The 266,242-nt window shown below is 40.1% G+C and overlaps 11 protein-coding genes, 3 long non-coding RNA genes and 1 pseudogene across 23 annotated transcripts; 5 read left to right on the forward strand and 10 right to left on the reverse strand.

Moving 5' to 3' along the window:
• Positions 1-5,547: 5,547 nt before the first annotated feature.
• On the reverse strand, positions 5,548-10,283 carry LOC311302371 (uncharacterized protein). Of its 2 annotated transcripts, XM_084428187.1 has the most exons (6): positions 10,110-10,283; positions 7,993-8,298; positions 7,536-7,895; positions 7,373-7,414; positions 7,003-7,062; positions 5,548-6,665 (listed from the first exon to the last, which is right to left on the reverse strand). In XM_084428187.1, the coding sequence occupies exons 1-6, from the start codon at positions 10,168-10,170 to the stop codon at positions 6,610-6,612; spliced, it is 885 nt and encodes a 294-aa protein (XP_084284313.1). In that variant the 5' UTR covers positions 10,171-10,283; the 3' UTR covers positions 5,548-6,609. The 2 variants fall into 2 exon arrangements, with proteins under 2 accessions (XP_084284313.1, XP_084284314.1); XM_084428188.1 differs by lacking the exon at positions 7,373-7,414 and having other exon boundaries at positions 5,549-6,665.
• A 17,016-nt stretch (positions 10,284-27,299) lies between these two features.
• LOC311305497 (extracellular superoxide dismutase [Cu-Zn]-like) lies at positions 27,300-28,944 on the reverse strand. Of its 2 annotated transcripts, none has more exons than XM_084433266.1 (2): positions 28,751-28,944; positions 27,300-28,085 (listed from the first exon to the last, which is right to left on the reverse strand). In XM_084433266.1, exon 2 carries the CDS (start codon positions 28,068-28,070, stop codon positions 27,417-27,419), a length of 654 nt encoding a protein of 217 aa, XP_084289392.1. In that variant the 5' UTR covers positions 28,071-28,085; positions 28,751-28,944; the 3' UTR covers positions 27,300-27,416. The 2 variants fall into 2 exon arrangements, with proteins under 2 accessions (XP_084289392.1, XP_084289393.1); XM_084433267.1 differs by having other exon boundaries at positions 28,746-28,844.
• A 9,170-nt stretch (positions 28,945-38,114) lies between these two features.
• On the forward strand, positions 38,115-40,668 carry LOC311302389 (extracellular superoxide dismutase [Cu-Zn]-like). Of its 3 annotated transcripts, none has more exons than XM_084428208.1 (2): positions 38,115-38,244; positions 39,980-40,668. In XM_084428208.1, the coding sequence occupies exon 2, from the start codon at positions 39,995-39,997 to the stop codon at positions 40,646-40,648; it is 654 nt and encodes a 217-aa protein (XP_084284334.1). In that variant the 5' UTR covers positions 38,115-38,244; positions 39,980-39,994; the 3' UTR covers positions 40,649-40,668. The 3 variants fall into 3 exon arrangements, with proteins under 3 accessions (XP_084284334.1, XP_084284333.1, XP_084284332.1); XM_084428207.1 differs by having other exon boundaries at positions 38,115-38,239; XM_084428206.1 differs by lacking the exon at positions 38,115-38,244 and adding an exon at positions 39,728-39,850.
• Positions 40,669-44,500: 3,832 nt separating this feature from the next.
• On the forward strand, positions 44,501-76,370 carry LOC311302552. The gene is made up of 2 exons (XR_014629587.1): positions 44,501-44,638; positions 76,097-76,370. It is a non-coding gene; the product is annotated as an uncharacterized lncRNA (long non-coding RNA).
• On the reverse strand, positions 44,618-138,399 carry LOC311302357 (uncharacterized protein). 2 transcript variants are annotated; one of them, XM_084428173.1, is made up of 6 exons: positions 138,175-138,399; positions 46,512-46,832; positions 46,082-46,420; positions 45,460-45,519; positions 45,234-45,314; positions 44,618-45,122 (listed from the first exon to the last, which is right to left on the reverse strand). In XM_084428173.1, exons 1-6 carry the CDS (start codon positions 138,233-138,235, stop codon positions 45,067-45,069), a joined length of 918 nt encoding a protein of 305 aa, XP_084284299.1. In that variant the 5' UTR covers positions 138,236-138,399; the 3' UTR covers positions 44,618-45,066. The 2 variants fall into 2 exon arrangements, with proteins under 2 accessions (XP_084284299.1, XP_084284298.1); XM_084428172.1 differs by lacking the exon at positions 138,175-138,399 and adding an exon at positions 48,564-48,639.
• Positions 59,854-67,251, reverse strand: LOC311298492 (uncharacterized protein). Its single transcript, XM_084421479.1, has 2 exons — positions 61,071-67,251; positions 59,854-60,871 (listed from the first exon to the last, which is right to left on the reverse strand). The coding sequence occupies exons 1-2, from the start codon at positions 62,977-62,979 to the stop codon at positions 60,072-60,074; spliced, it is 2,709 nt and encodes a 902-aa protein (XP_084277605.1). The 5' UTR covers positions 62,980-67,251; the 3' UTR covers positions 59,854-60,071.
• LOC311302536 lies at positions 76,076-77,743 on the reverse strand. Its single transcript, XR_014629582.1, has 3 exons — positions 77,518-77,743; positions 76,914-76,973; positions 76,076-76,576 (listed from the first exon to the last, which is right to left on the reverse strand). It is a non-coding gene; the product is annotated as an uncharacterized lncRNA (long non-coding RNA).
• On the reverse strand, positions 102,135-103,950 carry LOC311289731 (extracellular superoxide dismutase [Cu-Zn]-like). Of its 2 annotated transcripts, none has more exons than XM_084407970.1 (2): positions 103,847-103,950; positions 102,135-102,918 (listed from the first exon to the last, which is right to left on the reverse strand). In XM_084407970.1, the coding sequence occupies exon 2, from the start codon at positions 102,901-102,903 to the stop codon at positions 102,250-102,252; it is 654 nt and encodes a 217-aa protein (XP_084264096.1). In that variant the 5' UTR covers positions 102,904-102,918; positions 103,847-103,950; the 3' UTR covers positions 102,135-102,249. The 2 variants fall into 2 exon arrangements, with proteins under 2 accessions (XP_084264096.1, XP_084264095.1); XM_084407969.1 differs by having other exon boundaries at positions 102,216-102,918; positions 103,842-103,949.
• On the forward strand, positions 106,109-107,671 carry LOC311302410 (extracellular superoxide dismutase [Cu-Zn]-like). Of its 2 annotated transcripts, none has more exons than XM_084428250.1 (2): positions 106,109-106,239; positions 106,887-107,671. In XM_084428250.1, exon 2 carries the CDS (start codon positions 106,902-106,904, stop codon positions 107,553-107,555), a length of 654 nt encoding a protein of 217 aa, XP_084284376.1. In that variant the 5' UTR covers positions 106,109-106,239; positions 106,887-106,901; the 3' UTR covers positions 107,556-107,671. The 2 variants fall into 2 exon arrangements, with proteins under 2 accessions (XP_084284376.1, XP_084284375.1); XM_084428249.1 differs by having other exon boundaries at positions 106,109-106,234.
• Positions 115,325-116,366, forward strand: LOC311303711 (annotated as a pseudogene). Its single transcript has one exon. The product of its transcript is annotated as an uncharacterized misc_RNA (transcript).
• A 20,754-nt stretch (positions 138,400-159,153) lies between the features above and the next one.
• On the forward strand, positions 159,154-160,093 carry LOC311302402 (extracellular superoxide dismutase [Cu-Zn]-like). The gene is made up of 2 exons (XM_084428239.1): positions 159,154-159,227; positions 159,357-160,093. The coding sequence occupies exon 2, from the start codon at positions 159,372-159,374 to the stop codon at positions 160,035-160,037; it is 666 nt and encodes a 221-aa protein (XP_084284365.1). The 5' UTR covers positions 159,154-159,227; positions 159,357-159,371; the 3' UTR covers positions 160,038-160,093.
• A 3,472-nt stretch (positions 160,094-163,565) lies between these two features.
• LOC311302340 (uncharacterized protein) lies at positions 163,566-168,216 on the reverse strand. The gene is made up of 7 exons (XM_084428145.1): positions 167,809-168,216; positions 167,509-167,683; positions 165,386-165,697; positions 164,926-165,288; positions 164,400-164,459; positions 164,174-164,254; positions 163,566-164,062 (listed from the first exon to the last, which is right to left on the reverse strand). Exons 2-7 carry the CDS (start codon positions 167,567-167,569, stop codon positions 164,007-164,009), a joined length of 933 nt encoding a protein of 310 aa, XP_084284271.1. The 5' UTR covers positions 167,570-167,683; positions 167,809-168,216; the 3' UTR covers positions 163,566-164,006.
• Positions 168,217-180,200: 11,984 nt separating this feature from the next.
• Positions 180,201-182,739, reverse strand: LOC311302508 (uncharacterized protein; the record flags this gene model as incomplete). The annotated part of the gene is made up of 6 exons (XM_084428450.1): positions 180,201-180,546; positions 180,658-180,738; positions 180,884-180,943; positions 181,496-181,882; positions 181,972-182,289; positions 182,679-182,739. 6 exons carry the CDS (start codon positions 182,737-182,739, stop codon positions 180,491-180,493), a joined length of 963 nt encoding a protein of 320 aa, XP_084284576.1. The 3' UTR covers positions 180,201-180,490.
• Positions 182,740-221,951: 39,212 nt separating this feature from the next.
• Positions 221,952-222,485, reverse strand: LOC311306913. Its single transcript, XR_014630232.1, has 3 exons — positions 222,469-222,485; positions 222,243-222,323; positions 221,952-222,131 (listed from the first exon to the last, which is right to left on the reverse strand). It is a non-coding gene; the product is annotated as an uncharacterized lncRNA (long non-coding RNA).
• Positions 222,486-255,164: 32,679 nt separating this feature from the next.
• Positions 255,165-259,416, reverse strand: LOC311302290 (uncharacterized protein). Of its 2 annotated transcripts, XM_084428049.1 has the most exons (7): positions 259,334-259,416; positions 258,639-258,944; positions 258,196-258,561; positions 257,614-257,733; positions 255,994-256,053; positions 255,769-255,848; positions 255,165-255,657 (listed from the first exon to the last, which is right to left on the reverse strand). In XM_084428049.1, the coding sequence occupies exons 1-6, from the start codon at positions 259,392-259,394 to the stop codon at positions 255,802-255,804; spliced, it is 960 nt and encodes a 319-aa protein (XP_084284175.1). In that variant the 5' UTR covers positions 259,395-259,416; the 3' UTR covers positions 255,165-255,657; positions 255,769-255,801. The 2 variants fall into 2 exon arrangements, with proteins under 2 accessions (XP_084284175.1, XP_084284176.1); XM_084428050.1 differs by lacking the exon at positions 257,614-257,733 and having other exon boundaries at positions 255,166-255,657; positions 259,334-259,409.
• Between the last annotated feature and the right edge of the window lie 6,826 nt (positions 259,417-266,242).

Here is a 266,242-nt window from a genome sequence, read left to right on the forward strand (position 1 = left end):
GGATGCGCCTTTAGAAAGAAATGCATCTTTCATACGGATTACATAATCAGATGATATTTGCTTTCGATTAGATTTTTTTTGTTTAAAATTGGACATATCAAGCTTTATATAGATATATATTATGTGTTTCTGTTTATTTTTGAGACGCGCTCCAGTTCACGGAGACCATGAAAGCGCGCCCTGATTGTTTAGAAGTATTAAGATTCAGCTTGTGTCAAAATGATTGAAGGCTTTTTAATTAATTATGATTGATGAGTTTGACCTTTTGACCTTAATAATTTCAACATTATACTTTTGAGTATACATTCATACATTGAGGTAGTGAAGAAAATGTTTCCCCATTTAAACAGACAAAATGGTAGCGGTCAGATAGGTACGATCTAAACCAGCTTAATGCCTGTCCCAGCTTAACACCAGTGTAATTTTGTAGTCGATCTAAGAGTATTGTGTGATCTATAGTATCGAACGCAGCACTAAGATCAAGTAAAACTAGTATTGAGATACAGCCTTGGTCAGAAGCTAAGAGTAAATCATTTGTGATTTTAACGAGCGCAGTTTCTGTGCTATGATGCGGTCTGAATCCTGACTGAAACTTTTCATAGATATCATTTTCTTGCAAGAAAGAGCACAATTGAGCGGACACAACTTTTTCTAGTATTTTAGACATAAATGGAAGATTTGAAATGGGTCTATAATTTGCTAGATTATTATGGTCTAATTGTGGTTTCTTAATGAGAGGTTTTATAACTGCCAACTTGAATATTCTTGGAACATGACCTAAGGATAAAAACGAGTTAATAATATTGAGAAGAGGCTCTTCCACTATAGGTATTGGATCTAATAAACATGTTTTTTTTTTTTTTTTTTTTTCTAATAAACATGTTGTCATAGTCTTTACAAGAATGTGGAACTTTGCATCACTGTGTTGTGACAAAATATGTTGGCGTTTAAAAATACACCCAAAGATTTAAGTACAACTATTTATACTAAGCAGGAGAATATCTAACTGTATATTGCAGATTGTGAACATTCCATTATCTGTTTATTTGGGGTCAGAGAACACCATTAGCTCATACATCTCTTTCATTTTGTGCTGGATGTAAAAAATAAAGGTATTAGTTAAGGTACAAATCACAAGGGTACAAATATGTACCCTATGCGAAGGGTATAGGGTAGAGTGGGGGAAAACGCCCCCCTTAAGGAAAATGTGACATTACAGTGAAACAAAACATAAATGTGACTAGAATTGCCATCCCGGTTTTGAGTGACTATGGCAGGAGTTATTCACCAAATATTAAAATTGCTCAGCCTTCATAATTAATTAGTATTTTCACTGAAAATATTTTTGTACGAAGGGGGCGTTTTGCCCCAGCGGTGGGGTAAAACGCCCCCCAAGGTGGGGTAAAATGCCCCCTTTCTTACCAACCAGTTTGCTTGATAGATCAACAGCAAAATTAACAGACAATAGTTTTTAATCTCTAAAGGTAAAAGGCAAGTAATGTATCAACATGTATATATATTAATATTTATTTCAGCAATGTTCAAAATAGGCAAATTTAACTACCTTCCCTCAGTGAGCTAACTGTGCTAGCAAGCTAACTAGTTAATGCTCACTTGAGATAATTTTTTCATGTTTTGTTCAAATATTTTTATTTTACCACCTAGTTATACTGCATTAAGTGTAAAACAAAGGATTTGATAGACAGAAATATTTTATTATAGTAATTATGATAGAGAAACTATGCCCCCAGGGGGGGCGTTTTACCCCTCAGTGTAGGGGGCGTTTTACCCCACAAGCTATGAGTTTTTAAAAAAACGTTTAATTTTTAAAATATAATTATATTCCTTATAAATAATATATGATCTCAAACTACAGACTTCACTATTCATCTATCATACATCACTGCGATATCCTGCAGAACAATATTCTCTTAAACACTTGTTTACTAATATCTGAAAATTATAGCATTTACCATGTAATCCTCTTCTCTTCAAATGTGTCGCTGGTGTCAGCTTCTCCATAGAGATTTGTATATCCCCGTTATCAACGTAGTGCATAGCAACAGTAAAAATGTATCTTGACTACTTTTAGTGGTTATTTTGGGAAAAACAGGTGGGGGGCGTTTTACCCCAGGGGGGCGTTTTCCCCCACTCTACCCTACCCTTGAGGGTACAGCCCCAGTGACAAGCCATTGTACCCCTAAAGGTACAATTATGTACTTTATTTTCTGAGAGTGTAGTTTACTGCATCTTACAGACTATAGGCATAATTTCTTTTGAGACTCAGTATTTCCTGGAATTTTTCCCAAAATGCATTGTATTATTGTTTGGTAATCAAAATATCCTGGATTCCATATCGTTTTGATCTAAATGAATAAATAAATGCACTTTGTGTACAAACTAAGGAATCAATTTATTTTATTTTGAAAGTGTTTGTTTCTACCAGTGATCTCCACTACAGCAAGGCATTTTTCCATGATTACTCCATTAATATGTTTGCACACACATTATCATGCACACACACATTCGCACACATACAGACATACACGCATACACAATCAAACATACTCTCTCTCTCTCTCTCTCACACACACACACACACACACACACACACACACATACACTAACAAATATACTTTCACACACAATGCTAAAAACAGAGAAAACGATGATACTTTAAAGATTTCTAATCCAACATCAGTATTATAGCCTTGATCTTTCAGGTGAAATGGCTGATAGTTCAGAATTTACTGTTCAATTCATTAAAATAAGCATATGTCCCTCATTACCAGTATTTTTTTTTTTTTTTTTTACATGTACCATGGGAAGTTGCCACCCCTCATCCTGCTCTTGTGTGTACACAGAGTTTACTAAAAAGAAAGGTTTTGAACAACTCACTGTGTTTCCGTCCTTGGGCAGTTTGTCAGTCAAAAATAGTCGATCTCCGTAACAGGGAGGAGAGTAAAGATGGGGAGCTCCTAAAGCTTAGTTCAAAATAAATTCACAGATAATTTGTTGTTTTGTCATTAGCGAAAATCAATATTGACCTTGTATTTGAAAAAGGATCCTCATATAAGAAACAATACTAATATTCAGAGTCAGTTCATTCGCATTCGGAGATCGACTATTTTCCTAATTACGTCTATGGAGAGTCCCCATAGTGATAGGAATACCAGTGTGTGTGCAAAGGGTGGGACTCCATGGAAAGGAATCATGATTAATTTATTGTTTGTAAAAGTGTAGCAAAGACAGGGTTTTCCATAGCAATGATGAGATCTCTCAGAGCAATAACAGAAGTTTTGCAATGAATGGGTGATTTCATAACGGAGGGAAATTCTTGACTACATTTCCCAATTATCAAGTGGCTTCATCTGAATTTCTCAGCAATAAACATAACATTAAATGCATTTAGTTACAGTGTATATATATATTTTTCATATTTCAAAACATTTTATGAGTCCAGTCATCAAACACAGAAAACAGAAAGACAATGTGCTGTACAAAGCAGTAACAGAAACAGAACACAAGAATAAAGCAGAACTGATATATGATATACTGAAACACAACATTTCAATCAGTCTCTGTAACTGTCATACAAGGCATCAACTTTACACACACACACACACACACACACGCACACACACACACACACACACACACACACACACACACACACACACACACACACAGTAAGACAGTCCCACTGTAAGACAGCAAAAAGTGTTAGTCACATTGTTCATTACTGGAATATAAACACTATCTTGGCACTGTACAATAAGACATGTAGTTTTCAGATATGAATGCATTCTTTTTTATTATACCATGGAATAATGATGGTATTGGTTTTAAAACATAACCCATATAATGTATTTTGTACATTATATAATGTAATTGTTTGGAAATATGCATTCAGCAGAGGATTTAGTTATTCACACTGCACTCAGAATGTATCAGACAGTAACACATTTTTCACTCATTTGGTTTTGTATTCACTATCAATTTTAATTGAATCATTGTTCAAGACAAAAATAATAATAATGCAGTTCTCAACAAATGCTAGATAAAAAAGTAAATACTTGAAACTAAGAGTGGTTGAAAATAAGAATAGATCAAAATAAAAAGCACACCACATTTCAAATGAAATTCCAGATTTTCGTATATAGATAGTTTCCAGATAGATTTTCTGGGTATGATTTTGGACTCTCGAGCTCATCAGAACAGAGTATCCAGTCCATTAACGATACACTGGCCTCTTTTGTGAAGGGCAGAGCGGTCGCCCTGAAAACACTTCAGAGACTCTTGGGTCTGATGGTTTGCTGCATATGAGACCATTGCAGTGATGGTTACAGAGTCGTGTAATGGTTACTGACATGGTGTCAGGAATTCAGAAGCTGGGACTACGCCATCTTCCTTGCTTTGCTTATACCTTCAACCTCATTGTTCAGAGGGCAGTTGAAGAGCATGACGTGTTGGCAGACATCCGTAGCAGAGCCAGGAGACTGGTGACTCTTTTCAGGAGCAGCACTAAGGCCACTGAAAAGCTAATCCTTGCCCAGGAAAGGATGGGCAGCCAGCCCCTGAAGCTTCTCCATGAAGTGGACACCAGGTGGAACAGCACGCATGATCTGCTGCAAACACTCATTGACCTCAGAGAGCCTGTTGGTGCTGCTTTGGCTAGTTTGTCAAGCGACATCATGCCACTTTCAAGTGCTGATTTTGACATCATTTCTGAAAGCCTTGAAGTACTGGCACCCTTCAAGCATAACACTAAAGAGCTCTCTGGGGAGAAAATGATGAGCTTCAAAGATCATCCCAATCATTAGGATGATTCAGCACAAGGTGGCAGAAAAAACAGCCCTGGCAAGAAATACATCTGCTTCATTCTTAGGGATGGCTCTTCAGCAGTACATGTAATGTTCAATCCATCCGTGTGCTTGCACTGGCCACATTGCTGGAGCCTAGATTTAAGACACTTGGGTTTGGCAACCAGGATAATGCCCGTGAAGCTGCTGACGGGTGAATGTGCTTCAGTGATCTGGCTAACCAGTGAGCAAGCAGAGGCATCCTCATCTCAGGCAGCTCGAATCCACCATCCTCAGATAGCCTGTGGGAGCTCCTGGAAAGCTGGGTCAGCGAGACACAACGGCATCAAAGCTATAATGCTGATGCCACCATAGAGGTCAAGAGATACATCAATCATACACACCTCCCTCGAAGTGAGGACCCTCTCAAATACTGGCAGGCCCAAAAATGGTGGGATGAAAAATCACATAGGCCCAATTTATTGGCATATTAAACATTGTAGTTAGAAGGTGAGTAACAATGATGAACAGAAAGTCTTTATTGTCCTTGTATTGTGCAATAGTCAAGTCAAGTCATCTTCATTTATATAACACTTTTAACAATGTAGATTGTTTCAAAGCAGCTTTACAGAGATAAACGTATAATTTAAGGTAAGATTGTTTTGGCTTTATAGCGGTTCTTAAAGTTATTTTCCAGCTAAAGTTAGTTTTGATTGAAAGGTGCTTCAAAGCACCAACACAGTTTGTTGTATCTAGTTAGAGATTTCATCAGCTCCTCCTGTGGTTGTGTAACTTCCTCTCATCTGAACAACTGAGTGTTGAAACCCTGCTAGAGTTTCTGTTTAGTTACACAATCCCACAGTGAAGTGTTGTGTATCGTGTGTGTCTGAGAAGTGCAGACTGAGAAGTGCATATTGTGAACCGCACTGGCTCAACAAACACCTGCTCTGAACGATGGATATTAGCTCTGAAGGATGAGAGTTAGTCTCCCTTCTTTATTTTAGCAGTTTCCTGGACTATTGTAATGCTCTCAATGACTTGACTACAGAACAACCACTGGCTCTGCTCCTCTACACCTAAACTCACTACTCCAGACCGATGTGTCTCCAGAAGCTTGTGTTCTGCAGGTGAACGGTGTCTTGTGGTGCATCATCTCAAAGAGACACAGAATCACTTTCACAGACCTTCACCTGGACTGTTCCTGCTGGAGGAACGACCTGCCGAACTCAACCTGAGCTGATGAGGCTTTAGCCATCTTCAAGAAACGGCTGAAAACACATATATTTCATCAACACTCGACCCATTAATACTCACACTTACTATTCTATATTACGATACATTACGAGCTCATGAAGGGGAACAAACATCTCAGGAAAGGAGACTTATTAAACACAACTGCAGAGGTTTATTAAGAAAATTATAGCAATCATTCAAAATGAAAAAAGATGCTAAAAACAAGAATGAACAGACAAGATCCAAGAATCCTCAAATCAGCTCCATCACACAGAACAGAGAGAGATTATACAGTCTGAGTCTGTCCATTACTGTATTAATATTATATTTAAAGCAGTTTACATATGAAGCGCAAGAGAATGACTTTCTACACTGTAGGCAAATATATCCATAAAACCATATAAATGAAAATAAATTTTGTCTTTTTTTTTATATAAACATGATTATGTCACTATAAGAGCTCAGAGTTTTTTCTCTGTTTTCTGAGAAGAAGAAAATAAAACAATGAACAATCCTCTGTAAGTTTCTGCTATTGTAAATATTGCTGCAGATTGGCTCTAAACTCATCAGTATTTTATTCTAATATTGTCGGCATCTCTATTTCCTCTGGGTGCTTCGAGTCCTTCCTCCCTGCAAAATAAAAGCATTGACTGACCTCTCGTATGTGTTTTTATCATGATTGCAGATTGTTCCAGATCAGATGAGTGTGAATCATCAGATTGTGTGCGGCTCAAAACTCACCAGCTCTTCTTGCACAGATGATCTGAAGAAGAATCACAGTAGGAGCAGCAAACACTGCCATCTCAACAATAATCACAATCACTGCAGGAAACATGAGAGGAAGAAGAGAAACTGTACATGACTGAAGTCAAGGGTATTCAACTATCAACAGTTATTGATGAAGCATTTACAGACTGACTGATAGTTTAATGTTATAAAGCTGTCAGTATAAATGAACGTGTCGTACCTCTGTATAATGATCCAGCAGTCACACTGACTTCAGTTTCTGATGCTGTATCAGCTGGATCTGTGGATCACGTCTGTTAGTTCAGTTCAACACATAATGCCACATATACACAACATCATCATCACATAATACTGGAGCTTCACATCACAGAAATGATGAATATGTGCACGAGTCTGTCATCTATTATCTTCTTCACTCTCAAGCTGTCAGGAGGAGAATGGCAGTAGTTGAGAAGAGACTGTACTGTATTACTGTATTACTGTATAACTGTGTTACTGTATAATTTATTCCTGGTTTATATGAGAGTGAAACTCAGTGGCGTAAAAGCATCAGCATCATCATCATCATCATCATCATCATCATCATGTACCTCGTGTAGAAGGACTCACTGCTGTCGTTGAATCAGCTGGAGCTGTAAAGGATGAATGTTTGTTCAGATGATTCATACTGTACAAAAGTATCATTATATTTTAACTAGTTAAAACACAGGATGACTTTTAACACTGATTCATGAGACTCATTCATTTTCTCACCTGAATACTTGACAGTGTATCTGACTGAGGTCTCCAGTTGATTTCTGCGAGTAAGCTGACATCTCCACTCTCTGTTGTCATCTTCATTCAGGAGTGTTGTAGTCAGAGTGAGGATACAGCGAGATGGAGCTGATGATGATAATATCTGATATCTGGAGTCTGTCTTCAGATCAACACCAGCCTGATTCACCCACAACAGCTCAACTCCCTCATAACGGATCCAATTATCACAGGAGAATTCATCATATGAGTACAACTGACAGGAGAGAGTCACAGAGCGGCCTGGACTGATCTCAGTCTGTGAGGATGAAGATGATGATGATGAAGATGATGACGATGATGATGATGAAGACACTGAAACTGAACACAAGACACAAATCACAGACTCTTCAATCATCATCTGAGTTTAAAGGGAGAATCTGCCCTTTTTAAATTGACCACATAATCATAAACTTACCATGAAGAACATTCAGAAGAACATCAGCATCAGGTCCTTGTCCTCCATTCACATATTGTCTGCAGCTGTAAAATCCATAATCTTCTCCTGTGACCTTCTTGATGTTCAGAGAGCAGTCAGACTCCAGACTCAGTCTCTCATGTCTCTCTGTGTCTTTATTCTTTATCCCTCCAGTAATCAGCTCAACTAACCTTGAATATCCATTCTCGTAGATCCATGTAGTTGATTTGCAGTCAGAAAGAGCTTTATTACAGGACAGAGAGACATTTTCACCAGAACTGATGAACACATCCACTCCACTGGTTCCTGAAACACAGTATATTTCAGTGATCATTATGATATATATTAATAAATGAAACATAAAACACACCAGCATAAAAAGCAGAAGTTTTAAATCATAGTATTTTTCCTGACTTAAAGCAAACAACACACTCTCCAGAATAAACTATTAGTCTTTATCAGAGAGCTGTTCAAATCACTGACACACTCTTAATATGAAGATAATTCTTCATCATCAGATGTTTGAGTGACACTATGTCCAGTATCAGGAATAATACAGTATGATCTGTGTGTATCAATACACAACTCTGAGATCACAACGTGAATGTGTTGTAGCGTCTGGACCAATCAGACACACACAAATTATTCATTTATTTAATGAATAATCCAGCAAACTCACTCTCCCAACTAAGGCCTGTGAAACATCCTCCAAAAACTAACATCCCAAATGAAGCTAACAGACTGGCAGGACATGGTGTCTTGTTACAGGACACACACTGAGACTGAGTTTTACGATCTAAAGGAATGTCCAGAAAGTTGTGAATCTCACTTAAATTCTGGCAGAGGAGAAATAAACCCTGTAATCCTATATATTCTATATATAACCACTTGAGAAATGTGTAAACATGTATCTAATTTTCCCATCTCATGATTTTCTTTTATGTGGTGTGGCTTTTGTATTCTTGTAAACTCTATTGGGTTAATGTTTCAGACTTTGCATATTATGGTTAACCAAAATCATATGTGTGGAATGTTTGGTCTTTAAAAAATCCAATCTTCGTCTCCGATTTGTAAATCTACATACATTTTGCTAACTTTGTGACGCATTAGTATTATAAGCATCTTAAAGATTCTTGTGTGAAACATCCAATCAAATTACATGTTCAAAGGAACAATAGGTCGTAAAAATTTCCCTCCAAAGGAAAATCCTCTCATTGGCTCTTGCACCTCCAGAAAGTGTTACTTCTTCACTTTAAAAACCCAAGATCAGCTTTTAGCTCTCTCTTACTCCTTTACTGAAATGCTGACGTGAAGATGATGCTGAACTAGAAGCCTCTAAGGACCCCAAGTTTGTTCCAGGCTGCGGCCTTGTCTTTCCATTCACCAAAGATCCTCTGACTCCCACTGGTTCTCTCTCATCAAGACCACATCAGAAAAGATCAACTGGAGCCTGAACAGATTGCTCAGGACAGTTTAATTCAAATGGGCGAGACGTGCAAGTATCAAACTTAGTCTCATTATTTAATACATTAAGTATCCTTACCCCTTTAAAGAAGAGTGTGTTAGAACTAAACTGATGGTTTGCTCAAGGCTGTTGATCTGCTGAATGTCAAACAATGCTATAACTTCTTGCTTTCCTGTATTCTGCTTCAGCTCTCTTTCCCTTGGTAAACCGTGTGCATGTATGTGTGTGTATGTTAGAGTAGTTTACGTGTTTAGTCTAGTTAATAAAGTCTTGTTCATGGCACACGTAAAGTTGTCCGTGTCTCAAGCTCATAACTGGAGTCACTAATCATTTAGATCTTGGCTACTGCTCTCAGTAGTACTGTAAATTGAGAAAGACATTTCCCACGCCCCGGAAATGTACATTTCTTAGAGTTAATAAACAATTAATCCTGAGAGTTCACAGGACAAACAGGTTAATTGATTGTAATATTAATTTACAACATTAAGTTAATTATATTAACTGATCCAAATATTCATAATCAATTATTGATTATTAATATTTCATAGAGCTAATTTGCTACAGTGTGCAAGAATAAACTGAGCATGTTCAAATGAACTCTTTCCAGACTAATTCCACTAAATGTCTTTAGAGAAAATACAGATTTCTTTACCTGTGAGAAGTGAAGAGAGAATGATCAGTCCCAGCAGACACAGATCACACTTATCAGCCATTTTCTGTTTCTGTCAGTCTTCCTCTTCATTATATATAGTTACAGCTCCTCCTTTAAACATCATCAGCTCCTCCTGTGGTTATTAACTTCCTCTCATCTGACCAACCAACCATGGCTGCTGAAATAAACATAAAGCCTAATGTTGCAGTGCATGATGGGAACCACCAATCAAAGCTCATCCATGTCTCCCAAAATAATCATTATTGCTAATATAGCGTATAACTGTTGAGCTGAGTGAACCTGAAGGTAGTGATGGTGAGATGAAGCTTCATGAAGCTTTAAAGCTTTCCAGCCTGATGTGTGTAAAAGTGGTTGATTTCTCCAGGTTTGGAATGCACACAGCGACACCTGCTGGTCAATGCTGATATCATGCAGAACAAATCCTCAATATTTGTTAGGTGGGTTGTGATACATTAACATACACACGCATATACACATGTATAAATAAATAAATAAATAAATAAATAATTGAGTTCTTGGAAGTTTTGTTTCATAATCGTGTAAGTGGGCAGTGCTTCTGTTGAACAGAGGGGAATTATGGAGTTCTTTAGACTGGATAAAAGAGGGTGAAAGTGATTAATATGGACTGGACAGTGTAATGGCCACCCAACAATACAATTTAAACAAACAAAAAACTTTTCTGAGACAAATTCAAGCCCGGCCACCCATGTGATAAGGCGGAGTCCTAACCGCTAGACTACAGTGATGCTTCGAGATACAGCCGCCCTCAGTCTTATGTTGATTCTCAGTCACAAAGCCTCCAGAAAAATATATATCTATACAAACAATCAATCAGTAATATTCGGGCGCCAGACAGGGATATTCCTGCCAAAGAAATCCCGGATAGCTGAATAAAAGCCCCCCCGTCACACACTACAAAGAGAGAATAAAGGAAAACAAAACCACATCAGAATCTGATACGCAATTTTCTGTCTTTTAATGCTGTCTAGGTTTTGAATCACTAAGAAACACAGGAAACACTTTATAATAACTGCACGCTATTAATCATTAGCTGAGCATTAGTAAACAGTTAATTCATAATTTATAAAGCATTAATAGACATTAATAAGCCATTTATAAATAGTTATAAATGCTTTGTTCTTGATTTGATAAGCATATCTATAGTGTATTTTAACAATTGTATTTTCATACTTTATTAATGGCATATGTATCATTTCTAAATGAAGTATTGCATTATTTCCACACCAGTTGTTCAGGAGTTGTCAGTGGTTCATCAGATCTGAAGTGTAAGTAAATGATAAGTGTAGCACACGGCGGGTAGCACTCGTCTCAGTTACTAGGTCGCTATAAAAGCAAAACTATGGACCAGAATCAGAAGATTTGGATCGACTCACTGAAGCAAAAATTAGCAAAGATGATCGTAAGAAAAGAATAAAACCAATTAACCACTCAGACCACTGGACTGCAGCTAATTAATGAAAAGGTAAGTGTGTTTTTCTACTAGTTTGTTCTTTTGCATGAATTGTATCTTTTGAGATTGAAAGAATGAAAGAAAAACTAAAGAAAAACAAACAGATAACAGTAACACACAGTATTTCGAATAAATGATAAACACAGAGTCAACATTTTCCAATATCAATTTCTGAAATTCAACCTCAGTTTCTCAATTTCAAGTTCAATGTCTTGTTCTCAAATTACAAAAAAAAAATTACTGAGTAGGACAGTTGTTCAAAAATGAACGCAGTTCAGTCCATGAAGAGAAGGGGGGATTCATTTTGTCTATTTTTGTCTAATAATATGTAAAAATATGTTGATGCCACAAAGCAGGATGTTATAGTTTCCTGTAAACATTGCTTCAAATCTAACATTGTAAATCATTCTAGTTAGCTGTTATTATGTTGTTTGTTTTGTGTTTTTATGAAATGCTGCCTAATTATTAGGGATGGGACGGTATGAAAATTTAATATCACGGTTATAGTGACCAAAATTATCGCGATTATCAATATTATCACGGTTTTGTTAAAACGAGATGAAAGTGTTCAAAAAGAGTTGATGCTCACACTTCAACATTCGACATTTCAACAAGTTTTATATTTCAAAATCAGCAAACAACAAATAAAACAAGCAGCTCTATGAAGCTCTATTTTTAAAGCATTTCCTTCCTTATAATGACGGTCGTCAATAGCAACGCATTATAACACTGCACACATCCATTGTAACGGCCACCTAGTGTTAAGTAGTGTTCATGACATGAATGTGGATGTGCTTTTTAAGATAACTTCTTCTATGGCGTACGTTATTGTATGCATGCTGTTTTTATGTGAGCGTGCACGCACAGGGAGAGTGAGATTGATCGCGCAAAGAGGAAGATGACCGCTCTACTGACCGTTGTTTTATAATGTGTTTACTTCCACTTTGATTTGTAGCGTGTTTTAGAGTGTTTTCTTTTCCCTTTTAACATTCGCCTCTTCGACATGTATGTGAAGAGTGTGCTTAACTGAGAGAAAACATCTATAAAAGTCTCGTGGAACTACCAGTTCATTTGCACTGTCTTGTATCTGGGCGGACTTCAAACTCTCTGACAGACGTTACACCATGCATCACAATGGACGCGCTCTCTCGTTTCATTCAAATACAACTTGCCGTCTTGCGTCTCCGTTTTTAATTGTATTAAATTAAATCGGAGTTGATTTATTGTTTACAGAGTTTGATAATATTGTTGTGATCATCTTGTCTGAACGATTGTTTTGTACGCTGTACATAATGGATTTATAAACAGGTAAGATTTAAAACATTAATCTCAATTCAATGTCCCCGTAATTATGTGGTAAAAAAAAAGTCGGTGTAATAAGTGTATAATGAATATAAATTATTATCCCTTAAATGTCACTCTTAATAGTCTTGTTTGAACTTGTTCGTTCGTCTTTGGCTAAGCCACTTGCTGCGAACTTTTCTTCACGGAAGCTTCACGTTTATTTCAAGTGATTGATATAAAATAGTTCAACTTAAAACAACATTTTATGCCCAATTATTTCCCAGACGTAGTTTTGGTATTGAGGTCAAAGTTAACTTTCCTTGCGTTCGCTATATAACAGTGGGTAATGGTCACACAAGACGACTCGGCAGATCTGAAGTTTCCCCCTATTGCAGCGACTTTTTCTTGTGCATGTTCTGCAGACAGGGTGACCATCCTCGATTAAGTTTCCCTCAGGACTTTTGTTAAAGCCAAAATATGACCACACCTCAGAATTGGTTCTTTTAAAAGGCTGAAACATCCCCCGAGCACGGTCACTGCCTTCCGCAATTCCTTCTTGAATAAAAAAACAACAACATTGCGCGCTGCGCCTGCGTCAGACTGTTGCTGAACAGGATCTAAAATCGCGATAATCAAACACGGTTTTAATGATAATTAAAATTTAAACGATATTACTAACTCACTTTTAACTTTAGATCTTTAGATAGTAGAACTTTAGATTAAAGGAATTTCTTAGGTTATTTTTTATATATTTTATGTACTTTTGTATTTTGTAATTTGCAATTTATCATTATTATTACTTTTGAGATGTCCTGTATATGTCAGTTGTTTCTATTTGTGCATAAAGGAGCTTAATAAAGCTTGACCTTGAGCTTGAGCTTCAGCTTGAGCTTGACCTTGAGCTTGACACCGGGGGTTATTCTGCTGTATCTTACACAAGCGGCTCATTCTGCAGCGGAAACTGTGAACAAACACTGTGCAGAAACAGTGTCCACACACACACACACTTCTTCACGCTGGAGGAAGATGTTGTAGACAACAGCAGTACAGAACTTTCTAAAGAACACTTTTAAACTTTTAGCACAAACATTGGATTTATCATCTTCCCAAAGTCAGACTCAAGAGTTTTGAGTCTGGAAATTAAATATTTTTTAAGTAAAAGTCATTCTAACCCTGAGCTGCTGTGTCTGTTGTTTTTTTCTTTTTCTTTTTGTGTTGTAATTTTGCGCAGATTTGGATAACAGAAGCCTCGGCATTACCCATGGGCCTCGGCATTACCCATGAGCCTCCGCATTACCCATGAGCCTCCGCATAACCCATGAGCCTCCGCATTACCCATGAGCCTCTACTAGCACAGCTTGATTACTTTTATATTTCAGATTTTACATGTGGCATTACATTACACCTCAACTGTTACATAATTGTTATTATTTATTGCACATTTAATAAATATCTATATTCACATAGCAATATATTTCATGTTCATTTGTATGCACAGGCTTAATATTTAATCTTAAGTTTTATATCCCATTTTAAAACATTAAGTAATTTGTAAATTAAGTAATAGTGAATAAAAAAGTTGAGTAAAACAGTTAGACGCATTAATCTGGTGTCTCAGTGAATTATTAAAATACACAGTCCACAAACATCACATGGTGTCAGAGTAAAACCATGGAGCAGTTGAAGCCTCCTAACTCCATATGTTCACCACAGCACAGGGACCGAACCAAACCATTGATGCACACGTCACTCACTTGAAGAATAAGGCGAAAGACTGTGAATGTGGACGATTAACTGATGACTTGAGTAAAGGTCGCATTGTCTGTGGTGTTAACAATGACACCGTGAGAGCTAGGCTTCTCAGGGAAACGGGTTTGACCCTAGCAAAGGCAGTGGATATCTGTCGTGCCAATGAAATAATACAAAGCCATATTATGAAAGTGCTGCATGAAGAAGCAGAAGAGGCTGTGAACAAAATCACGAAGACAAAGTCAACTGTCAGACAGGCGAATGTCAAGCACACGGGGACAGAGAAGGAAGAGTGCACGAGGTGTGGTGACATACATGAGCCAAGGAAGTGTCCGGCTTATGGCAAAATGTGTAATGAGCACTCGCAGAGGAACCGTTTTAGCCACATGTGCAAAACACCACAACAAAAAGGCAAACCTAGAAGACTGTAGAAAAAAGTCCATGAGATTGAACAACAAGAAGATACTGAATTGTTTATACGTACCATCGAAATTGAACGAAGTGAGCAAACAGCTAGCAAATGGCTGACACAAATGAATACAGTCTCTACCATGGAAAGAGAAAACAAGAAATGGACTCAAGAGTTCAGAATAAACAACTGCACACTTACCTTTAAGCTAGACACAGGAGCAGAGAGGAACGTGTTGTCCTTTAAAGACTTTGAGAAAACCTCTGACAAGAAAACACCTCTGAAGAAGTCAGACTGCACATTAGTTACATATTCTGGCCACACGATGGAGACAAAGGGTAAAGTAAGGCTCAAATGTGGTTACAAAGACAATGAGTTTGACCCAGAATTCCACACTGTAGAAGAGGATTCACCAGCAATCCTAGGAAGAGAAGCAGCTCAAAACTCGGACTGATTAAAAGAGTGTACAAAGCAGAGAACAAAGACCAAACTGACATTCTGAGTGGATACCAAGATGTGTTTACTGGTGTAGCAGGACTGCCCCACATACAGCTCAGCCCAGATGTTGCTCCAGTCTTAAGACTTAATTTTGTCTTCAGGGAAATCCTGGAAAACTTGAAAAACGCAATGTATGCAGTTCTGTCCTACCCAATCAGAAAACTCCTTTTCTCACAACTCCTTTTCCTCTGTTTCCAGGTACGAAACGATGGGATGGCTCGCCAGTCCAAACCCGGGATAAGAGTCCACAGCCAGGACAGGATTCAGGATCACAGCAGCAATTTTTTCAGACACTCACAAAAGAGAAAAATAAAACACAAGAAAAAAACCCGGCCTTGCAAAAACAAAGCCAAAACAATCATCAGTAACTCATTCAAATAAACAGTTTCTAATGACCAAAATGCTGTTTCAATTATTTGGATATAGGCAACACATACATGCTAGTCACCATGTGCTTGATTAACACACTAGAGTCTGTGTACAGAGCTAGCAAAGCTAGCAGCGCATGGCACACACTTCACAACAGAAAAAATATAATCTTTCAAACATTTAAACATAACTATATGCACTCAATGATTTGTATTAGAAAACACTTAAAGCATTTTCAAACATTTTTTATATCACTCATCACTTTTTCAAATGTATTTTTCACATTAAGAGTGCAAAAACAGTATCCACATTACCTAAATACATCTCTTATGAAGAAATTGGTACTCACCGAGGAGAAATATAAATCACAGACAAAAAAAATAAATATATATTTTCTCAAAGAAACAGATTTAGTTCAGATCCTATCACGCCAGTGTCTTTTCTTCTAGTCGCGTTTAGATTCACATCGCACTCTTCTCAAAGCGTGGGCTTTTTAAAGAATTAATACCTCATAAATCTACTTCTCAACTTATTAATAATCTATTGCTGGATTATTAAACAGTTTGTTCTCCCTCAAATCACTCAATCGCATCTGCTCTCACTCTCGTGTCGTTCACAATCTCTCTACATTTCTGCTTGTGCGCGATCTTTTGGAACTCTCCAACAGGGGGCGGGGCTAACCTTTCACCTCACCAATCAGCAATCAGTTCAGGAACCTTTTATTTCTTTTGGGATTATTATAAAATAAATACCTTATACTTCATGTTCTTTTCTTACTATTAGTTTTATAGCAATATAAATAAAATAAAATAATAATAATTATTAATATTAGTGACCAGAGTTAATGGCCTGGGTTACATAAATCAACTATTTAAATGTACGTTCATACATATTATTCAGACATATTGTAATATTTACTTAGTGTGTCAATAATTAATGGTTAATTCAGGTAGTTATAAAGCATTTAGTTGTGGTCAGTTAACTGTTTTTGTGAGCTCATCTAAAGTGAGGACTAGTTATGCCTTGTAAAGCTTTTACAAAGGAGATTTTACAGTTATCTTCTAAACAGAAAAAGGAAACAAACACAACACAGTGATACAGAACATAGAAATATTTAAGATGTATACATTTAGAGTGTGTACATTTAAATAGTTTATTGTTTACTTACACTTTCTAAGTGATCACTTTTTAAATAGTGTGGCGTTAGCCCATCTTGCTCCTGTGTTTTTTCCTGTTCCACCAAGCCATGGCATTTGGGAGTACGGTGCAAAATACTCCAGTCCCGTCCCAAACCGAGGGTAACGCCCGCTAAGTGTTCTCCACGCTTGTAAACAATGGGGCGGTACTTCCGCCTACATCCAGCGTGACCTTTCCAACGTCATTACGTAATGCCTGGCACGTCGCACACCAGCTCAAGACGAACAATTGTGGTTAAAAAGTATATACATTTTTATTTATTTTTTGAAAATGAGCAATCGTTTCACTAGATAAGACCCTATTCCTCAGCTGGGATCGTGCAGAGCCCTTTGAAGCACTTCAGAGCCCTTTGAAACTGCATTGATTCGGACAAATTTGGTGACCGTTGAAGTCCATTGTGTTGAGAAAAATCCTGAAATGTTTTCCTCAAACTTAATTTCTTTTCCACTGAAGAAAGAAAGACATGAACATCTTGGATGGCATTGGGGTGAGTAAATTATCAGGAAATTTTCATTTTGATGTGAACTAATCCTTTAAGTAATGGGGGAATGTAGTGTTTGTGTATTAGTCAGGAGATGGCGCTGTAGTCCACATGTTGTCACCTATAAAAGGTGTAGAGTAAGAGTTGAAGTGTGTTGTACATGCTGACCATTATGTAACATCTGGCACTGTTGGATTGCTTTAGGATTTTAATAAATCTTTGAGAACTGAGAACTTTCTTGACCTCATGCTTACCAGGATTTAAACATTACAACATCAGCAATTGCTGGTATACTGGAAATCTCTGAACACATCTAGTGTGTGTAATCAGAAATGTCCTGTATCTGATCATCGCTGTGCATCTCAAATGTATGGACGTGTACGGGATTTTCACACACAGGTTATACACATTAATTTTCACTGAAATTTCAAATATGCTAAAAGGAATTGGATTGGATGCAACCCTCCAATAGCGCACCAGGTGGATAAGCCGGTTTGTGATTGGTCCCCAGTATTTAACTCAATTTGACATTGATTAAAACACACACACACACACACACACACACACACACACAAACATGGATCCATTATACACAGCATGTTCTCAGTAACACAAGAGACCAATACAGCGAGTGGGGGCCCCAGGCAAAGTTAATCAATGAGGCCCTTTTTTAGATATATGTATTTTATACATGTTTTATGTAATATATACGATTTTATTGTAAATATATCTTTATACATTATATTATTATCCAAAATTCAAAAAGCAGTCAAAACAGAACATCTAACATTATGTGCTTATTATGTGCTTACAACATTATGTGCTTGAAATATCAAGATGCGCTATTTTTGAGACGCGCTCCAGTTCACAGAGACCATGAAAGCGCACCCTGATTGTTTTATTAATAGTTTTAAGATTCAGCTTGTGTCAAAATGATTGATGGCTTTTTAATTAATTATGATTGATGGGTTTGACCTTTTGACCTTAATCATTTCAACATTATACTTTTCAGTATACATTCATACATTGAGGTAGTGAAGAAAATTATAGACTGGCATAACATACATAAAGTAAAACTTGGGGTGGTGTGGCGCAATGGATAAGACACATGCCTTTGGTGTGAGAGACCCGGGTTCGAATCCACTGTGAGACACCAATGTGTCCCTGAGCAAAACACTTAACCCCTAGTTGCTCCAGAGGTGTGCGACCTCTGACATATATATAGCAATTGTAAGTCGCTTTGGATAAAAGCGTCAGCTAAATGTATAACGATATTTACAGACAGTCTAACCAGAATAGAAAATCTCTGCAGGCTATCATGTTTTGCTCTAGGTATAGCTGACCAGACTTTCAACTATTTCACCAATGTCAGTTGTTGCATTTTTTGACACCTGTGACACACAGAGATCTGTCACAAATGTACACATACAGAGTATTTCGGTGACTCCGAACTCGTCACTACATACACGCAACACATCCAGAACTTTTCTGAGGATTCGATCGGCTCTTTGCCGTTAAAAAACATGGAGGTCACATCTGTCCGTGAATTTGTCAGACCTCTTACGACATCCGTTTCATTTTTGAGATTTGTTACATGTTTGATATCCTGCGCACAATCGTTTTTCATATCACACGCAGCATCGATGATCCTGTGCATCAAGCCAACCATCTGGCCTCTAAAATGATCTTTAAACATACTGTCTAACGTAGCTCTTAAACGACACTCTTTGCCCGTGGCGCACTCACACACCTCCGGCTGCTTGTGCACAGCATCGCCAGAACTCAACGGCAGTCACTCTCCATCAGGTTTTGCGTCGCCATTTCAGAAGTTTTTAGATTTTTAGGGTCTTTAACAAAAAGAGCCTCCAAAATCGTGGAGGTAAGAGGTCATGCTTCCTGCTACAGTATCATCAGCTCTCCCCAAAGTCTATTAAAGCATATAAATCTTTCGATGCCTATAACTGTACTAAATGGTCACGTACAAGACTTGTGTGGTAGCCTACGATCCGCAGTTCTGCCTAGCTATAAGAACTGAGAACTTTCTTGGCCTCATGCTTACCAGGATTTAAACATTACAACATCAGCAATTGCTGGTATACTGGAAATCTCTGAACACATCTAGTGTGTGTACTCAGAAATGTCCTGTATCTGATCATCTCTGTGCATCTCAAGTGTATGGACGTGTACAGGGTTTTCACACACCTGAAGTTTCACTGAAATTTCCAATATCCTAAAAGTCCCAAAGTAAAAGTATGGGGTTAGGATTGTTGCATTATTCCAAATAAATAGATTGAGATTCACAAACAAATGTAAAGAGATTCACAAACAAATGTAAAGAGATTCACAAAAATGATCAAATTCACAAATAAATAGATTAAGATCCACAAATAAATGTAAGAGTTTCACAAAAATGTATAAAACTCACAAGTAAATAAAATGAGATTTACAAATTAATACAAAAATTAAACAAATGTGTTTTGTCACAAACACAACTCTGCCTGGCATTTATTTGTGAAACGCTATCTGTGCATTAGTAAATCGCTGCACGCATCTGTGGATTTTGAAACACTTCTAGCGTCAACATGCAGAAAAAGCCACAGATAAGTGGACTCCACCCACCGTTTACTCAAGCCAATCAGATAACAGCTACATTGCTCCAGAATAAGCAGAGAAAACTAAGGGGGGAAATATACTAAACAATAGCAAGGATCCTCTAGAACAGCGGGAAGAACAAAACACCACTAAAATAGACAGATTAGACTGACACGACTGACAGAACGGTCAGAGGAGATCCTTGACAGAGAGAAGTGAAGAGAGAATGATCAGTCCCAGCAGACACAGATCACACTTATCAGACATCTTCTGTATCTGTCAGTCTTCCTCTTCATTATATATAGTTACAGCTCCTCCTCTAAACATCATCAGTTCCTCCTGTGGTTATTAACTTCCTCTGTTCTGATCAACTGAGTGATTTAATCCTGCTAGAGTCGCTGTATAGAGACACGATGCCACAGTGAAGTGCTGCTTTACATGCGTATTGTGAACCGCACTCTCTCAACACACATCTGCTCTGAACACAGTTTATAAGATATTCTTTTGCACACGAGAGCATTACTGTTAGTCTCCCTTCCTTATTTTAGCAGTTTCCTAAATTATAAAACAGATTTTAAAAGTATTGTAAAGTAATTTTTAGCATCAGCTTGGTAAAATAAACCTGCATTTGCACATGAGCGTCTGTAAAGCAGATATTAACTGTCTTCAGGGAGTTTCTACACATGGATTATAACGTTCTGCTTTACTCTCTCCAGCCTTGAGAAATATATCAGATCCAGACTCCTTTATCAACACTACAAATGCTCTGGAAGATCTGGGATGTATTTCTCAAGCACCACTGATTTAACTTCCGCCTCCCTGAACTTCTGGACCACTTTGCTAAAACACTTGAACGAGTCGTTTTCGACCAACTATCTACATTTCTCACACAGAACATCCTCCTGGACAACAACCAGTCTGGCTTCAGAAGCGCCACTAAACTGAGACGGCCCTGCTCTCGGTTATTGAAGCTCTGAGACTGGCAAGAGGAGCCTCCGAATCCTCAGTTCTCCTCTTGCTGGATCTGTCTGCTGCTTACAGTTAACCCTCTGAGGTCAGCAAACGCGCCCCCGCGTTTTGCTGGATTTTTTTCACATAGCAGCAACATAAACTTAAAAAAATCCGTCATTTACGGTCATATTAATAAAATAAATACATGATTATAAACTATAGAGGGTCTTCTTTTTTTTGTGTACACTCACATTAACATCAAAACCTTGTTTTTATTTTTAAATAAATAAAATAAACAGGGTGCGCTTTCAGCTCACTCTGTCTCCGCAAAAATCTTTCTGAAACAAGTCTGGAAAATGAACTGAAACTCAGCTAATACTTATCACACAACCATGAAACATGCGTCTAAAGAAAGCTTTAAATTTCTACTTTTAAATAAAACAATTCACATTCAAAACAAATATTCTCCTGCAATGTAATCTGTATGAAACTAAAGAGAAGTACAGTTTCTCCCGTCTCATCTAATTATCTGTAATGAGTTCACACCCACTCGCAGAGCGCGCTATTCATAAGATAATGAGCTGAGGTGATCTATGCAAAATAAGGTAAACGCCCCCTGAAATGCCTTAAAACCAGCAAGTTTCATTTATTCACTTTCCTGCGCTGTTGGAAGATGACACGAGTTCAAATTTTGCTCAGAAGAAGAGCAGGACTCTGACGACGAACATTTGTATTTTGAGCGACGAACGTTGAGCGACTTGATCCAGCCATGGATAATATTTCGGGTGAGTAAGTCTTTTTAAATTTACTTGCATTAGTTGACACATGTTCGCATTTATGAGGAAAAAACAATATTACGTGACAGTTCTCCATTATGGACGCGAGCGCTCTGAAGCAGCACTAAAAGACTTTCAAACTTTCACAGAGACCTCAAAACAGAAAGCACAAATCCATTCTTTAAAACGAATTTAGTTTTGTATTAATTGTATCTTAATTTTAATATTATTTTCATTAACAAATTTCCTGGATTTAATACATAAAAAGTAAATAGGCTAGCAATCACAACATAAGGTGCTTGAACTGGAGATCATCATGAACCAGACCGTAGCCTACTCGCCTCGCAGGTCTAAAAAATGTGAAATATATTTACAGAAAGCTGGTTCTAAACAAAACCATCCAAAACAAAAAACTCTGTAGCCTAATAAATGTGCATTTCTCTGGTGCGTTCACTAGCCTACTGCGAAGATCGCGAGTCAATAGCCTATCGTCAACTTCATCTTTGCCAGAAGTTAATAAACAATTAAAATGTCTTATTGCAATATTTTACATATTCATAATCATTATTTTTGCTGGATCTTTGAGACAGCTTTTTAGGTTTATGGCGTTTTGGAAAAGAGCTCTTCACGTACAAACACCGTTTCACTAAGGCACAGCGGCCCTTCAGCACATAAGAGAAAGAAAAAAAGAGAAAAAGCACGGACTTACTAATTACGAAACTTTGATGTGGTTGAACAGGTGAAACAGTCACAAATTCCTCAGCGCGTCCTCCTCTGATTGCTGTGTTCTGACTGAAAAAGTGCGTGCAGGAGCACATGCGCAAAACGTAGGTTTGTAAAATGTCCTTTTTTTTAAAATGACATATGATAAAATAAAAATAATTCATATATCATTTTACAAAACGGTTTTGCGCATGTGCTTCTGCGCGCACTATTTCGAATTTATGTAACGTTTTTGACGACACGGGACCATGGGCTGGGCCACTCGGAGGTTGCTTCCGGGAATAGTAGGCTACTGCCCTACAGTATTAAAAGTCGCATATAATTTATAACATATTATTGTTTATAAGGTTATAGTGTGCGTTATTTGTTTTCTCTTTAACTTCTTTCAGCTCTTTTCATGTTTGGGGGGTCGGATTGTACAAATTACTTTTATTTATCGCTCACAATTGCTTTGTTTATAGCAGACTGATTATTTTTTTTATTTTGCTCACATTTGATTTGCTTAGAGCAAATTTAGAACATTATGTTCCTCCACATAGAGGAATTACAATAAAATAGATTGAAAAACAAAACCTCCTCTACTTCTTTGTTCAGGCTGCGATGGGCCATTAGTCATTGGGGGTGTCTATGTCACACCCCTGGTCTGAATTAATATTGATAGGCCATTACCACTCCCATGCATAAACCTCTTCTGACAAAAAAACTGTTTTACAACGTTTAAATCAATGTATTGTTTCATGTGAACGATTAGCCAGGATGATTTTCACATCATTTTGAAGCCAGAACTCGAAGTGACAACATCCATTAGTCAAAAGTCTTATTGACAGATATTTAATATGAGTTTTGTGGTCTTATTTCAGCAACTTTCATTTTTATTTTTTTCAATAACCACGCATAAACATTATTCTCTTAAAAATTCAAACATATACATGCTTGATAATCACATATTATGGTAGCCCTGTTTGTGCTATATAGAGTGAATTACACCTTTGTCATTAACATGTTTATAAATAACTGAAAAAAGCACATATGTCAGAGCATGTCAGAACACCTCCAGGGCCCAGAAAACCCCTCAGACCCCAGAGGGTTAACCCTCTGGGGTCGAGAAACGCGCCCGCGCGTTTTGCTGGATTTTTTTCACATAGCAGCAACATAGACTTAAAATACGCCCAGGCAAATGTCTTAAAACCAGCAAGTTTCATTCATTCACTTTCCTGCGTGCTTGGAAGATGACACGATACACCGGTGAGGAAGCCCTTCAGCTCGTCCTGGATAGGCTCGTCCTGGCGACTTGATCCAGCCGTGGATAATATTTCGGATGAGTAAGGGCCCGTCCACACGGAGACGCATTTCGCTGTATACGTATACATTTTTTATCGTATTGGCGTTTCGTCCACACGGATCCGGCGTTTTGGGAGACTGAAACCGCTATTTTTTGAAACCCGGTCCCAAAGTGGATAAATCTGAAAACGACACTCTTGCGGTTTCGTGTGTACAGCCAATCCGTATATTTTGTGAAACGATGATGTCATCACATCACGTGTCGTCTGTGTCACGAGTAACAGCAACAACAATAATGGCGGACTTATATGATTGTATTCGTGCTGCAGAAGCTACTAAGCCTACTAGCTTTATTACAGCAAAATCTATTGCTTCTCTGCAACTGTGGTGAGCAAAAAGCGATAATCTTTGTCTTCTTCTTCTTGGTTCGTATACAGCGCGCAAGGTTATGCGCATGCTCAAAGTCTTCTTCTCCGTGTATAGTGTATCTCTGTGGCAGAATTACAGCGCCCCATACTGGTCTGGCATATATACTACACCGTTTTCAGTCGGTTTCAGTGGTTTCGTGTGTACGCAGATATTTCTTGAGACGACGCCGTGTTTACGGAATTTTTTTTTTAAACGAGGAAAAAAAAAAATCGGATCGGGAACGCACCGGCTTCGTGTGGACTAAGTCTTTTTAAATTCATTATCACATGGGTTAATGAGCTGATGAGTTGAATCAGGTGTGTTTGATTAGGGAGACAAAGAAAATGTGCAGTGTTGGGGTGCCGGCAGGACAGGTTTGGGAACCACTGGTTTAGATCATAGGCCTAGTATGTATGACAGTTAGAATTTGGAAATTAATTAAAAAAATATTATGTTTAGATTATATTTTGACTATAGCGTTTATGCTGCCTTATTATCATCAACGAAGAGTGCTTGCAAATATCTGTTGCAAATGTGTGTAAATGTGCTGAAATGTGTAAATATGCCCAGCTGATGAATTGCAAATGTGTTAATGTTTGCGTTGTGCTATCTCCGGTAATGGCCCATTGACACGCAATATCTAGGCATACAGCACGTGTCTACAATTATTCGCATCAGTTATTCATATAGACTAATGGTACTATACTTATGTAATGCAATGAAATATTTATGTAATAATAGTTTTCAACTTTTTTTAAAAAAGGAATGTAGCTGCATCACCTTCACCTGCAGCTCGGAGGGCGCGCACTCCACACAGCAACACAGTCGAAAATCAGAAAGAGTAAGTACATACTTACCCATGTTAGTTAAATTTTGTTTATATACTTAGATAATACAATATGAGCCTGTATGACTTTATTATTTATTTTTGGAGATTGGTTGATAATGTTACATAGGCTAATGTGTTATCAGCATGATAATGCCCATCAGTTGTGCATGTGCTGGAATAGTAAAATATATGATAATAATAGTTTTTAACTTTTTTTGAAAGGAATGTATGTTGCTCACTCTCACCTCTCACTGCAACTCGCACTAAGAGGGCATGCAGCAACACAGACAGAAATCAGAAAGAGTAAGTACATATTTACCCACTATTTTACAGATGTTAGTTCAATTTTGTTTATATACTTCGTGATGATACAAATGTACATGTGCCTGTGTGGCTTTGCAAAAATTGTGGTGTCATGTATGCACAATATTACAATTAGTGATTGGTAATGTTAACATAAAATAGCTTATTTTTGTTGTTTTATCAACATGCTGATTGCCCATCAGTTATGCATGTGCTGGCATAGTACTTTGTTAAACCTTTATTAATATTATAATTGTTTTAGTAATGTGGTAGCATCACTCTCACCTTCACCTGCGACTCGCACTGGGAGGGCACACGACAGGTGTCGTTCAGTTTTGAGAACAACTGAAAAGTAAGTACACTTATTCCCTTTCTTTCAGATATTAGTGTAATTCTGTTTACATATTCCGATTTTACATAGTCCATACAAACATTATGTGTCTGTATGGCTTAAAAAAAAAAAAAAAAAAAAATCCATCCATATCTTTTCAATATCTGGGCACTATTACTTTTAGTGATTGAAATACAGTTGTTGTATTTTGTGTAATAAACATGCTCACAGTTGTTTGTTTTACAGCTATAAAGATGATGGTGATCATCAGACACCTGTTGCAAAGAGGGCCAAGACAAACATTCAGACAAGCAACAAGCAGTCAACTCTATCATGGAAAACAGAGACTGACATTGATATGGTTCCACAGACTCTGGGATTCCTGCCTGCACGGGAACCTGGACGACAGCTGAGTCCTGCTGACGCACACACTCCTCAGAGTCTCTTCAAAATGTTTTTTTCTGAGAATGCAGTGTCAACTCTGTGCCACTGCACCAATGCTCAGGGCATAAGCATTTACTGTGAGATACCTGCCTTTACTTTTGTTTATTTATCGCTCACAATTGCTTTATTTATAGCTGACTGATTATTTATTTATCTCAAAACTGTGTGTTGAACTTTTGCATTTGGATGGCTATAACAGGGTCATTTAGAAAATGAACTCGAAAGCCTTTAAATCCTAAACGAAAACTCAGAACTTCGCGGAAATTGGTGAGCATATGTGAAATAACATTGTAAACAAGCATGCACAATTTTATGGAGATCAGACCATAGGTGGCACTATAACTTTTAAAAAGCTTTGAAAACCATATATTTCCTATGTTAAATTGGCTGGAAATGGTCTTTTCCATGTATGATGTCAGTGGTTAAATGGTTGCCAAATAAAACTTAATGTCTTTTTATGCATTTGTGCTTAAAGGCCTTAAATGCTTGAACCCCGATAAATGCTGCTTGCAGCTTTAATTTAAAATTTATCTGAAATTAAAAATCTTTGGGAACTTTTGGGATACTGGAAGTACACAACTGCAGGAAATATATCATACTTTGCAAGTGATTTTTGGTCATTTTATAAAAAAGAAATAAATAAAAAACTAACTTACATATTGTAGCTTTAAACACCTTACATTTTGAGTCCCTGTTAACTGTAGTAACAAACTGTCAGAATAATACCCATTTGTTGACATTTAGCAAGAAACCTTATAATTTAGAAAATAAAATCGTATGTCAGAGGTTATGTCTACCTTCAACAATAAGGGTGTCCTCCCTTGAGATGTAGCCACATCCTCCAGTGTCATATTGCATCAACCAAAACCATTATATCATTTAAAGAAATAGTGTATCTTTAAAGACCATTGTCATGCTCTTTAAAGTGTTAACCCACTAAGCACAGTAAATCAAACTAAACAGCCCACTTTGCCTGCATTCACCCTACATTTATTTTTAAGAGTGCATTTACTATTAGAAACTATGGCCAAAAAGCCTCTGAAAAGACCAAGAAAAAAACAAACATGGGAATGTTCAGGTTATGAAATATACTTTAATGTAGGACACATACAAAGAATACACAAGGAAAATCATGATTATCCTATTTGAATCTGCCCTTCCACCATATCCGACTCCCTCATCTTTGACTCTCAGTGCCTTCCTCCACATATTTTCTTGGGGGGAACTTCAGTCTTCTGCCACAGACTTGGAGTAGTAATACCAATCACACCGAGAGCAATTATCGGTCCAGCATTCCCACTGAGTTTACTCTCCTCATCTGAACCCATTCCCAGATCATCCTCCTTCTCATGAACTGCCACCGCACGTCCCAGAATGGAATAAGGCCCAAAGAGCTTGGCGTCTGGAAGCGTCAGGAACTGCCTTATAACTCCTTTCTCGGAAGCAAAGTTGCCCAGGTCTCCAGGATGATGAGGGTGGTCAACGCCGTTTGGATTATAATGAGGACCAACAGTGATGCAGCCTTGACTGAGGTCTCCATACTGATGGATGTGCATGGCACGCTCTTGACGATCGATGGCAGGCAAACCACGGAGGTTGATTTTCACTTCTAAATCTCCATTGGGGAAGACCTGCTTGAAGAGGATTTGCCCAAAGATCTTTGGCTGGTTACGTGGCAAATTGGAGCCGGGAGTTACTTCACAAGTGGCATAGATTGTGTTGTCAAACTCCACGACTTCCGGCTGTGGAGCTTCGGCAGGCAAACACTCCTCGTTGTGGAACTCTCCTCCTTGTATATGCAGCACCAGCAATATCAGAGGGAATATTAGGATGATTTTCTCCATGTTGATCTTTAAAGCCTACAATGAAGAGTGGATTCAGTGAAATCATGCCATTTGGTTTAAGAATGTAATATTTTTGATAAAAGGTCAAAGCTTTGTTGCAGGGAACTTTGAGAATGGAAGTTGCATTAGGTAAAATAGCACAACCAGATTAGTTTGCAACGGAAAACCATACAAGAACCCAGACAGCAACCAGATCCGGCCCACATCTGGGCCGTGTGTAATCCATGTGTACCAGATGTGGGCCGACACCATGTTGCTGTCTAGAAAACTATATTTTTTGAATTGCTATGTACCCTTGTGAAAAAAAAAAAAAAAAAAAAAAAAGCACTGATTGGTATTGGATGTGTACCTGTAAAAAAAAAAAAAAAAAAAAAAAAAAAAAGCCAAACTAAGAGTTTTACTTTAAAGTACATTATGTTTTAAAAATCTTTTTGTTGTGCTTTAAAGTACACTTAATTTGATCTGCTGTAGCCTACATGTTATTCAATATTAAATATAAAGTTAAGATTTTCTGATTCTGATATTTTTCACAAGGACAGGTAAAAAATAAGACAATATCTATACTTTTGCTTAAACTAAACTTTTTTTAGTTGTACTAAATCAAGTCAGTTGATGGAGAAAATGGAATAAAAAAATAAATAAAAAAACAAGCCTAAAACAGCACAGGTGCACTACCGTACAGCTGAAAAGTTGTCCTCAATCCGTGTGGAGCCTGAATATTGCAGTCACAAAAATACTACAACGCTTAATCCGTGTGCAGTCCTGACCTGGGGTTAAGAGAATGTTCCTTTTGGCTGCTCTTATAGGAACTCATGTTGAGCTACAAGTTAACCATGATAGTCTGTTAGTCACTAATTAAGTTCACCTGTGTTTCATTTAGCTCCCTTTGTTTGCCTGTTTATATATAGCACTCAGTTTATTCAGTTCTTTGTCTTAACATATAGGTTTAAAAGGTTGTTTTGTGGTTTTTTTTTATTTTTATTTATTTATTTATTTATTTTTATTTTTTTAATGGGTGCATTAAATTTATAACCTGAAATACTAAAACCTTGAATTACACACTCCGGTACAGTAGGTGGCGGTATGCACCTGAAAAGTTGGTTGCGACCCGCCATTAATATTAGAGAAGAAGAAGAAGAAGTTCTTTGTCTTATGCTGCGTTCCAGGCCAAAACTGTCATGCCCTTCACTCGCAAACTTCCCTCCGTCTCGTTCACTCGGATGTACGTCATTGCGAGTGCCCACTACTGGCGGAAACTGCAATGGGCTGAACTGGAACGTCCTAAGCCCTTGATCACTTGGAATCAGCTGTGGAGTTGATTTATTATTTACATTTTTTTTTCCTTTAAGAATTTGTTTAATGCAGCATCCAAATGTTTATGTGTGTTTGGGTTGTTTTAAACAAAAAATATATATAATTAATATATCAGAGTTGTCTGTTGTGGTGGTGATTAGATGAGATATGTGGTGACGTCACAATCGTACTGCATTGTGGGACATATAGGTGCCTGAAGAGTACATTTGAAGCAGACTCGCTCCCTCGGTCAAAATCGAGGGAACGAGGGTCTGTCCATATAAACTTCCCTCGTCCACTTCACGAAGTGGAACGCACTTCAAAATGGCGGCAGGGATTCTCCCGAGGGGAAGTGCTTAGGGAAGTTCGCAAGTGCGTGTCTAAAAGTGGACTGGAACGCAGCATTGCATTGCACAATGTGTTCTCCAGTGTTTTGTGTTTATTAAAAGAAGTACTGCTATAGATTCATTTTCTCTTCATTTGGTGGCTCATTTGTGACTCATTCATTCTTAGTGTACAATTCCACTTGACGTTCATGCTTGACACCACTTCTTATAGCAGATATTCATCAAACATAAGTGAATAGCTGACAGTTCTTCCTTTTCAAGAAACCATTTCTACAGACTCTGATGTACCAAACCTGACAAGCCTATATTACACATGCAATTGGACTGTTATTTGCAGTTTTTTTACAATTGCTATGACAGATTTTTCAATACAATTTTCCAAAACTCTTAACATGGTTAGTTAGCACTACATCCGTCTGTGTAAGCTATACTATTAACACATTTTGTGTTGCTTTAACACAAAATGCATACAATTAACACCAATTTAAAATGCTTGAACTTCTTTTACACACAAGCTCAAACAAGACCAAAACAATGGATGTGTACTGCCAAATTTACCAATGCTTTAACACTGTATGTCAGAACAGATAACACCATGTTCTAAACCTAACTTTACAGGCTAAAGTCAAGGTAAACAGCTGTTTATATAATGTGAATTGAAACACAAATATATCCCCTGTATTTTATCCTATTGTTACTGAGAAACAGCTGATTGAATTATGCAATAATATAAATCACAGCTGATTCCCATCTAGGAAACACACTCAGGTGTTGAGGTTCTTTCAATCGCTTGACCATATGGTATACTGTAACCGTACATTCTATAAAGCACTCTGAGATGGGTCTTTTTTTATTGAATTTCTGCAGCAAAAGACCTACACCTGACCTACACCTCAAATGCAGTTTAGTGTGATAGTGTAGACCAAGTGAAACAGCGCTGCGTTACCTCACAAGTTTAATTCGCCAAATAAACTGACTTGTTAACCCTTTTCCACCAAGGCAGTGCTGGTGCTGGTTCACGGCTAGAGCCTAGTTTCAAATGGGTTCTTTGTTTTTCGACACCCAGAGCACCAGCTCTGAACCAGGAAAAGTGGTTCTTAAGTAGCACCAAAACATTGCTGGTCTAGAAGTAAGAACCGCTTGCGTCAGGGACTGGGGGCTGGGTTACCGTGACCAACAAGACGAACAGAAACTTGTGACCGCCATTTTTCAAATAGCAGCTAATCGAGCTAATAGCAGCTTGATTGTAATCTCCGTCTATGCAAGTTACGGCGAGCTGCACAGACACGTTGGATTCGCCGTGTTTGGATGCCGATGTAGGTTCGCAAAGTCAAGTCAAGTCAAGTCATCTTCATTTATATAGCGCTTTTAACAACGTAGATTGTTTCAAAGCAGCTTCACAGAGATAAGCGTATAATTTAAGGTAACAGAGATTGTTTTGGCTTTATAGCAGAGTTAAGTTATTTTCCATCTAAAGTTAGTTTTGATTGATTTGCTTCCGTCGCAACGATCATTTGTTATTAAATTAGGGGCCGCTAAGACGACACCATTCCCTCTACACAGACTTTAAACGCGAACCTGTGAGAAACGCTGATGGCGTTCACATGCGCATTTAGAATGGGTTCTATAGTGATGTGCATTTGAATATACGCAGGTTTGGAATTCCCTACAAGCCAAGCCTAAACAAAGTACTTGTCTTTCCTTATAAATTTTGATAAAGAATTTTATTTTATTTTGTTGCTTTGGGGTAGGAACGCGAAACAAATTTTCCCGACAACGCCTTATCTGTATAGTGGTAGAGGGATCCTCCATAGGGAGAGACTAGTTGGCACTTCAGCACTGCGTTGTCATCGGTCCAGGCGAAGGTCCTTCGTCAGATCTGGATACGGCCCGGATCCGGCAGGCTGCAGGAAAACCTCGGGATAAACACAGACACTAAAATTAGCGTAGATGCCATTCTTCTCATGATGTAACGAGTACATCAGGAGTTATGGGAAGTGTTCCCGGTTCCGGCTGACCTAATCTATGCAGCCTAACATTAAATTATAGAAGTCTATAATGTATTATGTGAAAGCTAGGTCAAAGAGATGTGTTTTTAGTCTAGCTTTGAACTGACAGAGTGTGTCTGCTTCCCGGACAATGGTAGGAAGACTGTTCCAGAGTTTTGGTGCTAAATAGGAAAAGGATCTACCGCCAGCAGTCGATTTTGATATTCTAGGTATTAGTAACTGGCCGGAATTTTGAGATCGCAAAAGACGTGAAGGACTATAATGCGTTAAGAGCTCACTCAAGTACTGCGGAGCTAAACCATTTAGTGCTTTGTATGTAATCAGCAATATTTTAAAATTGATGCGATGTTTAATAGGGAGCCAATACAGTTTTGACAGAACTGGGCTAATATGGTCATACTTCCTGGTTCTGGTAAGAACTCGAGCTGCTGCGTTTTGAACCAGCTGTAGTTTGTTTATTAAGCGTGCAGGGCAACCACCCAGTAGAGCATTACAATAATCTAGCCTTGAGGTCATGAACGCATGAACTAATTGTTCCGCATTTGTCAATGAGAGCATATGGCGTAATTTATATATATTTTTAAGATGGAAAAATGCAGTTTTACAGATACTAGACACGTGACTTTCAAATGAAAGATTGGTATCAAAGAGCACACCCAGGTTCCTAACCGACGACGAAGACTTAACAGAGCAGCCGTCGAGTGTTAGACAGTATTCTAGGTTATTACGTGAGGAAGTTTTTTGTCCAATAATTAGAAACTCTGTTTCTTCAGATTTAAGAAGTAGGAAATTACGAGTCATCCAATTTTTTTATATCTGCTATGCATTCCGTTAATTTTGTGAATTGATAAGTTTCGTTAGGTTTTGAAGAAATATACAGCTGAGTATCGTCAGCATAACAGTGAAAGCTAATTCCATGTTTCCTAATGATATCTCCTAATGGTAGCATGTACAGAGTGAACAGCAGCGGTCCTAGTACTGAGCCTTGTGGTACGCCATACTGAACTTGTGATCGATGAGACATCTCATCATTTACTGCTACAAACTGATAACGGTCAGATAAGTATGATTTAAACCATGCTAGTGCATTTCCCGTAATGCCAACAAAATGTTCTAATCTATTTAAAAGAACGTTGTGGTCAATGGTGTCAAATGCAGCACTAAGATCGAGTAACACTAATAGCGAGATACAACCACGATCGGATGATAAGAGCAAATCATTTGTGACTCTAACGAGAGCAGTCTCGGTACTATGGTACGGTCTGAATCCAGACTGGAAATTCTCGCAGATATCATTTCTTTCAAGAAAGGAACACAGTTGTGAGGATTACTGCCTTTTCTAATATCTTTGACAGAAAAGGTAGATTCGAGATCGGCCTGTAATTGACTAATTCTGTAGGATCAAGTTGCGTTTTTTTAACAAGCGGTTTAATCATAGCCAGCTTAAAGGAGTCATAACCTGCAATTTTCACTTTTCCACGAGAATCAATGTATGTTATGATCGACTAACGATTATACACTGGCCGGGAAGCCGATATTTAAAAGTGAAGCGTTTGTTTACCTCAGGGTAAATAAACGAGCGCGCGTGCACACGCACTCAAATACGAGATTTTGATTTCAGCTCCCTCTTGACGTCATGAGGTAGTAGGATATACCATATATGGACACCGCTGCAGGAAGCCCCCCTTCCCCTCTCCCCCTCATATTCAGTTCAGTCGGGAAAGATGGAGAAACCGAGTGCACACCGGACTTGCTCTGTGGTTGATTGCCATAAAAAACATGTAAATGTGTTTTATCTCCCAAAATCGGACGAAACTATCAAAGACCAGTGGATGAAATTCATTTTTAATGACGCTGTCCCAACAACCCTTTCAACTGGCGTGCAGAGCCATATAGAGCGTCCACGACAGCCAAAACATCGCATTGATCTCGCGAGACAATAATGCCTTCAGAAATAAGGGTAAAAGTAGGTCTGTGTTTATTTTTTTTCCACTTTTCTTTTTTAGAAGGGCCTGAAAGACTACAATACAGCAGTAGGTATCCAATGTAATACTAGGTTATGACTCCTTTAAAGTTTTTTGGTACGTATCCTAGAGACAAAGATGAATTAATGATATTAAGAAGAGGATCTATGACCTCTGGAAGCATCTCTTTCAGTAGCTTAGTCGGTATCGGGTCTAACATACATGTTGTCGATTTAGATGATTTAACGAGTTTAGTTAATTCTTCCTCTCCTATAGCAACGAATGAATCAAATTTTTCCTCAGGGAGACTACAATGCACTGCCTGATGCGATACTGTAGTAGACGGTTGCATAGTTATAATTTTGTCCCTGATATTTTCTATCTTATAAGTGAAGAAGTTCATAAAATCATTACTGCTGTGTTGCTTGGAAACTTCGGTGCTTGAAGCTTTATTTTTCGTTAGTTTAGCCACTGTTTCAAATAAATACCTAGGATTATGTTTATTTTCTTCTAATAGGTTTGAAAAATAAGCAGATCTAGCAGCTTTTAAAGCCTCTCTGTAAGCAATCGAGCTCTCTTTCCATGAAATGCGAAATACCTCTAATTTTGTTTTCTTCCAGTTGCGCTCCATTTTTCTGGCTGCTCTCTTAGGTGCCTGAGTGTGCTCGTTGTACCACGGCGTTGGACTATTTTCTTTAATCTTCTTTAAGCGCAACGGAGCAACTGTGTCTAAAGTGCTGGAAAAGAGAGAGTTAAACGTTTCTGTTGTAATATCAAGTTCTTCTAAGCTATCCGGGATGCTGAGATGATGAAACTGATCAGGAAGATTATTAATAAAGCAATCTTTAGTGGCAGAAGTGATAGGTCTCACATATTTGAAACACGGACTTTGCAGCCTTAGCTAAATGCAAATTACACGAGACTAGATAATGATCTGAGATGTCATCGCTCTGCTGCAGAATTTCAACGGCATCAACATCTATTCCATGTGATAATATTAGATCTAGAGTGTGATTACGACGATGAGTAGGTCCTGACACGTGTTGTCTAACTCCAATTGAATTTACAATGTCTTTAAATGCCAATCCCAATGCATCTTTTTCATTATCGATGTGTATATTAAAATCACCAACAATTAGTACTTTATCTGCAGTCAATATTAATTCTGATAGAAAGTCCGCAAATTCTTTGATAAAGTCTGTATGGTGCCCTGGTGGCCTGTATACAGTAGCCAGCACAAATCTCAAACGTGATTTATCGTTTACACTATATATTTTTACATTAAGCACCAATGCTTCAAAAGAATTGTATTTAAAACTTGATTTCTTAGTGGTTTTGAAACTATTACCATAAATTACAGCAACACCACCCCCTTTGCGTTTCAGACGAGGCTCATGTTTATAACAGTAATCTTGCGGGGTTGATTCATTTAAAGTAATGTAATCGTTTGGTTTTAGCCAGGTTTCTGTCAAACACAGCACATCTAGGTTATTATCTGAAATCATATCATTAACAATGAGTGCTTTTGAAGTAAGCGATCGAATATTCAGCAACCCAAGCTTTAGCATTTGCTCGTCTGTATTATAGCTGTTTTTTATTTGTTGAACATCAATTAAATTTTTAACCTTAGATGGGTTAAAACGTTTTTTGGATTTCCAAATTCGGGGAACAGACACAGTCTCTATACGATGATAGCTAGGTAAAAGAGGCTCTATGTGATGGGATTTATCTGACCTGGGTGACGCGAGGCCGCTAGCAGACAGTCGGTTTAGCCAGTCTGTCTGCTTCCTGACCTGAGCCCCAGATTGTCATGTTTGAGCTCTAAGACTATGAGCCATATTACTAGAGAGAAGAGCAGCACCATCCCAGGAGGGATGAATACCATCTCTTTTCAACAGGTCAGGTTTGCCCCAAAAACCTTTCCAATTGTCTATGAATTCTATATTATTAAGCGGACACCACTTAGACAGCCAACCGTTAAGCGAACACAATCTACTAACTATCTCATCACTCCTGCGAACAGGAAGGGGGCCAGAGCAAATTACAGTCCTTGACATCGTACTTGCAAGTTCACACACCTCTTTAATATTAATTTTGGTGATCTCCGACTGGCGGAGTCGAACATCATTAGTGCCGACATGAATAATGATCTTAGAGAATTTACGATTAGCAAAGCCATGAGCATCAATACTGTAGTAACGCAACGACCTCCATTGTTGATGGAAGGCTTGTTCGAGATGCATCGGAGCGGCACGGACCGATCGGAGCTGCGGGAGTGTTTGGAGAGCAAACGAGTCCTTGTGCTTTTGGATTGCTTTCGCAGTGCTTTGATGTCATGAGCCGATCGGTCTGCGAGAAGCCGAACCATCTCGAACAAGCCTGGTGTGTTTGTGTTTGGCGCTGCCACGCTAGCGTTGCTGGGCAACATGAGATGTATACAGTGACCTTGTGGAAAGGCAAACCGGATCTTAGAGAGCTCGTCAGACGAACCAACTCCGGACTGGCAATACTGTAGCTCTGGCTCTGAACTGGCACCTGGTTCATGCTGGTGGAAAAGGGGTATGTGTGAGTATTAATTCAGCACTTGCGGGTAGATCGGTAGAATGAAATGTCCTTATTCCTTTATATCCGCGGAACTCGCATGTGGCTCTGATATCTGTCTCTCATTGGCAATCGCGACCTGCTTCATACCACAGTCATGTTAAAAACATCAATGTACTCACTCACCCATAAACATTATTAGATCCTTCGGCATGACGAAAAGTTCCATAATTCCGCTTATGCGTCATCAACCTACACCTTTGTTATTGTAAGAGGTTAGCAAGCCTGGTTAGTACCTGGATGGGAGACCTCCTGAGAAAACCAGGTTGCTGCTGGAAGAGGTGTTAGTGAGGCCAGCAGGGGGTGCTCACCCGTGGTCTATGGGACTTTGATTACCCAGAAAAGTGCTATATAAATGTAACGAATTATTATTATTATTATTCTTAAAATGTAGATGCAGAATATAACGCTTTAAAATATGGACACAATTTAAGTTCATCTACAGTGTTTAGAGAAAACAGACAGAAAAAAAGTTTTACAATATGGTTACCATTTAAAATGTTCCTCTTATTGAATTTGTGTTAGCCTATTTGTTGTTGCATGTGTTGTAGTTCCATTTGTAATATGCTGTAGAGTTCATTAAGATATCTGAAATTCAAATTTCATAAAATTTCATGTCAACACATCATGTTCTAGTTGTTTTGAACTTTACACATGCATTGAGTGAACTGATGAGTACACTGCAAACATGTCTCAAAATCAAATAACATAGCCGTCCAACAGGACGATTTAGTCAATCATAGCACAATGTCATAAAAACACTAACATCAGATGGAATTACAGAAACTGTATTATTGTATACGTGTCAGGTATGCCCTTATACAACAGACAGTATATTGTATTGATCATAGATTGTGTTTTGCACTGCAGTTTCTTTTGAAGCCTCTCTACATTTTTGTTTTGTTGGGTTTACTGTAGGTCTTTTGCTGCAGAAATTCAATAAAAAAAGACCCATCTCAGAGTGCTTTATAGAATGTACGGTTACAGTATACCATATGGTCATGCGATTGAAAGAACCTCAACACCTGAGTGTGTTTCCTAGATGGGAATCAGCTGTGATTTATATTATTGCATAATTCAATCAGCTGTTTCTCAGTAACAATAGGATAAAATACAGGGGATATATTTGTGTTTCAATTCACAATATAAGCAGCTGTTTACCTTGACTTTAGCCTGTAAGGTTAGGTTTAGAACATGGTGTTATCTGTTCTGACATACAGTGTTAAAGCATTGGTAAATTTGGCAGTACAAATCCATTGTTTTGGTCTTGTTTGAGCTTGTGTGAATTGTATGCATTTTGTGTTAAAGCAACACAAAATGTGTTAATAGTATAGCTTACACAGACGGATGTAGTGCTAACTAACCGTGTTAAGAGTTTTGGAAAATTGTATTGAAAAATCTGTCATAGCAATTGTAAAAAAACTGCAAATAACAGTCCAATTGCATGTGTAATATAGGCTTGTCAGGCTTGGTACATCAGAGTCTGTAGAAATGGTTTCTTGAAAAGGAAGAACTGTCAGCTATTCACTTATGTTTGATGAATATCTGCTATAAGAAGTGGTGTCAAGCATGAACGTCAAGTGGAATTGTACACTAAGAATGAATGAGTCACAAATGAGCCACCAAATGAAGAGAAAAGGAATCTATAGCAGTACTTCTTTTAATAAACACAAAACACTGGAGAACACATTGTGCAATGCAAGACAAAGAACTGAATAAACTGAGTGCTATATATAAACAGGCAAACAAAGGGAGGTAAATGAAACACAGGTGAACTTAATTAGTGACTAACAGACTATCATGGTTAACTTGTAGCTCAACATGAGTTCCTATAAGAGCAGCCAAAAGGAACATTCTCTCAACCCCAGGTCAGGACTGCACACGGATTAAGCGTTGTAGTATTTTTGTGACTGCAATATTCAGGCTCCACACGGATTGAAGACAACTTTTCAGCTGTACGGTAGTGCACCTGTGCTGTTTTAGGCTTGCTTTTTTATTTTTATTTTTATTCCATTTTCTCCATCAACTGACTTGATTTAGTACAACTAAAAAAAGTTTAGTTTAAGCAAAAGTATAGATATTGTCTTTTATTTTACCTGTGAAAAATATCAGAATCAAAAAATCTTAACTTTATATTTAATATTGAATAACAAGTAGGCTACAACAGATCAAATTAAGTGTACTTTAAAGCACAACAAAAAGATTTTTAAAACATAATGTACTTTAAAGTAAAACTCTTAGTTTGGCATTTTTTTTTTTTTTTTTTTTTTTTTTTAAGTGTACATGTACTTAATGTCACTCCTGCCAGCAGAAGCCCTATCATGGCCACCAGAGGGCACTTCTCCCTAGACCTTTTCCATTTCCATAAACCTTTGCCTGGACTCATTTTAGTGTGATTACATCCACCTGTATGTCATTGGTTTGTATCATAGGCACTTTGGCTGGCAGGTGTGATGCTTATGAAAGTGTACGTGGGAACACTTAAAGGCAGGGTAGGTAGGATTTATTAAAAATTAAAGATCCAAATTTGTTAAAACTTTCTATATATATCAATACATAATTAAAATGTAAGAACTCTGAAAAAAAGAGTATAAAAATCAAGTGACTCTAGACCGTTTAATCTGTATTAAACACAGCTCATTATTTCGATTCGGGACGAATCAAAGGATTGGCTTAGGCGACTGTCACTCTCTCGCAACCATGGCAACCACCCTTTTGCCACACAGCACCTGCCCACTTGCGCGCGACCGTTTGATTTGAGGAGTGCGAGAGGCACGGAACCTGATCACACCTCCGTCCAGTAGATGGCGGTAATGCACTATGTTTGCAAGCTGCCAATAAAATCTATCGAAGAAGAAGAAGAAGGCACTGAACCTAGGAATACCAAAACAATGGCAGAGAAAGAGCAATCTAAATTTACAGTACCGGCATATGCAGTTAGTGAAGGCAAACCAGGCAAAAAAATGCCCCTTCCCCTCCGCTTGTCTCAGGTAAATAATGCGTCCTCTAGCTCAGCGGTCGGAGTCGCGCGTTCATGTGTTTTGGGGGCGTGGCTTTGGAAGAAGCACAGAAATGAGGGAGTGGAGTGAATGGAAATAATGAGATGTCTTTAAAACAGTCGTGAGAGGTCTACAGACACTCGATTTTGATACTTTCTTTTTCAGAGTACTTACATTTTAATTATGTATTGATATGTACATAAAGTTTAAACAAATTTGAAAAATAAAATTTTTAGACCATTTCTACCTACCCTGCCTTTAAGTGGCTTTTTATAATTCATCAGTGTTATTATCTGCAAGTGGACCTACAGGTTTTTTTTTTTTTATTATTATTGTACTTTCAAGATACTACAGGTACACATCCAATACCAATAATATTTTTTTTTTTTCGTTTTTTTTTTTTTTTTTTTTTCACAAGGGTACATAGCAATTCAAAAATATAGTTTTCTAGACAGCAACATGGTGTCGGCCCACATCTGGTACACATGGATTACACACGGCCCAGATGTGGGCTGGATCTGGTTGCTGTCTGGGTTCTTGTATGGTTTTCCGTTGCAAACTAATCTGGTTGTGCTATTTTACCTAATGCAACTTCCATTCTCAAAGTTCCCTGCAACAAAGCTTTGACCTTTTATCAAAAATATTACATTCTTAAACCAAATGGCATGATTTCACTGAATCCACTCTTCATTGTAGGCTTTAAAGATCAACATGGAGAAAATCATCCTAATATTCCCTCTGATATTGCTGGTGCTGCATATACAAGGAGGAGAGTTCCACAACGAGGAGTGTTTGCCTGCCGAAGCTCCACAGCCGGAAGTCGTGGAGTTTGACAACACAATCTATGCCACTTGTGAAGTAACTCCCGGCTCCAATTTGCCACGTAACCAGCCAAAGATCTTTGGGCAAATCCTCTTCAAGCAGGTCTTCCCCAATGGAGATTTAGAAGTGAAAATCAACCTCCGTGGTTTGCCTGCCATCGATCGTCAAGAGCGTGCCATGCACATCCATCAGTATGGAGACCTCAGTCAAGGCTGCATCACTGTTGGTCCTCATTATAATCCAAACGGCGTTGACCACCCTCATCACCCTGGAGACCTGGGCAACTTTGCTTCCGAGAAAGGAGTTATAAGGCAGTTCCTGACGCTTCCAGACGCCAAGCTCTTTGGGCCTTATTCCATTCTGGGACGTGCAGTGGCGGTTCATGAGAAGGAGGATGATCTGGGAATGGGTTCAGATGAGGAGAGTAAACTCAGTGGGAATGCTGGACCGATAATTGCTCTCGGTGTGATTGGTATTACTACTCCAAGTCTGTGGCAGAAGACTGAAGTGCCCCCCAAGAAAATATGTGGAGGAAGGCACTGAGAGTCAAAGATGAGTCGTCGGATATGGAGGAAGGGCAGATTCAAATAGGCTAATCATGATTTTCCTTGTGTATTCTTTGTATGTGTCCTACATTAAAGTATATTTCATAACCTGAACATTCCCATGTTTTTTTTTCTTGGTCTTTTCAGAGGCTTTTTGGCCATAGCTTCCAATAGTAAATGCACTCTTAAAAATAAATGTAGGGTGAATGCAGGCAAAGTGGGCCGTTTAGTTTGATTTACTGTGCTCAATGGGTTAACACTTTAAGAGCATGACAATGGTCTTTAAAGATACACTATTTCTTTAAATGATACAATGGTTTTGGTTGATGCTATGACACTGGAGGATGTGGCTACATCTCAAGGGAGGACACCCCTATTGTTGAAGGTAGACATAACCTCTGACATATGATTTTATTTTCTAAATTATAAGGTTTCTTGCTAAATGTCAACAAATGGGTATTATTCGGACAGTTTGTTACTACAGTTAACAGGGAATCAAAACGTAAGGTGTTTAAAGCTACAATATGTAAGTTTTATTTTTTATAAAATGACCAAAAATCACTTGCAAAGTGTGATATATTTCCTGCAGTTGTGTACTTCCAGTATCCCAAAAGTTCCCAAAGATTTTTAATTTCAGAGAAATTCCAATTTTAAATTAAAGCTGCAAGCAGCATTTATCGGGGTTCAAGCATTTAAAGAGCATCTTGCAGGTTAGAAGACCTAACAAGTTAATGTATAGAAAAATAATGTAGGAACTAGATTTTCTTTAAAAAAAAATTATAAATACACTACAGTGGCTTCTGGAGTCGTTTTTGTGAGAAAATTTTACTTCCGCATCTGAAAATGGGCGTGACGGGCGAGAGTCGTGACATAGCGCGAGGGAGAGCGGTCCATTCAAACAACAGGGAAAAATAGATTGATGACATTTCGGATGCTGAGGAAATTGTTGACGAACCACAGCCATACAATTATGAGCCTGCTAGGCTGCCAAGAGAGCAGGGACAGGCCAGGATTAATGTTAGACAGAACATAATGGAACTTACAATAACAGAAACTAAGCTTTGATCAGGCGTTTGTCATGCTCATTAATATCCGCCCAGACTAACGTTACGTGATATAACTTAGCGGTTTCTCATCGAGAGACAGAGAGATATTTATTCCTGATAAATTTTTTGTTCCATAGGTGCTTGTGTGGGAAATGCGAGGCAATGTTTACAGCTGAGGAAAGTCAGTGTTGCAGGGAGGTGGATGCATACTGGGCCTTAGTGGAAAATGCCAAACTTCCATGGTTGCAGTTAGTGTTACTACAGTAAAGCCATGGTGAATGTTGCTGATCTGTGGACACTGGATAGTTTGTTCATTCATTGCACAATGTTTATTCCTGGTTTCCACGTCAGCGCTGTTTGATCCGTTAATAACGGAGAAATGTGAATATTTCTCACTAGATCTCGCAGCGATGTTATTACTTCAGTGGCGAATTCAAATGCTTTATTTACTGGATCTCGCAGTAACAGTGTTGCTTGATCAGGCTCGCGCTGCACTGGTCCAAACTGATAAACGGTCCACACAAACAAAAAGTGTTAGTCACATTGTTCATTACTGGAATATAAATACTATCTTGGCACTGGAATATAAATACTATCTTGGCACTGTACAATAAGACATGTAGTTTTCAGATATGAATGCATTCTTTTTTATTATACCATGGAATAATGATGGTATTGGTTTTAAAACATAACCCATATAATGTATTTTGTACATTATATAATGTAATTGTTTGTAAATATGCATTCAGCAGAGGATTTAGTTGTTCACACTGCACTCAGAATGTGTCAGACAGTAACACATTTTTCACTCATTTGGTTTTGTATTCACTATCAATTTTAATTGAATCATTGTTCAAGACAAAAATAATAATAATGCAGTTCTCAACAAATGCTAGATAAAAAAGTAAATACTTGAAACTAAGAGTGGTTGAAAATAAGAATAGATCAAAATAAAAAGCACACCACATTTCAAATGAAATTCCAGATTTTCGTATATAGATAGTTTCCAGATAGATTTTCTGGGTATGATTTTGGACTCTCGAGCTCATCAGAACAGAGTATACAGTCCATTAACGATACACTGGCCTCTTTTGTGAAGGGCAGAGCGGTCGCCCTGAAAACGCTTCAGAGACTCTTGGGTCTGATGGCAGCTGCCGCCTGGGTTTGCTGCATATGAGACCATTGCAGCGACGGTTACAGAGTCGTGTAATGGTTACTGACATGGTGTCAGGAATTCAGAAGCTGGGATCTACGCCATCTTCCTTGCTTTGCTTATACCTTCAACCTCATTGTTAAGAGGGCAGTTGAAGAACATGACGTGTTGGAGCAGAGCCAGGAGACTGGTGACTTTTTTCAGGAGCAGCACTAAGGCCACTGAAAAGCTAATCCTTGCCCAGGAAAGGATGGGCAGCCAGCCCCTGAAGCTTCTCCATGAAGTGGACACCAGGTGGAACAGCACGCATGATCTGCTGCAAACACTCATTGACCTCAGAGAGCCTGTTGGTGCTGCTTTGGCTAGTTTGTCAAGCGACATCATGCCACTTTCAAGTGCTGATTTTGACATCATTTCTGAAAGCCTTGAAGTACTGGCACCCTTCAAGCATAACACTAAAGAGCTCTCTGAGGAGAAGAGAGTGTCAGAAAAAAAACAGCCCTGGCAAGAAATACATCTGCTTCATTCTTAGGGATGGCTCTTCAGCAGTACATGTAATGTTCAATCCATCCGTGTGCTTGCACTGGCCACATTGCTGGAGCCTAGATTTAAGACACTTGGGTTTGGCAACCAGGATAATGCCCGTGAAGCTGCTGACGGGTGAATGTGCTTCAGTGATCTGGCTAACCAGTGAGCAAGCAGAGGCATCATCATCTCAGGCAGCTCGAATCCACCATCCTCAGATGACCTGTGGGAGCTCCTGGATAGCTGGGTCAGCGAGACACAACGGCATCAAAGCTATAATGCTGATGCCACCATAGAGGTCAAGAGATACATCAATGATACACACCTCCCTCGAAGTGAGGACCCTCTCAAATACTGGCAGGCCCAAAAATGGTGCAATGAAAAATCACATAGGACCAATTTATTGGCGTATTAAACATTGTAGTTAGAAGGTGAGTAATGACAAATATGCTTATTAACATATACAAATAAACCTTACAACGATATCCCATTGAACAAAACATTTGAATGACACAGTCGGTGTAGGAATTATTATTGAGTATCAAATGGCGAAGTTGAGCACTGTGTCAAAAGCTTCGAAGCACCAACACAGTTTGTTGTATCTAGTTAGAGATTTCATCAGCTCCTCCTGTGGTTGTGTAACTTCCTCTCATCTGAACAACTGAGTGTTGAAACCCTGCTAGAGTTACTGTATAGTTACACAATCCCACAGTGAAAGTGTGTAACGTGTGTGTGAAAGTGAAAGTGACACGTGACGGCCAAGTATGGTAACCCATACTTGGAATTTGACCTCTGCATTTAACCCATCCAAGTTAATGCACACACATTAGGAGCAGAGTAGTGAGTAGTTAACACACACACACTGCAAACGTGGATACACACACCCAGAGCAGCGGGCAGCCTTTGTGTGGCGCCCGGGGAGCGATTAGGGGTGCGATTAGCGATTAGTTAGGTGCCTTGCTCAAGGGCACCTCAGTCATTTCCCACCGGCTCTGGAATTGAACCAGCAACCTTTGGGTTACCAGTCCAACTCCCTAACCACTAGGCCATGACTGCCCCAGTGAAACATGTCTGAGAAGACACACCTGCTCTGAACGATGGATATTAGCTCTGAAGGATATATTTTGCACATGAAAGTATTTCTGCTGTTAGTCTCCCTTCTTTATTTTAGCAGTTTCCTGGACTATTGTAATGCTCTCAATGACTTGACTGCAGAACAACCACTGGCTCTCTTATCAAGCACTTATTAAACACAACTGCAGAGGTTTTATTAAGAAAATTATAGCAATCATTCAAAATGAAAAAAGATGCTAAAAACAGGAATGAACAGACAAGATCCAAGAATCCTCAAATCAGCTCCATCACACAGAACAGAGAGAGATTATACAGTCTGAGTCTGTCCATTACTGTATTAATATTATATTTAAAGCAGTTTACATATGAAGCGCAAGAGAATGACTTTCAACACTGTAGGCAAATATATCCATAAAATCCATATAAATGAAAATAAATCTGGCTTTTTATATGTAAAAAAACAAAAAACATTTTAATCTAAACTTGATTATGTCACTATAAGTGCTCAGAGTTTTCTCTCTGTTTTCTGAGAAGAAGAAAATAAAACAATGAACAATCCTCTGTAAGTTTTTGCTATTGTAAATATTGCTGCAGATTGGCTCTAAACTCATCAGTATTTTATTCTAATATTGTCGGCATCTCTATTTCCTCTGGGTCCTTCGAGTCCTTCCTCCCTGCAAAATAAAAGCATTGACTGACCTCTCGTATGTGTTTTTATCATGATTGCAGATTGTTCCAGATCAGATGAGTGTGAATCATCAGATTGTGTGCGGCTCAAAACTCACCAGCTCTTCTTGCACAGATGATCTGAAGAAGAATCACAGTAGGAGCAGCAAACACTGCCATCTCAACAATAATCACAATCACTGCAGGAAACATGAGAGGAAGAAGAGAAACTGTACATGACTGAAGTCAAGGGTATTCAACTATCAACAGTTATTGATGAAGCATTTACAGACTGACTGATAGTTTAATGTTATAAAGCTGTCAGTATAAATGAACGTGTCGTACCTCTGTATAATGATCCAGCAGTCACACTGACTTCAGTTTCTGATGCTGTATCAGCTGGATCTGTGGATCACGTCTGTTAGTTCAGTTCAACACATAATGCCACATATACACAACATCATCATCACATAATACTGGAGCTTCACATCACAGAAATGATGAATATGTGCACGAGTCTGTCATCTATTATCTTCTTACTTCACTCTCAAGCTGTCAGGACGAGAATGGCAGTAGTTGAGAAGAGACTGTATTACTGTGTACTGTATTACTGTATAACTGTATAACTGTATTACTGTATAATTTATTCCTGGTTTATATGAGAGTGAAACACAGTTGAGCTTCTGCAAATAAACCTTCAGCTTGAATGAAGGACATAAGCCTTATAATTCCTAAAGCCGACCTCCTACATGGGTCATACTAGGCTTTAATACACTCGTCTGATTTATGCAATATATCATGTATGACCCATGTAGGAGGCCAATATTGGGAATTATAAGGATTGTTATGCAGTTTATGACTTTGACCACTAATATTTTACAACTCCAAAACGTATGAAGCCATCAGAAAGAGTAGAGCCAATCTGTGGAAGTTTTCACAAATCTGTCAGAAAAGAGTGTTTTCTCACCTGAATACTTGACAGTGTATCTGACTGAGGTCTCCAGTTGATCTCTGCGAGTAAGCTGACATCTCCACTCTCTGTTGTCATCTTCATTCAGGAGTGTTGTAGTCAGAGTGATATTACAGCGATCTGGACCTGATGATAATATCTGATATCTGGAGTCTGTCTTCAGATCAACACCAGTCTGATTCACCCACAACAGCTCAAATCTCCCATAACGGACCCAATCATTACAGGAGAATGCAGTATACAACTGACAGGAGAGAGTCACAGAGCGGCCTGGACTGATCTCAGTCTGTGAAGATGAAGATGAAGATGATGATGAAGATGATGGAGACACTGAAACTGAACACAAGACACAAATCTCTTCAATTATCATCTGAGTTTAAAGGGAGAATCTGCCCTTTTTAAATTGACCACATAATCATAAACTTACCATGAAGAACATTCAGAAAAACACGTGCACCAGGTCCTTGTTTCTGTCCATTCACATATTGTCTGCAGGTGTAATATCCATAATCTTCTACTGTGACGTTCTTGATGTTCAGAGAGCAGTCAGACTCCAGACTCAGTCTCTCATGTCTCTCTGAGTCTTTATTCTTTATTCCTCCAGTAATCAGTTTAACTGGTGCTGAAACACTGAATCTGTAAGAGTAGACCCATGTAGTTGAGTTGCAGTCAGAAAGAGCTTCATCATTACAGGACAGAGAGACATTTTCACCAGAACTGATGAACACATGATCCTCTCCACTGGTTCCTGAAACACAGTATTGTAAGAACTGATTTTCCTGCTAAAACAAAACGCACCCTGCAATAAAGCCATAAAATGCACCCTGGACAGCAGATAGCAAAGACAGAGCACAGAACCTTGTCCTGCCCAAACTTATCTCCTTGTCCCCTTGTTTGACTTCAACTCATCCCTCCTCTCCCTCCTCAAGTCACTGAAAGTTCATTAAGAATGTCTATATAACACATATGGTGTATCTTGTGTATATGTTGTTTTTCCTTTTCATGTTTGGTATCATTTTAAGTGTCACAGTGCGATTGGTAAAATGGTCTTAATTTCATTGCAGTCATTGGTTTAATGAGAAAGATTGAGAACTTAGGATAATCCTGTATCTCTCTGTCTGATATCTCTTTACGATATCCCAAGAAACCAGGTGCTACCCCCCTCGGGTACATGGATTGGCCCAAACAACTCTAAACAACATTTGTTTAACCCCTGTTGTTCTGGTCTGGTATTTAAGGTGAGGGGACAGAGCAATCTTTGGGAATCTTTTACCAGGATCACCTCCACACAGTAATGCATGTCAGTATTTTCCTGTTGGAAAACCCTGACACATTACTGTGTGTCTTTGTCAGGAGAACATTGCTTACTTTTAGAGTCATCTTTGAGTAAATGATGTCATGTATTTTCTGAATTGGCTTTTAATCATTTACTTCTGTAATTGGCATGATACATTTTTACCTGACAAATAAATGTTACATCTTGATTTATTCTGAAGTATTCTGAAAGCATTATTTTAATATATTAAGGAGGCTGGTGCTACCGCAAACCTTAGTTAAGGTAGGTCAAACTAAAGGCGCATGTATGAACGGAGCAGTAGGCACGTCATCATGAAGACCTTTTGATTTCTGTCTATCACTGGTTTAGCAAGTTGTATGGAAGTGGCTAAATTAAACTACACTCTCTAGTTCGAGTGAGCAGTAGGCAACCGACTTTAGGGGTATTAGCAAACCCTACATCCTCTGACTGAAATCAGAATTAACTGGTTTGTGTCCGTGAGAAACACGATTTGGCCGACGTGATCTCTAAGCGGCATTCGGGTCCATAATGATTTAATAACTGAAAGTATGGGATTACTCAGAATAATCAAAGATCTAAATTAATCCATAATCAATGCGTATGATTATTTTCTAATCAGAAATACGATCTAAATTTGATTATCATTTGAAATTGGAGTCAGATTAAGCGTAGAGCTAAAGTAATACTAAAACTAAGTTCCAATAAATTAAGTGAACTTCACTGGAGCGCTGAAAAGACATACATGCTTTAAACCTTCGCCAGGCCGTTGGATTCCGTCGTTGGGCCAATGGATGGTCCTTACAGTATATCTCAGTGATCATTATGATATATATTAATAAATGAAACATAAAACACACCAGCATAAAAAGCAGAAGTTTTAAATGATAGTATTTTTCCTGACTTAAAGCAAACCACACACTCTCCAGAATAAACTATTAGTCTTTATCAGAGAGCTGTTCAAATCACTGACACACTCTTAATATGAAGATAATTCTTCATCATCAGATGTTTGAGTGACACTATGTCCAGTATCAGGAATAATACAGTATGATCTGTGTGTATCAATACACAACTCTGAGATCACAACGTGAATGTGTGCAAGAATAAACTGAGCATGTTCAAATGAACTCTTTCCAGACTAATTCCACTAAATGTCTTTAGAGAAAATACAGATTTCTTTACCTGTGAGAAGTGAAGAGAGAATGATCAGTCCCAGCAGACGCAGATCACACTTATCAGCCATTTTCTGTTTCTGTCAGTCTTCCTCTTCATTATATATAGTTACAGCTCCTCCTTTAAACATCATCAGCTCCTCCTGTGGTTATTCACTTCCTCTCATCTGACCAACCGACCATCACTGCTGAAATAAACATAAAGCCTAATGTTGCAGTGCATGATGGGAATCACCAATCAAAGCTCATCCATGACTCCCAAAATAATCATATTTATGTGTATTTTAACCGTACACATACTGGGAACTATATTCTCAGAAGGCAAAGCACTACTACATGGGCGGAGTACTATGGAAGCTTGTTTCCGCCACTGAATAAAACATTTTAAAAGATAATTGCGACTTTTTATCTCACAATTGCGAGTTTACATCTCGCAATTCTGACTTTATTTCTCAGAATTGCGAGATATAAAGTCCGAATTGCGTGAAATAAAGTCCGAATTCTGAGATATAAAGTCAGAATTCTGAGATATAAAGTCGCAATTGCGTCTTATAAAGTCAGAATTCTGACTTTTTTTCTCAGAATTCTGACTTTATATCAGTCAATTCTGACTTTATAACACATCATTGCGAGTTTATATCTCGCAATTCTGACATCTTTTCTCAGAATTGTGAGATATAAAGTCCAATTGAGAGGGGCATTTAAGATGGCGGCGCGCGCGAGTGCAGCGGCTCTTTGCTCTCCAAGTTGGTGTTTAATTTTGTTTATTTGGTCACTGCTACAGTTAGATATGTATCAGTCAACAAACTCCTACAGTCGTCAGGACCTAATAAACATTGGCGTTGCCCATAGCAGGGCAATTATGTCATCTTTCCATCGGACTCACAACATACCCGACTCCATTACCAGAGAGCCGGGCTCTCTGTGGATTGTTATCCCAGGAAAGCTACGCAGACGCCGGCGTGAGAGAAAACAGAAGCGGGGTTGCAGAGCGGGTCTCAGTGTTAGATTACGGAAAGACCCACACAGACCATCGATCCCCAGTCTCTTCCTCTCAAATGCCAGATCTGTTGTCCATAAGATCGGCGATCTGGAGCTACTTTTAGCCGCAAATAATTCAATACGGAACTGCAACGCAATGATAATCACCGAAACTTGGCTTACCTCTTTGATCCCCGATACCGCTGTCGAGTTGAATGACAGGACGCTATACAGACAGGACAGATCCAGAGATACCGGTAAGAAAAGAGGAGGGGGGCTGTGTGTATATGTGAATGACAACTGGTGCGAGCAGAGTCGTGTTATAGACAGTCACTGTTCCCGTGATCTGGAGTCTCTGTCAGTGTTATGTAGACCCTTCTACCTACCGAGAGAGCTAACTGTTGTAACTGTGACAGCCGTCTATATTCCACCGGATGCAAATGTTAGCTCGTCTTTGGCGCATCTTTTCCAAACCATTAGTAATCTGCAGAAATCCTACCCTGACGGAGTCCATGTGATTGCGGGTGATTTTAATCATGCATGCTTAAAGTCAGTGCTCCCCAAATTCACTCAATATGTGAATTGCGCCACCAGGGCAAATAACACTCTTGACCATGTCTACTGTAACTTAAAGCATGCCTACAGGGCAGTGTCCCTTCCTCACCTGGGGCTCTCAGATCACCTTTCTCTGCTCCTCCTTCCTGCCTACATCCCTCTTAGAAGGACAACAAAGCCATGTATTAAAACCATTACAACATGGCCAGAGGAGGCACTGTCACAACTCCAAGACTGCTTCTCAAGCACTGAATGGTCCCTTTTTGAACAAGGGGATCTTCAGGAGTACACAGAAACTGTCCTATTTTATATAAAAACCTGCATTGATAATGTGACTGTAAATAAACGTATTAGGGTTTTTTCCAATCAGAAGCCATGGATGACTTCAGAAGTATATAAACTCCTCAAAGCACGTGACTGGGCCTTCAGGTTAGGGGACACAGCCCTATATTCCACTGCTAGGACTGATCTGAAGAGGGGTATTAGGACCGCTAAACAGGCCTACAAAGAGAAAATTGAGAATTATGTCTCGGATAATGACCCGAGACGAGTATGACGAGACAACTATCAGGGCAGAAAGAAAATAGTAAAAACAACAAATGGCGCCCTCCTGGCAGAAGAACTTAACAACTTCTATGCCCGTTTTGAGACCAAGAGCTCATTGAATTCACCTCCATCTGTGGTCACTAACATGCCTGTTCTCACAGTCCAACAGCACGAAGTGAGACAGGTTCTTAAAGCAGTGAACCCCAGGAAGGCGGCTGGCCCTGATGGGGTACCTGGGAAGGTACTCAGAGCATGTTGTAATGAACTCTCTGCTGTTTTTACCACCATTTTCAATTTATCTCTCGCTCAGGCCATTGTCCCCTCCTCTTTGAAATCAGCAACTATTATCCCTATCCCCAAGAAATCAGCATCAAACAGCCTTGCAGACTACAGACCCGTGGCCCTCACTCCTCTCATAATGAAGTGCTTTGAGAGACTGGTACTCAAACATGTGCAAGCAAGCCTACCTCACTTCTTGGATAACCATCAGTTTGCATACAAACCTAATAGATCCACAGATGATGCTCTATCCATTACCCTCCATACTGCCCTGAGTCACCTTGAACAGAGAAACAGCTATGTCAGGATGCTCTTTGTGGATTATAGCTCCGCCTTTAATACAATTATCCCCGACATCCTGATAAACAAACTGTTGACTCTCGGCCTTCACCCACCTATCTGCAGCTGGATAAAGGACTTTTTGTCAAATCGTCCACAAACTGTCAGAATTGGCCCCCACCTCTCCTCCACCATCACACTTAGCACCGGCTCACCTCAGGGCTGTGTGCTGAGCCCTCTCCTTTATTCATTGTACACCTCTGACTGTTTACCAATATGTCCCACCAATTCCATTATAAAGTTTGCAGACGACACTACGGTGGTAGGACTTATAACGGGCGGGGATGAGTCCGCCTACAGACAAGAAGTACAGAATCTGTCTGAGTGGTGCTCTGCCAATAATCTAATCTTAAACATTGCAAAAACAAAAGAACTTATAATAGACTTTAGGAAATGTAACACACACCATCAACCTCTCTTCATAAATGGCGAGTGCGTGGAGAGAGTTCACTCATTTAAATTCCTGGGCATCCATATTACAGATCGTTTCTCATGGACAACCAACACTACAACAGTTGTAAAAAAAGCACAGCAGCGCCTCCACTTCCTGAGGATACTCAAGAAAAACAGCATGAATTTGAGGCTGCTGGTGTCCTTTTATAAATCCACCATTGAGAGCATTCTTTCATATTGCATCTCTGTGTGGTTTGTTGCGTGTTCTGCTGCCGATAAAAAGGCCCTGCAGAGAATTATCAAGACTGCAGAAAAAATCATTGGCTGCCCCCTCCCCTCTTTATCAGACATTGCACTCAGTCGTACTCTCTCAAGAGCTAAGAACATCATCAAGAACAATACTCATCCAGGCCACCATCTGTTTCAATTGTTGCCTTCTGGTAGGCGTTATAGGTCTATACAATCCAGCACTACCAGATTTAAAAATAGCTTCTTTCCAAATGCAATAGTTTCCATGAACAAATGTAGTTAGATAAACCCAGTCACTCACTGTTACTTTTTGCACTGCGATTACTGCATTAATTCTATTTTATTCTGTTTTTATTCTGTTTTATTTATAATTTTTAATGTATTGTAAGGATTATTTATTGTATTTATTGTACACACCAAATGGAGAGCGCTCCTAATTTCGTTGTATTGTAAAGTACAATGACAATAAAGGCATTCAATTCAATTCAATTCAATTCAATTCAATTCAATTCTAAGGGAAAAAAAAAGACAGACTTTTTTTTTTTTACCTTAGAATAGTTTATATCTCACAATTCTGACTTTATAACACGCAATTGCGACTTTATATCATGCAATTCTGACTTTATATCTCCCAATTGCGTGATATAAAGTCAGAATTCTTAGATATAAAGTCAGAATTGCATGATATAAACTCGCAATTGCAAGAAAAAAAGTCAGAATTCTGACTTTATAACACGCAATTGTGACTTTATTTCACGCAATTCTGACTTTATATCTCGCAATTCTGACTTTAAAACACGCAATTGCGACTTTATTTTACGCAATTCTGACTTTATATCTCGCAATTCTGAGAAATAAAGTCAGAATTGCGAGATGTAAACTCGCAATTGTGAGATAAAAAGTCGCAATTATCTTTTTTATTTTTTTATTTTGTGTCCTCGGTGGGATCAATTCGCTCTTCAAAATGCTGCCGTTCGTCGCCCGAGTGACAATCTTCCTCTGAGGAAAAGGTTAATTCTTCCTCGCTGTCCAGAATCATCTGAAGGGTGTCTTTACCGGAGAAGCGTGCGATCCTCAAAACGCGATGAACTATCAGTGAGTCTGATGAAGAAACTGTGTTTGTATGGCATTGATCGGGGGGGGCGTGTGCGCTGTCTAGATCACCTAAACTATTTACCATGTGAATAGTGCCGGGGGCGGGGCGGCCTCAACTTATTAGAGATAATGAAGGGAGAACGAAAAACGGTACCTCTCCTTGCTTTCAAACGGATTACATGAGTTGAAAACATTTGTTTTTTATATAAATTACTTCATTTAAAGGTGCATTGCGCAAGTCTCTGAGTTTTTGCAGAACTATGCCCCCTTCTGGCGACACGCGAAACTGCAACCAGAGTTGTGCACGCGGTTACGTGGAGTTTGCGTTGGGGTTTGGGATGAACTAGAAGCCGGTCTCTTTGAATCCATCTTCTACTTTTGCAAAAGTCGCTTGAGTTGTCTTCGCTGATGCGGATAATGGCAGTGAATACACAAACCTGCCAGACATAGCCAGGTGAGCGTGAACGCGCATGACGTCACGCCCAGTCTCAGATTCCGTCCCGAATCCCTCTTATTTATTTTACTGTACAGGATTATAGAGGCAATCGCAGTGATCATAGAAGGGATCATTCAGGCCATCAGGCAATTGTTTAAGCATGTATGGGTTAGAAAAACGGGTATTTTTAACATGAAATGTTGCGCAATGCACCTTTAAAAGAAGAGATTTCAAGCTTCATAAAGACATATCTCACGTGTCTGTGTGAGATGAATTTGCTGAGTTATGGTTCATTTTCGGACGCGTTTCAGAATGGACTTAACTGACAGACAGAAGGCAGAACTCGCTTTGTGTTTATTTTTCTTTATTTGGCGAAAAGCACAACACTTTGTTTTTATTGTGAGTATACACAAAAATAATATACATTTAACAGGATCGATTGATGTATGAAACTCCTATGGAAAATCAAAGTCAACAGAGTATTTATGAGTTTCTTTTACACTGATAAAAAAAAAGCGAGCTGTTATCGCCGGCGATACTGCCGACCCCAGGGGGTTAATAACACAGCCCTCGCCGCAGCAAACACTGCTGTCTCCTTTATTGAAAGCTTTCCCAGCGGCGTCAGATTGGGTGATCAACACTATAAAGCACGGCTATACTCTTCTCCTAGCCAAGCCGGCTGTCGAGATAGTACCTGAGGAGCAGGGGGAGTGCGGGCTATACAGCCGCTATTTCCTTCTCCCGGAAAAAGACGGGGTCATGCATCCAATTTTGGATTTACGACCGCTAAACAGAGCGCTTACATTCAAGATGATTAAAGTGAAGAAAATCCTCGTGCACATCCAGGCCGGGGACCATTTCATAGCGGTGGATATAAGAGATGTCTATTTTCATATTCAGATAGCCCTTCATCACAGGTGCATTCTGCCATTTGCATTCGAAGGTGTTGCATACCAATTCAAAGTGCTACCGTTCGGTCTGATCCCCGTGCACGTTCAAAATGTGCATAACTGCAATGTTTTCCTCCCTGAGACTCAGTGGCATGCGCGTGCTGAACTACCTCGACGACTGGCTCATCATCACTCAATCGAGGAGTGTGCTGGAGGATCACAAACACCAGCTCCTCGTCCATTTAGCGTGCATAGGCCTGTCTGTGAACATGCAAAAGAGCACGCTTCAGCCCTGTCAATCGATTTATTTTCTGGGTATGATTTTGGACTCTCGAGCTTATCAGAACAGAGTATCCAGTCCATTTACAATACACTGGCCTCTTCAGAGGGCCTCTTCAATGCTTCAGAGACTCTTGGGTCTGATGGCAGCTGCCGCCTGGGTTTGCTGCATATGAGACCATTGCAGCAATGGTTACTGAGTCGTGTAATGGTTACTGACATGGTGTCAGGAATTCAGAAGCTGGGACTACGCCATCTTCCTTGCTTTGCTTATACCTTCAACCTCATTGTTCAGAGGGCAGTTGAAGAGCATGACGTGTTGGCAGACATCCGTAGCAGAGCCAGGAGACTGGTGACTTTTTTCAGGAGCAGCACTAAGGCCACTGAAAAGCTAATCCTTGCCCAGGAAAGGATGGGCAGCCAGCCCCTGAAGCTTCTCCATGAAGTGGACACCAGGTGGAACAGCACGCATGATCTGCTGCAAACACTCATTGACCTCAGAGAGCCTGTTGGTGCTGCTTTGGCTAGTTTGTCAAGCGACATCATGACACTTTCAAGTGCTGATTTTGACATCATTTCTGAAAGCCTTGAAGTACTGGCACCCTTCAAGCATAACACTAAAGAGCTCTCTGGAGAGAAGAGAGTGTCAGAAAAAAAACAGCCCTGGCAAGAAATACATCTGCTTCATTCTTAGGGATGGCTCTTCAGCAGTACATGTAATGTTCAATCCATCCGTGTGCTTGCACTGGCCACATTGCTGGAGCCTAGATTTAAGACACTTGGGTTTGGCAACCAGGATAATGCCCGTGAAGCTGCTGACGGGTGAATGTGCTTCAGTGATCTGGCTAACCAGTGAGCAAGCAGAGGCATCATCATCTCAGGCAGCTCGAATCCACCATCCTCAGATGACCTGTGGGAGCTCCTGGATAGCTGGGTCAGCGAGACACAACGGCATCAAAGCTATAATGCTGATGCCACCATAGAGGTCAAGAGATACATCAATGATACACACCTCCCTCGAAGTGAGGACCCTCTCAAATACTGGCAGGCCCAAAAATGGTGCAATGAAAAATCACATAGGCCCAATTTATTGGCGTATTAAACATTGTAGTTAGAAGGTGAGTAATGACAAATATGCTTATTAACATATACAAATAAACCTTACAACGACATCCCATTGAACAAAACATTTGAATGACACAGTCGGTGTAGGAATTATTATTGAGTATCAAATGGCGAAGTTGAGCACTGTGTCAAAAGCTTCGAAGCACCAACACAGTTTGTTGTATCTAGTTAGAGATTTCATCAGCTCCTCCTGTGGTTGTGTAACTTCCTCTCATCTGAACAACTGAGTGTTGAAACCCTGCTAGAGTTACTGTATAGTTACACAATCCCACAGTGAAGGGTTGTGTAACGTGTGTGTGACACATGTCTGAGAAGACACACCTGCTCTGAACGATGGATATTAGCTCTGAAGGATATATTTTGCACATGAGAGTATTTCTGCTGTTAGTCTCCCTTCTTTATTTTAGCAGTTTCCTGGACTATTGTAATGCTCTCAATGACTTGACTGCATGTGAAATACACATTCCATATGGATTATATAATCAGAGAATAGCCTATTGCTTTTCGTTTTGAATATTTTCGTTTAAAAGTAGACTTTTCAAGCTTTCTATAATAGATAGCCTATATTTCTAAAATCTGTGAGGCACAAGCTGAGTTTCGGCGCCCTCCAGTTCACGTGCAATGCAAGTGATCGTGTCGGCGCCTTATTACATTGTCTGCTATATATTTGCGTCTTATTTATTAAATACAGGCAATTGGTTGATAAAACATTGATCAAAATTAAGATACACTTTATACAAAACGAAAATCTTTTAAAAATAGTCTTTCTACAAAACAAAACTCAATGAAGTGGTAAAAATCATGTCTTACCCACTCCATGTATCCAGATATATTGCACATCTCATGATGTATCTTTATCTTTCTCATGCTGCATATGCTCACTTTCATAATCAACATTGAATATATTTAAAAATAACATTAGCCTTTAATATTTAAACATAAATATGAAATTAAATGTTTTCTTTAATGGCTACAACACATATACAGTACAGAGAAATTTCATGTCTTGTCGTTGGCCACAACATAATGACGTCACATATTTTCCAACCCAGCCCCCAGCCCCCCCCCCCCCCCCCCTCCCCTCCATGAAACAGCTTCCAGCGCGCCTGCCTACATCTAGCCTAAATGATCGTTCATGACATCATTTTAACTATAAGCAACCCAATTTGTCTAGATCTGTATTATTTCATTTGTATAATGAGCTTAAATATTGCTGCACAGTAGTGTGATTTAGTCTGCTTGATTAACATTATTACAATGTATTCCTATTTAACTCTGATACAGTATGTAGCCTATATATATAAGGTCCTCGAATGTGTTTGAATATTTCACCAGCATCAGCCTTTTCAGTTTGTATCACTCCGCTTGTCTGTGTTTGCGCAACTTGCATCATTAAGCCAGTAGGTGGTGACAAGTGACTGTCTTTATGAGTGAACAATTGAAATTTAATTTAACTTATTTAATAGTGCCAAAAACATTGATTAACATTGATTAACTCAAGAAAGAAACAAGTTGCTGAATCTAAACTTTAATGCTAAAAAGTTTACATCTATGCAAAATAATATTTGAAAGATTTCTCATTTAAGGCCATTCCTGTTTGGAATATGTGATTGTGTATTGTCAACTATAAGCAGAAACATTTTGCATTTCCATTTCTAGTGTGGATCATTCATTTCAACATTTATCCTCATTCTCATGTTTAAGAATCTGTTATCTGCTTGACAAATAATTTATGTATACTGCCCACTGACATGATTTTAAAGCTATTGTTATCAAAAAATGTTGGCCTTCAAACACCTTAAAATGCACATATGTAGGTCAGAGAAATCCAAATTTTCAAAAAAAAAAGAGAGAGAAAAAAAGGATGGCTCCAGTGCAAAGTGCGAAGTGGTGGGTTTTCTTTTAAAAACAGTTTTCAGTCGGGGGACATTTTACAAATCTGGCAAAATGAGGAGGATGAAGAGGCTGCTAATAATGTGGATAGATGCCGTAATGGAGACGTTACAGAGAAGTGTGTGTATTGTTGTACACCTGAAACACAGCTCTCGGACAACACCTTCCCAAAGCGCTATGAGGTTTCCTGTCCGGGTCCACAGACCACACAACAGGCTACATTTATAAAATATTTAAAGTTTGGGTAGTTCAAAAAGAAAGAAACAATATGACAAATGTCATGATTTGTGTTGTATACCTCATAACTGAGTTTACATTGATCTGGAGTGACACCAACTAATAGTGTTCAGTTACATTAGAAAGCGACCCCGTTATTGCCATACTTTAAGTTGAACTCCTTGTGTTTCTATAAGTTTGGAGATATGAAAATGTGATTAAGAGGGGAGAAACTGAGATGTTTTTGGGTAATTCAGTCTAGCCTGTCGCCACTGGAGGGCGCTCCAGGTCACATGTTGTTTGCCTGATGCTGACAAAGTAATAAAACGAAGAACAAGTTGTTTTCCCTTTACTATACTCTTGGTGTTGTCTCTATTTCTACAAGAAGATATAAATGATCAGTACTATATGATGCAGACATAATGATAGCTTATATATTTTAGCACCTTTTCTGACTATTACAAAGCATTTGATTGTTTAGAATATGTTTTTATGATGTTAGACGAGGCAGAAACCCAATAAGAATATTTAAAAAAATAACCCAATAAAATGACCCAACAGGCTGCATTTGGGTTAAAAAAAACAGATGGCCTATAAATACCCATTGCGTGATACTATTTCAAAGTGATTTCCGTCATTTTGACAGATAATCAATTGTATTTTAAACCTGGAAAAAGACGTGAGGATTTGAGGATAAAAAAATCCAGTGAATCAAAACTGATGGGATAGACTATCGTAAATTAAATCGGGAGAACAAATTCCCCAAACCAGAAGTGACAGTGACACCCATAATTCAAAACGCAGATCGTCAGGAACAAGGTTGATGAGTATAAATATAAACGCTAAATTTATAAGTATAAATATATTTGCATGGTCCTCGAGTGTGTTGGAATGTTTCAGCAGTATCAGCTCTGGGACCGTTCACCGCTTGTATCACTCCGCGTGTATAGAACCAGAACCAGGTGAAATGAGCGAGCTGGGCCGGGTTTCACGATAACGTTGTCTCTTAGCGCGCTACGAAGACTCTTAAGGTATAACTGAACTGAAGGTATACCATTACTAGGCGTGTTCACAGAACTATACCTTAGGAAGCTGCTTAAGATATACCTTCTTATGTGCGACGTTACCCGGCGCTGTCTGTGGCGATGCTGATGAATCCGCTGATATCGACGACTCGAGAATCAACTATTCTCTCGTGCAGGGGCTGCTTATGTGAGAAAGCGGTGATCTTTATTAAAGAAGCACTTCAGAGATAGTTGAAATTGCATTTATTAGGACTCATGGGATGTACATTTTAAATTGTACATATTTTAACATATTTTCATCTTATGTACGGTGCTCGGCAGTGATCAAAAAGGATTTAAACAGTGGATTTTGAATCTCTTCTTGTAAACTCGGAGATGTTGATTCAGACGGCAATTAAATTCCCACACGACCTGTTTGTCAAAAAACAGCAGGTACTAATTTGGCCAGGGATTTTTACGTGGGTTGGGTGAGAAAAAAAACATGTTATTGATAAAATATTATGGATTCGGACGGCACTAAAATCACCGACTTACCCCTGTAAATGTTTAAAATACCGGACGAGCCCATGAGAAACATATTAGCGCACGAAAAGGCAGTAGTATGCTTTCACTGGCCTTTAAAAGCACTCTTTTATTAAATTAATAATATTATGTATAATAATAATGATATAATTAAAATTCTAAAAACAATCAGTGTAATGACAATTTTATTCTTTTCATGAAAACACTTGAATTAGCCTAACTGAGCACTGTCTGGGTTTATTAAAACTTCAGAATTATATTCATGTAGACCTGCAACAGTGATAAGGTGAAGCTAAGAGCGGTCCAGACCAACCTTACGAAAGTGTGACTTACAGAAGATATACTTAACTGAGAACGTTTCGGGAAACACGTATTAACGATAAGGTGCAGCTTAAGGTGGAACTTAAGAACGACGAAGCGTTAAGGAGGTTTCGGGAAACCCAGCCTTGAACTTTAGCTAGATGCATCTTGATTTACATTTACATTTACATTTAGTCATTTAGCAGACGCTTTTATCCAAAGCGACTTACAAATCAGGACTAAATTAAGCGAGTCATCATGAAGAGGCAAAAGACAACAACAACGCAAGAAGTGTTCAGAATACGAAGTTCAGGCATTATTCAGAGTAGCATAAGCATGATAAGTGGGATTTTAAGGGAAAGGTTTTTTTTTTTTTTTTTTTTTTTTTTTTTTTTTTATGAGTTTAGGTGCTCATGGAAGAGATGGGTTTTCAGCTGTTTTTTGAATGTTGTCAGGGATTCAGCATTCCGGATGAGGGTGGGGAGAGTGTTCCACCAGCATGGAACTGTGAATGAGAATGATCTGGAAAGTGATCTTGTGGCTTTCTGTGATGGAACCACGAGACGTCGCTTGTTGATTGATCGTAGGCGTCTGGTGGGGATGTAGGCTCGTAGGAGTGAGTGAAGGTAGGAGGGAGCTGAGCCTGTGATAGATCTGTAAGCAAGCGTCAATGCCTTGAACTTGATGCGAGCAGCGAGAGGTAGCCAGTGCAGAGAGATTAACAGAGGGGTGACGTGGGCCCTCTTGGGCTCGTTGAAGACAAGACGAGCTGCAGCATTCTGGATCATCTGAAGAGGTTTGGTAGCACATGCTGGAAGTCCGGCCAGAAGAGCATTGCAGTAGTCAAGCCTAGAAATGACCAGGGCCTGGACGAGGAGTTGTGTTGCGTGCTCAGTTAGGAAAGGCCTGATCTTCCTGATGTTGTGCAGCGCAAACCTGCATGATCGAGCTGTCTTTGAAATGTGATCTGTGAAGGTCAGCTGGTCATCAAACGTTACTCCCAGATTTCTGACCGACCTTGATGGTGTGATTGATGATGAATCAAGCTGGATGGTGAAGTCGTGCTGTAGAGACGGATTGGCAGGGAGGACGAGCAGCTCAGTCTTTGCCAGGTTGAGCTGCAGGTGATGTTCCTTCATCCATGTGGAGATGTCTGCCAGACAGCTCGAGACCCGTGCAGCTACTGTGGGATCATCTGGTCGAAATGAGAGGAAGAGTTGTGTGTCATCAGCATAGCAGTGGTAGGAGAAACCATGTGCCTGTATGATGTGTCCCAGTGATGTAGTGTAGATGGAGAAGAGGAGGGGACCGAGAACTGAAACCCTGGGGAACCCCTGTGGTCAGTTGATGTGCTCTGGATACCTCGCCTCTCCATGCGACTTTGAAGGACCTACCTGTGAGATAGGATTCAAACCAGTCGAGTGAAGTTCCTGTGATGCCCAGTGATGAGAGGCTGGACATAAGGATCTGATGGTTCACGGTGTCGAAGGCAGCAGACAGATCAAGGAGAATGAGGAGTGAAGATTTGGAAGCAGCTTTTGCAATCTGTAGGGCTTCTGTGACCGACAGTAATGCAGTCTCAGTTGAATGCCCTTTCTTGAAGCCAGATTGGTTGACATCCAGCTGGTTGTTTAGAGACAAGAAGGATGTTACTTGGTTGAAAACAGCTCTTTCAAGTGTTTTTGCAATGAATGGTAGGAGAGAGATGGGTCTGTAATTCTCTACAAAAGATGTGTTTAGCGTTGGTTTTTTAAGCAGTGGAGTGACCCGAGCCTGCTTGAATGCTGTAGGGAAGGTGCCAGTATGGAGGGATGAGTTGATGATGTGTGTGAGTGCTGGTAGAAGTGTGGGAGAGATGGCTTGTAGAAGGTGTGAGGGGATGGGGTCTAGAGGGCAGGTGGTAGGGTGACTGGAGAGGAGAAGTGTAGATACTTCTTCCTCTGTTAGCGGCGAAAAGGAGGACAGAGGGGTATTGGCTGTGGAAGGGGTCGGTCTGGGTTCCTGTGTGTGTGGAGCTGAGAATTGACTGCTGATAGTTGTTGTTTTGTTGGTGAAGAAGTTTGCAAAATCATCGGCAGTTAAGGAGGAGGAGGGTGGTGGTGGAGGTGGACAGAGGAGTGAGTTGAATGTCTTGAAGAGTAGTCGTGCGTTGGAGGAGCTGTTGATCTTGTTGTGGAAATAAGAAGATTTTGCAGCATGAACATCAGCAGAAAAGGATGAGAGGAGAGATTTATACATACTCAGGTCAGATGAGTCTTTTGATTTGCGCCATTTCCTCTCCGCTGCCCTGAGTTCGGTCCGGTGTTCACGAAGAACCTCAGATAGCCAGGGGTTAGAAGGAGTAGCGCGTGCTGGCCTGGAGGAGAGAGGGCAGATTTTGTCTAGAGTAGAGGTTAGTGTGGAGCATAGGGTATCCGTTGCAGTATTCACATCCAGAGATGAGAATTGTGAGGGTGGGGGAAGAGAAGAAGACACGGCAGAGGAGAGGTGGGAGGGGGAAAGTGAGCGTAGGTTTCGCCTGAGGGTGACTGGTGGTGGGGTTGGTGGCGCAGGGGTAGCGAGTTGTAGACTGAAGGTGATGAGGAAATGATCTGAAACATGGAGAGGCCTCACCAAAATGTTGTCTGTGATGCAGTTGCGTGTGTAGACCAGGTCCAGTTGGTTGCCTGATTTGTGAGTACCTGTGGTGATGTGTCGTTTGAGATCGAAGGAGGCTAGTAGAGAGGTGAAGTCTGTTGCATGTGGTTTTTCGAGATGAATGTTGAAGTCACCGAAGACTAGAAGTGGGGTGCCGTCCTCAGGGAAAGAGGACAGCAGCACATCCAGCTCCTCTACGAAGTTACCCAGCTGACCTGGGGGGCGATAAATTACTACAATATGGATCTTACTGGGAGTTGTAAGTGTGATAGCATGATATTCAAATGAATTGTTGTTGCATAGAGAAGAGAGCGCTGAGTATTTCCAATTGTTGGAAACGAGAAGCCCTGTCCCGCCACCCCTCCCAGACTGGCGAGGGGAGTGAGAAAAGGAGAAATTGCTAGAGAGAGCAGCGGGGGTTGCTGAGTCTTCAGGACGAATCCAGGTCTCAGTCAAGCCCAGGATACTGAGAGTAGAATGAGATGCAAAGGCTGGAATGAAGTCAGCTTTGTTGACTGCTGACTGACAATTCCATAGACCCACGGAAAGAGAGAGAGGAGTGTGTGAGGATGAGAGAATGGGACGCAGATTAGTAGTATCGCGCTGCCTTGTGCGCGTGATGAAAGGGCGTTGTCGAACGATAACAGGAATGTGTTGAAAACACATGCTGATTCGGGAGAAAGATAAGATAAGAAGTGGAAAGGGAAAAGGCGAATTTTAAGTGCCTTTCTGGTGTCCCTGCTCGGTGGAGTCGCGCAGGTAGAGTCGATGGTCTTTACCCGAGTCGGTCTTCACACGAGGAGGCTGAACACGAGAGCTGAACGCTTCCGCTGACGCTTCCGCGACAGCGCGCAAAATACACAGATATACAGAAGAATGCTTTCACCGCTTGAGTGAGTACAGCTGGTTCGGTCTTGCAATTAAGTGGATAACGCGATAATGGGCCAACTTTCGCTTTGAAAGTGCTAGGAGCAGAGGCTTAAAGTGCAAATTAGGCTTTAACAATAATAATTTTCACTCGCGGCTGTTTGTTTAATGTGGCAACGCGTCCAACTAAAATACACAATTATGTGAAGTTAAAAATATAAGGGAAGCTGAGAATCGAAGATGGGCTTACCTTGACTACAAAGCAACGCTGACAATAACAAGAGAGCAGAGTATTCCAGAAAACACACAGTTGCGCGTTTCAGTCGAGCCTCTTGTTGCTCGCTTGTTCTGCGGGAGTGAACTGAATCTCGTCTATTTAAAGGTATTCTAACAGATGCTGGTTCGGTCTTGCAATTAAGTGGATAACGCGATAATGGGCCAACTTTCGCTTTGAAAGTGCTAGGAGCAGAGGCTTAAAGTGCAAATTAGGCTTTAACAATAATAATTTTCACTCGCGGCTGTTTGTTTAATGTGGCAACGCGTCCAACTAAAATACACAATTATGTGAAGTTAAAAATATAAGGGAAGCTGAGAATCGAAGATGGGCTTACCTTGACTACAAAGCAACGCTGACAATAACAAGAGAGCAGAGTATTCCAGAAAACACACAGTTGCGCGTTTCAGTCGAGCCTCTTGTTGCTCGCTTGTTCTGCGGGAGTGAACTGAATCTCGTCTATTTAAAGGTATTCTAACAGATGCTGGTTCGGTCTTGCAATTAAGTGGATAACGCGATAATGGGCCAACTTTCGCTTTGAAAGTGCTAGGAGCAGAGGCTTAAAGTGCAAATTAGGCTTTAACAATAATAATTTTCACTCGCGGCTGTTTGTTTAATGTGGCAACGCGTCCAACTAAAATACACAATTATGTGAAGTTAAAAATATAAGGGAAGCTGAGAATCGAAGATGGGCTTACCTTGACTACAAAGCAACGCTGACAATAACAAGAGAGCAGAGTATTCCAGAAAACACACAGTTGCGCGTTTCAGTCGAGCCTCTTGTTGCTCGCTTGTTCTGCGGGAGTGAACTGAATCTCGTCTATTTAAAGGTATTCTAACAGATGCTGGTTCGGTCTTGCAATTAAGTGGATAACGCGATAATGGGCCAACTTTCGCTTTGAAAGTGCTAGGAGCAGAGGCTTAAAGTGCAAATTAGGCTTTAACAATAATAATTTTCACTCGCGGCTGTTTGTTTAATGTGGCAACGCGTCCAACTAAAATACACAATTATGTGAAGTTAAAAATATAAGGGAAGCTGAGAATCGAAGATGGGCTTACCTTGACTACAAAGCAACGCTGACAATAACAAGAGAGCAGAGTATTCCAGAAAACACACAGTTGCGCGTTTCAGTCGAGCCTCTTGTTGCTCGCTTGTTCTGCGGGAGTGAACTGAATCTCGTCTATTTAAAGGTATTCTAACAGATGCTGGTTCGGTCTTGCAATTAAGTGGATAACGCGATAATGGGCCAACTTTCGCTTTGAAAGTGCTAGGAGCAGAGGCTTAAAGTGCAAATTAGGCTTTAACAATAATAATTTTCACTCGCGGCTGTTTGTTTAATGTGGCAACGCGTCCAACTAAAATACACAATTATGTGAAGTTAAAAATATAAGGGAAGCTGAGAATCGAAGATGGGCTTACCTTGACTACAAAGCAACGCTGACAATAACAAGAGAGCAGAGTATTCCAGAAAACACACAGTTGCGCGTTTCAGTCGAGCCTCTTGTTGCTCGCTTGTTCTGCGGGAGTGAACTGAATCTCGTCTATTTAAAGGTATTCTAACAGATGCTGGTTCGGTCTTGCAATTAAGTGGATAACGCGATAATGGGCCAACTTTCGCTTTGAAAGTGCTAGGAGCAGAGGCTTAAAGTGCAAATTAGGCTTTAACAATAATAATTTTCACTCGCGGCTGTTTGTTTAATGTGGCAACGCGTCCAACTAAAATACACAATAATGTGAAGTTAAAAATATAAGGGAAGCTGAGAATCGAAGATGGGCTTACCTTGACTACAAAGCAACGCTGACAATAACAAGAGAGCAGAGTATTCCAGAAAACACACAGTTGCGCGTTTCAGTCGAGCCTCTTGTTGCTCGCTTGTTCTGCGGGAGTGAACTGAATCTCGTCTATTTAAAGGTATTCTAACAGATGCTGGTTCGGTCTTGCAATTAAGTGGATAACGCGATAATGGGCCAACTTTCGCTTTGAAAGTGCTAGGAGCAGAGGCTTAAAGTGCAAATTAGGCTTTAACAATAATAATTTTCACTCGCGGCTGTTTGTTTAATGTGGCAACGCGTCCAACTAAAATACACAATTATGTGAAGTTAAAAATATAAGGGAAGCTGAGAATCGAAGATGGGCTTACCTTGACTACAAAGCAACGCTGACAATAACAAGAGAGCAGAGTATTCCAGAAAACACACAGTTGCGCGTTTCAGTCGAGCCTCTTGTTGCTCGCTTGTTCTGCGGGAGTGAACTGAATCTCGTCTATTTAAAGGTATTCTAACAGATGCTGGTTCGGTCTTGCAATTAAGTGGATAACGCGATAATGGGCCAACTTTCGCTTTGAAAGTGCTAGGAGCAGAGGCTTAAAGTGCAAATTAGGCTTTAACAATAATAATTTTCACTCGCGGCTGTTTGTTTAATGTGGCAACGCGTCCAACTAAAATACACAATTATGTGAAGTTAAAAATATAAGGGAAGCTGAGAATCGAAGATGGGCTTACCTTGACTACAAAGCAACGCTGACAATAACAAGAGAGCAGAGTATTCCAGAAAACACACAGTTGCGCGTTTCAGTCGAGCCTCTTGTTGCTCGCTTGTTCTGCGGGAGTGAACTGAATCTCGTCTATTTAAAGGTATTCTAACAGATGCTGGTTCGGTCTTGCAATTAAGTGGATAACGCGATAATGGGCCAACTTTCGCTTTGAAAGTGCTAGGAGCAGAGGCTTAAAGTGCAAATTAGGCTTTAACAATAATAATTTTCACTCGCGGCTGTTTGTTTAATGTGGCAACGCGTCCAACTAAAATACACAATTATGTGAAGTTAAAAATATAAGGGAAGCTGAGAATCGAAGATGGGCTTACCTTGACTACAAAGCAACGCTGACAATAACAAGAGAGCAGAGTATTCCAGAAAACACACAGTTGCGCGTTTCAGTCGAGCCTCTTGTTGCTCGCTTGTTCTGCGGGAGTGAACTGAATCTCGTCTATTTAAAGGTATTCTAACAGATGCTGGTTCGGTCTTGCAATTAAGTGGATAACGCGATAATGGGCCAACTTTCGCTTTGAAAGTGCTAGGAGCAGAGGCTTAAAGTGCAAATTAGGCTTTAACAATAATAATTTTCACTCGCGGCTGTTTGTTTAATGTGGCAACGCGTCCAACTAAAATACACAATTATGTGAAGTTAAAAATATAAGGGAAGCTGAGAATCGAAGATGGGCTTACCTTGACTACAAAGCAACGCTGACAATAACAAGAGAGCAGAGTATTCCAGAAAACACACAGTTGCGCGTTTCAGTCGAGCCTCTTGTTGCTCGCTTGTTCTGCGGGAGTGAACTGAATCTCGTCTATTTAAAGGTATTCTAACAGATGCTGGTTCGGTCTTGCAATTAAGTGGATAACGCGATAATGGGCCAACTTTCGCTTTGAAAGTGCTAGGAGCAGAGGCTTAAAGTGCAAATTAGGCTTTAACAATAATAATTTTCACTCGCGGCTGTTTGTTTAATGTGGCAACGCGTCCAACTAAAATACACAATTATGTGAAGTTAAAAATATAAGGGAAGCTGAGAATCGAAGATGGGCTTACCTTGACTACAAAGCAACGCTGACAATAACAAGAGAGCAGAGTATTCCAGAAAACACACAGTTGCGCGTTTCAGTCGAGCCTCTTGTTGCTCGCTTGTTCTGCGGGAGTGAACTGAATCTCGTCTATTTAAAGGTATTCTAACAGATGCTGGTTCGGTCTTGCAATTAAGTGGATAACGCGATAATGGGCCAACTTTCGCTTTGAAAGTGCTAGGAGCAGAGGCTTAAAGTGCAAATTAGGCTTTAACAATAATAATTTTCACTCGCGGCTGTTTGTTTAATGTGGCAACGCGTCCAACTAAAATACACAATAATGTGAAGTTAAAAATATAAGGGAAGCTGAGAATCGAAGATGGGCTTACCTTGACTACAAAGCAACGCTGACAATAACAAGAGAGCAGAGTATTCCAGAAAACACACAGTTGCGCGTTTCAGTCGAGCCTCTTGTTGCTCGCTTGTTCTGCGGGAGTGAACTGAATCTCGTCTATTTAAAGGTATTCTAACAGATGCTGGTTCGGTCTTGCAATTAAGTGGATAACGCGATAATGGGCCAACTTTCGCTTTGAAAGTGCTAGGAGCAGAGGCTTAAAGTGCAAATTAGGCTTTAACAATAATAATTTTCACTCGCGGCTGTTTGTTTAATGTGGCAACGCGTCCAACTAAAATACACAATTATGTGAAGTTAAAAATATAAGGGAAGCTGAGAATCGAAGATGGGCTTACCTTGACTACAAAGCAACGCTGACAATAACAAGAGAGCAGAGTATTCCAGAAAACACACAGTTGCGCGTTTCAGTCGAGCCTCTTGTTGCTCGCTTGTTCTGCGGGAGTGAACTGAATCTCGTCTATTTAAAGGTATTCTAACAGATGCTGGTTCGGTCTTGCAATTAAGTGGATAACGCGATAATGGGCCAACTTTCGCTTTGAAAGTGCTAGGAGCAGAGGCTTAAAGTGCAAATTAGGCTTTAACAATAATAATTTTCACTCGCGGCTGTTTGTTTAATGTGGCAACGCGTCCAACTAAAATACACAATTATGTGAAGTTAAAAATATAAGGGAAGCTGAGAATCGAAGATGGGCTTACCTTGACTACAAAGCAACGCTGACAATAACAAGAGAGCAGAGTATTCCAGAAAACACACAGTTGCGCGTTTCAGTCGAGCCTCTTGTTGCTCGCTTGTTCTGCGGGAGTGAACTGAATCTCGTCTATTTAAAGGTATTCTAACAGATGCTGGTTCGGTCTTGCAATTAAGTGGATAACGCGATAATGGGCCAACTTTCGCTTTGAAAGTGCTAGGAGCAGAGGCTTAAAGTGCAAATTAGGCTTTAACAATAATAATTTTCACTCGCGGCTGTTTGTTTAATGTGGCAACGCGTCCAACTAAAATACACAATTATGTGAAGTTAAAAATATAAGGGAAGCTGAGAATCGAAGATGGGCTTACCTTGACTACAAAGCAACGCTGACAATAACAAGAGAGCAGAGTATTCCAGAAAACACACAGTTGCGCGTTTCAGTCGAGCCTCTTGTTGCTCGCTTGTTCTGCGGGAGTGAACTGAATCTCGTCTATTTAAAGGTATTCTAACAGATGCTGGTTCGGTCTTGCAATTAAGTGGATAACGCGATAATGGGCCAACTTTCGCTTTGAAAGTGCTAGGAGCAGAGGCTTAAAGTGCAAATTAGGCTTTAACAATAATAATTTTCACTCGCGGCTGTTTGTTTAATGTGGCAACGCGTCCAACTAAAATACACAATAATGTGAAGTTAAAAATATAAGGGAAGCTGAGAATCGAAGATGGGCTTACCTTGACTACAAAGCAACGCTGACAATAACAAGAGAGCAGAGTATTCCAGAAAACACACAGTTGCGCGTTTCAGTCGAGCCTCTTGTTGCTCGCTTGTTCTGCGGGAGTGAACTGAATCTCGTCTATTTAAAGGTATTCTAACAGATGCTGGTTCGGTCTTGCAATTAAGTGGATAACGCGATAATGGGCCAACTTTCGCTTTGAAAGTGCTAGGAGCAGAGGCTTAAAGTGCAAATTAGGCTTTAACAATAATAATTTTCACTCGCGGCTGTTTGTTTAATGTGGCAACGCGTCCAACTAAAATACACAATTATGTGAAGTTAAAAATATAAGGGAAGCTGAGAATCGAAGATGGGCTTACCTTGACTACAAAGCAACGCTGACAATAACAAGAGAGCAGAGTATTCCAGAAAACACACAGTTGCGCGTTTCAGTCGAGCCTCTTGTTGCTCGCTTGTTCTGCGGGAGTGAACTGAATCTCGTCTATTTAAAGGTATTCTAACAGATGCTGGTTCGGTCTTGCAATTAAGTGGATAACGCGATAATGGGCCAACTTTCGCTTTGAAAGTGCTTGACTACAAAGCAACGCTGACAATAACAAGAGAGCAGAGTATTCCAGAAAACACACAGTTGCGCGTTTCAGTCGAGCCTCTTGTTGCTCGCTTGTTTTAAAAATTTAAGAATTTTTATTTATTTTTTTGCAGTGTAATAGTTAGAATATACAGTTTATATACAGATAGAATATACTATCTGAATATAATATACAGATAGAATAGAATATACAGTTTGTCCAGTATAAAATTTATGTCTATGGAATGTCCCCATAAAACATCGAAACTCAACATTTGTTCTGTGTGTGTGTGAGAGTCTAGGCCTATATATGAACTAGGACTGCAATATATTAAATTATGAATAATATAGCAATTTTTTGTTTGTTTGTTTGAATGTTGTTAACATATAGGCCTACAACTACATCATAGTCTGTATGAATTCACGTAATCTTGTCAGCCACCCCAAGCCCCGGATGTTTTTAACCCTAGAAACACCCCTGAGTGGAGGCCTAATGTGACAACGTGCCCCATAGGTGGGGTTCATTGTAACATGGCCATGACAGATTCAAATGTTGTCTGATCTCATCTAAACAATACACAAGAAAATATTAAATACTATTATTAACCTTTTCATAACTGACAACTGACCTGTCCAACACTGAACTCACGATACGTCTGAATTGGTGTATAAAAAAATCTGTAACACTTTATAATAATGTTCTATTTATTTAACTATTTAACCCTCTGGGGACCAAGCTATTTTTGGGGTCCTTGAGATGTTCTGACATGCTCTGACATTTGTGCTTTTTTCAGTTATTTATAAACATGTTAATGCGAGCAACGTGTATGTAGATGTTTGTATTTTTAAGAGAATAATGTTTATGCGTGGTTATTGGAAAAAATTTAAATGAAAGTGCTTACAACATTATGTGCTTGAAATATCAAGATGCGCTATTTTTGAGACGCGCTCCAGTTCACGGAGACCATGAAAGCGCGCCCTGATTGTTTTATTAATAGTTTTAAGATTCAGCTTGTGTCAAAATGATTGATGGCTTTTTAATTAATTATGATTGATGGGTTTGACCTTTTGACCTTAATCATTTCAACATTATACTTTTGAGTATACATTCATACATTGAGGTAGTGAAGAAAATTATAGACTGGCATAACATACATAAAGTAAAACAATAACGCTATTTACAGACGGTCTAACCAGAATAGAAAATCTCTGCAGGCTATCATGTTTTGCTCTAGGTATAGCTGACCAGACTTTCAACTATTTCACCAATGTCAGTTTTTGCATATATTTGACACCTGTGACACACAGAGATCTGTCACAAATGTACACATACAGAGTATTTCGGTGACTCCGAACTCGTCACTACATACACGCAACACATCCAGAACTTTTCAGAGGATTCGGACCTCTTACGACATCCGTTTCATTTTTGAGATTTGTTACATGTTTGATATCCTGCACACAATCGTTTTTCATATCACACGCAGCATCGATGATCCTGTGCATCAAGCCAACCATCTGGCCTCTAAAATGATCTTTAAACATACTGTTGTCATGATTCTGCACTCGTGTCCTTGATTTTCTTTAGTCTTGAGGCAAAATCATGACAGACCCGTGTTTTATGTGCAAGCTCATGGCCTTTTGCTGGGCCATGTGCTTGTGTTGTCTCGTTCTCTTGCCCCGCCCCCTTATTATCCTCGTTTTGTCATTATTGCTTCACCTGTGTCACCTGTTTCCCTCATTAGTTTCTCCCTATTTAATCCCCTTGTGTTTGCTGTCCTGTGCCGGTTCATTGTCATTCATTGTATGAAACAATCTGTGAGTAACCTGTTGAGAGTCTTGTCTAGTGAGAAGAGTTTGATCCTGTCTTAGCTGTTAGTTTATTGTCTGAGTCTGAGTCCTAGTCTAGTCTTGTCTGTCTAATATCTACCCTGTCTTGTTTTGCCCCCTCGTGGGTTTTGTTTTCCCTGTTTTTTCTGTAATAAATGTAGTTCACTTGCATACTGTCTGCGATTGGGTTCATCCTCCTCCAACTTCATAACAGAATGAACCAGCCAGAACCGAACCCAGCAGACAGTATGTCCTCTTATGTCAAGCATAACCCAGATGATCTGAAGGATTGGTGGTACAGGACACAATTACAACAATAATTACAATTTCAACAATATTTCAAGTGTACTCTTTCTTTGTAAAAAAAAAAAAAGAAAAGATTATAGGCCTACATTTTATCATATATGTATTCATTAGTTTGAATATAGCAAATATATATATATATAATATATATATAAATATATATATATATATATAAATATATATATATATATATATATATATACATAATATAGATATATATATATATATATATATATATATATATATATATATATATATATACATAATATAGTTATATATATATATATATATATATATATATATATATATATATATAAATAATATAGTTATATATATATAACGTTAGATGAGCAGAAATTGCTAAACAAAAGTTATTTGATGTGGCAGTATATTCTACAGTAGCCTAAAAACTGTACCCAAATCTAGTCAACAAGTGACTGACTGTAACGTTGTTTTTATGAAATATTAGGGCATATAAATGCTAATTTGCAGTTTAATACGTTGCTTATACAAATACATTTTATTTCAACATATTCCAGTCGATTTTTACTCATCTCAGTAGGCTATAGCAAAGCAGTTTATTCTTTCACACACAGACGCGCGATTCATATTTAGGCTAAACAGTCTTTACAAATATGTACCCTTCATTCATCTCACAGAAAGGCGAGTCATATTATAGAAATGCGATTCATCTTTTTGCGGTTTGCATAGGCCTACACTAACGTTATTCCATAACGTTATTCCACACTTGAGAAAAGAAAACAGCCTACCTCACTCCTCAGCGGGATCTGCTCCTCATATCAGGAGATATTGCTCCTCATATCAGCACTGTTCTGAGCAAACTTTTCTCCATAAGGTAGGCTATATCAGAGAATGTCTAGCTATATTATGCCTCACTCGCGGCGCTTTTTTCTGAGGAAACTTTTCACCAGGTAGGCTAGGCTATATTATGCCTCACTCGATTGCAACGCGCTTTGTTTACAGCTGATGTGGGCGTTCTCAGAATTTGCGTTTGAATAGCACGCGCTCTCCGGGGAGTGGTCAAATTGACCCTTCGCTAAGCCACGCCCGAAAACCGCCACTGGCCAATCGTGGCTTAGCAACCGTAACTAGGCGCGGGAGGTCTGGCAAGCTTTCGAGCGAGGGAAACATGCCGAAGCGTTGTGCGTATGGATTGTGCAAATCTGATACCCAGTATCCTAAAGGTTTGGACGGGGTGGTGGATTTTGTTCCCTTCCCGAAACCTAAAACCCAAGGGGAGAAATGCCGGGCGTCATCTTCATTTATATAACGCTTTTAACAATGTAGATTGTTCCAAAGCAGCTTAACATTGATAATAGGAAATTAAAAGTAAAGTGTTTTGGCTTTATAGCAGCTCTAGAATAAAGTTATTGTCCAGCTCGTGGATCAAGCAGTGTGATTAAAGGCAAGACGGAGGCTCACTGACATAACGTTACTTAAAAATATATTTCAGCATTTTGTTAATAGACGGCCAAACTAGTACCCCAATCCGATCGCGACTCTCCCGGTGTTAGTTCTAGTAAAAGTAAAAGGTAGTTAGTAAAAGGAGGGAACATCAGGGGGCTTGCCAGAGATCTCCAAGGAAAAGGTTGGTATGCAAACTTAACGTTAATCAGTTCATAACAGTAACGTTAGTCACTTATGTGACCCACGACGTGTGAGCAGTAGCCTGGCGCGCTAAAAATATAAGCGGGAGAATGTTATTGCAAAGTGGTCAGGCTAATGTCTTGTGTTTATTCCACAATACTTATGGATAAGCTGTTTGATTTATAAATATTAGATTTTCAAATTTCACCCACCCTGCTGTGCTTGAACATAGCTTTTCCTCAATTTGTGTGTTTCCCATTTGAATGGTCAGCGTATCAGGCGCTGCTGCTTGCGCTGGGACCTAACGATCTAGGCTTTAGCTTCAATTTTGATGAAATTATTCTCTAATCGTTTGCATATTATGTCGTGGATATATCCCTCGAATGCATACTGCAGTCCCTTTTGTCTTGCTCTCTCAGATATTTCACCTGTTCGCCAAAAATGACTAATTATCTCCTTGGGAATGTCTGAAACCGGTGCATACATGTAATAGACGTGCCAGGCGCAAAAGCTTGACAGGCGTAGCAACAGTAACTAAGGAGGGCGGGGCTTAGCGAAGGGTCAATTACTTTTGAATGGCTCGTAATGAGCTCGACTGGAGTCGCTCTCTTTTTGTACAGATTACAGAAGCTGAGAAAATTTGTTTTTTATATAAATTACTTAATTTAAAAGATGCGATCTCAAGCTTTATGCCCGTGGGTCTGTTTGCCTGTTTGACTGAATTTTCGCGGAGTTATAGATCATTTTCGAACGCGTTTCAAACGGGAGTTTACTGACAGAGAGAAGGCAGAAATCGCATCATGTTAATTTTTCTTTATTTGTCAAAAAGCAAAACACTTTATTTTTATTGTGAGTATACAGAAAAAAAATAGAAACTGAACAGGATCGATTGATGTATTACACGAAAATGAAAGATCAAAATTAACAGAGCATTTAGTGTTTATTTTCATTGCTAAAAAAAAAAAACGAGCAAAACGCGCGGGCGCGTTTTTGGTCCCCAGAGGGTTAATAGGGGTGTAACGATACGCGTATTCATATTGAACCGTTCGGTACGAGGCTTTTGGTTCGGTTTTCGGTACGCATTTTCAAACCGAACGGTTCGTTGGACCATTTTTCCTGCCGACCAAAATTTCGTTATTTCTGTAGGCGCGTTGCGACGCCGGCGCGACCACAACATTGCCCAACATCAAATGGCAAATGTAATGCAAGCGGAACGAATCTGCTCGTTATTGTGTGGTTGAAGGACCGTTTATCAGTTTGGACCAAAGCAGCGCGAGCCGATCGTGATCATGTGACGCTGTTACAACACAGCGCTAATAAGAGATAAAGAAAGCATTTGAATTCGCCACAGAAGTAATAACATCGCTGCGAGATCTAGTGAGAAACATTCACATTTCTCTGTTATTAACAGATCAAACATTCACCATGGATTTACTACAGTAACACTAACTGCAACCATGGAAGTTTGGCAGGAATAGTAGGCTATAATGCCTTCAAGTAACATTACGTCGGTTTTATTTTGACATTATGAATACAATTGCTGCCCTCAAATATTAATCTGAACTAAAATAAACCTTTGTTTATAACTACTACTACAATATTACATTTCATTTTTTCCAAGGAGCTGTTTTGTTTTATATGCTCCTAAGAAGAGTCAATTATAGCTCTAGAATTGCTCAAAGTAAAAAAATATCATACTTTATGATGTTAGTTTTAATAAAAAATAAAAAAATAAATAAAGGAAATTTCTCTGGCATTTCTTTTGGCTGTAGCCTATCAAAAACGTACCGAACCGTGACACAAGTGTATCGTATCGAACCGAACCGTGAATTTTGTGAACCGTTACACCCATAATATTTAACTACATTAGTTAACATTTACTATTAGTAAACTGCACTTCTACAACATTGTTAATTTCAACATTTAGCTATAGCCTACATTACTGAAATCAAAAGTTGGACAGTATGAACAGCTGTATTTTTATAAACTATGATAAAGAAAGATTAATAAATACAGTAACAAAAGTATTGCTCATGGTAAGTTCATGTTAGTTATTAGATACATTAACTAATGTTAACAATTCAAACCATATCCTAAAGTTACAAACAAATAATTTACACTAATTTAAATAATACTCTGATGTTTAAATCATTTAAAACGAGAATGTAAGTGTGCTTACCCCATTTTTGTTTGTAAGAAAAAATTAGATTAGATTTCATATCGCAATACATATCGCAGAAAAATAAAATATCGCAATATAATTTTTTCCCAATATCGTGCAGCCCTAGCGTATACTGTTAATCACACTGGCTCAACACACATCTGCTCTGAACACAGTTTCTACACATGGATTATAACGTTCTGCTTTACTCTCTCCAGCCTTGAGAAATATATCAGATCCAGACTCCTTTATCAACACTACAAATGCTCTGGAAGATCTGGGATGTATTTCTCAAGCCCCACTGATTTAACTTCCGCCTCCCTGAACTTCTGGACCACTTTGCTAAAACACTTGAACGAGTCGTTTTCCACCAACTATCTACATTTCTCACACAGAACATCCTCCTGGACAACAACCAGTCTGGCTTCAGAAGCGCCACTAAACTAAGACGGCCCTGCTCTCGGTTATTGAAGCTCTGAGACTGGCAAGAGGAGCCTCCGAATCCTCAGTTCTCCTCTTGCTGGATCTGTCTGCTGCTTACAGTTAACCACCAAGAAGAGCATCTCAGGAACAGTGCTTCAAGTCTGACCTCTCAGTGGGTCCTTCAGGGTGTCGTGAGGTGTTTAAGACCCAATATCTAGCTCTCGGTTATTGAAGCGGCTTCTCAACTACAACTCGCTTCAGTGGACTTACAGATACATTACCAGCTCATGAAGGGGAATTAACATATTCCTAACAAACATCTCAGGAAAGGAGACTTATTAAACACAACTGCAGAGGTTTATTAAGACAATTATAGCAATCATTCAAAAAGAAAAAAAAAATGCTGAAAACAGGAATGAACAGACAAGATCCAAGAATCCTCAAATCAGCTCCATCACACAGAACAGAGAGAGATTATACAGTCTGAGTCTGTCCATTACTGTATTAATATTATATTTAAAGCAGTTTACATATGAAGCGCAAGAGAATGACTTTCAACACTGTAGGCAAATATATCCATAAAATCCATATAAATGAAAATAAATCTGGCTTTTTATATGTAAAAACACACATTTTAATCTAAACTTGATTATGTCACTATAAGCGCTCAGAGTTTTTTCTCTGTTTTCTGAGAAGAAGAAAATAAAACAATGAACAATCCTCTGTAAGTTTCTGCTATTGTAAATATTGCTGCAGATTGGCTCTAAACTCATCAGTATTTTATTCTAATATTGTGGGCATCTCTATTTCCTCTGGGTGCTTCGAGTCCTTCCTCCCTGCAAAATAAAAGCATTGACTGACCTCTCGTATGTGTTTTTATCATGATTGCAGATTGTTCCAGATCAGATGAGTGTGAATCATCAGATTGTGTGCGGCTCAAAACTCACCAGCTCTTCTTGCACAGATGATCTGAAGAAGAATCACAGTAGGAGCAGCAAACACTGCCATCTCAACAATACTCACAATCACTGCAGGAAACATGAGAGGAAGAAGAGAAACTGTACATGACTGAAGTCAAGGGTATTCAACTATCAACAGTTATTGATGAAGCATTTACAGACTGACTGATAGTTTAATGTTATAAAGCTGTCAGTATAAATGAACGTGTCGTACCTCTGTATAATGATCCAGCAGTCACACTGACTTCAGTTTCTGATGCTGTATCAGCTGGATCTGTGGATCACGTCTGTTAGTTCAGTTCAACACATAATGCCACATATACACAACATCATCATCACATAATACTGGAGCTTCACATCACAGAAATGATGAATATGTGCACGAGTCTGTCATCTATTATCTTCTTACTTCACTCTCAAGCTGTCAGGAGGAGAATGGCAGTAGTTGAGAAGAGACTGTACTGTATTACTGTATTACTGTACAACTGTATAATTTATTCCTGGTTTATATGAGAGTGAAACACAGTTGAGCTTCTGCAAATAAACCTTCAGCTTGAATGAAGGACATAAGCCTTATAATTCCTAAAACCGACCTCCTACATGGGTCATACTAGGCTTTAATACACTCGTCTGATTTATGCAATATATCATGTATGACCCATGTAGGAGGCCAATATTGGGAATTATAAGGATTGTTATGCAGTTTATGACTTTGACCACTAATATTTTACAACTCCAAAACGTATGAAGCCATCAGAAAGAGTAGAGCCAATCTGTGGAAGTTTTCACAAATCTGTCAGAAAAGAGTGTTTTCTCACCTGAATACTTGACAGTGTATCTGACTGAGGTCTCCAGTTGATTTCCCAGAGTAAGCTGACATCTCCACTCTCTGTTGTCATCTTCATTCAGGAGTGTTGTAGTCAGAGTGATGATACAGAGATCTTGATCTGATGATGATAATATCTGATATCTGGAGTCTGTCTTCAGATCAACACCAGCCTGATTCACCCACAACAGCTCAACTCCCTCATAACTGACCCAATAATCACAGGAGCGTCCATAATAATATGAATACAACTGACAGGAGAGAGTCACAGAGCGGCCTGGACTGATCTCAGTCTGTGAGGATGATGATGATGACGATGATGAAGATGATGAAGACACTGAAACTGAACACAAGACACAAATCACAGACTCTTCAATCATCATCTGAGTTTAAAGGGAGAATCTGCCCTTTTTAAATTGACCACATAATCATAAACTTACTATGAAGAACATACAGATAAACAAGTGAAAAAACATAAGAATTAGGTCCCTGTGGTCTATAATTCACATATTGTTTGCAGATGTATAATCCATAATCTTCTTCTGTGACGTTCTTGATGTTCAGAGAGCAGTCAGACTCCAGACTCAGTTTCTCATGTCTCTCTGTGTCGTTCTTCTTTATCCCTCCAGTAATCAGTTCAACTTCTGCTAAATCACTGAATCTGTTAAAGTAGGTCCATGTAGTTGATTTGCAGTCAGAAAGAGCTTTATTACAGGACAGAGAGACATTTTCACCAGAACTGATGAACACATAAACTCCACTGGTTCCTGAAACACAGTATATCTCAGTGATCATTATGATATATATTAATAAATGAAACATAAAACACACCAGCATAAAAAGCAGAAGTTTTAAATCATAGTATTTTTCCTGACTTAAAGCAAACAACACACTCTCCAGAATAAACTATTAGTCTTTATCAGAGAGCTGTTCAAATCACTGACACACTCTTAATATGAAGATAATTCTTCATCATCAGATGTTTGAGTGACACTATGTCCAGTATCAGGAATAATACAGTATGATCTGTGTGTATCAATACACAACTCTGAGATCACAACGTGAATGTGTGCAAGAATAAACTGAGCATGTTCAAATGAACTCTTTCCAGACTAATTCCACTAAATGTCTTTCGAGAAAATACAGATTTCTTTACCTGTGAGAAGTGAAGAGAGAATGATCAGTCCCAGCACACACAGATCACACTTATCAGCCATTTTCTGTTTCTGTCAGTCTTCCTCTTCATTATATATAGTTACAGCTCCTCCTTTAAACATCATCAGCTCCTCCTGTGGTTATGAACTTCCTCTCATCTGACCAACCGAGTGTTTACATCCGTTGCTATATAGTGACACTATACCAGTGTAACTTTGTCCTCTCTGTAGATTGGGCTCATATAGACTCTGAACTGTGTACTTTAACACTGAGGATTTTGCTCTGTGGTCTTGAATGGTCTTGACTCTGAGTGACACTCAACTTTCCTCTACAGATGTATAGACATTAAAATGTGTTAATAGTTGTAATAGTTGTTCTCGAAATAAAAGAGAATGTGTGAAAAGTAGCTGGTTGAAAATGAAATAAAATGTTCAAATGAAGATGTGTTGAATTTGCAGGGCGAGCTCAACCTAAAGCCTAGTTTGAGCTTGCCCTGCGAACTTGAGGGTCATAGGAAGGGAGTGTATGTGTGTAGCTATAGATAACAAGACATGTTTAAGGGTGTTAAAACCACATGTGTTTTTGAAGAGAACTTGGAGCATCTCTTGCTTCACAGATAGAAAAGGTATGAAGCCGAAGAGGGTCAAAGGGAACAGGGGAACTTTCCATATAGAGCTTTTGGTGTGTGTGCTGCATAAGACAAGGGTGATAAGATCTGTAGATGATCTGAATATGTGCTTTCACAAGCTTATGTTAGTGAAAGTCCCAAGCATTACCTTATAAGGGAATTAACTGTACTAAGGCCGTCTTGCAAGAATAAAGTACTTCAAAGACAAGTGGGTTTGCTTTTCACTGCAGTCTCACCACTAAACAGATCATATCTGCAACAAGCGGGAACGCACCAACATGTGTGTTAGAGGGTTTGAAAAGGCTTGATACATAAACATATACACACACATAAACACATATTAAATAAATAAATGAGTTCTTGGAAGTTTTGTTGTTTCATAATCTTGTAAGTGGGCAGTGCTTTTGTTGAACAGAGTTCTTTAGACTGGATAAAAGAGGGTGAAAGTGATTAATAGAGAAGGTCGTATGTGCTTATTACAGTAATAACAGCTTATTACCACCTATAGTTACGTTTTAAAGTCAAGCGCCCTCTAGCGCTCCTGTTAATAATGACAGTGTTGTGTGTACTATTGTTGTATTTTGTACAAATACTATTTGTTGTACTATTTGATGTGCTTTTTTCAAAAAAGCCATATTGGAAAGTAAAGTTCAAAATAATTAAACTCTTATCAAATAAAATTATTATTTTTAAAAAAAATTCAAATTATAAATAAATCTTTTGTAACAAAGTAAAAAAAAAAAAAAGTTTTAAAAGCACTGCAGATGATAAAACCATGATTTATATCAAATCAAATCAAATCTTATTTATAAAGCACATTTAAAATCAACCTTGGTGGCCAAAGTGCAGTTCATGAAAAAACAAAAACAAAAAAAACAGAAAAGGCAAAAATGACTAGAAACACGAAAATAAAAATAAAAATTAAGACAAGAAAAGCAGTAGAATTACAAAGAATTGAAAGCACAAGAGAAGAGATGAGTTTTAAGCACAGATTTAAATAGTGTAGACGCAGTTCTAGCATATAGTGGGAGGTTATTCCACAACTGAGGGTCAGCCACTGCAAAAGCTCCATCACCTCTGCATCGTAAGCGAGATCGAGGGACAGACAGAAGATGCTGATCTCTTGACCTGAGTGATCTGGGTGGGTTGTGATTGACGATTAAATCAGAGAGATATTTAGGGGCTTGATTACAACAAGGTTTGTAGGTGAAAGTTAAGATTTTACAGTTCGATATCGAACTGGCAGCCAGTGTAGAGAGCGCATAATTGGGGTAATATGACCACGTTTACGGCTGGCGGCGAGCAAACGGGCAGCCGCGTTTTGGACCATTTGAATACGAGAGGTTGCAGACAGAAGAAGCCCGACATATAGTGAGTTACAGTAGTCCAGTCGTGTGGAAATGAAAGCATGAATGACTGTCTCGAAGCTGTCTCTACTTACAGTACAAATGATTTAACTTAAAAACTAGCGCTAACTGTGCTGTTAATTTGTTTGTTTAATTTAAGACTGCTATCAAGATAAAAACCCAATTTTTTTAAATGCTTCAAATGCTTGGCTATCTTTGTGTTTTATGGGTATGTAGATTTGGATGTCATCCGCGTAGCAGTGGTAAGACACACCAAATCTACTCATGATAGTTCCCAGGGGTAACATATACAGAGAGAACAGTAGAGGTGCCAGAACCGATCCCTGGGGCACACCACAGGTGAGGTGGGTCGCTGAGGATGTTTGAGTGCCAGTCGAGATAAAAGGATCTTATGATCAACGAAATCAAATGCTGAGTTCAGATCTAGTAGCACTAGGGCTACAGTGTCCCCAGCATCAGTAGTCATGAGGATATCATTGAGGACTTTTAGAAGAGCAGACTCAGTGCTGGGAAGCGGTTTGTAGCCAGACTGAAAGATGTCAGAGATAGAGTGAATGAGCTAATAATTCTGCAGCTGCATAAAAACTGATTTTTCTAGAATTTTAGATATGAATGGCAGGTTGGATATAAGTCTATAATTCTCATATACAGCAGGATCAAGTGAGGGCTTCTTAAGAATGGGAGTCACAGTGGCGACTTTGAAACAGTTAATAATTGTTGATAATGTTCAGAATGTCAGATCCAACAGTATCGATAACCTGTTTTAAAAAGCGAGAGGGAAGAATATCTTGGGGAGAGAAGGTGGGCTTTAATTTCAAAGTTATTTCCCTGCATGTCTGGAGGGAAACCAGCTCGAGTTCGCTCCACTGTACCCAAGAAAAAATAGGATCGGGTGCCAGCTGATTGAGAAATGATAAAACTGTGATTTAACAGAGGGGTTAAGAACAGAGTCAATGGTTGAAAAGAGAGTTCTGGAGCAATGTGAATTCCTCTTAATGATGTCAGACAGGAGTTTGCTCTTTGCTCTGTCTCTCTTCCATTTTCGTTCGAGCCGTCTGCACTGTTGGCGTAATGTTGCAGTTTATCCATGGCTGAGACTTATGTTTGGGATGGATGAGCTTGCAAGGTGTGATGGAGTCAAGAATGTTGGAGCATTTATCATTAAAGTCTTGTAATGTCTTTCTTTGCCAGAAAACATGTCATGGGAATGTGAGGTTAGGGTGCGAAACCAACGTACATGAGATGGTGCTGTATTTGGTGGAGCTGGAAGAAAATACTGGTCTGTGGTCTGAGAGTGGAAGGTCACTGATTTCAATATCAGCCACCGATAGACCGTATGACAGTATTAGATCTAGTGTATGACCGTGACTGTGTGTGGGACCATTTACCCATTGAACAACATTTATAGAGGATATTACATTTAAAAAGTCTTTAGCTAAAGCAGAAGCAGGGCAGCATACATGAATGTTAAAATCCCCAATTATTAAAATATGGTCATATCTCGTCAAAGCATGCCCCAGGAGATCAGAAAACTCATTGATAAAGTTACTAGATGAAGGTGGACGATAGATTAGAAAGAGTAGAATAGGATAGAGGGAATTTAAATGAATTTCCTGGACTTCAAAGCTCGTAAAAGTGGCCGTTGACAATAAACGACACTGAACATTGTTTTTAAAAATAGTCACGAGTCCCCCTCCCCTGCCGGTTACCCGGAGAGTGTTGTAGCGACACCAGCTCAAAAGAGGGGGAATGGACAATTATTGATTATTAATCATCAATTATTAATTATCAATAATCAATAACTGATACTACTGGTTATCACTTACACACTTTAAATTACCCAAAAAGGTAATACAAAGCCCATATAGTTGTATCTCTATATATAAACAATTAACCACAAGGAATTACAATTAATTATGAATATACAGAATGTGTTAATATTTGAATAACTTTCCCCAAATCTTTTGGAATTTTAAAACAAGACATTGAACTTGAAATTGAGAAACTTGAGGTTGAATTGCAGAAATTGATATTGGAAAATTTTGACACTGTGTTTATCATTTATTTGAAAAACTGTGTGTTACTGTTATACAGTGCCCTCCACAATTATTGAACCCCCTGGTAAATATGATCAAAATTGGCTGTAAAAAATAAATCTGCATCGATTATCCTTGTGATCTTTCATTCAAAAAATGTGAAAAATTCTAACCTTTCATTGAAGTAAAAGAATTGAAAGTGGGGGGAAATCAGATTATGAAATAAATGTTTTTCTCCAAAACACGTTGGCCACAATTATTGAAACCCTTTTATTAAATACTTTTTGCAATCTCCTTTTGCCAAGATAACAGCTCTGAGTCTTCTTCTATAATGCCTGATGAGTTTGGAGAATAACTGACAAGAGATCAGAGATCATTCCTCCATACAGAATCTCTCCAGATCCTTCAGATTCCCAGATCCATGTTGGTGCTTCTCCTCTTCAGTTCACTCCACTCATCAGGTCAGGGGACTGGGACGGTCATGGCAGAAGCTTCATTTTGTGCTCCACAACAAATTTTTGTTTTGATTTTGATGTTTGTTTTGGATCGTTGTCCTGATGGAAGATCCAACCACGGCATATTATAAGATTTCTAGCAGAAGGCGTCAGGTTTTGATTTTTTATCTGTTGATATTTGATAGAATCCACAATGCCATGTATCTGAACAAGAAGTCCAGGACCTCCAGCAGAAAAATATGCCCACAACATTAAAGATCCAATGGTATATTAAATTGTACACATGGGGTACTTTTTATCATTGTGTTCACCAAACCCATCTAGTGTGTTTGCTGCCAAAAAGCTCTGTTTTAGTCTCATCTGACCACAGAACCCTGTGTTGTTTGAAGATCCAGTCGTGTCTGACAATTAAATTTGCTGGAATTTGTTTTTGGATGAGCGAGGAGGGTTTTTTTTTTAAACCCTCCCAAACAACATGTGGGGATGTAGGGGTTGTTTGATAATTTTTTTTTTTAGGCTTTCTGACCCTAAGACTCAACTAATCTCTGCAATTCTCCATCTGTGATCCTTGGAGAGTCTTTGGCCAGTCAAACTTTCATACTCGCCGTGCATTAAGACAGTATAGACACACGTCCTTTTCCTGGCAGATTCATAACATCTTTAGTTGGTTATAGCTTCTTAATTATTGCCCTGATGGTCAAAATGGGGATTTTCAATTCTTTAGCTATTGTCTTACAGCCACTTTCTAGTTTGTGATGCTCAACAATCTTTTGCTACGCATCAGAACTATATTCTGTGGTTTAACTCATTGTGATGGATGATTAAGGGGATTTGGCCTTTGTGTTTCCTCATATTTAAACTCCTGTGAAACACGAAGTCATAGCTGGACAGTTTCATGTTCCTAGTCACCCTGGTGTACTAAAAAAGGTAAATATTAATGGGAATATACTTCAGAGATATTTTACTCGTAAAAAATTCTAGGGGTTTCAATAATTGTGGCCAACATGTTTTGGAGAAAAACATTTATTTCATAATGTGATTTCCCCCCACTTTCAATTCTTTTACTTCAATGAAAGGTTAGAATTTTGCACATTTTTTGAATGAAAGATCACAAGGATAATCGATGCAGATTTATTTTTTACAGCCAATTTTGATCATATTTACCAGGGGGTTCAATAATTGTGGAGGGCACTGTATATATTTTTTATTTTGGTTTTTTTTTTCATTCTTTCAATTTTAAAAGATACAATTCATGCAACAGAACAAACAAATAGAAAAACACACTTACCTTTTCATTAATTAGCTGCAGTCCAGTGGTCTGAGTGGTTAATTGGTTTTATTATTTTCTTACGATCGTCTTTGCTAATTTTTCCTCCAAACACGTTGTGCTAGGATGATCCCGTGCTGGCCTCTAAACATTGGAGACTTCAGTTCCCTTTCTTTCTTTTCTTTTTAGTCTAAAACTAAAAACTAAATGATATATTTGGGGGAGGCATGTGCAGAGCCATTTTCTTTTCAATTTTGGTAAATGCCATGATGAAAAACTTTACTTTTTGGGTTTCCAACTCATCAGCCATGGTGTTTGCCACTTCCAGACATTCGTTAAATTGTTTTAATGACTCTGATGCCATTTGTAGATGTTTTTAAAAGAGAAATAATTAAATGATAAAGTTAGACGCATTAATCTGGTGTCTCAGTGAATTATTAAAATATACAGTCACCAAACATCACATGGTGTCAGAGGAAAACCATGGAGCAGTTGAAGCCTCCTAACTCCATATTTTCAGGAGAGCACAGGGACCGAACCGAACCATTGATGCAAACGTGACTCGCTTGAAAAATAAGGCGAAAGACTGTGAATGTGGACGATTAACTGATGACTTGAGTAAAGGTCGCATTGTCTGTGGTGTTAACAATGACACCGTGAGAGCTAGGCTTCTCAGGGAAACAGGTTTGACCCTAGCAAAGGCAGTGGATATCTGTCGTGCCAATGAAATAACACAAAGCCATATTATGAAAGTGCTGCATGAAGAAGCAGAAGAGGCTGTGAACAAAATCACCAAGACAAAGTCAACTGTCAGACAGGCGAATGTCAAGCACACGGGGACAGAGAAGGAAGAGTGCACGAGGTGTGGTGACATACATGAGCCAAGGAAGTGTCCGGCTTATGGCAAAATGTGTAATGAGCGCTCGCAGAGGAACCGTGTTAGCCACATGCTCTGTTAATTTTGATCTTTCATTTTCGTGTAATACATCAATCGATCCTGTTCAGTTTCTATTTTTTTTCTGTATACTCACAATAAAAATAAAGTGTTTTGCTTTTTGACAAATAAAGAAAAATTAAGATGATGCGATTTCTGCCTTCTCTCTGTCAGTAAACTCCCGTTTGAAACGCGTTCGAAAATGATCTATAACTGAACGAAAATTCAGTCAAACAGGCAAACAGACCCACGGGCATAAAGCTTGAGATCGCAGCTTTTAAATGAAGTCATTTATATAAAAAACAAATATTCTTAGTTTCTGTAATCTGTATACAAAGAGAGCGACTCCAGTCGAGCTCATTACGAGATGATTCACAGTAATTTGACCACTCCCCGGAGAGCGCGCGCTATTCAAATGCAAATTCTGAGAACCATTTCAGTCTGTGAAACGCCCACATCAGCTGTTAACAAAGCGCGTCGCGAGCATGGTCGCGAGTGAGACATTATAGCCTTTTATGGAGAAAAGTTTCCACAGTGCTGATGAGGCGAAATATCTCCTGATATGAGCAGCAGATCGCGCTGAGGAGTGAGGTAGGCTGTTTTATTTTCTCAAGTGTGGAATAACGTTATGGAATAACGTTAGTGTAGGCCTATAAACCGCAAAAAGATGAATCGCATTTCTATAATATGACTCGCCTTTCTGTGAGATGAATGAAGGGTACATATTTGTAAAGAGTGTTTAGCCTAAATATGAATCGCGTGTCTGTGTGTGAAAGAATAAACTGCTTTGCCATAGCCTACTGAGATGAGTAAAAATCGACTGGAATATGTTGAAATAAAATGTATTTGTATAAGCAACGTAAATTAACATTTATATGCCCTGATATTTCAATAAAACAACGTTAGTCAGGCGTTAGTCACACTATTTTTGTCAAAAATAAAGTCATAGACTAAGATGTTAGATGTTCCAATGTTGGCTATATTCAAACTAATGAATACATATGATAAAATGTAGGCCTATAATCTTTTTTTCTTTCTTTTTTTTTTACAAAGAAAGAGTACACTTGAAATATTGTTGAAATTGTAATTATTGTTGTAATTGTAACATTTTTAATAAAATAGCTAAACATATTTACAAGATAGATGTAAGCGAAATCTTAAATGGTCAATATAAGTATTCTTCTAAATACATTGTCCTTGCATTGTGGCTCAGTCAGTGTCACACCTGAATGAATGGCTAATTATGCAGAGTCATTATGCAGAGTGGGTGGGACAACCCAGGTGTAAACTACTCCTTCACGCCCCCCTCGCATATTGGCTTTCCAAGCAAAACCTGTTTTACACCATTTAAATCAATGTATTTTTTTTTTGTGAACGATAAAGCAAGACTATTTTCACATAATTTTGAAGCCAGTACTCAAAGGTACAACATCAATTAGACAAAAGTCTTGTGGACACATATTTAATATGTGTTTTGTGGTCTTAATTCAGCCACTTTCATTTTTATTTTTTCCAATAACCACGCATAAACATTATTCTCTTAAAAATACAAACATCTACATACACGTTGCCCGCATATTTTGGTAGCCCTGTTTGTGCTATATAGAGTGATTTTACACCTTTGCCATTAACATGTTTATAAATAACTGAAAAAAGCACAAATTTCAAGGCATGTCAGAACATCTCAAGGGCTCCAAAAACACCTTGGTCCCCAGAGGGTTAAAGACTTTGAGAAAACCTCTGACAAGAAAACACCTCTGAAGAAGTCAGACTGCACGTTAGTCACATATTCTGGCCACACGATGGAGACAAAGGGTAAAGTAAGGCTTAAATGTGGTTACAAAGACAATGAGTTTGACCCAGAATTCCACATTGTAGAAGAGGATTCACCAGTAACCCTAGGAAGAGAAGCAGCTCAAAACTCGGACTGATTAAAAGAGTGTACAAAGCAGAGAACAAAGACCAAACTGACATTCTGAGTGGATACCAAGATGTGTTTACTGGTGTAGGATGTGTACCAGGACTGCCCCACATACAGCTCAGCCCAGATGTTGCTCCAGTCTTAAGACTTAATTTTGTCTTCAGGGAAATCCTGGAAAACTTGAAAAACTCAATGTATGCAGTTCTGTCCTACCCAATCAGAAAACTCCTTTTCTCACAACTCCTTTTCCTCTGTTTCCAGGTACGAAACGATGGGATGGCTCGCCAGTCCAAACCCGGGATAAGAGTCCACAGCCAGGACAGGATTCAGGATCACAGCAGCAATTTTTTCAGACACTCACAAAAGAGAAAAATAAAACACAAGAAAAAAACCCGGCCTTGCAAAAACAAAGCCAAAACAATCATCAGTAACTCATTCAAATAAACAGTTTCTAATGACCAAAATGCTGTTTCAATTATTTGGATATAGGCAACACATACATGCTAGTCACCATGTGCTTGATTAACACACTAGAGTCTGTGTACAGAGCTAGCAAAGCTAGCAGCGCATGGCACACACTTCACAACAGAAAAAATATAATCTTTCAAACATTTAAACATAACTATATGCACTCAACGATTTGTATTAGAAAACACTTAAAGCATTTGCAAACATTTTTTATATCACTCATCACTTTTTCAAATGTATTTTTCACATTAAGAGTGCAAAAACAGTATCCACATTACCTAAATACATCTCTTATGAAGAAATTGGTACTCACCGAGGAGAAATATAAATCACAGACAAAAAAAAAAAAAAAGTATTTTCTCAAAGAAACAGATTTAGTTCAGATCCTATCACGTCAGTGTCTTTTCTTCTCGTCGCGTTCAGATTCACATCGCACTCTTCTCAAAGCGTGGGCTTTTTAAAGAATTAATACCTCATAAATCTACTTCTCAACTTGTTAATAATCTATTGCTGGATTATTAAACAGTTTGTTCTCCCTCAAATCACTCAATCACATCTGCTCTCACTCTCGTGTCGTTCGCAATCTCTCTACATTTCTGCTTGTGCGCGATCTTCTGGAACTCTCCAACAGGGGGCGGGGCTAACCTTTCACCTCACCAATCAGGAGTCAGTTCAGGAACCTTTTCTTTCTTTTGGGATTATTATAAAATAAATACCTTATACTTCATGTTCTTTTCTTACTATTAGTTTTATAGCGATATAAATAAAATAAAATAATAATAATTATTAATATTAATATTAGTGACCAGAGTTAATGACCTGGGTTACATAAATCAACTATTTAAATGTACGTTCATACATATTATTCAGACATATTGTAATATTTACTTAGTGTGTCAATTATTAATGGTTAATTCAGGTAGTTATAAAGCATTTAGTTGTGGTCAGTTAACTTTTTTTGTGAGCTCATCTAAAGTGAGGACTAGTTATGCCTTGTAAAGCTTTTACAAAGGAGATTTTACAGTTATCTTCTAAACAGAAAAAGGAAACAAACACAACACAGTGATACAGAACATAGAAATATTTAAGATGTATACATTTAGAGTGTGTACATTTAAATAGTTTATTGTTTACTTACACTTTCTAAGTGATCGCACACCAGCTCAACAGGTCGCACACCAGCTCAAGACGAACAATTGTGGTTAAAAAGTATATACATTTTTATTTATTTTTTGAAAATGAGCAATCGTTTCACTAGATAAGACCCTATTCGTCAGCTGGGATCGTGCAGAGCCCTTTGAAGCACTTCAGAGCCCTTTGAAACTGCATTGATTCGGACAATTTGGTGACCGTTGAAGTCCATTGTGTTGAGAAAAATCCTGAAATGTTTTCCTCAAACTTAATTTCTTTTCCACTGAAGAAAGAAAGACATGAACATCTTGGATGGCATTGGGGTGAGTAAATTATCAGGAAATTTTCATTTTGATGTGAACTAATCCTTTAAGTAATGGGGGAATGTAGTGTTTGTGTATTAGTCAGGAGATGGCGCTGTAGTCCACATGTTGTCACCTATAAAAGGTGTAGAGTAAGAGCTGAAGTGTGTTGTACATGCTGACCATTATGTAACATCTGGCACTGTTGGATTGCTTTAGGATTTTAATAAATCTTTGAGAACTGAGAACTTTCTTGACCTCATGCTTACCAGGATTTAAACATTACAACATCAGCAATTGCTGGTATACTGGAAATCTCTGAACACATCTAGTGTGTGTAATCAGAAATGTCCTGTATCTGATCATCTCTGTGCATCTCAAGTGTATGGACGTGTACGGGATTTTCACACACAGGTTATACACATTAATTTTCACTGAAATTTCAAATATGCTAAAAGGAATTGGATTGGATGCAACCCTCCAATAGCGCGCCAGGTGGATAAGCCAGTTTGTGATTGGTCCCCAGTATTTAACTCAATTTGACATTGATTAAAACACACACACACACACACACACACACACACACACACACACACACACACACACACACACACACACACACACACAAACATGGATCCATTATACACAGCATGTTCTCAGTAACACAAGAGACCAATAGAGCGAGTGGGGGCCCCAGGCAAAGTTAATCAATGAGGCCCTTTTTTAGATATATGTATTTTATACATGTTTTATGTAATATATACGATTTTATTGTAAATATATCTTTATACATTATATTATTATCCAAAATTCAAAAAGTAGTCAAAACAGAACATCTAACATTATGTGCTTATTATGTGCTTACAACATTATGTGCTTGAAATATCAAGATGCGCTATTTTTGAGACTCCAGTTCACGGAGACCATGAAAGCGCACCCTGATTGTTTTATTAATAGTTTTAAGATTCAGCTTGTGTCAAAATGATTGATGGCTTTTTAATTAATTATGATTGATGGGTTTGACCTTTTGACCTTAATCATTTCAACATTATACTTTTCAGTATACATTCATACATTGAGGTAGTGAAGAAAATTATAGACTGGCATAACATACATAAAGTAAAACTTGGGGTGGTGTGGCGCAATGGATAAGACACATGCCTTTGGTGTGAGAGACCCGGGTTCGAATCCACTGTGAGACACCTATGTGTCCCTGAGCAAGACACTTAACCCCTAGTTGCTCCAGAGGTGTGCGACCTCTGACATATATATAGCAATTGTAAGTCGCTTTGGATAAAAGCGTCAGCTAAATGTAAAACAATAACGATATTTACAGACGGTCTAACCAGAATAGAAAATCTCTGCAGGCTATCATGTTTTGCTCTAGGTATAGCTGACCAGACTTTCAACTATTTCACCAATGTCAGTTGTTGCATTTTTTGACACCTGTGACACACAGAGATCTGTCACAAATGTACACATACAGAGTATTTCGGTGACTCCGAACTCGTCACTACATACACGCAACACATCCAGAACTTTTCTGAGGATTCGATCGGCTCTTTGCCGTTAAAAAACATGGAGGTCACATCTGTCCGTGAATTTGTCAGACCTCTTACGACATCCGTTTCATTTTTGAGATTTGTTACATGTTTGATATCCTGCGCACAATCGTTTTTCATATCACACGCAGCATCGATGATCCTGTGCATCAAGCCAACCATCTGGCCTCTAAAATGATCTTTAACCTGTTAACCGTTGCCAGTGCGCCCGCGCACTGAAGCGTTATTTATTTATTTAATTCAAAATTACTATCAGATTTAATGTTATACCTTGACAAACTATACATAATTAAAAAGATATAATACTCAAGTTTCAGTATTTGACCACTATTGTATTCTGAGAAACTCATAGTGACAGTTATGTCTTAATTTGTGTCAGGAGTTATGAAATGAAAAAATGAGTCGATACCTTTAATATGAATTATGCACGTCAGCCGCTTTCATTCATAAAAAACTCCGTGCTGTCGTCATGACAGCGATACACAAAACAACGTCCCTTAGGGCTTTAGCTCAAAAATGTGCAGATTTGGAGAAATATTGATAGATTATCATAGATTTACATCATATTTCTATAGACAGGAATAATATTTATTGAATTTATACCCAAATGCGTCGATGTAATCTTTATGAGCATTTGGTATTCTGATACTGTGTTTTTTAATTCATACCAATAGCCTGAGGGCGCTACATGCACAATAATAGTCCATATATGGAACATGAAGAAGAGCCATGACCATGTGACATTCCAGGACATCACTGATACACACAAAGCTAACAAGAGATCGCGCTGTAACATGCAGATACAGATGTTTTGAAGACAATAAACATGATTGCACTGATATTTGAGTTACCTGTGTTTTTCAAGCCATGCCAGGTATTTTCATAATAATAGATTATATTTATAATGTAATGCTAATCTATATAGACTATCATTGTGCAGAACACTATCCAATAGTATATTTTCTGTCTGATTTTTTTTATCTGAAGCCAAATTAGATCACAGAAGATTATTTAAAATACTCAACGTGCGTTAAAAGGTAAGTTTAGAGCACAAACATGGTTTTAATCTCATAAATTGTCGTGTATTGATGGTGTGCTAAGCTAACATGCTAGCTAGCCCTAGGTGCACCTGCTACCTAGAAGTTATACTTTTATTATTTTTTGAATGCTACCTGAAATGTGTCTTTATTCAAGAAATGCATTTGATACAGTTTAAAGGTGAGGTAAACTTTGAGAAAAGAAATTAGGGACTGAAACCCTATGAATAGCCTGTGAATAGCCAGTCGTTAGTAGCTATAATGCAGACAAAAGAAATGCATATTTCGAGCCATAACCAGGCTGGAGAGGTGTGAATGTGTGCAGGGGGAGACTGAGACTGAATGGGGATCGTCTGCACCACAAAACAATAGAGACAATATACTGGATAGATGGTTAGAAGATGACAATAAACATCAGTAGCATTTTAGCGTCAAATCAAAATAAAGTCATTTGACATGGTCTTGAAAAACATTTAACTAAATACAGAGTTTTGGACTTATTATCTTCAGATTTTAAACATAGAATGTTTAGACATATGGCTTTAGCTGTAGTGCATTTCTAGATTGCTCCAGTGCCAACTTCAATTTTATTTTCATGAGGATGTTTCATAAAAATTAATTTCTAATAATTTTACAAAACTTTGAAGCTATTTATAACAATTTTTGTCATTATGACAATAATTAATTCTACATTTACAATAAACTGCCAGGTGTCAGCTTTCAAATGAGATCATACTTGTGCTTTTAGTGCAAAGGGTTCATGAACTGTATCTGTTTCAGTTTGGGTATGTCATTTCTGGGGATTTTTCAAAAGTGGGGTTGCAGCTTAACAGGTTAAACATACTGTCTAACGTAGCTCTTAAACGACACTCTTTGCCCGTGGCGCACTCACACACCTCCGGCTGCTTGTGCACAGCATCGCCAGAACTCAACGGCAGTCGCTCTCCATCAGGTTTTGCGTCGCCATTTCAGAAGTTTTTAGATTTTTAGGGTCTTTAACAAAAAGAGCCTCCAAAATCGTGGAGGTAAGAGGTCATGCTTCCTGCTACAGTATCATCAGCTCTCCCCAAAGTCTATTAAAGCATATAAATCTTTCGATGCCTATAACTGTACTAAATGGTCACGTACAAGACTTGTGTGGTAGCCTACAATCCTCAGTTCTGCCTAGCTATAAGAACTGAGAACTTTCTTGGCCTCATGCTTACCAGGATTTAAACATTACAACATCAGCAATTGCTGGTATACTGGAAATCTCTAAACACATCTAGTGTGTGTAATCAGAAATGTCCTGTATCTGATCATCTCTGTGCATCTCAAGTGTATGGACATGTACAGGGTTTTCACACACCTGAAGTTTCACTGAAATTTCCAATATCCTAAAAGTCCCAAAGTATGGGGTTAGGATTGTTGCATTATTCCAAATAAATAGATTGAGATTCACAAACAAATGTAAAGAGATTCACAAACAAATGTAAAGATATTCACAAAAATGATCAAATTCACAAATAAACAGATTAAGATCCAAAAATAAATGTAAGAGTTTCACAAAAATGTATAAAACTCACAAGTAAATAAAATGAGATTTACAAATTAATAAAAAAAATAAACAAATGTGTTTTGTCACGAACACAACTCTGCCTGGCATTTATTTGTGAACCGCTATCTGTGCATCTGTAAATCGCTGCACGCATCTGTGGATTTTGAAACACTTCTAGCGTCAACATGCAGAAGAAGCCACAGATAAGTGGACTCCACCCACCGTTTACTCAAGCCAATCAGATAACAGCTACATTGCTCCAGAATAAGCAGAGAAAACTAAGGGGGGAAATATACTAAACAATAGCAAGATCCTCTGGAACAGCGGGAAGAACAAAACACCACTAAAATAGACAGATTATACTGACACGACTGACAGAACGGTCAGAGGAGAACCTTGACAGAGAGAAGTGAAGAGAGAATGATCAGTCCCAGCAGACACAGATCACACTTATCAGACATCTTCTGTTTCTGTCAGTCTTCCTCTTCATTATATAAAGTTACAGCTCCTCCTTTAAACATCATCAGCTCCTCCTGTGGTTATTAACTTCCTCTGTTCTGATCAACTGAGTGATTAAATCCTGCTAGAGTTGCTGTATAGAGACACGATGCCACAGTGAAGTGCTGCTTTACATGAGTATTGTGAACCGCACTATCTCAACACACATCTGCTCTGAACACAGTTTATAAGATATTCTTTTGCACACGAGAGCATTACTGTTAGTCTCCCTTCCTTATTTTAGCAGTTTCCTAAATTATAAAACAGATTTTAAAAGTATTGTAAAGTAATTTTTAGCATCAGCTTGGTAAAATAAACCTGCATTTGCACATGAGCGTCTGTAAAGCAGATATTAACTGTCTTCAGGGACTTTCTAGACATGGATTATAACGTTCTGCTTTACTCTCTCCAGCCTTGAGAAATATATCAGATCCAGACTCCTTTATCAACACTACAAATGCTCTGGAAGATCTGGGATGTATTTCTCAAGCACCACTGATTTAACTTCCGCCTCCCTGAACTTCTGGACCACTTTGCTAAAACACTTGAACGAGTCGTTTTCGACCAACTATCTACTTTTCTCACACAGAACATCCTCCTGGACAACAACCAGTCTGGCTTCAGAAGCGCCACTAAACTGAGACGGCCCTGCTCTCGGTTATTGAAGCTCTGAGACTGGCAAGAGGAGCCTCCGAATCCTCAGTTCTCCTCTTGCTGGATCTGTCTGCTGCTTACAGTTAACCCTCTGAGGTCGGCAAACGCGCCCCCGCGTTTTGCTGGATTTTTTTCACATAGCAGCAACATAAACTTAAAAAAATCCGTCATTTACGGTCATATTAATAAAATAAATACATGATTATAAACTATAGAGGGTCTTCTTTTTTTGTGTACACTCACATTAACATCAAAACCTTGTTTTTATTTTTAAATAAATAAAATAAACAGGGTGCGCTTTCAGCTCACTCTGTCTCCGCAAAAATCTTTCTGAAACAAGTCTGGAAAATGAACTGAAACTCAGCTAATACTTATCACACAACCATGAAACATGCGTCTAAAGAAAGCTTTAAATTTCTACTTTTAAATAAAACAATTCACATTCAAAACAAATATTCTCCTGCAATGTAATCTGTATGAAACTAAAGAGAAGTACAGTTTCTCCCGTCTCACCTAATTATCGGTAATGAGTTCACACCCACTCACAGAGCGCGCTATTCATAAGATAATGAGCTGAGATGATCTATGCAAAATAAGGTAAACGCCCCCTGAAATGCCTTAAAACCAGCAAGTTTCATTTATTCACTTTCCTGCGCTGTTGGAAGATGACACGAGTTCAAATTTTGCTCAGAAGAAGAGCAGGACTCTGACGACGAACGTTTGTATTTTGAGCGACGAACGTTGAGCGACTTGATCCAGCCATGGATAATATTTCGGGTGAGTAAGTCTTTTTAAATTTACTTGCATTAGTTGACACATGTTCGCATTTATGAGGAAAAAACAATATTACGTGACAGTTCTCCATTATGGACGCGAGCGCTCTGAAGCAGCACTAAAAGACTTTCAAACTTTCACAGAGACCTCAAAACAGAAAGCACGGTAACACTTTATTTTACGGTGCCCTTGATACAGAGTAATTACTTAATTAGGTACTTAGTAATAGACGTTGTAATAACATGTAACAAAATGTACTTAACATGTAACTAAGTTATGGAACAGCCTGTACTTACAGATTGTAATTACACACATGTAATAGGCAGCTACTGTTACACATGTGTAACAAGCCGAGTTGGATGAGGTTTATAGATACACATGAAGTACACTTAAGTACATTCTTGATACACTTTTTTTTTACGTAGCTTATACCTGTGTAATATTATGTAATTACAATGTAATAAGGAAACTACTGCATGCATTTAAGCTGTGAACTAGTGAGTTAAATCAAACTAAGGCAGAGAAAGATAAGGTATGTATACACAAAGTACACTTAAGTACATTCTTGATACACTTTATTTTACGTAGCTCATCCCTGTGTAACATTATGTAATTACAATGTAATTAGGAAACGACTGCATGCATTTAAGCTGTGAACTAGTGAGTTAAATCAAAGTAAGGCAGAGAAAGTTAAGGTATGTATACACAAAGTACACTTAAGTACATTCTTGATACACTTTATTTTACGTAGCTTATCCCTGTGTAATATTATGTAATTACAATGTAATTAGGAAACTACTGCATGCATTTAAGCTGTGAACTAGTGAGTTAAATCAAAGTAAGGCAGAGATGGATAAGGTATGTATACACAAAGTACACTTAAGTACATTCTTGATACACTTTATTTTACGTAGCTTATACCTGTGTAATATTATGTAATTACAATGTAATTAGGAAACTACTGCATGCATTTATGCTGTGAACTAGTGAGTTAAATCAAACTAAGGCAGAGATGGATAAGGTATGTATACACAAAGTACACTTAAGTACATTCTTGATACACTTTATTTTACGTAGCTTATACCTGTGTAATATTTTGTAATTGCAATGTAATTAGGAAGCTAATGCATGTATTTAAGCTATGAACTAGTGGGTTAATTCAGATGGATACCATTTGTAGATACACAGGAAGTGCACTTTAGTACAATCTTGATACACTTTACTTTATGTTACATACAACTAATGTGTATGTAATATGTAACAGACTCGGCTTGTTACACATGTGTAACAGTAGCTGCCTATTACATGTGCGTAATTACAATCTGTAAGTATAGGCTGTTCCATAACTTAGTTACATGTTAAGTACATTTTGTTACATGTTATTACAAAGTCTATTACTAAGTAATTAATTAAGTAATTACTCTGTATCAAGGGCACCGTAAAATAAAGTGTTACCGAAAGCACAAATCCATTCTTTAAAACGAATTTAGTTTTGTATTAATTGTATCTTAATTTTAATATTATTTTCATTAACAAATTTCCTGGATTTAATACATAAAAAGTAAATAGGCTAGCAATCACAACATAAGGTGCTTGAACTGGAGATCATCATGAACCAGACCGTAGCCTACTCGCCTCGCAGGTCTAAAAAATGTGAAATATATTTACAGAAAGCTGGTTCTAAACAAAACCATCCAAAACAAAAAACTATGTAGCCTAATAAATGTTTCTGGTGCGTTCACTAGCCTGCGAGTCAATAACCTATCGTCAACTTCATCTTTGCCAGAAGTTAATAAACAATTAAAATGTCTTATTGCAATATTTTACATATTCATAATCATTATTTTTGCTGGATCTTTGAGACAGCTTTTTAGGTTTATGGCGTTTTGGAAAAGAGCTCTTCACGTACAAACACCGTTTCACTAAGGCACAGCGGCCCTTCAGCACATAAGAGAAAGAAAAAAAGAGAAAAAGCACGGACTTACTAATTACGAAACTTTGATGTGGTTGAACAGGTGAAACAGTCACAAATTCCTCAGCGCGTCCTCCTCTGATTGCTGTGTTCTGACTGAAAAAGTGCGTGCAGGAGCACATGCGCAAAACGTAGGTTTGTAAAATGTCCTTTTTTTTAAAATGACATATGATAAAATAAAAATAATTCATATATCATTTTACAAAACGGCATGTGCTTCTGCGCGCACTATTTCGAATTTATGTAACGTTTTTGACGACACGGGACCATGGGCTGGGCCACTCGGAGGTTGCTTCCGGGAATTGTAGGCTACTGCCCTACAGTATTAAAAGTTGCATATAATTTATAACATATTATTGTTTATAAGGTTATAGTGTGCGTTATTTGATTTCTCTTTAACTTCTTTCAGCTCTTTTCATGTTTGGGGGGTCGGATTGTACAAATTACTTTTATTTATCGCTCACAATTGCTTTGTTTATAGCAGACTGATTATTTTTTTTTATTTTGCTCACATTTGATTTGCTTAGAGCAAATTTAGAACATTATGTTCCTCCACATAGAGGAATTACAATAAAACAGATTGAAAAACAAAACCTCCTCTACTTCTTTGTTCAGGCTGCGATGGGCCATTAGTCATTGGGGGTGTCTATGTCACACCCCTGGTCTGAATCTCATTAATAGTGATAGGCCATTACCACTCCCATGCATAAACCTCTTCTGACAAAAAAACTGTTTTACAACGTTTAAATCAATGTATTGTTTCATGTGAACGATTAGGCAGGATGATTTTCACATCATTTTGAAGCCAGAACTCGAAGTGACAACATCCATTAGTCAAAAGTCTTATTTACAGATATTTAGTATGAGTTTTGTGGTCTTATTTCAGCAACTTTCATTTTTATTTTTTTCAATAACCACGCATAAACATTATTCTCTTAAAAATTCAAACATATACATGCTTGATAATCACATATTATGGTAGCCCTGTTTGTGCTATATAGAGTGAATTACACCTTTGTCATTAACATGTTTATAAATAACTGAAAAAAGCACATATGTCAGAGCATGTCAGAACACCTCCAGGGCCCAGAAAACCCCTCAGACCCCAGAGGGTTAACCCTCTGGGGTCGAGAAACGCGCCCGCGCGTTTTGCTGGATTTTTTTCACATAGCAGCAACATAGACTTAAAATACGCCCAGGCAAATGTCTTAAAACCAGCAAGTTTCATTCATTCACTTTCCTGCGTGCTTGGAAGATGACACGATACACCGGTGAGGAAGCCCTTCAGCTCGTCCTGGATAGGCTCGTCCTGGCGACTTGATCCAGCCGTGGATAATATTTCGGATGAGTAAGGGCCCGTCCACACGGAGACGCGTTTCGCTGTATACGTATACATTTTTTATCGTATTGGCGTTTCGTCCTCACGGATCCGGCGTTTTGGGAGACTGAAACCGCTATTTTTTGAAACCCGGTCCCAAAGTGGATAAATCTGAAAACGACACCCTTGCGGTTTCGTGTGTACAGCCAATCCGTATATTTTGTGAAACGATGATGTCATCACATCACGTGTCGTCTGTGTCACGAGTAACAGCAACAACAATAATGGCGGACTTATATGATTGTATTCGTGCTGCAGAAGCTACTAAGCCTACTAGCTTTATTACAGCAAAATCTATTGCTTCTCTGCAACTGTGGTGAGCAAAAAGCGATAATCTTTGTCTTCTTCTTCTTGGTTCGTATACAGCGCGCAAGGTTATGAGCATGCTCAAAGTCTTCTTCTCCGTGTATAGTGTATCTCTGTGGCAGAATTACAGCGCCCCATACTGGTCTGGCATATATACTACACCGTTTTCAGTCGGTTTCAGTGGTTTCGTGTGTACGCAGATATTTCTTGAGACGACGCCGTGTTTACGGAATTTTTTTTTTAAACGAGGAAAAAAAAATATCGGATCGGGAACGCACCGGCTTCGTGTGGACGTGGCCTAAGTCTTTTTAAATTCATTATCACATGGGTTAATGAGCTGATGACTTGAATCAGGTGTGTTTGATTAGGGAGACAAAGAAAATGTGCAGTGTTGGGGTGCCGGCAGGACAGGTTTGGGAACCACTGGTTTAGATCATAGGCCTAGTATGTATGACAGTTAGAATTTGGAAATTAATTAAAAAAATATTATGTTTAGATTATATTTTGACTATAGCGTTTATGCTGCCTTATTATCATCAACGAAGAGTGCTTGCAAATATCTGTTGCAAATGTGTGTAAATGTGCTGAAATGTGCAAATATGCCCAGCTGATGAATTGCAAATGTGTTAATGTTTGCGTTGTGCTATCTCCGGTAATGGCCCATTGACACGCAATATCTAGGCATACAGCACGTGTCTACAATTATTCGCATCAGTTATTCATATAGACTAATGGTACTATACTTATGTAATGCAATGAAATATTTATGTAATAATAGTTTTCAACTTTTAAAAAAAAAAAGGAATGTAGCTGCATCACCTTCACCTGCAGCTCGGAGGGCGCGCACTCCGCGCAGCAACACAGTCGAAAATCAGAAAGAGTAAGTACATACTTACCCATGTTAGTGTAATTTTGTTTATATACTTCGTGATGATACAAATGTACATGTGCCTGTGTGGCTTTGCAAAAATTGTGGTGTCATGTATGCACAATATTACAATTAGTGATTGGTAATGTTAACATAAAATAGCTTATTTTTGTTGTTTTATCAACATGCTGATTGCCCATCTGTTATGCATGTGCTGGCATAGTACTTTGTTAAACCTTTATTAATATTATAATTGTTTTAGTAATGTGGTAGCATCACTCTCACCTTCACCTGCACTGGGAGGGCACACGACAGGTGTCACACGACAACTGAAAAGTAAGTACACTTATTCCCTTTCTTTCAGATATTAGTATAATTATGTTTACATATTCCGATTTTACATAGTCCATACAAACATTATGTGTCTGTATGGCTTTGCAAAAAAAAAAAAAAATCCATCCATATCTTTTCAATATCTGGGCACTATTACTTTTAGTGATTGAAATACAAAGAGGGCCAAGACAAACATTCAGACAAGCAACAAGCAGTCTACTCTATCATGGAAAACAGAGACTGACATTGATATGGTTCCACAGACTCTGGGATTCCTGCCTGCACGGGAACCTGGACCACAGTTGAGTCCTGCTGATGCACACACTCCTCAGAGTCTCTTCAAAATGTTTTTTTCTGAGAATGCAGTGTCAACTCTGTGCCACTACACCAATGCTCAGGGCATAAGCATTACTGTGAGATACCTGCCTTTACTTTTATGTATCGCTCCACAATTGCTTTATTTATAGCTGACTGATTATTTATCTCAAAACTGTGTGCGTTGAACTTTTGCATTTGGATGGCTATAACAGGGTCATTTAGAAAATGAACTCGAAAGCCTTTAACCCTTTAAAACCGGATGTGTCGTCCACGACACAGCCAACCAAGCTGTATTCATGTCACTGTAACTCTTCAACCGTTTGCACTATCAAAATAATTTAAATAGTTCCTGAAAGTAGACATCATGCGCTTTTCGCCAATATACGGCTTATTACGGTAATATCATGCTTTCCATCTGCAAATGACAGCAGCGCGGGATGGAAGGATTTGAACAGAGAGATTTGACGCTCGGCAGGTTAGTGTTTTGGATTGCATAAATTAATAAAAGAAACGAACAAATACATGGCGAAAGAAGTGTTAGACAGCAGAAGAGGGGATTGGGATGATTTTTAATGAAATTTGGGAGGCGGATGGCCGTTACTCTTTCACGTATGTAAGCATGTAGTGCGTGCGTGTACATGCCTGAATGGGTGCATTTGTATGAGTGTGTGTATGAAAAAAGTATCCTAAATGAAAACTGTGCAACTCAATGTCACAAAAAACATTTGTATATATGAATTATAGTTCATTTTTCAACTTTAAAGTGTTAGTTTCTTTCGTAGAAACTACATGTAAGCATGTAGTGCGTGCGTGTGCATGCCTATGAATGCGTGCATTTGTATGTGTGCGTGTATGAAAAAAAGTGTCCTACATGAAAACTGTGCAACCCAATGTCACAAAAAAGACTTGTATAGCCTATATGTATTATAGTTCATTTTTCAACTTTAAAGTGTTAGTTTCTTTCGTTCATGATTTTTTCTGCTTTTTTTCTAAATAAAAATCAGTACATTTATTCTCGTTTTTTTATTTTTGTCTATTTAAATTCTATTTACAAACTCACCACACACAATAATGGTCAATAACTGTAATTTGTTGAAAGCTTATCTTTTTCTGAAAAAGATGACACCTTGCACACGAAGATAGCACATTGTTTTAGAATTTTACAGTCAAAAAATCAAAATATGTGAAAAACACCTATTTTAGCTTCAGGTTCTAAAGGGTTAAATCCTAAACAAAAACTCAGAACTTCACGAAAATTGGTGAGCATATGTGAAATAACATTGTAAACAAGCATGCACAATTTTATGGAGATCAGACCATAGGTGGCGCTATAACTGTTAAAAAGCTTTGAAAACCGTATATTTCCTATGTTAAATTGGCTGGAAATGGTCTTTCCCATGTCTGATGTCAGTGGTTAAATGGTTGCCAAATAAAACTTAATGTCTTTTTATGCATTTGTGCTTAAAGGCCTTAAATGCTTGAACCCCGATAAATGCTGCTTGCAGCTTTAATTTAAAATTGGAATTTCTCTGAAATCAAAACCATTGTCATGCTCTTAAAGTGTTAACCCATTGAGCACAGTAAATCAAACTAAACGGCCCACTTTGCCTGCATTCACCCTACATTTATTTTTAAGAGTGCATTTACTATTAGAAACTAAGGCCAAAAAGCCTCTGAAAAGACCAAGAAAAAAAAACATAGGAATGTTCAGGTTATGAAATATACTTTAATGTAGGACACATACAAAGAACACACAAGGAAAATCATGATTATCCTATTTTAATCTGCCCTTCTACCATATCCGACTCCCTCATCTTTGACTCTCAGTGCCTTCCTCCACATATTTTCTTGGGGGGAACTTCAGTCTTCTGCCACAGACTTGGAGTAGTAATACCAATCACACCGAGAGCAATTATCGGTCCAGCATTCCCACTGAGTTTACTCTCCTCATCTGAACCCATTCCCAGATCATCCTCCTTCTCATGAACTGCCACCGCACGTCCCAGAATGGAATAAGGCCCAAAGAGCTTGGCGTCTGGAAGCGTCAGGAACTGCCTTATAACTCCTTTCTCAGAAGCAAAGTTGCCCAGGTCTCCAGGATGATGAGGGTGGTCAACGCCGTTTGGATTATAATGAGGACCAACAGTGATGCAGCCTTGACTGAGGTCTCCATACTGATGGATGTGCATGGCACGCTCTTGACGATCGATGGCAGGCAAACCACGGAGGTTGATTTTCACTTCTAAATCTCCATTGGGGAAGACCTGCTTGAAGAGGATTTGCCCAAAGATCTTTGGCTGGTTACGTGGCAAATTGGAGCTGGGAGTTACTTCACAAGTGGCATAGATTGTGTTGTCAAACTCCACGACTTCCGGCTGTGGAGCTTCGGCAGGCAAACACTCCTCGTTGTGGAACTCTCCTCCTTGTATATGCAGCACCAGCAATATCAGAGGGAATATTAGGATGATTTTCTCCATGTTGATCTTTAAAGCCTACAATGAAATCATGCCATTTGGTTTAAGAATGTAATATTTTTGATAAAAGGTCAAAGCTTTGTTGCAGGGAACTTTGAGAATGGAAGTTGCATTAGGTAAAATAGCACAACCAGATTAGTTTGCAACGGAAAACCATACAAGAACCCAGACAGCAACCAGATCCGGCCCACATCTGGGCCGTGTGTAATCCAGGTGTACCAGATGTGGGCCGACACCATGTTGCTGTCTAGAAAACTCTATAATTTTTGAATTGCTATGTACCCTTGTGAAAAAAAAATGCACTTATTGGTATTGGATGTGTACCTGTAGTATCTTGAAAGTATAATAATAATAAATAATAAAAAAAACCTGTAGGTCCACTTGCAGATAATAACACTGATGAATTATAAGAAGCCACTTAAGTGTTCACACGTACACTTTCATAAGCGTCACACCTGCCAGCCAAAGTGCCTATGATACAAACCAATGACATACAGGTGGATGTAATCACACTAAAATGAGTCCAGGCAAAGGTTTATGGAAATGGAAAAGGTCTAGGGAGAAGTACCCTCTGGTGGCCATGATAGGGCTTCTGCTGGCAGGAGTGACATTAAGTACATGTACACTTTAAAAAAAATAAAAAGTAATGCCAAACTAAGAGTTTTACTTTAAAGTACATTAGGTTTTAAAAATCTTTTTGTTGTGCTTTAAAGTACACTTAATTTGATCTGTTGTAGCCTACATGTTATTCAATATTAAATATAAAGTTAAGATTTTCTGATTCTGATATTTTTCACAAGGACAGGTAAAATAAGAGACAATATCTATACTTTTGCTTAAACTAAACTTTTTTTTAGTTGTACTAAATCAAGTCAGTTGATGGAGAAAATGGAATGAAAAAACAAAACAAAAACAAGCCTAAAACAGCACAGGTGCACTACCGTACAGCTGAAAAGTTGTCCTCAATCCGTGTGGAGCCTGAATATTGCAGTCACAAAAATACTACAACGCTTAATCCGTGTGCAGTTCTGACCTGGGGTTGAGAGAATCTTGTTCTTCTTGTTGCTTTTTTACGGCGGATCGCAGACAGATATGTGCATTACCGCCACCTATCTAGGAAATGGACCATTGACACAACTATAACCTCTATTTACCCGCACAGAGGCTTCATAGAGTTTCATCCGGCGCTGCGTGTTCAGCTCCTCCGTCTACTCTCAGCCCCCATGACAGGTAGAAGAAGAAAGAAGAGAAGAAAGAAAGAAAGAAAAAAAAAAAAAAAAAAAAAACCCTAATTTAAATGCGCTTATTTAACCCAGTTGGGTTGAGAGAATCTTCTTCTTCTTTGTTTTTAACGGCGGTTGGCAACCAGCTTTTGGTGCATTACCGCCCCCTTCTGCTCCGGAGTGTGAATCAGACAATAGGCTTACAATCTAGTTTCCACATAAAAAAAAAAAACAAAAAAAAAAACAACACTTTCATTCATTACCCAACACACTTACCCATATCCCTATTTTATCTTCATAACCTATTGAACAAACCAGTTTCCCTTAAGAAAGTTAACAATATCCTAACCTGTGCTCTATCACCTATGCTCAACACTCCTTTTAATGTTAAATCCTGCACCCCTATTTCCCTCAAATTATTCCTCATTGTTACTCTCTGTTCCTCATACCTCCTGCATCTTATAATTATGTGCTCCACTGACTCCTCTTCCTGACACCACTCACACATGGGTTGAGAGAATGTTCCTTTTGGCTGCTCTTATAGGAACTCATGTTGAGCTACAAGTTAACCATGATAGTCTGTTAGTCACTAATTAAGTTCACCTGTGTTTCATTTAGCTCTCTTTGTTTGCCTGTTTATATATAGCACTCAGGCCACATTTACACATAGCCGGGTATTTAGAGAAACGAATATTTCTCCCCCTCTGTTTTCAAAAATAACATCGTGCACACAAAATCGTTTTCAAAAAGTTGTCGTTTACATCAACCCGCATAAATACGCTGTCGAGCAACATCATAACTATGCCAAACCCAACAAATGTTTTGGTGCTACTTAAGAACCACTTTTCCTGGTTCAGAGCTGGTGCTCTGGGTGTCGAAAAACAAAGAACCCATTTGAAACTAGGCTCTAGCCGTGAACCAGCACCAGCACTGCCTTGGTGGAAAAGGGTTAACAAGTCAGTTTATTTGGCGAATTAAACTTGTGAGGTAACGCAGCGCTGTTTCACTTGGTCTACACTATCACACTAAACTGCATTTGAGGTGTAGGTCTTTTGCTGCAGAAATTCAATAAAAAAAGACCCATCTCAGAGTGCTTTATAGAATGTACGGTTACAGTATACCATATGGTCATGCGATTGGAAGAACCTCAACACCTGAGTGTGTTTCCTAGATGGGAATCAGCTGTGATTTATATTATTGCATAATTCAATCAGCTGTTTCTCAGTAACAATAGGATAAAATACAGGGGATATATTTGTGTTTCAATTCACAATATAAACAGCTGTTTACCTTGACTTTAGCCTGTAAGGTTAGGTTTAGAACATGGTGTTATCTGTTCTGACATACAGTGTTAAAGCATTGGTAAATTTGGCAGTACAAATCCATTGTTTTGGTCTTGTTTGAGCTTGTGTGTAAAAGAAGTTCAAGCATTTTAAATTTGTGTTAATTGTATGCATTTTGTGTTAAAGCAACATGAAATGTGTTAATAGTATAGCTTACATAGACGGATGTAGTGCTAACTAACCGTGTGAAGAGTTTTGGGAAATTTTATTGAAAAATCTGTCATAGCAATCGTAAAAAAACTGCAAATAACAGTCCAATTGCATGTGTAATATAGGCTTGTCAGGCTTGGTACATCAGAGTCTGTAGAAATGGTTTCTTGAAAAGGAAGAACTGTCAGCTATTCACTTATGTTTGATGAATATCTGCTATAAGAAGTGGTGTCAAGCATGAACGTCAAGTGGAATTGTACACTAAGAATGAATGAGTCACAAATGAGCCACCAAATGAAAAGGAATCTATAGCAGTACTTCTTTTAATAAACACAAAACACTGGAGAACACATTGTGCAATGCAAGACAAAGAACTGAATAAACTGAGTGCTATATATAAACAGGCAAACAAAGGGAGCTAAATGAAACACAGGTGAACTTAATTAGTGACTAACAGACTATCATGGTTAACTTGTAGCTCAACATGAGTTCCTATAAGAGCAGCCAAAAGGAACATTCTCTCAACCCCAGGTCAGGACTGCACACGGATTAAGCGTTGTAGTATTTTTGTGACTGCAATATTCAGGCTCCACACGGATTGAGGACAACTTTTCAGCTGTACGGTAGTGCACCTGTGCTGTTTTAGGCTTGTTTTTTTATTTTTATTTTTATTCCATTTTCTCCATCAACTGACTTGATTTAGTACAACTAAAAAAAGTTTAGTTTAAGCAAAAGTATAGATATTGTCTTTTTTTTTTACCTGTCCTTGTGAAAAATATCAGAATCAGAAAATCTTAACTTTATATTTAATATTGAATCACATGTAGGCTACAGCAGATCAAATTAAGTGTACTTTAAAGCACAACAAAAAATATTTTTAAAACATAATGTACTTTAAAGTAAAACTCTTAGTTTGGCTTTTTTTTTTTTTTGTACAGGTACACATCCAATACCAATAAGTGCATTTATTTTATTTTATTATTTTCACAAGGGTACATAGCAATTCAAAAATTATAGTTTTCTAGACAGCAACATGGTGTCGGCCCACATCTGGTACACATGGATTACACACGGCCCAGATGTGGGCCGGATCTGGTTGCTGTCTGGGTTCTTGTATGGTTTTCCGTTGCAAACTAATCTGGTTGTGCTATTTTACCTAATGCAACTTCCATTCTCAAAGTTCCCTGCAACAAAGCTTTGACCTTTTATCAAAAATATTACATTCTTAAACCAAATGGCATGATTTCACTGAATCCACTCTTCGTTGTAGGCTTTAAAGATCAACATGGAGAAAATCATCCTAATATTCCCTCTGATATTGCTGGTGCTGCATATACAAGGAGGAGAGTTCCACAACGAGGAGTGTTTGCCTGCCGAAGCTCCACAGCCGGAAGTCGTGGAGTTTGACAACACAATCTATGCCACTTGTGAAGTAACTCCCGGCTCCAATTTGCCACGTAACCAGCCAAAGATCTTTGGGCAAATCCTCTTCAAGCAGGTCTTCCCCAATGGAGATTTAGAAGTGAAAATCAACCTCCGTGGTTTGCCTGCCATCGATCGTCAAGAGCGTGCCATGCACATCCATCAGTATGGAGACCTCAGTCAAGGCTGCATCACTGTTGGTCCTCATTATAATCCAAACGGCGTTGACCACCCTCATCATCCTGGAGACCTGGGCAACTTTGCTTCTGAGAAAGGAGTTATAAGGCAGTTCCTGACGCTTCCAGACGCCAAGCTCTTTGGGCCTTATTCCATTCTGGGACGTGCGGTGGCGGTTCATGAGAAGGAGGATGATCTGGGAATGGGTTCAGATGAGGAGAGTAAACTCAGTGGGAATGCTGGACCGATAATTGCTCTCGGTGTGATTGGTATTACTACTCCAAGTCTGTGGCAGAAGACTGAAGTGCCCCCCAAGAAAATATGTGGAGGAAGGCACTGAGAGTCAAGATGAGGGAGTCGGATATGGTGGAAGGGCAGATTCAAATAGGATAATCATGATTTTCCTTGTGTATTCTTTGTATGTGTCCTACATTAAAGTATATTTCATAACCTGAACATTCCCATGTTTTTTTCTTTTTTTTCTTGGTCTTTTCAGGGGCTTTTTGGCCATAGCTTCCAATAGTAAATGCACTCTTAAAAATAAATGTAGGGTGAATGCAGGCAAAGTGGGCCGTTTAGTTTGATTTACTGTGCTTAGTGGGTTAACACTTTAAGAGCATGACAATGGTCTTTAATTAAAAATACACTATTTCTTTAAATGATACAATGGTTTTGGTTGATGCAATATGACACTGGAGGATGTGGCTACATCTCAAGGGAGGACACCCTTATTGTTGAAGGTAGACATAACCTCTGACATACGATTTTATTTTCTAAATTATAAGGTTTCTTGCTAAATGTCAATAAATGGGTATATTATTCTGACAGTTTGTTACTACAGTTAACAGGGAATCAAAATGTAAGGTGTTTAAAGCTACAATATGTTTTTTTTTTATTTATTTTTTTAACCTGTTAACCGTTGCCAGTGCGCCCGCGCACTGAAGCGTTATTTATTTAATTCAAAATTACTATCAGATTTAATGTTATACCAGAGCCCGTCTACGGAGAGCCTGCCCACTCCCTATTAAGTCCTATTGTACCGAATTTTGGTTGTAGTTCCACCAGAGTTCCACTGGGGGCGATCGCCATGAGTGCAAAATGAATGGGAGTCTATGGGGCTAGACGGCTAAATTTGTCTCTTTCACCCGATTGCCGTTGAGAAACCTCAGATTTGATTGTAGATTTTGCAAGTTCAACATGGGTTATAGGTCGAAAGTTGAATGAACGAGTACTTATGTCCTTTTGATTTCTTACAGGTTGAGTTGTTGTTGCCCATAACACGCTAGCATTCTGCTAATGAACGCTGATTGGTCAGTGAAGGACTGATTACGACCAGAGATACCGCTTGATGGCATCGTGTCATCCGCAGCGGGACCAGAAACAAACAAAACAAAAACTCTTCTAGCACGTGTGTTTACCTGTGTCAGCTGTGTTGTCGATGCCTCGAGTGAAAAGAAAGTGCAGAGCGCGAACGCACCAGAGTGAGTGAAGGATTGCTGTTAAGCAGTATCTCTGGTCGTACATGTGTATGACGTCATTGACACTTTAAAAGACTTTTTAAAGCAAATAATTGACTCAAAAAAATCTAACACCCAGCAATGTGTAATTTATTTGCATCTCCTTTCGAATACAACATTCAAATTACTAGACAAAAAATTATATCCTGAGAAAAGTGGATTTTTATTAGTATAGCGCCATAGCCCATATGAAAAAAACCTGCATGGTTCATATACAGCAACCATATATCTTCCTTATTTAAATCGGCCAGAATTACCTTCTGTGTTTCATATAAGGCCAATATATGTCCTATACAAAATCAGACCGATTATGGCCACTTTCATACTAAATAGCACACATACAACTTGTAGGGGATTTTTGCGTTATATATGAATACTGTTAAAAGACTTATATGAGTTTTACATGACAAAAGTATGCAAATGTGTATGGTATTAGTATAAATATATAAAACTCATATAAAAATCATTTAAAGTTCTTATATTGAATCATATGCTAGTCAAATTAAAGTCATATAGAATTTATACACATTTTGTGTCATTTGTTTATGTTTCATACAGATTTAATGTGTTGATGACCAACATCTGATTCACTTATGCAGTTGGCACATTTTTAAAGGGATACTCCACTTTAAAATGAAACTTCTGTCATCATATACTCACCCTCATGTTGTTTCAATCCTTTATTAATTTCTTTCTTCTGCTGAACAGAAAGGAAGATATTTAGAAGAATGTCAGTAACCAGACAGTTTCTGGTCTCAATGACTTCCATAGTATATTTTTTTCCTACTATGGAAGTCATTTAAAAACAAATATTTATGAGTAATATTAACTGTGTTTACATGCCAGTAATATAAACTTTTGTATTTCCTCTAAACCTTTGTAAAAATATTCCATACAACCACCGGTATAACTACATGACATTGGCCTTTATTGTCGATGAGTAGCCTACAGCAATACAGCATATTTTATACTATTTTTAACACGTATACAATATTGCCTACTCATGTAAGAAACATTTTCTAAGTAAAAATTAAACATTTAGGCCTAAACATTCAAGTTATTCAAGTGTAATCAACCGGTCTGTTATCCAGTATCCACCGGATCAGCGCTGTTTCTCCAGCCGGAGATGGACTCGCCTCTGCGGGGGAACCTCTAACTTTACACCGCCGTCCTGCGTCACTCACAGCCGAAAGATGCTGCGACGCGACTGACTCCATAACCTGCCAATAAACAAACAAACAAACAAACAGTGCACAGTTCCGAGGACATTTTATCATCCAAATTAGTTATATTCATTATCTTTAGGAATATAGTCGTGTGTTTTTTATGCAAGGCGTTACAATCACGCGAGTCGACACTCGTTAAACTCGTTTAAGGTGAGTAACATTGCATCTCTGTATGTTCTCTCGCATTAAATAAAATGATTTAAAGCACATTAATGATTATACAGATAAAATAAAACATACACACACCTGAATTTCACAGAGGAAATTCACCAAATCTGCGCCGCTGAGGAGAGGAGAACTGTTGCTCTGGAGACTGGTGAGAGAATTCAAACAGCGCGCGCTCACTCAACCGCTGAGCTGTCGTCACGTCAGAGGGTGGGGGAGGGGTGCATTGTTTTAACTGAGTAAACTTAATCAATTTCTTATGCGTGTTAAATATTAATTATATTGATTTTATTTAAGTAATATTTGTGGTTCTTGAAACAGATCATTTTAATTATCCATTCTCAAAAATTGTGATGGAAATTTCACAAATATATTAGCTCAGTGTATTTTAAATAAATAATTGGTTAGTCAAATACTAAATTATTTTAGTGGAAAACTTCAAACTTAAATACAACTGTAAATTTAGTTTAGTCAATTATTTTCAACTCAAACTATCAAGTAAATGATATTCAGAGATTTTATTAAGTTAATAAAGTTAATTATTACTGTGATATTTACTAAGCCACTGAATTATTTTTTAGAGTGATAAACATAAGAAACACTTCAACATTTAGTTTTGTTTGTAGGTTAAGAATAGAACTGCTACCAGAGTTGTACTGTGATAAAGTTTAGAGAAATTGTCACAAATGAAAATGAAATCTGGTGATGCAGGATTTAAAATGAAAATTAGTGATATGTGAAATATGTAACTGTATCTTGTAGAATACACTCTAATAAATAATTTTGAAATTAAAATGTTGCAAAAGTGTTACAAATGTGTGCTTGTGTGTAAAATGCTGTGTTTCATCTAGGCTGATTATACAGTATATAACCATGATTGACTACAGGCATTGGGCTCCACTTAGGACAAGACAAGAACAAGCGTGAGTGAAGTACAGCCTTATAGCCTACTGATTGGTAAACTGCACTGCGTTTTATACACGTCCATGCTGGACATTCATATCAAATTAGCATCATTTTCCTATGTTTTTACATCATGAAAATCTATATGGCTTTAGTTGTGTAGGACATATATGACATAGTATGATTAAAAATACATTAATATTATGCAATTCATATATGTGGTTTTTGCAGCATATATGTCCCTTACAATATTCTGTTAGAACATATAAGAATCACAGGTGCAAACCTTTTCCATATGGGAGACCTCCATTCATTCTGCACTCGTCCTGTGAGCGCCCTCATATGGAATCAGAGAGGAACTGCAACCAGTTCAGAAGCCGGAAGTGTACTGAGAGTGAAACTTCTCGCCATATTAGACATTCTCTGGTTATACCTTGACAAACTATACATAATTAAAAAGATATAATACTCAAGTTTCAGTATTTGACCACTATTGTATTCTGAGAAACTCATAGTGACAGTTATGTCTTAATTTGTGTCAGGAGTCATGAAATGAAAAAATGAGTCGATACCTTTAAAGGGGTCATGAACTGGATTGTTAAATTATTTTATAATGTTTCCTGGGGTGCCCTTATAATGTTAGTATGATTTTTACATCAAAAATTGTCATAATTTATAAATAAAAGCCATTTTTCCAAGCCTGATTTGATTTCAGCCTCAGATTTGAACGCTCCGTTTTAAGGGGCGTGTCTGCTGTGAGACTGCAGTGCAAACGCCCACTGCTGTGATTGGCTGCTGTGAGACTGCAGTGCAAACGCCCACTGCTGTGATTGGCTGACATGCTTGCATATGAAATAGCTAGTATTACATGAACTCTCTCGAAAACTTTTACTACGTTTTTACTATTACAGCTATCGAGATTAACAAATCGTGAAAAGTATCGTTTAAAGCATTATATTTAAATCTATTACATCGCATGAAAGGTTGCAGCATGATGAGCACTGACTGAGCAGATGACAGACAGTCTGTTGATCGCGTGAATAAAGATCTTATCATTGCAACGCAATTTTTGCACTCACACAAATGCTTACACCAAATCACAATGCAAACACGATGTGAATACACAGTAAGAGCTTCGTTGTGTAGTGTAACAGTGTCATTATTTCATCACGAGTTTGGTAAGTGTCCAGATAAGCTCCCGCGGCTCGCGCTGTGCTGTTTGATTGACAGCTTGGGCGAAAGGAAAGGGATCGTTCTTTGATCGCTTTCTGTATATAATTTAATAACAGTTTAAAAAGGATTATTTTCATAATACTACGAGAAATTATGTGAAGTTGATCATTTAGTCACTGATGCATAAACAGTATTGAACGATTTTAAGAGAATCTGAACTTGAATAATTACACATCAGAAATCGCTGATCGCAGATCAGGCATTAGAGTACACATGGTTACTTACATGTTGCTGGCAGATCCGTGTCGGGAAATTGTGATTGACTGATTTAATAAAGTTTGTTTGTTTGTTTGTTTGTTTGTTTATTAATTTATATAGCACAGTTTAATACAACTCGCGTTGCCCAAAGTGCTTCACAAAAAACAAAGTAAAAAACACAGAACAATAGAATAAATAAACATATCACATAAAAAAGACACATAGACAGTAAACCAGTTAAGAAAGCTCTCCATTAGAATTTAAGAGATGTTGTTTTAGCATGGCTTTGAACATAGATAAGGTTTTGGCAGATCTAATCGATTGAGGAAGGTCATTCCATAGTTTTGGACCTGCTCGAGAAAATGCTCTGTCACCCCTATGTTTATATTTAGTCCTGGTAGTACAAAGCAGCTGTTTATCTTCAGATCTCAGGGATCTAGAGGGAGTGTAAATTGCCACCAGGCTAGATAAATACACTGGGGCTAAGTTGTGCAAGGCCTTAAAAACTAGTATGAGAATCTTATAAATAATTCTACATCTTACTGGCAGCCACTTTAGTGAAATTAATAGTGGAGTCACAGAATCATATTTCTTTGCCGACTTTATCATTTTAGCTGCAGCATTTTGGATTTTCTGTAAACGCACAATTGCTCCCGCATCAACACCATAAAAAAGGGAATTACAATAGTCCATTCTAGAAAAAACAATGGACGTAATAGCTTTCTCAAAATCTGTAATAGATAGAAATGGTTTAGTCTTAGCTAACAGACGTAGGCTAAGAAAACAGGATCGCACCACAGAGCTAATTTGCCTGTCCAGCTTTAAATCACTATCCAGAACAAATCCCAAATTCTTTACACTCGATTTGACAGAACCATTCAAAGAAGTTGTATTCAAGTACTGCAGCACATCATGTTTTTTTGGGCCAAACACGATGACATCAGTTTTATTTTCATTAAGCTTCAAAAAGTTTGCAGCCATCCACTCCTTAACATCATGTAAGCATGCCAATAAAGTATCAAGTGAATTTGAATTTAATTCTCTCACGGGCAGATAAATCTGCGTATCATCAGCGTAGCAGTGAAATGACACTTTATGTTTCCTAAAGATTTCCCCCAATGGTAACATATAGAGGGAGAAAAGAATTTTAACCATGCTGGAATCCGAAGGAAGTTTAACCATTAAACAAGTTTAACCATGCTGGAATCCGAAGGAAGCTTATGCAGTCTTCTTCCACAAACAGGCACTACACAATATTTAGTAAACAGCATGTTTATTGCTTGGAAGTAGCTCGATCTGGTTTAGCAATTATCATGTCGTCCTATGTTATTTAGCATGTTTGGGCGAATCGGTGGGCGGGGCTAAACAGGCCGTGTTGAAGTAGGCGTTGATCTTCTTTTGTGGAGGCGGTGTTTTATCCTCTTTGACGTCATAGTTCCCCACTTTGAAAAACGAGTCGTTTGCTGAGCCTGATGTCTATACAAGCTTTTATTGGACTAACAAGGTAGTTTTCAGTTCTGAAACTTACAGGATATTATTATAGTATGATGATCTCCTATATGTCAAAAGCTCAAGGAAAATTTTATTTCTCAGTTCATCACCCCTTTAATATGAATTATGCGCGTCAGCCGCTTTCATTCATAAAAAACTCTGTGCTGTCGTCATGACAGCGATACACAAAACAACGTCCCTCAGGGCTTTAGCTCAAAACTGTGCAGATTTGGAGAAATATTGATAGATTCTCATAGATTTACATCATATTTCTATAGACAGGAATAATATTTATTGAATTTATACCCAAATGCATCGATGTAATCTTTATGAGCGTTTGGTACTCTGATACTGTGTTTTCAATTCTTACCAATAGCCTGAGGGCGCTACATGCACAATAATAGTCCATATATGGAACATGAAGAAGAGCCATGACCATGTGACATTCCAGGATGTCACTGATACACACAAAGCTAACAAGAGATCGCGCTGTAACATGCAGATAAAGATGTTTTGAAGATAATAAACATGATTGCAATGATATTTGAGTTACCTGTGTTTTTCAAGCCATGCCAGGTATTTTCATAATAATAGATTATATTTTTAATGTAATGCTAATCTATATAGACTATCATTGTGCAGAACACTATCCAATAGTATATTGTCCGTCTGATTTTTTTATCTGAAGCCAAATTAGATCACAGAAGATTATTTAAAATACTCGTCTTGCGTTATAAAGTAAGTTTGGAGCACAAACATGGTTTTAATCTCATAAATTGTTGTGTATTGATGGTGTGCTAAGCTAACATGCTAGCTAGCCCTAGGTGCACCTGCTACCTAGAAGTTATACTTTTATTATTTTTTGAATGCTTACTGAAATGTTTCTTTATTCAAGAAATGCATTTGATACAGTTTAAAATGTGAGGTGAACTTTGAGAAAAGAAATTAGGGACTGAAACCCGATGAATAGCCTGTGAATAGCCAGTCGTTAGTAATAGGGCCTTCACGTGCTGTGGAAAAGATGATATTTTCCACTTGTGAACTGGTATTTACCAGTGTGTTGTGTTCAAGTGCTTTTGTTGTCGTAATGTAGGAAAAAGATGGACACACAGATCCAGACTTGTTATCTGCCTAAAACGATTGTAGATTGCTTAAGTCATCTGCTACAGCAAGAAGATGATTTGTCAAAACTCAAACGGTAAAAAATATGCTAATGCTGTATATTTTCTAGATCATGAATAGATTTTTTTTTTAAGGACAAGGGAGTTAATAGAGCTAATATTTCTGTTTTAGCTGCAAATGCTAGGTCTACCCTTATGTGAAGCATAGCTACTAACCTAATCTTTCCTACCAGTTAAAAAACAGTGTTGTTGTAATAAGGCCTACCATACATACACGCATACATAAAATGAATAACTGACCCCGGGTTTTTTTTCTAAAGACTTGTCATACTACACTGCCTGGAGCAAGACAATCCGGCGGTCTTAAAAACCGGAACTGCCTGGATGACTGTTCTAGACATGCAGGACAGCACATTTAAGAGTCATCTGAGGCTCACCAGAGAGCAGTTCCACCTATTCTGCAATAAATTAAGGCAACATGGGATGACTGATGATCACTCACCAGGAGGTCCTGCAAGAATTCCTGTAGAGAAAAAGGTGGTGATGCTGCTTTGGTATCTCGCAAATCAGAACTCATTTCGTGAGATCTCTGATAAATTTGATGTCAGTCAAGGAGCAGCGCATAATGTCATCATTGAAATGCTTGACCGTACATGTGCCCTTGCAGAACACTACATTGTCTGGCCAAATGACTGTCAAAAGACCATCCAAGCAGCTCTGTTCAGAAGGTCGTGCGGAATTGATGGGATAGTTGGTGCAATTGATGGATGCCATTTCAGAATCCAGCGGCCACCTGTTAGGGGGGGGGGATTATTTAAACAGGAAGGCCTACTATTCTGTGCTGCTGCAGGGTATTGTAGACGACCTAGGAAGGTTCACAGATATTTTTGCTGGGCCTCCCGGTAGAGTACATGATGCACGCATGCTTAGGCTATCCCCATTCTTCAATACCCATGAACAGAAGTTGGGAGGCTACAAACTACTCGGGGATGGAGCATATGTCTGCAACAGCTTCCCATTCATTGTCACTCCAAAACGCGACAATGGAGCCTTGAGTGAAGATGACTTGCGCAGAAATGCAATGATATGCAGTGGGAGAGTAATAGTGGAACAGGCGTTTGGCCGCTTAAAGTGTAAATGGAGACGGCTCCGTGAACTACAATACTCTCGTGTAGATGTAGTTGTGAAAGTCATTGTAGCAGCTTGTGCGCTTCACAATATGTGTATTGGAGAGTCTGAAAGTACATGTGATGAGCACCCAATCAGGTGCCCTCGTGAAGAGGATGAGAATGAATGAACATTACTGTATGCTACAGTATTTGAATATGAATATGCTACTAGCCTATCCAAACTCATATTTATCATAGGCATTCTATTTCATCCCCTTACACTTTTACTATCATCCAAGCAAGTTAAAGCAATGCCTAACATGTGAAAAATTCTGATTAACAAGTTAAACACATTATGTTCAGATGTAAAAAGAAAACAAATCAGACAGTGGTTTGGTTCCTTATAATCGTTTAATTTAATGACTTTTTTCCACAATAACTCAGAACACTATCTACTTTGATGCTGTTTGATTTCAACGTAGTATATTATTTGAACATATACTATATTTTTGTATTTTTTTTTTATTCTTTATGAATCTTTTTTGTAAACAATTTGTTCTGTAAAAATAAACCTTTGAAAAAATAAATAAATACTCATTTGTAAACATAACTCATTTTCTGTAAACATAAACTCTTGTAAAAAAATATGTGCAGCACCTTTAAAATAACATAACATATACTGTACAGAGGTGTAGGCTTCATTAAAAACAGGCCTAAAACATAAACAGTAAACAAATAAAAAAAAAATAATATCTTTTATCTATTGTTGCTCATGGGACTGCTGCAGCATCTGCTTGAATAAAGCATTAGTGGTTTTAATTTCCCCCATGATTTCTTCGTGTTGGCGCTGCGTGGCTTCCTCGCACTCTTTAATGACACGGGACATCACCTGCGTTATGTCTTCACGACGCTTCCTCTTCCGTGCCAAAGCACTGGTGTGAGGAGGTGATAAGGTTGAAGGCCCTGCGCTCTCAGAATCTGAGGAATGTGCAATGGAGGATGAAGACAATTCTTCCTCAGTAGAAGAGTTGCCGAACATCAAGGGTTGCTTGAAGGCCTCTGGCCGCCTAACAGTAACCCCCTTTGCTGTCCCGATTACCGGGAAATCTACGTCATGATGCCCCCCAATAAGTTCCCCCATTTCTTTAAAAAACTGGAACTTGGTAGGAGCTTTCCCTGTGGATGCATTGTTGTCTACTGCCTTCTTATATGCATCATCCAGGGTGGTCCACTTTCTGGACACCTTGTCTACATCAAAATGCTGGTTGAACTGACTTTTCAACTTCGCCGCAATTTCCTGCCAGAAGGATCGCTTCTTCCCCCTGGACATTTTGATCCTAGAGTTTAGTTCAGCGAGGTTGCGAGGAAGTTCACTGTCATCTTTCATTAGATGTTGGCACATCAGGTCAATCAAAAAAAGGGTCTGGTCCCTGGTGAAACCCTGGTTCTGGGGCAGCTCTGCTGTAGTGTTCTCATCTAGATAGATAGACAGATAGATAATTTAGATAGATAGATAGATAATTCAGACGGACGGACGGACAGACAGACAGATAGATAATTAAGATCGATAGATAATTTAGTTAGATAGATAATTCAGACAGACAGACAGACAGACAGACAGATAGATAATTCAGACAGACAGACAGACAGACAGACAGATAGATAGATAGATAGATAGATAGACAGACAGACAGGCAGACAGGCAGACAGATATTGATCACCTAGGGGAACAAGGTTTTCAAAAGTAGCCTACGAATAAAACACAAAATGGTTAGATTTATGCTTGGCAATTACATGCAAGTTATTTTTTCAAGCATGTCTGCAATTACCAAGCATACTAACCATTTTGTGTTTTATTCATATTTAACTGGTTGGTGTATTTCAACATAGCCTAATGCAATAGATTAACCAAGGGAATATAACTGCATTTCGTTATGCGAGCGGGCACTCACCTGTTTCAGAAACAGAAACGGGGGGAACTATTTGCAGAGCAGTGGTGAAATCATGGTCCATGTAAAGGGTACTTTCCCCTTCCCGTTGATAGAGCGTTTGGGTTATGGGCTGGGTCATCTCCTGATCCCAGTAAAGCATGGTGTCGCTGGCGTATACTACAGACAAAATACATTCACGTGAGTAAATTGCCTGGCCGCTCATTACTAGGAGGCTCCTATTGACTGCTAGCTAGCATCTGCTCTGGGTAGGTAACACCAAACATAACAGTATTTTTAAAACTGACACTGAGTGTTAACTAGGGCTGTCAACTTTAGTCGTTTAGTCGACTAATCGGTCGATGACGTCTTGGTCGACTGACATTCTCATTGGTCGACCAGTCGCATTTTTTTTTTTTTTTTATACCAATAAAGAAATTTTCATTGATTTACTCCTTGATATTTATTCCTTTATAAGCAGTTATATATTACTGTATTCTAAATATAATTAGCCTATGTTTTATCCCCAACTTTAAATGCTTTAGTTTAGGCTATTTTGTAACAGCGCCACAGTTTAGCGCACCACGTAGAACACTCGTAGGCTGCACTGCTGCTTCGCGCTCAGTAAGGAATATAGGTAGTAATCTCTATGTGTCTGTCTGTCCGTTTGCATTTTGATTATTTCGAGAACCGTTCATCCAATCGACTTCACAAGGGAGTGTAGTGTCGCATTTGGTGCAATATAGACAGACACGTGAGACGCGACACGTTCAGAATTAATAGTAAACTACAGAACAGCGCGAGCGGGAAGCGGCGCACCTCACGCGAGCAGGGCTTATATTCTCCGAATAGGACACTGCACTAGTGATATAAAACGCACACAGTCTGTTAACTTAAGCAAAACTTTTAAGGTAGTCTAATATTTTTCTGACTAACAAATTACTGACACAGTAAAGGGTAGATTTAAATAAAGAAAAACGAAATTTAAATAAAGAAAAACGAAATTTAAATAAAGAAAAAACGAAATTTAAATAAACGAAGTTTAAATAAAGAAAAACTAAATTTAAATAAAGAAAAACGAAATTTAAATAAACGAAATTTAAATAAAGAAAAACGAAATTTAAATAAAGAAAAACGAAAGTTTGCCTAAATTAAAAACGAGATTAATTTAGATTTATAATAAAGGGTAAAAAGTCTAATACATTTTGTTTCTATTATTCTATTTTCCACAATGTCAAAGCAACAGCAGCAATACAAGCTCAGACATGCACTTCGGTCCATACAAACTCCGCTGTTCTGCGCTCTAGCAAGAGGAACACTCAGTCGGTTCTATTATAGCATGCACGCGTTTTCCGCGTGGCTCGAGCCGCGCCTGAGACGCGTGTCTCACGCAGGCAGTGTGCAAACTCCAACCTGTTAACATGGGAGCCGAAATAAAAACAGACACGCCACGCAGCTGAGACTCTCACGCCACGCAGCCAGTGTGTCGCCGGCCTTATTCAAGCGCAAATTCAAGTTCAAATTCAAGCGCAAATTCAAGAACCGTTTCGCGGGGGATCCCAGGTGTAAAAAAAAAAATATATATATATATATATAAAACGTTTATTCGTTGTTGTTTTATATGACAATTGTTTAATAAATGTTCAATCAAAATGCAAAACATCGCGTTTTTTATTTTATTTATTTTTTAGTCGACTAATCATTGTGCAGGACAGGACTTTGGTCAATTAAGCATTTCTTTGGTTGACTACAGCCCTAGTGTTAACACATTATATTACAATTGTTAATGACACAACATTGTATAGGCTACAAAAACGTACTCGGTTACTAACGTAACCTCGGTTCTCTCTAGAGAGAGGAACGAGTACTGCGTAGAATACGCTAGGGGAAAATCCTTTTCCACGAGAATACTGAAGCCAAAAAATTATCCTTAATTTTGTATTAATGTAAAACGCGTTGCGGCAACATACAGACATAGGCGAGGCAGCTCGCGCGCCTATTGGCTGGTCTGCTGGCAACTGCTTAAGCCTATCGAGCGAGACCTAGAGTGACGTCAGACCCAATAAGGGGGCTTCGCGCCCTCTGCGTCACGTCCCGCCGAGACGGGCGTGGCTTAGGTCTATAAATACCGCTCGCAGGCATTATATCTCTGGTTTTTCATAGTCGAAGCAACCAGAGCGCGTGCAGGCACGGCAGGATACGCAGTACTCGTTCCTAGGGTTGCAAAGGGGCGGAAAATTTCCGGTAAATTTCCAGAAAGTTTCCAGTAAATTTCCATGGGAAGTTAAGCTGGGGAATTTTGGAAATGTTCATTACCACGGCAACCGCTTGCGCGTCCACTCTGAAAGTAACTGTACACATAAGAGACGGATAGATACATTATTTAAGGTTATTTCTATTCGTTAGAATATTGATAAATGAACTTGTTGTCAAGTAAGCCCCGAGCATGTGCGTCTCTCTAAACTTTCAGTGTGCTGCACTGCTCTAGTTGACTTCTGCACCTTCCCCCCCGAAAATATCACGTTAATTTTGAAAACTTAATAATTTTTGCGGATCCTCTTGGTCATTCTTCATGTTTCTTTGACAAATATCAGTGTCTCAGTCTCACGCACGCTGCACGTGTGTTAACCACGCCTACTTATTTACATGTCGCGGTATACACGGAATAAAAAAATCTGTTACGGTTGACATTTTCTTCCATGGTAACGATATATACCGTCATACCGCCCAGCCCTACTTATGTGGTAAATAAAGTTATGCTAGCTTATTTAGCATCTAACTTTTCAGCTTGCTATCTAGTAGTAGATGAATACATTTGTATGTGATATTTGCTATTTAAACATTTAATAAATATATTTCCCCATAATATCATCAAAACTTACTTCACTTTTAGTCCACAGGCTCAAATGTGTGCCTTCAATAGTCTTGTGCTTTGGGCTTCTGTACATGTGATGGAGGCATGCACACTGCCAGTAGGGGGTGTGGTCTCAATAGCCATGCAGTAAGCAGTGTGCTATGTGCATGTGATTGAGGAATGGCATGGATATTCAAGTGTATTTGAATGGCATCTGTTTGTTTTAGTCAAGATTATGCTAAAATATACTTTCCTCAACTGTATTTAAGTTCCCTATGAAGAGCCAACCCTCAACTTTGAAAATTCCCAGTTTATTCCCGTTTATTCCCATAAATTCCTGTTAATTCCCTTCAATTCCCATGGAAAGTTTCCATCTTTGAAAATTCCCAGAATTTTGCAACCCTACTCGTTCCTCTCTCTAGAGAGAACCCAGGTTACGTTAGTAACCGAGTACGTTCTCTTACGAGAGATACTCTCGTACTGCGTAGAATACGCTAGGGGAACCTACTGTAAAACGCCGTGCGTGCTGGGATCTGATACTATAGACTCAAGGGCGACAGTTCATACAGTACATAATCACCCAGGGGACTCACAGGGAATCCTGGAAGAGAGGGGGGGTTAGCCACCGTCTTCCCTATGGCAGCATAGAGCAAGGATTGCAATACTCAAATAGCTGCATAACTGACAGCGCCGGTTATGAGATTTGGCCATACTAGACCGACAGTAGTCTGGCCTGTAGTGCGGGAACCTCTAGGTTGTAAAACCTTATAAATGTAGACGGAGAGGCCCAGCCTGCCGCCATACAAGTATTTTGCAAGGCAATCCCACTTGACCAGGCCCACGATGAAGCCATGCTTCTCGTGGAGTGCGCTTTGACACCCAGCGGGCACTGCATGCCCTTGGTTGTGTAAGCTAGCGCTATTGCGTCCACTACCCATCTGGATAGGGTCTGTTTCGAAGCGGCTAGTCCCTTAGAACGCCCGCTGAACGAAACATAGAGCTGCTCCGTCTGTCTGAAAACAGACGAGCGAGACACATAAGCTCTTAACGCCCTGACTGGGCAAAGGGAGCTTTCGTCCATATTTCCTTCAGTGACCGGCAGAGCAGACAGGGAGATGACCTGTGCTCTGAACGGTGTATTGAGGGATTTAGGAACATAACCGTGCTTAGGTTTGAGTATAACTCTAGAGTCATTCGGCCCAAATTCCATGCACGTCGCGCTTACTGAGAGCACGTGTAAGTCCCCTATGCGCTTCACTGAAGCGAGAGCCAGAAGAAACGCTGTCTTGAAAGACAGGTGTTTAAGATCAATGTTCTGCAAGGGCTCGAATGGATGACCTTTCATGGCTTCCAGTACCGTAGAAAGGTCCCATATAGGGACTGTGGGAGGTCTGGGAGGATTCAGTCTCTTAGCTCCCCTAAGGAAGCGAATGACTAAATCGTTCCTTCCAATAGACTGGCCAAGCGTGGTCGAAGAGAACACTGCTATGGCCGCTACATAGACTTCGAGCGTGGAAGGGGACCTGCCCTTATCCAACAGCTCCTGTAGGAAGGAGAGAACCTCCGTCACACCGCAATGCAGGGGTGACACACCACGAGCTGTGCACCAGCTAGAGAACACTGACCATTTTGAGGCATAGAGACGTCGCGTAGACGGAGCTCTGGCCTGTGTGATAGTGTTTAACACTCCCTGTGGGAGGTCAGCGGGTACCCGTTGATGGCCCACACATGGAGGGACCACAGCTCTGGGTGAGGATGCCAGATCGAGCCGTTGGCTTGAGAGAGGAGATCCCTCCTCAGAGGCACTGGCCACGGGGCGGTGCTTGCTAACTGCATCACAATTGGGAACCACGGTTGGCTCGTCCAAAGTGGGGCTACAAGCAGCACTGAGCATCCTTCTTCCCTGACCCGTTCTACCACCTGAGTCAGGAGGGAGACGGGGGGAAAAGCGTAGAGAGGACGGCGAGGCCACTCGTGGGTCAGCGCGTCCTTGCTCTTCGAGAAAAATTCTGGACAGTGAGCGTTTTCTTGAGACGCGAACAGGTCTACTTCCGCTCTGCCGAATTTCTCCCACAGCAGCCGGACTGTCTGTGGGTGCAAAGACCATTCCCCTGTCGGAACCTGGTTCCTGGACAGTCTGTCTGGTCCTATATTTAGGAGCCCTGGCACGTGCGCTGCTGTCAGCGAGAGCAGGTTGCTGCGGGCCCATATCAGGAGGCGCCTGGTTAACCTGTACAGAGTCAGGGACCTGAGGCCGCCCTGGCGATTTATGTAGGACACCACTGAGACGTTGTCTGAACGTATTAGCACGTGGTGTCCCTTTATGAGGGGACAAAAGCGCGTGAGCGCTTTGCTCACTGCCAACATTTCGAGGCAGTTGATATGTAAGAGCTTCTCCCGCTTTGACCATTGGCCAAAAAGCGGTCTGCCCTCGAGCAGCGCTCCCCATCCCGAGGTGGATGCGTCCGTGGACACCACCATCACTCTCGAGGAAGTCCCCAGGCTTACACCTGACTGGTACCAGTCTTTTGCCTTCCAAGGTTTCAAAGCTGCAATGCACGCTTGATTGACCTTGACGCGAAGGCGACCGGAGGCCCACGCTGTGCGTGGTACTCTCTTTCTGAGCCAGAACTGCAGTGGGCGCATGCGCAGAAGGCCCAACTGGAGAACTGAAGATGCTGAGGCCATCAGACCGAGCATCCTTTCAATTGTTTTGAGAGGGACTATCGCGCCGCAGCGGAACGAGCCGTCTGCGGGCCGAATGTCCAGTGTGCGCTGAGATGACAGGCGTGCTGTCATTAGCAGCGAGTTCAGCTCTATTCCCAGAAAAGATATAATCTGTCTGGGGAATAGCGAGCTCTTTTCCCAGTTCACTGCGAGACCGAGATTCTCGAGGTGATCGAGTAAAATGGTCCTGTGCTCTACGAGCTCTGAGTGAGATTGGGCTAGAATCAGCCAGTCGTCCAGATAGTTCAGCACTCGTATGCCCCGTAATCTGAGGGGTGCGAGCGCTGCGTCCATGCACTTCGTAAATGTATCGGGTGCCAGGGACAAGCCGAAAGGCAGGACTGTGTACTGATATGCCTGGCCCTCGAAGGCGAATCTCAAAAATTGCCTGTGACATGACGCTATCTGTATTTGAAAATACGCATCTTTTAGATCTATTGACACAAACCAGTCCCCTCGGCGGACATGCGCGAGGATTTTTCTGGTTGTGAGCATCCTGAACTGGCGCTTCAGAAGCGCTCTGTGCAGCTGCCGCAGATCTAGTATGGGTCTGAGACCCCCGTCTTTCTTGGGCACCAGGAAGTATCTGCTGTAAAGCCCCCCTTCGCTTTGAGCTTGAGATAGGGGTTCTATAGCCCCTTTGCTCAACAGTTTCAGAATCTCGGCTCGAAGTAGATGAGCTACTTCTGATTCTACCGTGGTCTCGACGCGCGCCATGAAGCGGCGAGGGCGTCGGTGAAACTGCAGCGAATAGCCTTCTTTTATGATGTTCAGCACCCATTTCGAAACCCCGGGAAGCTTTTCCCACACAGGTGCGCGAGTAGCTAGGGAGGGATGCGAAGCACGCTCTGATCGGCTCGCGATACAGCGGCTTTTGTGTGCTGCGACATAAACGTCGCGCTCATGACATCTGAGGCAGGGGGCGCGCTGATATCAGCGGGCAGAATGCCCACGCTCGACTCCTCTGCAGTGTCTAGCTGAGAGGAGGAGGGCTGGGCTAGTTTCATGTCTGTGTGTGGGCGTGGGCGCAGAACAGCGGGCACATACACCACCTTTACAGCATTGCTCGCGTGAGGCCTCGAGCCTCGAGCTCTGGGTTTGGCGGTGTTGTGAAGAGGAGGCGGTGGGCGGAGGCTTAGGCTGTGAGCTCTGAGCAGACGGTTTCGCACGGCCTGCTGCAGAACTGGAGCGCTTCGGGAGGAAGTGCTTCATGGCCTGGGTCGCTTTCTGCACCTCAGCGAACCTATCGGCGAAATCTTTGACCGAGGTTCCGAAGAGGCCGGCAGGGGAAAGCGGCGCGTCGAGGAACGCGGTGCGTTCTGACTCAGTCATGTCAGAGAGCGTAAGCCACAGATGTCTCTCAGACACAGTGAGCGAGGCCATGCTCCGTCCAATGGCCTGTGCTGCTGACTTGGTGGCGCGAAGAGCGAGGTCTGTAGCGCTCCTCAAGTCCGGCACGCAGATTGCGTCAGGTCCTCTCTCATCCAGCTTACGGAGGAGATCGGCCTGGTATATCTGAAGCGTGGCCATGGTGTGCAACGCTGACGCGGCCTGCCCGGCGGCGGAGAAAGCACGGCGGAGCAGGGCTGACGTCGTGCGGCAGGCTTTTGAGGGCAGCGCCATCTTAGCACGCCGTCCAGCAGAGGGCGGGCATAAGTGCGCTGCAATAGCCTCTTCGACCGGCGGCAGGGAGTGGTAGCCTCTGTTCTTTGCGTCGTCGACAGCGGAGAACGCCATAGAGACAGAGGATCGTGTCCTGGCCGAAAAAGGGGAGCCCCAAGACTTAGTGACTTCTTCATGAAGCTCAGGAAGAAAAGGCGCTGGCTTGGATGCAGGTGAAACGCACTCCCCAGGCAGGAAATAGCCGTCCAGCCGGTTGTGAGCAGGCTGCTCAGGCGTAATCCACTCGAGGCCGAGGCTCGCCGTGGCCTGAGTGAGTACGCGCATGAGCTCCGCCTCAATGCTCGCTCTCTTACCCGTAGAAGCACGGGCAGGGGGGGCGGGATCCTCAGAGCCCAATCCTCACTGCCTGATGCTATGAGAGAGCAGGAATCCCCCTCTCGTAGCAGCGCGTCGATCTCATCAGCGTCATCGACAGAAGCGGCGGCAGACCGCGGCCGCTGTCCGTCCGGAAGTGAAGCTGATGAAACGATCGGTAGTCCCCAAGTTGCAAGGTTGGTTTTTCGCCTGGAAACGCTGGGGGGAGCGGGGAAAGTCACCAGTATCACCAGAAAGGGTTGTTTAACCATCCAAATGATTTCTAGACAGTTTTATTACGTTAAAAAAGTTACCAAGTTCTCCTTTAATATCGTGATTGCGTATGTTACTTTTGTGTTCGTGTAATCTTATTGATTCTCGTTCAATGTCACGTACCCTATCCAAACTTGAGTCGAGATTAGTATTATCATAACCTTTAGAAAGGAAACGGTCATATACTACTTTCACCTGGTTTTCAAATTCTTCATCAGTACTACAAATCCGCCTTATACGCAAAAACCGACTGAGGATGGTAGCTTTTAGAATGTAAAAAATTATTCTTATCTGTGGATTTACGAAATACTGTCGTCTGTAGAGTCTGTCCAGTAGATCTGTCACGGTTGTTGAATGCATTGTTTCCTTCTTGTCTCGTGTCTATGTTTGTTTATGTGTGAGTGGGCGTTGTCCCGCTCACGTGTCTGTCAGCGCTCCAGCTGATAATCATCATCATCACAATCACTGTTCACAGCTGCGATTCATTTCCGTTCCCTTTATATACTCACACCATTCTCTGTTCCAGTGTCGGATTGTTGGTTGAGGTCCTGTGATTGCCGTGTCTGTGTTTCCCGTGGAGTTGCCGTTTCTGTGTTGGTCTAGCCCTGTCTTCCTGCCGTTCTTGTTCACCGTCCTTGGATTCACCGCACTCCAGCACCGGGATTGGGATTCTTCACCATCACTGCACCAGCGCACCACAGACCATCTAGTCCCTGCACGAGCCTGAGTCGCCGCCCTCCCTGAACTGAACTGTTTTGTGTGACCATTTGAGTCTAATAAACGCCTTGAGTACCTGCTTTTGCTTCCTGTCTTGTTCGACCATGACAAGATCTAAAAACCTTAACGTCAAGAAACGATATAGGAGACATACTGTATTCCAGGGAAAATCGTATGGAGTCAAGTCTGGAATTTAAGAATTCACACATCATCAATATATCGAAACCAACATTTCAAACAGTGATGGAAAATGTTACTTGGAGAATACACAAAGTCTGCTTCAAATTTACCCATGAACAAGTTTGCACAATTAGGGGCAAATGGAGATCCCATAGCCGTACCTTTCACTTGATGATAAAAAACGTTCTCAAATTTGAAATAGTTGATGGTCAGCACTGTGTGTGCCAGATCCCACAACAACTTTGTTGGAGGCTTATCAACATCTCTAGATTTTAAATAATGTTCCAAAGCACATCAACCTAAATCATGTGGAATGTTAGTATACAGGCTAGTTACATCCCTAGTGCATAACAAATCATCATCTGATGTATGGACATTCATCAGTTTACTCAAAAAAACAGTAGTGTCCCTTAAATATGAGGGTAATGTCCAGACAATTGGCTTAATGTACCAGTCTACATACTGAGAAATAGGTTCAGTTAGGGATTGGCAACCTGCCACGATTGGACGCCCTACACCTCAAGCACGGCCGTCTGAGACGTACTCAAGACACACTGCGTACTCCCACTCAAAAGTGTCCAACCGTGTTAACTACACTCTGCTAGTGGTTACTGTTACTGTATCTTTGACAGTTTTCTTCGGTAATAAAGTAATCATTAACACTTGTGTTATTATGTTTATCCAGATGTGTTAGCTGTTGTTTATAATCACCATTCATTTACTTGATACTTAACATTGAACATTATTCATATTATTATTATTATAGATTCTGGCCTGGGTGTGATTGACAGCTTTAAGTAATGGGGGAATGTAGTGTTTGTGTATTAGTCAGGAGATGGCGCTGTAGGCCACATGTTGTCGCCTATAAAAGGTGTAGAGTAAGAGTTGAAGTGTGTTGTACATGCTGACCATTATGTAACATCTGGCACTGTTGGATTGCTTTAGGATTTTAATAAATCTTTAAGAACTGAGAACTTTCTTGGCCTCATGCTTACCAGGATTTAAACATTACAACATCAGCAATTGCTGGTATACTGGAAATCTCTGAACACATCTAGTGTGTGTAATCAGAAATGTCCTGTATCTGATCATCTCTGTGCATCTCAAGTGTATGGACGTGTACGGGGTTTTCACACACCTTAAGTTTCACTGAAATTTCCATTTATTTGTGAAGCGCTATCTGTGCATCTGTAAATCGCTGCACGCATCTGTGGATTTTGAAACACTTCTAGCGTCAACATGCAGAAAAAGCCACAGATAAGTGGACTCCACCCACCGTTTACTCAAGCCAATCAGATAACAGCTACATTGCTCCAGAATAAGCAGAGAAAACTAAGGGGGAAAATATACTAAACAATAGCAAGGATCCTCTGGAACAGCGGGAAGAACAAAACACCACTAAAATAGACAGATTAGACTGACACGACTGACAGAACGGTCAGAGGAGAACCTTGACAGAGAGAAGTGAAGAGAGAATGATCAGTCCCAGCAGACACAGATCACACTTATCAGACATCTTCTGTTTCTGTCAGTCTTCCTCTTCATTACATATAGTTACAGCTCCTCCTTTAAACATCATCAGCTCCTCCTGTGGTTATTAACTTCCTCTGTTCTGATCAACTGAGTGATTAAATCCTGCTAGAGTTGCTGTATAGAGACACGATGCCACAGTGAAGTGCTGCTTTACATGCGTATGCGTATCTCAACACACATCTGCTCTGAACACAGTTTATAAGATATTATTTTGCACACGGGAGCATTACTGTTAGTCTCTCTTCCTTATTTTAGCAGTTTCCTGAATTATAAAACAGATTTTAAAAGTATTGTAAAGTAATTATTAGCATCAGCTTGGTAAAATAAAGCTGCATTTGCACATGAGCGTCTGTAAAGCAGATATTAACTGTCTTCAGGGAGTTTCTACACATGGATTATAACGTTCTGCTTTACTCTCTCCAGCCTTGAGAAATATATCAGATCCAGACTCCTTTATCAACACTACAAATGCTCTGGAAGATCTGGGATGTATTTCTCAAGCACCACTGATTTAACTTCCGCCTCCCTGAACTTCTGGACCACTTTGCTAAAACACTTGAACGAGTCGTTTTCCACCAACTATCTACATTTCTCACACAGAACATCCTCCTGGACAACAACCAGTCTGGCTTCAGAAGCGCCACTAAACTGAGACGGCCCTGCTCTCGGTTATTGAAGCTCTGAGACTGGCAAGAGGAGCCTCCGAATCCTCAGTTCTCCTCTTGCTGGATCTGTCTGCTGCTTACAGTTAACCACCAAGAAGAGCATCTCAGGAACAGTGCTTCAAGTCTGACCTCTCAGTGGCTCCTTCAGGGTGTCGTGAGGTGTTTAAGACCCAATATCTAGCTCTCGGTTATTGAAGCGGCTTCTCAACTACAACTCGCTTCAGTGGACTTACAGATACATTACCAGCTCATGAAGGGGAATTAACATATTCCTAACAAACATCTCAGGAAAGGAGACTTATTAAACACAACTGCAGAGGTTTATTAAGAAAATTATAGCAATCATTCAAAATGAAAAAAGATGCTAAAAACAGGAATGAACAGACAAGATCCAAGAATCCTCAAATCAGCTCCATCACACAGAACAGAGAGAGATTATACAGTCTGAGTCTGTCCATTACTGTATTAATATTATATTTAAAGCAGTTTACATATGAAGCGCAAGAAAAATGACTTTCAACACTGTAGGCAAATATATCCATAAAATCCATATGTGTAAATAAATCTTGGCTGTTATTTTCACACAACTTTATGGTGTCACTATTTAATATCACATAATGCCACATATACACAACATCATCATCACATAATACTGGAGCTTCACATCACAGAAATGATGAATATGTGCACGAGTCTGTCATCTATTATCTTCTTACTTCCCTCTCAAGCTGTCAGGAGGAGAATGACTATCGCCCTTGACCAAAGATAAATGTATTTGATGCTTTATTCATTCATAGATATTCATGTTAAGTGAGGTTCTAGCACACTAGCATTTATACGTTAGCAGAAACATTGACACACGGTTCATGATCACATGATCACTGTCACACATCATCAGTCTCTCGCTTCAGTGGTTTGATCCCGCCACAATAAAATCAGCCGGATAATTCCATCAATTCAGGATTGAAACCTCAAGGATTAATTTATTACATTACATTTACATTCATTACAGACGCTTTTATCCAACGCAACGTACAAATGAGAACAACAGAAGCAGTTAAACTAACAATAGGACAACAATATGCAAGTGCTATGACCCCTTTCAGTTTAATCTAACGCAGTAACAGGTTTTTTTTTATATTGATTCATCAATATTTGTGCATTTGAATGTTTTCATACATGAAACGTTGTATGTTTTAGATGCCGTCAATACATAGATATTCCAAAGTAGGATCTGCAGGAAACATGAGAGGAAGAAGAGAAACTGTACATGACTGAAGTCAAGGGTATTCAACTATCAACAGTTATTGATGAAGCATTTACAGACTGACTGATAGTTTAATGTTATAAAGCTGTCAGTATAAATGAACGTGTCGTACCTCTGTATAATGATCCAGCAGTCACACTGACTCCAGTTTCTGATGCTGTATCAGCTGGATCTGTGGATCACGTCTGTTAGTTCAGTTCAACACATAATGCCACATATACACAACATCATCATCACATAATACTGGAGCTTCACATCACAGAAATGATGAATATGTGCACGAGTCTGTCGTCTATTATCTTCTTACTTCACTCTCAAGCTGTCAGGAGGAGAATGGCAGTAGTTGAGAAGAGACTGTACTGTATTACTGTATAACTGTATTACTGTGTTACTGTATAATTTATACCTGGTTTATATGAGAGTGAAACACAGTTGAGCTTCTGCAAATAAACCTTCAGCTTGAATGAAGGACATAAGCCTTATAATTCCTAAAGCCGACCTCCTACATGGGTCATACTAGGCTTTAATACACTCGTCTGATTTATGCAATATATCATGTATGACTCATGTAGGAGGCCAATATTGGGAATTATAAGGATTGTTATGCAGTTTATGACTTTGACCACTAATATTTTACAACTCCAAAACGTATGAAGCCATCAGAAAGAGTAGAGCCAATCTGTGGAAGTTTTCACAAATCTGTCAGAAAAGAGTGTTTTCTCACCTGAATACTTGACAGTGTATCTGACTGAGGTCTCCAGTTGATTTCCCAGCGTAAGCTGACATCTCCACTCTCTGTTGTCATCTTCATTCAGGAGTGTTGTAGTCAGAGTGAGGATACAGGGATATCGATCTGGAGCTGATGATGATAATATCTGATATCTGGAGTCTGTCTTCAGATCAACACCAGCCTGATTCACCCACAACAGCTCAACTCCCTCACGACGGACCCAATAATCACAGGAGAATACATTATACAACTGACAGGAGAGAGTCACAGAGCGGCCTGGACTGATCTCAGTCTGTGAGGATGAAGATGATGATGATGAAGATGAAGATGATGAAGATGATGATGATGATGATGATGATGATGGAGACACTGAAACTGAACACAAGACACAAATCACAGACTCTTCAATCATCATCTGAGTTTAAAGGGAGAATCTGCCCTTTTTAAATTGACCACATAATCATAAACTTACCATGAAGAACACGCAGATAAACATCAGCATCAGGTCCTTGTTGTTCTCCATTCACAGATTGTCTGCAGGTGTATAATCCATAATCTTCTCCTGTGACGTTCTTGATGTTCAGAGAGCAGTCAGACTCCAGACTCAGTCTCTCATGACTCTCTGTGTCTTTATTCTTTATCCCTCCAGTAATCAGATCAACATCTGAATAACTGAAGCTTTTCTTGTAGGTCCATGTAGTTGAGTTGCAGTCAGAAAGAGCTTTATTACAGGACAGAGAGACATTTTCACCAGAACTGATGAACACACGATCATATCCACTGGTTCCTGAAACACAGTATATCTCAGTGATCATTATGATATATATTAATAAATGAAACATAAAACACACCAGCATAAAAAGCAGAAGTTTTAAATCATAGTATTTTTCCTGACTTAAAGCAAACCACACACTCTCCAGAATAAACTATTAGTCTTTATCAGAGAGCTGTTCAAATCACTGACACACTCTTAATATGAAGATAATTCTTCATCATCAGATGTTTGAGTGACACTATGAACTAAAACCTGTATGATTTCCTTTCTTCTGCTGAACACAAAAGATGATATTTTAAAGAAGGTTGGTATAAACTATGAACTATCCCTTTAAGGGTCATAGGAAGAGAGTGTGTGTGTGTGTAGCTATACGTACAGGACATGTTTCAGGGTGTTAAAACCACATGTGTTTCTGAAGAGGACTTGGAGCATCTCTAGATTCACAGATAGAAAAGGTGTGAAGCCGAAGAGGGTCAAAGGGAACAGGGGAACTTTCCATATAGAGCTTTTGGTGTGTGTGCTGCGTAAGACAAGGGTGATACAATCTGTAGAAAATCTGAATATGTGCTTTCACAAGCTTATGTTAGTGAATTAAGTGTACTAAGATGACAGCCCATAGATAGAAGGCGGCCCAAAAAAGAGGGTTTTTGTGAGGGTTTTTTCGGGTCCACAACTCGGGTGAAGACTCTCATGTGTTTATTATTCTGAATCTTTTTAATAAAACAAAGTCATGTTGTGGTGATTCGTAAAACTTGTTAAACAAGTCTCAGAGTAATTTTCCCTATTAATATTTCATGAATTTAGTAATGAAATATTAATGCTAGCGAACACCCAGTGCATTCGAACTCCAGATTGATCTGTTTCGAGGCTCCGTCGTGTGTGTGTCTGTGTGCGCGTGTGTGTGTGTCTGTGTGCGCGTGTGTGTGTGTCTGTGTGCGCGTGTGTGTGTCAGTGTGCGCGGGTGTGTGTGTGTGCTCCGCCGAGAACCCTGAATAGACATCAGACATCCCTAATCTGAAAGGTAAGGGCAATGTTTAATTTAAACAGATTATGATTATGTCTGAGAATGATTTATGTGTTACAGCGGTATAAAAATGCAACAAGCTTCATGTATTGAGTGTTGGATGTAAACCCGGGATCCAGGAACATCCGGATTAAATAATCAGATTCAAAATATAGCACTTGTAATTAGATTACATTACATTTTAATATACTTGTAGTCAGACTACAATTACTACACACACACACACACACACACACTCGATGGCCAGGCTGTGCTCACTGAGTCTGTACATCGTCAGGGTTTTCCTGAGCTTCACATCACTCACTATGTTTAGGTAGTTCGCAACAGTGTACTCTCGATTTAGAGCCGAATAACATTCCAGTTTGTGTTGGTTTTGAATGGTGTCCAATGGGTGATGTACTTGTTTTACTCTCTCTCTCTCTCTCTCTCTCTCTCTGGAGTTTGTGGTGTGTGAGTGTCTCACGGGTGAGAGGATTGAGCGATTTAAATGGGCCTTTTCTGGTACTTCTTTTCTAGTTTTTCTAGTTTTTTTTTTTTTTCTGTTTTAGGTTTTTTTTTTTTGTGTGTGTGCTTTTTCTTTTTTTTCTTCGTACGATAGTTTTAGGTGAGCGTGTTTTCTTTGTTTGATTTTGACTTTTTGGCGGGTGTTTGAGATGGAGGTTCACCCGAGAGGGTGTGACTCCTCTCTCTCACTCCGCCATGGAGTTAGATGTGTACCTGAGGCCGGCGTTTCAGTGGAAGAAGTGCTCGTGCACATCTGTACGCTTTTCCCCCGATCGCTCTGCTCCCTGGGGTTCTAGAAAGGGTCAGGAGGTACGGAGTGAGACTACTCCTTGTAGTTCCGTACTGGCCGGCCCGAATTTGGTTTTCGGACCTTATTAGTCTCTCGGAGAGTCCTCCATGGAAAATTCCTATTAGGAGAGATCTTCTGTCTCAGGCTGATGGTATATTATTTCATCCCCGACCAGAGTTATGGAGACTATGGGTCTGGCCCCTGAGGGGGTCCCACCCATAATTAGGTTGCCCTTTCCACCGAGGTGGTCAGGACATCCATACTAGAACCCCACTCTACTAGGAACTAAACAATTAAGTTAGGGAGGGCATTGAACCCAGTTTATTACTGCCCACTGGCTTCAGTACTGGTGTTCCATCCCGCTCTCTAACGGGATCTCCTGTTCATGCTTAGGGCCTCTGTGGCGGCCTCAGTGCCCTCCGCAAGCCTCTAAGGGTGTTCTCGAAAGGACGTTCCCACTGAAACTCCATGTTCCTGTAGATTGGAGGATGAATGCTTTTCATCCAGCCTATTGGCTTCAGGCTGATGGGTTATCCCTGGCACCCATCATGTCCTGTGGGTGAGGTATACGAATATATATTTGAGATATATAAGTATATATAGGAGAATATATTGAGTCTGCTTCCTGCTCGTCTTACTCCCTGGAAGAGTGGTGGTGCTGCCCCCTCTTACTTGCTAGCGTGGGAGCCACTCAACGTTATTTTTGCCCTGTACTGAGGTACTTGTAGGCAATGTTAAGATTCTTCAGGTATTCCATCCTCCATCGCATGTGTCGGATGGTCAAGGTCATAGCCTTTCAGGCTGAGAGGAGTCAGTCCATCTAGTTATGCATCAAGGGATCTAAAACCACTCATATTTGAAGTACAAGGTGCGCTTCTGCCTTCACCTCTCATCTAATATTTTCTACTGTCTGGGGCTCCCAGCCATGAGGTCAGTCGAGCCTCCGGCTCCAGACCTCCCCTTCTTGCACCAAATCTTATGACAAGCTAGTTTGGATCTGCCCTCTACTCATTCTATCGTCCGTGAGTGTACCAGATGCTTTACACCAGGGCGTTTTTACTCTCAGTGTGGCGGCGTGGGTATTCGTTCCCCAAAGTATCGAGTATTGATGCAGCGGGAGTTCCCTTTACGAAAGGGAACGTCTCGGGTTACGTATGTAACCCTCGTTCCCTGAGTAGGGAACGAGACGCTGCATCCCTCGGCCACACTTTTCGCGCCCCTGAGAACGACTTGCTTTGACCAATTAGAAGCTAACATTTCCTGGTTCCTGTGACCCTTTTGTAGCTTCCGGATCACCGTCACATGCGACGTCACGGGTGACGTTGCACCAATCAAGATTGGAATAGTTCCATAGTTGACTTCAGACGCTTCATGCCGAAGGCATTCCCCAAAGTATCGAGTATTGATGCAGCGTCTCGTTCCCTACTCAGGGAACGAGGGTTACATACGTAACCCGAGACGTTCTCCTCTTGCTGGATCTGTCTGCTGCTTACAGTTAACCACCAAGAAGAGCATCTCAGGAACAGTGCTTCAAGTCTGACCTCTCAGTGGCTCCTTCAGGGTGTCGTGAGGTGTTTAAGACCCAATATCTAGCTCTCGGTTATTGAAGCGGCTTCTCAACTACAACTCACTTCAGTGGACTTACAGATACATTACCAGCTCATGAAGGGGAATTAACATATTCCTAACAAACATCTCAGGAAAGGAGACTTATTAAACACAACTGCAGAGGTTTATTAAGACAATTATAGCAATCATTCAAAATGAAAAAAGATGCTAAAACCAGGAATGAACAGACAAGATCCAAGAATCCTCAAATCAGCTCCATCACACAGAACAGAGAGAGATTATACAGTCTGAGTCTGTCCATTACTGTATTAATATTATATTTTAAGCAGCTTACATATGAAGCGCAAGAAAAATGACTTTCAACACTGTAGGCAAATATATCCATAAAATCCATATGTGTAAATAAATCTTGGCTGTTATTTTCACACAACTTTATGGTGTCACTATTTAATATCACATAATGCCACATATACACAACATCATCATCACATAATACTGGAGCTTCACATCACAGAAATGATGAATATGGTCACGAGTCTGTCATCTATTATCTTCTTACTTCACTCTCAAGCTGTCAGGAGGAGAATGACTATCGCCCTTGACCAAAGATAAATGTATTTGATGCTTTATTCATTCATAGATATTCATGTTAAGTGAGACTCTAGCACACTAGCATTTATACGTTAGCAGAAACATTGACACACGGTTCATGATCACATGATCACTGTCACACATCATCAGTCTCTCGCTTCAGTGGTTTGATCCCGCCACAATAAAATCAGCCGGATAATTCCATCAATTCAGGATTGAAACCTCAAGGATTGATTTATTACATTACATTTACATTCATTACAGACGCTTTTATCCAACGCAACGTACAAATGAGAACAACAGAAGCAGTTAAACTAACAATAGGACAACAATATGCAAGTGCTATGACCCTTTTCAGTTTAATCTAACGCAGTAACAGGTTTTTTTTTATATTGATTCATCAATATTTGTGCATTTGAATGTTTTCATACATGAAACGTTGTATGTTTTAGATGCCGTCAATACATAGATATTCCAAAGTAGGATCTGCAGGAAACATGAGAGGAAGAAGAGAAACTGTACATGACTGAAGTCAAGGGTATTCAACTATCAACAGTTATTGATGAAGCATTTACAGACTGACTGATAGTTTAATGTTATAAAGCTGTCAGTATAAATGAACGTGTCGTACCTCTGTATAATGATCCAGCAGTCACACTGACTCCAGTTTCTGATGCTGTATCAGCTGGATCTGTGGATCACGTCTGTTAGTTCAGTTCAACACATAATGCCACATATACACAACATCATCATCACATAATACTGGAGCTTCACATCACAGAAATGATGAATATGTGCACGAGTCTGTCATCTATTATCTTCTTACTTCACTCTCAAGCTGTCAGGAGGAGAATGGCAGTAGTTGAGAAGAGACTGTACTGTATTACTGTATTACTGTGTTACTGTATAATTTATACCTGGTTTATATGAGAGTGAAACACAGTTGAGCTTCTGCAAATAAACCTTCAGCTTGAATGAAGGACATAAGCCTTATAATTCCTAAAGCCGACCTCCTACATGGGTCATACTAGGCTTTAATACACTCGTCTGATTTATGCAATATATCATGTATGACCCATGTAGGAGGCCAATACTGGGAATTATAAGGATTGTTATGCAGTTTATGACTTTGACCACTAATATTTTACAACTCCAAAACGTATGAAGCCATCAGAAAGAGTAGAGCCAATCTGTGGAAGTTTTCACAAATCTGTCAGAAAAGAGTGTTTTCTCACCTGAATACTTGACAGTGAATCTGACTGAGGTCAAGGGTTGATCTCTGCGAGTAAGCTGACATCTCCACTCTCTGTTGTCATCTTCATTCAGGAGTGTTGTAGTCAGAGTGAGGATACAGGGATATCGATCTGATGATGATGATATCTGATATCTGGAGTCTGTCTTCAGATCAACACCAGCCTGATTCACCCACAACAGCTCAACTCCCCTAGAACTGACCCAATAATTACAGGAGAATAGAGAATAATACAACTGACAGGAGAGAGTCACAGAGCGGCCTGGACTGATCTCAGTCTGTGAGGATGATAAAGATGATGATGAAGATGATGATGATGATGGAGACACTGAAACTGAACACAAGACACAAATCACAGACTCTTCAATCATCATCTGAGTTTAAAGGGAGAATCTGCCCTTTTTAAATTGACCACATAATCATAAACTTACCATGAAGAACATACAGATAAACATCAGCACCAGGTCCTTGTTGTTCTCCATTCACATATTGTCTGCAGGTGTATATTCCAGAATCTTCTCCTGTGACGTTCTTGATGTTCAGAGAGCAGTCAGACTCCAGACTCAGTCTCTCATGTCTCTCTGTGTCTTTATTCTTTATCCCTCCAGTCATCAGTTCAACTTCTGAATGTCTGAAGCTGTTCTCGTAGATCCATGTAGTTGATTTGCAGTCAGAAAGAGTTTTTTTACAGGACAGAGAGACATTTTCACCAGAACTGATGTACACATCATTATAAGTCACTCCACTGGTTCCTGAAACACAGTATATCTCAGTGATCATTATGATATATATTAATAAATGAAACATAAAACACACCAGCATAAAAAACAGAAGTTTTAAATCATAGTATTTTTCCTGACTTAAAGCAAACAACACACTCTCCAGAATAAACTATTAGTCTTTATCAGAGAGCTGTTCAAATCACTGACACACTCTTAATATGAAGATAATTCTTCATCATCAGATGTTTGAGTGACACTATGTCCAGTATCAGGAATAATACAGTATGATCTGTGTGTATCAATACACAACTCTGAGATCACAACGTGAATGTGTGCAAGAATAAACTGAGCATGTTCAAATGAACTCTTTCCAGACTAATTCCACTAAATGTCTTTAGAGAAAATACAGATTTCTTTACCTGTGAGAAGTGAAGAGAGAATGATCAGTCCCAGCAGACACAGATCACACTTATCAGCCATTTTCTGTTTCTGTCAGTCTTCCTCTTCATTATATATAGTTACAGCTCCTCCTTTAAACATCATCAGCTCCTCCTGTGGTTATTAACTTCCTCTCATCTGACCAACCGAGTGTTTACATCCGTTGCTATATAGTGACACTATACCAGTGTAACTTTGTCCTCTCTGTAGATTGGGCTCATATAGACTCTGAACTGTGTACTTTAACACTGAGGATTTTGCTCTGTGGTCTTGAATGGTCTTGACTCTGAGTGACACTCAACTTTCCTCTACAAAAACCCCATGTAATGTGTTGAGTGTTGGACAAAGTTGAGATTGTTATGGGCGATCTTGTAGTTGAACACCTCCAGAGGAACCACGCAAAGAGATCTCGCAAGACGGAGAAGAAGGAGAGAAAGACGCTGGCGAAGGTCTTCCACCAAGACTCAAACCCCTCGAGACGAACCGATTAATCGTGCACAGCAGTTAATAAAGATAATCAGACAAGTTGAAAGATCAAATTAGAAAATAATAGACATTGCATCGGGGTGGAGACGAACCCGAATATGGTGTTCGGAAAGGCACAAATAACATGTTTTGTATTCGGGAACAAGAAAAACTTTGTCAAAAAGCTGCGTTTCCTCATGAGACCGCAGTGCATGCCCGGATGAGTGAGTGACGGACACAGGCTGCTCCACACAGCAACAGAGAGGGCTCGGCTGAGCCGAGTGAAAAACACTTAACTGCATCGCTATTTTTGTTGAATAGATTTTTGTATCTTAACTGGGTTCCTGAGGCAGTTTATAAACTTCGGGAAGCGGAGTTTGATCGGGAGATTATTCCATTACGCTGCTTTATTGACGTCTGCCGTCGGGTGCTCTCATGTTCGCTCTTAGTTTACGTAGCTCTGTTAGCTCGGTAATTTAGACAATAGGCTGTTGACAGAGTAACGTTAACGTTCGGTTAAAAAAAATGCTTGTGTAGTTGTGTCGAACTGTATGCACAACAAGGACGGATGAGCTTTGATTGGTGGTTCCCATCATGCACTGCAACATTAGGCTTTATGTTTATTTCACCAGTGATGTCTGTGACACAAAGTAATTGTAGTCTGACTACAAGTATATTAAAATGTAATGTAATCTAATTACAAGTACTATATTTGGAATCTGATTATTTAATCCGGATGTTCCTGGATCACGGGTTTACAGCCAACACTCAATACATGAAGCTTGTTGCATTTTTATACCGCTGTAACACATAAATCATTCTCAGACATAATCATAATCTGTTTAAATTAAACATTTCCCTTACCTTTCAGATTAGGGATGTCTGATGTCGATTCAGGGTCCTCGGCACACACACACACACACGCGCGCACAGACACACGCGCACACAGACACACACACACCCGCGCACAGACACACACACGCGCACACACACGGCGGAGCCTCGAACCAGATCAATCTGGAGTTCGAATGCACTGGACGTTCGCTAGCATTAATATTTCATTACTAAATTCATGAAATAATAATAGGGAAAATTACTCTGAGACTTGTTTAACAAGTTTTACGAATCACCACAACATGACTTTGTTTTATTAAAAAGATTCAGAATAATAAACACATGAGAGTCTTCACCCGAGTTGTGGACCCGAAAAAACCCTCTTTTTTGGGCCGCCTTCTATCTATGGCCTGACATCTTAGTACAGTTAATTCCCTTATAAGGTAAAGGTTGGGACTTATCCGAGTCCCTTCACTAACATAAGCTTGTGAAAGCACATATTCAGATTATCTACAGATCTTATCACTCATGTCTTACGCAGCACACACACCAAAAGCTCTATATGGAAAGTTCCCCTGTTCCCTTTGACCCTCTTCGGCTTCACACCTTTTCTATCTGTGAATCTAGAGATGCTCCAAGTCCTCTTCAAAAACACATGTGGTTTTAACACCCTTAAACATGTCATGTAGCGATAGCTACACACACACACTCTCTCTTCCTATGACCTTTAAAGGGATAGTTCACCCAAAAATGAAAATTCTGTCATCATTTACTCAAGTTGTTCCAAACCTGTATGACTTTCTTTATTCTGCTGAACATAAAAGAAGATATTTTGAAGAAAGTCGGTAACCAAACGACTGATGGACCCCATTGACTTCCATAGTAGGAAAAAAATATACTATGGATGTCAATGGGGACCAGCAACTGTTTAATTACCAACCTTCTTTAAAATATCTTCTTTTGTGTTCAGCAGAATAAAGGAAAGTCATACAGGTTTGGAACAACTTGAGGGAGAGTAAATGATGACAGAATTTTCATTTTTGGGTGAACTATCCCTTTAAGTTCACAGGCCAAGCTCAAACTAGGCTTTAGGTTGAGCTCGCCCTGCAACTTATATATCTCTCTGTATAGCGCTGAAGTGCACAGGGGAAATGCACAGTTTGTGAAGAAACTTTAGTTGAGACATGAAGCAGAACTGTACTGATCTGACAGCAGCATCACAAACCGTAAGAGAATAACTTCATAATGCTTTGTCTGTAAATGATGGATATATATGAATGTTTTCAAAACATGCAATGACATTAACCAAGCCTTAAGGGACACGGCACTAACACCAGTCATTTCAGACAGGGCTCAGAATGAAGGATGAAAATAATCATTATTGCTAATATAGCGTATAACTGTTGAGCTCAGTGAACCTGAAGGTAGTGATGGTGAGATGAAGCTTCATGAAGCTTTAAAGCTTTCCAGCCTGATGTGTGTAAAAGTGGTTGATTTCTCCAGGTTTGGAATGCACACAGCGACACCTGCTGGTCAATGCTGATATCATGCAGAACAAATCCTCAATATTTGTTAGATGGGTTGTGATACATTAACATACACATGTATAAATAAATAAATAATTGAGTTCTTGGAAGTTTTGTTGATTCATAATGTTGTAAGTGGGCAGTGCTTTTATTGAACAGAGGGGAATTATGGAGTTCTTTAGACTGGATAAAAGTGATTAATATGGACTGGACAGTGTAACGGCTGCCAAACAATACAATTTAAAAGCAAAAATTTGCAAAGATGATCTTAAGAAAAGAATAAAACTAATTAACCACTCAGACCTCTGGAATGCAGCTAATTAATGAAAAGGTAACTGTGTTTTTCTATTTGTTTGCTCTTTTGCATGAAATGTCTCTTTTGAGATTGAACGAATTAAAGAAAAATGAAATAAAAACAAAAATATAACAGTAACACACAGTATTTCAAATAAATTTTCTTCACTTTTAACTTTAGATCCTTAGATAGTAGAACTTTGTTACTTTTGAGATGTACTGTATATGTCAGTTGTTTCTATTTGTGCATAAGGGAGCTTAATAAAGCTTGAGCTTGACCCCAGGGGTTATTCTGCTGTATCTGAAACAGTGTCCACACACACACACACACACACACACCCTTCCTTCTTCACGCTGGAGGAAGATCCAGAACTTTCTAAAGAACACTTTTAAACTTTTAGCACAAACATTGGATTTATCATCTTCCCAAAGTCAGACTCAACAGGTTTGAGTCTGGAAATTAAATATTTTTTAAGTAATTACCCATGAGCCTCTACATTACCCATGAGCCTCCACATTACCCATGAGCCTCTGTCACCATTGTTACAGAGACACAGCTAGCACAGCTTGATTACTTTTATATTTCAGATTTTACATGTGGCATTACATTACACCTCAACTGTTACATTATTGTTATTATTTATTGCACATTTAATACATATTTATATTCACATAGCAATATATTTCATATTCATTTGTATGCACAGACTTAATATTTAATCTCAAGTTTTATATCCCATTTTAAAACATTAAGTAATTTGTAAATGAAGTAATAGTGAATAAACAAGTTGAGTAAAACAGTTAGTGGCATTAATCTGGTGTCTCAGTGAATTATTAAAATACACAGTCCACAAACATCACATGGTGTCAGAGGAAAACCATGGAGCAGTTGAAGCCTCCTAACTCCATATGTTCACCAGAGCACAGGGACCGAACCAAACCATTGATGCACACGTGACTCACTTGAAGAATAAGGCGAAAGACTGTGAATGTGGACGATTAACTGATGACTTGAGTAAAGATGATTAACTGATGACTTGAGTAAAGATGATTAACTGATGACTTGAGTAAAGGTCGCATTGTCTGTGGTGTTAACAATGACACCGTGAGAGCTAGGCTTCTCAGGGAAACGGGTTTGACCCTAGCAAAGGCAGTGGATATCTGTCTGAAATAACACAAAGCCATGTGTGACCCTGCCTGTGAAAACCCAGCTAAAATCATTTTTTTTGTGATTCAATGTTTTTTCTACATAAAATCATCCTACACGATGTAAAGAACATTCTGTGAAAATATAACCTCGATATCTTTCATATTGACTGAGTAAGGCCATGTCAAAGATTTGCTCAAATTCTTGCACAGAAAATCATATTTTTAAACACAAGAGCTTGATCGTAGCAACAATTACCATGTCAATTCAGTGGAATGATTTGTATAACTTTATTAGCAAAATGTAATTAAATAACATAACATTTCTCATTCTCTGAAATGATCATTCTCTTACTGGCCCACGGTGTAACATTGAGTAAATCTGGAATAAAAAATAAATAAATACAATTTCAAGGGATAGTTCACCCAAAAACTACAATTCTGTCATCATTTACTCACCCTGATGTTGTTCCAAACCTGTATGAGTTTCTTAAAAAATAATAAAGAACACCTTTCCCCATTGAAATACCAGTTTCACATCTGGACTTCCAGCATTCGAAGCAAATTCTTCTTGCCGGTGTTCCCTCTTCATGTTCGCCAGACAAATAGCTTGGGGTTCAATCACCAAAACTGGCTTGTCCTCCTCATCATGTTGGTCATTGCCTGAAAAAGCAAAGATCTGAAAAAGTTTTTAGATACCTAAAAACATGATTGCGTAACATGCAATAGTGGGAAGTGGGTTTAATTCCACATTTAAAATGGATAATGAAGCATTTTATATGAAAATATCAGAAAATATTTTTTCAGTTTAGTCAGACTGGATCTGATTAATTGAGGGGAGGTCAGAGGAACAAGAAACAGCCTATTCACCTTATTCCGGAAGTAGCACCGGGTGGCGCCATCCGCGTAATCTCACTTCCTGGTTTAGCTACTTAGCGCTTTGTTTGCCCTGGTCCAATCTGTTCTCTGTCTTGATATAAGTAGATAGACTATAATATTATAGCCAAATGCGTTGGCCTATGGTTATTAACAACTGCTGCAACGTACTAAAGTACATTTCACTTGAAGCTTTTGAAACAATGCCACAATCAAATTATTTAATAGCTGTGTCTTTCTAATAGCTATTACTTAGTTATGAAGATGTGCACAAACACTACTACATGTAAAGTTTGAAACATTATTACACCACAGTTTGTTTGCTTAATCACCAGATACATTTGCAGTGTATAGCCAACAGATGAGAAAAAAATAGCCACGAACTGGTGTAGAAAGAAAGTAGAGCCTCAACTAGATGAACAAGAGGGTAACGTTAGCTTAGCTAACTGCTAGCTGCAATTTCTTATGGTTTGATCTCTAACACAAGTAATGGCTGTAAAATAAATCCAGCGACTGAATTCTAGAGGACCATAGCTTTCAAACAAGGTATAGCATGTGTATGTGTCCTGTAGTGAGACCATTACAACATTAGATGTGTGTGGCTAATGTAGGCTAAACACTACACATCGGCCGGGCTGCGATCAGACAGGCAGACGGGTCATATAAACACCTAAAAGTCGTTTAAAAATTACCCCGAGAAACAGTGCATTGCTGTGCTGTTGGTACACACGTACATAGCACATTTGGCACAAATTAGCTTATCTTATGTGACATTTTATCAGTGAGACTTCTCTGCAGTTCTCCTCGAAATTGAATGAGGGTCCGCTAAACCGGAAGGTGGTTTACAACGGAAGTCCTGGACAGAAGTAAAAGTGGGCGGGGCGGAATAAGGTGAATAGGTGGTAAGCAGACTTCAATTCAGAGTGTAATGAAACAAATAAACATCATGCCATAAACGTAATTAATTTAAACTGACTCAATCCCAATCAACAAATGTAACAAACATTTAAATGCACAATTACTATGATATACGAATCAGCAGCGAAATAAACCCAGAGACGATTGAAATCAATGTTGAGGAAGCCCACGTACATTATTATTTTTTTTTGCAAAAGTACAACGTAGTGTCAATAAAATCATTAATTTCAGTATTTATCATGTTAGAAATGAAATTGTATGGAAGTAAAATAATGTCAAATGTTTTTGAAATAAAAAGCCTGTTGAATTGCACTACTTGGAAAAAAAATAGGCATTGCATTAACCCTGCTTGCATTTTAATGCATTGTATTTTTAGGGCTTGCATTTTTATGGGCTGAAATTCAACATGGTTGAATATTTAAGCTGTTAATATTTCAATTCAAAACATTTCAAACACATTTTCATTATTAAAAATTAAATAATCCATATTCACCTTTCATATTTCACTTCCAAAAATATTCAAACTGTTTAAAAATACAACCTATAATATTCAACAGGCAATTTCCGGTCTATTTTATTTCGCTTCCACAAATTCAGTGGTTCAAATTCGACAGTAAATTCAACAGTGACGTCCAGGAACTGCAGTAGATTACCGAGCATCCTCTCCATCTGCTGTTAGTCGACCTCACCAGCAGGGGGTGCAAAAGAGCTTGTTGTTGACGAAGACATTCATTCTTAAAATGAAAATGATTATCTGTGTCAGTATATGCGGAAAAGATGATAAACGCACAAAAGCTGTGTTTATGTTTCATTCAATAACTTGTCATGCCATGTCATCAGCTTTCTCTACCATGAACAGGATTATAATCGGTTTCCCTCATTAGGACTGGGAATCGGTCAAAAAAAAAAAAACTAATTAATTGCACAATTTGCTGTAATTAATTGCAATTCCCCCAAGCTTGTAATCATCAATATTTAAACTTAGAATCACCTAATTAAATTAAACAACACAGGTAAAAAAAAAAAAAAAGGAACAGAAAAAAGGCCTATATTAAAATAATATTAAACATCAATATATCAATATATTAATCTTTTTTTATTATACATTTCAGATTTTGCTCTGGATATTTTTTTTATGTTTGTATTCAACATAATAGGCCTACCTTATTATCTCAATTAAAAGTAGCCTACTGAAATGAATGTATATGTGACCAAAAAAAAAAGGTTGTTTATTATTTTGGCCGGTAAAAAATATGCTTGGCTAGTGGATTTTTTCATCTCCCAGTCCCGGTGGCAGGTGAGCCAAAAAGTTAATTTCGGACCCTGGGGTGGGGGAGGTGCGGGGTCGCGGGGTAGCAGCGCATTTATCATGGGGGTCGCGGGCTAAAAAGTTTGGGAAGACCAATGAAAGACCAATCTTGCACCTTATTGAGGAAGTAGGCTGTTGGCTTCAGGCAAGAAGATGGACTCAGAATATGAACTTATCGCGCAAAGTTTCATGCTGAGTGTTTCGTGATATACTGGCATAAAATCAACACTTGATCAATTAATACTAACACTTTCTATTCTATTCTATTCTATTCTATTCTATTCTATTCTATTCTATTCTATTCTATTCTATTCTATTAATAGGCCGTCCACACCACAAATCACAGTCACACCTAAAGAAACAGCTACATGGCCTCCCGGTATAGTACCGGATCCAGATTGCACACCGCAAATTTGCTGTAGTTCAGGTAGCACCCACCCATAGGGTTGCCACCTTCAATACAGAAAAATAAGGGACGCCTGCCGCGCGGGGGGGTGGGGGGCGTGTATATGTCAATTTTTTTTATTATTGGTAAGTTAATCTATTTTATATAGTCTATTGTTAATTCTACAGTAGCCTATTGAAGGATGCAATCATTTAAATTAGTTAAGTTGTTTATTTGCTTCACATAGGCACTATATTTCTATTATTAAATATATCTCTTATTAAAATAATGCTTATGTGTCTGACTGTACACCTTAACCGTAATAAAAAAATCAGTAACACTTTACAATAAGGTTCATTAGTTAACTACATTAATTAACATTAACTAATAATGAACTGCACTTATACAGCATTTGTTCATCTTTGATGTTAATTTCCACATTTACTAATACTTTATTAAAATCTTGTTAATATTAGTTAATGCACTGTGAACTAACATGAACAAACAATGAACAGCTTTATTTCTATTAACTAACATTAACAAAGATGAATAAATACTGTAACAAATGTATTACTCATTGTTAGTTCATGTTAAATAAACCTTATTGTAAAGTTTTACCAACCAATCATACCATAACATGATTCATTTACATTTTTAACCTTATTTCTTAACAAATAGGCAGCATATGAAATCTAATGTAATCAATCAGAAAATTATTGAGTGATTAAAAAACTGTCATTACGCTATCTGCCTCAGGAGATGATTGAGGTATGAAGATGTATCTGTATCTGTAGCAGCCTCCGCCATTCTTTCAAATCGACACTCTGAGTGCCAACCCGCCCTCCTCTGACTCTGATTGGCCGTGACCCTGAAACAAACCAATCAATCCAACGATGGCAGCAGCGGCAGCGAGTATTACCCAATCAGGGGCAGAATAGGACGAGTCTTCACAGAATGCCGGTCGGATGATTTGCATGAGAGATGCTGCATTGAAGACAACTCCGAAAATACGGGACAAACCCCGTCCCGTATTGATTCAAAACGGGACACGTTATTTTATTCTCAAATACGGGACGATTCCGTATTTTAAGGGACGGGTGGCAACCCTACCCACCCAGCTTCAGGAAACATTTCAGGATACACTCGAGCACCAAAATTCATGCACAACCTCACTGCCTGGTATCAACTTAAAATAGATTCAGGCGACACAATAGGTGACATGAACACTCTACACAAAAACATCAACAATGGCATAGACCCAGAATTGTGCTAGAATGTTAAAAATCAGGGCCCGGTTTCCCGATAACGCTCACTCTTAGCCTGCTAAGAAGACTCGAAAGATATATCTTACCAAAGTAGTTTATGTTTTTAAGTGTGTTCCCCGAAGTGTCTCTTGGAAGCTTCTTAAATCGCTGCCGCTTAAGTTCAACTTAACAAAGGCGCTGTCCCAAGTGAAGGTGCTGAATTAGTTGGCATCGATTGCTCAGAAATCGATTTTACACTTCACACGGTGCATTACAGCGTTAAGAAAGACAACACGTTCTATCCAAATGAAACATTCCTCAAATTATTCCAGTAACTTTTATTTTAACATAGTGTAAGTTATCAGTAAAATATAACCTATTAATTAAATGGTTAAATTGTCAGTAATATGTTCACACAATATGTTGTGACGGGTAGACGAACTGGGTATCCCTCGCTAATCATCCACCCTCCTTATCCCGTTGTGCCACTTGTGCAGCTTCTTTACATGGGTTTAACGACTTCTAAAAATTATGTAATTATGCTCTATCTATGAGATACCTTATTTATCCAGAAGGAAATTAAACAGTGTCATTCTAAGTGCACATTCAGATATAAAGTCTCATTTGAAGAGGCTGCGTAAAGACATTAGTTTGTAATGTACATTATCTGTGTGTTTGACGTAAAGCTATGCATGAGGCAAAGCAGTGGAAAGGGAATCCTCTGACAACCATGTGACCTGCGTTCAATGCCCTATAAATGAATGAAGATGAATCAGCTATGAGACGTGGTCATTTGGGCATATGTCAATTTTTGATGCAGAAATTCTAACGTGTACGCTCCTTTGTCAACATTAACCCTTAAAGAGTTTCTGTATCTTGGGGGATACAGTCATTTAACAGGCTGTGGGGGGAAGGGCCATGGGGGGAGGGGCATTATGTGGTTGCAGTTGATGAGAAACACTGATGGGGTGATGGGTCATGTAATCAGGTCATGTGACTTTATGCCAACATTCCAAATATTTGTATCAAAATCCAAAATGGCAGCATACGTGGACAAAGACACTGGCTATGAGGGAAGTGTTTTTATATTTTTCACGATTATGATATTTTAGAGTGATTTTGTTTTAGAAAATAGTTTTTTAAGGATAGTTTTACATGTTCTTGTGGATATTTTTTAAATAATCTTCTCACAACTTTGATTATCAGGCATTGAATGCCTGTATCCTGGGGGATACATTGCCCATATAAGGGTATTTAACAGGGCTGATCACTCACAGATATTCTTATGTTTTGAGGCCTGTTCTCTACAGATATTGAATAGGATAAAGGTTTTTCTTTAACTTGTAGTGTAATGTAGTGTAATGTAGTGTAATGTAGTGTAGTGTAGTGTAATGTAGTGTAGTGTAGTGTAGTGTAATGTAGTGTAGTGTAGTGTAATGTAGTGTAGTGTAGTGTAGTGTAGTGTAATGTAGTGTAGTGTAGTGTAGTGTAATGTAGTGTAGTGTAGTGTAGTGTAATGTAGTGTAGTGTAATGTAGTGTAATGTAGTGTAGTGTAGTGTAATGTGGTGTAGTGTGGTGTAGTGTAGTGTAGTGTAATGTAGTGTAGTGTAATGTAGTGTAATGTAGTGTAATGTAGTGTAGTGTAATGTAGTGTAGTGTAGTTTAATGTAGTGTAGTGTAGTGTAGTGTAGTGTAGTGTAATGTAGTGTAGTGTAATGTAGTGTAGTGTAGTGTGGTGTAATGTGGTGTAGTGTAATGTAGTGTAGTGTGGTGCAATGTTGTGCAGTGTAATGTGGTGTAGTGTAGTGTAGTGTAATGTAGTGTAATGTGGTGTAGTGTAGTGTAGTGTAATGTAGTGTAGTGTAGTGTAGTGTAGTGTAATGTAGTGTAATGTAGTGTAATGTGGTGTAATGTAGTGTAATGTAGTGTAGTGTAGTGTAGTGTAATGTAGTGTAGTGTAGTGTAGTGTAGTGTAGTGTGTAGTGTAGTGTAGTGTAGTGTAATGTAGTGTGGTGTAATGTGGTGTAGTGTAGTGTAGTGTAGTGTAGTGTAGTGTAGTGTAGTGTAGTGTAATGTAGTGTAATGTAGTGTAATGTGGTGTAATGTAGTGTAATGTAGTGTAGTGTAGTGTAGTGTAATGTAGTGTAGTGTGTAGTGTAGTGTAGTGTAGTGTAATGTAGTGTGGTGTAATGTGGTGTAGTGTAGTGTAGTGTAGTGTAGTGTAATGTAGTGTAATGTAGTGTAGTGTAGTGTAGTGTAGTGTAGTGTAATGTAGTGTAGTGTAATGTAGTGTGGTGTAATGTGGTGTAGTGTAGTGTAGTGTAGTGTAGTGTAATGTAGTGTAATGTAGTGTAGTGTAGTGTTATAGTGTAGTAGTGTAGCAATTAGAGGCAAATTGTTTGCCAGATTATAATTATCAAAAGTGAATGGCAATTATAGATTGACAATCATTAATGCTTTAATGACATTAGAAAATAGCCAAGGCTAATTAGCACCATTTTAGTTCTAATAACAAATAAAGTCAACTTCATAAATAGTCCTGTATCCATTGCGGACATTTTTTTTATTAGTATATATCATTATATATAGCATAAAATCATTGTTGAGCCACAACATTGTCAACATACCATAGTTTGACTTGCAAACAACGCTAAGAGAGAGCTTACGAATGGTCTGGACCAACCTTACGAAAGTGTGACTTACAGAAGATATACTTAGCGTACGAACATGTCGGGAACCGTGCATTAAGGTTAAGAGAGAACTTAAGTACTAGGTTAAGAACTACTTAGAGATAAGAACGCTTTGGGAAACCGGGCCCTGATTGGTCAGTTTGAATGTCTCACATCTGGGTTTTAGTTACATGGTCAGGAAAGGATAAAAGAAGATTGAAACTGTTGCTCTGTCTCTTTTGATGCTCTGGCTTTGGGCTTTGGGCTCTCTCTCTTTACCTCTATATTGAGCTCTATATTTCTTCACGCCCTGACGAAACTTACCAATTCACAAAATTAACGGAATGCATTGCTGATATAAAAAATTGGATGACTAGTCATTTCATATTACTTAATTCTGAAAAAACAGAGATTCTAATTATTGGACAAAAAACTTCCTCACCTAATAACCTAGAATAATGTCGCTCAAGTACTGCGGAGCTAAACCATTTAGTGCTTTGTAAGTAATCAGCAATATTTTAAAAACTATACGATGTTTAATAGGGAGCCAATGCAGTGTTGACAGAACCAGGAAGTATGACCATATTAGCCCCGGTTTGGACAAAAACCTTCCTATAATTAGAATCTCTGTTTTTTTTTTTCAGAATTAAGTAGTATGAAATGACTAGTCATCCAATTTTAGATATCAGCTATGCATTCTGTTAATTTTGTGAATTGGTAAATATAGAGCTGAGTATCATCAGCATAACAGTGAAAGCTAATGCCATGCTTCCTAATGATATCTCCTAATGGTAGCATGTACAGAGTGAACAGCAGCGGTCCTAGTACTGAGCCTTGTGGTACGCCATACTGAACTTGTGATCGATGAGACATCTCATCATTTACTGCTACAAACTGATAACGGTCAGATAAGTATGATTTAAACCATGCTAGTGCAATTCCACTAATGCCAACATAATGTTCGAGTCTATTTAAAAGAATGTTGTGGTCGATAGTGTCAAATGCAGCACTAAGATCGAGTAACACTAATAGCGAGATACAACCACGATCGGATGATAAGAGCAAATCATTTGTGACTCTAATGAGAGCAGTCTCGGTACTATGGTACGGTCTAAACCCTGACTGAAAATCCTTGCAGATATAATTTCTTTCTAAAAAGGAACACAGTTGTGAAGACACTGCTTTTTCTAATATCTTTGACAGAAAATGTAATTGACTAATTCTGTAGGATCAAGTTGCGTTTTTTTAACAAGCGGTTTAATCATAGCCAGCTTAAAGGTTTTTGGTACGTATCCTAGAGACAAAGATGAATTAATGATATTAACCCTCTGGGGTCTAAGGTGTTTTTGGGATCCTTGAGATGTTCTGACATGCCCTGACATTTTTGCTTTTTTTCAGTTGCTTATAAACATATTAATGGCAAAAAAAATTACACACTATTTAGCACAAACAGGGCTACCATGAAATGTGAGCAACAAGAATGTACATGTCTGCATTTTTGAGAGAATAATGTTTATGCGTGGTTATTGAAAAAACTAAAAACTAAAGTTTCTGAAATAAGGCCATAAAACACATTCTAAATATGTGCCAATAAGACTTTTGTCTAAAAGATGTCATCGCCTAGTGTTTTTTCTTCAAAATGAAGTGAAAATCACCCTGCCTTATCATTCTCATAACACAATACATTGATTTGAATTTTGCAAAGCACTTTCTGTTTGGAAAGGCCATATGCGGAGTGGGCGTCAACGGTCATGCATATATAGTGGTTCACACCTGAAGAGACAATGGGGCCTGCATACTTAATGAGCCATTCATTCAGGTGAGTCACTGAGCCACAAGAATGCAAGAGCAACAGTTGGAAGCATCTCAATTATTTTTTATTTTTCCTCATATTGTGCTTGCAATTTGGCCTATAATATCCAAGGAAAACATGTCTAGTAATTGTGCAGTTAATTCTCATACTGTATTTTCAGTTTTGGAATATTTATGCTCTCCCCAAATTTGTCAATAATAAAACACAATAAAAGTTATTTAAAGAAAAGGCTTATATTTACCTTTTAATAGTTTGTTTACATCTACCTTGTAAATATATATTTTTTATTAAAAAGGTTACAATTACAACAACAATTCAAGTGTTATCTTTCTTTGTAAAAACTAAATTATACATTTTATCATACATATTTCAAAGTTAAGGATTTGATTGATTATTTGATAACTTTATTTTTGACAAAACATATTATATTTAACATAAGCATAATATTGTTTTTTCCTCATAAATGCGAACACAAAAAATAAAAGACAAAAGACTTTTAAGTAAAACTTACTCCGAAATTGTGTTCTCGGCGGAATTCGCTCTTCAAAATGCTGCCGTTCGTCGTCTGAGTTACAATCTTCCTCTGAGGAAAAGGTGCATTCTTCCTCGCCGTCCAGAATCATCTGAAGGGCGTCTTTATTACCGGAGAAGCGTGTCATACTCAAAACGCGATGAACTATCAGTAAGTCTGATGAAGAAACTTTTTATAGCATTGATCGGGGGGCGTATGCGATGCATACTAGATCATCTAACTATTTACATGTGAATCGCGCCGGGGGCGGAGCGGCCTCAGCACATTATAGAGATAATAAAGCAGAAGGAAAAACGGTACCTCTCCTTGCTTTCAAATGGATTACATGAGTTGAAAACATTTGTTTTTTATATAAATTACTTCATTTAAAAGAGGAGATTTCAAGCTTCATAAAGACATATCTCACGTGCCTGTGTGAGAAGTATTCGCTGAGTTATGATTAATTTTCGGACGCGTTTCAGAATGGACTACACGGACAGAGAGAAGGCAGAACTCGCTTCGTGTTTATTTTTCTTTATTTGGCGAAAAGCACAACACTTTGTTTTTATTGTGAGTATACACAAAAATAATACACACTTAACAGGATAGATTGATGTATAACACAAGCATATAAGATAAAAATTAACATTTTTATTTTATTATTTTTTTGCAGTCATACGGAAAAAAACGAGCCTATCGCGCCGACGCGATAGCCGACCTCAGGGGGTTAAGAAGAGGATCTGTGACCTCTGGGAGGATCTCTTTCAGTAGCTTAGTCGGTATAGGGTCTAACATACATGTTGTCGATTTAGATGATTTAACGAGTTTAGTAAATTCTTCCTCTCCTATAGCAATGAATGAATCAAATGTTTCCTCAGGGAGACTGCAATGCACTGCCTGATGCGATACTGTAGTAGACGGTTGCATAGTTATAATTTTCTCCCTGATATTATCAATCTTATAAGTGAAGAAGTTCATAAAGTCATTACTGCTGTGCTGCTTGGAAACTTCTGGGCTTGAAGCTTTATTTTTCGTTAGTTTAGCCAACGTTTCAAATAAATACCTAGGGTTTTGTTTATTTTCTTCTAATAGGGTTGAAAAATAAGCAGATCTAGCAGCTTTTAAAGCCTCTCTGTATGCAGTCGATCTATCCTTCCATGAGATGTACGAAATACCTCTAGTTTTGTTTTCTTCCAGTTGCGCTCCATTTTTCTGGCTGCTCTCTTAAGGGCCCGAGTGTGCTCGTTGTACCACGGCGTTGGACTATTTTCTTTAATCTTCTTTAAACCCAACGGAGCAACTGCGTCTAAGGTGCTGGAAAAGAGAGAGTTAAACGTTTCTGTTGTAATATCTAGTTCTTCTAAGCTATCTGAGATGCTGAGATGATGAAACTGATCAGGAAGATTATTAATAAAGCAATCTTTAGTGGCAGAAGTGATAGGTCTCACATATTTGCAACACGGGGTCGGCTTTGCAGCCTTGGCTAAATGAAGTTTACACGAGACTAGATAATGATCTGAGATGTCATCGCTCTGCTGCAGAATTTCAACGGCATCAACATCTATTCCACGTGATAATATTAGATCTAGAGTATGATTACGACGATGAGTAGGTCCTGACACGTGTTGTCTAACTCTAATAGAGCTCAGAATGTCTTGAAATGCCAATCCGAATGCATCGGTTTCATTATCTACATGTATATTAAAATCACCAACAATTAGTACTTTATCTGCAGCCGATACTAACTCTGATAGAAAGTCAGCAAATTCTTTGATAAAGTCTTTACGGTGCCCTGGTGGCCTGTAAACATTAGTAGTGATTTATCATTTACACTAGATAGTGTTACATTAAGCACAAACACTTCAAAATAATTATATTTAAAACTAGACTTCTCAGTAATTCTGAAGATATTACTATAAATTACAGCAACTCCTCCCCCTTTTCCTCTCAGACGAGGTTCATGTTTATAACAGTAATCTTGTGGACTCATTTAAAGTAATTTAATCGTTTGGTTTAGATGGGTTTGGAAGTTTTTTGTATGTTCTAATTCGGGGAACAGACACAGTCTCTATACGATGATAGCTAGGTAAAAGAGGCTCTATGTGATGGGATTTATCTGACCTGGGTGACGCGAGGCCGCTAGCAGACAGTCGGTTTAGCCAGTCTGTCTGCTTCCTGACTTGAGCCCCAGATTGTCATGTTTGAGCTCTAAGACTATGAGCCATATTACTAGAGAGAAGAGCAGCACCATCCCAGGAGGGATGAATACCATCTCTTTTCAACAGGTCAGGTCTGCCCCAAAAACTTTTCCAATTGTCTATGAATTCTATATTATTAAGCGGACACCACTTAGACAGCCAACCGTTAAGCGAACACAATCTACTAACTATCTCATCACTCCTGCGAACAGGAAGGGGGCCAGAGCAAATCCTTGACATCGTACTTGCAAGTTCACACACCTCTTTAATATTAATTTTGGTGATCTCCGACTGGCGGAGTCGAACATCATTAGTGCCGACATGAATAATGATCTTAGAGAATTTACGATTAGCAAAGCCATGAGCATCAATACTGTAGTAACGCAACGACCTCCATTGTTGATGGAAGGCTTGTTCGAGATGCATCGGAGCGGCACGGACCGATCGGAGCTGCGGGAGTGTTTGGAGAGCATACGAGTCCTTGTGCTTTTGGATTGCTTTCGCAGTGCTTTGATGTCATGAGCCGATCGGTCTGCGAGAAGCCGAACCATCTCGAACAAGCCTGGTGTGTTTGTGTTTGGCGCTGCCACGCTAGCGTTGCTGGGCAACATGAGATGTATACAGTGACCTTGTGGAAAGGCAAACCGGATCTTAGAGAGCTCGTCAGACGAACCAACTCCGGACTGGCAATACTGTAGCTCTGGCTCTGAACTGGCACCTGGTTCATGCTGGTGGAAAAGGGGTATGTGTGAGTATTAATTCAGCACTTGCGGGTAGATCGGTAGAATGAAATGTCCTTATTCCTTTATATCCGCGGGACTCGCATGTGGCTCTGATATCTGTCTCTCATTGGCAATCGCGACCTGCTTCATACCACAGTCATGTTAAAAACATCAATGTACTCACTCACCCATAAACATTATTAGATCCTTCGGCATGACGACAAGTTCCATAATTCCGCTTATGCGTCATCAACCTACACCTTTGTTATTGTAAGAGGTTAGCAAGCCTGGTTAGTACCTGGATGGGAGACCTCCTGAGAAAACCAGGTTGCTGCTGGAAGAGGTGTTAGTGAGGCCAGCAGGGGGTGCTCACCCGTGGTCTATGTGGGACCTAATGCTCCAGTGTAGTGATCGGGACACTATACTGTCAAAGAGCACCATCCTTCCAATGAGACGTTAAACCGAGGTCCTGACTCTCTGTGGTCATTAAAAATCCCAGGATGTCCTTCGAAAAAGAGTAGGGGTGTAACCCCGGCATCCTGGCCAAATTTGCCCCTTGGCCTCTGTCCATCATGGCCTCCTAATCATCCCCATATACTGACTGGCTTCATCACTGTCTCCTCTCCACCATTAAGCTGGTGTGTGGTGGACGTTCTGGCCCAATATGGCTGCCGTCGCATCATCCAGGTGGATGCTGCACATTGGTGGTGGTTGAGGATATTCCCCCTTCCATGTAAAGCGCTTTGATTACCCAGAAAAGTGCTATATAAATGTAACGAATTATTATTATTATTATTCTTAAAATGTAGATGCAGAATATAACGCTTTAAAATATGGACACAATTTAAGTTTATCTACAGTGTTTAGAGAAAACAGACAGAAAAAAAGTTTTACAATATGGTTACCATTTAAAATGTTCCTCTTATTGAATTTTTGTTAGCCTATTTGTTGTTGCATGTGTTGTAGTTCCATTTGTAATATGCTGTAGAGTTCATTAAGATATCTGAAATTCAAATTTCATAAAATTTCATGTCAACACAACATGTTCTAGTTGTTTTGAACTTTACACATGCATTGAGTGAACTGATGAGTATTACTCATCATAGCCTATCTATGTGCTTTTGGGTCTGTTAAATATGCTGTGGAATATGTTTGTGTGATGTGTTAATAAATCATGTGTTTTTAAGATCCAGGATCATTTTTGATAAATTAGGGATGGGTCACATTACCTGAAAAGAAATTTGTCTGGAGTGCATGATCTCAAAATGTTTATTGGTATATACCTTGCAAATAACACATATCAACTGTATTCAAAATGAAATATTAAAGTCGAACCTTAAAGTTAACAAAAGTAATAAAAAGAAAGAAACATCTAGGTACTGTATCTAAATGACAAGTGTCCCACCTTACCTGCATTCAATCTACTAAAAGGGGATTTTAACATCGATGCCATAGAAGAATCATTCCCTCAGAAATTTTTACTTCTGCCTTCAAAGACAAGTACAGTTTTTTACAATCGCTATGACAGATTTTTCAATACTTTTAACAAATTTCCTAAACTCTTAACGCACCAACAACACACTAAGCTCCAACACTAATTTTCTAAATACAATAATACACTATGCCTACCAAAACACTGCAAACATGTCTCAAAATCAAATAACATAGCCGTCCAACAGGAAGATTTAGTCAATCATAGCACAATGTCATAAAAACACTAACATCAGATGGAATTACAGAAACTGCATTATTGTATACGTGTCAGGTATGCTCTTATACAACAGACAGTATATTGTATTGATCATAGATTGTGTTTTGCACTGCAGTTTCTTTTGAAGCCTCTCTACATTTTTGTTTTGTTGGGTTTACTGTAGGTCTTTTGCTGCAGAAATTCAATAAAAAAGACCCATCTCAGAGTGCTTTATAGAATGTACGGTTACAGTATACCATATGGTCATGCGATTGAAAGAACCTCAACACCTGAGTGTGTTTCCTAGATGGGAATCAGCTGTGATTTATATTATTGCATAATTCAATCAGCTGTTTCTCAGTAACAATAGGATAAAATACAGGGGATATATTTGTGTTTCAATTCACAATATAAACAGCTGTTTACCTTGACTTTAGCCTGTAAGGTTAGGTTTAGAACATGGTGTTATCTGTTCTGACATACAGTGTTAAAGCATTGGTAAATTTGGCAGTACAAATCCATTGTTTTGGTCTTGTTTGAGCTTGTGTGAATTGTATGCATTTTGTGTTAAAGCAACACGAAATGTGTTAATAGTATAGCTTACATAGACGGATGTAGTGCTAACTAACCGTGTTAAGAGTTTTGGAAAATTGTATTGAAAAATCTGTCATAGCAATTGTAAAAAAAAACTGCAAATAACAGTCCAATTGCATGTGTAATATAGGCTTGTCAGGCTTGGTAGGCCTACATCAGAGTCTGTAGAAATGGTTTCTTGAAAAGGAAGAACTGTCAGCTATTCACTTATGTTTGATGAATATCTGCTATAAGAAGTGGTGTCAAGCATGAACGTCAAGTGGAATTGTACACTAAGAATGAATGAGTCACAAATGAGCCACCAAATGAAGAGAAGAGGAATCTATAGCAGTACTTCTTTTAATAAACACAAAACACTGGAGAACACATTGTGCAATGCAAGACAAAGAACTGAATAAACTGAGTGCTATATATAAACAGGCAAACAAAGGGAGCTAAATGAAACACAGGTGAACTTAATTAATGACTAACAGACTAGCATGGTTAACTTGTAGCTCAACATGAGTTCCTATAAGAGCAGCCAAAAGGAACATTCTCTCAACCCCAGGTCAGGACTGCACACGGATTAAGCGTTGTAGTATTTTTGTGATTGCAATATTCAGGCTCCACACGGATTGAGGACAACTTTTCAGCTGTACGGTAGTGCACCTGTGCTGTTTTAGGCTTGTTTTTTCATTCCATTTTCTCCATCAACTGACTTGATTTAGTACAACTAAAAAAAAGTTTAGTTTAAGCAAAAGTATAGATATTGTCTTTTATTTTACCTGTCCTTCTGAAAAATATCAGAATCAGAAAATCTTAACTTTATATTTAATATTGAATAACATGTAGGCTAAAACAGATCAAATTAAGTGTACTTTAAAGCACAACAAAAAGATTTTTAAAACCTAATGTACTTTAAAGTAAAACTCTTAGTTTGGCTTTTTTTTTTTTTATTATTATTATTTTTATTTTTTTTAAAGTGTACATGTACTTAATGTCACTCCTGCCAGCAGAAGCCCTATCATGGCCACCAGAGGGCACTTCTCCCTAGACCTTTTCCATTTCCATAAACCTTTGCCTGGACTCATTTTAGTGTGATTACATCCACCTGTATGTCATTGGTTTGTATCATAGGCACTTTGGCTGGCAGGTGTGACGCTTATGAAAGTGTACGTGGGAACACTTAAGTGGCTTTTTATAATTCATCAGTGTTATTATCTGCAAGTGGACCTACAGGTTTTTTTATTATTATTGTACTTTCAAGATACTACAGGTACACATCCAATAATAAATATATATATATATATATATATATATATATATATATATATATATATATATATATATATTTATATATATTATTATTATTTTTTTTTTTTTTTTTTTTTTTCCACAAGGGTACATAGCAATTCAAAATTATAGTTTTCTAGACAGCAACATGGTGTTATTATATTGTATGTGTATAGATATTGTCTTTTATTTTACCTGTCCTTGTGAAAAATATCAGAATCAGAAAATCTTAACTTTATATTTAATATTGAATAACATGTAGGCTACAGCAGATCAAATTAAGTGTACTTTAAAGCACAACAAAAAGATTTTTAAAACATAATGTACTTTAAAGTAAAACTCTTAGTTTGGCATTACTTTTTTGTACAAGTACACATCCAATACCAATAAGTGCATTTATTTTATTATTTTCACAAGGGTACATAGCAATTCAAAAATTATAGTTTTCTAGACAGCAACATGGTGTCGGCCCACATCTGGTACACATGGATTACACACGGCCCAGATGTGGGCCGGATCTGGTTGCTGTCTGGGTTCTTGTATGGTTTTCCGTTGCAAACTAATCTGGTTGTGCTATTTTACCTAATGCAACTTCCATTCTCAAAGTTCCCTGCAACAAAGCTTTGACCTTTTATCAAAAATATTACATTCTTAAACCAAATGGCATGATTTCACTGAATCCACTCTTCATTGTAGGCTTTAAAGATCAACATGGAGAAAATCATCCTAATATTCCCTCTGATATTGCTGGTGCTGCATATACAAGGAGGAGAGTTCCACAACGAGGAGTGTTTGCCTGCCGAAGCTCCACAGCCGGAAGTCGTGGAGTTTGACAACACAATCTATGCCACTTGTGAAGTAACTCCCAGCTCCAATTTGCCACGTAACCAGCCAAAGATCTTTGGGCAAATCCTCTTCAAGCAGGTCTTCCCCAATGGAGATTTAGAAGTGAAAATCAACCTCCGTGGTTTGCCTGCCATCGATCGTCAAGAGCGTGCCATGCACATCCATCAGTATGGAGACCTCAGTCAAGGCTGCATCACTGTTGGTCCTCATTATAATCCAAACGGCGTTGACCACCCTCATCATCCTGGAGACCTGGGCAACTTTGCTTCCGAGAAAGGAGTTATAAGGCAGTTCCTGACGCTTCCAGACGCCAAGCTCTTTGGGCCTTATTCCATTCTGGGACGTGCGGTGGCGGTTCATGAGAAGGAGGATGATCTGGGAATGGGTTCAGATGAGGAGAGTAAACTCAGTGGGAATGCTGGACCGATAATTGCTCTCGGTGTGATTGGTATTACTACTCCAAGTCTGTGGCAGAAGACTGAAGTGCCCCCCAAGAAAATATGTGGAGGAAGGCAGATTCAAATAGGATAATCATGATTTTCCTTGTGTATTCTTTGTATGTGTCCTACATTAAAGTATATTTCATAACCTGAACATTCCCATGTTTTTTTTTTTTTCTTGGTCTTTTCAGAGGCTTTTTGGCCATAGCTTCCAATAGTAAATGCACTCTTAAAAATAAATGTAGGGTGAATGCAGGCAAAGTGGGCCGTTTAGTTTGATTTACTGTGCTCAATGGGTTAACACTTTAAGAGCATGACAATGGTCTTTAAAGATACACTATTTCTTTAAATGATACAATGGTTTTGGTTGATGCAATATGACACTGGAGGATGTGGCTACATCTCAAGGGAGGACACCCTTATTGTTGAAGGTAGACATAACCTCTGACATACGATTTTATTTTCTAAATTATAAGGTTTCTCGCTAAATGTCAACAAATGGGTATATTATTCTGACAGTTTGTTACTACAGTTAACAGGGAGTCAAAACGTAAGGTGTTTAAAGCTACAATATGTAAGTTTTATTTTTTATAAAATGACCAAAAATCACTTGCAAAGTGTGATTATTTCCTGCAGTTGTGTACTCCCAGTATCCCAAAAGTTCCCAAAGATTTTTAATTTCAGAGAAATTCCAATTTTAAATTAAAGCTGCAAGCAGCATTTATCGGGGTTCAAGCATTTAAAGAGCATCTTGCAGGTTAGAAGACCTAACAAGTTAATGTATAGAAAAATAATGTAGGAACTAGATTTTCTTTAAAAAAAAATTATAAATACACTACAGTGGCTTCTGGAGTCGTTTTTGTGAGAATTTTACTTCCGCATCTGAAAATGGGCGTGACGGGCGAGAGTCGTGACGTAGCGCGAGGGAGAGCGGTCCATTCAAACAACAGGGAAAAATGGATTGCAATGACATTTCGGACGCTGAGGAAATTGTTGACGAACCACAGCCATACAATTATGAGCCTGCTAGGCTGCCAAGAGAGCAGGGACAGGCCAGGATTAATGTTAGACAGAACATAATGGAACTTACAATAACAGAAACTAAGCTTTGATCAGGCGTTTGTCATGCTCATTAATATCCGCCCAGACTAACGTTACATGATATAACTTAGCGGTTTCTCATCGAGAGACAGAGAGATATTTATTCCTGATACATTTTTTGTTCCATAGGTGCTTGTGTGGGAAATGTGAGGCAATGTTTACAGCTGAGGAAAGTCAGTGTTGCAGGGAGGTGGATGCATACTGGGCCTTAGTGGAAAATGCCAAACTTCCATGGTTGCAGTTAGTGTTACTACAGTAAAGCCATGGTGAATGTTGCTGATCTGTGGACACTGGATAGTTTGTTCATTCATTGCACAATGTTTATTCCTGGTTTCCGCGTCAGCACTGTTTGATCCGTTAATAACGGAGAAATGTGAATATTTCTCACTAGATCTCGCAGCGATGTTATTACTTCAGTGGCGAATTCAAATGCTTTATTTACTGGATCTCGCAGTAACAGTGTTGCTTGATCAGGCTCGCGCTGCACTGGTCCAAACTGATAAACGGTCCACACAAACAAAAAGTGTTAGTCACATTGTTCATTACTGGAATATAAATACTATCTTGGCACTGGAATATAAATACTATCTTGGCACTGTACAATAAGACATGTAGTTTTCAGATATGAATGCATTCTTTTTTATTATACCATGGAATAATGATGGTATTGGTTTTAAAACATAACCCATATAATGTATTTTGTACATTATATAATGTAATTGTTTGGAAATATGCATTCAGTAGAGGATTTAGTTATTCACACTGCACTCAGAATGTGTCAGACAGTAACACATTTTTCACTCATTTGGTTTTGTATTCACTATCAATTTTAATTGAATCATTGTTCAAGACAAAAATAATAATAATGCAGTTCTCAACAAATGCTAGATAAAAAAGTAAATACTTGAAACTAAGAGTGGTTGAAAATAAGAATAGATCAAAATAAAAAGCACACCACATTTCAAATGAAATTCCAGATTTTCGTATATAGATAGTTTCATCATGCCACTTTCAAGTGCTGATTTTGACATCATTTCTGAAAGCCTTGAAGTACTGGCACCCTTCAAGCATAACACTAAAGAGCTCTCTGGGGAGAAAATGATGAGCTTCAAAGATCATCCCAATCATTAGGATTTCAAAGATCATCCCAATCATTAGGATGATTCAGCACAAGGTGGCAGAAAAAACAGCCCTGGCAAGAAATACATCTGCTTCATTCTTAGGGATGGCTCTTCAGCAGTACATGTAATGTTCAATCCATCCGTGTGCTTGCACTGGCCACATTGCTGGAGCCTAGATTTAAGACACTTGGGTTTGGCAACCAGGATAATGCCCGTGAAGCTGCTGACGGGTGAATGTGCTTCAGTGATCTGGCTAACCAGTGAGCAAGCAGAGGCATCATCATCTCAGGCAGCTCGAATCCACCATCCTCAGATGACCTGTGGGAGCTCCTGGATAGCTGGGTCAGCGAGACACAACGGCATCAAAGCTATAATGCTGATGCCACCATAGAGGTCAAGAGATACATCAATCATACACACCTCCCTCGAAGTGAGGACCCTCTCAAATACTGGCAGGCCCAAAAATGGTGGGATGAAAAATCACATAGGCCCAATTTATTGGCATATTAAACATTGTAGTTAGAAGGTGAGTAACAATGATGAACAGAAAGTCTTTATTGTCCTTGTATTGTGCAATAGTCAAGTCAAGTCATCTTCATTTATATAACACTTTTAACAATGTAGATTGTTTCAAAGCAGCTTTACAGAGATAAACGTATAATTTAAGGTAAGATTGTTTTGGCTTTATAGCGGTTCTTAAAGTTATTTTCCAGCTAAAGTTAGTTTTGATTGAAAGGTGCTTCAAAGCACCAACACAGTTTGTTGTATCTAGTTAGAGATTTCATCAGCTCCTCCTGTGGTTGTGTAACTTCCTCTCATCTGAACAACTGAGTGTTGAAACCCTGCTAGAGTTTCTGTTTAGTTACACAATCCCACAGTGAAGTGTTGTGTATCGTGTGTGTCTGAGAAGTGCAGACTGAGAAGTGCATATTGTGAACCGCACTGGCTCAACAAACACCTGCTCTTACCGATGGTTATTAGCTCTGAAGGATGAGAGTTAGTCTCCCTTCTTTATTTTAGCAGTTTCCTGGACTATTGTAATGCTCTCAATGACTTGACTACAGAACAACCACTGGCTCTGCTCCTCTACACCTAAACTCACTACTCCAGACCGATGTGTCTCCAGAAGCTTGTGTTCTGCAAGTGAACGGTGTCTTGTGGTGCATCATCTCAAAGAGACACAGAATCACTTTCACAGACCTTCACCTGGACTGTTCCTGCTGGAGGAACGACCTGCCGAACTCAACCTGAGCTGATGAGGCTTTAGCCATCTTCAAGAAACGGCTGAAAACACATATATTTCATCAACACTCGACCCATTAATACTCACACTTACTATTCTATATTACGATACATGACGAGCTCATGAAGGGGAACAAACATCTCAGGAAAGAGACTTATTAAACACAACTGCAGAGGTTTATTAAGAAAATTATAGCAATCATTCAAAATGAAAAAAGATGCTAAAAACAGGAATGAACAGACAAGATCCAAGAATCCTCAAATCAGCTCCATCACACAGAACAGAGAGAGATTATACAGTCTGAGTCTGTCCATTACTGTATTAATATTATATTTAAAGCAGTTTACATATGAAGCGCAAGAGAATGACTTTCAACACTGTAGGAAAATATATCAATAACATCCATATAAATGAAAATAAATCTGGCTTTTATATGTAAAAAACACATTTTAATCTAAACTTGATTATGTCACTATAAGTGCTCAGAGTTTTTTCTCTGTTTTCTGAGAAGAAGAAAATAAAACAATGAACAATCCTCTGTAAGTTTCTGCTATTGTAAATATTGCTGCAGATTGGCTCTAAACTCATCAGTATTTTATTCTAATATTGTGGGCATCTCTATTTCCTCTGGGTGCTTCGAGTCCTTCCTCCCTGCAAAATAAAAGCATTGACTGACCTCTCGTATGTGTTTTTATCATGATTGCAGATTGTTCCAGATCAGATGAGTGTGAATCATCAGATTGTGTGCGGCTCAAAACTCACCAGCTCTTCTTGCACAGATGATCTGAAGAAGAATCACAGTAGGAGCAGCAAACACTGCCATCTCAACAATAATCACAATCACTGCAGGAAACATGAGAGGAAGAAGAGAAACTGTACATGACTGAAGTCAAGGGTATTCAACTATCAACAGTTATTGATGAAGCATTTACAGACTGACTGATAGTTTAATGTTATAAAGCTGTCAGTATAAATGAACGTGTCGTACCTCTGTATAATGATCCAGCAGTCACACTGACTTCAGTTTCTGATGCTGTATCAGCTGGATCTGTGGATCACGTCTGTTAGTTCAGTTCAACACATAATGCCACATATACACAACATCATCATCACATAATACTGGAGCTTCACATCACAGAAATGATGAATATGTGCACGAGTCTGTCATCTATTATCTTCTTACTTCACTCTCAAGCTGTCAGGAGGAGAATGGCAGTAGTTGAGAAGAGACTGTATTACTGTATTACTGTATAACTGTGTTACTGTATAATTTATTCCTGGTTTATATGAGAGTGAAACTCAGTGGCGTAAAAGCATCAGCATCATCATCATCATCATCATCATCATGTACCTCGTGTAGAAGGACTCACTGCTGTCGTTGAATCAGCTGGAGCTGTAAAGGATGAATGTTTGTTCAGATGATTCATACTGTACAAAAGTATCATTATATTTTAACTAGTTAAAACACAGGATGACTTTTAACACTGATTCATGAGACTCATTCATTTTCTCACCTGAATACTTGACAGTGTATCTGACTGAGGTCTCGAGTTGATCTCTGCGAGTAAGCTGACATCTCCACTCTCTGTTGTCATCTTCATTCAGGAGTGTTGTAGTCAGAGTGAGGATACAGCGAGATGGAGCTGATGATGATAATATCTGATATCTGGAGTCTGTCTTCAGATCAACACCAGCCTGATTCACCCACAACAGCTCAAGTCCCACAGAACTGACCCAATCATAACAGGAGAATCTATAATATGAATACAACTGACAGGAGAGAGTCACAGAGCGGCCTGGACTGATCTCAGTCTGTGAGGATGAAGATGATGATGATGATGATGATGATGATGAAGATGATGATGGAGACACTGAAACTGAACACAAGACACAAATCACAGACTCTTCAATCATCATCTGAGTTTAAAGGGAGAATCTGCCCTTTTTAAATTGACCACATAATCATAAACTTACCATGAAGAACATACAGAGAAACAAGTGCATAAGCAACAGGTCCTTGTTCTCCATTCACATATTGTCTGCAGCTGTAAAATCCATAATCTTCTCCTGTGACCTTCTTGATGTTCAGAGAGCAGTCAGACTCCAGACTCAGTCTCTCATGTCTCTCTGTGTCTTTATTCTTTATCCCTCCAGTAATCAGCTCAACTAACCTTGAATATCCATTCTCGTAGATCCATGTAGTTGATTTGCAGTCAGAAAGAGCTTTATTACAGGACAGAGAGACATTTTCACCAGAACTGATGAACACATCCACTCCACTGGTTCCTGAAACACAGTATATTTCAGTGATCATTATGATATATATTAATAAATGAAACATAAAACACACCAGCATAAAAAGCAGAAGTTTTAAATCATAGTATTTTTCCTGACTTAAAGCAAACAACACACTCTCCAGAATAAACTATTAGTCTTTATCAGAGAGCTGTTCAAATCACTGACACACTCTTAATATGAAGATAATTCTTCATCATCAGATGTTTGAGTGACACTATGTCCAGTATCAGGAATAATACAGTATGATCTGTGTGTATCAATACACAACTCTGAGATCACAACGTGAATGTGTTGTAGCGTCTGGACCAATCAGACACACACAAATTATTCATTTATTTAATGAATAATCCAGCAAACTCACTCTCCCAACTAAGGCCTGTGAAACATCCTCCAAAAACTAACATCCCAAATGAAGCTAACAGACTGGCAGGACGTGGTGTCTTGTTACAGGACACACACTGAGACTGAGTTTTACGATCTAAAGGAATGTCCAGAAAGCTGTGAATCTCACTTAAATTCTGGCAGAGGAGAAATAAACCCTGTAATCCTATATATTCTATATATAACCACTTGAGAAATGTGTAAACATGTATCTAATTTTCCCATCTCATGATTTTCTTTTATGTGGTGTGGCTTTTGTATTCTTGTAAACTCTATTGGGTTAATGTTTCAGACTTTGCATATTATGGTTAACCAAAATCATATGTGTGGAATGTTTGGTCTTTAAAAAATCCAATCTTCGTCTCCGATTTGTAAATCTACATACATTTTGCTAACTTTGTGACGCATTAGTATTATAAGCATCTTAAAGATTCTTGTGTGAAACATCCAATCAAATTACATGTTCAAAGGAACAATAGGTCGTAAAAATTTCCCTCCAAAGGAAAATCCTCTCATTGGCTCTTGCACCTCCAGAAAGTGTTACTTCTTCACTTTAAAAACCCAAGATCAGCTTTTAGCTCTCTCTTACTCCTTTACTGAAATGCTGACGTGAAGATGATGCTGAACTAGAAGCCTCTAAGGACCCCAAGTTTGTTCCAGGCTGCGGCCTTGTCTTTCCATTCACCAAAGATCCTCTGACTCCCACTGGTTCTCTCTCATCAAGACCACATCAGAAAAGATCAACTGGAGCCTCAACAGATTGCTCAGGACAGTTTAATTCAAATGGGCGAGACGTGCAAGTATCAAACTTAGTCTCATTATTTAATACATTAAGTATCCTTACCCCTTTAAAGAAGAGTGTGTTAGAACTAAACTGATGGTTTGCTCAAGGCTGTTGATCTGCTGAATGTCAAACAATGCTATAACTTCTTGCTTTCCTGTATTCTGCTTCAGCTCTCTTTCCCTTGGTAAACCGTGTGCATGTATGTGTGTGTATGTTAGAGTAGTTTACGTGTTTAGTCTAGTTAATAAAGTCTTGTTCATGGCACACGTAAAGTTGTCCGTGTCTCAAGCTCATAACTGGAGTCACTAATCATTTAGATCTTGGTTACTGCTCTCAGTAGTACTGTAAATTGAGAAAGACATTTCCCACGCCCCGGAAATGTACATTTCTTAGAGTTAATAAACAATTAATCCTGAGAGTTCACAGGACAAACAGGTTAATTGATTGTAATATTAATTTACAACATTAAGTTAATTATATTAACTGATCCAAATATTCATAATCAATTATTGATTATTAATATTTCATAGAGCTAATTTGCTACAGTGTGCAAGAATAAACTGAGCATGTTCAAATGAACTCTTTCCAGACTAATTCCACTAAATGTCTTTAGAGAAAATACAGATTTCTTTACCTGTGAGAAGTGAAGAGAGAATGATCAGTCCCAGCAGACACAGATCACACTTATCAGCCATTTTCTGTTTCTGTCAGTCTTGCTCTTCATTATATATAGTTACAGCTCCTCCTTTAAACATCATCAGCTCCTCCTGTGGTTATTAACTTCCTCTCATCTGACCAACCAACCATCACTGCTGAAATAAACATAAAGCCTAATGTTGCAGTGCATGATAGGAACCACCAATCAAAGCTCATCCATGTCTCCCAAAATAATCATTATTGCTAATATAGCGTATAACTGTTGAGCTGAGTGAACCTGAAGGTAGTGATGGTGAGATGAAGCTTCATGAAGCTTTAAAGCTTTCCAGCCTGATGTGTGTAAAAGTGGTTGATTTCTCCAGGTTTGGAACGCACACAGCGACACCTGCTGGTCAATGCTGATATCATGCAGAACAAATCCTCAGTGGTGTGTTATGGAGATTAATTTGACTTCATGCAGGGCTGCCAATGCTGAGAATCAGGCAATCGACACTTTTCACTCGCTCTCACGACACACATCCAGTTTCTCACGCAGAGGAAAATCATGAAGCAAAGAGGACTGACACCGACAGACAAGGCTACTATTGATATGAAACACACTCTCAGCTCTCAGATTCTGTCCATTTTATCACGAAATTCAACAATAAATACGGTTTTGGCGCTTGTAAATGTGAGGTGACAGATCTCTGTATCGCCTGAACCGATCATCTCTTACTCTTCACTACTAGTTTATAATCGCGCCTGCGATCTGTTATACATGTTGAAATAAAATTATAAACTGGGCATGTCCACCAGCCAGGACGTGCGTAGGGCGGTTGGGGTGGACGACAAACTTTTATCAGCACACCAACAGGACTCAATAAATGTATACTTGGCCCGTAGCGCCGGTGCGGTCCTTGATGAGGACTTGGTGGAGGCGGCCGAGCTCTTATCCTCTATGGCTGGGTATGTCTCTTCATTTATCAAGGACATAACACAAACTATTTGTATATTATATTACTATAAATGTTGTATTCCTCACTTATACAGGACTTGTTCGGCCGAGGGGACAGCAGAGGGACTTTCTGCCAGTTTGTGGAGGCGTCTGTCAGGTTACTTCAGTCTGCGGAGGCCTTCAGCCGCAAAAGTGGCAAGGTGGCAAACCTTTCAGTTATTTTCAAGGCAAGAAAATACAAAAATGTAAATTGTACCTTTTAACAGCCATTAACTGCACCAAGAACTATAATTAGATCCTGAAACGTTTGTCTACATGCAAAGTCAAGTCAAGTCAAGTCAAGTATATTTGTAAAGTTAGCCCATATTTTGTAGTTTTGTATTTTATTTTTTTATTTGTTTCATTTTTACAAAAAATATTTATTTTTAAAGTTACATTTTTATTTATTTATATTTAATTTACTACCAAACTTTTATATAGTGATAATATGATGGGCTCATGTTCATAAAATTAGTCATAAATCGTTCCATGATTTCCCATCATCCTCTCTGGCCCTCACCTGCATGCACTTACCTGACTCCTTACCTGCACGATACCTACCTGAACAACTTGTCTTCAGTCATCTCTTCTTCCTTCATCCGTCTTCAGTCATTGCCTCGATCTCCATTTCAGAACAGACATCTATCCTGAACACTGTATTCATCAGTTACTCTCCTGCTTCCATCGCTGCGATCACATACTTCTGCAAATAAACCTGTTGATTACTTTACCTGTGTGAATCCTTTACCTGTGTGAAAAAATAAATCAGTATTTACAACATTTATAATAAGCGCACCATATATGGTATAATGGTTTGGTTCAGCTACCAAATCGGACATCAGGAGACTACAACGGACAGTCCGGACTGCAGAGAGGATTATTGGTGCCCCCCTGCCAACCCTCCAGGACCTGTACTCTTCCAGAGTGAGGAAGAGAGCAGGTAAAATCATCACAGACTCCACTCACCCTGGACACCCCCTGTTTGAACTGTTACCGTCAGGACGGCGACACAGATTACTGGCCACAAGAACTTCCAGGCACAGGAACAGTTTCTTTCCACGGGCCATTTCCCTTCTGAACACTTAACATGCCCCCCAAAGCATATGCCTGTAAGTGCAATTCATATTCAATATTCATACTACTCAAAATACTGTAAATATGTTCATAATCTGTAAATGTTTATTCAGACTAAACCCAACTGTGACCCTACTTTTTTACTTTTATACTATTTTTATTTATTTTTTATATATTTTCATTCTTAGAATTTGTATTACTATGTTCTTGTTGTATTTGTATTTGTATATGTGCACTGGAAGCTTCAGTACCAAGAAAAATTCCTTGTGGGTGCAAGCACACTTGGCAATAAAGCTCTTTCTGATTCTGATTCTGATTCTAAATACTTATAAATATAACATGTGTATATGTGTGTTATAACATTTAATAATCCATAAGCATTTCACAGATTCTATGTACACTAATTGTATAAAACAATTCTGTCAGTACACCATAAGTTATAAAAATGAACTAGATCAATGTGATTAATGCCATTCATAGTTTCCATCCTTATGTTGTGTCTCCCTCTAGTGGGCAAGCAAAATTTATTTATTATACGTGTTTTAAACACTTATGAAAATAACATATAATTATAAAATATATATAAATATAACATTCATGCATTTATAACATTTGGAATTTGTTGAAATATTTACTTTTATTTTGTAATATTATTATTTTTTATTTTCCATTGGTTAATGTTACTAAATCATGATAACTAGTTTACTAAATCAATCATGTGATTAATGCCATTCATAGTTTCCATCCTTATGTTGTGTCTCCCTCTAGTGGGAAAGCAAAATTTATTTATCATACATGTTGTAAACACTTATGAAAATATATATATTTTTTAAATTTATATAAATGTAACATTCATGAATTTATAACATTTAGAATTTTGCACTTTTATTTTACAATATTATAATTTGTGATTTTCCATTGATTAAATCATCATAAGTATTTGGACGGGACTAGTTTCACAGGGGGACGTTAGAGAAATTTTTAATCCTGTCCGAATCTGCCATGTCTGTCTTTTTCTCACACGACTTCTGTAAAAATTCCAGAGCAAATTATCTACTGTTTTTCGTCAAACCCGGCGGTCCTCAGAGAAATCTAATCCCGTCCGAATGCAAATGTCTGTGATTGCCGAAAAAGTTTTTTTCCAAAACGCTTTTTCTTGTGTGTTTTGGTCAACGTGAACTACCGTACAATCTCTCGCTATCGCGCCGGTATTCAAGTTTCTGCTGTTTGCGCACCGATAATGGATGTAGATGTGTTCGGTACACTGCGAAGAAATAAAAAGAATTAAATCAACAAGAAGAGCCAAATCACGTAAAGTCAGTTTCTGATACTTGAGTACAAATTTTCAATACTCTTTCCACCTCTGGTTTCAGGTAAGATTACTTTCATTTCTGCACTTAATTACATAACGTGTAAATTATATAAGTTAAAAAAAATTATTCCAGTGGGTTTATTATAAGAACCCAGTTCTGTAAAATCATGATGATAAATGTATGTTAGTTTTTTTTATACTACGATTTTTATAAAATGTTTACAAAACACTAAAAATACGTTAGGACGTTTTACTTTATATTTCAAAGTGCTTAATTTTAAAAGTACTTAATTTCAAAATACATTTGATCAAATTTCCTACGCAATCCACGCATTCTGAACACGTGATCTTCTGCAATGCCCACATGTAAAACACAGACACTCCTACCTCGGTAATAAACACGGAGATGTTAGTCTCCGAATCCGTACATGAAATCACAGACGTAAGTTAGGTTGATAAGAATTGTAACTCAAACGTCGTTTGGAAAACGAGTCCCGTCCGAATAGGGCTTAAGAGTCCAAAAACAGTATCCACATTACCTAAATACATCTCTTATATAAAGATATTGGTACTCACCAAGGAGAAATATAAATCAGAGACAAAAAAAGATTTAGTTCAGATCCTATCACGTGTCTTTTCTTCTCGTCGCGTTCAGATTCACATCGCACTCTTCTCAAAGCGTGGGCTTTTTAAAGAATTAATACCTCATAAATCTACTTCTCAACTTGTTAATAATCTATTGCTGGATTATTAAACAGTTTGTTCTCCCTCAAATCACTCAATCGCATCTGCTCTCACTCTCGTGTAGTTCGCAATCTCTCTACATTTCTGCTTGTGCGCGATCTTCTGGAACTCTCCAACAGGGGGCGGGGCTAACCTTTCACCTCACCAATCAGGAGTCAGTTCAGGAACCTTTTCCTTTTTATAATAAAATAAAATAAAAACATTTTACTTCATGTTCTTTTCTGACTATTAGTTTTATTGCGATATAAATAAAATAATACTAATTATTAATATTAGTGACCCGAGTTAATGACCTGGGTTACATAAATAAACTATTTAAATGTACATTCATACATCTTATTATTCAGACATATAATAGTTACTCAGTGTGTCAATAATTAATGGTTAATTCAGGTAGTTATAAAGCATTTAGTTGTGGTCAGTTAACTGTTTTTGTGAGCTCATCTAAAGTGAGGACTAGTTCTGCCTTGTAAAGCTTTTACAAAGGAGATTTTACAGTTATCTTCTAAACAGAAAAAGGAAACAAACACAACACAGTGATACAGAACATAGAAATATTTAAGGTGTATGAATGTACATTTAAATAGTTTATTAATCGTTTACTTACACTTTCTAAGTGATCTTATGAACCACTGACAACAACTCCTAAATAACCGGTTTGTAACTATATATGCAATACTTCATTTAGAAATGATAAATTGATCATCATAGATATGCTTATAAATAAAAAATAAAGCATTTATAGCTGTATTTATAAACTGCTTATTAATGTCTATCCATGCTTTATAAATGATGAATTAACTGTTTACTAATGCTTAACTAATGATTAATAGCATGCAGTTATTATAAAGTGTTACTGTAACACAATTCAACTTTAAAAGCGTAAGAAAGAAAAATAAAGAGAAAGAAATCCGCACTTGTTAAATAAGCGGCAGTGTGTGCAGTGTGTGTGTGTAAGAGTGGACTGTGTGCGTCTATGAATATAGCAACACTGGTCAAGTCGGCAGCACGGGTGGCTAAGAGTGACTCGGGTACATCAGCGGCGTTAGCCCATCTTGCTCCTGTGTTTTCTCCTGTTCCACCAAGCCATGGCATTTGGGAGCACGGTGCAAAATACTCCAGTCCCATCCCTAAACCGAGGGTAACGCCCGCTAAGTGTTCTCCACGCTTGTAAACAATGGGGCGGTACTTCCGCCTACGTCCAGCGTGACCTTTCCAACGTGATTATGTAATGCCTGGCGCGTCGCACACCAGCACAAGACGAACAATTGTGGTTAAAAAGTATATACAGTTTTATTTGTTTTAGAAAATGAGTGATCGTTTCGCTAGATAAGCCCCTATTCCTCAGCTGGGATCGTGCAGAGCCCTCTGAAGCACTTCAGAGCCCTTTGAAACTGCATTGATTCGGACAATTTGGTGACCGCTGAAGTCCATTGTGTGGAGAAAAATCCTGAAATGTTTTCCTCAAAAAACTTAATTTCTTTTCCACTGAAGAAAGAAAGACATGAACATCTTGGATGGCATTGGGGTGAGTAAATTATCAGGAAATGTTCATTTTGATGTGAACTAATCCTTTAAGTAATGGGGGAATGTAGTGTTTGTGTATTAGTCAGGAGATGGCGCTGTAGTCCACATGTTGTCACCTATAAAAGGTGTAGAGTAAGAGTTGAAGTGTGTTGAACATGCTGACCATTATGTAACATCTGGCACTGTTGGATTGCGTTAGGATTTTAATAAATCTTTAAGAACTGAGAACTTTCTTGGCCTCATGCTTACCAGGATTTAAACATTACAACATCAGCAATTGCTGGTATACTGGAAATCTCTGAACACATCTAGTGTGTGTAATCAGAAATGTCCTGTATCTGATCATCTCTGTGCATCTCAAGTGTATGGACGTGTACGGGGTTTTCACACACCTTAAGTTTCACTGAAATGTCCAATGTCCAATTAAAACCGTATTGGGGACAAATGTGGGCAAAATAATTTTTATTTATTTTTAAAAAATACTTTCCTTAATCTGAGCGGTACAAGACTTGGCTACTTTTCCTAAGTTTGACAACTGAACACACACAAGAAAAATGTACTCGATTCTACAAAGTTAAGTGGGTGAAAAAATTCAGATCATTTTTTGTCAAAAAAAAAAAAATCAATAGATCCAAAACAATGCATATCATACATACACACAAATGAAGGGGTGATCCTGTACAACATTCTCAATGTGGCAAACACACACACACACACAAACTCAATCCAACTCGCGCAGTTTTCTCAAGCCCTAACCCGGCCCTGGCCCGACAACATCTGCAATTTATCACCCCGAACCCGACCCGACCCGACCCGAGACCAACATCAAGGTCACTGTAAGCTCTCTCTGATGCGCGCTGTCTCTGCTAGACGCACACACACACACACGCTACTAAGAGGTACAATTTTATTATAGGACTCAAACATAACTACCACCACCGACAATTATGCCCACAAATATTAATACAGACTGTCCATTACAGAGAAGCATAAGCATGCAGTAGAGAATATTATATAGCCACATGTGATCCAGCAGTAAATACAGATTTACGGCCGACCTTTTTTTGATGTTAAGTAACTTTACTGAAGAACAACGTTTCAAAGAACTCTTCGCCAACTGGCTAACGTTAAATAATAATAAAAATATAATAAATAAAAAACTCTGTTGAACTGAGTCGGCTACATGTACGTTGGTCATCATTCGCTGTTTATTGGTGAGTGTTGTGAAGAAGAAGAACAGCATCCACTGTTGAAGGCTTCAGGCTCAGTGTTTGTTGTGGTGATCAAATCAAAACTCTTTCAAAATGCAGCTTTTCCTGAAGCATTGGGAACTTTCAGTAACTCCCCACGCTCCAACTTCTCCCTGATGCTCTGCATGGTCAACTGTCACCTGATGCATTGCACTTGAGTAATCGCATATTGCGTTGCATATTTATAACATTATCAATATAACAATATAACAATATTTCATACAGTAGCCTGCAGTCTGCACATATATTATTAGAACCTCAAGAATGTTTAAGTGTTGTATTGAAACCGATGTGTTCAGTTGCAATAAACATAAAACATGAGAGACCCGCCTCTTTCTTTCCCGAGCCTCATGAGGAGAGCTCACGATCATGCGCTCCCCTTACTCCACCTGAGCCCATGCACAAGGGATCCAACAGCTGGCGACAGTGTAGGGGGTGTAAAGATACGGGGATACACGTAATCATCCCACAATCTCCCGTAGAGGACCCCGTCACAGCTCACTTATGTCCGTCCTGTGGTTGGAAAACCACCTCACCGTCTTGAGCCATGTCGAGCTACAGCCCACATCGCTGAAAAGGCATATGTTCCAGCGGGACATGCAGCATCTGCTCTCCACACGATGGCAGTCCTGCAGGTCTTCCCGACTCGACTCCTGACTCTGCAGTATTATTTATTCAGCTTTCATATGATGTATAACTCTCAATTTAAGAAAATTGACCCGTGTGACTGGTTTTGTGGTCCAGGGTCACATATATGTGTTTTGCGAAGAATATTCCAACTACCGCACACAACCGGTTAAAACGAGTCAGAATAAATCTATAATGAAATACTTGTTCTTTACCGTGTTTACAGTGGGATTATGTAACTACAGTCAGTCATTTGTTTTCCCGCTCCAGACTCTGTTCCAGTTCGTGACCGGGATGATGAAGGACGGTTATCTGGAAGAAGTCAAAACTTGACTCCTGAGGTCCCTGGATGAGGAGGGCCCGGACCCAGAGTCGTTCCTTAAACTGCGCAACTGTCCCAAACCGCTGCTTCTGCAGAGGCCGCACAAAAAGAAAGTCCCTCTACTGTGCGCAGCCGGCCCCTCATCAACAAGGACGCCCGGCAGATAAACAGACGCAGCATTCCTGATGTTCGTGCCAGGAGGAAAAGAGTGCGGTCTGTGAACGACGGAGGACCAGCAACAAAGAGAGTGTGTTCTCGCTCAGAGTTCCCTCGGCGGCCAGCGGAGAACCTCGAAATAGCTCACCTAGCTCACCTAAGTGAGCCGTGACGGGGTCCTCTACGGGAGATTGTGGGATGAACTGTTAAGTAATGTTAAAAATAGATTATTTTAGAGAAAAACATGGGGAAAAGTTAGAAATACACATGAAAGAATGGATCTGGATCTGGATTAAGGCCAAATCAAATTTTCTATTTTTCTAATTTTGATTTTCTGTTTCTAACATCATCTGAGTTATTGCCCTATTGAATCCTGATCTGTCCCTGCCATGGATGCTCTGTCTGTGGTTTGGACATGGCGAGCCAATCATCTTCATTTAGCAGATGCCTTTGTCCAAAGCGACTTACAAATGAGGAATACAGCAAGCGAGTCATCGTGAAGAGGCAAAAACAATGCAAGAAGTGCTCAAAATACAAAGTTCAGGCACTGCTTAGAGTAGCATAAGTCAGACAAGGGAGGATTAAAGGAAAATAAAATAATTATTTTGCTCACGGAAGAGATGAGTTTTCAGCTGTCTTTTGAATGTTGTCAGGGATTCTGCATTCCGGATGAGGGTGGGGAGATCATTCCACCAGCAAGGAACCGTGAATGAGAATGTTCTGGAGAGTGATTTTGTGGCTTATCATCTGGTTAAAATGCGAGAATGTCATCAGCATAGCAGTGGTAGGAGAAACCATGAGCCTGAATGATGTGTCCCAGTGATGTGGTGTAGATGGAGAAGAGGAGCGGTCCCAGCACTGAACCCTGGGGAACCCCTGTGGTCAGCTGATGTGCTCTGGATACCTCGCCTCTCCGTGCGACCCTGAAGGATCTACCTGTGAGATAAGACTCAAACCAGTGGAGAGGAGTACCTGTGATGCCCATTGATGAGAGGGAGGACAGAAGGATCTGATGATTCACAGTGTCGAAGGCAGCAGATCCAGGAGAATGAGAACTGATGATTTGGAAGCAGCTTTGGCGATCTGTAGGTCTTCTGTGACCGACAGTAATGCAGTCTCAGTTGAATGCCCTTTCTTGAAGCCAGATTGGTTGACATCCAGCTGGTTATTCTGAGACAGGAAAGATGATACTTGGTTGAAAGCAACTCGTTCAAGTGTTTTCGCTATGAATGGTAGGAGAGAGACAGGTCTGTAATTCTCTACAAGTGATGTGTTTAATGTTGTTTTTTTAACCAGTGGAGTTACCCGAGCCTGCTTGAATGCTGTAGGGGAAATGCCAGTATGGAGGGATGAGTTGATGTGTGTGTGAGTGCTGGTAGAAGTGTGGGAGAGACGGCTTGTAGAAGGTGTGAGGGGATGGGGTCTAGAGGGCAGGTGGGAGGATGACTGGAGATTAGGCCCAAACTCGAGGCACGATGCGTCCACTGAAAGAGCAGATAAGACAGATCGCCAACTCTCTGGACCGATGCCAGAACCAGCAGAAGGGCAGTCTTTAAATTCATCAACTGGGTTCAGAGATGATCACGGCTCTATTGTGGTCAAACTGTGAGTTCTCTCACTCAGCAGTAACATGTTTCCAGACCTCAACAGTGAGATCACAGCTATGAAAACACTACGGAAATCATGTAATGTCACACTTAGAGCACAGCCCACAGACACCTCGCTGTAAAGAGAAATCTATTTGTTATAAAAATTCTCATCATCTGGCAATGGAATTTTGCTAAATATTCCTTTCTTAAAATTAAACTGAACTAAAATAATCGTTAATGGAACCCAAAATATATATTTTTTTACAGTTCCCATCCCTGATCATTATCTCCTTTGTTTCTGCAAAACTGACTGCAGTCTCATAATTACTGCAAGCGGACAGGTAATTAGCAGCTTAAGAGAATAGATGATTTAATGAGAATGATCTAAAAGAGTAAAACTGTCCTCATTTTCTAGCCTGCACTGTGTTTCACAAACAACAGTCTATTTTAGCCCATTATGGCCCATGTCGGAAGTCACTTTTAGGAATTGAATGGCTTAGGTCAGAACTATTTCACAATGACAGTATGTATGAAGCCAGAGTCAAAATTAATCTCTGAAAGTTTTGTCTGCTTTCTAACCTGAACTCTTGACAGTGTATGTGTCTCTGGTCTTGACTTTTATTTTATTTTCAATTGCTATTCGAATTTTACTAATTTATTTGAGTAAACTACTTAAAGTTTCTATTTCACTTACAAGACTTTGTGCTTATTTTAGTCTGTTCATAAGCACACCAATATTGAGATAAGGGTTTATTGAAATAAAGTTAATAATATTCAGAGGCTACTTAGAGAGATTGAATAATAAACTAACCCAGGATGTGGTCTACATGTGGGTGAAACATGTCTGAGAAGTGCATATTGTGAACCGCACTGGCTCAACACACATCTACTCTGAACACAAGGATATTCTTTTGCACACGAGAGCATTACTGTTAGTTTCACTTTCTTATTTTAGCAGTTTCCTGCATGCCATTAAATTCTAGAAATAAAAGCATTACATTATTAGTGATAAAATTGTTCTGTTACTTAAAAGTAACTCCTGAATTATGAAACAGTTTTTAAAGTATTTTAAAAGTAATTATTAGCATCAGTTCCAGTTTGGTCAAACAGAAAGTATATGCACACACTACATGAGCGTCTCTAAAGACGAGATTAATCTGTCTCAGGGAGTGTTTCTACACATCACATGGATTATAATGTGCTGTTTACTCTGAGGAAGAAAGATCAGGGGCCAATTGCATAAACCTCAAAGACTAGTCTTACAAGTTAGACATCAATTTATTTTATTTAAGACGGTTTATAGCTTTTTTAAATCAGTTACATAAAAACATAGATAAGCGTACTTTGATACCGAAAACTAAGACTGACTGCCCCTGACTAACTGCTAGTAGACAATACTAGAACTTAAGACACTGTCTTAACATTGTGGCTATGTTTATGCAACCGGCCGCAGATCCAGCCTCCTTTATTAACACTACAGATGCTCTGGAAGATAGATCTTGGATGTATTTCTCAAGCACCACTGATTTAACTTTCGCCTCCCTGAACTTCTGGACCACTGTCTCAATGGTGTTATTAAAAGCTTTTATTCCTCCTTGAGCCCCAAAAGGTTTACCCACAGATCCCACTCAAAGGCAACTATTGCAGGAAGAGAGCGGCCGATGGCTCAGGACTTCAGGAGGTCTGTGGAGCACCGGAGCTCCAGGACTGCATCTGGAGACACTCCCTCGCCTTGATGAGGTCCTTCATTTAGTCGGCTTGCAACATCGCCTTGGTGTGCAACAGGAATCGCCTCCAGCCGGGCCCACTGCCTGGCAAGGAATCACTCCTCTAATCTATCTGGAGGAGATTCCTCTTTTCCACCGGCCATGGCAAGGGTCATCATGTCCAACTCCTGGAGAGAGGGAGGAGACAGGCTTACTTAAAACATCATCTAGACCGGGCCAACAACGTGCTCTCTGCTGGATCGGACGGTCCTGCCGATGCTTCTGGTTTGGGCATGAGGAACTAGCAGCTGAGTTTTGATAAAGGCAGAGATCCGACTCAAACTCCTCCGCCAGCTCCACCTGTGAGCCTCATAAACAAAGCAGTGGGACTGGACCGCTATGTGCAAATACTTTGCTCTCATCCCTCTTAAAGAGAGCCAGGCGGGAGTGGATCTTCTTCACTGTGAATCGATCGCACTGAGTACAGCCAGACCCTCGAGAGTTAACCCAGCATGCTTTGCTCCAAATCAGATCACACATCATCAGGTGTAGTGGAGCATTTCCATGACGTGATGCACTTTTTAAACCAACTAGCCATCAGTGTGACACTCTACCTTAAAAACACAGCATGCAGGGTAAATCCACACACACACACACACACACACACACACACACACACACACACACACACACATACACACACGCACAGAGAGATAAACAGCTTTCTTAAGACAAAAGAGCTGATGATGTTTTACAGCCTATCAGGGCACCTGTGATGTCATCTGACTGCTGTAGCCAATCAGAAATATAATTTCTTCTCCCTTTCACTGCTCGCCTAACAGACATTTCTTGCTGGATGAAAGACCTTCAACTAAACCTTGCTGAGACAGAACTGCTCATGGTCTCGGCCAACCCAACACTTCATCTCAACTCCTCCACTCAGCTACTGATGATCAGTTGAACTTCACAGACCACAGTGCTAGAACTGCAGATTAGCCTTATACAACATTAGGAGGATTAGGCTCTTCCTATCGGAGCTTCACAACTCCTTGTCCAAGCTCTTGTTCTCTCCAGACTGGACTATTGTAATGCTCTCTCCTCCCAGCATCACTGTCAAACCTCTGCAACTGATCCAGACACTGCAGCAAGAGTGTGTTTATCGAGCCGAAGAGACGCACGTCACTCCTCTCCTCATAAACCTGCACTGGTTTCCAACAGCCGCTCACACCAGATTCAAGGCCCTGATGTTTTCCTACAGAACAACCACTGGCTCTGCTCCTCTACACCTAAACTCACTACTCCAGACCGATGTGTCTCCAGAAGCTTGTGTTCTGCAGGTGAACGGTGTCTTGTGGTGCATCATCTCAAAGAGACACAGAACACAGAAAACACAGAAAAAAGAGGTTTTATTAAGAAAATAATAGCAATCATTAAAAATGAAAAAATATGCTAATAACAGGAATGAACAGACAAGATCCAAGAATCCTCAAATCAGCTCCATCACACAGAACAGATTGCTTATTTAAAGCAGTTTACATATGAAAAACAACAACATTTTAATCTAAACTTGATTATGTCACTATAAGTTTTCTGAGAAGAAGAAAATAAAACGAACAATCCTCTGTAAGTTTCTGCTATTGTAAATATTGCTGCAGATTGGCTCTAAACTCATCAGTATTTTATTCTAATATTGTCGGCATCTCTATTTCCTCTGGGTGCTTCGAGTCCTTCCTCCCTGCAAAATAAAAGCATTGACTGACCTCTCGTATGTGTTTTTATCATGATTGCAGATTGTTCCAGATCAGATGAGTGTGAATCATCAGATTGTGTGCGGCTCAAAACTCACCAGCTCTTCTTGCACAGATGATCTGAAGAAGAATCACAGTAGGAGCAGCAAACACTGCCATCTCAACAATACTCACAATCACTGCAGGAAACATGAGAGGAAGAAGAGAAACTGTACATGACTGAAGTCAAGGGTATTCAACTATCAACAGTTATTGATGAAGCATTTACAGACTGACTGATAGTTTAATGTTATAAAGCTGTCAGTATAAATGAACGTGTCGTACCTCTGTATAATGATCCAGCAGTCACACTGACTCCAGTTTCTGATGCTGGATCAGCTGGATCTGTGGATCACGTCTGTTAGTTCAGTTCAACACATAATGCCACATATACACAACATCATCATCACATAATACTTGAGCTTCACATCACAGAAATGATGAATATGTGCACGAGTCTGTCATCTATTATCTTCTTACTTCACTCTCAAGCTGTCAGGAGGAGAATGGCAGTAGTTGAGAAGAGACTGTACTGTATTACTGTATAACTGTATTACTGTGTTACTGTATAATTTATTCCTGGTTTATATGAGAGTGAAACACAGTTGAGCTTCTGCAAATAAACCTTCAGCTTGAATGAAGGACATAAGCCTTATAATTCCTAAAGCCGACCTCCTACATGGGTCATACTAGGCTTTAATACACTCGTCTGATTTATGCAATATATCATGTATGACCCATGTAGGAGGCCAATATTGGGAATTATAAGGATTGTTATGCAGTTTATGACTTTGACCACTAATATTTTACAACTCCAAAACGTATGAAGCCATCAGAAAGAGTAGAGCCAATCTGTGGAAGTTTTCACAAATCTGTCAGAAAAGAGTGTTTTCTCACCTGAATACTTGACAGTGAATCTGACTGAGGTCAAGAGTTGATTTCCCTGAGTAAGCTGACATCTCCACTCTCTGTTGTCATCTTCATTCAGGAGTGTTGTAGTCAGAGTGATGACACAGTGATCTGATGATGATAATATCTGATATCTGGAGTCTGTCTTCAGATCAACACCAGCCTGATTCACCCACAACAGATCTAATCCCTCAGAACGGACCCAATTATCACAGGAGAGTCCAGCATATGAATACAACTGACAGGAGAGAGTCACAGAGCGGCCTGGACTGATCTCAGTCTGTGAGGATGAAGAAGAGGATGATGATGATGATGAAGATGAAGATGAAGATGAAGATGATGATGATGATGATGATGATGATGGAGACACTGAAACTGAACACAAGACACAAATCACAGACTCTTCAATCATCATCTGAGTTTAAAGGGAGAATTTTAAATTGACCACATAATCATAAACTTACCATGAAGAATATTCAGATGAACATCAGCAACAGGTCCTTGTTGTCTGCCATTCACATATTGTCTGCATCTGTATAATCCATAATCTTCTCCTGTGACGTTCTTGATGTTCAGAGAGCAGTCAGACTCCAGACTCAGTCTCTCATGTCTCTCTGTGTCTTTATTCTTTATCTCTCGATCAATCAAATCAACTGTTGCTGAATCTCTGAATCTGTTATCGTAGGTCCATGTAGTTGATTTGCAGTCAGAAAGAGTTTTATTACAGGACAGAGAGACATTTTCACCAGAAGTGATGAACAGATGATCCACTCCACTGGTTCCTGAAACACAGTATATCTCAGTGATCATTATGATATATATTAATAAATGAAACATAAAACACACCAGCATAAAAAGCAGAAGTTTTAAATCATAGTATTTTTCCTGACTTAAAGCAAACAACACACTCTCCAGAATAAACTATTAGTCTTTATCAGAGAGCTGTTCAAATCACTGACACACTCTTAATATGAAGATAATTCTTCATCATCAGATGTTTGAGTGACACTATGTCCAGTATCAGGAATAATACAGTATGATCTGTGTGTATCAATACACAACTCTGAGATCACAACGTGAATGTGTGCAAGAATAAACTGAGCATGTTCAAATGAACTCTTTCCAGACTAATTCCACTAAATGTCTTTAGAGAAAATACAGATTTCTTTACCTGTGAGAAGTGAAGAGAGAATGATCAGTCCCAGCAGACACAGATCACACTTATCAGCCATTTTCTGCTTCTGTCAGTCTTCCTCTTCATTATATATAGTTACAGCTCCTCCTTTACACATCATCAGCTCCTCCTGTGGTTATTAACTTCCTCTCATCTGAGCAACCGAGTGTTTACATCTCAGGGCTCAAGTTTTGAAGACAGGCAAGAGTGACTGGCTGCCGGTTCCATAGTGAGATCGGCACGGCCAGAGAAATTTTGGGCGCTGCGGCATAAATAGTTTTTCCGCGTGAGAAATACAATGTGTGGCGGGAGTGCGTGACAAAAGACCGAAATGAGTGACTGTCACGCTCAATGCGTGACACTTGAGAGCCCTGAAATCTGTTGCTATATAGTGAAATCCCAAACTGATTATATCAATTGTGATTAAAATGTAGTTTTCCGAGCACTAATTGTTTTTTGAGCTCCAATTATGGTTATCAGTACATTTGTATATGCCAAAAATGGTAGAAATGTAATTAATTGAAAAATTCATTACGTTACCCAGGACTGACATTTTCATGGGAAAAAGATCTGATTCACCAAAAGAATGGTTAATTACATTCTTGAAATGTGTACATGTCATTGCATTACATACACAACACTAAGACAAGAAACTTATAAGAATAGAAAGTACTAAAAAAAATTTTTTTTCACATTTTAAATCCTTATCCGTCAATCACCCACCTATTGAGTACTCCTGCCCTGAGAGCAGCGTGTAATACACTAAAATAACAGCGATTTGAATCTATTGAGTACTCCTGCCCTGAGAGCAGCGCGTAATACACTAAAATAACAGCGATTTGAATCTATTGAGTACACCTGCCCTGAGAGCAGCTCGTAATACACTAAAATAACAGCGATTTGAATCTATTGAGTACTCCTGCCCTGAGAGCAGCGCGTAATACACTAAAATAACAGAGATTTGAATCTATTGAGTACTCCTGCCCTGAGAGCAGCGCGTAATAGAGTAAAATAACAGCGATTTGAATCTATTGAGTACTCGTGCCCTGAGAGCAGCGCGTAATACACTAAAATAACAGCGATTTGAATCTATTGAGTACACCTGCCCTGAGAGCAGCACGTAATACACTAAAATAACAGCGATTTGAATCTATTGAGTACACCTGCCCTGAGAGCGGTGCGTAATACACTAAAATAACAGCGATTTGAATCTATTGAGTACTCCTGCCCTGAGAGCAGCGCGTAATACACTAAAATAACAGAGATTTGAATCTATTGAGTACTCCTGCCCTGAGAGCAGCGCGTAATAGAGTAAAATAACAGCGATTTGAATCTATTGAGTACTCGTGCCCTGAGAGCAGCGCGTAATACACTAAAATAACAGCGATTTGAATCTATTGAGTACTCCTGCCCTGAGAGCAGCGCGTAATACACTAAAATAACAGTGATTTGAATCTATTGAGTACTCCTGCCCTGAGAGCAGCGCGTAATACACTAAAATAACAGTGATTTGAATCTATTGAGTACTCCTGCCCCGAGAGCGGCGCGTAATACACTAAAATAACAGCGATTTGAATCTATTGAGTACTCCTGCCCTGAGAGCAGCGCGTAATACACTAAAATAACAGAGATTTGAATCTATTGAGTACTCCTGCCCTGAGAGCAGCGCGTAATAGAGTAAAATAACAGCGATTTGAATCTATTGAGTACTCGTGCCCTGAGAGCAGCGCGTAATACACTAAAATAACAGCGATTTGAATCTATTGAGTACTCCTGCCCTGAGAGCAGCGCGTAATACACTAAAATAACAGAGATTTGAATCTATTGAGTACTCCTGCCCTGAGAGCAGCGCGTAATAGAGTAAAATAACAGCGATTTGAATCTATTGAGTACTCGTGCCCTGAGAGCAGCGCGTAATACACTAAAATAACAGCGATTTGAATCTATTGAGTACTCCTGCCCTGAGAGCAGCGCGTAATACACTAAAATAACAGTGATTTGAATCTATTGAGTACTCCTGCCCTGAGAGCAGCGCGTAATACACTAAAATAACAGTGATTTGAATCTATTGAGTACACCTGCCCTGAGAGCAGCACGTAATACACTAAAATAACAGCGATTTGAATCTATTGAGTACTCCTGCCCTGAGAGCAGCGCGTAATACACTAAAATAACAGAGATTTGAATCTATTGAGTACTCCTGCCCTGAGAGCAGCGCGTAATAGAGTAAAATAACAGCGATTTGAATCTATTGAGTACTCGTGCCCTGAGAGCAGCGCGTAATACACTAAAATAACAGCGATTTGAATCTATTGAGTACTCCTGCCCTGAGAGCAGCGCGTAATACACTAAAATAACAGAGATTTGAATCTATTGAGTACTCCTGCCCTGAGAGCAGCGCGTAATAGAGTAAAATAACAGCGATTTGAATCTATTGAGTACTCGTGCCCTGAGAGCAGCGCGTAATACACTAAAATAACAGCGATTTGAATCTATTGAGTACTCCTGCCCTGAGAGCAGCGCGTAATACACTAAAATAACAGAGATTTGAATCTATTGAGTACTCGTGCCCTGAGAGCAGCGCGTAATACACTAAAATAACAGCGATTTGAATCTATTGAGTACTCGTGCCCTGAGAGCAGCGCGTAATACACTAAAATAACAGCGATTTGAATCTATTGAGTACTCCTGCCCTGAGAGCAGCACGTAATACACTAAAATAACAGCGATTTGAATCTATTGAGTACACCTGCCCTGAGAGCAGCACGTAATACACTAAAATAACAGCGATTTGAATCTATTGAGTACTCCTGCCCTGAGAGCAGCGCGTAATACACTAAAATAACAGAGATTTGAATCTATTGAGTACTCCTGCCCTGAGAGCAGCGCGTAATAGAGTAAAATAACAGCGATTTGAATCTATTGAGTACTCGTGCCCTGAGAGCAGCGCGTAATACACTAAAATAACAGCGATTTGAATCTATTGAGTACTCCTGCCCTGAGAGCAGCGCGTAATACACTAAAATAACAGTGATTTGAATCTATTGAGTACTCCTGCCCTGAGAGCAGCGCGTAATACACTAAAATAACAGTGATTTGAATCTATTGAGTACTCCTGCCCCGAGAGCGGCGCGTAATACACTAAAATAACAGCGATTTGAATCTATTGAGTACTCCTGCCCCGAGAGCGGCGCGTAATACACTAAAATAACAGCGATTTGAATCTATTGAGTACTCGTGCCCCGAGAGCGGCGCGTAATACACTAAAATAACAGCGATTTGAATCTAAGTACTCCTGCCCTGAGAGCAGCGCGTAATACACTAAAATAACAGCGATTTGAATCTATTGAGTACTCGTGCCCCGAGAGCAGCGTGTAATACACTAAAATTACAGCGATTTGAATCTATTGAGTACTCCTGCCCTGAGAGCAGCGCGTAATACACTAAAATAACAGTGATTTGAATCTATTGAGTACTCGTGCCCCGAGAGCAGCGTGTAATACACTAAAATTACAGTGATTTGAATCTATTGAGTACTCGTGTCCTGAGAGCAGCGCGTAATACACTAAAATAACAGATTTGAATCTATTGAGTACTCCTGCCCCGAGAGCGGTGCGTAATACACTAAAATAACAGCGATTTGAATCTATTGAGTACTCGTGCCCCGAGAGCAGCTCGTAATACACTAAAATAACAGCGATTTGAATCTATTGAGTACTCGTGCCCCGAGAACAGCGTGTAATACACTAAAATAACAGCGATTTGAATCTATTGAGTACTCGTGCCCCGAGAGCAGCTCGTAATACACTAAAATAACAGCGATTTGAATCTATTGCGTACTCCTGCCCTGAGAGCAGCGCGTAATACACTAAAATAACAGTGATTTGAATCTATTGAGTACTCGTGCCCCGAGAGCAGCTCGTAATACACTAAAATAACAGCGATTTGAATCTATTGAGTACTCCTGCCCTGAGAGCAGCGCGTAATACACTAAAATAACAGTGATTTGAATCTATTGAGTACTCGTGCCCCGAGAGCAGCTCGTAATACACTAAAATAACAGCGATTTGAATCTATTGAGTACTCGTGCCCCGAGAGCAGCTCGTAATACACTAAAATAACAGCGATTTGAATCTATTGAGTACTCCTGCCCTGAGAGCAGCGCGTAATACACTAAAATAACAGTGATTTGAATCTATTGAGTACTCCTGCCCCGAGAGCAGCTCGTAATACACTAAAATAACAGCGATTTGAATCTATTGAGTACTCGTGCCCCGAGAGCAGCTCGTAATACACTAAAATAACAGCGATTTGAATCTATTGAGTACTCCTGCCCTGAGAGCAGCGCGTAATACACTAAAATAACAGAGATTTGAATCTATTGAGTACTCGTGCCCCGAGAGCAGCTCGTAATACACTAAAATAACAGTGATTTGAATCTATTGAGTACTCGTGCCCCGAGAGCAGCTCGTAATACACTAAAATAACAGCGATTTGAATCTATTGAGTACTCCTGCCCTGAGAGCAGCGCGTAATACACTAAAATAACAGAGATTTAAATCTATTGAGTACTCGTGCCCCGAGAGCAGCTCGTAATACACTAAAATAACAGCGATTTGAATCTATTGAGTACTCCTGCCCCGAGAGCAGCTCGTAATACACTAAAATAACAGCGATTTGAATCTATTGAGTACTCGTGTCCTGAGAGCAGCTCGTAATACACTAAAATAACAGCGATTTGAATCTATTGAGTACTCGTGCCCAATGCCAAATGTATCATTTTGACCGTTGAAATGTTGCAGAGATTTGAGTGAGTTCTGTTCTCATATATATCAATTTAACAGACAGCGAGGTAGCATTGGAAAATCATGTTTTACACCAGTTACCCCATAAGCAGCTTTGTTGCGGTCGACTGTTTCATGAAACATGAACTGTTCTGATGAAACAGTCGAATCAAAATGCATACAGCACGATAATTAGACAATGATTATTAGTTCGGTGCATTTTTAAGGTTCACTAATTATCTTAGTAAAAGTTAGATGTTGAATTTGAACAAAATTCAATAGTAAATTCACTTATCTTGCAATAATAAATGTGTTCTCCCACGAACATAGCTGTGTCTTGTATTCCAACTTTTCCCTCCGCACGTTCAAACATCTTGATCCCGCCTTTGCTTCAGTTATATTGGTTGAAGCTGTGAACCAATCATTTTCTTTTCTGCCCTCAGACATTTTTGAGTAAGTAAAACTTCCATCTGCAATCTCTCAGGCCAGATGTGACGTCGAACATTACAGACTCAAAAGGGAGTAGGAGCAGAATCAATTAAATGATTCTGTGTTCTCATACAAAAGGGTCAAGTACAGTTTGATTGATACTATATTCAGAATATGAATTAACTGAGCAAGCCAAATGTGACAGTGGCACGAAACCAAAGCCATTTTTTTTTTTTACATTCTTCAAAAAATGTTGCAAGTGATTTACTACAGTAAATACATGCAACAAGGACACATTAAAATAAAGGGTTACCTAAAGTAAATGCAGTTTTAGAACATTTTTGCACAGTGAAACACGATGTACAGTGTTTGATCTAAACATTTGACTGCAGATTGTTTTGTAAATGAGGCATAATGTAATGCACGGTTTGTGAAGAAACTTTTGTTGAGACATGAAGCAGAACTGTATTGATCTGACAGCAGCATCACAAACCGTAAGTGAATAATTTCATAATGCTTTGTCTGTAAATGATAGTTATATATATGAATGTTTTCACAACATGCAATGACATTAACCAATCATAACGGGCCGTTTCACTGTCAAGCCTTAAGAGACACGCCACTAAAACCAGTCATTTCAGACAGGGTTCAGAATGAAGGATGAAAATAATCATTATTGATAATATAGCGTATACCTGTTGAGCTAAGTGAACCTGAAGGTAGTGATGCTGAGATGAAGCTTAATGAAGCTTTAAAGCTTTCCAGCCTGATGTGTGTAAAAGTGGTTGATTTCTCAATGCAAATATTGTGAGTCTGACAGCACCAAAATATGTGTTAGATGGTTTAAAAAGGCTTTATACATTAACATATACACACAATAATAATCGAAAGAGAGGAGTGTTATGGAAATTTATTTTACTTCATGTAATGTTTGTGCTTGCATGACAACAGGCAATAGTTTAGTGTAAAATGACTGTGTACTGTGTCTAAATGTGAGCTGTGTACGTTTTTTTTCACTAAACTATAAAGCACCATGGTACAACAGTGCTACGCATGTTATCAAGAGAGAAACTCGTAATTTAGAGCGTAAATGGAAACAAACTAATTTAGAGGTCTTTAGAATCGTGTGGAAAGACAGTATGTCACATTATAAAAAGGCCCTAAATCCCAGGGGCTGAGCCAGGGCTGAGCACCTCCGCAAACTAATAGAAAATAACCAAAATAATCCAAGGTTTTTATTTAACACCGTGGTTAGACTAACAAATAAACAGACATCACCTGAGCAAAATATTCCATTACAGTTTAGTAGTAATGATTTTATGAATTTCTTCACTGAGAAAATAGAAAGCATCAGAAACACAATTGTAAATGTACAATCTTTAATGATGTCTTATGATTCAGCCTCAATTATCACCCCGCAAGAACAATTACAGCGCTTTACAACTATAGGACAGGAAGAGCTAAATAAACTTATCATTGCATCTAAAACTACAACATGTTTATTAGATCCTATACCCACTAAACTACTGAAAGAAGTGTTACCTGTAGTGGAAGAGCCTCTCCCCAATATTATTAACTCGTCTTTATCTTTAGGTCATGTTACAAAAATATTCAAGTTGGCAGTTATAAAACCTCTCATTAAGAAACCACAATTAGATCATAATAACCTAGCAAATTACAGACCCATTTCAAATCTTCCATTTATGTCTAAAATATTAGAAAAAGTTGTGTCCGCTCAATCGTGCTCTTTCTTGCAAGAAAATGATATCTATGAAAAGTTTCAGTCAGGATTCAGGCCGCACCATAGCACTGAAACTGCGCTCGTTAAAATCACAAATGATTTACTTCTAGCTTCTGACCAAGGCTGTATCTCAATACTAGTTTTACAAGATCTTAGCGCTGCGTTCGACACCATAGATCATAAAATACGACTACATAGATCGACTACAAAATTACACTGGTGTTCATGGACAGGCATTAAGCTGGTTTAGATCGTACTTATCAGACCGCTACCATTTTGTCTGTTTAAATGGGGAAAAATCTATAATTTCCACTGTTATGCTGATGACACTCAATTATATATTTCATCACGACCAGATGAAAATGCTAAATTATCTAAATTGACAGTGTGTGTTAAAGATATAAAATACTGGATGACGTGTAATTTTCTGCTATTAAATTCAGATAAAACGGAGGTATTACTTATTGGTCCAAAAAACTGCCCACAAAACCTCTTGCAATACAACTTTAATTTAGAAGGATGTCCTGTTACTTTATCAACTACAGTAAAAGACCTGGGTGTTATATTAGACCGCAACTTGTCTTTCGAAAATCATATTTCATATGTTACAAGAACAGCCTTTTTCCACCTTAGAAACATTGCTAAGCTACGTAACATGCTATCTGTTTCTGATGCAGAAAAGTTAGTTCATGCATTCATGACCTCGAGACTAGATTACTGTAATGCTTTATTAGCAGGTTGTCCTGCATCCTCTATAAACAAGCTACAGTTAGTCCAAAATGCAGCTGCTAGAGTTCTTACTAGGTCAAGAAAATATGATCATATAACACCGGTTTTATCATCTCTACACTGACTTGACTTGACTATTTAACGGATCTTCTATCGCCCTACAATCCATCGCGCTCTTTAAGATCACTAAATTCAAGGCTTCTGGTCATTCCTAGGATATCTAAGGGTGTATTCACACCAGGAAAGTCCGATAGTTCACTTGCTTTGGTCCGGACCAAATAATTTTTTTTTTTTTTTTTTTTGGTACGGTTCGCTTTCACACTGCTCTTTTTGCAAGTGAACCAAAATTTGTAAACAAAACCACACGTGTGCTAAGGTCGTCCATTCATTGGACAGGAATTCTCAAGCAGGGAAAAGCAAGAAGTGCAAAAAAAGGCTCAGCATGGAGATATTTCGAAATGCAATATTTGTTCTTTTACTGATTTGGTGTTATTCTTTACAAACACAATATGAAGAAACTAATGAGCATCATATGATACAATGTCATCTATACGATGTTGTAATTTTTGAGAAGACAACGATGTGCTGCAAGACAGTTCCGGCGGAGAGAGCATGCTTTTAAACCATTTAAGCGCGATAAGACAAAAGAGAACGCTCTGTCTGTGAATGTCCTGATGCACACACGACGCGCATAAAGACGCGCAACAGTATCGTGCGCACAGACAGCGCGCCATAATTCTCTTTCTCGCTTGAATGAACAATAAGACACACCATTATGCCAAAATGTCCGTTTTGTTAAGTATCCTCATAAGAGCAGTCAAATAAAAAGGCGCAGTTTTCTGCAGTTGGGTCGGTTCATGTTCACACCATAAACGAACCGTACCAGAGTTCGTTTGGAACCGTACCGAGACCACCTCTTCAGCTGGGTCTCGGTTCGGTTGTTTGGTCCGCACCCGAGTTCGATTGCTGTATTCACACCTGCCCAAAAGATCTGCACTAAGGGGGGAAACGAACTTGAGTTCGATTCAATCGAACCAAACAAGGCAGGTGTGAATACACCCTAAGTCCACTAAAGAAGGGAGGGCGTTTTCACATTTAGCTCCTAAACTCTGGAATAGTCTTCCTGATATTGTTCGAGGTTCAGACTCGCTGTCCCAGTTTAAAACTAGATTAAAGACGCATCTCTTTAGCCAAGCATTCACATAATGATTACCTTTTATACTACAGGTAAATCGGATCAAATGCATTAATATTATGAACAGCAGCTATGCTAATTATTTCTCATCTGCTTTTCTGTTGTTATCTCGGGACGCTAGTCTACTACGAAATAGTTCGTCAGCTCCAGTTTGTATCCAGCCTCTCATGGAGACTTCAGATGCCCCAACACCCGTGAAGAGACGACTCGACGCCTGTGAAGAGACGACTCAACGCCAGCGATGTTATGCCCTAAATAAATACATGATTAACTAACTTTATTTTTCTATGTACATTTATGAAATGCACTTTCTGTAAAGCTGCTTTGAAACAATGTGTATTGTGAAAAGCGCTATACAAATAAATTTGAATTTAATTGAATTTAATTTCCAAATTTAAACTTGCTGCATTTTGTAAACCACATCATTTACCACATTTCCAATGCCGCGTAAGGATCTAGCTCTTTATCTCGCTTAAAATGTAAGATATTTTATTTATTCATAAAACCATGGATAACTGTTTAAATTGATTCACTAAAATTAGCAAGATATAAATTTTATATTGACTGATATATTCATTTCATTTAAATATTTTTAAAAGAACAGAATCTTTAGTTAGTGTGAAATCTTTTGAAATATACATATATGTTTGTGTGTGTGGTATACATAGGTATTCCAAATATCCACTGGCCATAGGTCATATTGGTCCCCAGAGGATAACCCAGGGTCAAAGGTGCAAGGTCGCAGCTGGGCACAACGTGGATGGGCCGTGTGGGAGGAGGGCCATAAATCATAAATCCTTTTTTGACACTGTGAATCTCAATCACTACTCAAGTGGGTTTGGTTTTCATTGCAGTCTCACTACTAAATAGATCATTTAAATTTAAATTAAAATTTTTAATTTAATAGGGAGCCAATGCAGTGTTGACAGAACAGGGCTAATATGGTCATACTTCCTGGTTCTGGTAAGAACTCGAGCTGCTACGTTTTGGACCAGCTGTAGTTTGTTTATTAAGCATGCAGGGCAGTAGAGCATTACAATAATCTAGCCTTGATGTCATGAACACATGAACTAATTGTTCCCTTTTAGTCGAGAACGTCAGACGTAGTCGACTGAATGGGATCATGCTAGGGAGCCTATCTTCTTCGAGCATGCTTGAATGAGCCAATGTGCGCAATGGCGACGTGAATTAGCATCACGCGCTCCGCCCTGCGAGATGGGTATAAATAGGGAAGCGGATGCATACACCATCTGTCTTTCGTTTCAGAGCCGATCATTCTGTATGACAAAATCTCGCCTTGCCTTGCCTTGCCTTGCCTTCTTCAGGAAGTCTCTGCCTGGCTGGTGTTTCTACAGCGCGAGCAGCGGTGGTCGCGAGCTCTTTGAGCACTCAACTGCTGTTCTAACAACATCATATTTCTGTTTTTTGTTTGTTTGTCTGACGGCCGGTTGAGGGCGAGAAGAGTGATTGCTTCACTGGTACAGGCTGCACCATCCCTGTCAGTGTTGCAGCGATCATTCCCCTGGGTGCTCCAGCACTGGTGAGAGGTTTCTCACTTCCTGAAAGAGCAACACGGGTGCGTTTGCATCTTTTTCAAGATGTCATTCCACCCGTGCATTTCTGGATGTGGTCGTTCCCTGTCCCCTTCTGATGGTCACGATTGCTGCTTGGTGTCGTGTGGGATGTGTGATCAGAGATCAGTGATGGAGTTTCCGCCCGGTAACCATTCCCTGTGGGCTCCTCACTCCTCCATCACACTGATGCCGGTGGAGCCCCCTGCTGAGAGTTCTCTCTGTATTCTCTCTGTAATGGACCGACTAGATGTCTCACTCGTGGCTCCCTCAGTGGACAGGATGCCGATCGCAGCATTGGTGGGTGCGTTATCCCCTTCGGTGCGGTGAAGGGTTGCGAGGCTATTCCCCCAGTCAAGCGGTCTGTCGGGGCGCACCTGTGCCTGGCGGCCTCTGCGGACTGGGCGGGAGATCTTTGTTTCCCCCCTCAGGCCTGTGTTCGCTCGTCTGTTCTTACGGATAGAGCGTACAGAGGCTGTGGGCAAGCCGCTTCCTCTTTGCCCTGGCGTTGCTTCAGGTCTACCAGGCCAAAGTACTCATGGACATGCACGAGGGTAGTCTAGGCTCACCAGTGAGCTCCACACCGCAACTGACTTGGCTCTCCGGAGCACAAGCGTTGCGGCTTGCGCGATCGGCCTAGCAATGTCTACCCTGGTGGTCCAGGAGCGCCATAGTTGGCTCAACCTGGTTGATTTATCAGAATGCGAACAAGGTTCGGTTCCTGGACTCCTCATTTTCCCAGGTTGGGCTGTTGGGCGATGCGGTGGAGAGCTGCACCCAACAGTTCTCTACCACCCATGCGCAGTCGGCAGAGCCGGACAGTAACGGAGTACATTTACTTGAGTACAGTACTAAAGTACAATTTTGAGGGATCTGTACTTTACTCAAGTATCATTTTTGGGGAGTACTCATGACTTTACTCAAATACATTTGAGAGGCAAATATTGTACTCTTTACTCCACTACATTTATATCCATAACTGTGAGTACCCGTTACTTCTTCAAAAAAATTAATTAAAAGGAAAAAAGAAAAATCTCGGAAACCCTTAATTTGTTGTTTCCCTCTCAAACGTGATTGGATTGTGCAGGCGCCACTGATTGGGACAGCCTATCAGCAATCACCTTCAGCTTTCCGCCAAAGTCAACTCCATGGTCAGATTTAGATAAGAGACGAAACCATGGACGAAACAATGGATGAAGACGCGGCAGGTCCATTCCGGGAATGTGCCAACCCGTGGCCCCACCTCACCAGACTATTTCAATTTTCTGAACAAGTTAATGATAGTTTTCGCTTCAAGTGTTTGCTGTGTTTACCAATGTAAGCACTGTGGCAGTAGTAATGCAATATTTAGAAAATGTACTCTTGTACTCTTGATACTCAAGTACTTTTAAAAACAAGTACTTCAGTACTTTTACTTAAGTAGACATCTGACTGTAATACTTTTACTTGTACTTGAGTAAAATTTAGCAAGGGGTATCTGTACTTTTTCTCAAGTAATGAAGCTTTGTACTCTGTCCGCCTCTGGCAGTCGGAGGCAATCCGACACATCCTGCCTGAGCGTCCCTGATACAGGCTGCCCGGGGACGGGGGAACGAGCTCTTCAGACGGTTACCGTTCCGCCACTGGCTCTCCGGAGTCCAGTGGTACCCCAATTGTCACAAGAGTGAATTCCTCTGTTCCTGGGCCCCAGGAAGGTCAGACTGGCAGTGTGCAACCCTGTAAAGCCTTGCACCCCTCGGTCCCTACTTGTGTCGCCAGCCGGCAGCCGGGTACGGTTCGAGGACCCAATTACGCCTTCTCCCGTATCCCCTGCCGACCAGTGGAGTCAGGTAAGTGTTGCCTCGCACACTCAGACCTCTCCTCGGGCCGCCTCCGGGCCCTCCAAGCCAGGTCCCTGTCCTCCACCCCGCTGCTCTCCTCCGGGTACGTCTGTGGTACTTCTGGTCCCTCTGTCCCGGTTTGTGGAAGCCTGGAAAGAGCTTCCCGGCCGGTCCAGTTGGCTCCTCCGTACCATCAGACTCGGCTACACAATTCAGTTTTTACGGCATCCGCCCAAGTTTAGCGGCGTTCTGTTCACTTCAGTGCTGACCGAACGTGCCCCTGTTATGCGTGCCGAAATCGCAGTCCTACTGGCGAAGGAGGCGATAGAACCGGTTCCGTTAGCCGATATGAAGTCGGGCTTCTACAGCCCATACGTCATTGTACCCAAGAAAGGAGGTGGGTTACGACCTATCTTGGACCTGCGACACTTGAATCAGGCCCTTCACAAGCTCCCGTTCAAGATGTTAACGCACAAACGCATCTTTCACTGCGTCCGTCCCCGAGATTGGTTTGCAGCGGTCGACCTGAAGGACGCGTACTTTTATGTCTCCATCCTGCCGCGACACAGGCCATTCATGCATTTCGCATTCGAGGGTCGAGCTTATCAGTACAAAGTCCTTCCCTTCGGGCTGGCTCTGTCTCCCCACGTCTGTCTCCCATCTTTTCTCGGTATGGAGCTGGATTCGGTCCAACAGATGGCACGCCTCACAGAGGAACGTGTCCAGTCGGTGCTGACCTGCCTGAGTACACTCAAGAGCAGAGTAGTGGTTCCACTGAAACACTTTCAGAGACTTCTGGGGCCTATGGCAGTCGTAGTAATACCGCTCGGTTTGCTTCATATGAGACTTCATATGGCTTCACGACCGAGTCCCGAGGGGGGCGTGGCACAGCGGCACATAAAACTCAGCCTGCCGCAAAACTCTCAGCCGTTGGTCAGACCCTTCGTTTCTCCGGGCCGGAGTGCCCCTAGAACAGGTGTCCAGACATGCTGTGGTCTCCACAGATGCCTCCAACACCGGCTGGGGGGCCACATTCGATGGGCATGCAGTAGTGGGGATCTGGACGGGCATTGGCACATCAACTGCCTTGAGTTGTTTGCAGTGCACTTTGCCTTAAGACGCCTCAAAACATTGCTGCTCAGTAAGCATGTACTGGTCCGTACGGACAACACTGCGGCCACTGTGTACATCAACCATCAAGGTGGTCTATGATCCCACCGCATGTCGCAATTTGCCCGTCACCTCCTCCTATGGAGTCAGAAGCATCTGAGATCGCTTCGTGCCACTCATATCTCTGACCTGCTCAATCGTGCCGCCGATGCGCTCTCACGACAGCTTGTGGTCAGAGGAGAGTGGAGACTCCATCCTCAGACGGTCCAGCTGATCTGGGACCACTTCGGGGCCGCACAGATAGATCTGTTTGCCTCTCCCAGTGACATTCCATATGTTGTGCTGCCCGACATTTCGCCCAGCCCATATGTGTATCTCCCACGTTTCCCCCCTTCGGGCTGGATGTGGTTTCCATAGCGTCCCTTCCTTCCATCGACAGGGCACGCTTTCCCAGTGTTATCCAAGTCTACTGAGCGGGTCTTGCGGAACAGCAGTGACTTCCCTGGCCTAAGCCCTGTCCTATCACCGCCTCAAGATGCGGGACGTTCAGCCAGCTATTGTCTAGGCACTGGAAGGTGGCAGCTCTAGTGGCGTTTTCCAGGGTTAAGATCCCATTCAGTCGACAACGTCCTGGTTGCGTATGCAACCCACCGTTCCCTGAAGGAGGGAACGGAGGATGTAGTCCCTTTGCCACTATAGTTGGACCACCGCTGACTCCGAGATACGCTCAGCTCCTCTGCGAAAAACAGATGGTGTATGCATCCGCTTCCGTATTTATACCTGTCTCGCAGGGCGGAGCGCGTGATGCAAATTCACGTCGCCATTGCGCGCATTGGCTTGTTCAAGCATGCTCGAAGAAGAAAGGCTCCCTAGCGGGATCCCATTCAGTCGACGTCGACTACGTCCTCCGTTCCCTCCTTCAGGGAACGGTGGGTTGCATACGCAACCAGGACGTTCTGCATTTTCCATTGAGAGCATATGACATAATTTAGATATATATTTTAAGATGAAAAAATGCGGTTTTACAGATACTAGACACGTGACTTTCAAATAAAAGATTGGTATCAAAGATCTAAGTTCCACAATATACATTCCCCATTCAGTTCACAAGCTGCTGAGGCAGACAAAAAAATAAAATAATAAGTGTGATGCTCTGGTCAGAGAGGGGTGTGAAAGTGTGTGTGAGAGAATGAGTTATGGTGCCTGGTGAAACACCAAAGACCAAAGATCATTCCAATCAAAATGGCTGTATCTAAATGTATTAAGTGGCAGAAGCCACAGGGCAGAATATGCCCAAAAAATAACGGCCATGGATGATTCTGGCTAACTATCCTGGCCTGGGTTATTGTTGTGGCAGAAAGAAACAGTGCCAATCCTGCATTACTTGGGAAGGCAGAGAGCAAACAAGCTTGCCCTGTCCACTCCATACTTAACCTTTTCCTTTAGCAGGATGATCATGATGGATTGCATCGAACAGAACTGATTCTCTTCCAAATGTGTAAAATAGTGTCTTGTTAATGTTAAGTGATCTCAAGAAATTATCTGGTGATAGGGGCTTTCGCACCAGATAGTTCTAGGAACTCAGTTATAGGAACTAGCCACCAGGGTGTTTCCCCGAGAACTAATGGTTCCCATAGGAACCTTTTCCCGTTTGCACTGCCAGTAGGAACTCTGAAGTGACGTAAGCCGCGCTTGTTGTTGTGACTTATTTTGACAGCGTGGCGGACCTTTATTTTGAGAATGCCAGAGCCTGAGCAGACAAACAGTGCCCACATTCTCCGTGTTCATTAGGTTACGATCTGTCTAACAGTCCTGTCTAATACGTTATTATATAGGACTTCTATACATAGAAAGTAGACAGTAATGAAAAGTTATTAGTGTATGGCGTGTGGTTGATGTCCAGTGTTGCTGAGCAGAAACACATGATCATGTTTCTCTTGGTCTCATCAAAGTCGCGTTGGATTTTCTCCTCAGCGTAAAGGCTAAGAGGTCCATCTATCACTGTTTTCCATGTTCGTAGAGTGTCTGGAGTAAATATATAGGCTATATCTGTGTGTTTACACAGCTTTTTTTTAAATGGCGGGTGCCAGTGTTTCACGTGCGTTCGGCCAATCAGCGAACACTAACATCACTGATAGTTCCTATAGTGCTGGTTAAGATTGACTCTGACGTAGGAGTAAATTAGTTCCTCCAAAAGAGTTCCTAGAACTAAAATTGTTCCTAGTTCCTGCGGTGCGAACACGCCAAAATCCGGGTACTTCTACCAATAGTTCTAGAAACTATGAAATGGTTCCTCCGGTGCGAAATCCCCTATAATGTTTCAGTTTGTAAAACAAGAAGAAACAGAGTGGAATTCACCCTTCGCAGGGAGTTTGACTGACAGGCGATCTGACCAATCATAAACTGCCGAATCCGCCATTTTTGTCCGACAAAACAAGTCAAGTCAAGTCAAGTTTATTTATATAGCGCTTTTCACAATACAGATTGTATCAAAACAGCTTCACAGTATTAAATTAAAATACATCAATGTTTGTTTCTAGTGGAAAACGTCCACGTTTGGTAATGCTGATCAATAGTATTGTTGATTGATTAATTAAATTAAATATCCCCAAATATCCCCAACTGAGCAAACCAAAGGCAACAGTGGCAAGGAACCGAAAAACTCCATCAGGTGACCTAATGGAGAAAAAAAAAAACCTTGGGAGAACCCAGGCTCAGTCGGGGGCCAGTTCTCCTCTGGCGTTTATGAACTAGAGGTCGGATTTAACTGTAAGATTAAAATATTATATGAATGCCTGGCTGAAGAGATGCGTCTTTAATCTAGTTTTAAACTGGGAGAGCGAGTCTGAGCAACGAACAGTATCAGGAAGGCTATTCCAGAGTTTTGGAGCTAAATGTGAAAATGCTCTCCCTCCTTTGGTGGACCTAGATATCCTAGGTATGACCAAAAGCCTCGAATTTAGTGATCTTAAAGAGCGCGATGGATTATAGGGCGATAGACGATCGGTTAAATAGACTGGAGCTAAGCCGTTTAGGGCTTTAGAAGTCAGTAGCAATACCTTGTAATTAATACGGAACTTTATAGGTAACCAATGCAGTGATGATAAAATTGCAGTCAGGAGAGTTAGTAGATTAACGTTGGAGGGTTTGAACTTGAAAAACTGTGGGTACTGACGTCTTTCCGCGGTGAAAACAACATTCCTTCTGATGTTCATTCATGTTTATTTGATGATATAAATGAACTAGAAGGAAGAGATGATCGGTTCACGAGCAGCTTTAACTGAGACTCTACAGCGATCTGTCAGACACGTCAAAGAGCCACAAAACGGTATTTATTGTTTACATTTCTTTAAAAAAATTACCAAATTTGGTGAGAAAAAGGTGAGACTTTGTTTCATATCAAAAGTAACCTGGTCTGTCCTGTTTGTCAGTGTGTTGTCAGTGTCCTCTCTGCTCCACGATGTATTGTTCACTGCGTGAGAACATGGTGTGTGTGAGAGCGGCGTGACTTGTCGGACATAGCAACAGTAACTCTAGGGGGCGAGTCTTTGCGAACGATCAATTGGCTAAATGTTGAGAATAATTTGGAAATTGATTGTGCATGACAGAAAATGACATGGGTTCAAGTCCTGCTCACTGTATTGATGACAATGAAAGAATGAGAGCTCAAAAAGAGCCAGGACAGCCCTCAGCCCACAAAAAATCTCCACAGGTGACAACAAGAAGGACGACCGGCCAGATGAAATGAATTAATACATGTTGTCACTAACAAAAATACTTCAGGGTTACATTCACAGGTGACAGCAGCCAGGGAATGGTTCAGTCCACCAATAAGGACCAGTGGGGTGCGGGTGCATCTTGCAATGATCAGCTAAATGGTTGGAAAGTGACATCTGGGTCAAAACCTCTCACCTTAAACTACACCAACCAGCCTCAACAACCCCACTCAGCATAAAGTGGGGGGTCAAAGGTCATGCTGGTAATGTACCTCACTTGCCAAAATTCCCCAAATTGGCTCTAAGTTAGACAAGTGCGGGTCATACAGAAGTTAATTTTAAACAACTACATTGTTTAAAACAATAGATGAAAATTATACAACTTTTACTGGTTAGATCTTATTAAATAGGTAGTTAAAAAGAGCTTACTAGGTAAAACCATACACTATAACCCAAACAAAATATGGTTAGGAAAATGTAGATGATATATGGAGCTAGGGCATGGAATACTGGGTTAAATAAAGAGGCAGAAAATATGGGAGTTATAACTGTATGTAATACTCTTAATATTCATGTGTGTTAGCCTTGCATTTAGAAAAAGTTAAAAGTTGTCCAACTTAGTTGGTTATAAAAATGATCAGCCTGAATAACGACGAATTTACCTGACATATCCGAGACAACCATAAGTGCCAGGAGAGAGTTAGTGAGGTAGTGTCGACTTACTCTGAGGATGACGACATGTAAAGAGGGTTAAATACAGCAGTCATCCATGTTACGAGATGGCGTATAAGGGAAAGGAATGTTTTGAAAGAATTTGGCGTTTATTAGCTTGCTAAAACAATACAGACGTCTGTGAAAACAGCAGATTGCACTTCTTTCTAAAGTGATGGAATGTTTGAATGAAAATACTTTTAGGTTGATTAATAATAATCGAAGAGAGGAGTGTTATGGAAATTAATTTTACTTCATGTAATGTGTGTGCTTGCATGACAACAGGCAATAGTTTAGTGGAAAATTACTGTGTACTGTGTCTAAATGTGAGCGGAAGATCTTTGCAACAAAAGCTGTTACATGTCTACTCCACATCCTGCCATTTCTTAGAAACAGTCCCTCTTTCACTGGGTCAAGAGAATGAGACAATACAGTGTCCTCATTTCATATAGATCTACTTTCCGAATGATCATAACAGGAACACAGCAGAGTGAGGTGTGAGGGATGAATAAAAACTTCAAAGACAAGTGGGTTTGGTTTTCATTGCAGTCTCACCACTAAATAGATAATTTCCAAAACAAGCGGGACAGCACCAACATGTGTGTTAGATGGTTTAAAAAGGCTTGATACTTAAACATATACAGACACATAAACATATTAAATAAATAAATAAATAAATTAGTTCTTGGAAGTTTTGTTGTTTCATAATCTTGTAAGTGGGCAGTGCTTTTGTTGAACAGAGTTCTTTAGACTGGATAAAAGAGGGTGAAAGTGATTAATAGAGAAGGTCGTATGTGCTTATTACAGTAATAACAGCTTATTACCACCTATAGTTAAGTTTTACAGTCAAGCGCCCTCTAGCGCTCCTGTTAATAATGACAGTGTCGTGCGTACTATTGTTGTATTTTGTACAAATACTATTTGTTGTACTATTTGATGTGCTTTTAAAAAAAAAAGCCATATTGGAAAGTACATTTACATTTTACATTTATTCATTTAGCTGACGCTTTTTATCCAAAGCGACTTACAATTGCTATATATGTCAGAGGTCGCACGCCTCTGGAGCAACTAGGGGTTAAGTGTCTTGCTCAGGGACACATTGGTGTCTCACAGTGGATTCGAACCCGGGTCTCTCACACCAAAGACATGTGTCTTATCCATTGCGCCACACCACCCCGTAAAAAGTAAAGAACCACATCAAAATAATTAAACTCTTATCAAATTAAATTATATATATATATATATATATATATTAAATACTTTAAATTATAAATAAATCTTTTGTAGCAAAGTAAAAGACAAAAAAAGCTGAAAATGTTTTAAAAGCACTGTAGATGATAAAACCATGATTTGTATCAAATCAAATCAAATTGTATTTTTAAAGCACATTTAAAATCAACCTTGGTTGGCCAAAGTGCAGTACATGGAAAAAAACTAACTGAAAAGGCAAAAATGACTAGAAAAATTTAAATAAAAATAAAAATGAAGACAAGAAACGCAGTAGAATTAAAAAGAATTGAAAGCACAAGAGAAAAGATGAGTTTTAAGTAGAGCCCGACCAATATTATCGGCCGATATTAGGCATTTTCCAAACTATCGGTATCGGCATTTATAATGGTGATAAATGAATATTTAAAAAAATAAAATAAAAGCGGACGAAACACCCTGCAACCATGTTATGAGTGTTGGCGCTGCATAGTTTGTCCACCAGAGGGCACTCTACAAGGAAGACTGCTAACATCAATGAGCTTGGAAATCACAACGAACTTATTCTGCCTAAATAAAGTAATGATAACTGTATTTATAACTAGCATATCTCTAGTTACAGTCCCTGCATTGTAAAACGTAAGTTAGGCACGCGAGGAGTGAACATTTAGACATAGAGAAAAAGTATCAAACATAGCCTGTGCATAAAAGTTAGCTTTGTGCGTTGCTGACTTTGTTTAGCCGCAGCATTAAAGGACAATTCCGGTGAAAAATGAACCTAGCACACATGGTTACCTAGTCGATCGTTCCCTGGGATGCGTTTTCATGAAAATCGAATGTAAAGAGTTGTATCTCTAAAAACAGATTAGCTTATAACGCTAGTATATGTGGCACAGAGTAAGTAAAAGTAAATCGCTAGTTAATACCACTAACAAGGCTCAAAATAGCCTCACACTAACACGGTAGCATAATGAGGGTCCTACATGCAAACCGAAGCATTGAGAACTTTGTAAGTGTACAGACAGTTTAATAAAAAGATACTTTATAAAGACAGTACTGTAAACGCGTAATGTAATACTTCTTATTAAACTGTCTGTACACTTACAAAGTTCTCAATGCTTCGGTTTATTTGTATCGGTATCGGCCTTAAAAATCCTTTATCGGTCGGGCAAACGGGTAGCCACATTTTGGACCATTTGAATACGAGAGGTTGCAGAAAGAAGAAGCCCGACATATAGTAAGTTACAGTAGTCCAGTTGTGTGGAAATGAAAGCATGAATGACTGTCTCGAAGCTGTCTCTACTTAAATATGAGTTAACTTTGGCTAGCCGGCGAAGGTGATAAAACTAGCGCTAACTGTACTGTTAATTTGTTTGTTTAATTTAAGACTGCTATCAAGATAAAAACCCAATTTTGTAACGTTGGTTGTGAGGTGTGAGTCCTTAGGTCAGTACAATTACTGTTAGAGAACTCATTTGAACCAAATAGAATGATTTGGGTTTGATCATCGTTCAATAGCATGAAATTATTTGTAAGCCACAGTTTAAGTTCATGAAGACATGCATCTAATCTCTCAAATGCTTGGCTATCTTTGTGTTTTACGGGTATGTAGATTTGGATGTCATCTGCGTAGCAGTGGTAAGACACACCAAATCTACTCATGATAGTTCCCAGGGGTAACATATACAGAGAGAACAGTAGAGGTGCCAGAACCGATCCCTGGGGCACACCACAGGTGAGGTGGGTCGCTGAGGATGTTTGAGTGCCAGTCGAGATAAAAGGACCTTATGATCAACGAAATCAAATGCTGAGCTCAGATCTAATAGCACTAGGGCTACAGTGTCCCCAGCATCAGTAGTCATGAGGATATCACTGAGGACCTTTAGAATAGCAGACTCAGTGCTGTGAAGGGGTTTGTAGCCAGACTGAAAGATGTCAGAGATAGAGTGAATGAGCTAATAATTCTGCAGATGTATAAAAACAGATTTTTCTAGAATTTTAGATATGAATGGCAGGTTGGATATAAGTCTATAATTCTCATATACAGCAGGATCAAGTGAGGGCTTCAAGAATGGGAGTCACAGTGGCGACTTTAAAACAGTTTATAATTGTTGATAATGTTCAGAATGTCAGATCCAACAGTATCGATAACCTGTTTTAAAAAGCGAGAGGGAAGAATATCTTGGGGAGAGAAGGTGGACTTTAATTTCAAAGTTATTTCCCTGCATGTCTGGAGGGAAACCAGCTCGAGTTCGCTCCACTGTACCCAATAAAAAATAGGATCGGGTGCCAGCTGATTGAGAAATGATAAAACTGTGATTTAACAGAGGGGTTAAGAACAGAGTCAATGGTTGAAAAGAGAGTTCTGGAGCAATGTGAATTCCTCTTAATGATATCAGACAGGAGTTTGTTCTTTGCTGCCATTTCTGCCTTTTGAAAATTATTTAACGAGGCAGTCAGCATCTCGAATGATGTTTGGAGCATGTCTTTCTTCCATTTTCGTTCGAGCCGTCTGCACTGTTGGCGTAATGTCGCTGTTTATCCATGGCTGAGACTTATGTTTGGGATGGATGAGCTTGCAAGGTGTGATGGAGTCAAGAATGTTGGAGCATTTATCATTAAAGTCTTGTAATGTCTTTCTTTGCCAGAAAACATGTCCTGGGAATGTGAGGTTAGGGTGCGAGACCAACGTACATGATATGGTGCTGTATTGGGTGGAGCTGGAAGAAGTGTAGAAAAAAAACACTGGTCTGTGGTCTGAGAGTGGAAGGTCACTGATTTCAATATCAGCCACCGATAGACCGTATGACAGTATTAGATCTAGTGTATGACCGTGACAGTGTGTGGGTCCATTTACCCATTGAACAACATTTATAGAGGATATTACATTTAAAAAGTCTTTAGCTAAAGCAGAAGCAGGGCAGCATACATGAATGTTAAAATCACCAATTATTAAAATATGGTCATATCTCGTCAAAGCATCCCCCAGGAGATCAGAAAACTCATTGATAAAGTTACTAGATGAAGGTGGACGATAGATTAGAAAGAGTAGAATAGGATAGAGGGAATTTAAATTAATTTCCTGGACTTCAAAGCTCGTAAAAGTGGCCGTTGACAATAAACGACACTGAACATTGTTTCTAAAAATAGTCACGAGTCCCCCTGCCCTGCCGGTTAACCGGAGAGTGTTGTAGCGACACCAGCTCAAAAGAGGGGGAATGGACAATTATTGATTATTAATCATCAATTATTAATTATCAATAATCAATAACCGATACTACTGGTTATCACTTACACACTTTAAAGCCCTATTCGCACGGGATTAGTATTACCCCTGGACCTCTGTAATTAAGAAATTACCACCTGACGTCTGTGTTTTTGGTGGCTCATTCACACGGGCAAATAAATGTTCGTAATTCCCTCGAGTTTACGGACTTTACAGCGCGCGCCCATTCACACTTCACTAGCTGAACGTGCTGAAACGAAGATCGCGCTGCAGTATTGCAATTCAAAAAGATAACTTATTTAAAACCAATTTATTAGAGAAAATTTTTATATATATTAGCCTATAGAATATCATATTATTGTATAAATATATAATATATCTTCTTTTTCTTTTATTCTTTGTCCATATTTACAACAAGCCTGCCTGAAGAAGGTATTATAAATACCGAAACGTCGCGATAGGCTTGTTCTTCTATTCATTTTATTTGGTTTATTTCATTTTATATAATTTTTACTCTTTTACACTTTGATTTCTTGAGATACTTACAGGATGGACGTCCTGTCTCTTCAGCATGTACACAACATCCATGGCGGTGACGGTCTTTCTCTTGGCGTGCTCGGTGTAGGTGACGGCATCGCGGATCACGTTCTCCAGGAACACCTTCTACACTCCGCGAGTCTCCTCGTAGATCAGACCGGAGATGCGCTTGACGCCGCCGCGGCCTTGGATGTTATCGCGCAAAGCTTTACGGTGACGCTTAGCCCAAAGAATTGCTCCACGATACAGACTACTAAGTTACACTTCCACAAAAAGCGTCCAAACTTTCCAAAAGAGCTTCCATATTGCGCCAAAATGCTTAATTTGACGTTTCCATGACAACGGTCCGAGTTGAGCTTCCGGATCACGTCTTTACTGTAGTTTGTTTTCTCTTTTGCAGCACTTCATAGTTTTTATTGGAGAAAAACTATAATCGGATTGGAGTAGGGCATATCGAGAGATTTTATTGTTAATATAGTTTTAATACAGACGTAAAATGGACTGTTAAACGGCCCATAATGGTTATTACGTTCTTTAGGAAACGATAGGCTCACAGAAAAACAGCCCAAATCACAGACATGGGGATTCGCACGGGACTGGTATTATCAGAGGACCCCTGTGTTGGCCGAAATACGGTAGGTAATTTTCGGGGGAATTTTTATAGACATTTTTACAGACATGGCAGATTCGCACGGGATAAAAATCACATACGACCTCCGCGATTATTACAAATTACCGGAGGTCCCTAGGTAATACTAATCCCGTGCGAATAGGGCTTTAATTACCCAAAAAGGTAATACAAAGCCCATATAGTTGTATCTCTATATATAAACAATTAACCACAACGAATTACAATTAATTATGAATATACAGAATGTGTTAATATTTGAATAACTTTCCCCAAATTTTTTGGAATTTTAAAACAAGACATTGAACTTGAAATTGAGAAACTTGAGGTTGAATTTCAGAAATTGATATTGGAAAATTTTGAGACTGTGTTTATCATTTATTCGAAATACTGTGTGTTACTGTTATATATATTTTTTTATTTCGTTTTTTTTTTCATTCTTTCAATTTTAAAAGATACAATTCATGCAACAGAACAAACAAATAGAAAAACACACTTACCTTTTCATTAATTAGCTGCATTCCAGTGGTCTGAGTGGTTAATTGGTTTTATTATTTTCTTACGATCGTCTTTGCTAATTTTTCCTCCAAACACGTTGCGCTAGGATGATCCCGTGCTGGCCTCTAAACATTGGAGACTTCAGTTCCCTTTCTTTCTTTTCTTTTTAGTCTAAAACTAAAAACTAAATGATATATTTGGGGGAGGCATGTGCAGAGCCATTTTCTTTTAAAATTTGGTAAATGCCATGATGAAAAACTTTACTTTTTGGGTTTCCAACTCATCAGCCATGGTGTTTGCCACTTCCAGACATTCGTTAAATTGTTTTAATGACTCTGATGCCATTTGTAGATGTTTTTTAAAGAGAAATAATTAAATGATAAAGTTAGACGCATTAATCTGGTGTCTCAGTGAATTATTAAAATACACAGTCAACAAACATCACATGGTGTCAGAGGAAAACCATGGAGCAGTTGAAGCCTCCTAACTCCATATGTTCACCAGAGCACAGGGACCGAACCAAACCATTGATGCAAACGTGACTCACTTGAAGAATAATGCGAAAGACTGTGAATGTGGACGATTAACTGATGACTTGAGTAAAGGTCGCATTGTCTGTGGTGTTAACAATGACACCGTGAGAGCTAGGCTTCTCAGGGAAACGGGTTTGACCCTAGCAAAGGCAGTGGATATCTGTCGTGCCAATGAAATAACACAAAGCCATATTATGAAAGTGCTGCATGAAGAAGCAGAAGAGGCTGTGAACAACATCACGAAGACAAAGTCAACTGTCAGACAGGCGAATGTCAAGCACACGGGGAAAGAGAAGGACGAGTGCACGAGGTGTGGTGACGTACATGAAGCCAAGGAAGTGTCCGGCTTATGGCAAAATGTGTAATGAGCGCTCGCAGAGGAACCATTTTAGCCGCATGTGCAAAACACCACAACAAAAAGGCAAACCTAGAAGATTGTAGAAATAAGTCCATGAGATTGAACAAGAAGATGCTGAATTGTTGAATTGAAGAGTCCTTTCCTATATCAACTTCTGCACGGACATTGTAACAACAAATAAACAAATTAAAGTGCTCCCCAACCAAAAGCCCTGGTTTAACAACAGGGTAAGGGAGCTGCTCAGAGCTCGGGACACAGCGCTGAGAACAGGGGACAGGGAGGAGTACAGAAGGGCGAGGGTCAACCTAATTAGAGGCATCACATGTGCAAAACGAAAATACAAACAACGCATTGAGGACAATTTCAATGCCAACAACCCCCATGCAATGTGGCAGGGTGTAAAGAACATTACTGGCTACAAACAAAGCAACAGCAACCCAATCTCAACTGACTCCTCTCTCCCAGACCAGCTAAACACCTTCTTCGCTCGTTTTGAAGACTCCAGCTCCAACTACAACAGGGGACTGGACTTACATACATACACTACCTCCCCAGGGAGCGATCAGCCACTTACTCTTCTGACCTACCAGGTAAAGAGAGAGCTACACAACATTAACTGCAATAAAGCAACGGGGCCTGATGGAGTTGCAGGACGAGTGCTGAAGCAATGCGCTGACCAGCTCGCTCCAGTATTTACACGCATTTTTAACCTGTCTTTACAGCAAGCCATAGTCCCCACCTGTCTGAAAACCGCCACCATAATCCCTGTACCCAAAACCTCAGCTATCACAAGCCTGATTGATTACCGGCCAGTGGCTCTCACGCCAGTGATCATGAAATGCTTTGAGAGACTGGTATTGTCCCATATCAAGGCCCACATCCCTCCTGATCTCGATCAACATCAATTTGCATACAGGACCAATAGATCCACCGATGACGCCATCTCCGTAGCATTGCACACAGCCCTCACACACTTGGAAACACCCAACAGCTATGTTAGGATGTTATTTATAGACTACAGCTCTGCATTTAACTCCATTAACCCTGACAAATTGATTAACAAATTACAAATACTGGGTCTGGGAGATCTTCTCTGCCAGTGGATCAGAAACTTCCTCACCAATAGACCTCAGCGTGTCAGGATTAACCATCACACCTCCTCTAGCATTATTCTCAATACTGGCGTCCCCCAGGGCTGCGTCCTAAGTCCAGCCCTCTATTCACTCTTCACCCACGACTGCACTTCCTCACACAACTCTAACACTCTCATCAAATTTGCTGATGACACAACCATAGTGGGACTCATATCAGACAACAATGAAATAGCCTACAGGAAGGAGGTTCAGAATCTGTCAGCCTGGTGCACGGACAACGACCTTAACCTCAACATTAAGAAGACAAAAGAAATAATAATTGACTATAGAAGGAACAAAATAAACCACAACGGACTGTATATCAATGGGAAGGAGGTGGAGAGGGTGGCAACTTTTAAGTTTTTGGGAGTGCACATTGCAGAAGATCTAACTTGGAGCCAGAATACTTCCCATACCATTAAAAAAGCCCAGCAGAAGATGTTCTTCCTGAGGACCCTGAAGCGCAATGGGCTCCCTCAGGAACTTCTGACACGCTTTTATCGCTGCACAATTGAAAGCACTCTGACATACTGCTGTACTGTGTGGCACTCCAGCTGCACAGCAGCAGAAAGAAAGGATCTGCAGCGGGTTGTTAAGGTGGCTGAGAGAATAATTGGCTCCCCCCTACCGAATCTAAGTGAAATATACTCAAGCCGTCTTCTCACTCGGGCCACAAACATTATGCAGGACACTTCACACCCCGGACACTCACTGTTCACTACCCTCCCCTCAGGCAGACTGAGAACCCCCAGCACACGCACAAATAGACTCCGGAACAGCTTTTTCCCTAGAGCTGTGAACATATTACAAAGATCATACGCACACCCATGCATACAAATATAGATCTCTCATCACCTTTTTACCTCCTCAGTGCAATTGGACTCTGTGCAATAACTGTTGTGTTTATTGTTTTTACTGTTTTAGCTGTTTTATCTATTTATTGAGAATGTGTTAGTGTATGTGTATGTTTATATTTTTTATATATTTCTATCTTTTTTTACTATGCTGCTATCTGGAGAGGACTGCTCCAACAGAATTTCGTTGTATTGCATACAATGACAATAAAGATATATCAATATATTGTTTATACGTACCATTGAAATTGAACGAAGTGAGCAAACAGCTGGCAAATGGCTGACACAAATGAATACAGTCTCTACCATGGAAAGTGAAAACAAGAAATGGACTCAAGAATTCAGCATAAACAACTGCAACTGTGACCTTTAAGCTAGACACAGGAGCAGAGAGGAACGTGTGGTCCTTTAAAGACTTGGAGAAAACCTCTGACAAGAAAACGAGAGTTACGTATGTAACTGCGGTTCTATGAGTTCTGGATGACCGCCAGAGGCAGTGCTTCACACTGGATACTATCTCTCGTTGCAAATGCATAGGTCGAGTCTAATACAAACAATGTCCCTCGTGACCAGGATGACTCGGGGTGCTCCCCTATTTAACCCCGTGACTTCCTGCAGACTGTCCCTACGGAATCTTCTCGCCTGACTCCGAGTGACAGAAAGCTCTGGCGGTCATCCAGAACTCATAGAACCGCAGTTACATACGTAACTCTCGTTCTATTTCGTTCTTCCTGACCGCCAGAGGCAGTGCTTCACACTGGATGACTTATACAACAAGGTCACGAGGAGGTCCAACTCACCCTTAAGAGGAAGTTGAGGGTCCTGACAGGACAGCTGTTCCAATATTACCGGAAGCAGCCACATTGACCCTGTAGTATCTGGCAAATGTATTTGTTGATGACCACGTAGCTGCTGCACAGATGTCACTTAGAAGGACCCCTTTTAATGCAGCCCAAGACGTTGATATGCCTCTTGTCGAATGGCATCTCACCCCCAAAGGCACTGGATATTTATTAGATGTGTAGGCGTGGGTGATAACCTCAACTACCCAGTGCGACAATCTCTGCTTTGAGAGGGGCTGACCTCTTTTTGGGCCCCCGTGACAGAGAAAAAGTTGGTCTGATTGTCGAAAAACTTCTGTGGCCCTCAGATAGGCCCGGAGAGCTCTTACTGGGCACAGCAGTGTGCTTCCACTTTCTTCCAGCGTGTTTGACATCGGAGGATTAAACACTGCCAGCTCAATAGCCTGGTTCCTAAAAAGGGCAGAAAGCCGCTTGGGGAGAAATGCTGGGTTGGGCCATAACGTCACAACTGAGCCATCTGCGTTCCAACGCATACAGGATGTGTTAACTGATAACGCGTGAAGTTCACTCACCCGCTTAGCTGAAGCAATGGCCAAGAGAAACGCTGCCTTCAATGAGATCCACTTCAGATCGCTCTGCTCTAGAGGTTCAAACGGGGGCAATGTAAGAGACTTTAAGACTAGGCCCAGGTCCCATAAAGAAACCCTAATGGCCTGAGGGGGGCGCAGTCGCTGAGCACCTCTAAGAAACTGAGTAACCAAGGCATGAGAACCCAATTGCTGACCATCTATTCTTACGTGATGTGCTGAAATTGCAGCCACATAAACTCTTAAAGTAGCAGCTGCTCTATTCTTTTCTAATAGTGACTGCAGAAAACGTAAAATCAGAGGAACAGGGCAGTGCTCTGGGACCACTGCTTGCTCCCTACACCAATCAGAGAAAAGCTTCCATCGATAGGCATAAGCACTCCTGGTGGAAGGTGCTCTAGAGTTCAATATGGTGTTCTGGACCCCTTGATCGCAGGCTCCAAAGAGTGGTTCCGGCCCCTCAGAGGCCACACACAAAGCTGCAGGCGGTCTGGATTCGGGTGCCAAATCTGACCCTCCAACTGCTGGAGGAGATCCTTTCTCCTGGGAAGAGTCCAAGGATCCCCGTCTAGGAGCCTGTACATCACTGGAAACCAAGGTCTCCCCGGCCAGTTTGGCGCCACTAGCAGGAGCCTGTGGTGCTCTTGAAGAACCCTGTGAACAGTCACCCCGATCATCGGTATCGGGGGAAAGGCATAGAGTAACCGATCTGGCCAGGCGTGGGCTAGAGCATCCTGCCCCAGCGGACTGGATTCCTCTGCTAGTGAGAACCAGAGACGGCAGTGGGTCGTTGTCGCCGAGGCAAATAGGTCCACTTCTGCCCTGCCAAACCGCTGCCATATCATCTCTACCACTTCTGGGTTGAGCCTCCACTCCGTTGATGGAATTCTGTGGCGCGACAACAAATCTGGAACCACGTTTAATACCCCTGGAATATGCATTGCTCTGATACTTGCCAAGCGAGGGAAGGCCCAAGTCAGCAGTTCCTGCGATACTTGAAGGGATTGGCTGGACCTTGTGCCCCCTTGATGGTTGATGTGATAAACCACCGATTTGTTGTCCGACCTGACGAGAATATGCCTGCCCTTCAAAAACGGAGCGAGGTGCTTCAGAGCTCGCAGAACTGCACGAAGTTCCAGGGTATTTATATTCTCGCCCTCTTCCCGAGGACCCCATTGTCCTGTGACTGCTCTGTGTTGCCAGACTGCCCCCCAGCCAGTAAGGGACGCATCGGTCTGGACTATCTCCCTTCGAGAAGGAATCATGCCCAGAACAACCCCCTTGGTCAGATACAATCTGCTTCTCCAAGACTTCAGGGCCAGAAGGCATCGCTGTGTCACCTTGATCAACCTGTTCTTGTGCCAACTGGGGTTCAAGTGGAGACTGTTCACCCATCTTTGAAAGGGGCGTAGTGAAAGGAGGCCCAATGGTATGACTGCCGCTGCTGCCGCCAACATACCTGTGAGCCTGAGGAAGCACCTGAATGGAAGTCTGGCATGCCTCCGAAACCGTTGAAGGAGTAGTAGTATATTGTCCACTCGTTGTTCTGATGGAGTGGCTTTCATTGACTGTGAGTCCAGCGCGAGACCTAGGAACCCCACAGATTGACTTGGAATTAATCGGCTCTTGCTGAAATTCACAGAAAGGCCCAGTCGAGTAATATGTGCGAGCAGCTGTGTGATTTCTAACACTGCCTGCTCCTGAGAGTGGGAGCAAAGGAGCCAGTCGTCCAAGTATGGAAGCACCTGTAGCCCTGTGGCTTGGATTGGAGCCAGTGCGGCCGCCATGCACCTCGTGAAGACTCGTGGCGATAGAGAAAGGCCGAATGGGAGGACACGGAATTGATAGACCTGGTCCTGGAATGCAAATCGGAGGAACGGCCTGTGTTGAGGAGCAATTGGAATATGGAAGTAAGCATCCTTTAGGTCTACCGTAGTAAACCAGTGCTGCTGCTTGACCGCCTGAAGAACATCGGTTATGCGCAACATTCGAAATGGCAAGATCTTCAGGAACTTGTTGAGGCCGCGAAGGTCGAGTATGGGCCTTACACCGCCATCCTTCTTTGGAATGAGGAAGTAAATGGAGAAAAACCCACCTAGCCGTTCTGACCAATCTACTGGTTCGATGGCACCTTTCTCTAGGAGTTTTGCTATTTCTTGTTTTAAGGCAAGTGAACTGTTGGGGTCTGAGACTACGGTCATCCTGACCCCTTTGAAAGCGGGCGGCCGCCGTCGGAACTGCAGCTTGTACCCCTGGGTTAGTGTTGCTATAACCCATGGGTCGGAAGTTGTTGTTTCCCAGTAACTGAGCTGCTGATAAGAAAACCGTCCGACGGCCGGCCGCTGACCTTCAGGACCTACGTCCATGGCCTCTAGCATCCCTGGTGGGCCGTTGGCCAGGTGCTCTACCCCTAGGAGCCTGAAATACTTGCTGACCCCGAGCCCGGGGCCGCGGAGTAGAATTTTCTACACGTGGTGATCTCGGAGGCTGGCCCCTGTGAAGAGCACCTGGGCGTGTTGAAAACGTAGAGCGTGGCAGTTCATACCCCCTAGAAGGCTGTCGGTAATTTACGTGAGCCTGTGGAACTCTCCTCAGGTCAGCAAACTGCTGCCTGGTCTGATTCACCTGGACACTACGCTCCAGCGTCTCCTGTGCAGCTGGCCCAAAGAGTTGCCCTGGAACTACAGGAAGGTCCCTTAGTGTTCTCCTACATGCCTCAGACAGAGGTGATTGTGCAAGCCAGACTTGGCGGCGTGCTTGTGTGAGCGTTGACATAAGCCTTCCCAGCTCTCTTGTCATGAATGCCACTGCCTGAAGGGAGGCATCACTTAAGTTTTGGTTAAAAGGATCACTCCCTGATGATTGAAGGGACTGAGACAGGGCCAACATGAGATGGGAGAGAGAATTGCCAATGCGACCCATTCGTGCTGCCGTGTTATATGCCTGGATAAGATGATCATCTGTAATCCTGCATTGTGGCCGGGGGCATCGAACATTAGGCCTCAATACCTCCTCTGGGGAAAGAACAAACGAGGCAATAAAAGGATCAACCTTAGGCATCTGACCCAAGCCATAAGTGTCTGCATCCTGCATCGCAGCCAATGCCCTGTTTGCACTAGTGGGGTGCATAAGAGACCTAGGGTTAGCCCAGCATCTTTGCAACTCCTCGATATAATCCTTTGATGGTGGAATTGTAAGAGGAGAGGGATGCGCTGAACCTCTGAAAAAAGCACTAGAAGAGGTTGCCACCGCCGGGGCTGTGTCAAGACCCAAGCGAGCCAATGCAGCCTGAAGAGCTTGCTTCACCAGCTCTTGCTCTGACTGTGGACCTTCTGCCGATCCATGACCAGCTTCCTGTGAGCCATCATGGGAGAATTGGGATTGATGATCAGATATAACCTCCATTTCTCCATCATCATCATCATAGAACTGGCTCTGAGAAGCCGCCATTGAAAGGACATCCTCCTCCCCAATGGGTGACTCCTTAGCAGGGCTTTCGACTGAGGATACTAGTCTCTCGCTCGGTTGCAACTTCATAAGCAAAGACTTGATCTGAGCAAACTCAGCCGTCAGCACATCCACCTTCTTCCCTAAAGGGTCTTCCTTGGGTCTTTTACCAGCGGAAGCACTGGTTGATTCAGTATTTTTACGCTTACTTGTTGTTTTACTTGGTGGAGGTGGTGGTAGCGACTCTCCCAAAAGCCCTTCCACCATGGTTACCCTTGAAGTCCTCCTCTCCCAAGACATGACGCTACAGTTCATGCAAGCGTCTTCTGTAAGGCCCTGTTTAAGGTGTTCTAGGCCTAAACAGGAAGGGCAGCAGTCATGCCCATCATCCGCCTGGAGAACAGCCATGCACAATGTGCAAGTATGAGGTAACTTTTCCATTCTGGTTCCGGAAGATATTTAGTAGGTCGAGCGGAAACACTCTGACTGTCACTGTCCCAAGCAAGCCTTGCCAGAAAACTTACTAGAGAGAAATAATTTCTATACAATATATTATACACACACCATTGTAGTGTACATGTAATATATAACAATCCTATATTATAATTAATGCATGTATATTTATATATATACACGAGGCCCAAGCTTATAATAATTTTTTTTTTTTTTTTACAACTGCTAGCTCATTCAATGACACAGTAGATGAGTATTGTACCTATTAGTCTAGATATCAATCGCTATACAGAGCGCACACACTCCGAGCGTGGTCTTAACTAACTTAACTTACAGCTGCAAGTTATTATGGTCTTTTCAACGAGCGAAAACACTCTGTCCAGCGACCAACACAATGCCAGGAAAACGAGAACGAACCCCAGCATAAATGTAAACAAACTCACCTGCTTTATTATCAATGCAATCCCAACGAATCCGTTGCAGCCTCTGGAGGACGCGCAATCGCGAGACACCAACAATGCTTCCTGTTGCGAGGCTGTGTAGAACGGATTCCAGGTGTTTTTTTTTTTTTTTTTTTTACATAATCTACGACCTGCATACATGCACGCGAGAAGATTATAGGGACAGTCTGCAGGAAGTCACGGGGTTAAATAGGGGAGCACCCCGAGTCATCCTGGTCACGAGGGACATTGTTTGTATTAGACTCGACCTATGCATTTGCAACGAGAGATAGTATCCAGTGTGAAGCACTGCCTCTGGCGGTCAGGAAGAACGAAATAGAACACCTCTGAAGAAGTCAAACTGCACATTAGTTACATATTCTGGCCACACGATGGAGACAAAGGGTAAAGTAAGGCTCAAATGTGGTTACAAAGACAATGAGTTTGACCCAGAATTCCACATTGTAGAAGAGGATTCACCAGCAATCCTAGGAAGAGAAGCGTGCTCAAAACTCGGACTAATTAAAAGAGTGTACAAAGCAGAGAACAAAGACCAAACTGACATTCTGAGTGGATACCAAGATGTGTTTACTGGTTTAGGATGTGTACCAGGACTGCCCCACATACAGCTCAACACAGATGTTGCTCCAGTCTTAAGACTTAATTTTGTCTTCAGGGAAATCCTGGAAAACTTAAAAAAAGCAATGTATGCAGTTCTTTCCTACCCAATCAGAAAACTCCTTTTCTCACAACTCCTTTTCCTCTGTTTCCAGGTACGAAACGATGGGATGGCTCGCCAGTCCAAACCCGGGATAAGAGTCCACAGCCAGGACAGGATTCAGGATCACAGCAACAATTTTTTCAGACACTCACAAAAGAGAAAAATAAAACACAAGAAAAAAACCCGGCCTTGCAAAAACAAAGCCAAAACAATCATCAGTAACTCATTCAAATAAACAGTTTCTAATGACCAAAATGCTGTTTCAATTATTTGGATATAGGCAACACACACATGCTAGTCACCATGTGCTTGATTAACACACTAGAGTCTGTGTACAGAGCTAGCAAAGCTAGCAGCGCATGGCACACACTTCACAACAGAAAAATATAATCTTTCAAACATTTAAACATACCTATATGCACTCACAGATTGTATTAGAAAACACTTAAAGCATTTTCAAACATTTTTTATATCACTCATCACTTTTTCAAATGTATTTTTCACATTAAGAGTGCAAAAACAGTATCCACATTACCTAAATACATCTCTAATTAAGAAATTGGTACTCACCGAGGAGAAATATAAATCACAGACAAAAAAAAAAAAAAGTATTTTCTCAAAGAAACAGATTTAGTTCAGATCCTATCACGTCAGTGTCTTTTCTTCTCGTCGCGTTCAGATTCACATCGCACTCTTCTCAAAGCGTGAGCTTTTTAAAGAATTAATACCTCATAAATCTACTTCTCAACTTGTTAATAATCTATTGCTGGATTATTAAACAGTTTGTTCTCACTCAAATCACTCAATCGCATCTGCTCTCACTCTCGTGTCGTTCGCAATCTCTCTACATTTCTGCTTGTGCGCGATCTTCTGGAACTCTCCAACAGGGGGCGGGGCTAACCTTTCACCTCACCAACCAGGAATCAGTTCAGGAACCTTTTCTTTCTTTTGGGATTATTATAAAATAAATACCTTATACTTCCTGTTCTTTTCTTACTATTAGTTTTATAGCGATATAAATAAAATAAAATAATAATAATTATTAATATTAGTGACCAGAGTTAATGACCTGGGTTACATAAATCAACTATTTAAATGTACGTTCATACATATTATTCAGACATATTGTAATATTTACTTAGTGTGTCAATAATTAATGGTTAATTCAGGTAGTTATAAAGCATTTAGTTGTGGTCAGTTAACTTTTTTTATGAGCTCATCTAAAGTGAGGCCTAGTTATGCCTTGTAAAGCTTTTACAAAGGAGATTTTACAGTTATCTTCTAAACAGAAAAAGGAAACAAACACAACACAGTGATACAGAACACAGAAATATTTAAGATTTATACATTTAGAGTGTGTACATTTAAATAGTTTATTGTTTACTTACACTTTATAAGTGATCACTTTTTAAATAGTGTGGCGTTAGCCCATCTTGCTCCTGTGTTTTTTCCTGTTCCACCAAGCCATGGCATTTGGGAGTACGGTGCAAAATACTCCAGTCCCGTCCCAAACCGAGGGTAACGCCCGCTAAGTATTCTCCACGCTTGTAAACAATGGGGCGGTACTTCCGCCTACGTCCAGCGTGACCTTTCCAACGTGATTACGTAATGCCTGGCGCGTCGCACACCAGCACAAGACGAACAATTGTGGTTAAAAAGTATATACATTTTTATTTATTTTTTGAAAATGAGCAATCGTTTCACTAGATAAGCCCCTATTCCTCAGCTGGGATCGTGCAGAGCCCTTTGAAGCACTTCAGAGCCCTTTGAAACTGCATTGATTTGGAAGTCCATTGTGTGGAGAAAAATCCTGAAATGTTTTCCTCAAAAAACTTCATTTCTTTTCCACTGAAGAAAGAAAGACATGAACATCTTGGATGGCATTGGGGTGAGTAAATTATCAGGAAATGTTTATTTTGATGTGAACTAATCCTTTAAGTAATGGGGAAATGTAGTGTTTGTGTATTAGTCAGGAGATGGCGCTGTAGTCCACATGTTGTCACCTATAAAAGGTGTAGAGTAAGAGCTGAAGTGTGTTGTACATGCTGACCATTATGTAACATCTGACACTGTTGGATTGCATTAGGAGTTTAATAAATCTTTAAGAACTGAGAACTTTCTTGGCCTCATGCTTACCAGGATTTAAACATTACAACATCAGCAATTGCTGGTATACTGAAAATCTCTGAACACATCTAGTGTGTGTAATCAGAAATGTCCTGTATCTGATCATCTCTGTGCATCTCAAGTGTATGGACGTGTACGGGATTTTCACACACAGGTTATACACATTAATTTTCACTGAAATTTCAAATATGCTAAAAGGAATTGGATTGGATGCAACCCTCCAATAGCGCGCCAGGTGGATGAGCCAGTTTGTGATTGGTCCCCACAGATTCGTAACGGAAGCAGGATAGAAGAATGTACAGGTTTCCAGCCTGAGCTAAAAAAAAAAAAAAAAAAAAAAAAAGAAAATACTCACATATTACACATACACACCATTATAAACGAATTACTCATACTGGGCTTTAGCTCAAATAGTGCCCTTCTCTTTCAGCATAGACATTTAATAAACAACATATTGACTAAATGCAGTTTGTTTAAACCAGTATTTAACTCAATTTGACATTGATTAAAACACACACACACACACACAGACACACACACACACACACACACACACACACACACACACACACACAAACATGGATCCATTATACACAGCATGTTCTCAGTAACACAAGAGACCAATAGAACGAGTGGGGGCCCCAGGCAAAGTTAATCAATGAGGCCCTTTTTAAGATATATGTATTTTATACATGTTTTATGTAATATATACGATTTTATTGTAAATATATCTTTATACATTATATTATTATCCAAAATTCAAAAAGTAGTCAAAACAGAACATCTAACATTATGTGCTTATTATGTGCTTACAACATTATGTGCTTGAAATATCAAGATGCGCTATTTTTGAGACGCGCTCCAGTTCACGGAGACCATGAAAGCGCACCCTGATTGTTTTATTAATAGTATTAAGATTCAGCTTGTGTCAAAATGATTTATGGCTTTTTAATTAATTATGATTGATGGGTTTGACCTTTTGACCTTAATCATTTCAACATTATACTTTTGAGTATACATTCATACATTGAGGTAGTGAAGAAAATTATAGACTGGCATAACATACATAAAGTAAAACAATAACGATATTTACAGACGGTCTAACCAGAATAGAAAATCGTGGCAGGCTATCATGTTTTGCTCTAGGTATAGCTGACCAGAATTTCAACTATTTCATCAATGTCAGTTTTTTCATTTTTTGACACCTGTGACACACAGAGATCTGTCACAAATGTACACATACAGAGTATTTCGGTGACTCCGAACTCGTCACTACATACACGCAACACATCCAGAACTTTTCTGAGGATTCGATCGGCTCTTTGCCGTTAAAAAACATGGAGGTCACATCTGTCCATGAATTTGTCAGACCTCTTACGACATCCGTTTCATTTTTGAGATTTGTTACACGTTTGATATCCTGCGCACAATCGTTTTTCATATCACACGCAGCATCGATGATCCTGTGCATCAAGCCAACCATCTGGCCTCTAAAATGATCTTTAAACATACTGTCTAACGTAGCTCTTAAACGACACTCTTTGCCCGTGGCACACTCACACACCTCCGGCTGCTTGTGCACAGCATCGCCAGAACTCAACGGCAGTCGCTCTCCATCAGGTTTTGCGTCGCCATTTCAGAAGTTTTTAGATTTTTAGGGTCTTTAACAAAAAGAGCCTCCAAAATCGTGGAGGTCAGAGGTCATGCTTCCTGCTACAGTATCATCAGCTCTCCCCAAAGTCTATTAAAGCATATAAATCTTTCGATGCCTATAACTGTACTAAATGGTCACGTACAAGACTTGTGTGGTAGCCTACGATCCGCAGTTCTGCCTAGCTATAAGAACTGAGAACTTTATTGGCCTCATGCTTACCAGGATTTAAACATTACAACATCAGCAATTGCTGGTATACTGGAAATCTCTGAACACATCTAGTGTGTGTAATCAGAAATGTCCTGTATCTGATAATCTCTGTGCATCTCAAGTGTATGGACATGTACAGGGTTTTCACACACCTGAAGTTTCACTGAAATTTCCAATATCCTAAAAGTCCCAAAGTAAAAGTATGGGGTTAGGATTGTTGCATTATTCCAAATAAATAGATTGTGATTCACAAACAAATGTAAAGATATTCACAAAAATGATCAAATTCACAAATAAATAGATTAAGATCCACAAATAAATGTAAGAGTTTCACAAAAATGTATAAAACTCACAAGTAAATAAAATGAGATTTACAAATTAATAAAAAAATTAAACAAATGTGTTTTGTCACGAACACAACTCTGCCTGGCATTTATCTGTGAACCGCTATCTGTGCATCTGTAAATCGCTGCACGCATCTGTGGATTTTGAAACACTTCTAGCGTCAACATGCAGAAGAAGCCACAGATAAGTGGACTCCACCCACCGTTTACTCAAGCCAATCAGATAACAGCTACATTGCTCCAGAATAAGCAGAGAAAACTAAGGGGGGAAAATATACTAAACAATAGCAAGGATCCTCTGGAACAGCGGGAAGAACAAAACACCACTAAAATAGACAGATTAGACTGACACGACTGACAGAACGGTCAGAGGAGAACCTTGACAGAGAGAAGTGAAGAGAGAATGATCAGTCCCAGCAGATACAGATCACACTTATCAGACATCTTCTGTTTCTGTCAGTCTTCCTCTTCATTACATATAGTTACAGCTCCTCCTTTAAACATCATCAGCTCCTCCTGTGGTTATTACCTTCCTCTGTTCTGATCAACTGAGTGATTAAATCCTGCTAGAGTTGCTGTATAGAGACACGATGCCACAGTGAAGTGTTGCTTTACATGCGTATTGTGAACCGCACTATCTCAACACACATCTGCTCTGAACACAGTTTATAAGATATTCTTTTGCACACAAGAGCATTACTGTTAGTCTCCCTTCCTTATTTTAGCAGTTTCCTGAATTATAAAACAGATTTTGAAAGTATTGTAAAGTAATTAATAGCATCAGCTTGGTAAAATAAACCTGCATTTGCACATGAGCGTCTATAAAGCAGATATTAACTGTCTTCAGGGAGTTTCTACACATGGATTATAACGTTCTGCTTTACTCTCTCCAGCCTTGAGAAATATATCAGATCCAGACTCCTTTATCAACACTACAAATGCTCTGGAAGATCTGGGATGTATTTCTCAAGCACCACTGATTTAACTTCCGCCTCCCTGAACTTCTGGACCACTTTGCTAAAACACTTGAACGAGTCGTTTTCGACCAACTATCTACATTTCTCACACAGAACATCCTCCTGGACAACAACCAGTCTGGCTTCAGAAGCGCCACTAAACTGAGACGGCCCTGCTCTCGGTTATTGAAGCTCTGAGACTGGCAAGAGGAGCCTCCGAATCCTCAGTTCTCCTCTTGCTGGATCTGTCTGCTGCTTACAGTTAACCACCAAGAAGAGCATCTCAGGAACAGTGCTTCAAGTCTGACCTCTCAGTGGGTCCTTCAGGGTGTCGTGAGGTGTTTAAGACCCAATATCTAGCTCTCGGTTATTGAAGCGGCTTCTCAACTACAACTCGCTTCAGTGGACTTACAGATACATTACCAGCTCATGAAGGGGAATTAACATATTCCTAACAAACATCTCAGGAAAGGAGACTTATTAAACACAACTGCAGAGGTTTATTAAGAAAATTATAGCAATCATTCAAAATGAAAAAAGATGCTAAAAACAGGAATGAACAGACAAGATCCAAGAATCCTCAAATCAGCTCCATCACACAGAACAGAGATTATACAGTCTGAGTCTGTCCATTACTGTATTAATATTATATTTAAAAGCAGTTTACATATGAAGCGCAAGAGAATGACTTTCAACACTGTAGGCAAATATATCCATAAAATCCATATGAATGAAAATAAATCTGGCTTTTTATATGTAAAAAAAAGTTTTTTCTCTGTTTTTTCTCTGTTTTCAATAAAACAATGAACAATCCTCTGTAAGTTTCTGCTATTGTAAATATTGCTGCAGATTGGCTCTAAACTCATCAGTATTTTATTCTAATATTGTCGGCATCTCTATTTCCTCTGGGTGCTTCGAGTCCTTCCTCCCTGCAAAATAAAAGCATTGACTGACCTCTCGTATGTGTTTTTATCATGATTGCAGATTGTTCCAGATCAGATGAGTGTGAATCATCAGATTGTGTGCGGCTCAAAACTCACCAGCTCTTCTTGCACAGATGATCTGAAGAAGAATCACAGTAGGAGCAGCAAACACTGCCATCTCAACAATAATCACAATCACTGCAGGAAACATGAGAGGAAGAAGAGAAACTGTACATGACTGAAGTCAAGGGTATTCAACTATCAACAGTTATTGATGAAGCATTTACAGACTGACTGATAGTTTAATGTTATAAAGCTGTCAGTATAAATGAACGTGTCGTACCTCTGTATAATGATAGAGCAGTCACACTGACTTCAGTTTCTGATGCTGTATCAGCTGGATCTGTGGATCACCTCTGTTAGTTCAGTTCAACACATAATGCCACATATACACAACATCATCATCACATAATACTGGAGCTTCACATCACAGAAATGATGAATATGTGCACGAGTCTGTCATCTATTATCTTCTTACTTCACTCTCAAGCTGTCAGGAGGAGAATGACTATCGCCATTGACCAAAAATAAATCTATTTATACAGTGATCATGTGATCATGAACCTTGTGTAGGAGCTGCTGCTGTAGTTCGGCTTGATTTCTTCTCAGCATCATCTGTAGGACATTAACATCATATGTTCATATCGATCATCACATGCAGTTTGTGTTCCATCATCACAGTTTACAGTGGCAGTAGTTGAGAAGAGACTGTACTGTATTACTGTATTACTGTGTTACTGTATAATTTATTCCTGGTTTATATGAGAGTGAAACACAGTTGAGCTTCTGCAAATAAACCTTCAGCTTGAATGAAGGACATAAGCCTTATAATTCCTAAAGCCGACCTCCTACATGGGTCATACTAGGCTTTAATACACTCGTCTGATTTATGCAATATATCATGTATGACCCATGTAGGAGGCCAATATTGGGAATTATAAGGATTGTTATGCAGTTTATGACTTTGACCACTAATATTTTACAACACCAAAACGTATGAAGCCATCAGAAAGAGTAGAGCCAATCTGTGGAAGTTTTCACAAATCTGTCAGAAAAGAGTGTTTTCTCACCTGAATACTTGACAGTGTATCTGACTGAGGTCTCCAGTTGATTTCTGCGAGTAACCTGACATCTCCACTCTCTGTTGTCATCTTCATTCAGGAGTGTTGTAGTCAGAGTGATGATACAGAGATCTTGATCTGATGATGATGATAATATCTGATATCTGGAGTCTGTCTTCAGATCAACACCAGTCTGATTCACCCACAACAGCTTAACTCCCTCAGAACTGACAAAATGATAACAGGAGTATAGAGAATACAACTGACAGGAGAGAGTCACAGAGTGGCCTGGACTGATCTCAGTCTGTGAGGATGAAGATGAAGATGAAGATGAAGATGAAGATGATGGAGACACTGAAACTGAACACAAGACACAAATCACAGACTCTTCAATCATCATCTGAGTTTAAAGGGAGAATCTGCCCTTTTTAAATTGACCACATAATCATAAACTTACCATGAAGAACATGCAGATAAAAATCAGCATCAGGTCCTTGTTGTTCTCCATTCACATATTGTTCGCAGGTGTATAATCCATAATCTTCTACTGTGACGTTCTTGATGTTCAGAGAGCAGTCAGACTCCAGACTCAGTCTCTCATGTCTCTCTGTGTCGTTCTTCTTTATCCCTCCAGTAATCAGTTTAACTTCTGCTGGATGTCTGTTAGAGTAGATCCATGTAGTTGAGTTGCAGTCAGAAAGAGCATTATTACAGGACAGAGAGACATTTTCACCAGAACTGATGAACACATCCACTCCACTGGTTCCTGAAACACAGTATATCTCAGTGTTCATTAAGATATATATTAATAAATGAAACCATAAAACACACCAGGATAAAAAGCAGAAGTTTTAAATCATAGTATTTTTCCTGACTTAAAGCAAACAACACACTCTCCAGAATAAACTATTAGTCTTTATCAGAGAGCTGTTCAAATCACTGACACACTCTTAATATGAAGATAATTCTTCATCATCAGATGTTTGAGTGACACTATGTCCAGTATCAGGAATAATACAGTATGATCTGTGTGTATCAATACACAACTCTGAGATCACAACGTGAATGTGTGCAAGAATAAACTGAGCATGTTCAAATGAACTCTTTCCAGACTAATTCCACTAAATGTCTTTAGAGAAAATACAGATTTCTTTACCTGTGAGAAGTGAAGAGATAATGATCAGTCCCAGCACACACAGATCACACTTATCAGCCATTTTCTGTTTCTGTCAGTCTTCCTCTTCATTATATATAGTTACAGCTCCTCCTGTGGTTATTAACTTCCTCTCATCTGATCAACCATCACTGGTGAAATAAACATAAAGCCTAATGTTGCAGTGCATGATGGGAACCACCAATCAAAGCTCATCCACGTCTCCCAAAATAATCATTATTGCTAATATAGCGTATAACTGTTGAGCTGAGTGAACCTGAAGGTAGTGATGGTGAGATGAAGCTTCATGAAGCTTTAAAGCTTTCCAGCCTGATGTGTGTAAAAGTGGTTGATTTCTCCAGGTTTGGAATGCACACAGCGACACCTGCTGGTCAATGCTAATATCATGCAGATATCATGGTGTGTTATGGAAATTAATTTGACTTCATGCAGGGCTGCCAATGCTGAGAATCAGGCAATCAACACTTTTCACTCGCTCTCACGACACACATCCAGTTTCTCACGCAGAGGAAAATCATGAAGCAAAGAGGACTGATATGAAACGTCTCGGTTTCGTATGTAACCCTCGTTCCCTGAGTAGGGAGCCTCTCACCTTCGAGTATACAAAACGAGCCAATGGCAAGAAAATGCCATGGGTCTGCGGAATTTGCATAGGATAAGTCCGCCCCACGTCGTAGTTATATAAGGAAGTACGCTGGCAACATGCAGATATGTTTCTTCGCTGAGGAGCCGAGACTGAACTCCGGCGTTCCAGCGGAAGTGGCAGGGAGAAGTGTCAGGGAGACGTAACGTCTCCGTTCCCTACTCAGGGAACGAGGGTTACATACGTAACCGTGACGTTCCCTTTCGTGGTCACTCCGAGTTACGTCGGATGACGACGAATGGGGTCCCCAGTCTAATCACGCCACCTCGGCTGTCTTCCAGTGCCCTGCGTAAGTCTGAGCTCCCTGCCGTGAGACTAGCACAGACAAAGGAGTCCTACTTAACACAGGAATACCAAGGTACACTGGGAAGCATATCTCAATGGAAATATGCAATTACGCCCAACCCGAGGGGGGGGGGGGGTGCGCTTGGAATACACATATGACCCCGAGGGGCTGCATATGGAGTATCACTGGGGTGTCCAGCCGCAGGTGGAATATTTCAACCCCAGGGGTGGCAAGGTGGCTTGTCGAGGGAAAGACACATGCTCAGAGAGGCTTACAGTGGAAATACACATGTGGGGGTCGCCCAGAGGGGGGAACCATGCACATGGAGGCACCTAGTCAAGCGCGAAAGCTGCCGATGGCATAACTCAGGCGTTGACGTTGACAGTGCTGGAGGAGACTCAGGGCTTATTAGGCTCACCTGAGGAATATATCGCACGTATCCCGTCCGTGGAGAGGAATGGCGAGCAAGCGAAGACACTTGAGCAGAATCTAGTACCGGCTAGTTGAAGCGAGTACATGAGAAGAAACTGGCTCCACTTGGAGATTATAGAATCTCGCGAATGTGTTAGGTGTCGCCCAGCCTGCAGCTCTACAAATGTCTGTTAGCGAGGCGCCATGCGCTAGAGCCCAAGAGGATGCCACACTCCGAGTGGAGTGGGCTGTCACACCAAGGGGGCATGGTCGACCTTGCTGCTGGTATGCCAAAGCAATGGCGTCCACTATCCAGTGAGACAACCTTTGCTTGGAGAGAGCCTTTCCCTTCAGCTTCCCACCATAACAGACAAAGAGCTGGTCTGAGGTCCTGAAACACTGCGTTCTGTCTATGTAAGCAGGGAGGGCGCGTACTGGACAGAGCAGTGCCAAGGCTGGGTCTGCCTCCTCCAAGGGTAGCGCTTGCAGGTTCACCACCTGGTGGGAACCTTGGGCACATATCCAGGCCGGGGTCTCAGGATCAACTGAGAGTTAGCCGGCCCGAATTCCAGGCACACTTCGTCAACTGAAAATGCCTGCAGGTCCCCTACCCTCTTGATGGAGGCCAATGCAACCAGGAGCGCTGTCTTCATTGACAGGAACTTAAGCTCCACTGATTGCAGAGGCTCAAAGGGAGCACTCTGCAGGGCAGTTAAAACCACTGAGAGGTCCCAAGAGGGTACGAGGGGAGGACGAGGAGGATTCAGTCTCCTCGCTCCCCTCAGGAACCTGATGATCAGGTCGTGCCTTCCCATAGACTTACCATCAACTGCGTCGTGATGTGCGGCAATGGCGGCAACATACACTTTGAGGGTGGAGGGAGACAGCCTTTGCTCTAACCCTTCTTGCAGGAAGGAAAGCACGACACTGATCGGGCATTTCATGGGTTCTTGATGTTTAGAAGAACACCAGTTGACGAAGAGGTTCCACTTCAACGCGTAGGCATGTCTCATGGACGATGCTCTAGCGGAAGTGATGGTAGCCACCGCTGGTGGTAGGATACTCAAACCTGCGTCGACCCGTCCAGGAGCCACACGTGGAGGTTCCAAGATCGGGACGAGGGTGCCATAGGGTGCCCCGTCCCTGAGAAAGCAGGTCCTTCCCTCAGAGGGATTGGCCAGGGAGGTGCTGTCGCGAGGAGTATTAGTTCTGGGAACCAGGTCCGGTTGTGCCAATATGGGGCAACCAAAATGAATAATACAGTGCGTCCCCTGTGCCTGTGCGTCCCCGAACTGTGCGTCCCCGAACTGATCCCAAATCAGCTGAACCGACTGGGGATGAAGTCTCCATTCTCCAGGGAGAGGCCGTAGCCGAGACAGCTCGTCGGCCGCAAGGTTCAGGTCTCCTGGGATATAAATGGCTCGAAGCAACCTCAGATGCTTCTGACTCCATATGAGGAGGTGGCGAGCGAGTTGCGACATATGGCGGGAACGTAGACCACCTTGATGATTGATGTATGCTACTGTTGCGGTATTGTCTGATCGGACTAGTACGTGCTGACCCCTGAGCAACGCACAGAAGCGGTGCAGGGTGAGACATACAGCCAGCAACTCGAGGCGATTGACATGCCAAAGGCGCTGGGGTCCTGTCCAGGAGCCCGCGGCAGCATGTCCATTGCACATGGCGCCCCAACCTGTGGTGGAGGCATCTGCTGATACAACAACATGCTGTGAAACTCGTTCTAAGGGCACTCCGGCCCGTAGAAAACTGAGGTTCGTCCACGGGGTGAAGGTCTGACGGCAGGCCGGAGTCACTGGGACTCGGAGCGTGCCGTGTTGCCATGCCCACCTCGGGACTCGATCGCGAAGCCAAAGCTGAAGTGGTCTCATATGAAGCAATCCGAGGGGCGTTACTGCAGCTGCGGATGCCATATGCCCCAGGGGCCTCTGAAATAGTTTCAGTGGAACCGCACACTTGCCCTCAAACTGACGAAGGCAAGTCAGCAATGACTGCGCGCTCTCGCTCATAATCTGCGCGCACATGGCGACCGAGTCGATCTCCATACCGAGAAAAGAGATCCTCTACACAGGGCAGAGTTTGCTCTTCTCCCAGTTCACCCGAAGGCCCAGACGAGCTAGGTGCCGGAGCACTAGGTCCCTGCGTTTGCAAACCTGGTCTCGAGAGTGAGCTAGGATCAGCCAGTCGTCGAGATAGTTCAGGATGTGAACCCCGTGTTCCCGGAGGGGAAAAAGGGCTGCCTCGACAACTTTCGTGAAGACGTGAGGAGACAGGGCTAGCCCGAATGGTAGAACCGCGTACTGGTATGCCCGCCCCTCGAAAGCAAACCAAAGAAACGGTCTGTTTTGAGGTAAAATGGAGACATGGAAGTAGGCGTCCTTCAGGTCGATCGCTGCAAACCAATCCTGCGGCCGCACACACTGGAGGATGCGTTTGGCCGTGAGCATCTTGAACAACAGCCTGTGAAGGGAGCGGTTCAAGACGGGCAGGTCGAGGATTGGCCGTAACCCACCGGATTTTTTCGGTACAATGAAGTAGGGGCTGTAGAAGCCGGACTTCGTTTCGGTTGGAGGAATAGTCTCGATCGCACCCTTCGCCAGTAGGGTGGCGACCTCCGCTCTCATGACAGGGACATTGCCACCGACCATAGTGAAGCGGACTCCCCTGAAGCGGGGAGGAGACCGCGTGAACTGAATCGCGTAGCCGAGCCTGATGTTTCTCGCGACCCAGCAGGACAGACTGGTAAGCTGCCCGTCTCGAGAGTGCTGCTTAGCCCGGCGTTTGGCCAGCTAAGGGGCGGAGACGGGCGGTGCCACCCTCCTGCAACCCTCTCCTGCTCGGGGCCAGTGAAGGCTCGAGGGGAGGGGCCGCAGGGAGGTGGCCTTGGCGTGAAGCAGACTAGTCTGCTTCTGGTGGGGGGGTCGAAGACTGTAGGGTACAGTCCTCAACCCCACCGCCGAGGAGCCCAGCCTGGGACATGGGGGAGCTGAGAAAATGAATTCTCAGACCCCCTCACATCAACCTGGCTGAGCCCATTCCTGGACCACACCTGTGGACATCACCTGGCCCGGGATCACGCAGGTACCGATGTCGCCTGTAGAGGGAGGTCAGTAGTGTGCGTGGCGGATCGACCAGCCCGGACATGGGAGGCATAGCGTCCCTGCGTGGGGGCGTGGTCGAGTTTCCGCGTTCTGTCAGTGTTGGCCAGGGAAGGACCAGCGTTACACGGCGGCCTGGTCTGACAGAACTCCCAAGTCAGCACTGTCTCGAAGGCGAAGGCGACACACAGTATTGCATGCCTGTGTCACGATAGTGATAGAGAACATACAGCCCATGATCGCCATGCGATCGAGTGCAGCGAAGGCAGAGGACGCCTGCGGGCCGCGATAAGTCACGGGGACCCTTGCGAGCCGGAGGCGTCCTGATGCATGTCCGGGAGAAGGGTACTGGGAGCGATTGCTGTAGAGCAACACGCGCCCAGGAACCAATCGTAAGGCTACAGCGATGCTTTCAGCTGCCCGGGAAAGCATGGCCATCAGCTCTGGATCTGACTCGACTAATGCTGACACTCCCGAGGTAGGCAACGCAGTTGAATCCTCATTTCCAGAGGAATCAAGCCCGCCGTGTGATGCTGTGAGTGACATGACACCATCTGCTGGAGCCCCGAATGAAAACACTGGGTCCCCGAGAGGAACCAGGCACACACGGAAGCCCCACGGTTTGCGATGTCGAGGGGGGCGTGGCCCGAAGAAAGCTCTTCGGAATTATGCCACACCATTACCCTCAGATCACCCTGGCCACCAGCCAAAGTATCCCCTCTCAAGGAAGAGATAGATTGGGGTGTGGCAGAGGGTACTCTCACACAGAGATCATTGAGTCTCGATTTATAAACATCGCGATGGTCATGTTCCCGCAATGAAAACATGACTCATCCACGAGCGCTGCCGAGCGTGATTAGGCCCAACACGCGAAACAGCGCTCGTGACCGTTAGGCAGATGAATCACGTGCCCACATCCAGTAAATACACGGGTGAGCCGTCTTGAAAAAGACGTGCCACGTGCAGCTCTTTTAGAAAGAGGAAAAAGCTCAGCAGAGTGCTGAAGCGCCCAGGGAGAAACACACACACTGTCGGCAGATCACTGCACAGATCAGCAGCAGGCAATGCGATCTCGCTGGAACGCGCCGTCACACCAACACACTGAAGAGCCGCTCGTCTCGTAGAGTGAAGATGATTCAGAATGGCTTACAGGAGTGAAGAGAACTCTTGGCTCTGAAGCGAAAACATATCTGCATGTTGCCAGTGTATTTCTTTATATACCCACGACGTGGGGTGGACTTACGCTATGCAAATTCCGCAGACCCATGGCATTTTCTTGCCATTGGCTCGTTTTATTTACTCGAAGGTGAGAGGCTTTCTAAGCGAAACCCCATTCGTCGTCATCCGACGTAACTCGGAGTGACCATGAAAGGGAACACACTCTCAGCTCTCAGATTCTGTCAATTTTATTACGAAATTCAACAACAAATACGGTTTTGGCGCTTGTAAATGTGACGTGACAGATCGCTGTATCGCCTGAAACGATCATCTCTTACTCTTCATTACTAGTTAACCCTCTGAGGTCGAAAAACGCGCGGGCGCGTTTTGCTGGATTTTCTTTACATTGTAGCACTTTAAACTTAAATTACTCCGTCATTTATGGTCATACAGAAAAAAGAAATATAAAAAAAGAATCTGTGATATTTCTACTTTTGTATGTGTCCACTTACAATCAAATCAAAACATTGTGCTTTTGAAAAATAAAGAAAATAAACAGGGTGTGCGTTCTGCCTCTCCGTCGCAGTGAACTTTTTTTTCTTGAGCACGTCTATAAACTGAAACAAAACTCAGCGAATACTTGTCACACATTTATGAGCCATATACCTTTATAAACATTTAAGTGTGTACTTTTAAATGATCGGATTCAAACTGAAAACAAATATTCTCTGTTTAAGTAATTTGTATAAAACCAACAAGATGTCCAGCTTCTCAAACGCTTCCTAATTAGTTTTAATTTGACCACGCCTACTCGCGCAAAAGATATTCACATGCAAATCTCCACATGGAACGCGAACGCGCTCATTACCTCAAAAACAAAACACTTCATCAGTCTCTGCTTTTCGTCGAGTTTGAAAGACATGCTGTGAGCTTACATTGGCTTTACCCCAGAAGAAGAACGCGATTTGAAGACAAGAAAGATAAGGTAAGAAATTCTTATGTTTTAGTTTTTTTATTGTTGCATAAATTTCACATTGCAGTTGAACATGTTGCTAGATATATGGTGAATATTATAATATTTAGACCCGTGTTTACTGTTACTGTGTTTGTGGATATCTGCTCAAACGTAGATATGTATATGGTAACCATAATGTTTTATATTTGAGCGCGATCGCGTTTGAATGTATCATATTTTGGATCGCGATCGCGTTTGAATGTATCATATTTTGGAAAAGCAAAACGCTCCAAACGGCTTCATGTTTTTACTATTATCTCATTTCATATCATCATAACGAATGGAAACATTTGAAGTAACATGATAATCAATATATTTTTCTCTAGCTTAGTTGTTACTGAAATATTTGGAAGATTTATATAGGCTGCTATATTGTTATTATTTTATGCAGCACTGCGCATAGCCTATGCCTACAAGGCACAACAAACCTGGTGTTCATTATATAATATATTGTTGGAAATATTTGTGTGAGTGTGTGTGTGTATTCTGTGAATTTTAAAAAGCAATTTTAACCAGAAAAATCTAAAATGTATTCCCAAAATCGTGCAGGCCTTTCTCTTGATATCAGTATGTTTTTTTGTTTTTTTTCAGGGCCCAGATGCCACTGAGTCCTGCTGACTTCAACATTCACAGTACATGTCTCTGTACATGAACATGGTAAAGTGAAAATCAAACACCTTGGAAATGAAAGGTATGTACAATGTTTTTAGGAATGGCACAAAGGTCTCTTTCTTTGGATCATTGTTATCAATAAGTGCTTTTTTGTTGTGTATCTTTGGATTATGTTGTGTTGTAAATAAATCCAAACAATCTAAAAGCCATTCTTTTTTAAATCTCCTCATTCTTTGTGCAAGGTTGCTCAGAATGATGGGCCCTGATAAGCTCCTAATAGGGCCATTAGGGAGTGTCTTTGTCTTTCTCAGGTGTGGAAAGCTTACATATTAATGAGGTGATCCGCCCCTCCCGCATAAAGCTTTATCACACAAAACACGTCGTAAAAATTTTAAATCAATATATTGTCTTCTCTGAATGAGTAGTCAGGGTGATTTTCACATAGTTTTAGAGCAAATATTCTAGGCTACGTCATACAATTTTCAAAAGTCTTGTGAAGAAATAATCAGTATGGGTTTCATGACCTTATTTCAGTGAGATTTTTTTTTTGTATTTTCACAAACCACGCATAAATGTCATTATCTCAAAACTACAAACTTTTACACACATGCTGCTGATATATTATTGCAGCAGAGTTTGTGCTGAATACAGTGTAATCAGACTTTAGCCATGAAAATGTCACAAGTAACAGAAATAAGAACAAATGTCAGAGCATGTCAGAACACCTCCAGGGCCCAGAAAACAGCTCAGACCCCAGAGGGTTAATAGCAAATAAACACGAATGAACAATAGGTGTGTTGAAAGATACAGTACAACTTACCGAAATGTATATCCCTCATACATGATATCGATCAGTCAGTGTTTTTCACCCGCGGAAGAGCTCAATAACAGCTGGAGAACACTATAACGTACACGTGACGTTACATTTACCTCAGGAACATTAATGACCATAGCACGCTAGTTGGCTAGACAAATTTGCATTTTGCTAAATATGTGCACATATTACATATTTATTTTTATTTATTTTTTACATATATGAATGGTGAGAGTAACAGAGATATTAAAGTATCCTAATTGTATTGACGAGGCTCACTCACCAAGTACTGTTATCAGAACGCTTTTATTCTGTTCAATAACACACAGTGTTGAACTTGGCTTACTGCCGCTTTATACTGCCATCTAGTGGCCCAGTTAGCATGGAACACATATCAATACATATTCCCTTCTTTTTTCTTTTTATTTTTAACTTCATACACAAACAATATTTGATCCTCCTTCAAAATAATACAAATAACTCTTTATATTCTACCATTTACAATTCTTAGTTGTCTCCATTTAAATGTGAAACTTTAACAAAATTCTTCCCTTATAATCTCTGCTTACCCTGGTTTTACAAAAAAAAAAAAAAACAGGTGTCTTCTGTTCTGCCTCATTATCTTCCCATGTTCTGTCAACACTTCATATGACCTGGGTGTCGTCTCTCACACTGTCCATCACATCTCACCCGCACTACTTCTTCCTGAGCTAGTGGACTCAGCGGTTTGGCTGTTCTGTTGTAATGCCTCGCCTGCCTCTCATTCGCAGAGTTCAGTGTACTCTGTACCTTGTGATGCTTCGCTGATGGAAGCTTTGTCCGCAGTTTCCTATTCATGAGCATTTCCACCGGTGAAAGGCCATTCTCCAATGCTCTGTAGTTAAGAACAGCCAGGTATGGATCTTCACCTGTCTCAGCGGATTTTTTTAGCAGGCGTTTCATGATCACTCCTTTCTCCTCTAAGCCATTGGATTGCGGGTAAAGGGGACTTGATGTTAAATGTTCAAAGCCATAATTTCTTGCAAAGTCCTTAAAGGGATACTCCACTTTTTTCGGAAATAAGCTCATTTTACATCTCCCCCAGAGTAAACAGTTGAGTTTTACCGTTTTAGAATCCATTCAGCCGAACTCCGGGTCTGACGGTACCACTTTTAGCATAGCTTAGCACAGATCATTGATTCTGATGAGTCCAGTAGCATTTCTTTCAAAATGACCAAAGAGTTTCAATATTTTTCCTATTTAAAACTTGACTCTTCTGTAGTTAAACCGTGTACTAAGATCGACGGAAAATGAAAAGTTGCGATTTTCTAAGCCTATATGGCTAGGAACTACTCTCATTCCAGCGTAATAATCAAGGAACTGTACCATGAGTGCAGCAGGCGTAGTGATATGACGCAGCGCCTGAAAATAGTCCCCAGCTCGGTAACTTCTTCCAACGTGACCGGGACTAAGTTTGTCTAACCGGTAACACTTTACAATAATAGTACATGAATAATCATGTACTAATACCTGAATTAATAATTACTTTACTATGAACTAATGATGAGTTAAGACATGTATTAATGAGGTACTAACCTTAATTACGACATGAGTATCATGAATTCCTACATGAATATACCATCTTAACTACGCGTTAGTACATGCTTGTTAATTAATGTATTAATTAACATTTCGAGGTAAAGTAAATCAAACATGCTCTAGATCAGAAGAAAGATGTACTAAAAGGGCACAATGTTAAATTGTTCATAAATTTAACACCATCAATTGTCACATACATCATTGAATGACACAAGATGTCTTGAAATATTTATATTAAACCTACTCATTGAACACACATTCCGTTTTAAGTGATTCCACTGCTGCCTTCAAGTGTAAAATACCTACTACACTAGCATATTCATTAAACAGATGCAATTTTCAAAATTAAAATCAGTGTTAGCACAGATGATGGTTATTTTCTGGATTTGTTTACTGTCTTTATATCATAATGCAGTCGGATGTTAGTCTTGTTTGCTGGCTCTTCTTTGGGGCCACTATTGACCCTTCAAAATTTGTCCACTTTTTTCCTACCGTTCAGTTCCTTCTCCATCTAAATTCAGGCACAGCACCTCTGCTCTTCCACTTCTTTACAAACCACCGACAAGCACCAAATGATATCTGATTTAGAAGAGCTGAATATGTATAAAACATGTGTAATTGATACATTTTTGAAGATTTACTCTTGGATTTTCCAAGTAATTAATGATGAGTTAGTAATGATGTGCCCCCCCAAGTAAAGTCATGACATTATGATACATTAACAAGTCATGAATTCTAATTTCTTTCCAAGTAATTAATGATGAGTTAGTAATGATGTGCCCCTCCATGAAGTAAAAGTAACATGAATTCATGACTTGTTAATGTATCATAATGTCATGACTTTACTTGGGGGGGCACATCATTACTAACTCATCATTAATTACTTGGAAAGTAACATGAATTCATGATTTGTTAATGTATCATGTAATTTCTTGTGTTGGCCCTCCAAGAGTAAATCTTCAAAAATGTATCAATTACACATGTTTTATACATATTCAGCTCTTCTAAATCAGATATCATTTGGTGCTTGTCGGTGGTTTGTAAAGAAGTGGAAGAGCAGAGGTGCTGTGCCTGAATTAGATGGAGAAGGAACTGAACGGTAGGAAAAAAGTGGACAAATTTTGAAGGGGCAATAGTGGCCCCAAAGAAGAGCCAGCAAACAAGACTAACATCCGAATGCATTATGATAGAGACAGAAAGACAGTAAACAAATCCAGAAAATAACCATCATCTGTGCTAACACTGATTTTAATTTTGAAAATTGCATCTGTTTAATGAATATGCTAGTGTAGTAGGTATTTTACACTTGAAGGCAGCAGTGGAATCACTTAAAACGGAATGTGTGTTCAATGAGTAGGTTTAATATAAATATTTCAAGACATCTTGTGTCATTCACTGATGTATGTGACAATTGATGGTGTTAAATTTATGAACAATTTAACATTGTGCCCTTTTAGTACATCTTTCTTCTGATCTAGAGCATGTTTGATTTACTTTACCTCGAAATGTTAATTAATACATTAATTAACAAGCATGTACTAGCGCGTAGTTAAGATGGTATATTCATGTAGGAATTCATGATACTCATGTCGTAATTAAGGTTAGTACCTCATTAATACATGTCTTAACTCATCATTAGTTCATAGTAAAGTAATTATTAATTCAGGTATTAGTACATGATTATTCATGTACTATTATTGTAAAGTGTTACCGTCTAACCTATTAGACCTATTTTCAGGCGCTGCGTCATATCATTACGCCTGCTGCACTCATGGTACAGCCGCACAGTTCCTTGATTATTACGCCGGAATGAGAGTAGTTCCTAGCCATATAGGCTTAGAAAATCGCAACTTTTCATTTTCCGTCGATCTTAGTACACGGTTTAACTACAGAAGAGTCAAGTTTTAAATAGGAAAAATATTGAAACTCTTTGGTCATTTTGAAAGAAATGCTACTGGACTCATCAGAATCAATGATCTGTGCTAAGCTATGCTAAAAGTGGTACCGTCAGACCCGGAGTTCGGCTGAATGGATTCTAAAACGGTAAAACTCAACTGTTTAACTCTGGGGGAGATGTAAAATGAGCATATTTCCGAAAAAAGTGGAGTATCCCTTTAAAGCTCTGACTTTAGAATTGTGGTCCATTGTCCCTTATTTTATTACAGTTATTGGAATACCGTTGGCATACTTCACATTGCTGCACTAATGTCACTGTGTCTCTATGCATGCCCGGCCAATACAGTACATCTCTTGCCCACCTCTTACATTTCTCCATTCCCTAGTGTCCCTCATGCACAAGTTTTAGCATCTGTTTTCTCATGGACATAGGCACGACAATGTTTGTTCCTTTTAGCAAAACTCCATCTAGCACCGACAGTTCATCTTTAAAGTGTTGGTATGGGTTATCTCCTTCCCCCGGCATGTGAATTATTTCTATCACTCTCCTCAAATGTTCATCTTTCATTGTTTCATTGGCTATATCAGCCCACTTTGCAGCTGACACTGGCATCTGTGATTTGATAGAGTCCACGTGAATCTGCACATCTTCTTCCGCAGTGCTTGTGTTATTACTCAAGCTAGCCCTGCTCAGGGTGTCTGCCACTATTAAGTGCTTGCCTGGTTTAAATTCAAATGCCAGATCATACTTCTGTAGACGAAGCATTAGTCTTTGTATGCGCGGTGGCACTCTCCCAGTGGTTTCTTTGACATTGCTATGAGAGGCTTATGATCTGTCTCTAGGATGACTGGTCTTCCGTAAACATACTCATGGAATCTCTCACAGCCAAACACTGCACCTAGAGTCTCTTTTTCTATTTGTGCATACTTTCTTCCCGCAGATGTCATAGTGCGGGATGCATATGCGACTGGATACCACTCGGTGTCATGTTGCTGGAGTTAAAACGGCTCCTAAACCCGATTTCTATGCATCTGTAGAGACTTTTAGTGGCTTATCCTGGTCGTAGAATTTTAGAACAGGTTCTTTAGTCAAACTGCTCTTCAACCACAACCACTCTTCAACATGCTCCCTTTCCCACTGCCACTCAGTGTTTGATTCCTACAGGCTTCTTAATGACCTTGTGTTTGCTGACAGATTTGGAACAAATTTCCCCAGGTAGTTTACTAACCCTAAGGCTCTCTGCAGGTCTTTCTCGTCTCTTGGTTCCGGCATTTCCTCAATTGCCTGGATTGTTTCTCTGTCCGGCTGTACCCCTTCTTCAGACAGTCTCTCTCCCAGGTATGTGATTTCTCTTACACCAAACTGACACTTCTTTTTATTCAGTTTTAACCCTGTTCTTTGTGCTTGATTTAGGACCCTGCGAAGTCTTGCATCGTGCTCTTCCTTAGTGCGGCCCCATACTACTACATCATCAACTCACTCCTACTCCTTCGATCCCGTCGGAAAGCTGCTGCACGGTTCTGGGGAATACTTCTGGAGCTGAGCTGATGCCAAACGGTAATCTTAGGAAACAATGCCTTCCAAATGCGTGTTAAAGGTGCATAGCTTTGCGCTTTCCTCGTCTAGCACGATCTGATAAAACCCGGATGAGGATCCAATTTAGAAAACTAACATGCTCCACTCATTGAACTAGTTATATCTGATTTTGTTGGAAGTCTATAATGCTCTCGCTGGATTGCTTTGTTTAAGTCCTTTGGATCTATACACAATCTTAGATTGTTGATCAGGAGTATTTGACTGTGGGGTGAGTCGTAAATCGTGCCGTGGGGAGGGGTTAGATCTCGAGTGGCTGGACGAGTACGCCCCAGTCCATTTCTTTTGTTCAAAAGTTCACTTCACTCTTTTAGATGCAAAGTTAGCCCATATTTCGTAGGTTTGTATTTTTATTTTATTTTATGTTTTTAGTGGTAGTATGTGTATTTATGTTTCATTTTTCCAAAAATATTTATTTTTAAAGTGACATTTTTTATTTATTTATATTTAATTTACTTCCAAAAGTTTATGTAGTGATAATATGATGGGCTCGTGTTCATAAATAATAATAATAATAATAATAATAATAAAAAACTAAAATAAAAATAAAAATAAAAAATCCAACCAAAGTAGTGCAATGTCAGTGTCGGTCCCAAGCCCGGATAAATGGTGAGGGTTTTTACTCACTTATGGTGCACTTTGTCACGGTCACCAGCTAGTCACCACCTCCTCACTACATTTCCCATCATCCTCTCTGGCCCTCACCTGCATGCACTTACCTGACTCCTTACCTGCACGATACCTACCTGAACAACTTGTCTTCAGTCATCTGCTTCCTTCATCCGTCTTCAGTCATTGCCTCGATCTCCATTTCAGAACAGACATCTATCCTGAACACTGTATTCATCAGTTACTCTCCTGCTTCCATCGCTGCGATCACATACTTCTGCAAATAAACCTGTTGATTACTTTACCTGTGTGAAAACATAAATCAGTGTTTACAACATTTATAATAAGTGCACCATATGGTATAAAAACTTATAAATATAACATGTGTGTATATGTTATAACATTTAATAATCCATAAGCATTTCACAGATTCTATGTACAATAATTGTATAAAACAATTCTGTCAGTACACCATAAGTTATAAAAATGAACTAGATCAATGTGATTAATGCCATTCATAGTTTCCATCCTTATGTTGTGTCTCCCTCTAGTGGGCAAGCAACATTTATTTATTATACGTGTTTTAAACACTTATGAAAATAACATATAATTATAAAATATATATAAATATAACATTCATGCATTTATAACATTTGGAATTTTTAGAAATGTGTACTTTTATTTTATAATATTACAATTTGTGATTTTCCATTGGTTAATGTTACTAAATCATGCTAATTAGTTTACTAGATCAATGCGATTATTTCCATTCATAGTTTCCATCCTTATATTGTGTCTCCCTCTAGTGGGCAAGCAACATTTATTTATCATACATGTTGTAAACACTTATGAAAATATATATATATTTAAATATAACATTCATGCATTTATAACATCTAGAATTTTTAGAATTTTGCACATTTATTTTATAATTTTATAACGTTTTAGTGTTTAAAACTAATGAGGCCTCGTTCAAAAATGTCATAAGCTGACAGGGGTCAAAAGGTCAAAAAAGGGTCACGCATCCATAAGGAGACAGAATGTTGTAGGACCCTGAGATTCTAGGTTTTAGTGGTTTTGGAGGGGTCTGGTCCTGGTTTTGAGTGGTTTGGGTTAGGTTTTAGTGGTTTTAGTGGTTTTGGAGGGGTCTGGTCCTGGTTTTGAGTGGTTTGGGTGGTTTGGGTTAGGTTTTAGTGGTTTTGGAGGGGTCTGGTCCTGGTTTTGAGTGGTTTGGGTTAGGTTTTAGTGGTTTTAGTGGTTTTGGAGGGGTCTGGTCCTGGTTTTGAGTGGTTTGGGTTAGGTTTTAGTGGTTTTGGAGGGTTCTGGTCCTGGTTTTGGGTGGTTTGGGTTAGGTTTAAGTGGTTTTAGTGGTTTTGGAGGGGTCTGGTCCTGGTTTTGAGTGGTTTGGGTTAGGTTTTAGTGGTTTTGGAGGGTTCTGGTCCTGGTTTTGGGTGGTTTGGGTTAGGTTTAACTGGTTTTGGAGGGGTCTGGTCCTGGTTTTGAGTGGTTTTGGGTGGTTTGGGTTAGGTTTCAGTGGTTTTGGAGGGGTCTGGTCCTGGTTTTGAGTGGTTTGGGTTAGGTTTTAGTGGTTTTGGAGGGGTCTGGTCCTGGTTTTGAGTGGTTTTGGGTGGCTTGGGTTAGGTTTTAGTGGTTTTGGAGGGGTCTGGTCCTGGTTTGGAGTGGTTTTGGGTGGTTTGGGTTAGGTTTCAGTGGTTTTGGAGGGGTCTGGTCCTGGTTTTGAGTGGTTTGGGTTAGGTTTTAGTGGTTTTGGAGGGGTCTGGTCCTGGTTTGGAGTGGTTTTGGGTGGTTTGAAGATATTGAGATATTGATATCTGGCCGAATTAGAATTATATGATTGTATGATAAATATCTAAAAGTTGTTGCCGATCATAAGCGATCAACGAGTGACAATGTAGAAGCAGCAAAGTCAATAAAAACATAACAAGTAACGCAATGGGTAGACGGCAAACCACACACACCGGCGCCACCTTCAACCTTCATGATTTATATATTTATATAATGATGTTGATGTTCCAAGACAAGTAGCATAGAGAAATACTAGGGTGACCATATTTTAGTTTTCAGAAAACAGGACGGGGGCGTGGTTGATGGGCGAGGTGTGGTTAAGGGGTGGGGGCGTGAAAAAATACTTGACAAATGCATCCACAACCTTGCAACTATGTTATTGTACTTTAATACATAAAGTAATACATCCTTTCCATTCAATGTTTGGCCCGCAACAATAGAATACTATAAAAAAAAAAAAAGTTTAGCTTTTAACACCTTTTACATGACACTATTCAAATAAAAAATCTTCTACACTATTTCAGTAAAAAACTATTTCAATCCTCGATGTTCTCTTGTAGCCTATACTTTCTTTCTTGAATTTACATTTGGGCTTTTTTTTTTCTTTTTTTTTACGCTGTTAGCTACTTACATCTTATCCCGCACTTGAGCGTAAACTGAAGCGTTGAGTCACGCTGCTAAAATTCTGTGCACGTAAAGTCCGCTTACTTTGATTTGATTGGTCATTTCAAATATTCTGACATTGAGGATCAGTGACAGACCAGTGAGGCTGAGATGAACACACACACACACACAGGCCTCTGTATTCTGACGTGCTCTCTGCTTGCCGCTGCGGATTGAGGAACGCGCTGATTAACAAGACGGGGCGAAGGCGAAACTGGTTTCATGTTTTGTGTGCAAAGGCCATCATGTATTTAAAGTACACGCTTAATGGCCCAATGAAAAATAATGAAAACCAGGACATTTTCATCACTTTATAAAAAACAGACAGGACGGCCAGGACAGGACGTGAAAACAGGACATGTCCTGGGAAAACAGGACGTTTGGTCACCCTAGTAGTGAAATACAGTTTCTGTCGTGTTTTATTTGGCATTTTGTAAAATCCCATTGATTTCTGTTGGATGACTCATTGCTCGTTGATATTACTGTGTTACCGGAAATGGAAAAGACGCTTCAGACTCACAAATATCGAGCGGAAGTTTATACGCGGTTGTGAGGTATCTGAGAAAATAGTTCCACTACAGCAAATAACACGGATTGAAATCATACATTGCGTTGATATATTTGTTTTTAATCATCAACGAACACCACTAACCACTCGGTGAGTTGCACAGTTTTGAAAACGAACGTTAAGGGTTGTTTTAAGGACATGTTTGTGCATGCCCATAGACAGCCACTCTGAAGCGGTCAAAGGCGATTCTAGACGAGTCAAAGAGTCGAGACAGGACCCATCGTCAACATTTCTGTGTCCACCACTCTAGTTCATCCAAAACAAACCAGAAAACAGACTCAACGTGCTAAATACCGGAATTATCCTTTAAGTAATGGGGGGATGTAGTGTTTGTGTATTAGTCAGGAGATGGCGCTGTAGTCCACATGTTGTCACCTATAAAAGGTGTAGAGTAAGAGTTGAAGTGTGTTGTACATGCTGACCATTAACATCTGGCACTGTTGGATTGCTTTAGGATTTTAATAGGATTTAAACATTACAACATCAGCAATTGCTGGTATACTGGAAATCTCTGAACACTGAATGTCCTGTATCTGATCATCTCTGTGCATCTCAAGTGTATGGACGTGTACGGGGTTTTCACACACCTTAAGTTTCACTGAAATGTCCAATTAAAACCATATTGGGGACAAATGTGGGCAAAATAATTTTTATTTATTTTTTTTAAATTACTTTCCTTAATCTGAGCGGTACAAGACTTGGCTACTTTTCCTAAGTTTGCCCCCTGAACACACACAAGAAAATATTGACTCGATTCTACAATGTTAAGTGGGTAAAAAAAAAAAAAAAACTCCTTAATCTCGCCTTCGTGGACATAAATGGGAAACCCATAGGAATGAATGGGAAAAACTGTAATTCAGAGCATTTTTATTATTTTTTTTTGTCAAAAAAAGAAAAGAAAAATCAATAGATCAAAACAATTCATATCATACATACACACAAATGAAGGGGTGATCCTGTACAACATTCTCAATGTGGCAAACACTCACACTCATACACACACACACACACACTCAATACAACTCGCGCAGTTTTCTCAAGCCCTAACCCGGCCCCAGCCCGACAACATCTGCAATTTATCAGCCGGAACCTGACCCGACCCGACCCGACCCGAGACCAACATCAATATCACTGTAAGCTCTCTCTGATTCACGCCGTCTCTGCTACACGCACACGCACACACACACACACGCTACTAAGAGGTAAAATTTTATTGTAGGCCTCAAACATAACTTCCACCACCGACAATTATGGCCACAAATATTAATCCAGACTGTCCATTACAGAGAAGCATAAGCATGCAGTAGAGAATATTAAATAGCCAAATGTGATCCAGCAGTAAATAAAGATTTACGGCCGACCTTTCTTTGATGTTAAGTAACTTTACTGAATGTCAGGGCCAGCAGTCCAATCCCTTGCGAAAGTTAGTTACTCGTGCCGTAGAACGTTGTATCAGGGCATAAAAAAGCTCCACTGGACTCCAATGTCAAAGGATAACAAAAATGACCGTTTATTCAGGTCCCACAGTGAAATCTTCTTACAGGAGTAATAAAATAAATGTTTCTTAAACCAAAACTAATGCTGTCTGATATTTCTAAGACAATGTAACGTCCATAGGCTACGGTAAGAAAACTATATCGCTCAGGTACTAGTTCACAGCTGGCTCCGAGCGTCCAAAGTCAGTTATGACGCTTCAACGGTATTGCGGGAAAACCAGCACAATTCTCTTAAAGGGGCGGTAGCCCTAAATTCAACCTAAACCCTGAGCTAAACATAAAATGGTTTTCATTGTTTCCAAATCACAAATACAGCATTTATAATTCAAATAATATCAATGATCGTTTTCTGTAAACCTCCTTAACATTACTGAGAAACATAACTGAAAAATAATAATCTTTTAATAAAGCTATGTTCGACTACTATTAGCAATAAGCTATTAATGTAGTAATATAACCCTTATAAATCAAATATAAGGTTATTCCATATCCCAAATAATATGTACAGTGTTTTGGCTCCTATATTCCGGCCCCTAATTTTTCTTATTTCAGAAACAATTACCTTACAAAACAACAAGGAGCCAACAAACTTAAACTAATAACTGTCGAGTGTCTCTGTAGCTGTCTTCAGCACCGCCTCATGCAGCTTCTTGGAGAAGACAGACCTTGGTAATGGGTCTATCTAATGTGGTTGTCTTCGTCTTGATGCGGACCCGGCGCACGAGCCCGTGCGCGTCTGGAACCACCTCAATGATCTTGCCAAGGACCCAGGAGTTGCGTGGCGCAGAATCATCGACGATCAAGACGATGTCTCCTTCAGCGAAGTTCCGGGAAGCACGAGTCCACTTCTGCCTTTCCTGTAACTGCGGGAGGTATTCTCTTGTCCATCGCTTCCAGAATATGTCTGCTATATACTGGACCTGTTTCCACCTCCTGCGGGCGTAGACATCCTCCTTCATAAAGAGGCCTGGTGGCAGGGAAGGCTTTGATTGAAGAAGCAAGAGGTGATTGGGGGTAAGCGCTTCCAGGTCTGATGGATCATTAGAGGCTTTGGTTATAGGTCGACTGTTGATGATGGCTTCTGCCTCACACAAGACGGTGTGCAGGCCTTCCTCATCCAGAGTCTGAAGCCTTACAGTGCTACTGAGGATCTTCCTGATCGACCTAATCATCCGTTCCCAGACGCCGCCATGGTGGGAACCAGTCGGGGGGTTGAAAATCCACTGGATGCCCCTCTGACGCAGACTACTTTCAATCTTGGAGACATTCCATTCCTCCATAGCTCTCCTTAGCTCCTTCTCCGCCCCCACAAAATTAGTCCCATTATCTGAACGGAGGGTTTTCACTTGGCCTCGTCTTGCTAGAAATCGACGAAGAGCGTCAATGAATGAGTCCGTGTCCAACGATGATGCCACCTCCAGATGGACAGCACGGATAGCCAGGCAGGTGAAGATAACGCCCCACCTCTTTAGTAAGCTTCTGCCCCGTTTGACTTCGAACGGACCGAAGTAGTCAACTCCAGTGTAGGTGAAAGGGGGTTCATCTGGAAGTACCCTGTCCTGGGGCAAATCTGCCATCTGCTGTTGTCCAGCTGCACCATGCGAGCGTCGACATGTCACACACCTTGATAGGACTCTTCTTATAGCTGAGTGAGCACCAGGAACCCAATAATTCAGTCGCAACTTGGACAGTACATGGTTGCGACCACTGTGACCCACGCACTCATGTATATCTCTGAGTATAAGCTCCGTCACATGGAAGTCCTTAGGTAGGATGGCAGGGTGTTTCACCTCTTCAGGCATCGCTGATCTGCTGAGTCTTCCTCCTACTCTAAGGATCCCCTCCTGTAGTTTGGGTTTGAGATTGTAGATGTGACTGCTCATCTTAACGTCTTCACCTTTCCGAAGTACAGAGATCTCCTCAGAGTACTTTCGCCGCTGACAGAAACGAATGATCTCAAGCTCCGCGTCCTTGAGGTTCTCCACAGTGAGGTTGGTCTTTGGAAGGCTTTCCTTGAAGATCTTCATCTTTTTCTGGACCTCAGACTGTGGAAGTGACGCATTCATCTCCTCCCTCTTACGACACAGAGTCAGCAGCGTGCTTCTCAGCTTCAGCATCCAGCTGACTGCCTTCTTCAGACGATTCCAGGAGGAGTAATACTCAAGGAACCGCTGCACTGTGTCCAACTGCTCCTCAACTGCAGTAGTGTTGACCACGGCTTTCCTTACCTCTGGGTCCTCCGTGGTTAGGTCCCCATGGTTGTCTGGGTTCTGTGGCCATTCCTCCTCTGGCTTTGTGAGAAAGTCCGGCCCCTTTATCCATGACTCATTGCGCAGGAAGGATCTCACGTTGAGTCCTCTTGACGCAATGTCAGCAGGATTCTTGGCTGTATTTACATGTCGCCACTGTCTTACTTCTGACAGCTTCAAAATCATTTCCACTCGATTAGCGACGAAGGTGCGAAATCGGCTGGTTCTATTTCCAATGTACTTGAGCACCGTGGTGCTGTCTGACCAGAACACCGATTCGTCCAAGTGGAGTTCCATTTCTGACCTCAGGGCTTTGTCCATGCGCGCTGCCATGGTAGCTGCCGCTAGTTCCATGCGTGGGATGGTGAGGGGCTTGAGGGGTGCCACCCTGGCCTTTGCCATGACGAAGGCAACGTGAAGCTTGTTTTCTTCGTTCTCCTGCAGCAAGTAGCTCACCGTTCCGTAGCCTTCTTGGCTAGCATCTGCAAAGTGATGCAGCTGATTGAATATTACCTTGCCAAAGTCCCTGGGCTTGAAGCATCTAGACACTCCAAAATCCTTCAGCAATTGAAGATCCTCCAACCAGCTGTTCCATTCTTTAGCGAGGTGCTCTGGAATGTCATCGTCCCATCCCAGCTTGAGTCGGCAGAGCTCCTGGAGGATTAGCTTTGCTGTCAAGACCACCGGTGCTAGAATACCCAGCGGGTCGTAGATAGAGCCAACTACGGAGAGAATGCCTCTTCTTGTGGGTGGCCTCTCTTGGATGATGATCCTAAATTTGAAGTTGTCGCTCTCAATACACCATCGGACCCCCAATGCTCGTTCGACAGGTAGCATATCCAAGTCAAGATTGAGGTCTCTTAGTTCTTCAGCTCTCTCCTCCACAGGGATTGCAGACAGCACGGCTCTGCTGTTGCTCACCCACTTCGTAAGGCGGAATCCTCCTGAATGAAGGATGGCCCTCAAGTCGCTGTACATAGATACTGCTTCCTCTTCTGAGCAGACAGACTTGAGGCAGTCATCAACATAAAAGTTGCGTAGTACTGTGTCAACACTTGCAGCATTGTACTGACCTCTGCTGTCGTGTGCACACTTCTGTAGGGCAAACGTGGCACAACTCGGAGATGAGGTGGCACCGAATATGTGCACCCTCATTCGGTACTCTGCGATTTCTTGTCTGATGTCACCAGAGGGCCACCAGAGAAACCGCAGAAGGTCAGCATCTTCAGCCGGCACCCGTACCTGGTGGAACATGGCTTCCACATCTGCCATGACAGCCACCACCTCTTGCCGAAACCTTGTGATGACACCAAGCAGAGTACTCGTCATATCCGGGCCCTGTAGGAGCTGATCATTCAATGTGGTGCCTTGGAAGGACGCCCCACAATCGAACACCACTCGGATCTTCAGCTTTTTAGCATGATATACGCCATGGTGTGGCAAGTACCACACCTTTCCATCGCTACGGCTGATCTCTTCATTGGGAACCTTGACAGCGTAATCCTTCACGATCCAGTCTTCCACAAATGCAGAGTATTCAGCATGGAACTGATGATTCTTTGTGAACTTCTACTTTAAGTTGAGAGCTCGCTGTTCAGCTACTTTCCTGTTGTTCGGCATCTTGAAAACTGTGTTCCTCAGTGGTAAACCGATGCTGTAGTGACCCTCTATAAGTTTTGCTGACTGCGAGACCATTTCCAGAAACTGGATGTCTTCCCTTGACATCTCTACACGGTCGTTTTGACACTCTGGAAAGTCGATCTTGAACTGTTGATGGTTCCACAGCTCATCTAGCGTAGCCACTGATGTGCGATTAGAAGTGACCTGTATGAGTCCACTAGTCGTGTCATGGCTGTTGACTCCACGGAGAGGACCATTGACAATCCAGCCCAGTTGTGTTTTTACCGCGTATGGCCCATCTTCCACGCTGGGTACCACCTGCCACGGCTCCATGGCCTTGGGTACGTCAGTCCCGATGAGAAGATCTACCTCTGCCTGAATCTTTGGGATCTTCACTTGACTGAGATGAGGCCATTTGTCTACTTCCTCCTGCAGAGGGATGTTCTGTTCACGTGCCGGGATCACCCTCTGAGAATAGATGTTGGGCAGCTCCAGGAAGCTGTTGCCATCCATGCCGCTGACTTCCAGACCAGACACCACTTGGCTGCTCACCAGCCGCTCGCCTCCCATGGTCTTCAGCAGAATACTTGTTTTCCTCCCTGTGACATTGAGTGAGGCCATTAACTTCTCTGTGCAGAAGGTGACATTGCTGCCTGGGTCGAGGAACGCATAAGTAGTCACAATCTTATTACCTTTCTTGGCCTTGACATGTACTGGAACGATCGCCAGAACACTATTAACATTGCCGGCCCCAGTAGCTTTGCAGGTCCTCATCTCTGCATTGATGCATCCACTTACTACTGAACTGGATTCTCCATCTGCTCGTTCCACCTTGTGGCTTGTGTTTTTGGACGTGTCAGTCAATGGCTCCTTCTGCCTTGCTTCATCAGTAGCATCCTTATTCTTCTTATGGAGAACTGTCGGGTGAGTAAGCTGGCACACCTGGCAGGCCATCTTCTCATCGCAGGCCTTGCTCATGTGTCCTTGTTTCAGGCAACTGAAGCATAGTCCTTTACTCTTAAGAAAGTCGATCTTCTCCTTGTGAAGAGACCTTTTCATCCTTTTGCAGTGTTCCAAGGTGTGCTGTTCTCCTTGGCAGAAGAGACAAGGGTTCGAGAAAGCACACAATGATTCTCCCTTGGGCTTTAATTTTGTCTCTGCCGGATTCTTGACTGCTGTGGCTGCAGTAGTGAAGCTTCTCTGAGCACCACTCGTTCTGGCTGATTTCTCAGTCTTGTGAGCCCTTACATGGCTCTTGTTTCCATTCGTAATGTCGCCGAAGAGTGGGTGGAGGGCTTCTTCCGCTTGCTGAATCACAAAGCCGACAAGGTCCCTGAACTTAGCGCTGCGTTGCTCCTTCTCTAGGAGAGCACATGCTTTGCTTCTCCACCTCTCCCTCTGCTTGTATGGAAGCTTGGCAGCGATAGCTCTCATATTGGACACACTGTCAAGCTCTTGCATGTACTCTACATCCGACATTGCGTTGAGGCATCCTGTGAGGTAAAGGCCAAAGGAGTGAAGTGCTTCTCCGTCATCTGACTTGATTGTCGGCCAGGCCAGTGCTTTGTCGATGTACGCCATTGAAATCTTATATCCATTACCAAAGTGCTCCTTTAAGAGCCTCTGGGCTTCACGATAGCCAGTTTGCGGTTCCATGTGAAAACAACTTCGTATAAGCTCTCTCGGCTGCCCGTCCGTGTACTGCTCCATGTAGTACAGCCGGTCCCTGTCACTATCCGTCTTATCCTCTACTCCATGTTCAAAGGCCCTGATGAATAGCCTATATTCCATAGGGTCCCCCTTGAATATTGGAATCTTCTGAGGTGGCAGGGTAGCGAGGTTCTGTTGTTTCATTAGGAAGTCAATAATGGATAATGGCGAAGATTCTTGTAGCAAAGTCTCCTGTTCCGTCCTCACATCCCTAGTAGGGGCTCCATGGCTACCTCTGCGAGCAGGTTCTATTCTGACTTCTGCTTGGGGAGTAGTCGTAGCTTGCCTAGGAGCTTGTGGTACCGTGTGCTTTGCTTTCTCTATGTAAGAGTTCATACCATCTTGCTGGCTAACTCTAGACCAGGCTCTGATACCTTCAAACTCCTCTAGTACTCTGCACTTAGCATCGGAGGCGGCAAGCGCGATCTGCATTTGCAACTCCTCTCTCTCAGCTTTTATCTTAGCTTCCTGTTCATCAAGTAGTTGCTTTTGTTTTAGAGTGAAAGCTCGAGCTTGTAGCTCAGCTCTCTCTAATTCAGCCTTCAAACGGGCCGCTGATGCAGAGGATGCTTTGGAATGTACTGAGGATGGTGCTTTAGACCCTTTCCTTAACTTTCTCGAAGCAATAGCCACTGATGCACTATCTTCAGGAGAAATCTCCTCATTTGTCTTTTTAGCCTCGGCTATGCGCTGATGCACCTCTTTTATCCATTTCTCAGCCTTAGTAGCAAAGTTATAAAACATATCGGCCTTCGGCTTAAACCATCCTTCCTGATCTGCATTCATTTCTGACGTTTCATCCAGTAACACTTTGACTGATGTATTTAGTTCACAAAACTCTCCAAACAGCTTATTGAACTCTACTGATAACATTTTCTCTACAGCTGGCAGGTTACTGTCGTCACCTTCATCCATTGACTGAGTTATCTGATTCATTTTGCTGGTTAGCTGACCTAGCTTGTTTTTCCTTTTATTAATGGCATGACAGACTTTTTCTTCATAAGCCTTGGCTGTGACTTTAACCTGTCTAGCTTCAGTAGGTTCAGGTTGTGGGGTTGAATAGTCTGCTTGGCTCATCTTGATGAATTTAAGTTACAGTGAGAACCAAAAAATCAATTTGCCTATTTGCCTGGTGAAGACGTTTCTCTATAACTCTCACAAGAGGCTGTCAGCACTTGCTACAAATAGTAGCTAAAGTTGCACCAACTTAGCTAATTAGCAACAAGTATGTTAAATTTTGACGTCTCCACTCAACAGAAAAGGCACAAATAGCATCCACATTCTCTTTTCTTCAGTACTCACTGCCCACCAATCTGCTTCTTTTCCTTCCTTACAGAGCTCCAGCAGTTCTTGATTCTTGAATCCTTTTTCCTCCTAGAGCACAGTTTTCTTACTATGTCAGGGCCAGCAGTCCAATCCCTTGCGAAAGTTAGTTACTCGTGCCGTAGAACGTTGTATCAGGGCATAAAAAAGCTCCACTGGACTCCAATGTCAAAGGATAACAAAAATGACCGTTTATTCAGGTCCCACAGTGAAATCTTCTTACAGGAGTAATAAAATAAATGTTTCTTAAACCAAAACTAATGCTGTCTGATATTTCTAAGACAATGTAACGTCCATAGGCTACGGTAAGAAAACTATATCGCTCAGGTACTAGTTCACAGCTGGCTCCGAGCGTCCAAAGTCAGTTATGACGCTTCAACGGTATTGCGGGAAAACCAGCACAATTCTCTTAAAGGGGCGGTAGCCCTAAATTCAACCTAAACCCTGAACTAAACATAAAATGGTTTTCATTGTTTCCAAATCACAAATACAGCATTTATAATTCAAATAATATCAATGATCGTTTTCTGTAAACCTCCTTAACATTACTGAGAAACATAACTGAAAAATAATAATCTTTTAATAAAGCTATGTTCGACTACTATTAGCAATAAGCTATTAATGTAGTAATATAACCCTTATAAATCAAATATAAGGTTATTCCATATCCCAAATAACATGTACAGTGTTTTGGCTCCTATATTGAAGAACAACGTTTCAGAGAACTCTTCGCCAACTGGCTAACGTTAAATAATAATAAAAATATAATAAATAAAAGACTCTGTTGAACTGAGTCGGCTACATGTACGTTGGTCATCATTCGCTGTTTATTGGCGAGTGTTGTGGAGAAGAACAGCATCCACTGTTGAAGGCTTCAGGCTCATTGTTTGTTGTGGTAATCAAATCAAAACTCTTTCAAAATGCAGCTTTTCCTGAAGCATTGGGAACTTTCAGTAACTCCCCACGCTCCAACTTCTCCCTGATGCTCTGCATGCTCAACTGTCACCTGATGCATTGCACTCGCGTAATCGCATATTGCGTTGCATATTTATAATATTATCAATATAACAATATTTCATACAGTAGCCTGCGCTCTGCACATATATTATGGGCATGATGAAAGGAGAGAAGCTAAATGAGCCCGAGACCGACCCGAGCCCGATCTGTAAAAATAAAATAATAAATGTCCCGACTGCTCCCAATAAGTGACACAATAACGCCAACATTTTCCTATTTACATGTTGTGATGTGTATAGTCACAGCGTGTTCAAATAACAAGGTCACATGAGACACAGCCTCTTCTAACCGTACACACACTGGGAACTATATTCTCAGAAGGTGAAGCACTGCTACTTCTGCGGAGGGACTGAATCGGATATTCAGTGTAGGACTGAAAATAATCCAAGATATCTGAAACGAACAAAGACATTTGCTTTACTGTTTTCCACCCCTCTTTCTCCCACAAGGAGCATTTGTAGTTCCTAAAGGCACAGAGGGGCTGATAGTGATCAAGGCCTGTAGGCCAAGATGTGTGTACTTCGGGGTCGATGACCTGTCACATCTTTAGTGCGGTGGGGGGAGTGTGATTATCTGATTGGTCAGTTTGAATGTCTCTCATTTGGGTTAAAGTCACATGGTCAGGAAAGGATAAAACAAGATTGCAGCTGTTGCTCTGTCTCTCTTCTTCTCTGGGTCCCTTTCTTGGGTCTCTCTCTCTCTCTACCTCCTCTTTCCTTTTACTCTCTAAACACACACTCTCTCTCTCTACTCTCTCTACACTCTCTCTCTCTCTCTCTACACACTCTCTCTCTCTCTCTACACACTATCTATCTCTCTCTACCTCCTCTTTCCTCTAACTCTCTACACTCTCTCTCTCTCTCTCTCTCTCTCTCTCTCTCTACACACACTCTCTCTCTCTACACACTCTCCCTCTCTCTACCTCCTCTTTCCTCTAACTCTCTCTTCTCTCTCAATTCAATTCAATTCAGAAAGCTTTATTGGCATGACAAAAGAGTACATTTTGTATTGCCAAAGCATCACAACAACATAGAAAATGATTTAGAACATTTAGTACACAAAATTATAATAATAGTTAAATTAAATAAAGATAGTATTATATATATTATCTTGGCTAGTTATTGCAAAAATAATAATACAGATAACAAAAAGCAATAATAATAGTGTAAACAAAGATTAATAAATAAAATAAAAAGGATTATATTGCAGAAATCATGTATATAAAAAACAAAAATAAACAAACACTGAACTTGAACATCATATATGTGTGTAGGTGTGATGGGATGGGTTAGGCTGTGTGTGTGTGTGTGTGTGTGTGTGTGTGTGTGTGTGTGTGTGTGTGTGTGATGGGGTGTGTTAGGCTGTGAGTGAGTGTGTGTGTATTGGGCGTTTGCTGCTCTGCTCGTCCCTCAGGATGTGGAGAGATGCTACTAGTCTTGCTGCTAAATTGGAGCATCTGGCTTCTTCGCCAAGGATGAATCTGAGTTTTTGGGTTGGGTTACAGGTGTTAAATTGGGGAAATATCTTATTAATTTTGGGGTAATATTGGTCTCTGATGTGTTCATATTTTGGGCATTCTGTGAGGAAGTGCAGCTCGGTCTCCGGCACTCCCAGAATGCAGTGCGTGCAGAGTCTGTCCTCCCGGGAGAGCCAGGTCTGTCTGCGCCGGCCCGTCTCGATGGCCAGGCTGTGCTCGCTGAGTCTCTCTCACACACACACACACACACACACACACACACACACTCTCGATGGCCAGGCTGTGCTCGCTGAGTCTCTCTCTCACACACACACACACACTCACTCGATGGCCAGGCTGTGCTCGCTGAGTCTGTACATCGTCAGGGTTTTCCTGAGCTTCACATCACTCACTGTGCTCAGGTAGCTCGCAACAGTGTACTCTCGATTTAGTGCCGAATAACATTCCAGTTTGTGTTGGTTTTGAATGGTGTTCGTCCAATGGGTGATGTACTTGTCTTGTTCTGTGTTGATAATTTGTGCAGGCCGAATGTGTGTGAGTGTGTGTGAGTGCTGAGGCGAGCTGATCTCTGCAGGAGAGAGCTCAGTCAGTCTCAGCACCAGCTGGCACAGGGGACTCCTCGCTACGCTCAGCTCTTGGTGTTTGAGGGCTCTGTAATGGTATGTGTTGGGGTCGCTTGTTTTCAGGTGTTTCCAGAATTTGATGGCTCTTTTTTGGATGTTTAGAAGGAGAGAGTATTGGCCTAATTCTGCCCTGCATCCGTTGTTAGGTGTTTTTCTTTGGACTTTGAGTATTCTTTTACAGAAATCTAATTGTAGAGTTTCAATCGGATGTTTTTCCCAATTTAAAAAATCAAATTTTATAGAAGGACCCCACACTTCACTGCCATATAGAACAATTGGTTCAATTATTGATTTGAAAAGTTTGAGCCAAATTTGGATTGGGATGTCAATTTTGATTGATCGTTTTATGGCATAGAAAGCCCTTTGAGCTTTCTCTTTGAGTTCATTCACAGCCAAAGTAAAGTTACCAGTTGGAGTTATTTTCAGGCCGAGGTAGGTGTATGTTTTGGTGCTCTCAATGGTTCTGTGTGAGAGTGTGAATGTGTGTGTTTGTCCCTGAGATCTGGAGCGTTTCTGGAACATCATGACTCTAGTTTTCTGGAGGTTGACGGTCAGGGCCCAGGACTGACAGTAATCCTCCAGCAGATCCAGGCTGTCCTGAAGCCCCTCTTTAGTGGGCGACAGGAGGACCAGGTCGTCTGCGTAGAGAAGACACTTGATCTCTGTGTCGTGGAGAGTGAGACCTTGAAAGGGAGCATGTTCTAATGTATTGGCCAATTGGTTGATGTAGATGTTGAAGAGGGTGGGGCTTAAACTGCAGCCCTGTCTCACTCCGCGCCCCTGGGGGAAACATTCGGTTCTTTGGTTTCCGATTTTGACAGCGCATTGGCTGGCTGTGTACATCGATTTGATCAAATCATAGAATTTCCCCCCTACTCCACTGTCGATAAGCTTTAGGTATAATCCTTCGTGCCAGATTGAATCAAATGCTTTCTTGAAATCAACGAAACAAGCAAAAATTTGTTCTTTGTTTTGATGTACATATTTGTCAATTAGTGTTTGTAATGTAAAAATGTGATCGGATGTGCGACATTTTGGGAGAAAGCCAGTTTGGGATTTACTCAAGGCATTGTGCTTCATAAGGAAGTGTAAAAGTCTGGCGTTTAAGATGCTGCAGAGAACCTTCCCCAGGTTACTGTTCACACAGATGCCTCGGTAGTTGTTGGGGTCTAGTTTGTCTCCGCTCTTGTGGATGGGGCTGATGAGGCCCTTGTTCCAGATCTCAGGGAAGAACCCGACACACAGAACATCATTGAACAGTTTGAGCATGGCCAGTCTGAAGCTTTGGTCTGTGTGTTTCAGCATCTCGTTCAGGATGCTGTCTACACCACAGGCTTTCTTGGACTCAAGGACTCCTAATTTTTCTTCCGATTCGGTCTCTCTCTCTCTCTCTCTCTCTACACACACACACTACAATACAATATCATCACTCTCTACAGCAACACTCTTCCACATATTAAGCTATTGTAACTGCACTTATTTCCGTCGTTGGTATAAGTGGCAGTGGGTGGAATAGACAAGAAATGTGCAGTTTTCTACCATCTTGCTGACAACGTTTCTTTAGTCATTCGGCAGTCTTGCAGACTGAACCCCTGCAGGAAATCCACCCTTACAGGCTATTCTTAGCATCACTCTTAGTTTCACGTCTGTATTTTAGTAGTTTCCTGCATGCCATTAAACTCTAGAAGTAAAATATTGAAATTATTAGTGATAAAATTGGTTTGTTACTGAAAAGGTTTCCACTATCCATGACTCCTGAATTATAAAACAGATTTTAAAAGTATTGTAAAGTAATTATTAGCATCAGCTTGGTAAAATAAACCTGCATTTGCACATGAGCGTCTGTAAAGCAGATATTAACTGTCTTCAGGGAGTTTCTACACATGGATTATAACGTTCTGCTTTACTCTCTCCAGCCTTGAGAAATAGATCAGATCCAGACTCCTTTATCAACACTACAAATGCTCTGGAAGATCTGGGATGTATTTCTCAAGCACCACTGATTTAACTTCCGCCTCCCTGAACTTCTGGACCACTTTGCTAAAACACTTGAACGAGTCGTTTTCGACCAACTATCTCCATTTCTCACACAGAACATCCTCCTGGACAACAACCAGTCTGGCTTCAGAAGCGCCACTAAACTGAGACGGCCCTGCTCTCGGTTATTGAAGCTCTGAGACTGGCAAGAGGAGCCTCCGAATCCTCAGTTCTCCTCTTGCTGGATCTGTCTGCTGCTTACAGTTAACCACCAAGAAGAGCATCTCAGGAACAGTGCTTCAAGTCTGACCTCTCAGTGGGTCCTTCAGGGTGTCGTGAGGTGTTTAAGACCCAATATCTAGCTCTCGGTTATTGAAGCGGCTTCTCAACTACAACTCGCTTCAGTGGACTTACAGATACATTACCAGCTCATGAAGGGGAATTAACATATTCCTAACAAACATCTCAGGAAAGGAGACTTATTAAACACAACTGCAGAGGTTTATTAAGACAATTATAGCAATCATTCAAAATGAAAAAAGATGCTAAAAACAGGAATGAACAGACAAGATCCAAGAATCCTCAAATCAGCTCCATCACACAGAACAGAGAGAGATTATACAGTCTGAGTCTGTCCATTACTGTATTAATATTATATTTAAAGTAGTTTACATATGAAGCGCAAGAGAATGACTTTCAACACTGTAGGCAAATATATCCATAAAATCCATATAAATGAAAATAAATCTGGCTTTTTATATGTAAAAACACATTTTAATCTAAACATGATTATGTCACTATAAGTGCTCAGAGTTTTTCCTCTGTTTTCTGAGAAGAAGAAAATAAAACAATGAACAATCCTCTGTAAGTTTCTGCTATTGTAAATATTGCTGCAGATTGGCTCTAAACTCATCAGTATTTTATTCTAATATTGTCGGCATCTCTATTTCCTCTGGGTGCTTCGAGTCCTTCCTCCCTGCAAAATAAAAGCATTGACTGACCTCTCGTATGTGTTTTTATCATGATTGCAGATTGTTCCAGATCAGATGAGTGTGAATCATCAGATTGTGTGCGGCTCAAAACTCACCAGCTCTTCTTGCACAGATGATCTGAAGAAGAATCACAGTAGGAGCAGCAAAACTGCGATCTCAACAATAATCACAATCACTGCAGGAAACATGAGAGGAAGAAGAGAAACTGTACATGACTGAAGTCAAGGGTATTCAACTATCAACAGTTATTGATGAAGCATTTACAGACTGACTGATAGTTTAATGTTATAAAGCTGTCAGTATAAATGAACGTGTCGTACCTCTGTATAATGATCCAGCAGTCACACTGACTTCAGTTTCTGATGCTGTATCAGCTGGATCTGTGGATCACGTCTGTTAGTTCAGTTCAACACATAATGCCACATATACACAACATCACCCAAAATGGCTGCCAGGAGGCTTGCCCCGATACCTGCTCTGCTATTATGTTTTGCACTTTTGTCTGTGTTATATGTGAGGGAAACATCATGCATCACATCATATAGTCGTGAGGAGTTGTTACATATCAGGAGGATTACACCTGACAATTTGAAGTACAGACAAAAGCTTAAATCCGTTAAGAAAACATCCAAATCTGTCAGGTCCTGGACCATAGATGCCATTGAAACGCTTCAAGGGTGTTTCGAATGCACGAATTGGGACATATTCAGTGCAGCTTGTGACTCCCTCGATGAACCCTCAGTACAGGAGCTCCTCAGGACTGTGTTCTCTCCCCTTGGCTCTTTTCCCTTTATACAGCATACTTTACATCCATGGACACTTCAGTGAAAATAATAAAGTATACGGACGACACAACCATTGTAGGCCTCATCTCAGACAATGATGAAACACAGTACCGCATGGTGGTGGACCAAGCTGTAAATTGGTGTTCGAACAATGACCTCCAGCTCAACACAGCCAAAACCCAGGAACTCATTGTTGACTTTAGACGTAGGCCATATCCCAAAACACCCATACAAGTAAATGGCAATTCAATCACCATCACTGACTCCTTTAAATTCCTAGGAACACACATTAGCAATAACCTGAAGTGGACAACTAACACTAATCACATCATTGCAAAAGCTCAACAAAGACTTTACTTCCTCAGGCAGCTTAAAAAAATACCGGATCAAATATCAGCTCCTTGTTCTGTTCTATTCCGCTATCATCGAGTCCATCATTACATCATCAATAACAGTATGGTATGGTAGCACAGACAGCCAAACAAAGAAAAAACTACAGCAAGAAAAAACTACTCCAAGATCAAACCACTGCCTTCAGTCGATTCCCTCTATACACATCGGACTGTAAAGCGGGCAAAGAAAATCATCTCTGACCCCTCACATCCAGCGCACCACCTCTTTCAGCTCCTTCCCTCAGGGAGGCGCTACAGCTCACTCTCTACCAAGACCAAACGCTTCACAAACAGCTTTTTCCCCATAGCCATCAGGACTCTGAACTCCTCTCTTTAGTTTAGTTTGTCCTCTCATACACTGCGCATGGTCATTTACCCACTGTATCTTGTACTGTTACATGTTGTGAAGTGTATTGTCTATTTGCTGTTTGTAATGTATGATGATGTAGAGCTTAAACATACTGTACCGAAAACAAATTCCACCGGCATTGTCGTGTGGCTAAATAAACAATCTATCTATCTATCTATCTATCTATCTATCTATCTATCTATCTATCTATCTATCTATCTATCTATCTATCTATCTATCTATCTATCATCACATAATACTTGAGCTTCACATCACAGAAATGATGAATATATGCACGAGTCTGTCATCTATTATCTTCTTACTTCACTCTCAAGCTGTCAGGAGGAGAATGACTATCGCCATATCATTCACCAAAAATAAATCTATTTATACAGTGATCATGTGATCATGAACCTTGTGTAGGATCTGCTGCTGTAGTTCGGCTTGATGTCTTCTCAGAGTTTGAGCTTCTGACTGGAATCAGTGTTGGTGAAGCGACTGGATCTGCAGAAGATGAATGTTCAGACGCATCATCTGTAGGACATTAACATCATATGTTCATATTGATCATGACATGCAGTTTGTGTTCATCATCACAGTTTACAGTGGCAGTAGTTGAGAAGAGACTGTACTGTATTACTGTATAACTGTATTACTGTGTTACTGTATAATTTATTCCTGGTTTATATGAGAGTGAAACACAGTTGAGCTTCTGCAAATAAACCTTCAGCTTGAATGAAGGACATAAGCCTTATAATTCCTAAAGCCGACCTCCTACATGGGTCATACTAGGCTTTAATACACTCGTCTGATTTATGCAATATATCATGTATGACCCATGTAGGAGGCCAATATTGGGAATTATAAGGATTGTTATGCAGTTTATGACTTTGACCACTAATATTTTACAACTCCAAAACGTATGAAGCCATCAGAAAGAGTAGAGCCAATCTGTGGAAGTTTTCACAAATCTGTCAGAAAAGAGTGTTTTCTCACCTGAATACTTGACAGTGAATCTGACTGAGGTCTCCAGTTGATCTCTGTGAGTAAGCTGACATCTCCACTCTCTGTTGTCATCTTCATTCAGGAGTGTTGTAGTCAGAGTGATGATACAGGGATATTGATCTGATGATGATGATGATAATATCTGATATCTGGAGTCTGTCTTCAGATCAACACCAGCCTGATTCACCCACAACAGCTTAACTCCCCTAGAACTGACCCAATAATCACAGGAGGATACAGGAGATGAATACAACTGACAGGAGAGAGTCACAGAGCGGCCTGGACTGATCTCAGTCTGTGAGGATGAAGATGATGATGATGATGATGATGATGATGATGATGATGAAGACACTGAAACTGAACACAAGACACAAATCACAGACTCTTCAATCATCATCTGAGTTTTGAAATTGACCACATAATCATAAACTTACCATGAAGAACATGCAGATAAACATAAGCATAAGATCCTTGTTGTTCTCCATTCACATATTGTCTGCATCTGTATAATCCATAATCTTCTCCTGTGACGTTCTTGATGTTCAGAGAGCAGTCAGACTCCAGACTCAGTCTCTCATGTCTCTCTGTGTCTTTATTCTTTATCCCTCCAGTAATCAGTTTAACTGCTGAATGTCTGTTATTGTAGGTCCATGTAGTTGATTTGCAGTCAGAAAGAGCTTTATTACAGGACAGAGAGACATTTCCACCAGAACTGATGAACACATCATCTCCACTGGTTCCTGAAACACAGTATATCTCAGTGATCATTATGATATATATTAATAAATGAAACATAAAACACACCAGCATAAAAAGCAGAAGTTTTAAATCATAGTATTTTTCCTGACTTAAAGCAAACAACACACTCTCCAGAATAAACTATTAGTCTTTATCAGAGAGCTGTTCAAATCACTGACACACTCTTAATATGAAGATAATTCTTCATCATCAGATGTTTGAGTGACACTATGTCCAGTATCAGGAATAATACAGTATGATCTGTGTGTATCAATACACAACTCTGAGATCACAACGTGAATGTGTGCAAGAATAAACTGAGCATGTTCAAATGAACTCTTTCCAGACTAATTCCACTAAATGTCTTTAGAGAAAATACAGATTTCTTTACCTGTGAGAAGTGAAGAGAGAATGATCAGTCCCAGCAGACACAGATCACACTTATCAGCCATTTTCTGTTTCTGTCAGTCTTCCTCTTCATTAGATATAGTTACAGCTCTTTCTCTTCATTATAAATAGTTACAGCTCCTCCTTTAAACATCATCATCTCCTCCTGTGGTTATTAACTTCCTGTGTTCTGACAGACTGAGAGATGAAACTCTGAGAAGTGTTGCTTCACTAGAATTCAAGTGGAATTCAATACAAATGTATTTTTCATTATTGCTCATATAGCAAGTGCTCAATTCTACACCAGCTCGAAATAACGAGGAAAAACTGTCCAAATAAAGACACACTTAGAAGAGGGCAAGAGGCGCGAGTTCCCGTTCAAATCTTTTTTTTTTTAATTAAAGCTAAAATAGTTGGACAACAATCATTTAAACCTGGAAGTGAACAATCAAATCAGTTATTGGTTGAATGAAACAGAAAACAAGAAAATGAACAATCGTTGCGGGGTCTGAGGCTTCCACAGTTCCAACACACGGTTTAATGGAATAATCCCAACAGGTGTGAGTCTAAACAGGCAGCAGGACAGACACACACACACACACACACACACATCATTAATAGCACACAGCTGACACGGATGAACTAATAATGACTGTGACCAGAGATAGATGAGTGGGGGAATCTGAACAAAGACATGTGACAAATGACAAGAACCTGAAAGTCCATGAAAACAACACTAAACCGCACATAATGTGACAATATTGTTCACCACACTGGCTCAAACACACTTACGCTCAACGCTTCAGACTGAACACGATGGACAGGCTCTACTTTTGCACACGAGAGTATTTCTGTTAGTTTCACTTTCTTATTTTAGAGTTTCCTGCATGCAGTTCAATTCTATAAATAACATCATTAAATTATTAGTGATAAAATTGGTTTACTACTGAAACGTTCTCCACTATCCATGACTCCTCAATTCTTAAACAGTTTTTAAAGTATTTTAAAGTAATTATTAGCATCAGCTCCAGTTTGGTGAAACAGAAAGTATTTGCACATGATATTAAATGTCTTCTGGAAGAGTTTCTCCACATGGATTATAACGTTCTGCTTTACTCTCTCCAGCCCTGAGAAATATATCCGATCCAGACTCCTTTATTAACACACAAACACCGGTTCATTACTTGCCCTGAGCTTCTTGACACATTTCACATTTAAATAATGTGGCTTGCTAATTTCAATGTGCTGACGTTGCCTATAGTTCCTAGCCTGGAAATCCAGACCTAAATCTAAAAGATTAATGGTCTGGGGTCGACTGATGAAAATCGGCCAGCTCGAGGGGCGGCACCAAGCGTGCGTTTGAACATCTCACTGCAGGCAATAGGAGAACACTACGACCAATCACAACAATGAACCTAGGGATGGGGAAATGAAGCCTGGTGAATCACTGAGGCTTTCCCCTGACTGTGGAGGACAGCGCCATCTGGTGCTTATTTAACACACAGCAGCCAGAAGCCTGTGTTAGAAGCTCTGGCACGAACCCACGAACGAAACTAACTCATTTCTTACTTAAATCAGGAAATAAATATACTAACACAACTATACACTTTATTATATGAAGTTCTACTTACCTTTCGCTGTCCAACTTTGAAGCTATTTCACTTAGAAGGACGGTAAATCCACATATTGAAAACTAATCTTTTTTCTAGAGCCAGACTATATAAGGGGGCGCGCATTCAAGCGCGCTCTCATTGCATGCTCTCAACAGACAGCAACTGGTCGCAGCCTTTTCGCTCCTCCACGTTTTAACAAAGAGCTCATTTACCTTGTTAATCTTATTGAGGAAGATATATCTTTAAATATAGGCTACATATATTGTACTCTATACATATTATAGTTTATATTATTATATATATTGTATAGCTATATATTTATCCACTGTTCCTCAATTTTTTTTCTTAAAGGTCAAGTCAGCCTGAAGAAGGTAATATTATTTACAGAAACGTCGCGAAAGACTTGAACGCATTTAATTTAGATTTTAGATTTTTTACCATTTTTTTTTTCATGTTTATTGTTATTTTTTGTTCAAAAATAGACCAATCAGGAAGTGGTAAACACTTACTTTACAGCCATCTGCCACAGCTGCCGACGTCCAGAGGATGGCCAGATTGCCGAGCACACCTCGCTTGATTGTCCAAGGTAATGTAAGGCCCTATGAAATCAGCTTTATTTTTTCCAATTAATTTTTTCCGTTTTAGTTTTCATGGATTCCATATTTATGGTTTAATTTGAATCATCAAACAGCATGTAGGCTATAATCAATTTCATTCATAAAGCAAACAATTTAACCAATCTTTTAAAATGTAAGCAGATTTTACAAACAAAATTCAGAGGGCCCTACTAACATCATTCAGTATACTACTGGTCAAACCTACATGTGTCCAGTACCTTACTAATTAAGTAACTAACATAACTTTATTTTTTATAATAATGCATGTTTGTACAACATTAAAGGAATAGTTCGGAGTAAAATCAACCAAGGGTCCTTTGCACCATGACCTCGAGCCAAACACCTCCCAGAAGCCTTTTGTGCCTTGATTATTAAAGTTAGAGCTTATTTAGAGATATCAGCCGGATGGCTTAACCGCACTAATAATGCCCAGAATGGCACCACACTTCTACAGTAGGGGAGAGCGGGGCTGGTTGGGTCAAGGGTTGGTTGGCACACAGTTCAATTCCAGTATACTAGAGGGCGTTGCCACAAAAATATGACATTAAAATGACTGCCCTCTGCCCTCTCACACCCATTTACTAAAATCATTGAACTGTCACTAACTGTTGAGGTGAGGATAACTTTTCTATTTTACTGTGTTAAAACAAAAAAAAATAGGCTAACCACTAAATAGGCTACATTTTAGAACTATGATAGAGATATATAAAATGTAAGGATTTCAGTTGATATAGATAGGATCAGCTATATTTTGATATGAAATTTAAAAGTCTCTGATGAGTGATGCTATGTGGCTAACATAATTTTAGTAAAATATATATATATATATATATATATATATATATATATATATATATATATATATATATATGTGTGTGTGTGTGTGTGTGTGTGTAATACAGTATATAGTAGCCCTATATATGATATATTATATAATAATAACATATTTAATAATAGCATATAAATATATAGGCTATATATATATATATATATATATATATATATATATATATATAGACATCATCATATTATAATAATATTATTATATGTTGTATATTTATAAATATATAATAACTGTCTGGGGTGTCTTAAGAGAATAGTCGGCCTGGGGAAGTTTTGCTTCAGTGCCACTCATACACAAACACACACACATATACTATACAAACTGTTTTTGTTTTTGATTTGGTTAAAAATGGGCAGAAATTCTGTTGAATGTTATTCTGCTTCTGGTTTGAATTAAACGCTCAAGTTCTTTATATTTGTCACCTCATTCTTTGTAACTTATAGCATCTGTGCCAACCAACCCCATTGCATGTGCCAACTAACGAGGAAGAGGAGGGCCTGCAGTGGAGCAGGGACAATGGCAAGAGGCCCAGTGGATCAATATGGGTGCGTGAGATGGGCTCCTGCAGATCTACCCAGTGGCGAGACCGAGACTATATTGGGTGAGATGAAAATGCGCCTACACCGCATGTTTTCAGAGGATGGCTTTGATGGGGCAGAAAGAGCTGAGCCATTGATGGAAAATACTTACATACTGCAAAGTAGGTACCTTAATCAGGTTCCTGCACCAACCATTCGGCTTGAGGTCATGGTGCAAAGGACCCTAGGTTGATTTTACTCCAAAACATCCCATTAAGAACTATTTGGTATATGGTCTTCACAGAGGTCTGATCTCACCATCGAGTCAGTCTGAGATTACACGAAGAGACAAAAACTTGAGAGAGATTATTCCCTTAAAAACTGTGGCAACATCTCCAAGATGCTTTAATAAATCTACCAGCAAAGCCTTAAAAACTGTGCAAGTGTTCCCAGGACAAAAGCTGGTTTAAATGCAAAGAATGTTCACACCAAATATTGATTTTATTTATTTAATATAAATTATCAAATAATCTGGTTTAAAAGATCCTCACCGTACAGGTTTTAAAAAAATTTTTTACTAATGCCTAAACATTTTCAGTAGCTTTAGAGGCAGATTTCTCCAAGTATCTCTGAGATGTTGCCACAGTTTTTATGGATGTAGTCTGTCTCAGTTGTTTCTATCTCTTCATGTAATCCCAGACTGACTCAAGATGGGATCAGATCTTTGTGTGGATCATACAGTCTGTTACGGCACTTTTCCACTGTGCGCTACGCCTCAACCCGACTCTACTTGCTTTGTGAAGGGGGTTGTCCACTGTGAATAGTACCTGGTGCTGTTTTTAGTACCATCTACGTCATTCCAAAGGAGGTAAATGTGATGTGTAAACACTGCTGATCACTGATTGGTCAGAGAGAATCGTCACTACAATCATCATTGTGTAGCCCGTGAGGTGGCAATTAGTGGAGGGCGTGGCCAGGTAGGTAGAGGGTATTTAAGCAGGCACCTCTAGGGAGGCCTAGAGAGAAAACATGCTTTAAGAAATGTAGAAATCAATGAGCTGACACTTCAGGTTCTCCTAGGACAAGGTGCTAAACAATCAAGAGTTTATCATGAGTTATTTATATTTTTAAAGGAAACAGGAGTATTTAATAGGATTTTAAACTCCATTTTATATATATATATATATATATATATATATATATATATATATATATATAATATTATTATTATTATTATTATTATTTTTTTTTTTAAAGAGTACATCTAGTTTAAAGGAGTCATAACCTAGTATTACCTTGGATACCTACTGCTGTATTATAGTCTTTCAGGCCCTTCTAAAAAAGAAAAGTGGAAAAAAAATACTCACTCAGACCCTTATTTCTGAAGGCATTATTGTCTCGCGAGATCTGATGCGATATTTTGGCTCTCGTGGACGGTCATTTTAATAATGCAAATGAGGGGCGGGTTGATTGGTTGCAGGAAGGAGGGGGGTTGACACCGCAGGTAAAGCTTTAGCATATCAATCCAAAATGACATCATGGCGCAAGTTGTGAATGAACCCGACCTGGCCGCGACTGGCTTCCCGGCCAGTGTATAAGCGTTAGGCAATCAATATACAATAGCCGAGTTCATGATGATCTCAGTCATTTGTTTTTTTGCAAAGTATCAGCCATTCCCCATGTTTACCTCGAAGCTAATACTCCCGCCAGTGTTGTGCCTGAACGCGTTCATTGAACGATAGTTCATGAACTCGTTCATATTTTGGGCGAACGTGAACTGAACGTACCGCATTACTGCCTGATGAACGTTACTGTGAACTCGATCTCGTTCATCAAAATAAACAAATCTTTTTTCGAGTCATTTCGTTAATTTAAGGGGCTTTAAATGTTACTATTAACTGGCAAATTCCCCGAACACATCCACCTACGCAATCTTGATCATATTCTGAATTAAGAAATCATCATAATGCAGTCAAAAATCGTTTACAGGGAACATAAATAATTACTTCACCTCGAGTCTTTCGTTTATTTGTCTAGTGACTTTCCCAACACTGACTCCCGCTAGCATACAATAGCCGCATTAGCAGTTAGCTGCTGTTTGTTACACACAGTAGAGCAATAAAAACACAGTCTTACCGTTTCAATTTCAGGCAAGTCTCTGATGGTTGGACGCGTTTTCCAAACGGAGCTTCGAGGCCAACTTCGCCTGATATCGCCCCAAATTTGTGAAGGATTCCTGTGTGAAATGTTTAGCTCAGACTCCTAACGATAAGCCAGTTGAAAGGGTTGCTGGGACAGCGTCATTAAAAATTAATTTCATCCACTGGTCCCTGATAGTTTGGTCCGTTTTTGGTATAGAAAACACATTTACATGTTGATTCTGGCAGTCAACCACAGAGCAACTCAGGTGTGTACTCGGTTTCTCCATCTTTCGCGACTGAACTGAATATGAGGGGGAGAGGGGCAGGGCGCGCTTCCTGCGGTGTCCATATATATGGTATATCTTGCCCCGTCTTGACGTCAAGACGGGGCTGAAATTAAAATCTCGTATTTGAGTGCGCGTGCACGCGCGCTGGTTTATGAACCCTGAGGTAAACAAACGCTTCACTTTTAAATATCGGCTTCCCGGCCAGTGTATAATCGTTAGGCAATCATAACATACATTGATTCTCGTGGAAAAGTGAAAATTGCAGGTTATGACTCCTTTAAACTTCCTTTCCAAATATGCGCTTCACACTCCATTTTTAGTAGGTGGCAGGAATGCACCTTTTTAAGTTGGTTTGCCAACCGCCATTAAATCCTAGAAGAAGAAGAAGAGGCCTAGGCTGCGTCCGAAACCGCATACTTCCCTACTATATAGTATGGAAAAAGCAGTAGGCGAGCAAATAAGTATGTCCGAATCGAGGGGCGGCGCCAAGCGTGCGTTTGAACATCTCACTGCAGGCAATAGGAGAACACTACGACCAATCACAACAATGAACCTAGGGATGGGGAAATGAAGCCTGGTGAATCACTGAGGCTTTCCCCTGACTGTGGAGGACAGCGCCATCTGGTGCTTATTTAACACACAGCAGCCAGAAGCCTGTGTTAGAAGCTCTGGCAGATGAAGAACCACAACACACTCCATAGTTTCAGTGTTATGTGTACAAATAAAAGCCTTACATTTTTGTGTTTGTTCATTAAATAAATTCAATTTCCCATTAAAGTGTGACAATAAAATATAATATAAGCTTATATGATTCAATAAGATTTAATGTAGGCCTTTTCTCTCTCTCTCTCTCTCTCTCTCTCTCTCTCTCTACACGCACACACATAATGAAT

Source organism: Rutilus rutilus (genome assembly GCF_951802725.1).
Source record: "Rutilus rutilus genome assembly, chromosome: 1".
NCBI classification, from domain to species: Eukaryota; Metazoa; Chordata; class Actinopteri; order Cypriniformes; family Leuciscidae; genus Rutilus; species Rutilus rutilus.

Bases quoted from the DNA above. Each gene is read 5' to 3' on its own strand.
- LOC311302371 (XM_084428187.1), bottom strand. From the start codon at position 10,170: ATGGCTGATAAGTGTGATCTGTGTCTGCTGGGACTGATCATTCTCTCT. The intron at 8,299-10,109 runs GTAAAGAAATCT...ACTGTGTTTCAG, and splicing joins TCTCTCTTCACTTCTCACAG to GAACCAGTGGAGTGGATGTG. The intron at 7,063-7,372 runs GTACATGATGAT...CGTGATCCACAG, and splicing joins AGTGAGTCCTTCTACACGAG to ATCCAGCTGATACAGCATCA.
- LOC311305497 (XM_084433266.1), bottom strand. From the start codon at position 28,070: ATGGAGAAAATCATCCTAATATTCCCTCTGATATTGCTGGTGCTGCAT.
- LOC311302389 (XM_084428206.1), top strand. From the start codon at position 39,743: ATGGTGTCGGCCCACATCTGGTACACATGGATTACACACGGCCCAGAT. The intron at 39,851-39,979 runs GTTGTGCTATTT...TCTTCATTGTAG, and splicing joins TTCCGTTGCAAACTAATCTG to GCTTTAAAGATCAACATGGA.
- LOC311298492 (XM_084421479.1), bottom strand. From the start codon at position 62,979: ATGTGTTTTCAACACATTCCTGTTATCGTTCGACAACGCCCTTTCATC. The intron at 60,872-61,070 runs GTAGGTCCTTCA...CATTTCGACCAG, and splicing joins GTTTGAATCCTATCTCACAG to ATGATCCCACAGTAGCTGCA.
- LOC311289731 (XM_084407970.1), bottom strand. From the start codon at position 102,903: ATGGAGAAAATCATCCTAATATTCCCTCTGATATTGCTGGTGCTGCAT.
- LOC311302410 (XM_084428250.1), top strand. From the start codon at position 106,902: ATGGAGAAAATCATCCTAATATTCCCTCTGATATTGCTGGTGCTGCAT.
- LOC311302357 (XM_084428173.1), bottom strand. From the start codon at position 138,235: ATGGCTGATAAGTGTGATCTGTGTCTGCTGGGACTGATCATTCTCTCT. The intron at 46,421-46,511 runs GTAAGTTTATGA...TCTTGTGTTCAG, and splicing joins TTTTCTGAATGTTCTTCATG to TTTCAGTGTCTCCATCATCT. The intron at 45,123-45,233 runs GTGAGTTTTGAG...TTTATTTTGCAG, and splicing joins CATCTGTGCAAGAAGAGCTG to GGAGGAAGGACTCGAAGGAC.
- LOC311302402 (XM_084428239.1), top strand. From the start codon at position 159,372: ATGGAGAAAATCATCCTAATATTCCCTCTGATATTGCTGGTGCTGCAT.
- LOC311302340 (XM_084428145.1), bottom strand. From the start codon at position 167,569: ATGGCTGATAAGTGTGATCTGTGTCTGCTGGGACTGATCATTCTCTCT. The intron at 165,698-167,508 runs GTAAAGAAATCT...ACTGTGTTTCAG, and splicing joins TCTCTCTTCACTTCTCACAG to GAACCAGTGGAGTGGATGTG. The intron at 164,063-164,173 runs GTGAGTTTTGAG...TTTATTTTGCAG, and splicing joins CATCTGTGCAAGAAGAGCTG to GGAGGAAGGACTCGAAGCAC.
- LOC311302290 (XM_084428049.1), bottom strand. From the start codon at position 259,394: ATGGCTGATAAGTGTGATCTGTGTCTGCTGGGACTGATCATTCTCTCT. The intron at 257,734-258,195 runs GTGAGAAAACAC...AATGTCCTACAG, and splicing joins ATTCACTGTCAAGTATTCAG to ATGATGCGTCTGAACATTCA. The intron at 255,849-255,993 runs GTACGACACGTT...TGTTTCCTGCAG, and splicing joins TGCTGGATCATTATACAGAG to TGATTGTGATTATTGTTGAG.